This window comes from Heterodontus francisci, chromosome 6 (genome assembly GCF_036365525.1).
Source record: "Heterodontus francisci isolate sHetFra1 chromosome 6, sHetFra1.hap1, whole genome shotgun sequence".
Lineage (NCBI taxonomy): Eukaryota > Metazoa > Chordata > Chondrichthyes > Heterodontiformes > Heterodontidae > Heterodontus > Heterodontus francisci.
Genome location: NC_090376.1, coordinates 59,868,752 through 60,157,109, shown reverse-complemented (window position 1 = coordinate 60,157,109; position 288,358 = coordinate 59,868,752). Strand labels below are relative to the sequence as shown.

At 43.9% G+C, this 288,358-nt stretch overlaps 1 protein-coding gene across 3 annotated transcripts; it reads right to left on the bottom strand.

Moving 5' to 3' along the window:
- Nucleotides 1-67,553: 67,553 nt before the first annotated feature.
- On the bottom strand, nt 67,554-283,202 carry pdgfd (platelet derived growth factor d). Of its 3 annotated transcripts, none has more exons than XM_068033754.1 (7): nt 282,581-283,202; nt 190,159-190,363; nt 161,129-161,315; nt 138,423-138,482; nt 119,173-119,374; nt 84,037-84,251; nt 67,554-69,550 (listed from the first exon to the last, which is right to left on the bottom strand). In XM_068033754.1, the coding sequence occupies exons 1-7, from the start codon at nt 282,690-282,692 to the stop codon at nt 69,419-69,421; spliced, it is 1,113 nt and encodes a 370-aa protein (XP_067889855.1). In that variant the 5' UTR covers nt 282,693-283,202; the 3' UTR covers nt 67,554-69,418. The 3 variants fall into 3 exon arrangements, with proteins under 3 accessions (XP_067889855.1, XP_067889856.1, XP_067889857.1); XM_068033755.1 differs by having other exon boundaries at nt 190,159-190,345; XM_068033756.1 differs by lacking the exon at nt 138,423-138,482.
- Between the last annotated feature and the right edge of the window lie 5,156 nt (nt 283,203-288,358).

The following is a 288,358-nucleotide window of genomic DNA, read 5'->3' as shown; positions in this document are numbered from 1 at the left end:
GTGGCCTGGAAACCACCCGCCCCCCCACCCCCCAACCCCACCTTATTTCCAACATTTCCATTTATAGAGGGTAAGCTCTAATTGTGATTATGATGTTTCATGGACAATTGCAGTTCCCAGGAGCTTGCTTGATTTCGTTATGGAGTTGGAAAAGAATTTCCTAGGGATTCCCTGAATTCCCTAAGTTAATTTTCTCTGGCTTTATGTCTTTCTCAGGATATAGCATTGTTAGGGGGTGGGCGAATGACATTTATGTTGCTCTACTGATTGGATGGGGTGGGTTTGGTGGACCTTTTCTCACCCTTCTTTTCATGTGTTCTTATGATGGTCGCTTCTGAATGAGAGACTAAACAGGTGTTCAGAACACATAGAAAGCCCCTGTTCTTATATTCATGGTTGTTGATCATGTCATAGTTTTGTTTGGATAAAATTATTTACAACATAAAGTAAAAGCACCTGGAATTGATGTGCATCTTACCAGAGCACGGACCAGGTGAAAAGATTTGGCAAATATCAACATGGCAATAATAATCTCATTGAAATGTGTGATTGCATTATTTGCATGTAACATTGTGATGACAAAAATGACACATAGGGCTGGATTTTGTGTAGGAGGCAGGGCTCCCAGTGCCAGGCTGAAAAGGGGCGGGAGGAACCTACGTTGGCTATTTCCTGCCTCCTTGGAACAATCCTCTGGTCTTTATACATCAAGGTTTGAGGTACCGGGATCCCCGTCCCTTTAAAGACAAGGATCCCACCTTCAAGAGCAGTCGGCTAATCAGAGGGTCGAAGCAGAGGTAGGTGAGGCGGGGTCGTCGAGGCTAGTCCAGAAGGCCACAGCGAGTTGTGGTGAAGGGATGTGTAGTGTTAAATTGGTGTGGGTTTGATTGTATTAGTCTATCCACTTATCTGTGTTCACTCTGTTTGATTGCTTAAGCCTATGGGTGGAGCTTAAGAGTTAAAACTGAAACTAGAAGGTTCTATAGCAAAAGAAAACACACTGTTCTGAGGAGACATTATACTGAGATTGTGTAAGAACTATCATGTTTTAAAGTGTTATAAATAAACCAGTTGGTGATTTAATACAAGGGTGATATCTGCATTGCTCTGAGATAAGTCAGATATACATACTATATCCAGAAACTTGGTGTAAACATAACAGGGTGGTCCTGCAGTCCAGGGGGAGGGGGTTCCTGGTGTGGTTCCTGGCGGGCTCCTCTGTGGGCCACAGATTGTCCATGGAGGAGGGAACCCCCCCCACCTCCTCAAGCCCACAGAGAGGGCACCTCACGTAAGATTCATTAATAGGCCACTTAAGGGCCTCAACAGGCTTCTGGGTGCGAAGGCCATCGTTGGCCTATCCCATGCCCAGGAAGATCGCTTGGCAACAGGGAGGCGACAGGTCCTCTGCCCTCTGCCACCCGTCACGATACTCCATGCCCCCCCCATCTCTGACCCCACCTCAGGGGGGGGGGGAGGGGGTGGTGCTGGGAGGCATAAAATCCTGGCTGTAGCTCTTGCTCCCCACTGAGGTAAGAATTGACAAACATTCTTTCTTTCTTGATGACAATGCACATTTGAGTTTGTAACTTTGAAAGAAAGGAAGAACTTTCATGATATCCATAAGTGCTTCACAGCCAATTAATTGCTTTTGAAGAGTAGTCTGTCTGATAATATAAGAAACGTGGCAGCCAGCCACAGCAAGGTCTCACAAACAGCAATGAGATAAATTAGCAATTAAATTGTTTTTGTGATGTTGAATGAAGGATAAATGTTGGCTAGGACACTGGGAGAACTCCCCTGCTCTTCTTCGACTAGTACGATGGGATCTTTTATTTCCATCCCAAAAAGCAGAAGAGGCCTCGTTTTCACATCTTATCCAAAAGGTTGGATTGTGTTTACTCATCCCTAACCAAAGGCAACAACAATTATTTCTTTTGGGATCTATTTTTTGAAAGTTACTGCATATCTACTCATACTTGGCATTTATCTAATTAGTTGGATTATAGCAAGAAAGGCATGGCATGTCAGACTAAAGTTAAATATTGTTATTTTGTTGAGCTTCTGTAGTAGTTACTTTCTGTGCATTCATCATTACTCCGCTCAATTAAAGAGCACATTGCTCTCTGAACTGCAGGTAAAGCTAAGCTGCAATTATTTAATGCTAAATAGGTGACTGTAACTGGAGGCATGTGAGCCAAATGCATGCAGTACACATGTTGGTATTTATTTGATGGCTAAAACTAGCAGGTAGTGACTGAGGTAAAATCTTGATGCAGCCAATAAATCCCGGACTAACTCAAATATCTCAAAATAAACTGAAAACAGATAGAATGGATCCTGATTTGTCATGCTCATGATTTCAGGCATTGATTATTGTTTACCCTTTTGCTTGTTTGTCTTTGATCTTTAGTCATATCTAGTGGTCCAAGTGGATAGGATGCAAATTCTCCTCAATGAATTTTGAGAACAACGAGAGAACCTATTTCGTGCTATCATCCCCATCACCATCACAACATTAACGTGGCTAATTACTGAGATGAACTAGCTGGACACACCGAGGTTGAAAATAGGAAAGGACAATGTAAATCAAGAAGTAATGGCTAAGTGATGCCAAGGTTTTGGTTTTAAAATCTTACAGATTTACAGATAGGGTGCTGAGGTATGAAAGAAGGAAGGGATTCTATAATGTTGAGATGTGAAAAGAATAAGTCAGAGTAAGAGATGCGATGATGAGTTTTGATTTCAAGAAAGCAAGGATTCAAGGATGAAGAATGTAAAGGACAGCTGTTACAAATTCAGGACTGCAGCTGATGGCTTCTCAGGTTCTGTGGTGTCAGTCAGCGGTCTGAGTGTCTTATTATCATGGCAATTAACTCACCTTGCCCTATATCTACTCATACAATAACAGAATACAAGGCTACAACAGTAGCATGTCCTTGTGATATGAACTGGATGTACGTATCTTTCACACCAGTGCTTTTTGTATCACTTCAAAGTTGCATCAAAGAAACATTTGGTGAGACGAGGCTTGATATGAATTCAAAACCTGCTCTATTTTAGTGAAGTAAATATACAGAACAGCAGTTATAATTGGCCTCACTTTAATTCAAACAGTGCAATTACCTTTGTGTAATAATATAATGCAAAGAACACAGCATGCTTCCCCGCATTAGTGAGTCATTCTAATTTACTTAAACAAAATGGGCTAAAAGTTCTATTAGGCCCATTAATGGGCACAGGGGTCGCAATGCGCGATTACCCTGTGCCCGGTCGAGTTGCAGCTGGCAACACACAAACGTATGCTGCCTGCTCATCTCAATGATTGTGGCCTGCAGTCCAGCGTGAAATGCGCTACTGACTGGCTACACACTTAGCAGACGCACAGATGTGTGTGTGGCTAACACGACATACAACTAGCCTACACTTCTTAAAGCTAGCCTGCCTCTCTTAAAGGGGAGGTGCACTCATGCTCCAGCAACTGCTGGAACTGTATCAGAAATTCTTAGTGGTAAGGAAAGAAACTGCAAATGGAGCAACAGGCCAGTTCATCTGATGTGGCGCTGGAGGACTTAGTTCAGGAGGTTGAGAGGAGGAGGGAGGTCATGTTTCCACAGGGGGCCAGGAGACTGTCAAGGCATACCCTGCAGAGAAAATGGAAGCAGGTAGCTACGGAGGTGAATTCAAGGAGTCTGGCCCCAAGGACCTAGCTGCAGTGCTAGAGAAAGTTCAATGACTTCATATGAATAGTCAAGGTCAGTGAAGGCATCTTCAAATGACATCTCCTACTCACCACGCCATCAGCCTCTCACACTGCTCAATGCACCGCAGCCCCATCCACTCACCTGTCAGCAATCAGGATTCTTGCCTAACATTCAGAGACTCCACCTCACCCTCGCACATCAATGCTGCCAGCCTCACACCCACCTCACACAGCTTCCATATTCTTCCAGCAATTTAGCTATGACAAGCACATCACCCAAACACTGCAAAACACTTACTGACATTCTTCCCTCTCCATGCAAGACAAGGTTGAACTAAACTGCAGGAAGTAGCAGAGAACCGGTTGGGGGCCAGGCACAACTGTGCATTATAGGGACAGTATCACTGAAGCCGTTGCAGCTGGCCTCACCGAAAATTCAGGATAATGGTGTGCCTTCTCAAATCCCATCTTATCCTCATCCTGCTATCTTGCATGAAGTGAAAGCTGCAAATGGTGTATCCGTGGACATTTTGTTTTCTGCCCCATTGCCCTTCCCTCACCACAACTCTCCCTTCTGCATTTTTCCTGTCAGATACCCAAAACCTGCTGCCTGGATAGCCAGTACAGCCTCACCATGAAGGACGCGAGCACCATACGTCTGATTAAAAACCACGGTCACTTGATCTGTCACTCGCAGCGACCAGCTTAGATACTGGCACTGTGCATACTCTAGAGGTGAATTTAGAGTTAGGATCAGCACAAGGAGAGTCACTGGGCACGAGTGGGCTGCAGCCAGGCCAGGTGGAAAGGATAGCATGTGTGCCAGCTCACTGGAGGGTGAGGCTACAGACGTGTTCTGCTGCAGAGGACTAGACTAGGAGCTTGATGGGGTGGCATATGAGAGAATACTGATGGGCATGGTTCATGCATTGGCAGGTCTGCCACAGAGCCTGTTGTCAGAGTTGAGGAGTCAGCTCCAACTTGGCACATGCCTTCGCACAGAACTTGGAGCCCATCTTTTCCAGCATGGAAACAGAGGCCAACTCCATGACAGCACTTGCAGGCACAGTTGTGATGCAGTGTATGGTAACTGATGTATCAGCTTCGTTGCAGCACAATTGGAAGCCACTCAATGTCTCAGTGTTGCAGTGGAAGCTCAGACTGAGGTCATGAGATCCATGCTTGTTGCCATGCAGGCTCAGACTGCTGTCATCATGGCTGCACATATTAGCGCTCAAAAGGGCATATAGGCTCTCTCAGCAGCCCAGCAATCTGTATTCCGCCAGATTACTATGATTGCTAAGGCACTGACCTGGAGAAATGATCCTTGCTCCTTGGAGCACGATCCTGTTGTCCTCCCTCAGGATGACAACATTCATGCTCCTACCACTGACACTCTGCCAGTGCCCTTGCAGTTAGCTGACAGCCAGCCCAGACTGCTGCCATCCATGCCTAGGTGGTGCAGTCTGAAGCGGGTCCTCTAGGGCCAAAATTGCTGAGGTCTTTTTGCACTCTACACTCTCCCCCACTGAAAGTCAGCAGCCTTCCACCAGCCATGTGACAGCCTTTGAAGTAGCACTGTATAGGAGCACTAGACAAGGCAAAGGCACCCAAAAAAAAAACAACCACTATGGGAATGCACAATGGTGAATAGTTCAGTTTTATATGCATTATTTGATGTGTTGTTGGATAAAGTTATTATGGAATTTTTTTGTGGTGTCTTTTATTTCAGGATTTTGGCCAAGAGGATGTTGTGATGGTCCATAGCAGAGGGATAGATAGTTGGGGAATTGTGGAGGAGAGGTGATAAAATTCTAGGGGAACCAGAGACTGAGCAGCTGGTCATGGACAGCCATCTGGAGCAAAGGGGGCCTTCAATCTTCCACTCTTCCTCCTCCTCTTCTTGCTCTTCCTGAGGTGCTCACTGGAGGCCTGGTGGTAAGGCTTGCACCTTCATTAGGACCAGGTTGTGGAGGATGCTGCAGACCGCCATGAATTTGGAGAGCTGCTCCAGTGAGTACTGGAGGGCTCCCCCCCAAGTGGTCCAGGCAGAACCATTGTTTCAGAATGCTGAAGTTTGCTCCACAATGTTCTTGGTGGCAGCATAGCGCTCATTGTAGGCATGCTGTTCATGCATGGTCGGGTGGCAGAGGGGAGTCATGAGCCAGCTGTACCATGGGTAGCCCTTGTCACCAGGAAGCCAGCATTTTCTTGTGGTAGCTCAAATATGGTGAGTACAGCTGACTGGTGCAGGATGAAAGCATTATGTCTGCTGCCAGGAGAGCTGGTATTCATCAAGCTGATGTTCTGTGCATGGCTGCACACCAACTACACATTCAGAGAGTGGTTGTCCTAGCGTCGTGGTACATCTCTCCATTAATATGTGGTGCCCCCAGAGTCACGTGCGTACAGTTCATGGCTCCATGCACCTTTGGGAATCCCACTGGCTTGGCAAAGCCACATGCTCACTGTTGCTCCTCTGGTAATAGAGAAGACTATGAAGACTCCTCTCCTGGCATACACGTCCCTGATGCTGCAATACCCAACAAACTGTGATATGTTGACAATGTTGCCTGCTCTAATCGGGAAGGATTTGCTGGCTTAGAAGTTGACAGCCACGGTAATCTTCATGGCCACTGACAGTGATGTCCTCGACCTGCTGTGCAGCTGTAGGTCTGATTGGAGTAGGTGACACAGTTCAGTTGGTGACAGTTGGTGAAACGGAGCTGCTTCAGACACTGGTCCTGGCTGAGGTGGAAGGTAGGAGAAGTGCTCCTTGAAGATCCTTGGTGGGTACTGAGTGCCCTCCTGCTCCTCCTCTCTCTGTGTACAGCTTCCTCTCTCTCCATGTAACTGTCATGCTGAAGCCCCAGAGGGACTGTAGGCGTAGCCGTCCCTTACTGAAAGCAGGCTTTCTCCTGACAGGCCTTCAAAATCCTCTGACACCCTTGTCAACATCCAGTGCCACTCCCTTCTGAATGCATAACCTTTTCCAAACTCCTCCAACAACGTTGAACACAATACTTCCACTTGCTCTGCGATAGCAAAAGAAAGTCAAAAGCACCTCACCTGGAAGTCCTGTTGTGATCATTTTACGTAGCACTAGTTGGGGAGATGGGGAAACCTTGTGCAGTTCAACACATGTTCCGCAGGGAGTATTTCAGAGCGGGCATTAACAGGATCTGCGATATGGATGGTCGGGTGCCAAATCAACATTCGGTGTTATTTGATGTCATGATCTGCCCATTCTGCATGCTTCTGCAGCACAAATGGCATGCCTGCACTAGCACCCTTACAATCGTGGAGCGCCTCGCAGACTGTGCCAGAAGCGGTACAGCACCATTTTAGGGGTTCCGGGCTTCAGTCGCACTGGCTGAATTTTGCAGCTGATAGTTTTTGATGATTCCCTCCTAAACTCCAATTTTTTTCTAGTCTGCTGCCCTGACTGCCTGACAGCATTGTTTCAAAAACTTACCTGAATCCTTATATGTCTGTCGCTGCCCCATCCCCCTCTGTTTACAGCCAATGATTTGCAACACGATTGGTGTGAAATGTTTTTTGATTGTTGAAAGAGCCTAGTTAATTGATCATTATTTACAGTCTCTGGAGAAACATTATCAATGCTAGCTCATTAGCACGTTAACTACCTATTGTCGCTGAGACTTTTTAAAAGTATGATTCTGAGATTCCAAAATTAAAAGTAGGATGACAATTTTAACCCTACCAGCCTGGTTGACAATTAAAACCTGCCAGTTTACTTCCATGCCCTTGAACCACTTGTATCCCACCGATGACAATTTTTACCAAGGACTTTGGATAAGCAGTTGAATTGCCTGCTCAAAGCTGGCGGGGTCCTTTAAATATGCAGGTTGGGCTGGATAATGCCATCAGGCCCTGACTGCCATTTGAACTGTGGCCTGAGTGAGGAATTCGCTGCCTGGGTTCCAGAAGTAAAGTTTAGGTCTCCCAAACCCCAGACTACCTCCCTTTCATCTCATTAGACCTTCCCAGAACCCTGGTCACTACACTTACCCAAATGCCGGTACATGGCCATGTAAGACTGATTTTCTGGAGGTTGATAGCCCATTCCAGATGGGAAATGGACTGGTGAGATGTTAATAAGACGTGGGAGTTAAAATAGACCAGCCTCATTTCTAGGACACATACCACATTTGTGTGAGACTAATGTAACCAGCTTGTGATTTCAAAATAAATTGAAAATTCTAAAACTCCTGGATGAGAAAAAAAAGCAGTTTGATTAGAGCATCAATTGTTAATAACTGGAATCAACAATTTTATGCGAACAGTAACAGCAGTTGGATTTCAGATTTTCTGAAACTTTACATTCCTTAGATCCTGGTCCATTTCTTCAGTGGCAGCTTTGCAATGAGATATGATTATAATTTTATGAACTGTCCTTTGTTCCAATTGTATCACATATGACAGTATTTGTATCCAACACCTTAATTCCATAGAGTTTGTGAGATCTCATGCTCTGAATTCATCCTCTGAGAAATAAGTTGCTGAAAATGAATGGTTTGAACATCATTATCTTCAGAGTCTTTAATGGGTGAATTAATTTCCTAGCTGATATATCACAATAAATATTGACTGTAGTTGGTAGCTGTAGGAGTGAACTACAAACTCATGATTATGAAAGTGATGAAGTGATGATAGAAAGGAATTATTAATTTGCACTCTTCAGCTCACCCATTACTGAAGGGACAATAGTTGCTCTTAAACATGAGTTTCATTAATGATGTAATTTTGGAGTGTGTTTACATTAAAAGCAAGAACATTTACATTCCATGTAATAATGTGACATCAACAACATCAGTGAGCATCAGTGTCAGTTCCTTTGCCTCCTAACGTTGCTCTCTCAGAATTACTAGTAGCTGGCATAAGAGCATAATAAAACAGAAACTAGCAAATGCTATTAATCCTACGTGGATCACTCATTTTTGTTTCCAACAATATAATTTTTATTTCACTCTAGTCTTGTCTGTGAATGCTTATCTATCTGCTCTCTGGTGAATCAGGATTCTGTGAACTGCTGTTTGGAATGCCTCATAGTAATAGTCACTGCCTGTACCTGCATGACATGAATGTTAACTGCCACTTGTTAGTCCAAGCCTGGATGTTACCTAGGACTCTGCTGTAGGCTGACATAGCTGCTTCAACATAGGAGAAATTGTTTCTCGGTAGTCTTGAGTCATATATACTCCTGGTGCAGGCCAGGAAAATGGACTGATGTGTGTTCAATCAGGGATACACAAAAGGCCAGAATTGGCAGAGCACAGATATACCTGACATATATATAGGAGAGTTGTGGGTCTGGAGAAGATTATAGAGATGGGGAGGGGTGAGGCCATGGAGGGATTTGAAAACAAGGATGAGGATTTTAAAATCAAGGTGTTGCTTAACTGGGAGCCAGCACGGGGTGATGGGTGAATGGACTGGTGCGAGTTAGGAGACAGAGTTTTGGATGAGTTCAAGTTTAAGGTGGGTAGAGCATGGGAGGCCAGATGAGGGTTTCAGCAGCAGATGCTGAGGCAGGGGGGAGTCTTGTGCTGTTATAAAGGCGGAAAAAGACATTCTTAATGATGGCGCAGATATTTGGTCAGAAGCTCATCTCGGGCTCAAATGTGACACCAAGGTTGTGAAGAGTCTGGCTCAACCTCAGACAGTTGCCAGGGAGAGGGATGAAGTCAGTGGCTAGGGAACAAATTTTGTGGCAGGACCAAAGACAATGGCTTCAGTCTTCCCAATGTTTAATTGGAGGAAATTTTGGACAATTCAGTCTGACAATTTAGAGACAGTGGAGGGGTCAAGAAAGGTTGTGCTTTACTCATGAATCATAAAATGTGCCTCAGTGATGAAGCAATTGTTGTTTGGACAATTAGCTGAATTGTTCCACCAGGGATGATGTCCAATCACCAGGACCAATTGAGGATGGCAGCCCACCTCCTAGAGCTGCTGGCCGAATCAGAGGGTCGGCAGCACTGCAACCTTGGCAGCGCCAATGTTAGAGGTGCTTCCACGCCGTGGTGCCCTCAAAGATAAGGTTCATTTTTTTCTTATCGTGCTGCAGGGGTGAGGGCATCTTTCATCGGTGGCAACCATTGCTCCTGGGGTGGGGACCTCTGTGGGCCATGGAGCGGCCATAAAGGAGGCCCCCCACCCCAGGAACATGCTGGGAGGCTGCCGGGGTTTACCTGACGGTCTCCCCATGGGGCAGCGGTGCTTCCCAGCACCGGTAAAATGCCGGCGGGGGAAGGTGGCACTTAATTGGTACAATTGGCTGCCTGGCGGGCAATGTCACTGAGGTTCTCGGTCACTGATAATATGCTGTGGTAGCTGGAAGATGCGGGCCTCCCTCCCAACAACTTCTGCCGCCATTTCACCAGCTCAGCTCTAAAGGGCTGGTAAAACCCAGCCCAGTGTTTTCTGACAATTCCTAAGCTTTATTTTTCATATCATTACATCAGGAAAGAATCTGCCTGATAATGCTTAATGGCAATCATACAACAATTTTTTTGTGAATTTTCTGTTCCTTTTAAGAAGTATCTTACTGGACGATATTGAGTGAGAAATAATAATGTATCTGTTTATCATTCATAAGTCCACACATCGAAATCAAATTGAGCAAGAGACATAGAACTGACATTAAAGCAGCAGAAGTTCCAATCTGAATGGCTATGAAGTAACTATACTGCTGTTCATTCGTTATGCTAGAACATTACCAGAATGAGCAATGTTGTCTCACCTTGCTGCCTAGACATGACCCAATGCATATTGAGCATATTGAACATCATGTGACTATTCTTTTTGTAAGTATATAAGGTTAACATGCCAACTCATATCACACTCAGTGAGAAGATTAGTTTCATCAGTGCATCATTGCAAAGTGGATCTTAGCTTGAACAGCATCTACTGCTCTTTACCCAAGAGACTGATAAGCACAATTAGCTTTCTTTATTCGGAAACGAAAGTCATGCTTTTTGCAAGGTTAGGGTAGAGCATAAAGAGAGAGAAAATTAGTACAGAATGGGAAATTATTCTGTACCACAAGGTGGTAAAATGAGATAAAAAGAAAAAAATGTATATATGTGAAAGAATATGTTTCCCAAAATGTAAACTTTTCAGAAAGCAGAAAAAATAATTTGAATTTGCAAGCATTTTCTAGTTGAAGACAAGCATGTGCACAAGGTGGAAAATCAATGCCCGGATTTTGCTGCAAAAAGTAACCGAGGCCATCAGCGCTCATCATTATTGAACAGTAAAGCGGATAGCAACTTCCGGCAAGTGCACATGTGCAGTTAAATGCAGAAATCAGGAAGTTGCTGTCCAAGTTGCTCTGCTCCTCCAGAGGCTTTGCTCTAACAGTATCTCGCCAAGTGACTCTGCATTGAAATGCATGGAAAGGCATGAAGTTGTCATACTTGCATGATATATACCAACTAAACACACCAGAAAATGTTAGGACTTATCCATTCCAGTGTAAAGTAAATTTTTAACCGCATGATAAGTCTTAATTATTGCCAAACAGCTTCTCTGGCACTGAAAATTTACTTTTACAAGTGTGGAGTTTTATCCCTTCAGATTTTAATTATTTTTGGAGATTTAAATTTTAAAATATGTTTTTTTTCTGTCTCTTTTATTTCTCTCTTAATCCATCTTTCTTTTCCTCAGTTTGGCATTATATTAACTATTACAACTTACACTTCCTGATTCAGACTCTATAAGCTGAATTACATTTCCTCAGCGGGGGTCCCAGTAACAAGCTGGTAATTGGGGATGGTGGGCAACCCCACCTCAGCCATTTGTTGGACCCCTGGCTGAATTTAATGCTGGGCAGGCAATTAACTGCCTGCCGCCAAGGATGTTGCACCTTTCAGGGACAAAATCCCACCCCAAGAGCTGCTGGCCAATCAGAGGGCCAGCAGCTCAGCAGTCCCAGCAGCACCACCAGGAGCAGTGGCCACTGCTGGGGAGGGCCAGAGCAGCAGCAATGGAAGAGGCCCTGGAATTAATTTAATGGGGTCGCCCTCATTGGGGCCACTCAGGCAGGCCCTGGCGAGTGTGACAGAGGGTTGTTAGTGAGGGCAGGGAACTATTTTTCAGCGGGGGCAGCCCTTGTTGCTGGAGGGGGGGTGCTCCATGAGCCACAGGTTGCCTGATCAGGAGGTTCCCCCTCCCCCAACCCCAAGCTCACAGGGAGGCCACCTGGGTTTACCTGGTGATCTCATCATGTGGCAGAGGGCACCTCCATCGCTGGCAAAATACTAGCCACAGTGGGCAAAGGCCTTTAAATGGCCCTTAATTGACCACTTAAGGGCTTCAATTGGCCCCTGGGTGTGAAGCCCATCTTCAACCTTACCTGCCCCTGGTAAAATTCCAAGGCATCTGGAAGGCAATAGGCACGCTACCCCCACGTTCCCTTGCCATTTTGTACCCTCTATGCATCTCCCAGCCCGGTGTTTTAGTAAGGATTCTTCAATCTGATTGTTTAAGGGAATACACACAGCTCCCAGATACCCTGTAGAGGCACCACGCTGTTTTAGATTTCTAATCACTGCAAGTTGTAGTGCAAATGCCCAGAGAAACTCTGTGGGCAAGTGTAAGTGTAATGAATGGTTAGCCCCATTTGTTCGCTGTTGACTGCAAACTCTGGGCCATTGTTTTACCCGTGCAAATATTAGTACTGCTCTCATTCCTTCTAATGGAAAAAAACTCACCCCATTGGTTAAAATTGCCTGTTATTCTTAACATATCCTGTTTATTTTCTCTTCAAGATATGAAAACATTCTACTCTGTATCTAAAAAAAAAATCAACAGGATGTGTTATAAATGTCCTGCAATTCATAAAACTTCAAAAGCACTTCTGAATGAATTCTGGATAGCCCCTAACTGCTCCTAACCATTATGCAATATTCCAGATGTGTGAATTATATTTAATTTCCAAACACAGCGAACAATTAAATTACAAGACTAGATGTAAAATAATTAACTTGTTGCACTCTTAAATCTGGAATGGAATGTACAATTCCTTTTAAACAGCATTCAAAAGTTTTAAGCTACCATCTTTGTAGTTAACTGTTGAAATACAGTTAACGGAATTTATGTTCTTCTGAATGGTTAATACGTTATATGTAACAAACAACTGGTTCTTTTGAAAAAGTTTTAAAATGCTATCAATTCCTATCCATTGTTCTCAAAGTAAACTTCAAATAATATTAAAGAAAACTTGACAAAATAATGAATCATGGGAAATTAAAATCATAATCAAACTTTAGAAACGTAACTCACAGTTGCTACTAACTCTGTCTTGTCTGAAGTAGGAAACAGCTGATTCAAATTCAGATGAATGGTAAACTCATCTGAACAGGTTTATTAAATGTAAATATGTTTACTTTGCCATTTCTCATGTTATGATATTCATGCATATTTTCTGCCAAATTGCCATTGATTTTTAATTGGTCTGATCTTTTCAATGCACCTCAGTCAAGATGTTGTGCAGTAAAACAATTGGATAGTTATCTTTTACAGCCCTTACATTCACTTTTTTATTGCTATGTGAACAACCATTGAGCCTGATAGGTATACGCATTGTGGATGGGAATACTCAAGTTTAAAACTTTATTGTATACTGATTCAATTTGCAGTAATAGAAAAATGTTTTCAAGTATTGTGCTATTCAGGCGTTTTACTGTATGGAGCTGAAGTTAGGACAGAAGATTGTAAGCACCCACCTGGAATTTCAGTTCTAATCATAACTTGTTTGTTAGATCTGAGTTTTGTTTCGTTGAAATGTTTAATTAGGCAGTAACAAATAGTATTTATGGCCAGTGTCTTTCACTGCTTCATTTGTATCACTGATTTTTAGAACATGTAAGTCTGATCAATTTCCACATCAAAATTAAATCCTAGTCCCATGCAAGTATCACCTGACAGCATAAGCCAGTGATTTCTTGCGCAAGTGATCGACATAGACAACGGAGCTAACTTATTCCTCTCCCATTCTTTAACATGGGAAGCACACATCACTGGGTGAGAACATCATTTCCCGGAGGAAGTGAGCACAGCCGAAATATATTTTAGATTTTGCTGAGGTAATATTAACTACACTAATTAGGAAGTGATTTCGCACAGGGAAAAAAACAGTCCAGAATCAGTGTGCAGAAAAGAAGCTGTTAGCAGTCAGATGCTGCAGAATTTATTTGGTTTGTTCTGCTTTATTTTTTAGAAGTGTCAGTCTAGCACAGTGGTCACATTCACAATATCTGAGTTAGAAAGATTTGGGTTCAAATCTCACTCTAGGGTTTGAGCACTTAATCTGAGCAGATGCTTCAGCATTGCACAGTTGGGAGTGCTACCTTTCAAGTGAGATGTTAACTAAATCCCTCTCCAGCTATTCAGGCAGATAGGTGATCCACTTCCCTACAGTCAAAATATTTGAACTGGTTCATGAGCAGGAGAAAATAAGTGACACAGGTGATGATACCAAGGAGATTGAGTTAGAGGAACACAAGGGAATGTCTTATTCCAGGAATTTTTGTGTGGACTGATTCTCATCATTCTCCTCCTCTTCATCACCATTGTCATCATTATCATAGTCCACCAAGATAATTTATTTCCCCCTTTCTTCTGATCATAATATTCCTCCACTTTGCCATTCTCTGGCTCCCATTCCTATGATGCAAGGGGTGACCACAAGATGGTTTAGGTAGAGGAACATAAAGCAGGATTGGCTCTAAGGACATCTGTTTAGTCCTTTCCCCAGCATCTTCTTTGTTTTTGTCACTGTTATCATTTGCCTTCCTGCTCTCCTTCCTCCATCTCATTTTCCTACTCCTTTCACCCTTTATTGTCTGTTACTGTGCATCTGCAGCAAAGAGCAACAAAAGTTAAGGATGAACAAGCACATAACCCCTTTGGATAAGGGAGACAGGAAAGTGTGTGGAAGCTTCTGGCTATCATTTAACATAGGAAAATAGGAAGAGCAGTAGGCCATTCAACCCCTTGAGTCCATTTAGCCATTCAGCTAATCATGGCCCATCTTTACCTCACATCCATTTACCCTTCTTTGATCCATATCCTGTGATATACTTACATATAAAAATACCTATCTTTGTCTTGAAAATATCAATTGACCCACAGCCTTTTGCGGGAGGCAATTCCAGATTACCATCACACTTTGCATGAAGAAGTGCTTCCTGATTTCAATCCTATATGGCCTAGCTCTAATTTTGTGTCCCCTTGTTCTGCCATGGCAACTGTCCAGGTGTGCACCTGCACTATCCCACCAATTTCACCAACTCCCAGCAGAGACCCTCCACTGTAGATCTATGGCCTATTTCTCAGGGGATCCACACCCTAATGTCCAGAATGCCCTATCCAGTTCCCTACTTTTCATAGTGCCAAAGGAAGAAAAGGCAGAGTAGGGTGTGTTACCTTGCCTGCCCACATCTAGTCATTGTTTTTTTTCCTCTTACTGGTCTGCAGTTCTGGGGTTGAGAGAGGTGGAACTCAGTGGCACTACCAGTTCCCTCCACATGGAATGCTTCTAGTCTGAGAATTCTTTCCATGAGAACCCAGCAATCTTTCTCAAGAGTGTCTTAAATGTGACTTCATTATAATTTGGGACCTTTTCTTTCCTTGCCTCATTCCAATGCCCTATTGCCTTCTTGGGTACCTCTGCCTGCTCCTCCAATTGAAGACATTAAAATGTTACAAAATCTCACATGAACCATCTATAACAGCTATGCATCTATAACCTGAATCTTGTAAAAGGCTCATTACTTACCTGTTACTCCTCAGCAATTTCTAGCTATTTCCATAATGCCACATCCTGCCTAGCACCGTACCCGTGTAGTATGTATGATAGGGTCAGAGCTGGGAGATTGGTGGGCAGGTGTCTTGCCCTTGCACAACACCATCAGGGCAAATGGCCTTGGAATTTTGGAGCCTATGGTCTGAACTTTCCACCCTCCCTCTGCTAATGCTTTGGTGGAATTGGGTTGGGTAGAGAGAATATTGTGTTGCGGACATACTCGGCCACGTGCCCATTCATGCTTACATCCCACATTTTCCCGCAGGCAGGAGCTGGTGGCAGACAATATACTCACCAATTTATGGGTAGGCATAATATAAGCACCTGAAAATTATGGAAATATGTTCTGCTTGATTTAATATTTAACCATCAGTCTCTGAGGACTGCTGTGGCAACTCTTTTCCCCCATTTCAGGTGAACTTCCTAGCAGAGACCAAAGACACTGCCAATATTCTGCATATGACCCTAAGCCAGAAAATCAGTCAGCGCAGCAGTGCACATTTGTGGCAGTGAAGATCCTGCAACACCAGAGATGAGCTCCAATTCTGGGCCAATGAATGAAAAAGCTTAAGACATCCATATGAGGAGAAAGATAAAGGTTGAAATTCTATGAAAAACAGACAGAAGAGTGGAGACAGAATCAAGGAGAGGAGAGAGAGTGAGAACAAGAGTTGGACACGAATGCAAACAGGTTGGCCTGGATTTTACATGGTGGCCATAAACTATGGCAGTCCGCACATGCGGACAGCTCGTTGCGGAGCCGCTGCAGTATTAAACGCGGTGGCTCATTTAAATGGCCGGTTGGACCGCCTCACCCCCCGATGACAACGGCGTCCGGCGCCACTGTGCGACATCATTTTTAAAGGGCTCCTAGCCCTTCAACTTAGTTTAAATATTTAAAGATAAAGCAATGTTAAATGTAATTAGAAAAATTAAATTAATGTTTATAGCCCCTCTCCTACCCCCCAATAACCATTCCTTGCCCAATCCCCACCCCCCCCAAAATACTTAGCTCATGTACCTGACCTTCTCCCCCCAAAGTTTATAAACTTTTACATTCAACCCCTTCCCACCATCCCCTAGACCAATCAGAATAGGTTGATCTCGCTCCCACCCCCTCACCCCCGCACAAAGAAACTTGCCTGCTCCCCCTCCCGACCAGTTACGCCTCGGATCTCCAAACAGAGATCCGAATGTGCAGGAGTGACGGCCACCTACACTAATATTGGTGTGGCATGGACGTTGAGAGCAAGATGCTTATTAATGCAGGTATTCAAATAAATTTGCTTATGTAAATTCCAGTCCCGTCGCTGAGCGGTGGGGGGCCGCCACGAAGCCTCGCCACTGCCGGCAATATTGGGCTGGGCCTTCCCAGCGTCAAGGCCCATGGTGGGCCTCTCCCAGAGACATTTTCTGGCCCCCACCCCCTGCCATGACGCCCGACGTTGGGGGGCTGTAAAATCCAGCCCATTGTTTGAAAATACCCAGATTTTACCCTTCCCAGCTAGCCTAAAATTAAAGTAGTCTTTATTATTTATAACAACTGGATGTACTATTGGCAAGCACTCACTCACTAACACTTCAAATTTAGAGTTTGGTAATCAGAGCATGTGCTGACTGTATGAGTAAGTGTCACAGCTGTAAATTTCCTTCATTCTTCGGCAGGTTGGGAGACTAACTTGCAATTTAAACATGGCTACTGATTATAAATTTAAATTTCGTAACATAATGCTCCTTTCATTATAAAACAATGTATCGTCTGACTTATTATAAGCAATGCCGCAGGATCTAGTCTCTCCTTCCTCTTTGGCCTCCTTGTCTCGAGAGACAATGGGTAAGCGCCTGGAGGTGGTCAGTGGTTTTTGAAGCACCGCCTGGAGTGGCTATAAAGGTCAATTCTAGAGTGACAGACTCTTCCACAGGTGCTGCAGATAAAATTGGTTGTCGGGGTTGTTACACAGTTGGCTCTCCCCTTGTGCTTCTGTCTTTTATCCTGCCAACTGCTTAGTCTCTTCGACTCGCCACACTTTAGCCCCGCCTTTATGGCTGCCCGCCAGCTCTGGTGATCACTGGCAACTGACTCCCACGACTTGTGATCAATGTCACAGGACTTCATGTCGCATTTGCAGACGCCGTTAAAACGGAGACATGGACGGCCGGTGGGTCTGATACCAGTGACGAGCTCGCTGTACAATGTGTCCTTGGGGATCCTGCCATCTTCCATGCGGCTCACATGGCCAAGCCATCTCAAGCGCCACTGACTCAGTAGGGTGCATATGCTGGGGATGTTGGCCGCCTCGAGGACTTCTGTGTTTGAGATACGGTTCTGCCACCTGATGCCAAGGATTCTCCAGAGGCAGCGAAGATGGAATGAACTGAGACGTTGCTCTTGGCTGACATACGTTGTCCAGGCCTCGGTGCCGTAGAGCAAGGTACTGAGGACACAGGCGTGATACACTCGGACTTTTGTGTTGCGTGTCAGTGCGCCATTTTCCCACACTCTCTTGGCCAGTCTGGACATAGCAGTGGAAGCCTTTCCCATGCGCTTGTTGATTTCTGCATCGACAGACAGGTTACTGGTGATAGTTGAGCCTAGGTAGGTGAACTCTTGAACCACTTCCAGAGCGTGGTCGCTGATATTGATGGATGGAGCATTTCTGATGTCCTGTCCCATGATGTTCATTTTCTTGAGGCTGATGGTTAGGCCAAATTCGTTGCAGGCAGCCGCAATCCTGTCGATGAGTCTCTGCACTCTTCAGTGTGAGATGTTAATGCAGCATCGTCAGCAAAGAGGAGTTCCCTGACGAGGACTTTCCGTATTTTGGTCTTCGCTCTTAGACGGGCAAGGTTGAACAACCTGCCACCTGATCTTGTGTGGAGGAAAATTCCTTCTTCTGAAGACTTGAACGCATGTGAGAGCAGCAGGGAGAAGAAGATCCCAAACAGTGTAGGTGCGAGAACACAGCCCTGTTTCACGCCACTCCGGATAGGAAAGGGATCTGATGAGGCGCCGCTATGCTGAATTGTGCCTTTCATATTGTCACGGAATGAGGTGATGATACTTTGTAGCTTTGGTGGACATCTGATGTTTTTTAGTAGTCTGAAGCGACCACATCTGTTGACGAGGTCAAAGGCTTTGGTGAGATCAATGAAAGCAACGTAGAGGGGCATCTGTTATTCGCAGCATTTCTCCTGTAGCTGGTGAAGGGAGAACAGCATGTCAATGGTGGATCTCTCTGCTCGAAAGCGACACTATGCCTCAGGATAGACATGCTCAGCCAGCTTCTGGAGCCTGTTTAAAACGACTCGAGCGAACTGTCTAGTGAACATTTCATTCACCACATGAGGCAATGTACTCTTTATGTGCAAATTTATTTGTGTCATACTTGCATTTGATTGGCTCAAATTTCATAGTCATAAAATAGCAATTTATCACTCACTAGGTAGCAAACAGAATTGAAAACATCAATCGTGAAATTTAAAAAAATCTTTAGTCTACAACAGGCAGTCAGTTACAGTTACCAGTAGGAAAAGAACAAAGAACAAGGAACAGTACAGCACAGGAGCAGGCCATTCGGCCCTCCAAGCCTACGCCGATCTTGATGCCTGCCTAAACTAAAATCCTCTGCACTTCCAAGGACCGTATCCCTCTATTCCCATCCTATTCATGTATTTGTCAAGATGCCGCTTAAACGTCATTATTGTACCTGCTTCCACCATCTCCCCCAGCAGCATGTTCCAGGCACTCACCATCCTCTGTGTAAAGAACTTGCCTCGCACATCCCTTCTAAACTTTTCCCCTCTCACCTTAAACCTATGTCCCCTAGTGACTGACTCTTCCACCCTGGGAAAAAGCTTCTGACTGTCCACTTTGTCCATGCCGCTCATAACTTTGTAAACCTCTATCATGTCACCCCTCCACCTCCGTCCTTCCAGTGAAAACAATCTGAGTTTATCCAACTTCTCCTTATAGCTGATGCCCTCCAGACCAGGCAACATCCTGGTAAACCTCTTCTGTACCCTCTCCAAAGCCTCCATGTCCTTCTGGTAGTGTGGCGACCAGAATTGCACGCAATATTCTAAGTGTGGCCTAACTAAGGTTCTGTACAGCTGCAACATGACTTGCCAATTTTTATACTCTATGCTCCGACCGATGAAGGCAAGCATGCCGTATGCCTTCTTGACTACCTTATCCACCCGCGTTGCCACTTTCAGTGACCTGTGGACCTGTACGCCCAGATCTCTCTGCCTGTCAATACTCCTAAGGGTTCTGCCATTTACTGTATACTTCCCACCTGCATTCGACCTTCCAAAATGCATTACGTCACATTTGTCTGGATTAAACTCCATCTGCCATTTCTCCGCCCAAGTCTCCAACCGATCTATATCCTGCTGTATCCTCTGATAATCCTCATCGCTATCCGCAACTCCACCAACCTTTGTGTCGTCCACAAACTTACTAATCAGACCAGCTACATTTTCCTCCAAATCATTTATATATACTACGAAGAGCAAAGGTCCCAGCACTGATCCCTGCGGAACACCACTAGTCACATCCCTCCATTCAGACCCATCCACTGATACCCTCTGTCTTCTATGACTGAGCCAGTTCTGTATCCAACTTGCCAGCTCACCTCATGTGACTTCCCCTTTTGTACCAGTCTTCCATGAGGGACCTTGTCAAAGGCTTTACTGAAGTCCATATAGATAACATCCACTGCCCTTCCTTCATCAATCATCTTTGTGAAGCCTATCAAATTGTTCAATTCTTTATTTGAAAATCCTAAACTGAGCTCTTACCAATGGAACTGAAAGCTAGGATTTTCCACTTCAGTAGAAACGCGGCGTGACTGGTTTTTCACCTTCATGACATGGTCATTATGAACGCTGGCCAATTTTTTAGTTTCGCTGGCTACTGATGGCTCTGTGGAATTCACTTCGCACAGAGGTAAAAGTTGCTGCAGGAAAACCTTTATAAAATTGCATCACAGGTTTGTGAAATACAAGTGATCACCCCATAAATAATGGCATTTCTTAATGGAGACTTTCAAAACTGAAATATTAAATCTGCTTCTACACACCACAGCAACACTGATGCCAGGGATATGCAGGCATTCTTGGTATCCAGCATTCCCAAGGCAGGAATGAAGAAAAATGTAATGCCTACCAACAATCTAACATTACCATGCACCCTTTTCACTCCAGATCCTCCTGAAATAGTGGGGAAACCCAGCAAAATATCTAGGCTAGCATTTGTAACATGATGTACATGTAAAAAAGTGACAGTTACTCGCAAATGATTAAGTAAATATTTATACAGTAGCATTTTCTTTGTGTGAAAACCCATGACAATGTTTTTCACCAGAGACTTTTGATTGTGAGAAGCCTAAGTGTTCAGTTGGTTCAGATTCCCAGACCCATTACTGTTGGCTGAACCAAACCATAAGTAGATGGATGGTAAAGAGCCGTTCTCCCATATTACATGCGGAAGCTAATTTAAGTAACAGAATGACTTTTTGTCTATCAGCAGTGAACATGGAAACACTGGGCTGCATTTTACATTTCCGAAATCGGCGATGAGTCTAAACAATGACGGTCCACCCGTGCAGTCTGCACAACGCAGAGCCGCTGCGATATTACTGATAACGTGGAGGGGGCGGGCTCTCTGCCCTCAGCAATAGCGTCAGCAGCAGGGCAGGCGCTGACGCCATTCTTAAAGGGCTTCGAGCTCTTCCAATCAATTTAAATTTTAAAGGTAAATACAATAAAAAAATTTAGGTCCATTTAAATTGCCCCTCTCCCACCACCACCTCCCCCCCCCCACATAACCATGAAATGAATTCCTTAACCTCTTCCCCCTCCAAAACAGTTCCCCTGCCCACTTGACCTTCCCCCCGCCAAAGTTCATAAACTTTAATCTTTACCTCTTCCCACCATCCCCGACATCAATGAAATTACTCTGACGCCGCTCCCCCCACGCCCACACTGAAAAACTTGCCTGCTCCCCGCTCCCCACACACGTTCCATCGAATCACCGGACAGGGATCTGAAGGCGTGGGAGTGCAGGCCACCAGCGCCAATATCGTTCTGGGATGCACGGCAGGAGGACAACGGTCATTAATTCAGGTATGTAAATTATGTTACATCTGTAAATTGGGCTCCTGTTGCTGAGCAGCTGGAGGCCGTCACAAGGCCTCGCCACCACTGGCAATCTGGCGTCAAGGTCTGTGGCGGGCCCCTCCCGGAGGCATTTTCCAGCCCCCCCCGCCCCACCCCACCCCACCACGACCCCCAAGGTCGGGGGGTCTGTAAAGTTCAGCCCACTATTTTGTACCAACCAATCAAAAACACTTAGTTAATTGTCTCTGAGGAGATCTCTTACAAACTTACTTACAAATTTTTTCAGTGGAGATGAACAACTTTACACCACATGTACACACCATCTCCAACTTGCAACTGCATTAACTATATCTCACCATGAGCATATCTGCTGGTAGTTATATAAATTTCAATGTTATTTTCATAGCTAAGCAGCATAGATAAGTGTTCTTTTTTATGGTTCTATCAATACAGATTTGAGATATATCTCTGGTTTATGACACTGCAAGATGTTGAGGATTTTTTTTTTATTACTTCTCTTCCAAGCTGTTTGGGAAGCTCATGTCAATCTGACATGACTTTGGCTCAGCCATAAACACTCACACACACATTTATATGTATATATATAGATATAATTAGGAATCAAAGAAAAATACTTATGTAAATGACTGTTGCAGTTACTTGAAAAAGTTAAATGTTCCTGTTAAAAAGTAACAAACTAGACTCCCAAAGGCATTTATTAAAGTACTTCAAGAATTGTTTCTTCATCAGCAAGTGCTGGAATTGACAAGGGAGAAGACAACACTGAATTTGCTGTGAACTAATGAGGAGGTAGTAATAAGGCAAATTGAAATACAGAAACCATTTGGGTCTAGTCATTAACGTTCTTAATTTTCAGGTTCAACAGAGGGTGGTGTAAGAACAATACACTATAAATCACCAAAGGGTGCCTTCAAGGTTCTTGGGTAAAATTTCCAAACGTATGTTGTTACGACTGAGATGGGAGGAATGCACTGACTTTTCTAGTTCTGCTTCTCCACAGGTTACAACATATATTTAATTGTTTACCCATTTACTGATACGGGCAATCGTATACTCTACCCTTTGTGCTGGATTTTACCTTAGGCGGATGGGAATTCACCACGGACCTGAAAGTCAGTAGTGAACCCGCTTCCGCCTAGCCCGGGGATCTGTCCTGTATTTTACGGGTCCCCAGGCTTTAATTGTCCTGAGGCAGGACTTCCACCCGCTTGAGGGAGGAGGTCCCACCTCAGTGAGCTGCCGGCCAATCAGCGGGCCGGCAGCTCTTAGTCCCAGCAGCACCACCGGGAGTGGTGGCCACTGCTGGGACTGCAGCCCAGCCGATGCCATGGACCCTAGAGAGTGGGTAAGTTGGGCATGCCTCACCAGGGGGATCGGTCATGCCCTGGTGAGGCTAGGGTGGTTGTTTGGGGGGAGGAGCGTCTTGGGTCCCGGAGATGGGTTGGGAGGCGGGGGCGGCCCTTAATCAGGAACCGTGTGCCCGACTGCCATGCCCCCCGCCCCCGGGGCGCGGAAAGGCCGGCAGCTATCGCTAGCACGCCTGCTTGCCACAGGTAAAATACCTGTGGAGGTGGGAGAGGGCCCTTAAATGGCCGTTAAGTGGTCACTTAAGGACCTTGATTGGCCTCGGGCGGGTGGGGTGGGTGGGGCGTCTCCCCCCCCCTGCCCGACCGCTGTAAAGTCGACCGGAGGCGGGAGTGGGGCAGGTAGGCCTCCCAGAGCCTCCTGCTCAATTTTACGCTGCCCCCATGCCACCAACTGACCCGTAGGGGCGGCGTAAAATTCAGCCCTTTATCCCAGAATAAGATACACCAACCAGGTTTCTTTAATAACCAACAAAATTATCAGTTTATTATAAAACAAAACTTAACCAGTAATGAAGCAAAGCAGTAACACACAGATTGCAATATGAAAGTTCTCTTTTTACACACACACATACACTGGTTAACTGAAAAATAAAGAGATTTTCTCTGCAGAGCTCTTTCACAAAAAAAAAACAAAAAAAAAGAATACTTTAGCCAAATACTTGTGAAATCTTGAAGAAAACACATGCTTTGTCCAGGATTTAACTTTGCTTTGAGTTTTCTGAGTGCAAAGATGATACAAAGCATAACTGCATTAGCTACAGTTAGAGTGAATGAGAATGAGTGTAAATATGTTTTTAGTATTTTTTCCTCTTCTGTTCTTCCATAATTTGTAATGAAACACATTTAAAAATGGTATTTCATTCCTCCAAGGATGGTGGTGTTTTGAAAGTGCTTGTATATTTTTTTGAGGATTCACATTTTAGAAACATGGACATTGTTTTATTTGGGAAACTGAAAAGACTCCATGAATGTTTTTTACATGGGTCACTGAGAGGTCTTGTTTGAAAACAAGTCACATGCCTTAAAGCTCAATAAACAACAGAAACCTTGATGACTGGGGGAAGGTGCTTACAGAGAAGTGACATGTCATGATTTATGATGGTCAGGAGGTCGCTTTTGGGGTATTGTTTTGACTTTCTGGCTGGGTTCGGAATGTTTTGAGTTAGTTGAAAATCAATCTGCCAAAAGAGAAACACCCAGCTCATCTTTTTCCTCCTGTCTCTGTCAAACCCTGCAAAGCTCCAGTGTGTGTCACTAAAACCCACTGCATTCCTCCTGAAAAGCTGGAAAAATTTGCCAGATTAATTCTCAATGCGGCCTGAAAAGAACTGCTCCAGAAAAGATCCCCATGACCCATCTATGTGTTCTTGGACGCCAGACTGTATGCCATTTTGGGGCACAGAATATCTCATCCAGTTGCCGTTCCAAACATTATGTCACACTCCAGGTGCACCCGAGACAAAGGTATGGGCATATATTCCCCGCCAATACCATCCACTAAAACTTTAGCATTCAGTGTGCTCTCTGGTGGAAAAGTGATGCCTTTCCCCAGCAAAAGAATTTGTGTGGCTCCTGTATCCCTAAGTTTAAGTATAGGTTTAACTGCCTCACTTGAGGGTTTAGGAGTTACTTTTCCTTTTGACAAGAATTCCCTATAACTCTCAGGTACCTTGTTCATGTCCCCTGCACTCACAGTGGTTTTTATAATTGGCCTTATAGTTGTAGTCAGAGCTACAACCTGATCTGTCATACGCGCAGTCAGGGCCCCTTTCTCTGCATTGGCCTTGTGTACCCCAATAAGTCACATGAGATTTCCCTGCAACTTCCAGCATTCTGCACGAAGGTGTCCCACCTTGTGACAATGGTAACACTGAGGCTTTCAGACCTCACTTCCGCCCTCAGAATCTTCTTTTTGGCCTGAGGAGGAGATCCCGGAGCATTCCCAGCTGTCCTTTCTTGTCCCCGACTACTTGCCTTCCTTTCACCCTCCCACCTTCTATCTTTCTTGGATTTGTGGGGATGATGGACAAAGGGTTTGGGCTTGTAAACAAACTCGTATTCATCAGCCATCTGAGCTCCGTGTCTAGCTGTTAAAACCTTCTGGTTCGCTATATGGGTTCTTACTAATGGAGGGAGTGAATTTTAAATTATTCCAGGGGAATTATTTCCCTAAGCTCCATATGTGGCTTTTACCTCTGGTGCCCGCATTCAATGATTAATTGATTAAAATTAATTTACTTTACCTTCTCAAATTCTATACCAGTCTGCCTATACCACACAGAACCCCCAATTATATGTTACAACCGAGGTGGGAGGAGTGCACTGTCTTTTCTAGTTCCACTTCTCCACAGGTCACAACATATATTTAAATGTTTACCCAGATGCCAATACGGGAAATCATATACTCTACTCTTTATCCCAGAATAAAGTACATCAACCAGGTTTCTTTAATAAACAACAAAATTATCAGTTTATTACGAAACAAAACTTATCCAGTAATGAAACAAAGCATTAACACACAGATTGAAATATGTAAGTTCCCTTTTTACTTTAGTCCCTCATGTGTGCGCAAATGCACGCGCGCGCGCACACACACACACATATACAAACACACACAGATACATATACCGGTTAACTGAAAAATAAAGAGATTTTCTCTGCAGAGCTCTTTTACAAAAAAAAAACAAAAGAATACTTTGGCCAAATACTTGTAAAATCTTGAAGAAAATGGATGAGATCTATTGTGTCCCAAAATGGCATACAGTCTGGCATCCAAGAACACATAGATGGGTTACTGGGATCTTTTCTGGAGCAGTTCTTTTCAGGTGACGTCAAGAATTAATCTGGCAAGTTTTTCCAGCTTCTTAGGAGGAATGTAGCATCAAGTGGTTTTAGCTACCACACACTGGATCTTTGCAGGATTTGACAGAGACAGGAAGAAAGAGATGAGCTGGGTGTTTGTCTTTTGACAGGTTGATCTCCAGCTCAAAACAGTCCACAACCAGAAAATCAAAACAATATCCCAAAAGTGACCTCCTGACCATCCATGGAGTCTTTTCAGTTTTCCCAAACGAACCAGTGCCCATGATTCCAAAATATGAATCCTCAAAAAAAAAATTGAAAACATAGAAGCACTTTCATAACAGTGTAAAATTTTAGCTGGAAAGCTGACCAGACAAAATCTAGTTCAGCTGTTGAAACGAATGCTGGGAAAAGGCTTGAGTGAACACATGTTCTCAGCTAGTTCAAACCATCACACCTAGGCTTTTGATCATGGATTTTCACAGATAATTTGCCCATAAGATTATCTAAGCTAAAGACCATAAACTAATTAAAGCCATAAAACGTCTAGGCTAATTACACCAGGGAAATGTGCGTTTATACTACAAGTATCCCATACTAGTACGAAAGCCATTATCCCTAACCAAATCACTTTGGTAATAGCTAATGGAAGTAAAGATGTTACTTCTTCCAATTTGTGTGGAGAAAATAATAAATGCTTTAATAAATGCAAAATCAGTAAGGGGATTGTTACAATTTTACACACAATGGAGTCAATCTTGTGGTAAAAGCAATGCTTCTGCGACTCAATGACAAACACAAGACTCAAAGTTTGTTAGGCAGAGCGGGGGTGAGACTTTCTGGCCGCAGTGTCAAAACTGCATCCCGTATCCTAACTCCGTGGAAAGCCAACATGGGCTCAATGGGCCGATTGGCCTCCTTCTGTGCTGTAAATGGCTCTATGACTCTCTCTTACTCCTGTTCAATCATCATCCCTCTGCTCACCGATCTACATTGGCTCTCAGGTGAGCAACACCTTGATTTTAAAATTCTCATCCTTGTTTCAAATCCATCCATGGTCTTACCCCTCTCTAGCTCTACAACTTTCTTCATCCCTACAACCCTATCGACGCTCCTACAATACTGCCCTCTAGAGCATCCTGATTTTAATTTTTCCACCATTGGTGCTGTGCCTTTTGCTGTCAAGGCCCTAAGCTCTGGAATTCCCTCTCCAAACTTCTCAGCCTCTCTACTGCACTCTCCTTTTAAGATGCTCTTTAAAACCTACCTCTTTGACCAAGCTTTTGGTCGTGTGCCCAAATACCTAATAAATAAATACTAACTAAAAAATAAATAAAATACCTCCTTATGTGGTGCTGTGTGAAATTTTGTTCTGATCCTCCTGGCGACGGCAAGGCTCTGTGGCGGAACGCCCACCACTGGGTGATGGGGCCACAATTAAAATGTTCAAATCAATAAAATGAATGAATTAACATACACTTACCTGTGATCTCGAGGGCCCGCTGTGATCTTCAACGAAGTATTTTGCTTTTGTATTAGTGCTGTAAAGGTGCTTCTATTTTTTTTGTAGGTATCCTTTTGAGGACTCAAGTATTTTAGAATTATGCAAATTGTTTTATTTAGGAAAACTGTAAAGGATTCCATGGATGTTTTTGTTAAAAAGAGGTTATCGGAAGGTCTTTTGGACTTGGTTTGTAAACAACCCTTACTGAAAGCCACCTGTCTTCAGATAATTACCCAGCAGGGGGTTTTTTGACCTGGAGAAGATGTTTACAGAGAGGTGACAGGTCAAGATTTCTAGGGGTAGGAGGCTTGACTCTTGGGATATTATTTTTGGTTTCGCTTTGGACAGTCAGTTGTGATTTGAACAATGTTTTGAAAGGATTTTAAGAATCAATCTGCCAAGGACAAAACCCCAGTTCAGTCTTTTCCATCTCTTTGAAAAGCCTGCCAACTTTTCCATCTCTTTGAAAAGCTCTTAGAAACCAGTGTAAGAAATAGAAAAATTGATGCCGCATTCCTCCAGAAAAGCCTGACAAACTTATCTTCAATGTCACCTGCAAAGAACTGTTCTAGAAAGATCCCAATGACAGCTGTCTATGCGTATTTGGGACACCAAACCAAAAAGGGACAACTGCCATCTTTCCATATCTTCTCTTTTTTCTTCAAAAATTAGCAAGTATTTGGCCAAAGTATTCTTTTTTGTCATTATTTTGTAACAGAGCTCTAAAGAGAAAATCTCTATTTTTTGGTGTGTGCGTGTGTGGATGTGAGGGACTAGAAAAAACAGTGCATTCCTCCCACCTCGGTCGTAACAATTACTCTCTTAGTTCACTTAGGTTCTCTTGGTTCTGTAAGAACCTTTACTTAGCAGTTGCAGAAGGAAAGAAAGACTTGCATTTATATAGCACCTTTCACAACCTGAAGACATCCTAAAATGCTTTACGTCAATTAAGTACTTTAAAAGTGTAATCACTGTTGTAATGTCGGAAATGCAGCAGCAAATTTGTGCCCAGCGAAATCCCACAAACAGCAATGTGATAATGGCCAGATAATCTATTTTAGTCATGTTGATTGAAGGATAAATATTGGCCAGGCACTGGGGACAACTGTCCTGCTCTTCTTCATAATAGTGCCAAGGAATCTTTTACACGCACCTGAGACAGAAGACAGGGGGTTGCATTTTATCTGGCCAACAGGAGCAGGGGTCGAGGTATAGCAGGGCCAAAAAATTGGGAGGGGAGGTGTTCGCCCAGAAATCTGACATTGTGCCGTTGGTTCTGGATTTTGTCAGCGGTTTGGAAAGATCCAAGGTGATGTTGCTGCTATGATGGGGCGGGATAGCAATTACAATTGCTGAATCAGTATTTAGCATATAATGGCCTGATTTGGATATAATGGGGGATTCCCAATTTAGTCAACGGTGCATGGGGATCACATGCCTTCAGATCCCTGGTCATTTAATGGTGGCTGCATTGAGGCGATGCCACCATGGGAAGGCAGCCATAGAGAGCGTTGGATGAATGAAGGAAGGGGAACGGGAGGTGCGGCTGCTATTTCCCAACAGCGATGCAGCCCGCGAGGCAATGGTGAATGCTGAGGAGTTATAGCCCTTGATGTGGGTGCAGAGGGGTTTCAGCCCTCACAGCACAAGTGGGCTTCATTTCGGGTGGTGGGCTCTCTGCAAGGGTGGATGCTGATGGCCATTAGCCTGTGTGCAGATGGGAGTAGCAAGGGGAATGTTTCAAAGGCAAGGTCCTCTCTCCAGGAACTGCACACAGGAGGGGAAGTGACGAGCTGGCATGGGTCTTATACACCAATCTGTGTAGATCCCCGTGCTGTGTGCAGAGACTAAGAGGGAGGCAAGGCCAGGCATTGGCTGGGCAAGCTGGTGAAGAGCGAATATGGGAGCTACAGCAGCTGGCCTTGCCAAAGAAAGGCCTATACACGACAGAATGTACCGGATTCACCTCAGTTACCTTCAAATATCCGAGCAGCAGTCAACAAAGACTGTGGGTCTCCAGGAAGGCCGTCACCGACTTATGCGCTATGCTGCAGAATGAGCTGTGACCCATGGGCTTTGGTGGGCATCCAATGTCCGCGGGTCTGAAGATCACAGAGGCACTCAACCTTTACACTTCAGGCTCTTTCCAGGGATCCACTGGGGACATGTGTGGGGTGTCCCAGGCACAGCCCACCACTGCATCAAGGAGATGATCAAAGCCCTGTTCAAAAGGTGACTGTGTGTCGTACAGGACCGACCCTGACAGTCAGGTGGAGAGGGTCTATCGGGTTTGGGGCCATTGCTGGATTTCCCCAGGTGCGAGGTGTCATTGATTTCATGCATGTGGCAATCAAGGTTTCCATGGAGCAACCAGCCACCTTTATCAACAGGAAGGGCTTCCATTCCATCAAGGTACAACTGGTCCGCGGCCACTGAAAGTGCATCTTGCTGATATGTGCCTGCTTTCTGGGAAGCAGCCTTGATGACTACATACTTCGGCAGTCCTGGGTGCCACACCCTTTCCAGCTCCCCGCTCGCCTTCAGGGATGGATTTTCAGGGAGAAGTGCTACCTATCCATTGAAGACATGGCCACTGACACATTTGAGAAACCCTTGCACTGCAGCAAAGAGACTGCCACGGTTCCACCTGAGCAACTATCGAGCAGGCCATTGGACTGCTGAAGATGAGATTCCGGTGCTTGGATTAATCTGGTGGAGCCCTGCGGTATGCACCAGGGAGGGATCCGTGTAATGTGGTGGTCTGCTGTGCTCTACACAATCTAGCACTGCAGAGGGGGGAGGACTTGCATGAAGAGGACATGATTGTATGCAGCTCCTCATTGGTCGAGGAGGATGTGGAGGAGGATGCCGAGCAGGCAGTGGGGGATCATGAGCCCTTGTACTGGAGGCAACGACCATTGAGAGACCTGCAAGGGAGGCTTGGAACAATCTCAGACATACCCGGTTTCTGCCACCATGATGCCCATTCCAAGTTCCACCAGATGTTGCCTTACCTCTCTCTGCAACTCCAGCGTGTTCTGTGCTGCCGATATCAGAGGTTTGTCATCTGCATGTGGCTCAGCATGGGCCAGACCTTCCACAGTCTTCCGACGGTCAGTGGCCTCACCAGTCACAGCCTCTGTCAGCTGCTTGGACACGTGTATGGTGCTCTCAACCACTTGTTCTGGTGGCAGCCCTTTGGCCCCTGATGGGAGCTCTAGATTGCCTCCTCCTCACGTCCGCTCTCAAGGAACATGCTGGGGCCAAGCTAGGACAGAAGGCCAGCTGCCTTGGAGATGCAGCCATGCATCTGACATGATCTGCTGTTACCTCAGCTCCTTGCCATCTCCTTTGCAGTCACTCCCTGACCATGTCACACTCTGTCCTGTGCAACCACATATATGCCCCAAAGCTGGAATGGGTATGGAGAACTCACCTTGGCAGAGCGAAGGAGGTCATTGACCCTCTTGTGACATTGGACCCAGTTTCAGACCCTATGGCTGATGACCTCCTCTGCGACTTCTGTCCAGGCTTGCTTGGTCAAGCAGGAGGGTCTCCTCCTGCTGTCCCTTGGGAAGAGGAGCTCCTGCCTTTCCCTTACAGCCTGAAGAGAATTCGTAGGGAAGCATGGCTGAACCGGTCAGCTCCTGGCCATATGAGGCCTTGGTCGACATCACAGCAGCACAGGCTCTCCAGCCAGAGGGATCAGCAACACAGGGTCTCCAGCAAACATTACATGCGGGATGGCCAGCATTTTACGTACCTGCAGCGCACTAACAAAATCCAGCTCCAAAGCCTTGGGTACAGGGGGATCAGCATGACAGGCTCTCCAGCCAGCGGGGTCAGTAACACAACAGCACATTGTTTCCAGTCAGCAGCACAGTAGCACAGCAGCACAAAGGCAAAGCAGCAGCAAACTCACTAAGTAAAGCAGTTCAAATAGGGTTAGCAGTGCTTTAAACATGGCGCCAGCACCTGTGCTCATCTGAAATGACAACGTCATTGGCATCTTGCCACCTGCCCCTGTTGTCCAATGGGATGGGCCCCGCACCTCCTGCATTCAAATGGATTAGCTGCTGCGTAATTGCCGCCAGCTGGTCACACACAGGACGAGTGGCGACACCACTCTCATCCAGTCCTGCCACTGGGACCCTCAATGGGCTGATAAAATTCAGTTTAACGCCTCATCCAACAAGCCACACCTCTGATAGCACAGCACTCCATCAGTAATGCACTGGAGTGCCAACTTAGATGATGTACCCAAGGCTCTGGAGCTGGATTTTGTTATTGCGCTGTGGGTGTGTAGAATGCTGGCCATCCCTCATGTAATGTTCGTGGGTGCACCGCTGCAATTATGCGGTGGGTGGCCACTTAGTATAATGACGGCAGCCATCCCCCTGCAATCATGTGGCAGGGGTGGCTTTGGAGATGCCATTTACAGTGTCTCCTGATGTTGGATTTCATGGTTCCCCCTCCCCCCCCCCCACAGTACCCACTTGCAGAGTTCCCCCTTCCCCCACCCCACAGTACCCACTTGCAGTTACCCCTCCCCCCCCATAGTACCCACTTGAAGAGTTCCCCCTCCCCCCACCCCACAGTACCCACTTGCAGAGTTCCCCCTCCCCCCCACAGTACCCACTTGCAGAGTTCCCCCTTACCCCCCCCACAGTACCCACTTGCAGAGTTCCCCCTCCCCCCACCCCACAGTACCCACTTGCAGACTTCACCCCTCCCTTGCCCACAGTACCCACTTGCAGAGTTCAATCCTCCCCTCACAGATTGAGCTTAGCGGCAATGTCTGATGCTGAAAAAGTCATGAAGATAACAACGCATAACTTACCTAACCTTTGCAGGCACCAAGGACTCCTGCCTCAGTGGCGCCAGCTTTTCAAAGACGGGAAATTGAATGCACGTCATGCAGAAGATCGCGAATGTCTGGTAGGATCCCTGTGAATTATATACTGATGGATGCAAACAGAATTTAACATATTTAATCTACAATCCTGTCGCTTTGTGGCGGAGTGCTGCCATGGAACTTCGCCGCCTCCGAGAAAATTGGAACCCGGCATTATGGCATCGGGTTCCACGATGGATGAATCTGCGCTGATTCTCCGGCACCACCCCCCACCCCCCCACCATAGAACCCATCTTTCAACTGAAAACACAATCCAGTCCTTGGACTCACAACCTTCTGATTCAGAAGTGAGAGTGCTATCCAGAGCTTTGACTGACAGGTGCCTTTAGATGTACAGAATAAAACACCAAGTGAGCTTGTGAGGCTGTACCAGCTGTTGCAAGCAAAGTGTCACAACTTTATGTGCCTGAGGTTAGAGAGAGATGAGATGAAGCCAGCTCAAATATTGTCACTCAAGAATCGTAGCGTTCTCAGAGGGCTGTTGAACTGGTAAAGGTTAAAGAGATGGAGACAGGCAAAATCATGACAGGCTTGAGATGCAAACAGAGCCGGGGTTAGCATAAATTAGGTACGGAAGACGTTGGACATGAAGTCCGGCTTTGTGATGTTCCTTCCAGATTTTACATGGAGGCTGACATAGAGGGTGGGCTTTATGCAATCACGAAGCGGGAAGCCAATTAAGGTACTTAATATCCCAATACACTGCAATTTTATTCACCGTTTTGAATTTTTCTGATGGTGCACGGGAACCACAGGGCTTCAGGGACTTGCCTGGTGAAAGGGTGCCACAAGGAGGCGGGTGCTCAGTGTTGGCTTCACTGGGAAGCCATCGGGTGAGGCAGCGTCACTTGAGGGCGGAGGAGTAGGGGGCATCGGTAAGCACTGTAAAGAATGAGGGCCAAGGTGCCAGCACTGCAGGGGAGTCAGTACTAGGGTGCGCCGGTCTGTTTGGCCTGAAGGCCTTGCACTCAGGGAAAGGCAACATCTCATGAGCCTCATTCACCCTGGCTTTGAGGCCCCTGTGGAGGAGGAAGAGCATCAGAGAGGGAGGGAGAAGCACAAAGTAGCAGGGGCACCACTGCTGCATGGGAGCACAAAGGAGGGCCATCCTTGGGCATGGGAGGCTAGAGATGGATGCAGAGGGGCACACCAGCTGGCTCCAGCACGCAGAAGAAGCCACCAACCAGAGATGATCTACCAGCTAAGGCAGATGTCTGAGTGGCAGTGTCTCCAAAGACTGCACCTTTTCAGGGAGGCCATCAATGATCTAGCTGCCATGATGCAGGATGAGCTGAGGTCCATGAGACTTGGCAGACACCCGATGCCAGTGGTACTGAAGGCCACCGTTACACTAAACTTCTATACCACTAGATCATTCCAGGGATACGTGGAATCCCAGTTTGCAGTGCATCGCTGCATCAAGGAGGTCAACAATGCCATGTTCAGGAGAACTAGTGACTATGTGTGCTTCTGCACCGATCCAAACAGTCAAGCTGAGAGGGCTACAGGATTTGAGGCCATCTCTGGATTCCCCCAGGTGCTGTGGGTCATTGGCTGCACACACGCAGTTATCATGTCTCCCACTGACCAGCCTGCTGCATTCATTAACCAGAAGGGTTTTGATTCCCTCAATGTACAACTGGTCTGCAACCACTGCAAACAGACCTTATAGTGTGTGCATGATTCCCAGGAAGCAGCCACAAAGCCTGCATACTAAGGCAGTTCCAGGTGCCAGAACGTTTCCATGTCCCCACACACCTTCAGGGATGGATCCTTGGAGACAAGGGCTAACCATTGAGAGCATGGCTGCTGATGCCTGTGAGGAACCCACACGCAGATGTAGAGCAGAGGTACAACACCAGTCACAGGTCAACCCAAGCGACCATCAAGCAGGCCATTGGTCAACTCAAGATGAGATTCAAGTGCTTAGATTGATCCAGTGGAGCCCTTCAGTTTGTCCCAGTGAGGGTCTCACATATTGTGGTGGTCATTTGTGCACTGCACAACCTGGCACTACAGAGTTGGAAGGCATTGACCAGTGAGGATATCATGGAGCAAGATGCCTCCTCTGATGACGAGAATGTGGAGGAGGATGCTGTCCAGGCAGTGCCAGATGAAGGGCCCCAGACACAGCAGGAAAGGCGATGTGAGTTACAACTAAGGGAGGCACGAGACCCCTTTATACATTCACGTTTCCTTTGAGTCTTGTGGAACTGCAACAATAAACTTACCTTAAACAGTTTCGTTGTTGCCTTTTTCCTTCCATACTGCAGCACCCAGGTGCACCTCGTACAGTGGCAAGGCTGAAGGATTGAGAGGAAGGATTCAAATGATTTCCAAAAGCACATCAACAACAGAAAGGAGACGTGGTGAGTGAACATCATAATTTTATTCCATGTCACAACCAATGCGCAAGTACCCATTTCTACTGCATCTTTACCCTTGAACCTCTAACTGCATCTAAATGCTCTTTTTACATCTTTTCTGGTTGCTCCTATGTGCTGCTCCCCCTGCACTGTCAGCTGAGGTGGAGGCAGGCTGCTGACCTGGCTGCCCCCGGCTTGGGATGACCTTGACGGCCATCCTCTGGCTGCCTGAGACTTGCAGGGCCCCAGCATACTGAGGGCCTCCTGTACAGGTGCAGGTACCACCTCTGTCAGCAGGGATGATGGAGGTGCTGGTGTCGCTGGGGCAGGATGCAGGAGCCAGCCGCTCCTCCCCCCTTATAGGGCACACTTGAACTTTCCTGCTGACCTTAGAGGGTCGTGTACCTGGTGGAGACTCCTCGTGTCTCATCCCCCTGTCGCCTTGCCACCACTGCATGCAGCTCATGGACAATGCAATGATGTGCAGATCTGTGTACATCTCTGGCAGCCACTGATTGGTCTGCTGGATACAGTTCTTCATGAGAGCCGCCAATTTCTCAATGGAGGAAGCCAGACGTGCAATCTACAGAGACAGTGCAGCACCCAAAGGCTGGATTGACTCCTCCATCGTCTGCCCTTGTGTACACATAACCTTTGGCAGCTCTGCCGGATGTTGCCTGGCCTCTCGCTGCAGCATTTCCCATGTCACCTCCGACACAGAGATATGTCATCAGCCTGGGGCTCAGCATGTGCCTGACCTCCCAAGGTCCTCTGACTGCCGGTGGACTGAGTTGTCACAGCCTCTGTCAGCTGCCTGCACTTCTGTGCTGTGCTCACCAGGTTCTGTGCCCAAAACTAAATGTGTGCAACTTTCCACTGACGTGAGAGTATCTGCATTGGCGGAGGGTGTGGTGGAATGATGTGACAGTGATTCCTCTGAGGCTCCCTCCTCCTCCTCAGAGGTGGCCGACTATCTCCCAGCCTCTTCAGCTCCTCTCTCTTGTCATTCATATTGACCCGCATGAGAAATTATAGACATTAAAGGATTAATGTGACATTCCAAGCACCCCAACTGTGCTTCTCCATTGATGCAGTGGTGATCACATGTGCACCACGGCTCTTTGGTACCAGTTACACCCTTGGGACCCAGGAGATGCTCACATCCTCTCTTGGGTGGGCGCTCCTGCATCACCATCAGCCATTGCGTGGCTGCCTTGTAGCCCTGCCAGTTCCATGGCCACCTCCTCCAACAGGGTAAGGACATGGAGATAAGGTCTGCTGGTCCTGGCACGTTCCTTCCTATTGTGGGTTATCTTCTCCTTCAGACACAATGATGAACAAAGTTAGTCTCACAACGGGTAAAAGTCACAGACCTCTGATGATGATAGTCCAGCAAGCAGTGATGGGAGCACACATATGCTTCCCGCATGCAGCCACTCTCGAGGGTCTATGCAGGGGAATGCATCGACATACGCACACCTCTCACTGAGATGCAGTCATACCTCAGGCCACATTTCAGACTCCATAACCCCATTGCTACAGCTGGATGGTCACTCACTCTCCATCAAATGCAGTCTCTCACTCTGACACAAGCTAGGCCCAAAGGGTTGGGAGTGTATGGAACACTCAACTTGGCAGACCGGATTTGGTCACTGACCTTTTTCCGGCACTGGATCCAGGTCCTGGGGATGGTTCTATGCTGACCTGCTCCGCTATCTGTCCAGGGTTGCTTGGTCAGGCAAGCTGTTCTCCTGCTGCAATCCCTGGCGAAAGAGGACCGCCCGCCTTTTGCTTGCAGCTTGGAGCAGAGTCTGGAGGGAGGCATCACTGAACCATGGAGCCACACAGGGTCTTTCTTCTGCCATTCTGCCTGCAGGCTTCTGGTCACATCCTTGGCAGTACTGAACACAGGAGCTGTGTAAAACTAGGCAGCAGTCAGGCAGGGGCTCTGTAAAAACAGGCAGCAGTCAGGAAGGGGCTCTAGCACACCAAGCAGTATCGAGTTCAGGGATGGCAGCCCTTTGAACATGGCGCCTTGAGCTTCCATGGCATCACTTAACGCTGTCTTTACCGCCTTTGCCGCTGCCTCCGTCCTCTCACTGGACGGCCCGGACACCTCCCAAACCTTAGTTGGCCGGCTGCTGCTTAATTGTGTTCGGCCCAACGGATGCCACACCTGCTTTCAGGCTCGAAGTCGGGACCTGCAGCCTATAAATAAAATTCAGCTCAGTGTCTCTCTTTCTCAACCCCCCACACTCTCCAACATTAATATCATTGCCAACTTAAAGCTCCGTTAATACAACAAATAAACTACTCATGTTATTGTCTTTTTAGTATTTGACCTCAGGAGGAAAGTGAATCATATTCAGTGTGATCCCAAGATCCATTGTAAACCCAGTTAATTTTACAACTTTAGGTACTCGCGGTAGAATTCTTTCTAATACAAGATTGCTGTTTGAGTGTCTGAAAGTGATAAAAAGCCATTAAAGGTGACAACATAAACCTAACGTTAGTGAAGTGATTACTGTGCTAAATCAACACTTTTCACTGCCTGCTGTCCCTTTTTTTCACTTTTCCCCATCTGTTAATACTATGGTAAAAGTCAATGCATTTTTACTGTGGTAATCTATTTGTTGGTGAACAGAGCTTTAGAAGAATTCTTTCAACTGGGAGAATGTGTTATATTCCTATGTGCAGATCAACTAGATTAGAGATTTCCCATCTGGAATAACTGTGCGGATTAATTCACATTAGAACAAAGCAACAACTGTCAACAGCTTATCTTTATTTCTGAACTTTTACTGTTTTCAGTCAGATATTGTTTGTTGTGTTCCTTGCTCTGGATTTGAACCTGGACTGGGTACCCAGATTAATGGAATATAGCTAACTCAGGATGATGTTCCCATTTGCGATGTTATTTCAAATGCCATATGTGGATGCCAGACAATCTGTATTACTGAGAGAGGATTATGTTGGAAGTACCTTAGAGCTAGCAATAGAAAAATAAAGACTTTCACAACCTCAGGATGTCCCAAAACGCTTTAGAAGCAATAAAAATACTTTTGAAGTGTAATAAAATCTGACAGGCAATTTGTGCACAGCAAGGTCCCACAAACAACAATGAAATAATGATTAGATAATCTGTTTTAGTGATGTTGGTTGATGGATGAATATTGGTTAGGACACTGAGGTGGACTCCACTGCTCTTCTTTGAAATAATGCCATGGGATATTTTATGTCCACCTGAGATGGCAGATGGGGCCTTGGTTTAACACCTCATATGAAAAACAGCACCTCTAACATTGTAGCACCTCGCCAGTACTGCACTTTGGTGTCAGTCTAGTTTTTGAGCTCGTCTTGAAGTGGGGCTTGAAGCTACAACTTTTTGATTCATGGCTGACATCTATTCTGAGCTCTTTTACTCTTTAAAGCATGAAATATTAGATAAAATATTAAAGCACACATCATGCCCAATATATTTGTACTGATATATACATGCAAGTGCGCAGCAGATTATGGAAGTTGTGAAATGGATAATTCAGGGGCTGTAAAAATGATATTATAAATAAGGACAGCAATTTCTCAGCATCATTTCAACTCTGATTGACCCGTTCACATTAAAGAACCAGTTCAAGTAGAAGGGATTCTGTAATATTTTGGGCCTGTTGGTGCTCTGAAATCTGCCTCATTTACATTCAGAACTGATTCAGAACATGGAAAGTGACACTAAAACACCCGAACACATTTACAGTTTTCCTTTACATTACCAACTGACCTGCTGTGCATTTCCAGATGTTCAGCCTTTCTACTTCTTTTCATCTTGATCTATGAGCTTCTAGTTGTTTTATTTTAGGCCTGAGTCTTTCCTGGATGCCTTTAGGAAAGGACAGAGGCAGCTCCCCAACAAAGACCCATTGCACTGAAGTTCTGTGATGGTCCACCTATCAAAGCTATTACCTAAGTTAAAGGATGGTTCCAGTCGCGCCTGCTCTCTGTTTATATGATCCTTATCTAGTTTTGCTGCTAATCTGACCTCTGCTCAACTGAATTCTCTTTAGATTAAAACATACCTTATGAATGGAAAGGTAGACAATGTGTTAAATTTATTGACCATAGTGGTCTACTCTATCAGAGACCTGATCACTTATTCTCCTCATATTGGCATTTTTATTAGGTTCTCAACTTTCCTGTAGCTAAAAATAAACCCTATTGCCATGATAATAATATATAAATAAAATAAACCTTTTTGCCATAAGTTTAACAGTTAAGCCTAGCAGCAATTTCTACAATCATTTATATTTGCTGACCAATCGTAGCTTTTGTCACATTGAATTGCTAGATTGAATTTCAGCTTACTGACGGGTGCTTAACCATTATAGTTCGTTGTAAGATTGGCCTGGCTATCTGATCTATTGTTGTTGAGAAATCTTGGTGAAAAAGCCAAAGCCTTAGCGTAAACTACCTCTTTTAACAGTTTAACAGAGTTATCAAGAAGTAATGACTTCAAATTTAAGGGTGAACGAGTTGCAAATATTAGGAAATGGAAAGGCTGAAGTGTTTCACAATTTTGAGGTCTCGAAAAATGAGTTAGAATGTGAGACTGTGACAAATATTGATCTCAATACAGTGAAGATGTATGGAAGACAGAACAAGTAATTGGAACCTAGGAGGAACAAAAGATCAAAGCTTGGAGGAGGAATTTGAGTTTTCTAATTTGCATGTGGTCCATTCCAAATGAATCATGATCCCATTTGGTAGTTACTGAGATACATTTTTAAAGTTGAGCACAAGGAAGTACCATTTACATTGTGTTCTATAGCTTGGGTTGTTTTATATCGCTGTCACGATATTGTATGTCGTTGGCAACATAGTTATAGGTTCTTCACATAGGTCTCGGAGTCTTTGGCTGGCTAAACATTAACTCTTTATTTACATTTACATTCTATTTACAATCTCCATGAGGATCTCAAGCTAACACTGTTCATGGTGCTTCAAGCTCCTTTCAAGCCTACTGCCCATGTGCCTATTACAATGTCATCACTATAGTGGGAGGGGTTACTCTCACTATCTTAACCATTAACCCTTTCTGATCCTTATATTACATCCCCCCAAGTCTTTGTCCTTATACATTTATATATGTATATATATATATATTAATTTTGACTTTACATACAACTCCATCTCACCCCAAGTTTCTGACATCACAGATTCAGTCTGTCAGGAGGCTTCACGACTCTCCCTGATCGTGTTCTTGTCGGACTCGGAAGATCAGTAGTCTTTCTTTAAGTCTTGCTTGACAACTTAGATGGCCTTTAACAATGTTTGTAGTATTCTGTTGTCTCTGGGTTTCTCTATCATCATCTGGTTCCTCCAGATATATGACAGGTTGCTGTTTTTTGAGGTATAGGGATGAGGTTTCTCCTATTTCTGTGTATAGTACCCACGGGAGTGTGTACTACATATGATCTCAGATGAACTTCATTTCTTTGGTCAACTCTACTTTTAAGTCCTACATCTCGTATCCATACCTTCTCACCATCTTTTAACCATGGCAGGCTTCTGGTACAAAATCGCTTATTATAATTGTGAGTTTGTTGATTCCTGTAAGACTTCTCTTTGTCTTTAACTTCTTCATAGTCTTGTACTTCAATCCCAGGAAGTAGCTTTCTGGGTAGAAGGGGAAGTTGAGTTTTCAGCTTCCTGCCCAACAACAGTTCTGAAGGTGAAAGTCCTCATAACAATGGAGTAGATCGGTAATTCAATAATGCATTTGGAAGATCATTGTTATTCAACAATGATTTAACAGTTCGTACTCATCTCTCTGCTTCACCATTTGCTTCAAGGTAATGAGGAGAACTTGTGAAATGTTCAAAACCCCATTTCCTCGCAAATTGTGTGAAGTGTTCATTTGCAAACTGTGGTCCGTCATCTGACACAACCTTGTCAGGAATACCATGTGTTGCAAAGATCTCCTGTGAGGCACTAATAACAGATTCTGTTGTTGTTGAGTACAATCTTTTCACTTCTATCCATCGTGAAAAATAATTGATCACTAACATGTAAGATTTTACATTGCACATAAATAAATCCATTCCTAGGCGTCCTACCGTCTGGTTGGAAATTGTGCAGTTATCAGATGTTTTCTCTGTTCTTGTCAGTCATCATCTTTCAGCATTATACTATACTTGGTCTTCAGTCTTCCTAGACCCGAGAACAGTTATGGAAAGTCTGCTCGAAAGTGATTGTTGGACTGTTTAATTTCTTTCACTCATTCAAATGAATGTAGGTCTAAGCACGCTCTTCTGCTTAACAATGAAAATTCTTGATTTTTCAAAAATACAGAGTTTCCTTAATCTATCTTCCTTTATATTAGAGTGTGGCTTGCAGCTTTCCTTTGACCTTCAGTTGTATCCCTCCAGGACCTTGTAACTGAATATTTGCTGGCGGTAAGGAATGTCTCATCAACCATGACTCTTGGACTGACAGAACTGTAACACTTAAGCCAGTATCCAATTTTAAATTTGCAATATGTCTATTGACATAAATGTCTGCCGTCCAGAATGCCTGATTGGGGTCGTTAATTTACGAATATTCATATAAACATATGAATTAGGAGCAGGAGTAGGCCATGTTGGCCCCTCGAGCCTGCTCCACCATTCAATAAGATCATGGCTGATCTGATTATAACCTTGACTCCACATTCCGCCTACCCCTGATAACCTAACCTTTCACCCCCTTGGTTATCAAAAATCTATCTACCTCTGCATTAAAAATATTTAAAGACTCTGCGTCCACTGCCTTTTGAGGAAGAGAATTCCAAAGACTTACGAGACTTACCTCTGAGGGAAATAAAATTCTCCTCATCTCTGTCTTAAATGGACCATCCCTTATTTTTAAATAGTGACCCCCACTTCTAGATCCTCCCACAAGGGGAAACATCCTTTCCACATCCACCCTGTCAAGACCTCTCAGGATCTTATATGTTTCAATCAAGTCACCTCTTACTCTTCTAAACTCCAGCAGATACAAGCCTAGCCTGTCCAACCTTTCCTCATAAGACAACCCGCTCATTCCAGGTATTAGTCTAGTAAACCTTCTCTAAATTGCTTCCATTTAGATAATCTGTTTCTTTTTTATTCTTCCTGCCAAAATGGACAATTTCACATTTTCCCACATTATACTCTATTTGCCAGATCTTTGCCCACTCACTTAACCTATCTATACCCCTTTGTAGCCTCCTTATGTGCTCTTCACAATTTACTTTCCTACCTATCTTTGTGTCATCAGCAAATTTAGCAACCATACCTTCGGTCCCTTCATCTAAGTCATTTATATAAATTGTAAAAAGTTGAGGCCCCAGCATAGATCCCTGTGGCACACAACTCATTACATCTTGCCAACCAGAAAATGACCCATTTATGCCTATTCTCTGTTTCCTGTTAGCTAGCCAATCTTCTATTCATGCTAATATGTTACCCCCTACATCATGAGCTTTTATTTTCTGCAAAAACCTTTGATGTGGCACCCTTTTAAATGCCTTCTAGAAATCTACTGGATCCCCTTTATCTATAGCACATGCTACTTCTTCAAAGAACTCCACTAAATTGGTTATGCATGATTTCCCTTTCACAAAACTATTGTTGTTGTGGTCTGATTACGTTGATTTTTTCTAAATGCCCTGCTATAATGTCTTTAATAATGGATTCGAACATTTTCCTTGTGACAGATGTTAAGATAACTGGCCTGTGGTTTCCTGCTTTCTGTCTCCCTCCTTTTTTGAATAAAGGAGTTACATTCACTATTTTCCAATCGAATGAAACCTTTTCTGAAACTAGGGAATTTTGGAAAATTAAAACCACGACTTCAACTATCTCACTCGCCACTTCTTTTAAGACCCAAAGATGAAGTCCATCAGGACCCGGGGACCTGCCAGCCCGCAGTTCCAACAATTTGCTCAGTACCGCTTCCATGGTGATTGTAATTTTCTTGAGTTCCTCCCTCCCTTCCATTTCCTGATTTACAGCTATTTTGGGATGTTACTTGTATCCTCTATAGTGAAGATCAATGCAAAATACCTGTTCAATTCATCTGCCATCCCCTTATTTTCCCTTATTAATACCCCAGATTCACTTTCTTTGGGACCAATGCTTACTTTAACTCTTTTCTGTTTTAAATATCTATAGAAACTCTTACTATCAGTTTTTATATTTCCAGCTAGCTTTCTCTTGTATTCTAATTTTTCCCTCCTATTGAATCTTTTAGTCATTCTTTGCTGTTTTTTATATTCTGTCCAATCTTCTGACCTGCCACCCATCTTTGCTCAATTATATGCTTTTTGGTTAAGTTTGATGCTACCTTTAACTTTTTTAGGTAATGGGTCCTCTCCTTGGAATTTTTCTATCTCATTGGAATGTATCTATTCTGTATATTCTGAAATATCCTTTTAAATGTCTGCCACTGCATCGCCATTGATCTATCCCTTAACCTAATTTGCCAGTTAACTTTAGCTAGCTCTGCTTTCATGCCCTCATAATTGCCTTTATTTAAGTTTAAAATGCTAGTCTTGGACTCATTCTTCTCTCCCTCAAACTGGATATAAAATTCAATCATATTATGATCGCTGCTACCTAGGGGCGCCTTCACTATGAGGTCATCAATTAATCCTATATCGTTGCACAATACCAGGTATAGCATAGCTTGCTCTCTGGTTGGCTCCAGAACATGCTATTCTAAGAAACTATCCCAAAGACATTCTATGAACTCTTCATCTAGGCTACCTTTGCCCATCTGACTTTTCCAGTCTATATGTAGATTAAAATCCCCATGACTATCGCCGTATCTTTCTGACAAGCTCCCATTGTTTCTTTCTTTATACTCTGTCCCACCACATGATTACTGTTAGAGGGCCTGTGCAGCATTCCCATGAGTGACTTCTTGCCTTTATCATTTCTCATCTCTACCCAAATCGCTTTTACATCCTGGTTTCCTGAACTTAGGTCATCCCTCTCTAATGTGCTATTTTTATTTATTTATTTATTTTAAATTTTTTTTTATTTATTTAGAGATACAGCACTAAAACAGGGCCTTCGGCCCACCACATCTGTGCTGACCAACAACCATCCTTTTATACTAATCCTACATTAATCTCATATTCCCTACCACATCCCCACCATTCTCCTAACACCTACCTACAGTAGGGGCAATTTACAATGGCCAATTTACCTATCAACCTGCAAGTCTTTGGCTATGGGAGGAAACCGGAGCACCCGGCAGAAACCCACACGGTCACAGGCAGAACTTGCAAACTCCGCACAGGCAGTACTCAGAACTGAACCCGGGTCACTGGAGCTGTGCTAATATCATCATTAATTACCAGAGCCACTCCTCCACCTTTTTCTAGCACCCTGTCCTCCCTAAAGGTCATGTACCCTTCAATATTCAAGTCTGTATCTATGTCATCCTGCAGCCATGTCTCTGTAATAGCTATCAGATCGTACTTATTTATTTCTATTTGTGCTATCAGTTCATCTGTTTCTGTTTTGAATGTTATGTGCATTCAGATACGGAGCCTTTAGTTTTGTCCTTTTATTATATTTGTAACGTGTAGCCTTGACTAAGATTTACACTTAGTCTTGTACTCTCTGTCCCTTCCTATCATGGTCTGTTAATCATTTCCCATATCAATACCTTTCTCCCATGCCTTGTCTCTACTCTTTGATTTACCACATCTTCCCAAATGTGATCCCTTGCCCCCACTATTTAGTTTAAAACCCTCTCTATTTCTATAGTCATGTCCCAATGGTACAGCCTCCACTTTCCCCAGTGTTGGTGCCAGTGCCCCATGAACCGGAACCCACTTCTACCTTACCTGTCTTTGAGCCTCGCATTCATTTCTCTAATCTTATTTGTCCTATGCCAATTTGCACATGGCTCAAGTAATAATCCAGAGATTATTACCTTTGAAGTTCTGCTTCTTAACTTGGTGCCTAACTCCTCATACTGACTATACAGAACCTCCTTCTTTATCCTGCCTATGTTGTTGGTACCTACATGGACCACCACGACTGGATCCTCCCCAACCCACTGTAAGTTCCTCTCCAGTCCTGAGCAGATTTCTCCTAGGAAGTCTCCTATTTTTTTTTTCCATTGGGAATTGGTGCAACTCATTTACAACTCTATTTGTTGGATTTTAAGTAGCCTTCGACGTTGAGATCCAAGGCGGGAGTGCCTGAATATGGCTCCTGATGAGGCCCGCTACAATCCTCGACGCCAGCAGGGTCCAGCTCGATCCTCCTGGCAATGGCAAGGCACCGTGGCGGCTCCCACCCCCCCACCACTTGGTGATGGAATCACAATCACCATATCCAAATTAATAAAATTAATGCATTTACATATACTTACCTTGGATCTTGAGGTCCTACCACAATCTTCGGCATGGCGGCCGGCACTCCCACGCCTTTGGATGCCCGTCCAGGCAAACGAGGCACCACACTGGTGGGAAGGGTGCAGGAGGTAAGTTTATCAGTGCAGTGGGGGGGAGGGAAACGGGTCAAATTAACGTCAAGGGTGTAGGGGATGGTGCGAAGGGTTGTGCTTTAAACTTTGTGCTGTTTGCAGGGGAAAGGTCAGATGTTAAAGATAAGTGTTTTGGGGGGAAAAGGGAAAATAGTTAATGTTATTGTTATGGGGGGGGTGGGAGAGGGGCAAAAGAAATGTATTTATTTAATTTTATTGGATATCTCTTTAAATATTTAAATAAGCTGGCAGGGCTGATTGCCCTTTAAAAATGGCGTCAGCGGTTGTGCACAGGCGGCTGATGCCATTGCCAAGGATGGGCAGCCTGCCCCCTCTATGTGAATGGGGGTGGGGGTGGCCACCCCGACTATTTAAATGAGCCACCGCACTTAAGATTGTGGCAGCTCTTTGGTGAGCGGCCCATATAGGCGGGCCGCCATTTTTTGAGCTCGGAATCCAGCCTTATGTGTGAAAACGTTTTGTTTCGCATTTTCTTGAGAAGTGTTCTTGCTCTGGCACATTTTCCAATAATGGCCTGATGTCTTGAACTTAAAGCATTTTGCTTTACTAGCAAGACACATTTAACGTTTATGGGTCTTTCTGGCTCCACAGTATTGACAGGGTTTCCCGGTGTCTTGCACCCTCTCACCTGTGTATACCTTCGTCCCTTCTTGGGCTTGAGGAACTGCACCATCGTCAGATTCTTTCCGTTCCAAGGCTCTATCTTGTTTTCTGACTTCTGCCTGTCGCACAATCTGAATGGCTTCCTCTAGAGTGAAGTCCTCTTTTGACTGGAAGAGATCTGATAAAGACTCATCGGCTATTCCCTAATCAATTCGAACTTTAGTGCTCCACGCTCACATCCTTCAGCCAATCTATACAAATCATTCATGAAAGTGTCCACTGATTCGCCCAGCTTCTGAATCCTTTTATTGAACTTTGTCCTTTCTCGGATCTTATTGCTATAAATTATCAAAAGCTTGCAAAACATCCTCAAATTTATTCAAAGCTTCATTGATACCTTTCCTCACGTTCACATCATCAGCTATTTCATCGAGGGAGCACAGTAAAGTATTTCCCTGCTAAGATTTAGTGTGTAATTGTGAAGATATTCTGAATCTTAAAATGTTTTTTCTCCAGATAGTCCAATTTTGAATCTGGTTGGAGCTTTCTGAATTTTGGAAGCTTTCTGGCATTTTATATTTTGAATCCATCCTTTACTAAACTCTTTTAGGTATTCCCTTCTTATTTTAAATATTCTTTTCCTTAATGGAGGAGTTCTGACAGAGGTTTCCCTCTTTATCCCATGCTTTCTACGGTTTTTCACACTTTTTGGGATTTTTCTCGTACTTTCCCTCCTCGGTGCACTTGAATAATGGTTGCCAACTCCGGACTCGCCCTCACCAGGGATCGATGGCTTTTTGTTTACCACATCTTCCCTTCTTACCTGCCCAGTGCGCTGATATCAAAACTGTACGTTTCTACAAAGTTTTTTCTCCCGTTCCCCGACTATCGCTCAGTACTGTGACTCGCAGTCCAATCACTGGACCCGGTTTGTTCACACAGCCCGCCACACTTCTGTGGTGTAGCCTGAATGCCTGCACGATTGACTCATTGACTTTCTGTGCTTTTCATCATCTATGGAGCAGTTCTGGAGCCCTTTGCAGCCTCTCTCGAGATCTGCATTTTTTTGGCATTTCTCAGGCTTCTGGGTGTCTTCACAATTTACCAAGTTGCACAGCACCCGCTGCTGATCACCATATTGTATATTGCTGTCACAAAATTGTATATTGCTGGTAATGTAGTTATAGGGCTCTTCACAAAGGTCTTGGATTCTCTGGCTGGCTAAACATCAATTCCCTATTTACATTTACATTCTATTTACACTCTCAATGAGGATCTCTGGCTAGCACTACTCATGGTGCTTCTAGCTCCTTCCAAGCCTACTGCCCATGTGACTATTACCACTTCATCACTACTGTGGGAGGGGTTACTCTCACGATCTCAACCATTAATCCTTTCAGACCCTTATACTACATGGGTGACTTGTAAAGTTAGCTATAAATGACACGCACTAGTGCTCTTAACCTTTCCATCTTCCTCTCCTTAAAACCCTCCTCTTTGACCAATCTTTTTGTCATCCCATCTGGTATCTCCTTCTTTGGCTTATTATCCATTTTTTTCCTTAAACTTCTGTGAAGCACCTTGGAATGATTTTCAACAGTAAAGGCACTATATAAATGCAAGTTGTTGCTGTAAAAGCTTCCTTTGTGTCAATTCATCAATAATGTTATATTCATTTTACTGTATGTATATGATCAATGATTATAGATGCCAGAAACAGAAGAATATTCTTTGAGCATTTAATGGGTTAAATCATTGGAGCACTAGATGGAACCTTTACAATGATTGAAGAATAGCTATATGAATGAATTAAGTTGTAATGTTAACCTTTTATAGAAAGTCTACCAAAAAATGATTTGCTGTCATTTCAAATCACACGGAAAACACGTCCATAAAGGATCCATAAAAGATTAGTTTGTTTTGCCAGCAGATTGAACAAAGAGAAACAGGAAATCAGGTTTGCTCTCAGCATTAGTATGATATAACATGCACTCTTTTTACAAAATTTTCTGTCAGACTCTGTACAGTTTACAGTAAGTGGTTACTAAAACACTTTCTACTTGAATGCATGGTGCATATAATGTCAATATTATATGAAGTATTGAGGTATCATTTTCATGGGAGTTCCCCCTACCTCCTGCTATGTCTTAGGCAAAAACCTTGAAGAAATTACTTAAGCCATTTCTACTGATCTTCCACTGAAGTAACAGTAGCGATTGGGAGAGCCCTGTGGAAATTCTACCCCATTGTTCTTTAGCTGTTTAAAAATATATAGCGATCTATTACTCCTCATACTAAAGCTCTTGTAAGTCAAAGTAAAATGTGGTATTCTGTCAATTTCTAAAATGTGCAGGAAAGTTGTCAAAAAATCCAGTTCTGAACATAAATTCATTGTGGGTTAAATGCACACTTTTTACAATGACTTGTCCAATTGCCAGATATTTGTCCCAGGATGGAATTTTCTGACCAATATTACAATGGACCTGAATTTTCTGGAACAGCGTGTTTGATAGAGCATGCTATTATTTGAACTTTTCAGCACCTGCTGCCCGGCCCACTCTCCTCCAAATTCATCATGATCTACCACTATGTCATAACCTGCTGGAATGTCAATCCATGTATGGCGTGCCACGAGCAGTGGTGAATTCTTGATTCACCTGGTGCATGGTACAGCTAATGGTTGACCCCATAGATCAACGACATGGCATTATGAAAATCTGAAAACAGATACCATTGGCTGGATTTTACCAAGCCCCCAATGTCGTGATCAGTGGTGGGTGGGGGGTGGCCAGAAGATGGATCTGGAAGAGGCCCACCACGGAGGCTGAAGCCATGAGTGCCGGGACCAATCTTCCCGGTGGTGAGGCTCCATGGCGGCCCCCCGCTGCTCGGCAGCGGGTCCCGGATTTGAATATGTAAATAGCTGCTTACCATACATCAGGTCACGATCTTCAGCTGGATGTGCAGCACTTGTGTGCCTTCACTTTCACGTCCAAGAAAAGCCAGTGGCACCAAGGCGTCAGTCCTCCGAGCCCGTCAAGGTGGGTGGGTGGCTGTTGTGAAGGGGGTCTCGACTCTGCATTCATGAAGGGAGGAACCCCATACCCTTGTTCCATAAAGGGGGACACTCTGCGCCCGTGAACATATGGGGGATGGGGAAGGGGGCTGACCCTGCAGTCGTCCAATGATGTTTGTGGGACGGGGGTAACAATGGCAGTCCATGACCCCTTCATGTGGGGGCCACAAATGACAGCCAGTTTAAGGTCATATCACTGGTGAGTGAATTGAGGCAACTGCAAAAATATGACTGTGGTCATACAGATAGGGATGGTCCACCCTGTCTTTCTTGATTCACGTACCATGAGGAGCCATATACACTGGAGGTGGAACCAAGAGGCAGGTGCAGCCCACATGGAAGCTTCCAGACGCGAGCAGCAACAGCCACCGAGGTGCATTCGAGGTCACAAAAGACAGCGGGTCGACAGGCCCCTCATGACATACCTGCAGATGTCGGAGCGCCGGTGTCAGAGATGACTGCGGATGACACATCTCTGTGTACTGCTGAATGATGACCTGCAGCCGATAGGCTTTCGTGGACACTCTATGCCTGTGGCCCTCAAAGTGACCATGGCTCTTAACTTCTACACCTCTGCATCATTCCAGGGATCCACCAGGGTCCTGTGGGGGGTTTCACAGTCAGCAGTGTACCACTGTATCAGGGAGGTCACCGATGCCTTGTACCGGAGGGCCGGTGACAATGTTCGCTTCAGCATGGACCCTGAGAGTCAGCACCAGAGGGCCCTAGGACTTGGCTCCATTACAGTTTTCCCACAGGTGCAAGAGGTCATTGACTGCACACATAGCCATCAAGGCTCAGCAGGACAACCAGCCGCTTTCCTCAATTGAAAGGGCTTCTACTCACTCAATGTGCAGCTAGTATGTGACCACAGGAAGCACTTCATGCAAGTGTATACCCGCTTTCCAGGCAGCTGCCATGACTGCTTCATCGTGCGCCATTCCCAAGTGCCACTGCTCTTCACTGCATCAGCTCAAATCCAGTGGTGGATTCTTGGGGACAAGGGCTGCCCCTTGCAGACATGGCTCCTGATGCTGGTGAGAAACTCCACCAGTGATGCAGAGGAAAGATACAACGCCTTCCATTGCTCAACACGAGCGACCATCAAGCAGGCCATCGGCATGCTGAAGATGCACTTCCGCTGCCTGGATAGATCGGCTGGGGCCTTGCAATACTCACCAGAAAGGGTAGCGCATATCATTGCTATTTGCTGTGCTCTGCACAACTTTGCAATACAGAGGGAGGAGGCCTTGCAGGTTGATGAGAGATGGGAGCAGGAGACATCCTCAGATGATGACACAGAGGAGGTGCAGAAGCATATGCGCATGGGAGGATGAAGGGCATCGATACAGCGCAGAGACGGCGAGCAGAGAGCAAGGGATGCAGGACAACACCTTATTGCTGAGCGCTTCCACTTTCCCTGAGGTGCACAATATGTTCTCCACGTCACACATCACCGTGCTTCATCTGGTAGGCAGTCTTCTGCCTCTGTGACATCTATGTCTCCACCATTACTGCAGCAGATGACTGAGCCATTGCCCATGTGACTGCACCCATGCAGTGCCACATTCCGCTCACTGGCATGGCAATTATGTTCTTCCTTACATTGGCAGTTCTGTCAGGTCAATGAGGTAATGGAAGGACACATAATTGGTACATCCTGGCACGTGTCATTCACACAGTAAAAGGGAGAAACATGTTAGAAAAGCAAATTTAGTGAGAAGGAATTAATACATTGCCGTGTCACCATGAAAACCCATATGTGTCTTTTTGAAACGTTTGCGGGTGCTCCTTCTCAGTGCAACCTCTGCACTAGCAGCTTGATTGGAGGCAGGCTGCTGATCAGGACGCCCTTTGGCATTGGATGACTTGGGCAGTCGTCCTCCGGGCGCAAGAGGCCTGGAGGGCCCCGGCTGCCTGAAGGCCTCCTGCACCAGTGCAAAGCTCTCCTCAGATGTCGTGGCTGCTGGAGCTGGACTCACCGGCGGAGGGGCTGAGGAGCCAGTGTTCACATTGGAATCACTCTGAGGGGGGATCCCAGATATGGAACGCTGGCTCACCTCCTCCCTCTCGAGGCTCATAGGATCCTGCCTGCTCTCCTGAGAAGGTCCAGTAGCAGAGACACTCTCCAGAACCTTGGTCCCTTTCTCGCCTAGACACTGTTGCATCCAGCTCATGGCTGAGGCGAGGGTTTGTAGGTCTGCGCGCATCTGTGGAATATGGCTATCCATGACGGTCGCCAACCTCTCGATGGAGGAAGCCATACGCTCAAATGCTTGGGACATGGCAGCTGTTATGGCCTAGATGGACTCCCTCATCATCTGCTCAAAGCTGCACATGGCCTGTGGCATCTCCAACAGATGTTGCCTTACCTCTCCCTGCAACTCCAGCATGCCCTGTGCTGTCGACACCAGAGGGTCATCATCAACCTGGGGCTCAGCATGGGCCTGGCCACCCACAGTCCTCCGACTGTCAGAGGCGTTGCCTGTCTCAGCCTCAGCTAGCTGTTCTGGCACGTGTATGGTGCTGTCACCAGCTTGTGACCAGACTCTAAAGCCAAACGGATTCCCACAGAGGTGAGTGTATCTGCACTAGCGGAAGGTACGGGAGTGTCATGGGACGCTGCGTCTTCTGAGCTTGTCTCTTCATCAGAGGTGCTGGAACTTTCCAGGGCCTCCAATGCCAACTCAGAGAGGCGCCCTGTAAGATACAATGTGAAGAGCACAGTTTTAAGTTTTATGGTGCACATGTCACAAATATGACAGCATCGTGTCCAAAAATGAAATGTTATGAGTAATAATTGTGTTTGTCAAAGAGCTGTATGTTCACCCAGGACCCCAAGCTCCACGTCCTCCCTGCCTGTGAGCTAGCTCCAGGGCCTCCTCCTCAGCCTGTGTTAGCAGTCTAATGTCTGGAACCCCTCCACTGGTCCTGGAGGCCTCAGTCACATTGCGGGCCCTCTTCGCTTGGAAGAACAAGGATGCAGATATTGAACATTGCCAAACAACAATACAAAAGGTGGGGGATGCTCAGTCTGCTATACAGACTCAGCCTGTCATTTCGGTGCCATGCTCTAAGGTGCAAATGAGGGTGAGTTCTTTCGCATATGCAGCCACTCATGTGGCATCAACCCTCTCTGCCCGACCTCCCCATCTTTGACATGGCAGTGGCACCCATTTAAATATGGCACCAGCATTTGCTGACACTGTTTACAGCCCACCCCCTCCACTTAATTGTCCGCGTGTGCAGGCCACCATTTTTTAAACCCACTGCCGAAATCCTCAGCGGGCTCTTAAAATCCAGTCCCATAAATCAGATTAATGTGTGCCATGAGGAGGTGTTTGAGCTGCAACTACTGAAATCAACATAAATCACCTTCAAAAAGGTAACTACAGTTAAAAATAACTTTTTAAATGGGCTGTAAAATGTAATCTCCATCTTGAGTGCATGCCCAATGCTTTCAGTTTACGTGCAGAATCCTCAGTGCGGCATGGCAGACAAGTAGCACATTTAGCAAGTGATAACCCTTCCAACAATTTAACAGTGTGATGGTTCGTGACTGATTTCCATGTGCATCGGAGACACTGCTAAATTGGTCCTGAGATTTTTTTAGGGGACCATTGGAGTCACATTTTAAGAGTTCAGCTTTGATTAATATTAAAATGCGGTTCATGCACCTGAATAGGGAACCGTTGGCTGAGTTTGTGCCTGGGAGTGCCTGATGTGCTGTGACTTTAATCTATTTGAATTTTTTGATGAAGTAACAGAGAAGGTTGATGAAGGGATGTGGTGGATGATATTTATCTGGATTTTAGGAAAGTATTTGATAAGGCACCACATAAAAGGCTGGTTAACAAAATTGAGGCTCATGGAATAAGAAGATCAGCATTACATTGGATAAACAAATATTGGCTTAAGGACAGAAAACAGTGATTTGTAGTAAATGGTTGTTTTTCAGACTGGAGAATGGTAGACAGTGATGTTACCCAAGGGTCAGTGCTAGGACCACTGCTTTTTTCGCTACACATAAATGATTTGGATAGAATCATAGAATCAGAAAGTTTAAGGCCCAGAAAGAGGCCACTTGGCCCATTGTGTCTGTGCTGGCCAAAAAACGATCCACTTATTCTAATCCCACCTTCCAACATTTGGTCCGTAATCCTGAAGCTTACGGCACTTGAGGTGCATATCCAGACGTCATTTGAATGTATTGAGGATCTCTGCCTCAACTACCCTTTCAGACAGTGAGTTTCAGACCATCACCACCCTCTGGGTGAAAAAGTTTTCCTCATCTCCCCTCTAATTTTTCTACCAATCACTTTAAATCTATACCCCCTCGTCACTGACCTCTCTGCTAAAGTGAATAGACCCTTCACCTCCACTCTATCCAGGGCCCACAAAATTATGTACATTTCAATCAAATCTCCCCTTAGTCTTCTCTGTTCCAAGGAGAACAACCCCAGCCTATCCAATCTTTCCCCATTCAAATGGTTAATATACACCACAAAAAGCAGGGAACCCAGCACTGAGCCCTGGAAACAGCCCTCCAGTTGCTAAAACAGCCGTCAACAATTACCCTTTATTTCCTGCCACTGAGCCAATTTTGTATGCACCTTTCTGCATTTTCCTGGATCACATGGGATTTTATTTTTTAACCAGTCTGCCATGTGGGACCTTGTCAAAAGCCTTACTAAAATCCATGTAGACCACATCAACTGCAATACCCTCATCTATCTTCCTTGTTATTTCTTCAAAAAATTCAATCAAGTTGGTCAAACAAGATCTTTCCTTAACAAATCCATGCTGAATATCCTTGATTAACCTGTGCCTTTCTAAGTGACAGTTTATCCTGTCTCTCAGAATAGATTCCAATAACTTGCCCACTACTGAGGTTAGACTGACTGGCCTGTAATTATTCGGTCTATTCTACACTCCCTTTTTAAACAGAGGTACAACATTAGCAATTCTCCAATCCTCGGGCACCAAACCTGTATCCAGTGAGGACTGGAAAATGATGGTCAGACCCTCTGCTATTTCCTCTCTTGCTTGTTTTAACAGCCTAGGATACTTTTCATCTGGCCTTGGTGATTTATCAACTTTCAAGGATGCTAATCCCATTAATACTTTCTCTCTCCCTATGTTTATCACATCCAATACTTCACACACTTTCTTCTTAATGACAATATCTGCATCATCCCCCTCTTTTATGAAGATAGACACAAAGTATTCATTAAGAACCATATCAATATCTTCCACCCCTACAAAATGGTTACCTTTTTGGTCTTTTACGGGTCTTAATCTCTCCTTAATTATCCTCTTACGCTTAATGTATTGATAAAACATCTTTGGGTTCACCTTGATTTTGCTTGCCAATATTAGTTCATGCCCTCTCTTAGTTTTCCTAGTTTCCTTTTTGATTTCACCCCTCCACTTTCTATACTCCTCTTGGCTTTCTGTAGTATTGAGTTCTCGGTGTCGGACATAAGCTTTCCTTTTCTGCCTTATCTTACCTTGTAAGCTCTTTGACATCCATGGGGCTCTATATTTGGACATCCCACCCTTTTTCTTTGTAGGAACATGTTTAATATGAACCCCTTGAATCTCCCCTTTGACCGCCTCCCATTGCTCTAACACTGACTTACCTTCAAGTATCTGTTTCCAATCCACTTTCGCTAAATCACTCCTCAGTTTAGTAAAATTGGCCTTTCCCCAATTGAGAACTCTAACTCCTGTTCTATCTCTGTCCTTTTCCATAATTATGTTAAAACTGACTGAATTATGATCACTACCACCAAAATGCTCTCCCACTGCCACTCCTTCCATATGCCCATCTTCATTTCCTAAATTAAGTCTAAAACTGTGCCCTCCCTTGTTGGACTTGCTACATACTGGGCAAAAAGGTTCTCCTGAATGCACCTCAAGAGTTTTGCTCCCTCAATTCCTTTCACATTAAAACTATCCCAATTAATATTGGAGTAGTTAAAATGCCCCACTATTACTGCCCTATTGTTCTTGCACTTCTCAGAGATTTGCCTACATATCTGCTCTTCTGTCTCCCTCTGACTGTTTGGGGGTCTATAGTACATGCCCAGCAGTGTGATTGCCCCTTTTTCTTCCTTATCTCAATCCATATGGCCTCATTTGATGAACCTTCCAACATATCATCCCTCCTCACAGCTGTAATAGTCTCCTTGACCAAAATTGCCACTCCCCGTCCTTTCTTATCCCCCTCCCTATCGCATCTGAAAACTCTGTAACCAGGAACGTTGAGCTGCCATTCCTGTCCCTCCTTAAGCCATGTTTTTGTAATAGCTATGTTATCATATTGCCACGTGTCTATCTGTGCCCTCAGTTCATCTGCTTTATTTGCTATACTCCTTGCATTGAAATAGATACCCTTGAGCACTGCCAAACTCTTTTTTTTATTTTCTAGCCCTTGTTGCTGTCTTCCAGACTCATCCATTAATTTTCCACCTTCCATTTTAATTTCTGATTTTGTCCCAATTGAGTCTACCCTCAGGTCCCCATCCCCCTGCCAAACTAGTTTAAACCCTCCCCAATAGCACTAGCAAAACGTCCCGCAAGAAACTCAGTCCCGGCTTTGTTCAGGTGCAATCTGTCCGGCCTGTACAGGTCCCATTTCCCCCAGAGCCGGTCCCAATGTCCAGAGAATCTGAAGTCCTCCCTCCTGCACCATCTTTCCAGCCACGCATTCATCTGTCTTATTCTTCTATTTCTATACTCAATTGCCCGTGGCACTGGGAATAATCTGGAGATTAGGGCAGCACAGTGGCGCAGTGGTTAGCACTGCAGCCTCACAGCTCCAGCAACGCAGGTTCAGTTCTGGGTGCTGCCTGTGCAGAGTTTGCAAGTTCTCCCTGTGACTGTGTGGGTTTCCGCCGGGTGCTCCGGTTTCCACCACACAGTCAAAGACTTGCAGGTTGATAGGTAAATTGGCCATTGTAAATTGTCCCTAGTGTAGGTAGGTGGTAGGAGAATGGTGGGGATATGGTAGGGAATATGGGGTTAATGTAGGATTGGTATAAAATGGGTGGTTGTTGGTCGGCACAGACTCGGTGGGCCGAAGGGCCTGTTTCAGTGCTGTATCTCTAAATAAAAATTACTATTTTTGAAGTCCTGCTTGCTAATTTCTTACCTAGCTCCCTAACTTCTGACTGCAAGACCACGTCCCTCTTTCTACCTATGTTGTTGGTTCCGATGTGGAACCACGACTGCTGGCTGTTCACCTTTCCCCTTCAGGATGCTCTGCAGTGCTCAATGACATCTTGACCCTGGTTCCAGGGAGGCAACACACCATCCTGGATTCACGTCTGTGGCCACAGAAATGCCTGTCTGTTTCCCGGACTATTGAATCACTTATCACTATGGCTCTTCCAGTCTTCCCTGTATCCCGCTGTGCAGCTGAGCCACCCATGGTGCCATGGACTTGCCTCTGGCTGCACTCCCCAGGTGAAGCATCACTTTCCTCAGTATTCAGAACTGAATATCTGTTGGAGAGTGAGATGCACTCAGGGGTCTCCTGTACTACCTGCCTGATTCTTTTTGACAGTCTGGTGATCACCCATTCCATCTGTCCCTGCATACTCTTAAGCTGTGGGGTGACCACATCTATAAACATGCTATCCATGTAGCTCTCATCCTCATGAATGCACTTCAGTGTCACCAGCTGCCGCTCAAGTTCCAAAACCCGGAGCTCAAGCTGCTTCAATTGATGACACTTCCTGCACAAATAGTTCTCCAGGATACAGGGAGCATCCTGGAGCTTCCACATAGCACAGGAGGTGCACTCTCAAGGTTGAAGCAACCTTGTAATTCCTTTATTTATTAGTTTACCCTTTGCTACTGCTAAAAAAAACCTTACCAATACTACAACAGCTTAGAATCATTAATAAAACCTTACTAGTACTGATAAATCCTACTAAAAATCAATACAGTTCACTAATTAAAATAAACCTCACTCAAAAAAAACAGCTACTCACCTGTTCCTTATTATTAAGCTATTTACACACACACCCTAACAGTAGTGTACTCATCCACCTATTTAGAGTTATTCCCTAACAACAGTTACTCACCAACCTATCACCTTGCAGCTTTCCTGTGATGTCACTGTTCACTTTGTATTCAAACTCCGGTGTGCCTGGACTCCTCTCCGCTGCTCTCCCAGAAGGTAAGTGATCTTGGAATACAGAGTAGAATTTCAAAATTTGCCGATAACACCAAACTTGGAGGTGAAGCAAACAGTGAGGATGTTATGAACTGCTTGCAAACAGACATAGATAGGCCAGCAGAATGGGCAGACAGGTGGCAGATGGAATTTAATACTGACAAGTGTGAGGTGATGCATTTTGGCAGAAGGAATAGGGAGAGGCAATATATACTTAATGGCACAGTTCTGAAGATGTGCAGGAACAGAGGGACCTGGGGTTGTATGTGCATCAATCTTTGAACTTGGCAGGACATATTGAGAGAGTGGTTAGTTAAAGCATATGGGTTCCTGGGCTTCATAAATAGAGCCATTGAGTAGAAAAGCAGGGAAGTTATGCTGAACCTTTATAAAGCTCTGGTTAGGCCCCAACTGGAGTATTGCGTTCAGTTCTGGTCACCACACTTCAGGGAGGATGTGACGGTTCTTGAGAGGGTGCAGAGGTGATTTACCAGAATGGTTCCAGGCATGGGGGATTTTAGTTCCAAGATTAGGTTGGAAAAACTGGGTTTATTTTCCTTAGAACAAAGGAGACTGACAGGAAATTTACTCGACGTGTACAAGATTATGACAGGTTTAGAAAAGTTAGATGAGGAAAAACTGTTCCCATTAACAAATGGTACAAAAACTAAGGGATACAGTTTGAAAGTTTGGGGCAAAAGATGCAGGGGGAATATGAGGAAGCACTTTTTTTATGCAGCGGGTTGTAATAACCTGGAATTTGCTGCCCACAAGGGTGGTGGAAGCGGAGACGATCAATGACTTCAAGAGGACGTTGGATGACCACCTGAGAGAAATAGACATGCAGGGCTATGGGGATCGAGCGGGGAAGTGGGAATGACTGGGTAGCTCTGTGGAGAGCTGACATGGACTTGATGGGCCGAATGACCTCCTCTGTGCCGTAAATGACTCGATGACTCAGTGAGGAAGTCAAGTCACTGCCTTAACAACTGGGAACCATGCTGCTGAAGCACTATTTATAGGGATACTCATCTGCATTAAGGCAGTATCTGTTTGGACATTATAGGCTACTGGAGAGTTTGTGCTGATTTCTGATGGTATTTTTTGCTACTGTCCACTGAGCCCAACTTGGACGATGATGTTTGGGAGATCCTGTATTCTGTCAAAGGATTACTTCCCTAACATTGTTGGAACGCGAGTATTCTGTTTAGTCTGCCTTTAGAGCTGTGACGTGAGAGGGTGGAGTGGTGGTAACAGCAGTAAGTCAGGCAGCAGAGGACTGTCCAGGCTGTGAAACGTGGGCGAACTAGGGAATAACAGAGGAGGCCTTACATCATGAGGGTGTACAGGAATGGGATTTCTTACCTTAACTTTACAGAGGAGCTGTATGTCAAGTGGTTTCAGTTATTCAGGAGACTGTGCCTGAGTTTTACCACCTGCTGAACTGAGAATTGCAGCCCAATACCAGGCTTTGCACAGCATGGCCCTAAACTTTTCTGCTTCAGATTTCTCCCAACATTCAGCAGGTGACATAAAAATAGCTCTCTGATTGCTTTACACACTGCAATCAAGTAGGTTGCACTGCTTGGTAGATGTCAGAAATTCATCACATTCCCAGTGGAGGCTGCCAAGCAGGAGGAAGAGAGAAGATCGGGCTCTGCAAGAGTTGTTGGATTCCCTCAGATGCAGGGTGTCATCTACACCCAGGTGGTTCTGCATGCTCCCATACAAGGCCAATTCCTTACAACAGTAAGGGATTCCATTATTTATATGTGCAACCAGTCTGTGACCATTAGCATCAAAGTATGCAGGTCTACTCCCAGTATCCTGGCAGTAGTCATGATGTCTTCATCTTGCACAAGTCCTCAATGCTCTCACTCTTCCACGCAGACTGTCAGGCTGGCTACTTGGAGACAAGGACAAGCCCCTGAACACCTAGCTTATAACTCCTGTCAGGGACGTGAACCCTAATACACAGCGTACATACAATGAGAGTCATGCCGGAACCAGGGCTCTCATAAAGCAGACCATTGTGCTACTCAAGCAAAGATTCTGATGTTTCAACATCATCTGGAGGTACATTTTAATTGGAGCGAGTGTCAAGATTTGAAATTGTGTAGAAAGACAGCAGGTGTTGGAGATGCAAGAGGTGGAAGACATTGAGGTGGATCAGGAAGATGGGGATCATGAAGCTGAGACTGCAGAGGAGGAGCAAAGCCCTTCAGTTCTGCCAGCTGCTAGAGCTTTCAGGTAATGAGAGATCCACGACAATTTTATCCCAATGAGATGTTTTGAGGATGTGCATGTCACGGTAGAATGGTATTGCTGGGTTGTATGAGGAGGTGCAGCAAGTGATAATGAGGAGGGTAGCAAGTGTAGAATTCAGAAGTAGCAGCAGGAAGAGATAGCATGAAGTATGTTGCATTTATTGAAGGAGAGTAGTGGGAAGCAGGGGATGGGATCAGTTGAGTGCACTAAAGCTTCAGGTAATACACGGCTAAGCAGAGAGTAATGAAACAGATGAGTTAGAAATCTTACCTTAGCAGCTCTGGTCAGATCATTGAACTATTCTCTGCATAGCATTGGAGCAGTGGTTTTGATGCTGACCTGTTCCACCACCTCTGTTCATTGTTGCTGCAAAAGTAGCTGGGTTGCCTTCTTACCATTGGATGGAAAGAGATGGCTTATCCTCCTGCCGACCTCCTCCACTAGCATCTTCAAAGCTGCATCTGAAAAGTGGGGAGCCCTTCCTGTACCTCTAATGCCTGCCATTCCAGCAGTGTTCAAAATGAAGCTGATTGTAGCAACAGTGCACTTCCCCTTTAAGAGATGCTGGATGCCTTTAACTGACATCAGCGGCATCCAATTTCTTGCTCCCCTCCTCCAATTGGCGAGCTGCCAATGAAGAACTTGAGAAGCACATACAGCTTGCTTATTTCATGTGAAGTAGACACAAGGACTAATTTAGCTCAGCCTCCAAGCCAACATGAACAGGTGCGCCATTGAAGTTCGCTAACCATTTCACTCCCCCCACCCCCAGCTCCCCACCCGTCTTTGGCTGATTACAATTTTAGGCCACAGGGTTTCAAGATTCAGACATGCTCACTGTTCAGTTCTACCTCTCCATCATCTGCTTGCTTTTCTAGTTACCAGTGAATCAATAACTAGGATGAAAGAACATAAGTTCATCACTAGAAGAATAAAAAGAGAGGTTAGGAGCAATATTTTTATGTGCAGGGTTGTTGGGGCATGGAATAACTTAATAGAAGTGGCAGAAGCAGAATGGTTAAGTTTCTGAAAAAGAAAAAAACAAAATGATACGGGGAATGGATGGGGCAATAGGACTAAATGAGTTGGCACAGACATGAGTAGGAGAATGGCCTCCCTCTGTACTGTAAAATTCTATGAATCTATGATTAAAGAATAGCTTGTCTGGTTTTAAATAAACAAAGACTAACAAGTCAGAGTAGATCTCTACAGATGTGACAGCTATTTTGGGGAAAGAAATATAGGACAGGAAGCTTTTCAGGCGTAACATGAGTGCAAAGTGTACGAATTTAACGATGGGATGGTCCAATCTGCAGAGGTGTTGGTCCCACTGCTGCATTCGAGACATCCTTTTTTTTTAGGCAACATTGAGTGGAGCTGGTGTCAGGTCTCCCCCGCTTAGGCTACCAACAAAAGGTTAAGTTGTACATTTTTTTTTAAACCCTTCCTGGGGAGTTGAGGTTGCACCCTTTCCTGCATCCCAGCACCCCACCGCCACAACCCCCCACCCCCGTATCCCACTCCAATTGCCCCTTCCAGGACTTAACTGAGTGGCGCTGCCAGCAAGACAGGCCGACTCACATTGATGTCTTCACTCAGGCAAGCTGCTTGTTGAGGCACGACTTGCAACTAGCATTGGTAGCTCATACAGAGTATGTTGGTGCAGCCAAAGGAGCAATTTCCATCAATCTCTGGGCTACTGGTTGCACGGTGTCGGGACTGGGCCGGAAAATGGACACAAAAATATTTCTAGGCCGTGATGTCTCCTTTAAGCTGCTTCAGGTCTTTAAATCCTGCTACAACACATTACCTCCTCCTCAAATGGTAAACCCCCAATCGGAGACAACCTGATTACAAGCCACCTGAATAAAGTTACACGTAAAGGGGGAATCTTATGCTGACCTCCACAGTGAGTTTGGAGGTGGGGAGGTGGGGAGAGTATTTAATCAGGTGGGATGGTGACAAGGGGGTATCCTGCCTTCCCGACTCCACCCCAATTAAGTCCAGGGTGGGAAGACGTGTGAACATCCTTCCTGCCCTGTTGCCAATTGAGGCCCTTAAGTGAGCAATTACTGCCCAATTAAGGGCCTCATCCCGCCTCCGCTGGTATTAGCTGGCATGCTTGTTGCAGCACGGAGAGCACACCAAACAAAACTGTGCGGGTTCCCTGCTGGCTCCGTTGCAGGGGGCGGGGGGCAGGGGTGCGGTCAGTCCCTTGTTAAAAGGCAGCTAGTGCATGATTGAGGGACCTGGCATCAGGAAGGGGGGAGTCCCTGAGAGCCACCTCCTTGCCCTTACTGCTGACCCCCTATACCCCCTTTTCCCATGACCCCCATCCCACGAACCTCCTCCCGTGCTAACTCCCTTGTTGCCTAGGTGCCTTGGCATTCCACGGCTACTGGTGAGTCCAGTACTAGCAGCAGCTCCCGCTTCTGTGGTGGGGCTGCTCAGTGAAAGAGCTGCCGGCTTCTGATTGGTCAGCAGCTCTCAGCATGTGGGACTCCTGTTGCTGGGGTCCTTGATCCTGGTGAAGGCCTGCCGCTGTCCTCTTAAGTGCCTAATTGGCATGTAATCTGGCAGGCCTTCCCCAGAGGAGGCGCTGCAGGGCTCTTGGTGGCGATTTTGCTGGTGGCCCTGACCCTGTTGCCCGGATAAAATCCAGCCAAAGTATTATGTCTGTGATGAATGGTCTGTTCTTGTCTTGGTGTAAAATATAGGGTTCAACATGATTGATCATTCCAATCCTTACCGATAAAAAGTTTTATTATCCGGACGAATTAGAAGAGATTAAAGCCCAACCCTCGCCTTTGAGCTATTTTGAGATGAACACAGTATTTCATCAAAAATTTATGTCTCCATAACTGATTAATCTGATAATGGAGTGAAGGTCATCAAGACAATGTGGTTTAAAAATGTTTTGACTGATGAGAATTAGGATAAAATATGGGAATGTACATCTTCTTCATCTGCTGCTGCCACAAAGGAAACGTTAATAAATGTGGTTTTACTGGTTCAAGTATGATATGCTGGAAATGAAATGGACAATGGTTGCTCCTTTCCTTGAATTTTTTGGGACTGTGTAAAGAAAATATTAAGATCTATTGTCTATTTGTAGGAATTTGTGTACTAATGACTTTGCCTATTCTTGTTAATACTTCAGTTACTGGTAGAGTAATGCTGGGCTGGAATGCTGATAGAGAACTGAATTTCATCAACCCTTTGGTGATGATCTGGGAGACAGGAGGGTGTTGGGGAGGAGGGGAGGTGGGTGCTCGATGTCTTCCCACTGTCATGCCATTTTGCCAGCAGCAGGAAAGGTGGCAGATGAGTAGCCCACCTGGAGGCCAATCGAGCCACTTAAGTGGCCAATTAAGGGCCTCTTCCCACCTCCATGGGCATTTTTCCAGAGGTGGGGGGGCCCCAGGATCATGTGGGGAGCCTGTCAAGTCCATGGAGGGCCCCCGACTGCAATGGCTGCCCCACGGCAACGGTGCAGCTGCTTCTCATGGCCCTGCTCCTCCCTGCTGACTGCAGGGGCCTGCTTGCCTTGCCCATTGCAGCTGGAGCCTCAATAATGGCCACCACTAGCAGTGGCATTGCTGAGCTGCCAGCCCTCTGATTGGGCCAGTAGCTCTTGGGAGCAGGCCGCCATCCTTAATAGGGACGGCAGGCTCAGTGGTGGCCACTCAATTGGCCACCACCGGGAAGTTGCCTGTCTAGGTCCTGGCAGCGGGACCTCAGCCATTGTGGAAAAATCCCGGCTAGAGAGTCCCTGAAATTCAGTGGAGGCACAAGGGATAAGGCGGGAATTCTCCACATCTCCCTCCGTAACTTTGGCAGATCTCCCATGGAAATGCTTACTTTCAATTATGTATGCCCTTTCTACAGGAGTTCTGTAAATCTCCTGCCACAGTTAGAGAAGGGGATCAGGATTAACCCTGCAGAATCTCCAGACCAGAGCCCCTTGGCAGGCTTGTAATGAAAATCTGACATGTTGAGTTACAGTAGAAACATAAACATTAATAAAGTACAATACCCTATAAATAGATGCACATATAACATAATCCCTCCTGAGTGAAAGGAAGCAACTATTAGTTCTCAGATCTATGTATTGAATTATGTTATTGATACTGTAAGAATGTTTCTCAGAATCATTTGTTTATGGTGACATAAGTATTTGTGTTGTGTGTACTTTACTCAAAGCAAAACTGATAAAGATTTACATTTTACAAGTTATAAATGGAAACCTTTCAGCTTCTCCCAGTCTCCTACGATCCACATAACTAACTCCAACTCATCCAAAATTCTGTCACCCATATCCTGGCCTGCTCATCTATCATCCCTTCATTGAATTTCATTGGCTCATGCCCCCATCAAACTTAAAACTTTATTCTCATATATAAATGTCTCCATGGCGTCACCTAGTTTTAAATTAGCAATTTGGGGAAAAGGTGGGCACTGCAGGACCTGATGTGGGATGTGACATGTGCGCGCTCAGTCCGTACCAGAAGTGCACTGCCACCATTTTGGTTAGGGATCCCTGCAGTTGTCAAGCAGCCTAATGCCTGTTTTAGGCCCCATTTTAAAATTTGTTGGCAACTTATCACCATGTGCACTCTGCATTCTGCGCTCAATTTTTCTCAGCAGCAAAGCAGTCAAACCAGCAGTTCTGGAGGCTGCTATCTGAAAGGTAAGTTTAAAGTTTTTTTTACTTATCTGAAGGTGGAGTCAGAAGGAGCGGGAGTGTTCCTACCAACTTCACATTAAAACCACGGACACTGACAGCCACCACTAACCTCCACTATTACCCCCTCATCTTCCCTGACTCACCTTGGCCATCGTATCAGCTGGCTGAATTTGCTTCTGACAACTGGGGCTGGAATTTTGTTACGGAGGCAGGGAACAGGTCTGGTTTTGGGTGAGAAACCCGCCTCCAGTGAGAAACTGATTCAGATTCAGATTTGCAAATCGGTAAGCCCCTAATTGGTATGGAGACGGGTTTCCTGTCCACTTACAGCCAGTGGGACTGGGAATGGAGGTGGCTCAGATGAAGTGTGGGGATCATGTAGCTCCCCAGCGGCAGCCATCACTGAGGCAGAGATCTGCAGTTTGTGCCAAATCCTTCCACTGCATCAGAGGGAAGCAGGATGTCACAGGGGAGCTGGAGGCCTGGCACCAGGGGCAGGTCAGATCCTCGCTTCGTCGATGCCGGCCTGGATCTAATGCTGGAGGCCATGAGGGAGAGGAGGGCGGCCCTCTTCCTGGAGGTTGGCCATCTTGTCATGCAGCAGGGGCACCTCTCTGTTCAGTGTTATCTTCCACCGCCCCCTCTTCCTCATCGCCCTCTTACCTCCTGCTCCTCCCCCGATGAGCTGTCTCCTTCCAGGACCTCAAGGTCCCCACCTCCCTAGAGGGTCATGTTATGGAGAGCACAGCAGACCACAACAATGATAGAGACTCTTGCAGGATGTTATAGGAGGGTGCTACCTGAATGGTACAGGCACTGGAATCGCTTTTTCAGAAACCCGAAGGCCTGCTCAATGGTTGGCCTACTGAGCAGGTGGCATTGGTATCACCTCTGTGTCTCTGTCTGGGGCACCCGTAGATGCATCAGTAGCCATCTCTTCAAGGGATTTTGTTAGCCCCCTTGGATGGATCCATGCACTTTGGGGGATGGAGCGAAGTACCGAAGCAGCCTGGACTGGCGGAGGATGAAGGAGTCATGGCAGCTGCCAGGAAAGTGAGCACACCCATAGAGGAAGCTCTTCTTGTGGTTGCAAACCAGTTGGACATTGTGGGATTGGAAGCCCTTCCTGTTCCTGGCTGATCACTGGGTGCCTTGATAACCACATGGGTGCAATCCATGATGCCCTGGACCTGCAGGGAATCCAGCGATGGAGGTGAAACCCAATGCCCTCTGTGCCTGCACAGGCCCATTTGTGTCAAAGTGGATGTAGTCCCCTGCCCTTCTGAAAATGGCATCCATGACCTCCCTGACAGCGTGATGAGCTGTCGACTGCAAGATGCCACCTAAGTCCACATCTGATCCCTGGAACGACATGGTTGCATAGAAAATCAGGGTGACGGAGACCTTGACTTTTGCAGGTAAGGGACTGCCCTGGATCAGAGCACACATGACCAAGACCATCTGCCTGGATAGGCGCAGTCTCCTACGGTACAGGTGCTCTGTCATTTGCAGGTAGTTGACTCTTGGGCAGTAAACCTGATGTCCTGGGCAGTGCCTTCTTCCCATTGCAGGCCCCTGCTGTGCTCCTCTGGCCTCTTGCTGTCCAGAAGGTTGCATCTGCTGCAGCTTATCCTGGCTGCTCTGTCCAATGTCAAAGTAGCCTGTTCCCATCTGACCTCCCTCAGCTGGGCTATGTGTGTCCACCAGGCCTTCCCCTACCAATCGCAGGTGCTCCAGTGATGCCAATGGGCTCATGTTCCTCACCAGATTCCTACCACTCACCACTGAGAAAAGCAAGTCTCACAGCTCCAATAATGGTTACTCTGTGGCACTTTTGGAGCAACTGAAATTAATTTAGTGTGTCTGCATTACTTTAATCAGCCCTTCCCATAGCCCTCATGGCCCTCCACATTGTTCATGTCTTCTAAACCCTGTCGTGGTCCAGACATGGTGTTCTCCCCATTCCCTTCCTTTAAAAATTCAAAACTGCTGCTGACAAGCCTGTTAATGAGCTCCTCAATGAACTCAGCAGGGCCTTTAATTAGAAGATTGCGGGGTTGCCGTCCCATCCCTTATGGCATCCCTTTATAAATGGCTTTGTGCTCTGGAGGTGGCGGGATCCAGTGCCGAACTCCAAGAACACGATCTTCAAATCACAGGCGCACCCGCTCCTGCCCCCAGCGGGCTTTAAAAATCCTGACTTTGGAGTTTGCTGGTACTATCCTAAGGGGGCTGATGAACCAACCTTCTGTGGTCCTGCTGTCTGCCTCATTAGGCATGTGCAGTGTGTGCTATGCCAGTATTTTACCTTGAATGGGCAAAGATCCAATTTCTAGGCCAATGTGCTTTTTCTCAGGAAGGTTAGATACCTTCCAATACCAGTCTCACTTCACAAAGTAAATTCTGTGGGCTGATCACAAAGCAGTTCACAGCCTCATATGTCCTGCACTGCAAGTTGTGGGAAGTACGTCAGTGACAGGAAACAAGAATAAAGGCCTAAAGAGGACAAAGCAGATAGGAAAAGAAAGTTCCTTTTAAAAATGCATGATATAAACAAATGTTTTCTTCATCCTGATTTCACTGTCCCGCAAACCCTCTGCTAATTATCGGCATTTTGTGAATTGGGCAGGAAGCAACATAGCAAATAAAGTTGAGAATTTTAGTTTATTTTATAACAAAAAATAATCCTCTACAATTCCCTTTCTCAAGCAATCTTTACATTCCATCAAAACAGAGAGCACATCATAATTCTAATACATACAAAAAAAAACGAAGCTGTTTGAAATGCTATATATATATTTAAAAATAAGTTGTTAAAATACAAGAATTGCACTTTAGGAAATTGTGCTCTTATTACACGAGAACAAAATCAGTAACCCCAGGACCGTGCAGAATTATTCTAAAGGCCATTAACCCCTGCAGTACTGAAAGTGTACGAATATTGTAGCACAGCGTATTACTATACAACATACAGGAAACTGAAAAAGGTCTATTCTTAAGATAAAACACTTTCTTAAGAAAATCACTTTTTGTTGCTTATTTAGTAACTTATAAATGTGACGGATGACACTGAAGAAACTCAAAAAAGGTGCTTTGGGATATGAATTTGAAAGATAATATTGCATTAATTTATAAAGTACAGAGAGCTTTATACGTACATGATCCTAAGCTGGCAGCATTACTGTAAGGTGGCATGTGAATCTCCTCATGTGAAATCCATTCCATTAATCAATTGATTTGTATTTACATCATTCAAACTTCTTCACCATTAATTCTAAAAGATTATGAAATTACCTTGCATGATTCTAAAAGGGTCAGTAAAAATTCAATAAGCTTTAAAGTTTGTCATATTGGAGTTAGTCCAAAATCTTAAAATCGTACAGGATTTTAAATATGATACAAAAACAAAAAGTGCTGGAAATACTCAGCAGGTCTGGCAGCATCTGTGGAAAGAGAAGCAAAGTTAACGTTTCAGGTCTGTGACTTTTCATCAGATCAGTTCTGATGAAGGGTCACAGACCTGAAACGTTAACTTTGCTTCTCTCTCCACAGATGCTGCCAGACCTGCTGAGTATTTCCAGCACTTTTTGTTTTTGTTTCAGATTTCCAGCATCTACAGTATTTTGCTTTTATTTTAAATATGATAGTCCATTGAAGACTTCAACAAAGTCACTGCCAGAATGTGTTACCCATCTCTACTTTGCTTAGTTTCTCCAGAAAGAATGATTCAAAGGTAATTGGCATTGACGATGGCAGGTGACCTTTGTTGTCAGCACAAAATGGCATAATAAGAGAAGTAGTGACTGTTTTCCTTGAAGAAGAGAAGGCTGAGAGGAGATTTGATAGAGGTTTTCAAAATCATGAGGGATCTGGACAGGGTAGAAAGGGAGAAACTGTTCCCACTCATGAAAGGATAGAGCACGAGAGGGCACAGATTTAAGGTAATTGGTAAAAGAAGCAAAAGTAACATGATGAAAAAAATTTAAACACAGCATGTGGTTAAGGTTTGGAATGTGCTGCCTGACAGTGTGGTGGATGCAGGTTCAATTGAGGCATTCAAATGGGAATTAGACTGTTGTATGAAAAGGAAGAATGTGCAGGGTTACGAGGAGAAGGCGGGGGAGTGGCACTAGGTGAAATGCTCATTAGAAGAGCCGGTGCAGACAGGATGGGCCGAATGGTTTCCTTCTGTGCTGTAACAATTCTGTAACAATTATTGCTCTCTACTGTACACTATAGCCATTTAAAATGGATGTAAATACTGGCCATATACTTAAAAGTAGCTGAAGTAACCGTTCTTGTGCTCAGATTAAGATTTGAATTGTACAGGTGAGGTATAACAGGCCTGCTGCCTTTACTGGACAATCATATTGATTTGGATGGCTATTACTTGAAGACTGGTGTAATTATAAATGAGAGCAGAAAAACTTCAACCAATTATATGTTCACTTACAATAGAATGACTTCAATTTAAAACACTTTGCTTCAAGCATTGTTTCAAGCAGTTATTAGCCACATTGGAGTCTATTTCATTGAGCCAAGAGGCATTCACATTTTCTACTGATGGACCTTTTTCATATTTAAAAAATCTGGAAGATCAGTTTAAAGTAAGTTTTACGATCAGGCCTGATCGAACCAAGGTACATTGCAAGTCAATCATACTTCATTTAAAAAAGACAGAACCTGTTTTTTAAGAGGAGGATTGTGGAGGTTAATCATCATATGTTGCACCATGTATTATAAAATAAAACAAGAAATTTAACAGACAGAAACAAAGAATCAACTTCCTTGGCCAACAATATTTAAAAACTTGCATTATATTTCAGTAGACTTGCAATGGACTGGAAGAAAAGCATTTAAATATCATTTACATGTTCAGTGATAAAGGTAGTTGAAAGAAATCCAAGCATTAACAAACATTGCCTGAGAAACGCTTTAACCCCAAATAGTCTCACAAAAGCACTTTGCATAAAGCAGTTTCACACTTAATCTGATTTAAACATTGTTACAATGTGAAACTTTCAAGGTGCTTCTGAAAATAAGAAAACCATATCTGTGGATTAACTTCCTTCTTCAACATTCAATAATTACTCTCTCCTTAAACACTGACATCGTCTCAGACTTAAATCCAGTAAACTGATTGAGATGATATTCCGAACATTAGAAAAAAGTTGAAGATTGTCGCTGTATTAAAGCTGGTCGCATTAATAAAACTCAGTTTTATAATGTTCTGACTACAATAAGCAAGGCATTATTATGAAAGTTTGGCTGCCACAATGCTAGTTAAAGAATATATTCAAGCGCAACAATTAATTACTTTCTGTAATGTTGGAAAACATTAGCTCTGGTGCCAGCAATCATCTGTACACAAATGCAATCCTGTTTAAAAAATAAGGTCCTTAAAAGCCTCTATCAGCAATCCGATTCTTAACTTATCGGGGTGGCCTGGAACTGCAGATGCAGTCACAGCGTTCATGATGCTCCAACTGGATGTCGACAAGGGCCATGTTCTTGTTTCTGCCCCTCCTGCGTGTCTGACCTGGTTCAGGAATAAATCTCAACACCTGAAATGAAACAATGTGGACCTTCAGAAAACAGAATTGTTTCATTGCCTTAACATCTTTATGGCAAATTTTGATCCTTGCACTCAAAGAACATAAAGATAGATACAGATAAGGAAAGCCTTTCAGTTAATACATGGAAACAGTTCATTTTGTCGAACTAGTCAATGTTGGTGTTCACTCTTTAAGTGAGAAAATAGTCCTAATCACATATACCCATCTTTTACTCTATCTCATCTTTCCACAGAATCTCCTATCATAACATCTAACTATCTCTTAAATGACTTGACAACTTTTGCGACCATTGCTGTACTTCGAAAATCTTTTACTCTTTGTGTGAGGAAGTGCTTCTGATTATCGGTCCTGAAGTTGCCCTTTACCAGTTTATGCATATATCCTCGTCCTGAAGTCATAGTTTAACATGAAAAAATGTTCAGGATTAACATTTCTATTCCACATAGTATTTTATATACTTCTATAAGATCCACTTTCAAACAAAAATGAGGAGTCCTCAGTTTTTCTAAGCTGTCTTCAGACCTCAGCTTTCTAACATTAACTATCAGTTTTATGACCCTTCTTTGCATCACTTTCAGGGATTGACTATTTCCTTTCTGCCTTAGTGACAACAACTAAATGCAAGGTGCATTCAAACTCGAAAACTGAACAGCTTAAACATGATGACCTACATCATAAACTCTACTTATCTGATGAAAGGTCATTGACCTGAAATGTTAGCTCTGTTTCTCTCTCTTTCTCTACAGATGCTGCCAGACCTTCTCATTTTAATTTCAGCTTTCCAGCATCAGCTGTATTTTGCTTTTGTATTAGATCAGTATTCCTTTTGCGCTGTTAATTTTTGTTTCTGTAATGATTGCATTTGGTTACAGTTGAACCAGCTTCATTACCCTGATCCCTAGCAGGTATGACACTTCTTTTTTTCTTTCTTCTTATTCTTTTTCTTTGGCCTTCTTGTCTCGAGAGACAATGGGTAAGCGCCTGGAACTGGTCAGTGGTTTGCGAAGCAGCGCCTGGAATGACACTACTCATTAAGTAAGTATGTTCCCTATTTTCCTTTCAATGTTCAAGATATTGTATTGGAGCTCATGTGTTGAGGTTTTATGTGTCAGCCGTGGCTGAGTCGGTAGCACTGTCACCTGTGAGTTTGAAGATTATGGATTAGAAACATAAAAACATAGAAAATAGGAGCAGGAGTAAGCCATTCGGCCCTTCGAGCCTGCTCCGCCATTCATTATGATCATGGCTGATTATCCAACTCAGTAACCAGTTCCCGCTTTCTCCCCATACCCTTTGATCCCTTTAGACCCAAGATCTATATCTAACTCCTTCTTGAAAACATACAATGTTTTGGCCTCAACTGCTTTCCGTGGTAGCGAATTCCACAGGCTCACCACTCTCTGGGTGAAGTAATTTCTCCTCATCTCAGTCCTGAAAGGTTTACCTTGTATCCTTAGACTATAACCCCCAGTTCTGGACTCCCCCACCATCGGGAACATCCTTCCTGCATCTTCCCTGTCAAGTCCTATTAGAATTTTATAGGCTTCTATGCGATCCCCCCTCACTCTTCTGAACTCCAGCGAATATAATCCTAACCGACTCAATCTCTCCTCATACGTCGGTCCCGCCATCCCAGGAATCAGTCTGGTAAACCTTTGCTGCACTCCCTCAAAAGCAAGAACATCCTTCCTCAGCTCCCACTCCAGAAACTTGTGCACAAAATTCTAGCTCACAGTCTATATAGTACTGAGGGAGTGCTACACTGATGGATGTGTCATCTTTAAGATGAGACATTAAACTTAGGCCCCATTTTCTCTCTCTAGTGGATGTAAAAGATCGCATGGGATTATTTTGAAGAAGGGGAGCTATTCCCGGTGCCCTAGCAAGTATTTATCCCTCAATGAACACCACTGAAAAAACAAATTATCTGGTCATCATCAGTTGTTTGTGGGAGTTTGCAAATTAGCTGCCACATTTCCTACATTGCAACAGTGACTACACTTCAAAAGTACCTCATTGGCTGTAAGGCACTTTGAGATGTCCTTAGGTTGTGAAAGGCACTTTATAAATGCAAGTTTTTAAAAATTTCTTGCTTGCAAATATTGTTTAGATCCTTTCTAATTGTTCCATTTGCTTTGTTAGACTCTACTGCATCTCTATTTTAGTATAATGTGCAAATTTGACCAACATACATTGCGGGTTGAATTTTCCCAGGAGACAGACTGGGAGGCGGGACGGCTGGCAATATGGTGGGGAAATGCATCGGGAGGGGAAGCCGATGCCTTTCCCCGCCAGGCCATATTGCCAGCGGTGGAAAATTTGGTGGTGTGCCAGCCCACCTGGTGGCCATTGAACCACTTAAATGGCCAAACTTACTGCCTCCAGAGGCAAAAATTAACAGCGTAAATGGAATATAGATCTAATACAAAAGCAAAATACTGCTGATGCTGGAAATCTGAAATAAAACTAGAATGTCTGGCAGTATCTGTAGAAAGAGAGAAACAGAGCTAAAATTTCAGGTCGATAACCTTTCATCAGAACTCATAGGGAGAATGCCAGGTAAACCCTATTGTCCTCCCACTGGCTTCCAGGCCTGTATGGGCACTCCATGGCCCATGGAGGGGCCTTTGGGCAGCAATGGCCACCACGGCGGCAACAATGCTGCCCGTGTACCACGACCACCAACACACCCCTAGATGCCAGGGCCTGCCTGCCTGGCCCATGTGTCCCCCAACCCAACTCACCTGTCTTCAAGGGTGCCTCGCCATTGAGGCACCCTCTCCCTGGAGCTACAGCCTCAGCAATGGCCACTACTAGCAGTGGCGTTGACATGGCTGCCGAGCAGCCAGGCCTCTGATTAGCCCGGTAACTCTTGGGAGCAGGCCACCTCTTATTTGGCTGCTGGCAGCAATATGCTGCCCCAGGGTCCCGCTGCCAGCCGAAGTGAGGTTGGCTCCCACTTTTGGCCCTGCTGGCAGGACTTCACCTTTATATTTATATTGTATTTCAGAAATCAAGTCACTCTAGAGAGAAATAATTAAAGCTACTGTGTCAATTCATGGCACTCCATTCAATACATCTCCACTGCCTGACATCCCTTGAATGACTAGTATTAGATCTTTCCTCTCTTTCAGCCAATTCCTTAAGCTCTTCCAGTTTTTAACTAAAATACCCTGCCTTAAGATTGTGTAGCAGCCTTTCAGATAGAAATTTTTTATAAGGATTTCTTCAGGTTAAATATAGTATTGAGATGATTGTGTGCTTCCAGTGGGGGGAATTGCTTGTAAGGAAAATTAATCTGAGATTTGGGCCACAAGTAGCCTGTCTCCAAACCACACTCCCCATATACATGATATCTAGAGTTTCTAACATCCATTTAAGATATCATTTCCTCACAATTGATTGGTCAGGCAGGATCTGACTATTCTGATGCCATATTGGCTACCACTTACAGAACTACTTTAATATACGGTCAATTCCATTATTTTCACAATATCATATGATATTAAGAATGAGGAAGGTCATTCAGCCCATCTTAATTCATTCATCCAGATTTGCCCCAGAGTGCCTCCATTTCGGCACTTAATTGTTTATTAAATATTCCATTTCTCTATCTGGGAGTTCCATGTGTTAAGTACACTTTGTGTGAAGAAAAAAAAATGCTGATATCAGTCCTAAATTTGGTTTTGGAAGTTTAACCCTGTTTCCCTGTTCTTAATCACACAATTTAAATAACACACCAGATTTACTTTTTCCATACAATTAACTATCTTGTATACCTCTGTAAGATCAACAGACCAGAAGAAAACTTAAATCCCCTGAAACAAAATTTTCAGATGTGTGCTTACCATCTTCTTGCAAACAGGATATATGTACTATCTTATAGCACCACAAAGACACATCTAATTAAGGGCCAGTGCCATTAATTTCCGTGGGGTTCTCCAGATCTCCTGCCATAAGTTTGGTGAAGATGGGAAAAACCCCGGAGAATCAGAGTTAACAGCTATTTACACCCTATCTCCAGGGTTTCCACGAATCTTCTGCCAAAATTACAGTAGGAGATAGGTTCTCCAATCTCCCATTGTAACCAATGTGGAAATTCTACCTCTAAGTCTAGTAGATGGTCTAAAGAATACAAGCCCTGAGAGCACAATATCAGTACAAATGTCATTAGCTGTGCATGAACAATCCTGTGCAAAAAGGTCTTGGCTTTTAACTGCAAGTTAAGGTTCCCCGGAAAAAGACGGTATCCAAACCTACTGCAACCTATTCTGAAATGAAGTATTCGTGTCTTAAAGAAACCTAAAGGGAAGCTCAATCACAAAATCACAGTGATGTGAACTATATTTCATTGCGAGAGAATGCATGAATAATAAAGAAGTGCTATGGACATGTGTTGACCTTATTTACGCATATAGTGTTGGTTCAATTCTAAATCATCTCAATAAATTTGTATCTGTTGCCTAATGACTAAATTGACACTTTATGCAGATTTTGATACAGTAGCTGAAGCTAAATGATGATTTAACCATTTGGGAATTTTTTTTTTCATTCATTCATGGGATGTGGGTGTCACTGGCCAGGCCAGCATTTATTGCCCATCCCTAATTGCCCTTGAGAAGGTGGTGGTGAGCTGCCTTCTTGAACCGCTGCAGTCCATTTGGGGTAGGTATACCCACAGTGCTGTTAGGAAGGGAGTTCCAGGATTTTGACCCAGCGACAGTGAAGGAACGGCGATATAGTTCCAAATCAGGATGGTGTGTGACTTGGAGGGAACTTGTAGGTGGTGTAATACCTGCCCATTTACCTCCTCTCTCCTCACTATCCCAGGCCTCAAACACTCTTTTCAGGTGAAGCAGCGATTTACTTGTACTTCTTTCACTGTAGTATACTGTATTCACTGCTCACAATGTGGTCTCCTCTACACTGGGGAGACTAAATGCAGACTGGGTGACCGCTTTGCGGAACACCTCCACTCAGTCCGCAAGCAGGACCCTGAGCTTCCGGTTGCCTGCCATTTCAACACTTGCCCCTGCTCTCATGCTCACATCTCTATCCTGGGCTTGCTGCAGTGTTCCAGTGAACATCAACGCAAGCTCAAGGAACAGCATCTCATTTACCGATTAGGCACACTACAGCCTGCCGGACTGAACATTGAGTTTAATAATTTCAGAGCAAGATGGGCCCTCCATTTTACTTTTATTTTTAGTTATTTTTTCTTTTTTACATTTTTTACATTTTTTTGTATGTTTATTTTATTTCATCTTAGTTTGTTCAGTTTGCTTACTCACTTTTTTTGCATGTTTGTACTTGCTGCTGTTCAATCTTCAGTCCGTTAACACCCTATCTGTACTAATGCTTTGTATTTCAACACACCATTAACATATTGTTTGCCTTTGCTCCATGACCTTCTGGTCAGCTAATCTATGGCCTTGTCCAATCTACACCTTCTCCTTTGTTATCTCTTGTCCCACCCCTGCTTTACTTGCTTATAACCTTTGACATTTCTAATATTTGCCAGTTCCGAAGAAGGGTCACTGACCCGAAACGTTAACTCTGCTTCTCTCTCCACAGATGCTGCCAGACCTGCTGAGTATTTCCAGCATTTCTTGTTTTTATACCAAATCTCATTGATGCTTCAAGTGTTATGATAGCTTAGGGACTATCGCAAAGTGTTATTGCTCAGACTTCTTTGTGGGTTGCTGATAATGGCAGAAATTCACACTGGTGGACACAGCAGCAGACAAACTGGTTCACCTTCAAAAAATATGCTAGGTGACTTTGTACGGCAGTCGGATGGCATGTAGCAAGTGAGATACAATTCAAATATTTGTGTTGCTAATGATTATGTATTGACATGTATTGTAACTTACTAGGAAACCAAGTGCGCATGTGCAAGGTGGGGAAGTAATTCTTTTTTAATGTATTTCAAAAGTACTAGACAGTGTGTAACATAGATTTTAACACTTGTAACCCTTCATTTGATTTCTTTTTAATCAAAGGAAACTATTTTGATTGGCACTTTTCCCCTCTTGCTGTTTCAAACAAGGAAACAATGTATGGCCAAACTATATCGTCGTTTCTTCTCTGTCGCTGGGTCAAAATTCTGCAACTCCCTCCCTAACAGCAACGGGGGTATACCTGCACTAGATGGACTGCAGTGGTTCAAGAAGATGGCTCACCACCACCTTCTCAAGGGCATTTAGGAATGGGCAATAAATGCTAGCCTAGCCAGTGATGCCCACATTCAAAATAGAATTAAAAAAAGTATAATTTCTTCAGGCAAAAACTCTCAGAAAGCATTAGATATTTTGAAAATATTTCTGCCTCATGTTCATGAACAACTAACTGTAGGAGAAAGTAACATCTCTAACAATCTTCAATGCCACCATTTAACTAATCTGGTTGATACAACTTCCGATTATAAAAAGCTGATTCTTCACTGAAAATGCTGACCTGGGTTAAAATGCTGCTGTCAGCTAAAAATGCTGATGGGTGGAATATATGGTTTCCTTATTTATAGTGACATAAAGTGAGAACAGGGTGCTCTATACCTAAATTGTTGGCTATCATGGGATTAATGTAATTATGTGTCTTCCAACTGCTTGGAAATGCATATAACATTTCAAAGAAGACAGGAATATTTTCAGTTTACCATTTATAAGAAAAAAAGAACATTCAATTATATTGTGCTTTACACACCAGAACATCCCAAAGTGCTTTACAGCCAATTAATTCACTGTTGTAATATTGGAAATGTGGTAGCCAATTTGTGCAAAGCAAGGTACCACAAACAACAATGAGATAATGATCAGATAATCTCTTTTAGTGATGTTGGTTGAGCAATATATATTGATGAGGACACCGAGAAGAACTCCACTGTCCTTTTTGAGTCGTGGCATAAAATCTTTTACATTCACCTGAGAGGGAAGAATGGGTGTGGGGGTGGGGGGGTGGTGGAGGTGCTGGATTTTACCTTAGGCGGATGGGAATTCGCCACCAACACAAAAGTCGGTGGCGAACTTGCTTCTGCCTAGCCCGGGGATCCATCCCGCATTTTACGGATCCCCGGGCTTTAAGTGTCCCGAGGCGGGACTTCCACCCGGGAGCGGTGGCCACTGCTGGGACTGCAGCCTAGCTGATGCAATGGAGCCTGGAGACGAGGTAAGTTGGGCTTGCCTCACCAGGGGGATAAGTCTTTCTCTGGTGAGGCTGGATTGGTGGTTTGGGGGGAGGATGGCATCTTGGGTCCCGGGGGTGTGTTGGGAGGTGGGGGCAGCCCTCAATCAAGCACCGTGTGCCCGACTGCCATGCACCCCCCCCACCCCCGGGACGCAGAAAGGCCAGCAGCTATCGTTGGGCGGTTTTTCATGTCCCCTGCACGCCCGCTTGCCACAGGTGAAATAAGTGGCCACTTAAGGGCCTCGATTGGCCTCGGGCGTGCGCGCCGTTTCCCCCCACCCGACTGGCGTAAAGTTGACTGGAGGTGGGTGCGGGCTGGGTGCGGGCTGGGTAGGCCTCCCGCTCAGTTTTAAGCCACCCCCACGCCACCATCCGACCTGCTGGGGCGGCATAAAATTCAGCCCGGGGTCTTGGTTTAACACTTCATACAAAATGCAGCACCCATAATTAGTGCAACACCATCTGCATACTGCACTGAAGCATTAGCCTATATATTGTACTCAACTTTCTGGAGTGGGGATTGAGCCTACAACTTTCTGACTCAGAGCTGAGAGTGCTACCAATGAGCAACAGCTTCATGAATCATTAATTAAAGACTAGAACATTGGAAGAAATTGCTGTGCTTTGCTGCTGGGTAAACTATATCAACAAAGGGATGTAGCTTTCTGGAGTTATCCTGTTCTCATCTATCTTACTTTTCTTTGTGCAATGAGATGCTTTTTTATGTTGTCTGATGCAACATAAATGAGATGCGTGGAGTTCAGGTTGTTTGAAGATCTCAAAGTTTTGTTAAACAGCTAACAACTATATAAAGTACATAACTAACTATTTCAGGACTTGCCTCTTGGTGTTACAGTAGCAAAGTGACACTGGCATTTGGTCACATGACTGCATCCTGGCACTTGGCTCATTGGCATACTAAGATCTTAAAGGGACATCACTCTTAAAAGCAATCACACAACACTTTGGATTTCTGATTTGGTGAAAATACAGTTCCTTCCAATGTGTTGCATTTAGGTTCTTGCCATTTTGGTATGTAATCATTATCTGTGCTTTAACCTTATGATAGAATGTAAACTTGCTATATGAAAAAATATACTTACATGATTCAGCAGTCCTGGAGAACTCTGGCTGGGATATTATTCTTTTTTTTATTCATTCATGGGATGTGGGTGTCGCTGGCTAGGCAGCATTTATTACCCATCCCTAATTGCCCTTGAGAAGGTGGTGGTGAACTGCCTTCTTGAACTGCTGCAGTCCTAGGGATGTAGGTACACCCACAGTGTTGTTAGGAAGGGAGTTCTAGGATTTTGACCCAGCAACAGTGAAGGAATGGCGATATAGTTCCAAGTCAGGATGGTGTGACTTGGAGGGGAACTTGCAGGTGGTGGTGTTCCCATGCATCTGCTGCACTTGTCCTTCTAGGAGGTAGAGGTCGCAGGTTTGGAAGGTGCTGTCGGATAATGCGCAGCTGAGATCCCCACGTCGCCTCTTCTGTGGAAAGCCTGCCGAAACTAGTGCCAATCAGGCACTTAAGTGGAAAGCGGCGGGCCTTGCACAGGATCAAGGACCCCATCACTGGAAGTCCCACCCTTGGAGAGCTGCCAGCCAATCAGAGGCCAGTAGCTGCAGCACCAACGCGGAGGCAGTGGGTGCTGCTGAAGGAGCACTTAACAGAGGCCGAGGAATGTTGCTGGAACCAGGCCACAGGTAGGTCAGGTAGGTGGCTCTCAGCAGGCCCCCACTTCCTGATGCCGGATCCCTCGTTCAGGCACTAAGTGCCTTTTAAAGAGGGACACCCACCCCTCGCACCCACGGAGCTGGGAAGCAGCCTGCATGGAATTTTGAGCCGTTCTTCCCATGTGGCAACAGGGCCGCCAACTGCATGACTAGTTGTGGCTGCAGCGGGAAGAGGCCCTTAATTGGGGTTAATTGCCCAGTTAAGGGCCTCAATTCGTAGTGGGGCAGGAAGGCAATTCACAGGCCTTCCCGCCCCTAAATTTTGGTGGAGGCGGGATGGTGGCGGGAACAACCCCCACCCGCATCACCCCCACACCATCCCACCCAATTCTATGCTCTCCCCGTCTCCAAACCCGCCACGGGTAAAACATAAAATTCCCCCTATTTCTTGGGTGCAAGCTTCATTATTGCAATATTATTAATAAATTAAATCCACTCAGTAGTAAAAATCTGATTTATGGTATAAGTGCTAATGAGATATTCGTTTTCATCTTCCAAATAACACATAACTCATTGTTGCACAGCAAAGTTGGATGAGGCTCACTTCGAAGTATATTATTTGATTGCAAGCTGAGCAATTAAGTGGGGGGTGGTCAAAGGGTTCTGTTGCTGGTCATTAAGCTGAACCTACAGACAATGACATCATAAAAAGGTTTGATGTTGCTGAGCATGACTTTATTCTTGTCAATTTGTAATAGGTTTAGTATTGACTACAAAGTTGGAAAGTGATGATACTTTAGTCTTGACCCTGATGGTGACTAATCCAAAAGTTGTCTATTTTCTTTCACAATACTAAATTCAGAAGATCACTACTAACAATTGCTGTCAATGTAATTCAGGTCAATTAATCTTTGATTACCAAGGCAATATTTAGCAATGTTTGAATCGTTACCCAAAAGATTACTTATATAGTAAAGGCTTGAGCAAGTGGGTATCCTCGTGACACATCTTCAAGAAGGTTGAAACAGTTGATGTGAACTGCATTGTGAAGGAGATTTTAAATCTAGTTCATGAGCCTTTGTGTATACTCTGAACACAAAGTAATTTCCACACTGCACATCAGGAATATCAAAAAGAGCTTTCAACTGAATCCTTTCCAAATTCATTATGCATAAATAGCTTTCAGCTTAATGGTACAAAAAGGGCTTTGATTGATCAGGACTGTGGCTGATGCAATGACTGCTGCTTTTCTAGATTTTAAAACCAATTTACCCTGTCTGAGCAGTTTCACAATTCAAGAATAATTGGCCTCATGAGTGACCTTATACGTTCATGTTAAAAGTTAGGGTTCAAAAGCTATAGCTGGACTTCCATGTGAAGTGAAGCACAAAAGGAAAGCAGCATCTAGTTTGAATTTTTATTCTTCAACTTCACATTAGTTCATGAATATAAATCAGTTTAGAGGTTTGCTGTGGTCCTGATATGATTAGAGCTCTGAGAAATCTTTATGTTCAATATTTGAAGGTTCAGCATAATTGTTCAAGGATTCTGTCAGTTAATGGGATAACAAGAATATAGCACAGCCATTTAAGAACTAGAATTCTCATGTCAAAATATGCAACGAGACCTGGGTGTTCTCGTACACAAGTCGCTGAAGGTAAGCATGCAGGTGCAACAGGCGGTAAAATAGGCGAATGGTATGTTGGCCTTCCTCAAGTAATTAGAGTACAGGAGCAAGGATGTCTTGCTGCAATTATACAGGGCCTTGGTGAGGCCACACCTGGAATATTGTATGCAACTTTGGTCTCCTTATCCGAGGAAGGGTGTTCTTGCTATAGAGGGAGTGCAGCGAAGGTTTACCAGACTGATTCCTGGGATGGCGGGACTGACGTATGAGGAGAGATTGAGTCGGTTAGGATTATATTCGCTGGAGTTCAGAAGAGTGAGGGGGGGAATCTCATAGAAACCTATAAAATTCTAACAGGACTTGACAGGGTAGATGCAGGAAGGATGTTCCCGATGGTGGGGTAGTCCAGAATCAGGGATCATAGTCTAAGGATACGAGATAAACCTTTCAGGACTGAGATGAGGAGAAATTACGTCACCCAGACAGTGGTGAGCCTGTGGAATTTGCTACCACAGAAAGCAGTTGAGGCCAAAACATTGTATGTTTTCGAGAAGGCGTTAGATATAGCTCCTGGGGTGAAAGGGGTCAAAGGATATGGGGGGAAAGTGGGAACATGTTACTGAGTTGGATGATCAGCCATGATCATAATGAATGGTGGAGCAGGCTCGAAGGGCCGAATGGCCTACTCCTGCTCCTATTTTCTATGTTTCTATGTTTCTAAAACTTGTATCTAGCAAATGTTACAGTGCAGTGTCTCCATAATTTTTGTCTTCTGCCTGAAAGGCAACTAATGCAAAGAACACCAACATCCGATTGTATATGTCTGTATGAGCTTCAGTATCAAAGATCGGCCAGTATCAGTGGAAGCGCTCAAAGTCATGACTTGAATGCCCTAGTCTTGGATATTTCTTCTACTGCATTCTTGGGAGATGTTAATAACAGGAAATTGCCAAAGGAAAAGCCATTTTGTATTTTTTAAAAGACAATAACGCTGCAATTAACCATGGCTGTGAGATCATATCCAGCGTATGTATCTCTCATATGTGCTATGTTTGAGCTGTCTCAGCCCAGGTTTCACCATGCTCCGAGCATGTAAGATGGTTAAGAAGTTGATGTTGAATGTACTGTGCTTACTTAGTCTCGCTGCTGAGCGAGACCATGAGTGAGATAGGTGCTGGATTAGTGTGTCAAATGAATGTGCTTGTAAGATGCCTTGGTCTTTGCGTCCACTTTCAAATAAGAAGTCCTGTTTTAAATTTGAGGAAAATTAGTGTAAGCCCCTATTCCTGATCTTTAACACTACTGCAATTAATAAATTTATTTTACATTCAGTACATTAAATTTCATATTAAAAAGAACTGTTTTGTAAAAATGTGCTTGATCTGTTTAAAAATATTCTTTCAAAAATTACGGGACATTTTATTTTGGCATGTAGATTAAAGTCTTAAACTTATGTTGTAGCCTCTGTCTAAGATATGTGCACTTTAGTAAACTGAATACATGGAGATTCTGACCTCTTATGCTAAGCAATTGGTAAAATATTGCAAAGATTGCTGTTGGCGTAAAGTGATAGTGGCCAGTGTTGTTGGGAGTGAAGTACAGTACTTATTCACTGATGCTAAAATAATGTTTATTGGAGATTTTAAGTGCAAATGCAAGTATACTCAATTTATGTGCTTCAGCAATCAAACCAGCAGATTGGATACTTAAGAGGAAAGAATGACATTTTAGCAGTAAAACATTGCTACTTTGATGCATCTGTCTCATAAATTGAAAAGGTACAAAGGGAAGGTCACTGGTTCATCATTTAAAGATGACTTGGCTCAATTGTTTTCCATTTTTTAGATTTCTGTGCACTATGCACTAAGCGAACCAGATAAAGAAGTATCAGCAAAAGCAGGAAATGTTGCCAGCGATGTGACAAGCATGCATGAAGTACAGGCAAGTCCCATCCTCTGCTATACAACAGCTTCCTGTACCAGAAGCATGTAATAAGAGTAGAGATGTATTCTTCTGAAGGTTCACATTTGCCTTCCTCTTAAGGCAAACACCTACGACAACTTTATTTGAAATAAATGGTGGAAGGATGGCTTCCAGGAAAATAAGGCTACCTATGCAGCCATAGCTAATGACATACCTCAGCTAACCATCTAGAGAAGTGTAGTGAAAGTGCAATGTTGGTTGTACTACAATTAGAATTATTGCCAAATGTATTATTGGTATCCTGATCAAGGAAGCCATAGAGCACATCTCCACTCCCTCAAGGTTTCAGAATAATTATTGTCTGCTGAGTGGTTTCTAACTTCACCTTGTATCCAAAATTTGTGATACATGAAAAAGGTGTATTCTTTGGCTGCAGGGTTCCCCTGGCATTATAGTGGCTCTTGACCTCCTTCAGTTACGCATTGTGAGAGCCATGCATGCAGATCAATAATGTGCAGAACTGTGGTAGCTGGTACATGCTGCTTGCTTCCAACAGTCTCCAGCTATGCTAATTTATGGGAATTATATCCACGAAGAGGTGCTCGGCACTTTTTCATGATATAATTGTGTGTCTCTTCTCCCTGCATCATTGCAGTTGCTTTTGCAGTGGCAGGCCTGTAAAACTGGCTTTGTTTACTATATAATGCCCAATTCTACAGCAATTTTGTTGAGTAAACATCTAACTGTGCCTTCCCAATACTTAACTGCCTCTTAATTGCAGTTTACAGTTGATTAAGGTGATCAGTACTACTTGTCTGCTGTATGGAGGGAGGATTTCGCCCACATTTTAGCCAACAAAATCCTGAGTAAACCAGCAGGAGTAAATTCTCCACAAAATGATTGATTCTCAGTTAACCTGTAAATAGCACACGGTATTTTTTAGGTTTGTGTACTCTGGTGCCACAATTTGAGCAAATATTTTCTCTTTTCGCATCTCATACGCCAATTGGTCTGCTTTACAAATAACTTGTTCATCTTGGTATTCTAATCTTCATGACATGATAGTAGTTATTTTATTAAGTAGGAATTACTGGACCAAGATACTGTAAACATAAAGATTAATTAAGTTAATTTGTAGAGCAAAATGTTCTTCATAATATTTCTCGTGTCAGAAAAGTACCCCAAACTGGCACATTCGTTTTGAAGCTCTCCTTAACCAGATGTTATTCGCCTGTCATTTTAATTCTCCTCCCCACTCCTACTCTGACCTCTGTCCTTGAACTCCTGCACTGTTCCAATGAAGCTTAACATATGTTTGAGGAGCAGCACCCCATTTTTCAATTAGGCACTTTACAGCCTTCTGGACTCAACATTGAGTTCAACAATTTCAGATCGTAACCTCTGTCCCCATTCATTTTTTGGACAGCAGCTGTTGGTAATAATTCTGCTCTTTCTCATTTACACCACCTCTGGAGCCATCAATTGTTTCTTTATTTGTCCTGTTACCATCTCCTTTTGCTTTGCACTGTCATCCCTATTGCCATTTAATCTCTCCTGCCTTCCAACCTACCAGAGACCCTCCCTTTTGTTTTTCCCTCCCACTTTCCCTGCCTCTATACTTGCTTAAAACCTGTAAATCTCTAACTTATTCCCATTCTGACAAAAGGTCATTGGCCTGGAAACATAAGAACATAAATAGGAGCAGGAGTAGGCCATTCAGCCCCTCGAGCCTGCTCTGCCATTCAATAAGATCATGGCTGATCTGATTGTGGGCTTAACTCCACTTTCTTGCCTGCCCCCCAATTAACTTTGTTTTTCTCTCTACAGATGCTGCCTGACCTGCTGAGTATTTCCAGCATTTCCTGTTTTTATTTCAGGTGTTATTCTATCTTAATAAAATAGAGTAAACTAGAATATTACACTTCCAACTGGGAAAGCTAAAAAGAGATATTGCATGGTATTAGTGCTGATGTGTATCTGAAGAGATGAGAAGAGTTTTCTGGAAATATCAGGTTATAAATTGTATCACAGTCTCCGTTAAAGATAAGTTAATTACAAATACCTCATGATATTTCATAACTGTTTTTGCTGGCATGCAGTTGCAGGATCGCCAGTGTTCAGTACCACAGGCACAGTTTCCCCCACAACGTTGAACAAGGAGGCAGCGAGGGAAGAAGACCGCATTTGTCTGCTTGAGCTCTTCTCGAAGGTTAACTGAGTAGTTTCGTGGAGTACAACTGTAGCGTTTAACATCATTATTCATTCTGTTCAAGTCAGCTGTAAAAGAAGATTTAAAGAAAATAAGTTCTTTGCTTTAAAAGTATCATCAATGCGTGTTTTCTGTGGTTGGGTTCAGAAAGTGCTTATTGCTAACATTTGCAGGCTTTTCAGATTTGTAAAAGAAAATAATTTCTACTGACAAGCACATTACAATTTGATTCCATTATCTCAGCCATTAGGCTAAACTATTTATTGTGCTATTTCATTTCTGATATATCCTTCAAAATGAAGCTGTGCAATGATCATTTAAACATTATGGGCTATATACTGTACACTATATTCAAAAGCTATTACCAAACCAGTGATCATCCTATTAATTTCACTGTTCTGCTATAGGTAGTTATTCTGCTAATGACACAAGTTGCCTTGTACCTGATAAAACTACCGCAAGCCACGTTTAATGTATTCCACTTAGCACTCTCATTATATGTATAATGCAAGTTTAAAGCAAGGTGTGCTATGTTTACAAAGTATGTACTGTTGGGCAGTGAATCCTGTTCCCTAGACTTTGTAAATATTGAAATGAATTTCAACAAATAATAATGATTTCAACTACTAAACATGCAGCAAGTTGGGCGGTATTTTATGCTCTCCACTGTGGCGAGTTTGGAGGTGGGGAGAGCATTTAAATGGGTGGGGTGGTGGCGCATGGCCTGCCACCTTCTCCACCCTGATTAAGTCCGTGGCAGGAAGGCCCATGGATGGCTTTCACGTCCACTGCCAATTGAGGCCCTTGAGGAGCAATTAATGCCCAATTAAGGGCTGTTTCCTGCCGCCATTGGTATTGGTGGGTGGGCCTGTCACCACACAGGGAACACAATGTGCAAACCCATGCAGGGTTGCTTGTGGACACCTGGGGTGGGGGGGGTTGACCTTGTTCAAAAGGCCTGATCGGGAAGGTGGGCCTGCTGAAACCACCCCTCCTCTTGTGCTGACCCCCCCCTCCCCCGTGATCCACACCCTGCGAAACCCCTCCCACCATCACTTACCTCTGGTCTGGGTTGCTCTGCGATTCTGGGCCTCCGGTGGGTGTTCTTCCAGCAGTAGCCACTGCCGAGCAAAAGAGCTGCTGGCCTCAGATTGGTTGGCAGCTGTCAGCAGGCGTGACTTCCCGCCCCCAGGGTCCTGATCCCGGGGAAGGTCCGCCGGTGGCCTCTCAAGTGCCTGACTGGGGAAGACCCACTGTATGACGAGCTGAAGGAGGCAATGCAGGTCTGTTGCCAGCTCTCCAGCCAGCGTCCGAGACCCCCCTTGTCTCCAGAAAACTGCCCCCGTATTACCATTTTACTACTGTTGTGAAGAAAAGTGTTATTTTATTATGTTTGGCGGTATGTTGAGGTTTAACTAGTAAGAACATGAGAAAGCATGAAATGAGTTCAGGCTATTCATACAGTGGTGTAAGAAATACAACCCATTGAAGAATTGGGGCCCTTTGGTGATATATCTCCAGTGATTTAATGTTAATGAAATGCTAGTGCTGTGAATGGTCATTTACCTAAGCTATGCTCACAATTTACCATGCCACTGTGTTGAAAATTGTAAAGTGGAGCTGGAACAAAATTATTAAAATATGCATAGTACCACAAAGCAAAATAGTTCAGATAAATATAACTGTCACAACATAAAATCTATTACCAGCATTCTGCTAGTTCACTATAATTTCAGATTAACAGACCTTGGAGTTCAAGGCACTCCAATATAACAAGTACCATTTGTGTCACAAGGGCTACTTTTTCAACCATGTGTAAATTTCTATATTTTATTACTGGCTATAATGCACTATGTTTTGTTTCATTGATAATTTCATTGTATTGTTATCTAACTATAGCATTTTTGGATAAATAGAATTGTTTGAAATTGTGCAAATAAATATTGAGTCAATGAAAAACAGGCATGTAAGACTTTTGGCCAGTTTAATATTGTACCCATTAGTCTCCATAACTCAGATTCGACAGTGCCGTCACTAGTATTAAATACAGAATTAGACGCACAATATGTTTTACACATTTTCCCTATAATTCCTACTATTCAGTACTAGAATTTTTAACTTAATGTTTTTTGAACATTGGAATATGACTGTACTTGCCTGAGGTATCAGCTGAAGGGCAGATTTTGAACTTTGGAAAAAATGGAGACAATTTTAAATTATATCGATCACTACAAAAGTGAGAATATTAGCCCATGCCCATTGTTCCCTTTGGTCCATCTAAAGCGAAGTTAAATGATTAGATTGATTTGTTGTGTTTCTTGTTTGTTCTTCTTCTTCTTCTTCTTCTTCTTTGGCCTCCTTGTCTCGAGAGACAATGGGTAAGCGCCTGGGGGTGGTCAGTGGTTTGTGAAGCAGCGCCTGGAGTGGCTATAAAGGCCAATTCTAGAGTGACAGACTCTTCCACAGGTGCTGCAGATAAAATCGGTTGTCGGGGCTGTTACACAGTTGGCTCTCTCCTTGCGCTTCTCTCTTTTTTCCTGCCAACTGCTAAATCTCTTCGATTCACCACACTTTAGCCCCGCCTTTATGGCTGCCCGCCAGCTCTGGCGATCACTGGCAACTGACTCCCACAACTTGTGATCAATGTCACAGGATTTCATGTCGCATTTGCAGACGTCTTTAAAGCGGAGACATGGACGGCTGGTGGGTCTGATACCAATGACGAGCTCGCTGTACAATGTGTCCTTGGGGATCCTGCCATCTTCCATGCGGCTCACATGGCCAAGCCATCTCAAGCGCCACTGGCTCAGTAGGATGTATCTGCTGGGGATGTTGGCCGCCTCGAGGACTTCTGTGTCGGAGATACGGTCCTGCCACCTGATGCCAAGGATTCTCCGGAGGCAGTGAAGATGGAATGAATTGAGACGTCGCTCTTGGCTGACATACATTGTCCAGGCCTCGCTGCCGTAGAGCAAGGTACTGAGGACACAGGCTTGATACAGTTGGAATTTTGTGCTCCGTGTCAGTGCGCCATTTTCCCACACTCTCTTGGCCAGTCTGGACATAGCAGTGGAAGCCTTTCCCATGCGCTTGTTGATTTCTGCATCGAGAGACAGGTTACTGGTGATAGTTGAGGCTAGGTAGGTGAACTCTTGAACCACTTCCAGAGCGTGGTTACCGCTATTGATGGATGGAGCATTTCTGACGTCCTGTCCCATGATGTTCATTTTCTTGAGGCTGATGGTTAGGCCAAATTCGTTGCAGGCAGCCGCAATCCTGTCGATGAGTCTCTGCAGACACTCTTCAGTGTGAGATGTTAGTGCAGCATCGTCAGCAAAGAGGAGTTCCCTGATGAGGACCTTCCGTACTTTGGTCTTCGCTCTTAGACGGGCAAGGTTGAACAACGTGCCACCTGATCTTGTGTGAAGGAAAATTCCTTCTTCTGAAGACTTGAATGTATGTGAGAGCAGCAGGGAGAAGAAGATCCCAAACAGTGTAGGTGCGAGAACACAGCCCTGTTTCACGCCACTCAGGATAGGAAAGGGGTCTGATGAGGTGCCGCTATGCTAAATTGTGCCTTTCATATTGTCATGGAATGAGGTGATGATACGTCGTAGCTTTGGTGGACATCCAATCTTTGCTAGTAGTCTGAAGAGACCACGTCTGCTGACGAGGTCAAAGGCTTTGGTGAGATCAATGAAAGCAACGTAAAGGGGCATCTGTTGTTCGCGGCAATTCTCCTGTAGCTGGCGAAGGGAGAACAGCATGTCAATGGTGGATGTCTGCACGAAAGCCACACTGTGCCTCAGGGTAGACGCGCTTTGACAGCTTCCGGAGCCTGTTTAAAGCGACTCGAGCGAAGACTTTCCCCACTATGCTGAGCAGGGAGATTCCACGGTAGTTATTGCAGTCGCCGCGGTCACCCTTGTTGTTATAGAGGGTGATGATATTGGCATCGCGCATGCCCGTTGGTACTGTTCCCTTGTCCCAGCACAGGAAAAGCAGTTCATAGAGTGCTGAAAGTATAGCAGGCTTGGCACTCTTGATTATTTATGGGGTAATGCCGTCCTTCCCAGGGGCTTTTCCACTGGCTAGAGAATTAATGGCATCACTGAGTTCCGATTTTGTTGGCTGTACGTCCAGCTCATCCATGACTGGCAGACACTGGGCTGCATTGAGGGCGGTCTCAGTGACAACATTTTCCTTGGAGTACAGTTCTAGGTAGTGCTCCACCCAGCGGTCCATTTGCTTGCGTTGGTCAGTGATTGTGTCCCCTGATTTAGATTTGAGGGGGGCGGTCTTCTTGATGGTTGGCCCAAAAGCTCTCTTAATGCCATCCTACATTCCTCTGTTGTTTCCAGTGTTGGTTTCTTGTATGTGCTGCAACTTGTAAGAAGATGCACAACTTATAAGAAGTAATTTTACAAAATCACATTTCTGGCAGGGATTTCACTTGCTGGGAATGCATGGAACAGAAATTATGGGGCATGTGCACCCAAATTCTTCACCAGCACTCATGGCCAGCAAGAGCATAATTTTGGAAAAATTTCCTGCACTGTCTTCAACTGGAGCCACTTCCTGCCACTGGTGAAGGCCATTTGCACAACATCACTGTGCATTTATCAAGCTACTTACACAAATAACCATTTATCTAACGAACTGCAAATTTGTCCATCTACTTATAAGGTGCTTTTATTTCATGTGAAAGTGATGCCAGTGCCTCAGGGTTCTTGAACTGTGGCCCTCTTACAGGCACTAAAGCCACAAGTAAAACTGCTGGGACTCTGTAAGACAGACTAACAGGATGGCTTGTTTTTAGCAGCTGGGAACACTTTATCACTGTCACTTAAAACTGGAACTAGTGTCAAACCTGCATTTGGATAAAACCCAGCTGCACAATATAAATTAATTTACTCACACAACAGCTCAGATACATAGTGGATTCCTTGTTCACACTCTAAGGGCTGAATTTTACCGGCCCCTCGATGCTGCGGGATGTGGCGTGGGGGCAGGTAAAATTCTGTGGGGGCCGGTAAAATTCTATGGGGTGGGGCCCGTCTCGACACGCGATGTCAAGAAGGGCCTGCCGCATATAACCGGCGGCGGGGGGACCTTGGCGTGGCCCCACCACCACCCCGTTGCCTCGTGGCGGGCCCTTCATCTCCATGTGTAAATTGGCATTAAAGATATTCAAATTAACACACCTGCTGTCCCAAGCCGATTTTACGGCCTTCGTTCAGCCTTCATGTGCCTTTGGAACTCCGCACGGAGATTCAAGGCGAAAACTTGGTGGGGGGTGGGTGTGGGGGGAATAAAATTTTCAGGGTGGGAGGGGTGGAGGAGCAGGGAAAACAATTTTGATTGGATGTGGGGATGGTGGGAAGGGCAAAAGATTAAAGGTTGGGGGGAAAGTTCGGTTATTTAAAAAATCAATTGTTGGTCATTTCGGACAATGAAACGACCGTTGGGGGGATTGGGGAAGGGCCTGCATCATTTAATTTTGTATTTAATAAAAACCAATAATGATTTCCCTTTAAAAACTAAAATTAATTGTAAGGGCTTAAAGCCTTTTAAAAATGGCATCGGCGTCTGCGCAGTGGCTCGGACGCCGTTGACGGGGGCGCAGTCGCCGACCCCTGTATGTCATTGGGGGTGGCCGTTCCACCCCCTCTATTTAAATGAGCCCATGCATGTAATATTGCGGGGGCTCGGCAGCGGCTGCTGAATGCGGGCATGCTGCTGTGCTCAAAGGGAGCCGTCGCGGAGCAGAGCGCCCTTATAAAATTCAGGCCAATGTATCTCTGTTCATGCCACTAGTTCATCTATTGCATTACAAATGTTTTGCATATTCAGATAAAGAGCCTTTAATTTTATTTTTTTACTAATATATTTGTTTGTACCTTATTCGCTGATGCACTATTACTGTTAATCTCTCTGCCCCTTCCTGTCCCACTCTGCTTGTCTTTATTCAGACTGGTACACTGTTCTATCGTCTCGACTTTTCAGATTTCTAAATCTCCCTTCACCTGAACCTGTACCCACCCCACCCAGCTTTTAGTTTACAGCTCTATCTAAAAACTATAAATAGTTTATATATTATAGTTTATACTATATAATAATTTTATTATCTAATAGTTTTATTATATATAATAGATCACATTATATAATAATATAATGGTATCAAACTATAATAACATGGCACAGATGTTTGGTTTCTTTATGGGTAGGACAGGGGTGAAAGCCAATAAAGGATGAACTGTCATTAGCACCTTGCAAAAAGACCAGATAAAATGCATATAAGAGTTTACATGATGCCATTGCAGAGCACAGAATCGACATTTGTCTCTGCAATGTCATATGAATTGACAAATAATGGGAGAACTTCAACATATGTACTCAGTTCTCTCTCTTCAGGTACTGTCCCTTTTCCCTTTAAATCTGCCATCATCACCACTCTCCTCAAAATAAACCCCACCGTCCTTGCAAACGACCACTCCATCTCCAACCTCCCTTTCCCCTTCAAAGTCCTTGAACATGTTGTCACCTGCCAAATCCATGTCCACCTTTCCCGAACTCCATGTTTGAATCCCTCCAATTAGGTTTCCGCCTCTGTCCCAGTACCGAAACAGCTCTTAGCAAAGTCACATATGTCATCCTGTGGGACTGTGACAAAGGTAAACTATCTCTCCTTGTCATTCTTGACCTGTGTGCAGCCTTTGACACAGTTGACCACATCATCCTTCTCAAATACTTCTCTACTGTCATCCAGCTGGGTGGAACTGCATGCACCTGGTTCCATTCTTATTGATCTAATAGTAGCCAGAGTATCACTTGCAATGGCTATTCTTCCCACTACCGCACCGTTACATCTGGTGTCCCCCAAGGATCTATCCTTGGCCCCCTCCTATTTCTCAACTACATGCTGCTCATTGGCAACATCATCAGAAAACAAAGCGTTAGTTTTCACATGTATGCTGATGACACCAAGCTCTACCTCACCACCACCTCTCTCGACTCCTCCACTGTTAGTAAATTATCAGACTGCTTGTCCCACATCCAGTATTGGATGAGAAGAAATTTTCTCCAATTAAATATTGGGAAGATCAAATGGGGCTGGATTTTACCATTAGCGGACGGGAATTCGCCCCTGACTTGAAAGTTCAACTTTCAGTTAAATCATAAAGAATGAAAGAAGCAGGAGCATATGTTGGTAGCATATGAGGAGCAGAAACCTGTTGGCTGGAGGGCCATCTCATATTCTTCCACAGCTGCAAAGCCTTAGGATTCTGACATCAGAAAGTCTGCATTTAAAAGAAGCATGCTATTCCAGTAGCAACATTTTTAGATGTCATTAAAGAGTGTACCAGACAGAATACTAGGTGTGCTGACAACTTTGGAAGAGCCCATTGTACAAATCTGTTTGGTTGTGCATGAATTGCAGTCCATCCTGGAGAATCTGTCAACTTCAGGCGCATCTTCGACAGGTGGAGATATGGTGAGAACAATTTCCAAAAGATTCCCAAGCCCTTCAGTGCTTATTCCACTCTTGGGAATTGGAAAATTGACACAATATTTCCTATGTATTATTGGAGATGTGCTAACCAGAAATATTTCCTTCCATGTTATGAGGGTTACAGAGCATCATTAGCAATGTCCTGGGAGAAGGACTGACCACCCATCTTGGTCAAGGGATAATGCATTGTGGAAGGACAACCCTAAAACAGGAAAAAGTAACTTTCAAAAGGGACATTTACAATAAATAATGGTTAAAAAGAGGTCTTGCTTTAGTTTATAGTTTATATTTTTTCACTTTTCCAATACAGTTTTGCGACTCCGAGAGCAATGTTTCATCCTTCAACAGAGAGGAAAGGATCAATAATTCTTCATGATTGCTTAACCTGACCAAGATATGATTTTCTAGGCCTATATTATAATTTTGATAAACCTATAAAGATCCATTTTTACTCAAAGAAGTTCATATGCTCAGGAATAATATGACATTATTTATATATAAAGATTACACAAAGTTATTGTGCCATCTCAGAGCCATAATAAAAATGCCAGCTCAACATCACAGTGCATTTCATTATCACAGAACTGTGCTCCTTTCAATGCTATTACAGGTTATGGAAGTGCTAAGCACATTTAAGTGGTTGGAATTGTGGCTTTGTACTTGTGAAAAAACACAGAAACATTAATACTATGAATAACTCTGAGGTATGAATGTCATAGTGTGTTGGCGAAAGCCTGGATGCAGGTGTAAGGGATTAGCAGATCAATGGATTGGTACCAATGCCAGTTGAAGCATTCAGACTAAAATGTCTTTTGGTGCTACAAAATGGTCTCCTTTTGCCTGACATGGTTTGGCTGGCATAGCCTTAACACAGATCTACAAATAACTTACAAAAAAATTAAAGGATGTTGGTACAACATCAACACATCACAAATTAAAAATCAAATGAGACAGGAAAGGTGGTCATGATAATGGTAGGGATGAGGAAGTATATTTATTCTTCGGATGCTCAGTGCAGCTATTCCTCCCCATCACCCAAGTGTGCAATTAAAAATAGCAAACCAAATGATGCTGTTATGTTTCCTACACCAAGCATGAAGAAACTAGACTCATGGGGCTGAATTTAATAGGACCCCTGGAGACGGGCTAGGAGGCCGGGTGGGGGGCCCACAGAATTGCAGTGGGAGGCGAGGGGGGTGGAGGACCGCAATTAAGTCAGGGGTGGGAAAGGCCGACAACGACCTTCCCACCCAAAGGCCAGTTGAGGCCCATAAGTGGCCTATTATCAGCCTTTTAAGGGCCTCTTCATGCCGCCGTTGGAATTACGCCAGCAGCGGTGGAGCGGGGGGCGGGGAGGCACCTCCACCACATGGGGAGGTCACCCAGAAAAATGAGGCGACCTCCCTGTGGGCATTGTGGGGCTATCCTTTGTGGTCAATCTGTGGCCCACGGAGGGCCCATGGTGGAAAACAACCCACCTCCCTAAACACCCCCCTTGGCATTCATCGCCCACCCTCCCTCCGCTCATTGCTGAAGCCTGCCGTACTGGCCCTGGCGACCCCGGTTCACTTACCTGAGGTCCAGGTCTCCAGCGTTGGGCCTGTTTCCAAGACTGCCTGCAGTGCTGGCGGTGGCCACCGCTCCCGGTGGCGCTGCTGATACTATTGGACAGTCGACCTTCTGATTGGCGGGCAGCTCTTGGAGGCATGATCCCCATCTTTAAAGGGACAGAGATCGCGGCGCTGGGCAGTTAATTCCCTGAGCGCATTAAATAGAGCCAGGGAGGCTCCAAATGGCTGAGGCAGGGTTTCTACCACCTTCTTGGCCCGGCACTGGGAGCCCCATCACCTCTGCTAGATCCGGCCCATAATTTTTGAGTGTGTCTGTGTCTGTGTGTGTGTGTGTGTGTAGCCTTTTATTCAGATGGCTGCCCGGATCAGTCTTAGTTTCACTTTTGGAACCGTGCCCCCTCAGGAACTCACAGCATATTGAGCAGACTTACAAATACAGCACAGAGCAATCAATCACTGAGCAATCAAATACAACATATGTTTCTCCTTGTAGACTAAGGAGCTTATTTTGAATTAAACCTTCATAAGCATCAAACAGGTATATATTGAGTCATTTCTTAGAGTCTATTTGTTCCTCTAAATACACAAATAATCTTTGAGATATGGAGGGCGCCTATAATGATGCCAAGATCAACGGAGACATGGCTGTGGTTCAGCTTGATCATCTTGATGAGGTAAATGATGAACATCACGATTGCTGATCAGAAAAGGAAATGTATCCTTGTAATCACAATCGTTGAAATTTCCGGGTCTGCTCACAGTCAGGCATCTCACATTCCACATGGTGTCATCCAAGAGATAAGCTTTGGTACCGAGCATCTGCTTGATCTGCTTAGGTCACGATAGAGATGATGCAAGTTTGTGGTTGTGATTTAGACTTTTGATGTGAACCCAATCTCCAACTGCAAATCATAGTTTTCTTCTGCGTGTTTGCTTATCAGAGTATACTTTTACTTTTGAAGTAGGGTCTCTGACCTGAAACGTTAACTCTGCTTCTCTTTGCACAGATGCTGCCAGACCTGCTGAGTATTTCCAGCATTTCTTGTTTTTATTTCAGATTTCCAGCATCTGCAGTATTTTGCTTTTATACATTTACTTTGCCTTGTTGCTTCGCAATTTCTTCTGCTTTCGCTCTGACATCCGCATTAGATGGCTGTGACAGCTGAAGAATGGTCAGCAATATGCAAATGTTGTGACCAATCATAAGTTTGGCTGGTGTCTTTCTGGTCAGAGAGTGCGGGGTGGATCAATAAGTGCAAAATAGGATTTGAATGGATTGTTCAACCGTTTCCCCCCCCTACATGCTCGCTCTCAAAACTGTCCTTGATGACCCTACCGAAAGATTCAACACCACCATTCGATTGCGGGTTGTATCATGATGTCAGATGGTGGTGAATTCATAGCTTGCTAGGAAGTCCGTGAACGGACTGTAAACAAACTGCGGTCCATTGTCAGTTGTGATAGTCTCCGGCAAACCCCAATTTGTAAACAACTTGTCTAGAATATCAATGACCAAAGTGGTGGATATGGAATTTGTTGTAGCAATTTCTGGCCACTTGCTATGTAGATCATGAAGCAAAAAACATTGATTGCTAGGGGCTGCTTGCACTTTTCCGAAAATATTTACTTGGAGTTGTTGCCATGGTTTTGTTGGCCATGGGGTTGATTGTGAGGTGCAGGGCACGGTTTTGCAAATTTTTCACTGAGTGTACATGCATTGCAGTTTTTGATGAACTCTTCTACCCAGTGATCTATTGCTGGCCACCAAACTGCTTCAGGGGATCGTTGTTTCATCTTAACATCCCAAATGTCCTTCATGGGCAAGAGGCAACACCCATTGCTGTGGCGCTTTTGGGATAACCCCTCGGGTTCCGCGTGCAATACAGTTGTCATCAAACAATGTGAGCTCATTGAGTACTCTATAGTACAGGACCAGTTTTTCCTCTATTTCGTGAGGCCAGTCAGTTATTAGGTACTGCCTTACCTTTTGAAGTACGCTGTCTGCCTCAGACTCTGCCTTCAACTCCTCTCTTGTCACAGGATTCGTAGTTGCATTCAAAATCACCGCAACTACGTAGTCTTCGAAGTCGCAAGTCGCTTCACTATTGTTAATACTGTCTGTGATAGTAGTACAGCTAAGCATGTCAACTACTCAGTTGTGTGAACCTGTGAGATGCACGACCTCTAAGTTATACTGATGAAGACAATCAGAACCTCAGTAGATGTGTAGAGGTCGATGATCCTGATGTGGCTAACAATGTAGTCATCACTCAATGATCAGTGTGGAGGGCAAACCTCCTACCATAGAGATACATGTGCCAATGTTCACAAGCATAGATGCAGGCTAGTGTTTCCTGATCACAGTGGAGTATTTGCATTCAGTTTCCGACAAGAGGTGTGACATATACGTGATTGGCTGTTCACTTCTGCAATGTACTGTGAGAGTACAGCTTCTATTGCATTTCTTGATGCGTCTGTTGTAACATATGTTTCTGCATGTGGGTTGAAATATGTGAGGACTGGTGGAGATTCTACCTTCACCTTAAACATGTCAAACACTGTTTGCTGTGCAATTGTCCATTCCCATTGTGTATCTTTGTGCAGTAGCTTTCGAGAGATTCCACGATCTCTGCTTACTGGGGCACAAATTTGTGATAAAAGTTGGTAGTGCCAAGGAACGATGCCAACTCTTTTGTGTTAGACAGAGTCAGAAGCACATGAACAGCTTTGATGTTGTTGTACATAGGCTTTACTCCAGCTGCTGTCACTTTGTACCCAAGAAAGTCAATATCAAATGCCATGAATGTGTATTTATCCTTGTTGAGTGTCAAATTGTGTTGTGCGAGTTGAGCAAGCACCGTGGATAACCGCTAATCGTATTCTGCTTTGTCCCTTCCATGAATGATGACATCGCCGAGAAGGTTCAGCATCTCCTCAATGTCTGACAAAACTGAAGAGACAATCTTCTGGAATGCGCTAGGTGATGAACTTAATCCATAACGCATTCTGTGGTATTGAAACACCATTGTATGTAACCAAGGCTGTAAGATGCTGGCTTTGCTCCATTGGTAGTATCTGAAGATAGCTTCATCACATGTCGAGCTTCTTGAAGACTGTGGAATCATGAAATGATGCCAATAGTTTTTGGATTGTAGTGAGCGAGTACTTGTCCAGAATAATTGTTGACCGACTTAAGGTCAATGCATAGTCTAAGTGCTCCATTTTTGCATTATGTAATGACTAGATTTGATATCCATGGGGATAAGTTGATTCACTCAAAGATACCATCTGCTTCCAGTCATTTCAGCTTCTGTGACACTTCGGCGTGGATTGCGATTGGCAACTGTGTCAAATTTTGCGCAACAGGTGGAATTGATGTGTCAATGCGAGGAGCATGACAGTACCCCCTAATCTTCCCAAATTTGATAATTAAAGAAGGATACTGTTGTAACTAATCTGTATCATCGATCACATTAATGACTGCAAGTTTGAAGCCAAGCTTATCAAACAGGTTTATCCCCATAAAGCCTATGGCCACATAGAATGTGACCTTGTCTAGGTTGACATTTTTGTGGTGCACTGATTTCGAAGACCGGGATAATCGAGCCATCATAAGCTTGAAGAGTATCTGTCACAGGAGTGAAAGTTGCGAAAAATAACAATGGTGAAAGTTTTTAATTAATATGGATACTTTCGTGCCCACATCAAGGAGGAGCAACACTGAAATGCCTGTGATTGTGACTGTGCAATCCTTAAAGTCACCCCCATACATGGGACTGGGAGCTTAACTATCTGCGAAAGTAAACACATACTGTATTTTGCCCTCAGGAATAGGTCACAAGGTTTTCTTCTTCGATGACCTGCATATCTTTGTGAAGTGATTCATCTTTGACCATGAGTTGCACTTTTTTCCTCATGCCAGACATGGTGCTTTGAATCTATGGGCACCTCCAAAATTTAGGTACGTTTTTGAGGGTGCCTGACCATGATAAGGCAAGTGTTGATGAGGCTGCTGAGGTCTCTTTGTCCATAACCTGTGAATTTGAGCTGACTGGGCAAGCTGTGTCTGCGACCCTGAGCCTGAAGATGGATTTTTGTGTAACATCTTTGAATCTAACATTCCGGATTCGATTTGGACAGCCAAGGTCGTGGCCTTTTCCAAAGTCAAATCATCTTCCTCCATGAGTTGGCATTCCCTAATTCGTGGGATTGAAGCTTTTTCAATTAGTTTTTCACAAATTACTTAATTAGTTAGAAGTCAACTGACACAACATTGCACATCAGTTCCCTGGCATCTCTAGTGAAACATGCATCATTCAATCATCACACTTTTCTTCAGGCCTAGTGCTTCTTGAGAGCACTTACTGCATTATCGAATGTAGACGTATCATCTGTTAGCCGCTGAAATATACGCTGGCCCTCTGCTCCGAGGCAATGCACGAGTATCGTCTTCTTGTGGGTCACTGCTAAATCCGTACCATCCATACCCGTAGCGAGCAAGTAGATTTCCAATCCAGAAATCCATCCGTCCCACAGAATGGGAGGAAAGGCGCTGGGACCGGTAAATTTAAATTACTCACCACCTTTGTTGATAAGTGTTATGTTTTGGACCCCAAGCATGACTCACGATTTCTGTGTGTGTGTGTGTAGATTTTTATTCAGATGGCTGCCTGGATTTGTCTTAGTTTCATTTTGGAACTATGCTCCCTCAGGGTTGACTGACAGCATAGTGAGCAGTCTTTCAAACACAGCACAGACCAATCAATCACTGAGCAATCAAGTGCAAGCAACAGTAATAACAAGTTAATACTGATGTTTAATTCATTTATGTTATGCTTTTCAACTCCTCTGATTATTTGAAGGACAGATTCGTCATTCCGAATTTGAGGAGCATATCAGCAGGACCATAGAGCTATCGGCAGGTATGCAGCATGTGCCATATAGATGCAGAGACTAATGTAGAAATTGCTACAGGCATTGGTAAACTATATGCAAGAAACTATCACAGAATCACAGAATTGTTATAGAGCAGAAGGAGGCCATTCAGCCCATCATGTGCGCACTGGCTCTCCGAACAAGCAATTCACTTAGTGCCATTCCCACGCCTTCTCGTTACCCTGCACATTCCTCCTTTTCATATAACAGTCTAATTCCCTTTTGAATGCTTCAATTGAACCTGCCTCCACCACTCTCTTAGGCAGCACACGCCTTAACCACTTGCTGCATGAAAAAGCTTTTCCTCAGGTCGCTTTTGCTTCTCTTAACCATTACTTTACATCTGTGCCCTCTCATTCGCGATCCTTTCACGAGTGGGAACAGTTTCCCTATCTACTCAGTCCAGCCCCCTCATGATTTTGAATACCTCTATCAAATCACCTCTCAGCCTTCTCCTCCAAGGAAAACAGTCCCAACTTCTTCAATCTATCTTCACAACTGAAGTTCCTCATCCCTAGAACCATTCTCATGAATCTTTTCTGTACTCTCTCCAATGCCTTCGCATCTTTCCTAACGTGCAGCACCCAGAACTAGATGCAATACTCCAGCTGAGGCCAAACGAGTGTCTTATACACGTTCACTATAACTTTCTTGCTCTTGTACTCTATGCCTCTATTAATAAAGCCCAGGATACTGTATGTTTTATTAACCGCTCTCTCAACCTGTCCTGCCAACTTCAATGACTTATGCACAAATACACCCAGGTCCCTCTGTTCATGCACCCCTTTAAGAGTTGTACTCTTTATTTTATATTGTCTGTCCATGTTCTTCCTACCAAAATGATTCACCATACATTTCTCTGCATTGAACTTCATCTGCCACCTGTTCTCCCATTCCACCAACTTATCTATGTCCTTTTGAAGTTCTACACCATCCTCTTCACAGATCACAATGCTTCCAAGTTCCATATCATCTTCAAACTTTGAAATTGTGCCCTGTACACCAAGATCTAGGTCATTAATACATATCAGGAAAAGCAAGGGTCCCAACACTGACCCCTAGGGAACTCCACTACAAACCTTCCTCCAGCTCGAAAAACATCCATTAACCAATACTCTCGTTTCCTGTCACTCAGCCAATTCCGTATCCACGTTGCTACCATCTCTTTTATTCACTTTGCTCACAAGTCTGTTGTGTGGCACTGTATCAAATGCCTTTTGAAAGTCCATATACATCACATCAACTGCATTGCCCTCAACAACCCTCTCTGTTACCACCTCAAAAAATTCTAGCAAGTTAGTCAAACATGATTTTCCCTTAAGAAATCCATGCTGGCTTACTTTATTTAACCTGAATTTGTCCATGTGACTATTAATTTTGTCCAGAATTATTCTTTCTTGAAGTTTCCCCAACACCAAAGTTAAACTGACTGGCCTGTAATTGCTGGGCTTATCTTTCCACCCTTTTTTGAACAAGAATGTAACATTTGCAATTCTCCAGTCCTCTAGTACCACCCCCGAATCTAAGGAAGACAGAAAAATTATGGCCAGTACTCCACAATTTCCACCCAGACTTCCCTCAGTATCCTTGGATGCATCTCATCCAGTCCTGGTGCTTTATCCACTTTAAGTACAGACAGTCTATCTAATACGTCCTCCTTATCAATTTTAAACCCTTCTAGTGTCTAAATTATCTCCTCTTTCATCATTGCCTGGGTTGGGTCTTCTTCCTTGTGTCATGCTAGACCCCCACCTGCCAAGAATGAGGCATATTAATTTTGCCATATGGACATTAAATTTCAAACTGTTGCTGAAGTGAAGAAAGGACTTGTTAAAAAAATCACCAGACCCTTGGCTGGAAAAACATTTTTTCATACCAACAGCCAGTGCTTGGAAGGACAAAGGGGCTATTCACTGATCCAATTGAACCCACAATGGACTTTGAGCACCAGGTATTTTTTTTTATTCATCATGGGATGTGGGTGTCACTGGCCAGGCCAGCATTTATTGCCCATCCCTAATTGCCCTTGAGAAGGTGGTGGTGAGCTGCCTTCTTGAACCGCTGCAGTCCATGTGGGGTAGGTACACCCACTTATTGTGTGTAAGAAGAGACATTCCAGGGTCGGCTAAGACCAGAGAATCCACAAACAACCATGGTCAGACCAGCTAGTCACATGACTAAACTGCTTGCCAACCTGGGTTTTTCTGAGTTGTACAAACAGTTTGAACTTAGAGTGTCTGTTTGCTCCTGGACTGAAAAAACCTCTTCTGGTTGGCTTGCCACAGCCTCTCCTGTCTGCTCCCATCTCTTCCTCACAGAACTCCAAATCCACTGAAGACACATGTACCCCAAGAGTGACAAGTCTCCTACAGTGAACAAGGTTTAAGAAGAATACTGGGCCTCAACAAAAAGCAAGATCTACCTACGATCAAGGACTCTACAGTGAGCTTGAAGATCTGTAACAAAAACCCTCTTCAGAGATTGCCTCAAACTTTTCCATTTTATTTCTTCTGTTCTGTTTTGTCTCTATCTGCATGTGTGTATCGCATATGCATGCTAGTGTGGGCACGTCGCGTCTCCGTAGGCGTTAACCGAATTTGAGTTTAAGTTTAATAAATTTCAACCTATCTTCTTTAAACCTAAGAAAACCTGTTTGTGCTGGTTTTTTTGCCTTATAATTGGAAAGCAGTGAACAAGGATTCAGTAAGGAGGAGCTAAAAACACGGTGTGTTTAAAATTAAACCCTGTTACGGTAAGACTAGGTGAAGGCTGAGAGAAAACCCTAGACCCATTTCTCACCTGGTCATAACACACTTGGTAAAGACAGATGCAAAGAATTAATTTAATACCTCAGCAATGCCCTCTGCCTCCATGCGTAAATTCCCTTTTATGTTACCTGCCCGTCTCTTTTCATACTCTATCTTTGCTTCTCTTATTTGCTTTTTCACTTTCCCTCTTAGTACTGGCCTGGCGGTGTTTGGGTCATTTGATCTAGTGCCGTCCTGAATTCAGTGAGCTGCATCAGAATGCATGTTTGTGACAGACAGCTCGCCAGTCCTGAATGAGGCTCAGGCCTCAAAATGATTGCAGCCTCTTAGCTGGCAGGACAGGTGTGTGACCGGCACCTCACCCAAGAGTTATATAAATCCCACAGAATCACAACCTCTGGACCTTCTATATTCATCCTGGTTCTCAATAGCATTTTCTACCTGGCATCTGTCATAAGCACATCTTTTCTTCTTTATCTTAATCTCTACCTCTTTTGCCATCCAGGGAGCTCTGGATTTGTTTACCCAGTTTTCGAACTGGGGAACTGTTCTGATGAAGGGTCACAGACCTGAAATGTTAACTCTGGTTCTCTCGCCACAGATACTGCCTGAGCTACTGAGTCTTTCCAGCAGTTTCTGTTTTTATTATGAAAGAATGCATTCTGATTTTTAATTAGTTAGTTCTACACTGGTAACTTGTAATTAACTAGTTGCTAAGTGGTACATCACATGATAATTGTTTACTCCAATAGTAAGGGAGTGCTATGAAATTATAATCTTCCCTTTTGGATTATTCCCACCTAGCTGAACATACTGAACCTGGAATTATCATTTTATTGAAAAATGGGAGAATGCCTGTTTTCTCCATAATTAACGACCATCTAATGAAATCACAGGGAGACACAGCTTTGAAATGTGCATTCTGAAAATGCGATTGTGTTAGCAACTTATTCATCTTGGAGTAACACAAGTATTTTCCATTCATGAGGGATTTTACCCCTAAATGGGTCTTGTTTCAAGTGGACGTGAATTAAAGTACTACGATTATGACAAGTAAGAACAAAGGAAATTGGAAACCATGGGTAATTTTGAACGAGCATTAAAAAACATGAATAGATTTCACCTTGAGTTGCTTGATGTAAGTGGGATGGTCATGGTGATAAAATAGCTGCAATACGTCCCAACCGTTGGACTATTTCAGTTGTTAGGCCCTTCTAATATGCAAATCAGGATTCAACATAGGACCTTGATAGCCATTTTGGGAGACAATTGAGTGCTGCGCACTGTTTGCCCAGTTTTACTTTGGCAGTTCAGCCGATGAAGACAAAAATAGTAAGATTAAAATTATTTTTGTGGAGCTGAGAGGAACAGGAGTGCTCCTCCAGGCTTCATAAGGATAACATAGGCTGCTGCTGCTGCCCTGGGCTCCCCCTGACCTCCAGCGATCATGAATCCCCTCCCCTAGGATTTAGTACTGGCCTGGCGGCATTTGGGTCATTTGATCTAGTGCCGTCCTGAATTCAGTGAGCTGCATCAGAATGCATGTTTGTGACAGACAGCTCACCAGTCCTGAATGAGGCTCAGGCCTCAAAATGATTGCAGCCTCTTAGCTGGCAGGACAGGTGTGTGACCGGCACCTCACCCAAGAGTTATATAAATCCCACAGAATCAAAACCTAGAAATTACTGGGACTATTATATGAAAGCTCAATGCATACACATCAATTTCCTCTAATCACGACTTTAGCTGTGACTTTAACCTGTTTAAAAATAAATGCCTCTTAAAACAGCAGACAGAGGAATTTGATATAAATCTATTTGTACAATAATAATGTGCAGTAATTTCTTAGGTTATATGTTTAAAGCTTTTGTGCTGAATAACTTAAATGTCATTCCAAGGAGCTGTCTCTATCTGTATTTATTGTTGAACTTTATGATCATTAATTTCCAGTGCTCAGGAATGGCATGTTTTTTTCATTATTTGCACCCATTACCAGAATCACATGCTCCCAAGTCGTGTAAAATTTGGACCAAATGTGAACTGTAGCTCACACTGTGTCTATTATATTATGTCTTCACAGCTCAATCTTAATACCAATGTAATATTTCCATTTTTCTCAATACCAGTCAGGCAATCTCAACAATGTTTTCCATTTCGCACCATTTAGTGCAAAATTATATGCACAATGAGAACTCTTGCAGAGGTTAGAGAGAAGACTTTCATTGCATTGCTCTGGGTTAGTTCAATGTTCAGATCTCAGAATCATTCTAATCATTGGATCACTCATTGTACTGATGTACACACTTACTTTAGAATTAATTTTTCTTTAAAATACGTGTTATACAAACACAATGGGCTGAATTATACAGACCCCTGGACGCCGGAGGTTGTGGCGGTTGAGTGGGGTGCGGGGGCTGGAAAATGCTTCTGGCAGAGGCCCATCTCAGACCTCGATGCCAGAAGGCCCGGCCCGATAATGCCGGCGGCGGCAAGGCCGTTTGGCAATGGAAGCCCAATTTACATATGTAAATTAATTTAAATAAATGAATAAATTACTTTCTCGCTCCCGCCGTCTGTCCCGGTGTGATATTGGTGCCGGCGGTCGGCACCCCCGTGCCTTCAGATCCCCATTTGGGGATCTGAGGCGGAACACTGGGGGGGAGGGGGAAGCAGGTAAATTTTTCTGTGCGGGAGGAGGTGGAGCGGGGTCACAGTCATCTCATTGGTATATGGGATGGTGGGAAGGAGTAAAATGTAAAGTTGATGCACTTTGTGGGAGGGGAAGGTTAGGTGCACAAGGTAAGTGTTTTGGTGGGGGGAGAGGGCAGGAAACTAAATCTATGGTTATTTGGGGGGGGGGTCAAGATCACTTTATTTAATTTTTTCAGATCACTCTGTCTTTAAATATTGAAATTGAAATATAGGGCTCAAAACCTTTTAAAAATGGCGTCAGCACCTGTGCAAAGGCAGCTAACGCCATTGCCTGGGACGGACTGCCCGCCCCCTCCCCGTTATCGGGGTGGGCAGTCCGCCCCGGCTATTTAAATGAGACACTGCGCTTAATATCATGGTGGCTCTGTGATGTGCAGCCCACGCGGGCAGCGCACCATTCTTTTTCCCCACTGCCACAATCGGCGGTGGAAGTATAAGTTCCAGCCCATTGACACTTGCTGTCATAAGATTCCATGTGCATTAGCTCTCCTCTGCATCCCAACCAGCCATTATTCACTCTGTGAGCTTGGACTGTCAAACCTAGATGTTCCACCCATGAAAATCCAGAGTCAAATTGTAGAGTTTGCCCTCTCACCCCCAATGAAGAGGAAGCATTCGAACTCCTGAGGATAGAGAAGTTGTGGAAGTAGAACAACAGCTCCCAGCAGCAGTTTCATCAGGACTTTCTGCTTCTTTTCTTTCTCATTCTATTTTATACCACATTACCTGTCAACAAACAAATCAGGTTCCTTCTATTGAAAGTGACCTGTGAACTTTGCTCCTCTGCAGCCCATTCTAATCTCTTTGACTATTCCTCCCAAGATTTGCTCAAGGAAGACCAAAAACCAAGCCCCTCTGCATCCAGACTGCAAGTAGCACATGCTGACTCTCGTTCTTTCCCTCTCAAGAACCAACTCAGAAACATCCACCCTCAGGATTTGAAAGTTAAGCAGAAAGGAGCGCATTGGGTGAAACATAGAGCATCAGCAAACAGAAGCAGCTGGGGGTTGGAGAATGAGCCGAAAGATTTTGCTGACCAGGAAGTAGCTTCTTAACTGAAGATTCTGGTGGGCCAGATTTCATATATCCTGCTTGTAGACCATCAGATGTATGTGCAGGCATTAGGGGTGGTTTTCAACACTGTGGAACAGGTCCTGGGTCATTTGGAGGAGCTCACTACCCAAGCATCTGTATTACTCAAATGGACAGCTTCCTCTTCCATTGCAACTCCACCCCTCCTGGACTTGACATTCATCACTTTAAAATAGGCACAGCTCTCTTTGGAGGCATGACAGCACAGGCAGGTTGCCCAAATAATGTAAATGTAGCCCAAGATCCAGATTTGGGCCGGCCTCCTGGTTTGGTCGCACACGACTGGTTATATGCTCGACAATGGACCATAACCAATTTTTACCCCATTACATGTGCAGGCATTGTTCTTAAAGCTTGGAATGACTTTCAGCAGTGTGTTGATATGCACAATGGAAGGTTGATGGTGTTTTAACGTTACGACCACGGCAGGAGCCACGCACTGTCAATTCAGTCCTGTCACTCCACAGGTCACAGCATATTATTAAGCTTTCACACCCAATTGGAAAACAGCCAAATTAAACACTCTAGTAACCTTTGGAATAAAACAGGCCAAACCAGGTATCTTTAGACAACAACAAATTAACTATTTATTAAAAAACTAAATCTTAACCACTATTAAGGTAAACCTATGTCTAAAGACCTGATAACTTCTTATTTAATCTAACTCCCGCATTCACACGCATACAAATATATGAATTAGGAGCAGGAGCAGGCCACTCAGCCCTTCGAGCCTGCTCTGTCATTCAATAAGTTCATGACTGAACTGATTACTCCACGTTTCCACCCACCTCCGATAACCTTCCACCCCTTTGCTCATCAAGAATCTATCTACCTCTGCCTTAAAAATATTCAAAGACTTTACTTACACTGCCTTTTGAGGACGAGAGTTCCAAAGACTCAGGACCCTCTGAGAGAAAGAAATTCTCCTCATCTCTTTCTTAAATGGGTGACCCCTTATTTTTAAACAGTTACCCCTAGTTCTAGATTCTCCCACAAGGAGAAACATCCTTTCTACATCCACCCTGACAAGACCCTTCAGGATCTTATATGTTTCAGTCATGTCGCCTCTTACTCTTCTAAATTCCAGTGGATGCAAGCCTAGTCTGTCCAATCTTTCCTTGTAAGACAGTCCGCTCATTCCAGGTATTAGTCTACATTCAAAAAAACTAACAGTTAACTGGTTTTAAAAAGTAGAGTTTTTAAAATTAGCTGTCTCTTCAGAATAAATAAAAGAAGAAAGTCTTTGCGTGTTACATTCCTGGTGGATGAGGTCTTCTAATGTGAAGAAATATTCAATGGTCACTTGAAGTCTTCCACACGGATTTGATGAAAATAATCCTTCAGTAGATAGGCATTCAACTCTTCAGCTGCAGCAAGCGTTAAACAGCTCTTTGAACAATGAGCACAGCAATACAAATGGTTTCTTGAAAAAGAAGCTTTTCTTCTTTACTCAGGGAATTAACTTGGCTTGTAGCTCCTTGTAGAATTTTTGTTGAGAAGAAATAGACAGCTTTCTTTCTCTTCAGTTCACCTTGCTGGAAAGTCTCTCAGAGCCAACTGGTTTCAGCCGGTTTCTGCCAGTTCCACACATAGCCAAGTGGAAACATTACCATGTGACCTCTCTCTCTCTCCTGCTTTTGCCCAGGGTAACAAAAATGTAACTGCTGCACACTGTGTTTCAGGAATTCCAAAACCTTCTCTCCCTTAAAGTTGTACTGTTTTTAACAGAGTCTTAAAGGCACACACACTGTTTTTAATCTGAGGAGAAAAATAATTACAGGTCCGTGTCAGTAGAGATGTGGAAATCAAAGGAAAGTCTCCTACATCAGAGTGTCCTAAATATGCCTTGCAACCAGGAAAACGTTGTTCTTCACAATCCCTTCAAGCTGTTACTGTTGCTCTTGCTCCTGGGCCAAATGCAGTTAAGAGTGCCTCTGCTTGAATTTTCAGTGTGTGAGTGCCATACATCTCGAGTGCAGCCTTACCATACAGGCCTCATCCATTCCTCCTCTTCCTCTTCCTCCAGGAAGCAAAGCTAGAAGAGAATCTCCAATTGAAAATACATCTATGCCCATGTCTGAAAGTTATTCTTAGCAGATTGACTAATTTGGCACATTTTATTTTATATTTCACTGACAATGTAACTCAAAAGATAAAAGGTATTTTTAGTTGTAGTTTATTGATGAAAACATCTTTGAGTTAAAAATAAACTTCTTCCTGCCTTTTATCTGTACTGTCACTCACTAGTGCCATTAATACTTCCTTTCTCTCCATATTATCACAGTCATCTTCCTCAAAGCAAACAAACAAAATTATCAACCAAACCTCCTACTGCTTAGGCATTTCCTCACAGATCTTTATCTCATCACTTTTTAAATCAGACATTTCCTCTTTTCAAACTTCATTTTAAAACCTCATTTTACTGCTTGTCTGCCTCAGCTCATAGCCCACAGTCCTGTGACATGTCACCATTATTGCTGTTATCAGTGGGGATAGAAACAATCAAATTCTATAGTGATTAAAAAAGAGGTCACAATAGAATTTATACTGAAAGCTTTCAATTCATAAACAGGCTCTTTTAAAAGTTAAAAAATAGAAAACAAGCAGGCTGGCAGGACAATGAGAATTATGGGATTTCAGTGTAGATGCACTTTAGCAGAAAATAAATAAATTGAAATCCTATTATTCCATCACTTCTGCTCGTACTTACGATAAGTGCCATATTATTGTTTCCTGATAGTTTATGATGCAGTTTTGCAAAATGGTACTGTTATATATTATTATATTATCTGTAAAGTTCTAGGAACTAATTGTTATGGGTAAGCATGCTCCAGGCAGCTACATTCACTGCTGCACTGGACAGTCATGTGACACATAGACTACACCAGTCTACGAGCAGTCTTTACCAGGCACATGGAAGCTGAATGGAATAAACAAAGAGCTCCAGCCTTTCCAAGTCCAAAGTGTAATTATTTCTAACTTATGGGAACCAGAAGACAACTAAGAGACATAACGTGGCCACAGGTGTCTGTGAGTAAACCTAAAGCATTTTTAATTAATTTAATACTAAATGATTGAAAAAAACAACCCAAATTAGTGCCAGAGAGAGAGAGAAAAGACTGAGTGAATCACATGAAAATGTCTGCCAGAACAGCACTGAATGCACAGCTACAGTCCATAATGAATTGGGAAGTTTAAACAAAAGTACAGATTGACATTCAGTAGCACTTGCGAAGAGAAGAGTGTCAGCTATATCCTTCTGTGGGCAGGTGATAAAAGATTAAATTTTTTAAAAAGTTGGGAGCTGAGTGAAGAAGACAGCAGAAACCCAGACAACATCTTTAAAAGATTCAGCACCCATTTCCAGCCAAAATCAAATCATCGGATTTACTGATATGAATTTCAAGACCTGAGACAGGAATTAGGTGAGCCTATTGAAAATTTCGTAACAAGATTGAAAGATGCAGCCAGAAAATGTAAATTTAAGGACAGAGATGAAAGGCTGATAGATCAACTAATTTGGGGTTCTGCACACCCTAATATTGCGGGCTGTAAACACTGCCAGAGCACATAGAGCCATGAGCAGACAGATGAAGACACTGACTACCCAAACGGCTAGCCTTCACTTAAGCTAAGAGAAAGGCAGTAGGGTTGATGCAGTGAAACAGCAGCAAAAGATTGCACACCAGAAAGAAAGAAAGGCGTGCAGGAGCTGTGGATGACCACATGATTTAACAGACAAAGGAAATGTCACACATATGGATCAATCTGCAGAGCTTGCAGAAAAGCCAATCACTGAGAAAAGATGTACAGAACAAAGGAAGAAGGTTATGCATGAGTCACCAGAGACAGAGCAACAGGGTGCATGATTAGGGGAAAAAAATGAAACACCCATACCCTAGAAGGTTACAATGAGTTTGAGAATACGACAGACATAGGAACCATACAACTGCATGAAATATCTGGATGTGACAGTTCCCAGAGAAACGAAATTCACAGAACCATTCCGATCAGGAAGAGGGTGAGAAATAAGCCCACAATGATAAAGCTGAAGGTGAAGATTGATACCGGAGCACAGAGTAGCATCATCCTGCTCAGACTATATCAGAAGATCTTTCCTTAAAATTTGGAAGAAAATGGTTATCCAAGGAAAGGTGCTCTGAAACTGAACAACATCATGCTAATGGCATACAGGGGAACTGATAGCTAGGAACACCCCAAATCAGAGGGACACACAAAGGAAAAGATGTGAACTATATGTTCTACGTCACTGAAACATATGTTCCTGCTATCCTGGGGTTCAGCAGTTGCGAAGAGCTGCATAATATCTCAACAAACCATGAAGTGAAGGAGGCGATACTGAGGGTTGAAGACAGTACACCTATTGAAAAGCACCCTCCGATCAGAAGCAAAGAAGATCTGGTACAAATATACCCAGAGTGTTTTGATGCTTTGACGGTTTTGTGTATCACATCACTATTGAACCAGCGATGAAACCAGTGATTCATCCTCACATAAAGTACGAATAGGACTAAAAGGAGAGCTTGAAAAGGAGCTCCAAGAGATGGAAGAAAAGAAGATGATCGCCAGAGTAACAGAGCCTACAGATTGGGTGAATTCCATAGTGGTGAGAGAGAAGCCAAATAGAAGGCTAAGAATTTGCCTGCATCCCAAAGATCTTAATCAAGCCATAAAGAGGAATCACTACCCTATTCCAACACTGGAAGTGATCACACCAGCACTGGCAGGGGAAAAAGTTTACAGCAAGCTTGATGCCAGAAATGGCCACTGGAATCTGAAGCTTGATGAGGTAACTTGTTGACCGCATTCAACACACCCTTTGGACAGTACAAATTCTTGCATCTACTTTTTGGCCTTAAAGTGAGCCAGGATGTGTTCCAGCAAAAAATAGACAAGAGACAGCAAGGATGTAAAGGAGCAGTCGGTATAACTGATGATATCCAGACTTATGGTGCAGATGGAAAAGATCATGACTACCATCTACATGAAGCCATGGAGAGAATCAGGAAATCTGGGATCAGGCTAAACACAGACAAATACATTGTGAAAGTGACAGAATGCCAGTTCTTCGGAATGATGTACACACCTGATGGAGTCAAGCTGAGTCCTGAAAGAATCTCAGCCATCTCTGGGATTGAAGCCCCAAGAGACAAGAGAGAGTTGAGAAGTTTCCCTGGCTTGATCCAATACATGAGCTCTTTCATACCATATATGTCAGAACACACAGCAAACCTGCAGGAGCTGATGAAAGAAGATGTAGAGTGCAAGTGGTCAGAGTCACACGATAGGGGTTTCAACAAACTCAAAAAGGTAGTGTGCAAGGAGACAAGTCTGTCATACTATGACAGAAAGAAACCTGTCACTCTGCAAGTAGATGCCTCTACAAAAGGACTGAGAGTAGCCCTGGTACAAGAGGGAAAGCCAATAGCATTTGCATCCAAAGCTCTAACCTCAGCTGAGACCAGATATGCGAACATAGAAAGAGAACTTTTCGCAGTCGTGTATGGATGTGAAGAAGTTCCACACATATATCTATGGGAGAAAGTTCATAATGGAGAGTGATCATCGCCCACTGGGGCAGGTATACAAGAAGAATCTATGTAAAGCACCAACAAGACTGCAGAGGTTACTCTTGAGGTTTCAGAATTACGATCTCACTCTGAAATACAATCCAGGAAGATAAATGGTGCTTTCAGATACCCTATCTCGGCTGTCACCACAGGACAAACATGAGATAAAAGAGCTAAGTATAAAGATTCATCACCTAGTGAATGTAACACCACCAAAACTGAGTCAAATTAGAGAGAAACCAACAAAACCAAGGAGTTACAGATGCTATCTCAGCAAGTTATCCAAGGATGGCCTGATAAGATACAGCAAACACAGCCAGCAATACAGCAGTACTGGTCTATCAGAGATGACATCACACTAGAAGATGGTGTTCTGCTAGTTGGATCCAGAATAATCATACCCAAAACAATGCAGGAAAAACCTCTCCAGAAGATGCATGAAGGCCACATGGGAATGGAGAAGTGTAAGCTCAGAGCCAGATTAGCTGTGTGCTGGATAGGCATATACAAGACATCAAAAATATGGTGTCTGCATGTAATGTATGCCAGAAGTACAGAAACACATGGCAATAAGAGCTGATAGCTACTGAAGTACCACGCAGACCCTGGCATACCATAGGAGCCTATCTATTCACACACAATCAATAATGGTATCTCAGTCGCACACTACAACTCAAAGCTCCCTTTTCTCTGAAAGATGAAAGATTTGAGAGCCACAATAAAAAGTATTTTTTAAACCCGCAAGTCGCTACCTTGTAAGTGGTAAGGTTGGTACTAGTAAGGTTTTAGTTAGTGTAATTTATTAGTAATTACTAATTAATTTGGAAGTGCTGTTTGGACAGAGGGTAAGGCTGTGAGTTGTGTGTGAGGGATTTTACTGACTAGGGGAAGGAGTTACTCTTTTGTCTCTTTCTTTTCTTTTTTGCTTTTTCAGTCTCCACAGTACAGGGGAAGAAGCTGATTGGCAAGTAACTGGTAAGTTATTCTACTTATTACATTAGCAATGATTACTTTGTAAAGCGAAGGTATGGCAGGGCAGCTCGGCCAAGTGGAATGTGCCTCCTGTGGTATGTGGGAAGTCATGGACGCACCATGTGCCTTAGACAAACATATCTGCAATAAGTGTCACTGGCTACAGAAGCTTGAGCTCTGGGTTTCGGAACTCGAGTGGCGGCTGGAGTCACTGTGGCTCATCCGCGAGGCAAGGAACTATGTGGATAGCACGTTTCAGGAGGTAGACACCCCGGAGCTTAAAAGAGCACAGGCAGAGAGGGACTGGGTGGCTGCCAGACAGACAAGTAGGTCAAGGCAGGTAGTGCAGGAGACCCCGGAGAACATCCCACTTTCTAACCGCTATTCAGTTCTGAGTACCGATGGGAGAGAGGGTTCCTCTGGAGAGTGCAGCGAGAGTCATGACCAGAGCAGCATGGGTGGCTTAGCTGTTCAGGGAGGGAGGAGAAAAGACAAGAGAGAAATAGTGGTAGGGGATTCTATAATTAGGGGAACAGGCATTTCTGTGGTCGCAGACATGATTCCAGGATGGTAAGTTGCCTCCCTGGTGCAAGGGTCATGGATATCACCGTGTGGCTACAGGGCATTCTGGAGGATGAGGGTGCACAGGCAGAGGTTGTGGTCCACATTGGTACCAACGATATAGGAAGAAAGAGGGATAAGGTCTTGCAGGCTGAGTTTAGGGAGTTAGGAAAGAGATTCGTAAGCAGGACCTCAAAGGTAGTAATCTCTGGATTACTCCCAAGGCCTCATGCTAGTGAATATAGAAATAGGAGAATACACCAGTGAATGCGTGTCTGGAGAGATGGTGCAGGAGGAAGGGATTCAGATTTCTGGGGCATTGGGACCGGTTCTGGGGAAGGTGGAACCTGTACAAGCTGGACGGTCTACACCTGAACAGGACTGGGACAGATATCCTTGCAGGAAGGTTTGCTAGTGCTGTTGGGGATGGTTTAAACTGGTTTGGCAGGGGGATGGGAACCTGAGGGCAGTTTCAGATAGGACAATTTCAGGGCAGGGAATGGAAGGCAGAAAATTAGTGAGTGACTCAGAAAGACAGAAGAACCAAAGGTTAAAAAGTGTGTAGCACAGAAATTTGGCAGTGTTAAAAGGTATTAAAAGGAGTATAGTAAATAAAGCCGATGAGCTGAGGACACAGATAGACACATGGCAACACAATATCGTTGCTATAATGGAAACTTGGCTTAAAGTGGGGCCAGAATGGCCGCTCAACCCTGGATATAGAGTTTTCAGGTGGGATAGAGAGGGGATAAAAAAGGAGGGGGTGTAGCATTATTGATTAAGGAATCAATAACAGCTGTGCAGAGGGATGATTTGCTAAACGACTCATCAAATGAGGCCGTATGGGTGGAGAACAGAAATAAAAAAGGGGCAGCCACACTACTTGGAGTGTACTATAGACCCCCAAATAGTGAGAAGGAGATAGAGGAACAAATATGTCGGCAAATTTCTGAGCGTAAAAACGATAGGGCAATAATAGTTGGGGATTTCAACTACTCTCATATCAACTGGGATAGAAACAGTGTGAAGGGCACAGGGGGCACAAAATTCTTGAACTGTATTCAAGAGAACTTTTCTAGCCAGCATGTAACAAGCCCAATGAAAGGGGACACAATTCTAGATTTAGTCTTCGGTAATGAAGTTGATGCAGTAGCAGTGGGTGATCATTTTGGAGATAGCGACCATAATACAGTTAGTTTTAGCATAATCATGGAAAAGGACAAAGATAAAACAGGAGTTAAAGTTCTAAATTGGGGGAAGGCAAACTTTATGAAACTGAGACGTGATCTGGCGAAAGTGGACTGGATACAGTTACTTGAAGGAAAATTAGTGGCAAACCAGTGGGATGCATTCAAGAGTAGATTCTACAGGCACAGTGTAGGTATGTCCCCACAAAGATAAAGGGTGGTATGGCCAAATCTAGAGCCCCCTGGTTATCTAGAGGCTTACAGGGTAAGCTAAAGCAGAAAAAGAAAGCTTATGACGCTCACAAAAAACTGAATACTTTAGAAAGCCCAGAGGCATAGAGAAAGTGCAGGGGTGAAGTAAAAAAGGAAATTAGAAAAGCAAAGAAAGGACATAAAAAACTATTGGCAGGCAAAATCAAGGAAAACCCAAAGATGTTTTATCAGTACATTAAGAGCAAGAGGATAATTAAAGAAAGGGTAGGGCCTATCAGAAATGTACAAAGGAACTTACACGTGGATGCAGAAGATGTGGGCAGGGTTCTAAATGAGTTTTTGTCTCTGTCTTCACAAAGGAGAGGGATGATGCAGACATTGTAGTAAAAGACGAGGAGTGTGAAATATTAGATATGATTAGCATAATGAGAGAGGAAGTACTAGAGGGTCTGACACCCTTGAAAGTGGATAAATCGCCAGAACCGGATGGATTGCATCCCAGATTGTTAAAGGAAGCCAGGGAGGAAATAGCGGATGCACAGAGGATCGACTTCAAATCCTCACTGGATACAGGCGAGGTGCCAGAGGATTGGAGGTCTGCGAACGTTATGCCATTGTTTAAAAAGGGTGTGAGGGATAGGCCAAATAATTATCGGCCAGTCAGTCTGACCTCAGTGGTGGGTAAATTATTAGAATCAATTCTGAGGGACAGGATAAACTGCCACTTAGAAAGGCACGGATTGATCAGGGATAGTCAGCATTGATTTGTTAACGGAAGGTCATGTCTTACTAACTTAATTAAATTCTTTGATGAAATAACAAGAAGGATTGATGAGGGTAGTGCAGTGGATGTGGTCTACATGGATTTTAGTAAGGCATTTGACAAGGTGCCGCATGGCAGACTGGTCAGTAAAATGAAAGCCCATGGGATACAAGAGAATGTGGCAGGTTGGATCCAGAATTGGCTGTGACAGGAAACAAAGGGTAGCAGTCGCCCGAGGTTTTTGCGAATGGAAAGCTTTTCCAGTGGCTTTCCACAGGGCTCAGTGTTGGGTCCCTTGCTGTTTGTGGTATATATTAATGATTTGGACTTAAATGCGGAAGGCATGATTGGGAAATTTGTTGATGACACAAAAATTGACCATGCAGTTGATAGCGAATAGGATAGCTTTAGACTCCAGAATGATATCAATGGTTTGGTTGAGTGGGTGGAAAAGTGCAAATGGAATTCAATCCAGAGAAGTGTGAGGTAATGCACGGGAGGGCAAATAAAGCAAGGGAATACACAATAAACAGGAGATATTGAAAGGGGTAGAAGAAGTGAGAGACCTTGGAGTGCATGTCCACAGGCCCCTAAAGGTGGCAGGACAGGTAAATAGAGTGTTGAAGAAGGCATATGGAATGCTTTCCTTTATTGGCCGAGGTATAGAATACAAAAGCAGGGATGTAATGCTGGAACTATATAAAACGCTGGTTAGGCCACAGCTGGAGTATTGTTTACAGTTCTGGTCACCACATTACAGGAAGGACATAGTTGCTCTGGAGAAAGTACAGTGAAGATTTACAAGAATGTTACCGGGGCTTGAAAGTTGCAGCTATGAAAAAAGATTGGATAGGCTAGGGTTGTTTTCTTTAGAACAGAGGAGGCTGAGGGGTGACTTAATTAAGGTGTACAAAATTATGAGGGACCTAGATAGAGTAGACAGGAAGGACCTGTTTCCCCTAGTGGAGAGGTCAATTACCAGGGAGCACAGATTTAAGGTGTTTAGTAGAAGGATTAGAGGGGACATGAGGAAAAACTTTTTCACCCAGAGGGTGATGGGTGTCTGGAATTCACTGCCAGGAACGGTGGTGGAGGCAGAATCCCTCAATTCTTTAAAAGGTATCTGGACATGCACCTGAAGCGCTGTAACCTGCAAGGCTATGAACCAGGTGCTGGAAAGTGGAATTAGGTTGGGCGGCTAGTTTTTACATCCAGCATGGATACGATGGGCTGAATTTTTCTATGGTTCTAATCCTATCAGCAGTACGAGTTCTGTTCACTGAGCAAGGGATTCCTGAAAGATTAATACATGACAGAGAATTTAAGGAATTCACTGAACAGCATGGGTTCAACACCATCACCTCATTACCACACTACCCACGGGGACACGTGTTTATAGAAAGACACATCCAGACGGTCAAAAGAACCCTTGCGAAATGCTGAGAGATGAAGAAAGACCCAAACCTGGCCTTATTGTCACTCTGATCCACACCCCTCAAGGCTAACATGAAATCACCTGCAGAGCTGTTGCATGGAAGAAAATAGAAGACAACTCTGGCAAGCAAAATACAACCTTCAAGTGACCAGAAGGAAGTGAGACTACCACACACTGAAGCACTGGTAAGAGGAGATCAACACTTCAACAAGCATGCTAAATCTCTACCAGCGCTTTTGAAAGGACAAGCTATATATGTACAGGATCAATCATGAAAACCTGGAGCCCAGCAAACGTTGTTGGTGAAGCTGAGACTCCAAGGCTGTATATCATTGAGACTGAAACCGCTAATCAAATGAGATGGAACAGAGTCCACATTCAACTTACACCTGAGCTGGAAAAACAGAAAAGACCATCAACAACACCGGAAACATCACTATCCAGCAAGACAACATCAACAACGTTACCAGCAAGTGACACAATATTAGCACCAGAAAGCACGACTCCTACAACACCAGGAGCAACACACACACATCGCCTGTGCAGCGCGCCAACTCACCACTGAGAGAGACGAATGCCAAATCTACATGATGGAGGTACAACATCTTACCACCCAAACAATACCATGAATAATATTTTTAGAAAAGAAAACAATCTATAAAAAAAGACTCTAAAAGGGGTTTGGTTTATTTCTAAAAGACGATTGTTTATCTTCTTTAGTTTAGAGAAAAACAATTAACCAGTGGCACAGCTATATTGATATAGAGGAATTGTGTTTTTTTAAAGAAAGCAGGATGTTATACATTGTTATATTATCTGGAAAGAGCTAGGAACTAATTGTTATGGGTAAGTGTGCTCCAGGCAGCCACATTCACTGCTGCACTGGACAGTCATGTGACATGTAACACTACACTAGTCTACAAGCAGTCCTTAACACGCAGCATGGAAGCTGAATGGAATAAACAAAGAGATCCAGCCTTTCCAAGTCTAAAGTGTGATTATTTCTAACTTATGGGAACCAGAAGACAACCAAGAGACATAACAATTAGCATTCTAAATAAGCAAATAGTTTTACATTTTGATTTGTGCACAGCTGCTGACAGCCCTCCAGTATCTGCTCAAGTTTTCTTTCTTCATGTGTGACCTTGGGCATCGAGTGTCGGCAAGTTAAACAAAGATAGAGGGGTTTGCAGTAATCCCAGCTGCATGTGACCCTGTCATTATCTGACATGATCACTTCCAGTAGGAAGCACTGTATTGGGATTAGGGACTGGACTTTATCCAGCCATTGGAGACAGGCTGGGAGGCCGGGTGGGGGCAGATAAAATGGTGCCGGGTGGTGTGCCCAATGTCCTGCCCCCATGCCATTTTGTCTGCGGTGGGCACCATGGCAGACGGGAAGACCCCTGGGAAGCCAATTAAGTCACTTAAGTGGCCCGTTAAGGGCCACCTCCTGCCTCCGTTGGCATTTAATCAAATGCTGGAGGGGCTCGCCGCTGCATGGAAACACTGCCAGGTGAGACCTGCAGCCTCCTAGCAAGCTCTGGGGGTCCCTCTTCTGGGGGCAATCCTTGGCTCACGGAGGGCCCCCATCCGGCAGCAAGCCCCCCACATTGCAGCAAGCCTGTCGTCACCAACAACCCCCACCCTCCATCCTCCCCCTCCCACCCCCTTGCCAGAGCCTGCCTGACTGATCCCAGTGACTCCAACACCACTTACCTTGGTCCAGGGGCCTCCTCCATGGCTGCTGCTCTGGACTTCCTGCAGTATCAGCAGTGGCCATCGCTCCCAGTGGCACTGCTCATACTGCTGAACTGCTGGTCCTCTGATTGGTCCCAATGGTGTGCAGTTAATTACCTGCCTGCTGTTGAATTCAGGCAGGGGTTTGATCGAGGGCTGAGACAGGGTCGCCCCCTGTCTTCCTGCCCGTCACTGGGCCCCACGTCACCAAAATAAAATTCAGCCCTGGGTATGGTGATTCTGGCTGATTTTCCCCTTTCTAGCCTGGAGTCACTGAGCTCAATTGTCCTGTCACACTGCTGTCCTGACAAGATTAATTAATGTAGATCAGGGAATGAACTTGGACTTTGGATGGTTCACTACCTCATGAGCCATCAGGAGAACTCCCTATTAGATACTTTTTAAAGACTTCAAGTTAATTTCTTGCGGCATTGCACATGGGAGACATGCTTTTAGGTGGGATAATTGGAGCAAGGGGAGAGACGCAGTAGAGAGGCAATGGGAACAGGTAGATATGAAGGAGAAAGGGAGGAGGGAATGGTCGGAGAGGATAGAGGGTGGAAAGAAGAAGTGAAGCATGGCAAAAGGCTGATAGGAAGGGGGTGTGGGCAACAGGGAGAAGAAAGGGGGAAGAGGAGAGGAAAGATGAGGTGAATGAAGAAGGGGATGGAATGGAGGATTAGGGAGGGAGATGGTTAGAAGGGATGGCTGGGATAGGGAAAGGGATGTAGAGGAAGTGTCAATAAACTATCTGGGTAGTGGGCGGTGTTGCCAGTAAACTCTCTTAAATGTTGGGGGCAAAGCCACCAAGTACACTCAGCAGGAAGGGGTGCCATCAGTCATAAATTCTCTCAGCATGGATGAAATGCAGGGGTGGGGTTTGCAAATACCCACAAACTCTAACACGGGGAAGGGAGCAATGGGCAAGACCCTGAGAGTTAGAGCAGAGCAGATATTGGACAAAGCTCTGCAAGCCTCAATGTGGCGGGGAGGGTGATGTTGATCAAGAGTGCTAATGTGTTTCAGTTCAGGGTCCATGGAATGCAAATGCTATTTGACAAGGCTTTCACAGTATTTCTCAGCCTGGGGGAATTGTGAGGTGGGGGGGGGGGGGGGCGGGTGATGGTGGTTGTGATGGTGCGGTAACATGGCTCTCACAGGGCCAAAAACTCTCTGACAAAGTTGTTGCACTATGGGAAGAATGCAAGTGGTGGACATGCGATGGCCAAAGGTTGACAAGCAAAAGGAATGTGCAAACTTTGGTTGTTTCCAATGAACAGTGGAAAGGAAATGCTCAAAGTGCGAAGGAAGGTAGCAGTAAGGCTGGGAGGTGGCACTGGGCAACAAAGGTACAGGAGGGAGGGTGAGAAGTGTCAATGAACCAATGTGCCACTCAGCTCTGTTATGCCAGGACAAAGGATTCGACATGTTAGTCCAAGATTTTATCAGCAAGTTTACATTAGGGTTCGTGATTCTGAAATGACGTGTGTTCGTTGGGGTTCATACCTAGACCAGTAAAGCCATATGGATTATATAGCTGTATGTTAGGAAGGCAGAAACAGCATTTAAAACTTTAGTTTTATTATCTTGAACAGATTTTCAAGTATTTCCAGTGATGCATTCGGTAAGAATTTAGAGTCTGCTGCAGGGCCTTCGGGTGGCCAGAACTCGAGACAACCAGAATACAATATCTACTCCTGCTTTTACATCTAATGTAACATGACATAATTAACACTGAAACTACCTATCACAGCACCACCTACAGACATAACAGAAACTGCAGGTAAATGTTGACATTTTTAAAATGGATTTGCGATTGACAGATCGTGGCATAGGAAATTTCAATGCATTTTGAAATAGGATCGCGCAATCTTATTAATTTTAATATACAAGAATGTTTTAATGATTATTATTAAATCATTAATTAACTTCATACCTTTGGTCTTCCTTTGATGATGAAATGTTCTGCCACGGAACCGGGGTGTTGCTTGAAAAATATTATTCAAGTCTTCTTCCCAGAATTCTGGATCTAAATGCCTCAGAAGCTCCTCTATTGTATCAAATCCAGCAATAACCTCATCCAAAGACTCCGCAGTCAGTGGTGAAGCAGTAGCTGCTGAGGAATGCCATAGCAGCCCCTGTATAGAATAGCATAACCAAATTATATTAAGTATCCTAACACCATTATATAGTTTCAAAACTAATAGCAGTGGTTGTATCTATACAGTGCTCTATTGTGTCAAACTGTCTCAAAAGTGTTTCACACCATGAATTTCTTTGAAGTTCGGAGATTGTTGTGTCGGCAAGCTGTAACACCATTACTCAAAATTTTCCAACAGCCTACAAGACAGCAACAACATTTGTGTTTTGCTAGTTAGTACCAATTATTTCTCAATTAATCACTGATGGCATCATCAGTGTATGGGCTAATCCTCACTAATGAGCCAGCACTGTTACTAAAATTCACATAAAAATCATAATGGTGCATAAACATTTAAGTTTGTACTCAAATCACCTATGTTAAAGAACAAAATACCGAGTAAACTCTTCCAATATTTTAAGGAAAGATTGTTTGTGTTTTTAATGTTATTGATTTAATGTGCTGTCTCTGACTTGGTCAGTAAGTTTAAAAGCAGATGGGAAATGTACACAATTAATTTGCAAGGTTTTTTTGGGAAGAGGTCAGATTTTTTTCCCAGTAGAATTTTGTGCCTGTAGGAAAAAAAAACTATATTGAATGTACAGTATCAGTGACTGCAGCAACTGAATTGAACCGTCAATTGTTTCTTTACATGTAAAAATCAATCAGCAGTGCAGCCTTATAACTTAGCCAGGGTTTGCTGGCTGCATGATGATGTCACCAGGGTCCTGCATTTTTTTTGGGAGGGGTAGGGAAGGGGGTTCCAACCAAACCAGCAGTTTGAATCCTGTCATTTGTATAAGAACACCTAGCTAGTATCTGTAAATGACTGCAAAGTTAGATTACTAATTCACAACAGCCTCCTGGTGTGAGTTTCCCAGACATTTTGGATAGCTTCCCCACTTGACCTCACTCAATACTGGAATGATTTCAGAATGATAGATGTTCAAAATGGCCTGCAATCTATTTCTATTTTGCACACGAGTTGAACTGATAATGCTTCAGTGAATCATGTCATAAAACTGTCTTGTAAAAATCTACTTTACAAAGTGGATGAGATGAACAGCACTGACTTTGCCACACATGTCACAGTAGTTCAGTGCATGAATGGTGAAATACAGAGTTAAGATCAATAATCCCTCTGCAGCTATATATGGATTGTAGTCTAGACGAGCCATGCAGTCTTGGATTTATATGTTAACCTTTTCTAAAAGGCATATATATCTCAACTTTTTCTAAAAGGCACATACATTGATATTACAGCTGAATTAAAGGCCAGTTAAATTTAAATTAAATCGTTAGCTAAGCTGAAGGAAAGTATTCATTCAAACCAAACAAGTTATCTACCTTCTTAAACAGGGAGCACTATCATAAATAGAACAGATTATACTTTAATTATTTTTCTAAATATCAGATAAGGATTCTAAAAAGATGAACTTAAAAGCACAGAGGTTATTCAAAGTGTTCTGAACTGCAATATTTTGTTGAATAATCCTGCCTAGCTTTATTGTTACTTTTGGTGCAATGTCATTCCTCTGGTGCATTCTGGGGAATATATCATCACTGTGCTGGATTCTGTTCCATAAATACCACAGAGCCAAAATTCTGCCGACGTGCCAGGATGCATCCAATTCCATCACAGAGCCAACCAAAATTTGTGGAGTCAGGAGGCAGACCCTTGTTTTCATGGAAATGACACATGCTCACACCACTAGGGTCACATCTTTGATGCCGGCACTCCAGAAGGTTAGGAATTCAGGTAAAGCTTAGTCTCTTTAGTGGGTGTGCATGAGTGCTGTATAGACATGCCCTACCACAGAATTGTAAGATTTTTCTTGATGCTGATTCTAAACATGGTAACTTGACTATCACAAGACTGCAGTCTACAGGTGGGAAACACAAAGGCACCTCTATAGAGGGGATGGAGGGCAGTCAAAAGGATAAATTAACCTAGCTCTCTCTTGTATGCCATACCAAAAGAGAGAATTGGTCATCTACCTATTTTCAGACTCTGCATAATGCCTGATAGAGGGAAGAGCTAAAGAGGGGAAAAGAGTAGTAAAAGTAAATGTTGCTCCCTTAGAGACTGAGATGGGAGAAATTATAATGGGGAATAAGGAAATGGCAGAGATATTAAACAAATATTTTGTATCTGTTTTCACAGTACAAGACATAAAAAGCATACCTAAAACAGTGGGGAATCAAGTGGCTAATGACATTGAGAAAGTTAAATTAATTAATATCAGTAGAGGAAAAGTACTAGAGAAACTAATGGGACTAAAAGCCAACAAAGCCCCTGGGCTTGATGGTCTGTATCCTAGAGTTGTAAATGAGAGAGCTGCGGAGATAGTGGATGCACTGGTTATGATTTTCCAAAATTCCCTAGATTCTAGAACAGTCCCAGTGGATTGGAATGTAGCAAAGGTAACCACATTAGTCAAGGAAGGAGGTGGTGGTGTAGTGGTAACGTTGCTGAGCTAGTAATCCACAGGCCCAGGCTAATGGCCTGGGGACACAGGTTCAAATCCCACCAGAGCAGCTGGTGGAATTGAAATTCAATTAATTAATACAAATGTTTGGAATTGAAAGCTAGCCTCAGTTTCATGGCATCATTATTATCACTGATTGTCGTAAAAAACCATCTGGTTCATTAATGTCCTTTAGGGAAAGAAATCTGCTGTCCTTACCTAGTCTGGCCTACATGTGACTCCAGACCCACAGCAATATGGTTGACTCTTATCTGCCCTCTGAAATGGCCCATTCAGTTGTCAAGGGCAATTAGGGATGGGCAACAAATGCTGACCTTGCCACATCCTGTGAAAGAATAAAAAAGAGAAAGGAGGGAGAGACAAAACAGGGAACTCCAGGTCAGTTAGCCTGACACCAGCTGTTGGGAAATGCTGGCATCTATTATTAAGGAGGTGTTAACAAGACGCTTTGCCTAATCATATTATGATTTTCTAAGTCAACATGGTTTTATGCAAGGGAAATCATATCGAACAAATCCATTAGAGTTTTTTGAGGATATAACTAGCATGGTAAATATAGTGGAGCCAGTGGATGTAGTATATTTGAATTTTCAAAAGGCATTCGATAAGGTTGGATGCCCAGTTTTGAGCTGCTGGAACAGTTCTGAATCTATCCTATTTAACACCTTGGTAGAGCCACACAACATGACCCCCATGGACACGATGGTCCAAATGGCTTCTGTCTGTTGTAAATTTTCTATGATGGAAAGTGTCCTCCGTGTGAAGATGGGACTTTGTCTTCACAAGGGCTGTGCGGTGGTCACTCCTACCAATACTGTCTTGGACAAATGCAACTGCAACAGGTAGATTGGTGAGGACGAGGTCAAATAGTTTTTTCCCTCTTGTTGGTTCTCTCACCACCTGCTGCTGGCTCAGTCTGGCAGATATGTCCTTCAGATCTCGACCAGCTCGGTCAGTAATGGTGCTACCGAACCACTCTAGGTGATGGTCATTGAAGGTCCCCACTCAGAATACATTCTGTGCCTTTGCAACCTTCAGTGCTTCTTCTAAGTGGTGTTCAACATGGAGGAGTACTGATTCATCAGCTGAGGGAGGGCAGTAGATGGTAATCAGCAAGAGGTTTCCTTGCCCATTTTTGACCTGATGCCATGAGACTTCATGGGGTCCTGAGTCAATGTTCAGGACTCCCAGGGTCACTCCCTCACAACTATATACTACTGTAACACCACCTTTTGCCACTGGGACAGGACATACCCAGAAATGGTGATGGAGGAGACTCGGATGTTGACTATAAGGTATGATTCAGTGAGTATGACTATGTCAAGCAGTTTTGGTACAATTCCGTAGATGCTAGTTAGGAGGACTTTGCAGGGTTGACTGGGCTGTGTGTGCCTTGTCATTTCTGGTTCCTAGGTCAATGCCAGGTGGTCTTCTTAATTGACTTTTCTATAGCAGTTTGATACAACCGAATAGATTGCTAGGCCATTTCAGAGGGCAGTTTACAATGAACTATGTTGGTGTGGGTCTGGAGTTACATGTAGGCCAGAATGGGTAAGGACGGCAGATTTTCTTCCCTGAAGGATGTTAGCAAACCAAATGAGTTTTTACAACAATCCGGTAAGGAAGTTCCATCATCATCATTACTGAGACTAGCTTTGCATTATTCATTAATTAAATTTAAATTCCCCCAGCTGCCGTGGTGGTATGTAAACTCATGTCTCTCGAGCATTAGTCTGGGCTTCTGGATTACTAGTCCAGTAACATTACCACTACACTACCGTTCCCCTTTTTACAGTACCTGACCTGGGATGTTATTTCTGTCAGCTTCCAGAAGACATTTGATAAAACCCCTCAAAAGAAATTGTTTGCTAAAGTTGAAGCTCATGCAATTGATTATTGACCTGATTAGGAAATTGGCTGAGTGGCAGGAAAGAAACAGTAGGAATAATGGTCAGATACTGTAATTGACAGAATGTGACAAGGATCTGTGTTGGGTCTCAGCTATTCACCTTATTTATTAATGATTTAGATGATGGGATAGAAAGACAAATATCCAAGTTTGCCAATGACACAGGATAGGTCATTGTATGCATTGTAGATAGAAGCAAAAATTACAAAGATACATTGATTGATCAAGTGAATGGACAAAACTGTGGCAAATGGATTTCAATGTAGGCAATTGAGAGGTTATCCAGTTTGGTCCTAACAAGGATAGAATAGTGTACTTTCCAAATGGTAAAAAATTAGAAAGGAGTCCAGTTCTACGGAGTACTCCTACAGAGTGCTAAACTCAGGGAATTTGATGAGTGAGGGAATTTTAAGGATGATCTTTTTCGAAAATTTTGTTAAGTTTTGCATTGAGCATTTAACTTAACTTTAATCTTAACTTGCAGTTTCTTTCACAGTGTTAGTCCATGGTAAACAAGTTGCTTGACAGTGGCAGTTGCACTCTTAATTAATTAGGTGACAACTAAAAACTGGTAATTACTGTCAAAGAACAAAGAACAGTACAGCACAGGAACAGGCCATTCAGCCCTCCAAGCCTACGCCGATCTTGATGCCTGCCTAAACTAAAACCTTCTGCACTTCCGGGGACCGTATCCCTCTATTCCCATCCTATTCATGTATTTGTCAAGATGCCTCTTAAATGTCGCCGTCGTACCTGCTTCCACCACCTCCCCTGGCAGCAAGTTCCAGGCACTCACCACCCTCTGTGTAAAGAACTTGCCTCGCACATCCCCTCTAAACTTTGCCCCTCGCACCTTAAACCTATGCCCCCTAGTAACTGACTCTTCCACCCTGGGAAAAAGCTTCTGACTATCCACTCCGTCCATGCCGCTCATAACTTTGTAAACCTCTATCATGTCGCCCTCCACCTCTGTCGTTCCAGTGAAAACAATCCGAGTTTATCCAACCTCTCCTCATAGCTAATGCCCTCCAGACCAGGCAACATCCTGGTAAACCTCTTCTGTACCCTCGCCAAAGCCTTCACGTCCTTCTAATAGCGTGGCGACCAGAATGGCACGCAATATTCTAAGTGTGGCCAAACTAAAGTTCTGTACAGCAGCAGCATGACTTGCCAATTTCTATACTCTATGCCCCAACCGATGAAGGCAAGCATGCCGTATGCCTTCTTGATTACCTTATCCACCTGCGTTGCCACTTTCAGTGACCTGTGGACCTGTACGCCCAGATCCCTTGCCTCCCTCAGTATTCTGGGGAAGATCCCATCAGGCCCTCGGGACTTATCTACTTTAATGCTTTGCAAGACACCCAACACCTCCTCCTTTTTGATAATGAGATGACTGAGACTATCTACACTCCCTTCCCTGGGCTCATCATCCACCAAGTCCTTCTCTTTGGTGAATACTGATGCAAAGTACTCATTTAGTACCTCGCCCATTTCCTCTGGCTCCACACATAGATTCCCTTCTCTGTCCTTGAGTGGGCCAACCCTTTCCCTAGTTACCCTCTTGCTCTTTATATACGTATAAAAAGCCTTGGAATTTTCCTTAATCCTGTTTTCCAATGACTTTTCATGACCCCTTTAGCCCTCCTGACTCCTTGCTTAAGTTCCTTCCTACTGTCTTTATATTCCTCAAGGGATTTGTCTGTTCCTAGCCTTCCAGCCCTTACGAATGCTTCCTTTTTCTTTTTGACTAGGCTCACAATATCCCGCGTTATCCAAGCTTCCCGAAACTTGCCAAACTTGTCTTTCTTCCTCACAGGAACGTACTGGTCCTGGATTCGAATCAACTGACGTTTGAAAGACTCCCACATGTCAGATGTTGATTTACCCACAAACAGCCGCCCCCAATCTAAATTCTTCAGTTCCTGCCTAATTTTGTTATAATTAGCCTTCCCCCAATTTAGCACCTTCACCCGAGGACTACTCTTATCCTTATCCACAAGTACCTTAAAACTTATAGAATTATGGTTACTGTTCCGGAAATGCTCCCCGACTGAAACTTCGACCACCTGGCCGGGCTCATTCCCCAATACCAGGTCCAGTATGGCCCCATCCCTAGTTGGACTATCTACATATTGTTTCAAGAAGCCCTCCTGGATGCTCCTTACAAATTCTGCCCCATCTAAGCCCCTAGCACTAAGTGAGTCCCAGTCAATATAGGGGAAGTTAAAATCACCCACCACCAGAACCCTGTTACCTTTACATCTTTCCAAAATCTGTCCACATATCTGCTCCTCTACCTCCCGCTGGCTGTTGGGAGGCCTGTAGAAAACCCCCAACATCGTGACTGCACCCTTCCTATTCCTGAGCTCCACCCATATTGCCTTGCTGCATGACCCCTCCGAGGTGTCCTCCCATAGTACAGCTGTGATATTCTTCTCAACAATTAATGCAACTCCCCCACCCCTTTTACATCCCCCTCTATCCCGCCTGAAGCTTCTAAATCCTGGAACATTTAGCTGCCAATCTTGTCCTTCCCTCAACTAAGTCTCTGTAATAGCAACAACATCATAGTTCCAAGTACTAATCCAAGCTCTAAGTTCATCTGCCTTACCTGTTATACTTCTTGCATTGAAACAAATGCACTTCAGACCACCAGTCCCGCTGTGCTCCACAACATCTCCCTGCCTGCTCTTCCTCTTAGTCTTACTGGCCTTATTTACTAGTTCCCCCTCATTTATTTCACTTGCTGTCCTACTGCTCTGGTTCCCACCCCCCTGCCACACTAGTTTAAACCCTCCCGAGTGACGCTAGCAAACCTCGCAGCCAGGATATTTGTGCCCCTCCAGTTTAGATGCAACCCGTCCTTCTTGTACAGGTCCCATCTGAGCCTGAAGAGATCCCAATGGTCCAGATATCTGAAACCCTCCCTTCTACACCAGCTGTTCAGCCACGTGTTTAGCTGCGCTATCTTCCTATTTCTAGCCTCACTGGCACGTGTCACAGGGAGTAATCCTGAGATTACAACCCTTGAGGTCCTGTCTTTTAACTTTCTACCTAACTCCCTAAACTCTCCCTGCAGGACCTCGTCACTCTTCCTGCCTATGTCATTGGTACCAATGTGTACCACAACCTCTGGCTGTTCACCCTCCCCCTTCAGAATGCCCCTTGGCCGTTCAGAGACATCCTTGACCCTGGCACCAGGGAGGCAACATACCATCTTGGAGTCTCTTTCACGTCCACAGAAGCGCCAATTGTGCCCATGACTATAGAGTCCCCTATAACTGTTGCTCTTCTGCCCTTTGTCCCTCCCTGCTGAACAACAGTGCCAGCCGTGGTGCCACTGCTCTGGCTGTTGCTGTTTTCCCCTGATAAGCCATCCCCTCCAACAGCATCCAAAACGGTATACTTGTTAGAGAGGGGGATAGCCACAGGGGATTCCTGCACTGACTGCCTGCCCCTTCTAGGAGTCACCCATCTATCTGCCTGCACCTTGGGTGTAACCACTTCTCTAAAACTCCTGTCTATGATGCTTTCTGCCACCTGCATGCTCCTAAGTGCATCCAGTTGCCGCTCCAACCGATCCATGCGGTCTGTGAGGAGCTGCAACTGGGTGCACTTCCAGCAGATGTAGTCGTCTGGAACGCTGGAAGCGTCACGGACCTCCCACATCTCACAGGTGAAGCACTTCACCCCTCGAACTGACATTTCTAGCACTAATTAATAAATTAATTTAAAATAAATAAATACTTATTAAATCCTTACTAAATTGTTATAATTAACTATATGGTCCCTCGTGCTAGATTCCTACTATAAATATTAAATGCTAACTAAATACAGTAATCTCCTCCCTCTGGTTTAGTTACTCTACTTATTAATTAGTTAATTAGGGTTTTAATCAATTTTTATCAGTTTTATTTTCAAATTCAGTAAAAAAAATTCCCTACCAGCAGGGGCTGACACAAGTCTTTGGAATGTTTGCCAGTATAAATGCAGGAGGCTTTTGCTAACGGACGCAGTCCACTACTACGGACTACTGCTTCTACTGGTTGTGAACTCAGGGAATTTTAAGATTGAGGGAATTTTCTGCAGTGAGGGAAGATGTACTGTTCTGGTATTTCAAAAAAACAAGCAGCGATCTGAGCGAAGGAACAGGAGGCAGTGAAACCTGAGAGCTGAGATCTGGAGGCATTAATTGAAATTAATGGCTGGAATTTTACTCTCCCACACAAGAGCGGGCTGGTGGCGGGGGAGGAGCTGTAAAATTGAGTGGAAGTGGGGGGTGCCGCTCCCGACGCCTTCCCGCCCGCGCTGCAATTTTACCAGGGGCAGTGGCGTCGAGAAATGGTCCACTCGCCCCAGGCCAATCAAAGCCCTTAAGTGCCGAATTAATTGCTACTTAAGGGCCTCCTCCCACCGCCGCTGGCCACCCAGAAAGCCGCCAGGTTGCGGGCTGTGGGGCCCTACTGATTGGGCACCCTGTGCCCCAAGGAGGCTCCCCACCCCCGCCAAAGCCCCAGCTGCCCCCACTGAAATAAAGTCCCCACACCTCCCAACAGACCCCCCCTTGCTTCGCTGTGGCCTGGCCGATTGTCCCCGGTGAGGCCCCAAAAACCTACCTTGTTTCTCCCTGTGTCTGCGTGGGTTTCCTCCGGGTGCTCCAGTTTCCTCCCACATGCCAAAAGACTTGCAGATTGATAGGTAAATTGGCCATTATAAATTGCCCCTAGTATAGGTAGGTGGTAGGGAAATATAGGGACAGGTGGGGATGTGGTACGAATATGGAATTAGTGTCGGATTAGTGTAAATGGTTGGTTGATGGTCGGCACAGACTCGGTGAGCCGAAGGGCCTGTTTCAGTGCTGTATCTCTAACTAACTAACTAACTGCCTGTGCGGTGTTTGCAAGTTTTCCCTGTGACCACGTGGGTTTCCGCCGGGTGCTCCGGTTTCCTCCCACAGCCAAAGACTTGCAGGTTGATAGGTAAATTGGCCATTGTAAATTGCCCCTAGTGTAGGTAAGTGGTAGGAGATTTGAGGGAAGGTGGGGATATGTGGTAGGGGACATGGGATTAATGTGGGATTAATATAGGATTAGTATAAAATGGGTGGTTGATGGTCGACACAGACATGGTGGGCCGAAGGGCCTGCTTCAGTGCTGTATCTCTCTGATAGCTCTGATCCCTCTTGCTGCTGCAGCTGGGTGCAGTCCCAACAGTGGCCACCACTCTCGGTGGTGCCGAGGGACTGAGAGCTGCCGGTCCGCTGATTGGCCGGCAGCTCCACTAAGCGGATTTTCTGCCTCAGAGAGGTAGAAGTCCTGCCCAACGCCAATTTAGGGCCTGTGGAGTGTAAATCACAGCCTGGCTCCCCAGGCCCGGCGGAGGTAGGCTCGTCCCTGACTTTTCACCCAGTGGGCAGGGCCTCCCGCCCAACGTAAAATTCCAGCCAATAGTTAAAACAAGGTGCTAGCTATATTTTAAAAGAGGGAATAGATTTTTTTTCGATTGTGGATGGCAGCTGAGATCTATTGCTTTCAATTCCTGCACTATGTGGGAACTTCAGGAGTTTTGGGGGACCATGTGCCTAGGAACTGTCTCCAGCTGCTTGAGCTCAAGCTCAGGGTTTTCAAGCTTGTGAAGCTGCTGGAGTCACTCCGGAGGATCAGGGAGGATGCGAATTTCCTGGATCATGTGTTCCAGGAGGTCACCACCGCACAGGCAGAGAGAGTTCAGGATGGTAGATAGCCATTGGAAGAATAGGAAGAGGCAGGAAGTGCAGGAGTCTTCAGGGTGTGTGCCACTCTCAAACTGGTACTCAGCATTACTGACTGCTGGAAGTGAGGACACCTTGAAGGAGTGCAGTCCAGGCTATGGCACCAATGGTAAAGGAGGGAACAGCAAAGAGTAGAAATACAGTCACTATAGGAGATTACATAGTTAGGGGAGAGAAAGGCTTTTCTTTAATCTTCATCATGAGTCCTGCATAGTGTGTTGCCTCCCTGGTGCCAGCGCAAATGATGTCGCAGAGAGGGTTCAGAATATTCTGCAGGGGAAAGGGAATGAGCTGGAAATTGTGGTACACATCAGTACCAACGACATAGAGAGGGCAGGTATTGACGTCCTATGGTCAGAATTTCAGAAGCTAGGGAGGAAGTTAAAAAGTGGACCTCAAAGGTAATAATCTCTGGATTACTTCCAATGCCACATGCCAGCAAGAGTAGAAATAGCAAGATAGGGAGGGTCAATAGGTGGTTTGAGGCATGATGCAGGAGAGAGGGCTTCAGATTCTTGGGGCATTAGGACCAGTTCTAGGGCAGGAGGCAGCTATTCAAAAGCAATAGGTTGCACATCAACAGGACTGGGACAAATGTCCTCGTGGGGAGCTTCACTCGTGTTGTTAGGGAGGGTTTAAACTGAATTGGCAGGGGGATGGGAACCAGCATATAGAAGTAGGGAAGAGGAAGAAGATGCATAAGTGAGAGTGCTGAATAGTACTAGAGAAGGAAGTAATGCCATATTAGATAGGGGCAGACTAAAAAGGACTACAAGGAATATAAAGACAGGTTTAGTTGCACAAATAGCCATGTGCAAATATGATGTAGTGGCAATAATGGAAACCTGGCTTAAAAATGGTGAGGACCAAATGCTCAATATTCAGGGAGACAATGTGTTCAGAAAAGAGAAGAAAAATGGGAGGTGGGGTAGCAGTACTGATTGGGGAAGACATTGTAGTGTTGGAAAGAGAGGATGTCCTTGAGGGGACAAAGATAGAGTCCATTTGGTTAGAGTTGAGGAGCAAAAAGGGTATGATCATGCTCTGCGGGTATTCGAGAGGCCTCCAAATAGTGAGAATGAGAGAGAGAGAGGAGCAAATTTGCAGGAAATCACAGAAACGTGCAAGAATTATAGAGTGGTGATTCTGGGGGACTTTAATTAATTACCTAAATATCGATTGGAATAATGTTAGAATAAAGGGAATGGAAGGGAAGAAATTTCTGAAATGTATTCAGGATAACTTCTTGGTCCAACTGGGAAGAAGGCATTGCTGGATCTGGTGCTGGGGAATGAGGTGGGACAAGTGGACAAACTGTTTTTGGGGGATCACTTGGGTAACAGTGATCATTGTATCATAAGGTTTAGATCAGTAATAGAGAACAGCAAGGCACAATATAAAGTAGAATTTCAAAATTGGAAGAGGGCTAACATCAATGGGTATCTAGCCAACATAAAATGGAACTAATGTTTAACAGGAAAAACTGTAACAGAACAATGGGTGATTTTTGAGAAGGAGATGTTTCAGGTACAGGCTAGGTACATTCCAACAAGAGGGAAAGACAGGCAAACCAAAGCCAGGGGTCCTTGGATGATAAGGGAGATAGAGAATATGATGAAACAAAAACGGTGTATGATACATGTCAGGTGAATTCTTCAAGTGAGAACCAGGCCAAATACAATAAATTGAGAGGGGAAGTGAAGAGGAAAATAAGACTGGCAAAGAGAAAACATGAGAATAGAATGGCAGTTAACATAGAAGGGAACCCAAACATTTTTTACCAGCATGTAAATAGTCAGCGTGTAATAAGAGGCAGGGTGGGGTCTATTAGGGACAAAGAAGGTGATATATGCTTAGAGGTGCAGGGCAAGGCTAGAATACTTAATGGGTACTTTGTATTGGTGTTTACTAAGGAAGAGGATGCTGACAAAATATCGGTAGAAGTGGAGTTGGTAGAGGTAATGGACAGTGAATATTGATATGCAGGATGCACTGGAAAGGCTGGCTGTGCTTAGAGTGGATAAGTTGCCTGGTCCAGAAGGCTTGCATCCCAGATTGTGAAGGGAAGTGGGGGTGAAGATAACGAAAGGGATAGCCATAATCTTCAAATCTTCCCTAAATGTAAGGGGGAGGTACAAGAGGATTAGAAAGCGGCAAATGTGATACCCTTGTTCAAGAAAGGGTGCAAGGACATTCCTAGTTACAGAAGGCCAGTCAGTTTAACATTAGTGCTGGGTAAGGTTTTAGAGAGAATAATCAGGGGAAAAAAGTAACAGGCAGTTGGAGAGGTTTGAGTTAATTAAGGAGAGCCAGCACAGATTTGTAAAAGACAGATCACGTTTGACTAATCTATATGAATTTTTTGATCAAGTAACGGAAAAGGTTGATGAAGGAAATGCAGTGGTTGTTGTCTATATGTATTTTAAGAAAGCGTATGACAAAGTAGCACTTAAAAGGCATGTTAACAAATTTAAGGCTCGTGGAATAGGAGGGGTAGTGTCAGCTTAGATAAAAAATTGGCTTAAGGACAGAGAACAGCGAGCTGTGGTAAACGGTTGTTTTTCCGACTGGAGGATGGTAAACAATGGTGTTCGTTACGGGTCGGTGCAAGGACCACTGCTTGTTCAATACATGTAAATGACTTGCATATTAGAATATGGATGATACCAAACTTTCAGTTGATCCAAACAGTGAGGATGATACCAATCAACTGCAACCAGACAGAGATAGGCTAGCAGAATGGGCAGACAAGTGTGAGGTAATGCTTTTGAGAAGAAGGGATAGGGAGAGGCAATATAGACATAACGGCAGAGTTCTAAAGAGTGTGCAGGGACAGAGGGACCTGAGGGTTGTCATGCCCAGTAAAGACATATATTCCTACTTTTAAGATACAAGCTTTATTTTTTTTATTCATTCATGGGATGTCGGTGTCACTGGCTATGCCAGCATTTATTGTCCATCCCTAATTGCCCTTGAGAAGGTGGTGGTGAGCTGCCTTCTTGAACCACTGCATTCCATATGGGGTAGGTACACCCACAGTGCTGTTCGGAAGGGAGTTCCAGGATTTTGACCCAGAAACAGTAAAGGAACGGTGATATAAGTCAGGATGGTGTGTGACTTGGACGGGATCACCACTTGCAGGTGGTGACGTTCCCATGCATCTGCTGCTCTTGTCCTTCGAGGTGGTAGAGGTCGTGTGTTTGGAAGGTGCTGTCTAAGGAGCCTTGGTGCATTGCTGCAGTGCATCATGTAGATGGTACACACTGCTGCCACTGTGCGTCGGTGGTGGAGGGAGTGAATGTTTGTAGATGGGGTGCCAATCAAGCGGGCTGCTTAGTCCTGGATGGTGTCGAGCTTCTTGAGTGTTGTTGGAGCTGCACCCATCCAGGCAAGTGGAGAGTATTCCATCACACTCCTGACTTGTGCCTTGTCGATGGTGGACAGGCTTTGGGGAGTCAGGAGTGAGTTACTTGCCTCAGGATTCCTGGCCTCTGACCCTGCTCTTGTAGCCACGGTATTTATATGGCTAATCCAGTTCAGTTTCTGGTCAATGGTAGCCCCTAAGATGTTGATAGTCGGGGATTCAGCGATGGCCATTGAATGTCAAGGGGAGATGGTTAGATTCTCTCTTGTTGGAGATGGTCATTGCCTGGCACTTGTGTGGCACAAATATTCCTTGCCACTTATCAGCCCAAGCCTGGATATTGTCCAGGTCTTGCTGCATTTCTACACAGACTGCTTCAGTATTTGAGGAGTCGCAAATGGTGCTGAGCATTGCTGCAATCATCAGCGAACATCCCCACTTCTGACCTTATGATAGAAGGAAGGTCATTGATGAAGCAGCTGAAGATGGTTGGGCCGAGGACACCACCCTGACGAACTCCTGCAGTGATGTCCCGGAGCTCAGATGATTGACCTCCAACAACCACAGCCATCTTCCTTTGCGCTAGGTATGACTCCAACCAGCAGAGAGTTTTCCCCCTGATTCCAATTGACTCCAGTTTTACTAGGGCTCCTTGATACCATACTCGGTCAAATGCTGCCTTGATGTCAAGGGCATTCATTCTCACCTCACCTCTTGAGTTCAGCTCTTTTGTCCATGTTTGAACCAAGGCTGTAATGTGGTCAGGAGCTGAGTGGCTATGGCGGAACCCAAACTGAGCATCACTGAGCAGGTCATTGCTAAGCAAATACTGCTTGATGGCACTGTTGATGACACCTTCCATCACTTTACTGATGATTGAGAGTAGACTGATGGGGCGGTAATTGGCCGGGTTGGACTTTTCCTGCTTTTGTGTACAGGACACACCTGGGCAATTTTCCACATTGCCGGGTAGATGCCAGTGTTGTAGCTATACTGGAACAGCTTGACTAGGGGTGCGGCAAGTTCTGGAGCACAGGTCTTCAGTACTATTGCCGGAATATTGTCAGGATCCATAGCCTTTGCAGTATCCAGTGCCTTCAGTCGTTTCTTGATATCACACGGTGTGAATCGAATTGGCTGAAGTCTGGCATCTGTAATGCTGGGGACTTCAGGAGGGGGCCGAGATGGATCATCAACTTGGCACTTCTGGTTGAAGATTGTTGCAAATGCTTCTGCCTTATCTTTCCCACTGATGTTTTGGGCTCCCCCATCATTGAGGATGGGGATATTTGTGGAGCCACCTCCTCCAGATAGTTGTTTAATTGTCCACCACCATTCACGACTGGATGTGGCAGGACTGCAGACCTTAGATCTAATTCGTTGGTTATTGGATTGCTTAGCTCTGTCTATTGCATGCTGCTTATGCAGTTTGGCATGCAAGTAGTCCTGGGTTGTAGCTTCACCAGGTTGACACCTCATTTTGAGGTATGCCTGGTGCTGCTCCTGGCATGCCCTCCTGCACTCTTCATTGAACCAGGGTTGGTCTCCTGGCTTGATGGTAATGGTAGAGTGGGGGATATGCCGGGCCATGAGGTTACAGATTGTGGTTGAGTACAATTCTGCTCCTGCTGATGGCCCACAGCACCTCATGGATACCCAGTTTTGCATTGCTAGATCTGTTCGAAATCTATCCCATTTAGCACGGTGATAGTGCCACACAACACGATGGGCGGTATCCTCAATGTGAAGGCGGGACTTCGTCTCCACAAGGACTGTGTGGTGGTCACTCCGACCAATACAGTCTTGGACAGATGCATCTGCGACAGGCAGATTGGTGAGGACAAGGCCAAGTATAATTTCCCCTCTTGTTGGTTCCCCCACCACCTGCTGCAGACCCAGTCTAGCAGCTATGTCCTTTAGTACTCGACCAGCTCGGTCAGTAGTGGTGCTACCGAGCCACTCTTGGTGATGAACATTGAAGTCCCCCACTCAGAGTATATTTTGTGCCCTGGCCACCCTCAGTGCTTCCTCCCAAGTGGTGTTCAACATGGAGGAGTACTGAGTCATCAGCTGAGGGAGGGCGGTAGGTGGTAATCAGTAGGAGGTTACCTTACCCATGTTTGACCTGATGCCATGAGACTTCATGGGGTCCAGAGTCGATGTTGAGGACTCCCAGGACAACTCCCTCCCTACTGTAGACCACTGTCCTGCCCCCTCTGCTGGGTCTGTCCTGCCGGTGGGACAGAGCATACCCAGGGATAGTGATTGCAGTGTCTGGGACATTGTCGTTAAGGTATGATTCTATGAGTATGACTATGTCAGGCTGTTGCTTGACTAGTCTGTGGGACAGCTCTCCCAACTTTGGCACAAGCCCCCAGATGTTAGTCAGGAGGACTTTGCAGGGTCAACAGGGCTGGGTTTGCCATTGTTGTTTCTGGTGCCTAAGTCAATGCAGGGTGGTCTGTGCAGTTTCATTCCTTTTTATTGACTTCGTAGCAGTTAGGTACAACTGAGAGGCTTGCTAGGCCATTTCAGAGGACATGTAAGAGTTAACCACATTGCTGTGGGCCTGGAGTCACATGTAGGCCAGATCAGGTAAGGACAGCAGATTTCCTTCCCTAAAGGACATTAGTGAACCAGATGGGTTTTTACAACAATCGACAATGGTTTCATGGCCATCATTAGACTAGCTTTTAATTCCAGATATTTATTAATTAAATTCAAATTCCACCTTCTGCTGTGGGGATTCTAACCCATGTCTCCAGATCAATACCCTCAGTCTCTGGGTTACTAGTCCAGTGATATTACCACTACACCACCGCCTCCCCGCAAGGTGGACTCTATAAAATTGACTTTAACTTAAAAAAAAAAGTGGACAATGCTGCAAACAACGGTCACTGAAGGTCAGATGACCTGGCCTGTGTATTCGAACACTGCCTCACTGTCTGTTAAGGACAAAAGGATACAGTCCAGACTAAGAGGTCTCAATAACACCCATCCTGAAATCATCAAAAGTCATTCCTGAATTGAATGGTTTATTCTGAAGCAAAGAAGGCATGAAGTAGCCACATCATAACAGGATTATACTCATCCAGACATTAATGGATGGTCATGGATCCCACATCCTGGTCCATTGAGTGGTCACACCAGGGGAGAAGACCATGTGTCAGGTACTAGAAATGCTAATGATGAATTGTGACCTGAAAAGGTAACCGTCTGGAGAGAGATCACAATGACCTCACAGAAGGAGTCCAGCAAGGGCTGTGGAAAGACCCAGCCTAAACAAGAAGAAGCCCTGCTGCTGATTCTACACTTCAACCTAGTACAGCAGAGGGCGGCACAGTGGTGCAGTGGTTAGCACCGTAGCCTCACAGCTCCAGGGACCCGGGTTCAATTCTGGGTACTGCCTGTGCGGAGTTTGCAAGTTCTCCCTGTGACGGCGTGGGTTTTCGCCGGGTGCTCCGGTTTCCTCCCACTGCCAAAGACTTGCAGGTGATAGGTAAATTGGCCATTGTAAATTGCCCCTAGTGTAGGTAGATGGTAGGGAATATGGGATTACTGTAGGGTTAGTATAAATGGGTGGTTCTTGGTCGGCACAGACTCGGTGGGCCGAAGGGCCCGTTTCAGTGCTGTATCTCTAAATAAATAAAAATAAATAAAATAAACTGAAAGTGATTGCCACCTCCAGTCTGAAATCTTAACCACCAGAAATCTACAACACCTCAGCAAATTCAAGACTACAAACAACCCAGACCTGCACCTTTAAAAAGACTGTTCTACTTCGAAGATTCAACAGGTTTACAATAAACTACGATCACCTACTATACCTTGAACTCTTACCCTTTACTTTCTATCTATCTTCTCTCGAGAGTGTATGTGAGAATGGATACGGTGTGAGTGGTGTTGCGAACATTTTGGGGAATGAATATTGTTCAATAAATGATTAATCTTCTGTTTTAAACCTACAAGAAAACCTGTCACTGTCTGTTTATTTGTCAAGTAAAACACTCAAAGGCTAACTCATCATTTTAAACAAAATATGATTGCGGTCAGTTGGGAGATGAACAGTGGGAACCACCCATACCCTTACCACCTGTCCATAACAGGGTTCATGTGCATAGATGAGAGTACTTAGGAAAGCATATGGGATCTTGGGCTTCATAAATAGAAGTATTGAGCAGAAAAGGAGGGAAGTTATGCTGAAGCTTTATAAAGCTCCGGTGAGGCCACAACTTGAGCATTAAGTCCAGTTCTGGTCACCACACTTAAGGAAGGATGTGAAGGTCCTTGAGATGATGCAGAGGAGATTTACCAGAATGGTTCCAGAGATGAGGGAATTTAGCTGCATGGTTAGGTTGTAGAATCTGGGGTTGTTCTCCTTCGAGCAAAGGAGGTTGAAGGGAGATCTGATGAAAGTGTACAAGACTATGACAGCTTTAGATAAGGTAGGCAAAGAAAAGCTGTTCCCATTAGCAGATGGTACAAGGACTAGGGGACACAGATTGACGGTTTTGGCAAAAGATGCAGGGGGGCGGATGTGAGGAAGAACCTTTTTACACAGAAAATGCTAATGACATTGAACTTGTTGCCTACAAGGGTGGGAGAAGTGAAGACAATGAATGATTTTAAGAGGAAATTGGATGAGTACTTGAGGGAAATACACTGGCAGGGCTCTAGGGATAGAGTGGAAGAATGGAACTGACTGGATTGCTCTACGGAGAGCCAGCATGGACTTGATGGGTCAAATTATCTCCTTCTGTGCCATAATGACTTTATAACTCTCGATGACTCTATAAGACTTGGGGGTGCAGAAATGTTGATCATTAAAATGTCATGAACAAGTACAGAAAATAATGAAAAAGGCTAATGGATTGCTGGCCTTTATATCTTGTGGTCTAGAATACAACAGGGTAGAAGTCATGCCTAAGCCCTGGTTAGACCACACCTGGAGTACTGTGATTAGTTCTGGGCACCACACCTTAGGAAGGAAACACACCTTGGAGGGAGTGCAACATAAATTTACCAGAATGATACCTGGATTTCAAGGGTTAGTTTCCAAGTGAGATAACACAAACTAGTGTTATTTCCCTGGAATTTAGAAGTTTAAGGGTGATTTCATCAAAGTTTTCAAAATAGATAAGGTAGACAAACTGTTTTCGCTAGTTGGAGTGTCTAGGACTGGGGTCAGAATCTAAAAATTAGAGCCAGTTCTTTCAGGCATGAAATTAGAAACACTTCTAAACACAAAGTGTGGTAGAAGTTTGGAACTCTCTTCCACAAATGACAATTGATGTTAGATCAATTGTTGATTTTAAATCTGAAATTGATAGATTTTTGCTATCCAAAGGTATTAAGGAATATGGGGCAAAGGCAGGTTTATGAAGTCAGCCATGATCTCATTGAATGGCGAAAGAGGTTTGAGAGGATAATTGGCCTACCCCGATACTATCTTATGGGTATTTCTGGATTTGTTAAATGCTTTGGCACGGAACAGGGCTAAAAATTACTTACCGAAACAGAACTTGTGACTGCCTCCCAGTTCGATTTTGAGGGTTGTGGCTGTAAATCGTCCTGAAACGGAATGAAATAAATTTCCAGAATACTGATCTCCCTCCTTGTTCAAGTTGTTAATAAAGCCAGCAGCTTTGCAATGAAAGTGCTCAATGCCATCTTCCTAATGGGGGAGGCTACACATAGTACTGAATGCTAGCACTAAATTCATTAATGTCCCTCTAATGCTGTGATTTTGCTATAGTGGTTGTGGCTTTTTGTAGTATAAAGGAAAATTGCATGATATTACTCACACTTGAAATGAGATCAATTTATAAAGAAAGGACATCTTCAACACATTTTGATACATTTTGTGAAATGTGATGCTTTCAATTTTCTGGTTGACAGCTGATTTTTTGCTTTGCTGTAGGGCTCAATATATACATCATGTCAAAACTCTCCATATTAGCGGTTTAGAATGTTGTAAAATGAATGTTTTAAAGGCTTTTTATGAAGTAAGTTTTGAAAGGACTCATTGCAGCAATGTTGTTGTATGCATATGTATCATTATGCCAAATTGGGACTCATAATAAATATAAAGTCTTAGCTTCATGGAATGGATTTGACCATGTTGGACTGTCTCACAACTATTTATTTGTACTGAATATGATGTTGGTTAAATTTCAGGGGAAGAAACAGAGTCGAATGTGGGACTAGAATCCAGATTGCCTGAATACTCCAATTTTAAAACACACCTCAGAACAACTTCCCCTCACAGCTGGTCCTTTAATATCCAAACATTTCATGGTTTCTGTTTCCTTCTCACAGCCTTGCTCCACAATCACAGCCTAAATTAACTTCCAATCTATATGCCTTTGCCATGTTCAGACCCTTATTCATAAGTGCAATTCCTTATATTTTATAATATAGTATAACAAGATATTTTTTCAGGGCATGCCAATAACTAGATCAAGAAAAGGCACACTATGCTTGAAGAAGCCACACCCAGCCGAGTCGACCCTGCAAAGTCCACCTCAATAACATCTGGGGATGTGCAAAAACTGGGAGAATCAAACCATACCTTACAGCCAATGTCCCAGACTCCTCCATCATCATCCCAAGGTATGTCATGTCCCACTGGCAAGACAGACCCACCAGAGGTGACGGCACAGTAGTAAACAGTTGGGAGGGAGTGGCCCTGGGATCCTCAACATTGACTCCAGACCCCATGAAGTCTCATTGCATCAGACCAAATATTGGCAAGGAAATCTCCTGCTGATTACCACCTACCACCCTCCTTCAACTGATAAGTCAGTGTTCCTCCAAGTTGAACACCACTTGGAAGAAGCACAGAGGGTAGCAAGGGCACAGAAATAGGTGAAATTTAATGCCAGTGGTCGGGGTCTCGGCAGTGGACCTGGAAGGGGCCGGCATTGCCACTTGGGTAGAAGCGGCCAGCTGAATGCCATTACACGGCAGCTGGCTAATTTGCAAGATGGAGGCTCAGGGCCTGGCCAATCAGGTGCTGGGGGCGGACAGGAAGGTGCCAAAACTGGCATCAGCTGATATGAGAGCAGGTGCTGGCATCATTTTTAAATGGCAGCCACACCTCACTGCAGAGTTCTTGATATATCCTGGGTTGCCATGGGAGCCACTGAGAGGTGCGACCTTGAGGTTCCTGAAGAGCTCTCCTCATCTGTGCTGTGCCTGAAGGGCTCTCATCTTCTGTGCTGCCCTTCGAGAATCAACATTCCCCCCCCACCCCCAACAATCTGTGTGCAGAGCACCAACAATAGAGTGTCACAGATGGCTGTGAGAAGGAGAATGTCACAGGGCAGACGAAGAGTGGCCCCACGGTTCAGCAATGCTTCACTGCAGGGTCTCTTCCAAGCTGCATGGGAATTTCAGGAAGTGCTGCTCCCTACGGATGAAGAAAGCTTCCCACCTGGCCAAGAAAGCCTGGACAGAGATGGCACTGGAGGTCAGCAGCTATAGGGTCCAGCAGCATACATGGCACACTGTCATTTGCAGGTCAATGACTTCCTCTGCACTATCAGGTTGAGTGTAACTAAATGCTTAGAACGCTATGGCTTTCATCCGGGCAACATGCGATGGGTTTCAACATGGGGAGGGACCGGCCAGGCGGGTGAACGAATTTTGTGTGCCACCACTGGCTGCCTCATGATCAATGGCTGTATGTGGGCGACTGACATCTGCCACTCATTGGCTGCGTTCTTCAAGTCCCATGAGAGTAGACAAATGGATGAGACTTCTGGGATCCCCCATCATGTCAGAAATGCAGAGTATTTCTTAAATGGTGAGAGGCTGGGAAGTGTTGATGCCCAAAGGGACTTGGGTGTCCTTGTTCATAAGTCACCGAAAGCTAACATGCAGGTGCAGCAAGCAATTAGGAAGGCAAATGTTAAATTGGCCTTTATTGCAAGAGGATTTGAGTACAGGAGTAAAGAAGTCTTGCTGCAATTATAAAGGGCCTTGGTGAAACCGCACCTGGAGTATTGTGTACAGTTTTTGGTCTCCTTGCCTACTTGCCATAGAGGGAGTGCAACGAAGTTTCACCAGACTGATTCCTGAGATGGCGGGATTGTCCTATGAGGAGAGATTGAGGAGACTGGGCCTATATTCTCTAGAGTTTAGAAGAATGAGAGATGATCTCATTCAAACATACAAAATTCTTACAGGGCTCAACGGGGTTTATGCAAGAAGGATGTTTCCTCTGGCTGGGAAGTCTAGATCTAGGGGACATAGTCTCAGAATAAGGGGTAGGTTATTTAGGACTGAGATGAGGGGGAATTGCTTCACTCAGAGGGTGGTAACTCTGTGGATTTCTCTACCCCAGAGGGCTGTGGAGGCTCAGTCATTGAGTATGTTCAAGACAGAGATCAATAGATTTCTAGATATTAAAGATATTAAGGGATATGGGGATAGTGCAGGAAAATGACGTTGAGGTAGAAGGCCAGCCATAATCTAATTGAATAGCGGAGTAGGTTTGAGGGGCCGAATGGCTACTCCTGCTCCTAGTTCCTATGTCTTAGAGAGATGCCAGCTGATTAGGTGGCCAGCTGATCATTGTGTGGAGACTCATCTTCCTCTTATGCCTGCAGGTGGAAACAGCACAGAACGCAAAAGAGACGGCCAAGATGGATGGAGGGCGGCCATGCAATAGCGGATGATGAGACAGGAGTGCAGAGCGAAGAGAGTGAAGAGGCCTCGAGCTTGGTGTCCACCGCTAGACAGCAAGGAAGCGCACAGCAGGCATGGATGGGAGGAGGGAATGGGAAGGCCTTAGTCATAACTGTTTGTGTTCTCCTATGCAGATTTCTGCACTCAGGAAGGATGGGTGCTGCCTCAACTGGGACCTTGCAGTCCATCTCTATGGAGGAGGATGACAATTCCTCATAGGATTCACCGTCACATCATTCCCCTGCATCCTCCACCAGCACGGATAGATTCACGTTGGTGACACCGCATTTGCGATTAGATTTGGGTCACAAGTTGGTGAGTACCTCACAGATGCAAAGGACCAGCTGACAGAAGCTGGGACAACTGAAGGTCCTGACAGGCAGAGTTGGGGACCCGGTCCATGCTGAGCCCCAGGCTGATGATAGACCTCTGGTTTCGGCCACATGTCCCCTACAGGAGATGCAGGGGAACGCCTGGAGGAGCTGCCAGAGGCAATGTGCAACCTTGAGTGGACAATGGAAGAGTCCATCCTGGCCATGAGTTCTGCCATGTCTCAGGCATATGAGCGCATGGTTTCCTCCTTCGAGAGGCTGGCAACCCTCATGGAGATCCAGGTTCAGCAGACCACTCAGTGGTGCTGGATATGGGCACAGACCTGCATACTATCACTTTGGCCATGAGTTCTATGCAGCAGTGGCCAGCTGTAAGGGGGAAGAGGCACCTGGTCTTTCCTCCAGGTGCACCTTCATCTCCAGTAGACAAAGAGGTGGCATTGTGCACCGAGCAGGAGGAGGAGCAGCAACCTACCACATCTGGGGGCTCCTCAAGGCGCTCTGAGGGTGGATGGGCACTCCTCAGCCCCTCTGCCAGTGACCCAAGTGCCTCCTGCAGCCACAGCAACAGTGGAGGTTCCTGCACCTGTGTGGAAGACCCTCAGTATGCCGTGGCCCTCCAGGGCTCAGGCAACCAGAGGATGGCCACCAAGGTCATCACAGGCCATGGGGTAGCACGACCAGCAGCCTGCCTCCACCTCAGCTGCGTGCAGAGATTTGTACCTCGTAGGAGCACATGGAAGGACATTAGAAGGAGCACCTAGAAACACCAGGAGTGCACAGGTGTTAATAGTCTGTACATGTTTATGATTGGTTGTTATATTTCAGTAAATAGTGTTTTTGCTTTGGTTTTAGGTGATTTATACAGTGAATGTTGCCTTGTCTCTTGCTATGTACACCTTTGCACCCTCATCTGCTTACCTGTTAGGGGGGAGATGGAGTCTGGTCTTCTCCATGGATGGGGCAACACACATGGAGAAGCTGGGTGACGGATGCTGTTAAGTACTAAGTGTAAGGTGATGTAATGGCAACATGGGTTGTAGTTTTATGCAGCAGGCATCTCAAGGACCTCATGCCTGCTGGAAGCAGGTGTGAATGCATGTGGCATGAGCTTCCCGTGTGTGTCTCTGCATGGCTCTGGCCTCTGGTGCAGGCAGCACATCCTGCTGACCTGCTCTGCCCCTCCTCCACATCCTCCTCCTCAGATGAGGAATGTGTCTCATCCAAGTTCTCTGCTGCGCTAGGTTATGCAGAGCACAGTAGACAACAATGATATGGAAACCCTTGCTGGGGCATACTGCAACGCACCACCAGAATGGTCTAGACAATGGACTCTCATCTTCAGCAGGCCAATTGTATGCTCCATCTTGTATGCTTCCAGGTTGAGCAGTGGCAGGCACTGTAACATTCCTCGGCTCAGTGTGAGTGTTCCTCACTGGTGTCAGCAGCCACGTCTTGAGTGGGTTCCCCTTGCCCCAAGGATCTATCCCTGAAGGCATGTTGGAGTCTGGAACAGCTGGCACCTGGGAGTGTTGAAGAACATAAGCATTGTGAATGCTCCTAGGGAAGGGGGAACACACATGCAGGATGCGCTTTTGGTGCCCGCAGACCACTTGGACGTTGATTGAATAACCCCTTCCTGTTAATGAAGGCCACAGGCTGCACTGAAGGAGCTTTCATTGCCACATGGGTGCAATTGATTGCACCCTGAGTCTGTGAAAATCCTGCAATGGCCCCGAAGCCAATAGACCTCTCTGCCTGGTTATCAGGGTCAGTGCAGTAGCACATGAGCTTTCCGGCCCTTTTGCACAATGCATTGGTGACCTCCTTAATGCAGTGGTGAACTGTGGCCTAGGAGACCCTGCACATAATTCCTGTGCATCCCTGGCAGGAGCCGTATGTGTAGAACTTCAACACAGCCATGACTTTCAGCGTGACTGGCATTGGGTGCCCACGAATTCCCCTGGGTCGCAAATCACTCTGTAGCATTGTGCACAGGTTGGTGACAGCCTCTTTTGACAGCCAAGATCTTCGTTGGCACTAGCGCTCTGACATTTGGGTAGTTCCTGCGATTCTGGAAATTTCTGGGCTATAGTTGGCCCTGCCTTGGGACTTGGTCCTGCTGCCATTGCACTTGGCTTCCTTTTATGGCTTACCCAGCCAAAAGCTGACCCTCTTGCTGCTGAGCATTGGTGCCTCTGGCACCTGAGATACCCTCCCGCTGCGCCACTCCTGCTCTGCGCAGGGGCTCAGAAGACCTGGGTGGATGTGTCCCATGGCTATTTCAATCCCTCTTTGCTGGTCACTGCCCTTGCATGAGATGTCCTCCAGTTGGTCCTAGGCCTTCGTGGTCTACCTGGTGCCAGTGGCACTGCACCTCTGCTTGCCTTGCTGAGAGGCAACTAATGCTAATGTCTGCCCCTCAGCTCCTCTGAGCTGCCCCACTAAATGATTGCAATGGCCTCCTCTGCCCTTTCTGTAAAAGTTTCCACTCCAATGAAAGGCATCTCCCCCATGGCTGACCGACCCCTCAGTACATGAGACCTCGCCTGGATGCTGCCACCTTTCACTGGTCGATCTGATAATGACTAATCCCATGATCCCCGTGCGCCACACATTTAATTCGCAAGGTAGCATTACTTTTCATTTAATTGCATGTAAATGAGATTTAAGTACTTCTTTGACTATTAAAATTGACTTCCCGCCACTTCCCTACAGCATCACTGCCTTGCTGCCTCCCCGCCACCAGCATAATGTAACACAGACTTCCCAACGGCGAACTTCCAAAACAGCGCCCTCACGGTTCTACCGCTAGCACTCCACCTCGCTTCCTGCTCCATCAGACACCATTAAATTCCGCCTAATGTACTTAACTTCAATGATCATCACCAAGAGTGGCTCAGTAGCACTATGACTTACCAAGCTGTCAGAGCCCTGAAAGACATATCTGCCAGACCTGCGGTGGTGGTGAGAGAACCAACAAGAAGGAAAAATCTACTTGACCTCATCCTCACCAATCTGCCTGCCGCAGATGCATCTGTCCATGACAGTATTGGTAGGAGTGACCACCGTATAGTCCTTGTAGAGACGAAGTCCTGTCTTCACACTGAGGACACCCTCCATTGTAGAGGCCTGCTACCCAACCCAAAACCGACGGGACCCGACGACATGTGTCAGGTTCGGGTCGGGTCGGGCCCATCTTCTGGGGCCAGCTTTCGGGCTCGGTACGGGTCGGGCCGAGTCCAGGTCAAGTTGGGTCGGGTCAGGCCGGGCACACATAGTAAGTGCTCTGCTGGTAAGTGTTAAAAATAAAAAACTTACCTGAGCTTGGAGTCCAGGACGAAACTGAGTCTGTGCAGTGAGTGAGTGACATCACTACGACGTCATCGCGCATGCGCTGCAGCTTCTTGCAGGTTCGGTGTCAGGAAGCTAAGTAAAGGGATGGTCAGGTCGGGCTAGGGTCGGGTCGAGTCAGGGCGGGTTCGGGTTGGGTCGGGCTCGGAGCAGAATCGGAGGGACTCGGGGCGGGTCGGGCTCGGGTCCGCTGTGGTTTGGCCGGATTCGGGTCGGGTTCTTTTTCCTGACCTAAAGCAGGCCTCTACTCCATTGTGTTGTGTGGCACTAACACCAAGCTAAATGGGAGAGACTCAGAACAGATCTGGTATCTCAACTAGCCAGATGAGGAGGCTTCAGAAACATCCCCTTCCTGAATGATGGGGGAGCTCAGCACATCAGTACAAAAGACAAGGCTGAAGCATTTGCAAACATCTTGAGGTAGAAGTGCCAAGTGGATGATCCATCTCGGCCTCCTCCTAAAGTACCACCATCTCAGATGTCAGTCTTCAGCCAAGTTGATTCACTCCATGTGATATCAAGAAACAGCTGAAGGAACTGGACACAGAAAAGGCTAAAGGCCCTGACAACATCTGGCAGTAGTACTGAAGACTTGTACAGCTACAACAATGACAACTACCCGACAATGTGGAAAATTGCCCGGGTTTGTCCTGTCCACAAAACGCAGGACAAATCCAATCCGGTCACTTACCGCCCCATCAATCTACTCTCGATCATCAGCAAAGTGATGGAAGGTGTCATTAGAACATATGAACATAAGAAACAGGAGCAGGAGTAGGCCATTCAGCCCTTCGATCCTGCCCCATCATTCATGGTTGATCTACTTCAACACCATTTTCCTGCACTATCCCCGTAACCCTTGATGTTTTTAATATTTAGAAATCTCTCAATTTCAGCCTTGAACATACTCAACGACTGAGCCTCCACAGCCCTCTGGGGCAGAGAATACCAAAGATTCACCGCCCTCTGAGTAAAAAAATTGACCTCCTCCAGGCGCTTACCCATTGTCTCTCGAGACAAGGAGGCCAAAAGAAGAAAGAAGTTAATACTGAAGAGGATTGTGGCAGCATACAAGAATGTGTTATTAAACATCTTTGTAATTTGCAAATCAATTCCAATTAGATAAGTGTGAGATGGTGCCTTTTGGTAGTATGAATAAAGAGACCACGTAAATAAACGTAAATGGAGTCGGGGAGCAAAGGGTTCAAGTAGTACAGATACACAATTCACTAAAAGTAACAACACAGGTCAATATGGCCATAAAAAAAGAAAAGTACCGGGGTTTATTTCTAGAAGGATAAAACCGAAAAGCAGGGAAGCTATGTTAAACTCCTATGGAACCTTGGTTAGACCACAATTGGAGTACTATGCATATTTCTGATCTCCATAGCATCATGCACACAAGGACTGAATTTTGTTCAGCTCCTGACTTCGGGCTCCGTGGCTGGGGTGGGGGGGGAGGCCAGAAGATCAGAGCAGCAGTGGCCTGCCACAGAGCCCGAGGCCGGGATTGCCGGGCCCAATCTTCCCAGCAGCAGCGAGGCTCCGTGGCAGCCCCCTCGCCACTCGGTAATGGGACCCAACTTTAAATATTTAAATAAAGGTCATGAATGCATTTAAATACAATTCCCCATGATCTTATCTGCAGTTCTGGCTCTTCCATGTCATGGGTAGCACTTGCGCCTTCACTTTCCCATCCAGGGAAAGCTGGCACCACTGAGGTGGGGAGGGAGGATCTTAGGATTTTTACTGTAGTGATGGGTAGACGGGGTCAGCTCTGCATTTGTAGTGTAGGTGGGAGGAAGGCGTGACCTCTGCACTTTGTGCAGTTGTGTGTGTGGGGGGGGTGGTGTGTGTGGAGAAGAGGGCAACTCTGCAATCTGTTTTTTTGTGAGGGCATTGGGGCACACAGATATTTGCAGTGTAGTGTGGGGGGGGGTTCAATTCTGCAGTCTCTGGGCAGGTCTGGCAGCCCTTTTAAAATGGTGCCAGCGCCTGCGCAGATGCAGTTGACGGTGTTCACGGCATCGCTGAGGCCACCCCCGTGACGTGATTGTGGGGGCGGTCCATCTTGCATATTTAAATGAGATGCCGCATACACGATCGCGGCATCATGGCAGCGCATAGCCCTTGCTTGCGGGCTGCCATTTTTTCCGCCCACCAGGAAAGCAACATTCAGCCTAAGAAGTGCAATGATACAAATTATGGACTAAATCTGAAGAGTTATAAAAACTGACCTAGTCTTTTAAAAAATGGGCCGTTATTTTAAAAGTAAACAATGCTCCAAAATGGCCACCGAAGAAAATGGGATTGGCCTTCGTATATTCAAACTGTCTGAAAGGGACAAAGGAAAATATTCAATTGTACCCATGCTGCACCCATCCTAAATCATTCCAGAATTGAATGGCTTCTTCTGAAACAAGGAAGGTGTGAAGTAGCCATGTCCTGGGCCATTGTGCGATCACTATGGGGAAGAGACCAAAGCGTCTCCTACCAAGAGGTGAGAAGTAACACAGCTTTACCTTAAGAAAGCAGCCAAGAGAGAGACAGTCCAGAAAGAGAAAGAAGAAAAGCAGCATCCAGAAGCTTGCTTCCAGCAAACCAGAAGGCATGTGCCCTGCTATAGAATCCTACATCTACACCATATGCCAGTGAACTAAAAGTGACCCACTGACCTCAACTGAACTTTCAACCAAGAGAGAAATCTACAATCACCTCAAGCCTGCACCCAATGAGAACTCGATTTCCAAGAGAATTCAACAGATCTACCGTGATCTTCCTGCACCGCTCCCCCCTACCACCCCTGTCACCGTACTTATAATCACTGTCTCCTTTTTCTCCCTCTATCTGTCTCTTCTTGTGCGTGTGTGTGTGAAAGAATGCATGAGTGGATGTGGTTGCGACAATTTCAGGACAAGGCGTATTGATCAAGAAACAATTGATTTACTGTTTTTAAACCTACAAGAAAACCTGTCACTGGTTATTTGACAAATAAAACAACAAAGGGTTGAACCCTAATATCAAAACACACTTGCTGCAGTCAGGTGGGGAGTTGAAAAGTGGGAACCACCCACATATCACCACGTGGCAGGAACAATGTTATCAAAAAGATATCGAGGAACTGGAGAAGGTGCAAAAAAAAATCAACAAGCATGACACCAAAATGAGACGCCATAGCTATCATGAAAGATTGAACAGACTTGGGCTCTTTTCTCTAGAAATGAGATTAGGGGTTGATCTGATAGAAGTCATTAAAGTTACAAAAGCGTCTCATAGATTAGATGTAGAAGAAATGTTTTTACTTGTGGGGAAGCCAAAAACTAGAGTCCGTAAATATAAGATAGTCACTAAAAAATCCAATAGGGAGTATCCAGATGGTAGTTAGAATGTGTAACCTACCAAAAGGAGTATTTGAAGTGAATAGCATAGATGCATTTAAAATAAACATATGGTGGAAAAAGGAATAGAAGATCATGCTGATAAAGAAGGATGGGTAAAGGCTCTTATGGAGCATAAGCACCAGCATGGACCAGTTGGGCTAAATGGCCTATTTCTGTGCTGTACATTCTATGTAATCTCAGCCTTGTACTACCATATACCGCCTATTTACCTGGCATCTGGGACATCTTCCTGTGTATCGGGAGCTTTAAAATTGGTTAAAGGATAAAATTACCTACACACAACAATAATTAAAGGAAGCTGATTTACAATTGATACACAAATATCAAATTTGAAACTGAAAATACCACTAACACTCCCAAAATAATGTTTAGGAAGTTAAATTGCACGTAAATCTGTAGCCTTGATAATAATGTTACATAAAACTCAAATGATCTTGAGTAATGCCAAAAGGCAATCCGCTAATGTTATCTATGAAATGGTACAATATGTTTTCCCATGTCATTTCTCATTTGATGAGCTCCAGTCCAAGCTGGACCATCTGGAGCTGATGCCAAAATTTCCCACAGGATGAAGGGAAAAACCAGAGGGTACGGTCAATCTTATGACTGACTTGATGCAGTAATGACATAATCCTGAGAACAGATCATCTGCCTACTCTCTCAGCTATGGGAATGGTGAGTCATGTGGGATGGAATGTAAACAGGGGAAGATATATATCAGTTACAAGGTGGGGTGAGGAGGAATAGAATATATTTATTTTGACGTTAAACTAATTTGTAGTTAACCTGAGATTAAAGGTTATCCATAGGTCTGTTTATATATCTACAGAGTGAATTTTGAAAGGCTGCTGGCATACAGCCTCACTAAATGGGAGCATAGATTAAGAATCATGCATGGAGGTCAGTGTACCCGATTTATGGTACTCCCAATTACCTGGTGGTTACTTATTATTATGTCTTAAAGTAGGGTGTAAAGCAAAATAACCTCCATGCCCAATTCTCTGAACCCACATCCTCAGTGAATAAGGCTCCATTTCAGGAGCACAACCATACAAAATTTATCATGTGGTCTTTCTTTATCTGACTTCTGGCCTTTTCACAGGCCATTTGCATAGGATATAACTGAGATAGTATGTTATGTCCTTCTATATGATGCTGTTTTTCATGTACAAGTCTGAGCAACATTTGATTAAAGTGTTCATGAAAAACTTTACATCATCCACTTGGAACATAAGGACATAAGAAATAGGAACAGACGTAAAGTCCATCGAGCCTGCTCTGCCATTCAATACAATCATGGCTGATCCTCAGCCTCAACTGCACTTTCCTGTCTATTCCCCATATCCCTTGATTCTCTGAGAGACCAAAATTCTGTCCATCCGAGCCTTAAATATATTCAACAATGCAACATCAACAACCCTCTGGGGTAGAGAATTCCAAGAATTCACAACCTTTTGAGTGAAGAAATTTCTCCTCATCTCAGTCCTAAATGATTGGTTCCTTATCCTGAGACTGTGTCCCCATGTTCTAGATTCCCCAGCCAGGGAACAACCTCTCAGTGTCTACCCTGTCAAGCCCCTTCAGAATCTTGTATGTTTCAATGAGATCACCTCTCATTCTTCTAAACTCCAGACAGTATAGACCTAATTTGCTCAGCCTAATACTCAGAGCTAATTACTCAGGGCTAATTAATAATCCTTGTTGTAAAAGAACCTTTAGGGATGAGTGACCATAATATGATAGAATATTACATTATGTTTGAAAGTAAGGTAGTTCAATCTGAAGCCAGGGTGTTAAATTTGAACAAAGGAAATTATGAAGGTATAAGGGGCAAATTGGCTGAGGTGGATTGGGAAAATACATTAAATTATGACAGTACAATTAAATAATTATTACATAGTTTACAGCAACTATACATTCCTTCAAGGCATAAAAATCCAAAAAGTAAAGTCAATCAACTGTGGCTAACAAAAGAAGTTAAGGAAGTTTTGTATAAGATTAAAAGAAAAGGCCTACAAAGTTGCTAGAGTAAACCTGAGGGTTGGGAGGATTTTAGAATACAGCAAAGGAGGATGAAGAAACTGATAAAGGGTGAATAGAATATGAATGTAAACTAGCAAAAAACATAAAAACAGACTGTAAAAGCTTCTATTGGTACATAAAAAGGAAATGTTTGGCTAAGATAAATGTGGGTCTATTACAGGAAGAGTCAGGAGAATTTATAATGGGGAATAGAGAAATGACAGCGAAACTAAATGATTACTTTGTGTCTGTCTTCACAGAGGAAGATACAAGAAATCTCCCAGAATTAGAGATCCAAAGGGCTAGGGAGAATGAAGAATTGAAGGAAATTAATATTAGTAGGAAGGTTGTATTGGAGAAATTAATGGGGCTGAAGGCTGATAAGTCCCCATGACCTGATATTCTACATCCCAGAGTGTTGAAAGAGGTAGCTATGGAGATAGTGGATGCATTGGTGATCATCTTCCAAAATTCTGTAGATTCTGGAACAGTTCCTGCAGATTGGAAGGTAGCACATGTCAGCCCACTATTTAAGAAAGGAGGGAGAGAGAAAATGGAACTACAGACCTGTTAGCCTTACATTAGTAGTAGGGAAAATGCTAGAATCTATTCTAAAGATTGTGATAAATGGACACTTGGATAATAATAATCTGATTGGGCACAGTCAACATGGATTTATGGATGAGAAATCATGCTTGATGAACCTGTTGGAGTTTTTTGTGGATGTTACTAACAGAATTGATAAAGGGGAGTCGGTGGATGTAGTATACTTGGATTTTCAGAAGGCTTTTGATAAAGTCCTCCACAGGAGGTTGGTTAGTAAAATTAAAGTACATGGCATAGGAGGTAGTATACTGGCATGGATTAAGGATTGGTTAACAGGCAGAAAACAGAGAGTAGGAATAAACGGGGCATTCTCGCATTGGCAGGCTGTGACTAGTAGGGTACTACAAGGATCAGTACTTGGGCCTCAGCTGTTCACAATATATAACAATGATTTGGATGTGGGGACTAAATGTAATATTTCCAAGTTCACGGATGACACAAAACCAGGTGGGAAAGTGTGTTGTGAGGAAGATGCAAGGCGGCTTCAAGGGGATTTGGCCAGTCTGAGTAAGTAGGCAAGAACATGGCAGATGGAATGTAATGTGGAAAAATGTGAGGTTATCCACTTTAGTCGGAGGAATAGATGTGCAGAGTATTTCTTAAATGGTAAGAGATTAGAAAGTGTAGATGTACAAAGGGACCTGGGTGTCCTCATCAATAAATCACTGAAAGCTAACATGCAGGTGCAGCAAGCTATTAGGACATCTAATGGTATGTTAGCATTTATCGTAAGAGGATTTGAGTACAGGAGTAGCAAAGTCTTGCTTTAATTGTATAGAACATAAGTTAGACTGCACCTGGTACTGTGTGCAGTTTTGGTCGCCTTACCTTAGGAAGGATATTTTTGCCATAGAGGGAGTGCAATGAATGTTCACCAGACTTGTTCCCAGGATGGCAGGGCTGTCCTATGAAGAGAGATTAGGAAAACTGGGCCTGTATTCTCTAGAGTTTCAAAGAATGAGAGGTGATCTCATTGAAACCTACAAAATACTTAAAGGGATAGACAGGGTAGATGCAGCTAAGATGTTTCCTCTGGTTGAGGAGTCTAGAACCAGGAGACACAATTTCAAAATAAGGGTGAAGCCACTTAGGACCAAGATTAGGAGAAATTTCTGCCCTCAGAAAGTTGTGAATTTTTAGAATTCTCTACCCCGGAGGGCTGTGGAAGTTTAGTCTTTGAGTATGTTTAAAGCAGAGATTGACAGATTTCGAAATACCAATGACATAAAGGGATATGGGGATAGTGTGGGAAAAAGTCATTGAAGTGGATGATCAGCCATGATCGTATTGAATGGCAGAGCAGGTTCGATGGGCTGAATGGCTTACTTCAGTTCCTATATTCTTAGCCTCTCATCATAGGACAACCCTCTCATTCGTGGAGCCAATCAAGTGAACCTTCGCTGTACTGCCTCCAATGCAAGTATATCCTTCCTTAAATATGGAGACCGAAACCGCACACAGTACTCCAAATGTGGTCTCAACAAAGCCCTGTACAATTGTAGTAAGCCTTCCTTATTCTTGTACTCCAATCCCCTTGCAATAAAGGCCAACATGCCATTTGCCTTTCTAATTGCTTACTGTACTTGCATGCTAACTTTCTCTGTTCCTTGTTGAATATACCCAAGTCCCTCTGAACATCAACATTTACAAGTTACACGCCTTTAAAAAAATTTCTGTTTTTCTATTTTACAACCATTCTGATGAATGCTTTCTGATTAATTCCCAGTTTTCTCATCCCTTGCTGTATATGGAAATAAAAGTATTCATTATGGAGCTGATCTTTGTATAATTTCAGTAGCTGATTTGATTGTTCAGATCATGATACCTAGCTGTATAATGATTCCATTAAACCTCACACTTCCCACATTATACTCCATCTGCTGCCTTGTTGCCTGCTCACTTAGCCTATCTATATCTTTTTGCAGTCTCTTTGTGTTTTCCCCACAGCTTATATTCCCACCTAGCTTTGTATCGCCAGCAAATATAGATACATGACTCTCAATCTCTTTGTCTAAGTCATTAATATAGATTGTAAATAGCTGAGCACCCAGCATTGATCCTTGCGGCACTCCACTATTCACTGCCTGCCATCTTGAAAATGCCCGTTTATCCCTACTCCCTGCTTTCTGTCTGTTAACTAATTCTCTATCTATGATAATATATTGCCTCCAACTCCATGAGCCCTTAACTTCTGTATTAACCTTCTGTGTTGCACCTTATCACATGCCTTGTGGAAACCCAAGTATGCTACACCTACTGGTTCTACTTTATCGACCCTTCTAGTTACATCCTCAAAAAACTCTAATAGATTTGTCAAACACAATTTCCCTTTTGTAAAACCAGTTGACTTCGTCTGATCATACTATGATTTGCTAAGTGCTTTGTTAAGACTTCCTTAATAATAGCTTCCAGCATTTTTCCGATGACAGATGTCAGGCTAACTGGCCTGGAGTTCCCCGTTTTCTCTCTCCCTCCTTTCTTGAACAGCGAAGTAACATTTGCCAACTTCAAATCTGCTGGGAATGTTCTAGAATCTAGGGCATTTTAGAAAATCATAACCAGCTCATCCACTATCTCTGTAGCTACCTCTTTTAGAACCCAAGGATGTAGGCCATCAGGTCCTGGTGATTTGCTGGCTTTTTGTCCCTTAAGTTTCTCCAATACTTTTTCTCTGCTAATACTTTAAGTTCCTCACTCTGATCAGGCCCTCAGTTACCCTTTATATCTAGTATCTAATTTGTGTCTTCTGCTATGAGGACAGACACAAAACATTTGTTCAATGTCTGTCATTTTGTCATTCCCCATGATAATTTCTCCTGTCTCTGCCTATAAGGGACAAACGTTTACTTTAGCTACTCTCTTCCTTTTTATATACTTGTAACAGCTGTTACAATCTTTTCATATTCATGACCAGTTTACTTTCATATTCAATTTTTTTCATTTTTATTAACATTTGGGTGGCCCGTTTGCTGGTTTCTAAAACACTCCCAAACCTCAGGCCTACTACTATTCTTTCCCACATTTCAAGCCTCTTCTTTTAATCTAATACTATCCTTAACCTCCTTAGTAAGCTATGGATGGATTTTTCTTGCTGAATTTTTGTTTTTTAATGGAATACATTTTTGTTGAACTTTTTGAATTGTTTCTTTAAATGTTTCTCACTATTCCACTTAATATGGAATTCAATTGTATTGTGATCACTTATTCCCAGTGTTTTTTTTTACTATGAGATTGCTAATTAAACCACTCCTCATTGCACAATACTAGAACTAAAATAGCTTTAGCCCTAGTTGGTTCCACAACGCATAGTTCCAGGAATCTGTCATGAAAGCATTCTACAAACTCATCTTCCAGACCATCTTTGCCAATTTAATTAGTCCAGACTATATGAAGATTAAAGTCCCTAACAATTATTAATTGCCTTTATTTTGAGCTCAAATTATTTTTTGCTTATTGCTCAGTCTATCTGTATAACTACCACAGAAAGCTGTTGAGGCCAAATCATTAAATATATTCAAGAAAGAGTTAGATATAGATATAGGCTAATGGGATCAAGGGATACGGGGAGAAAGTGGGAACAGGTTACTGAGTTTGGATGATCAGCCATGATCGTATTGAATGGTGGAGCAGGCTCGAAGGGCCGAATGACCTACTCCTGCTCCTATTTTTCTATGTTCTATGTTTCTATTGTTAAGGGGCCTATAAATGAAACCCACCAGCATTTTCTGACTCTTGTTATTCCTAATCTCCACCCTTACTGATTCTAATTCCTGATCTTCTGAGCCAAGATCCTTTCTCACGACTGTCCTTATGCAATCCTTTACTATTGGGGCTACTCCTCCTCCTTTTCCATTCTGTCTGTCTTTTCGAAATGTTATGTATCCTGGAATATTTATTTCCTAACCTTGTCCACTTTGTAATGGTGATTAGATCTAAACAATGTATCTCTATTTGTGCCATTAGTTCATCTATTGCATTACAAATGCTTTGCATATTCAGATAAAGAGCCTTTAATTTTAGTTTTTTACTACTGTTATTTGCTTGTACCTTATTCACTGATGCACTATTACTGTTAATCTCTCTGCCCCTTCCTGTCCCACTCTGCTTGTCTTTATTCAGACTGGTACACTGTTCTATTGTCTCAACTTTTTAGATTTCGAAATCTCCCTTCACCTGAACCTGCACCCATCCCATCCCCACTTTTAGTTTACAGCTCTATCTAAAAACTATAAATAGTTTATATATTGTAGTTTATACTATATAATAGTTTTATTATGTAATAGCTTTATTATATATATCATATTATATAATAATATAATGGTATCAAAACTATAATAACATGGTACAGATGTTGGGTTTCTTTATGGGTAGGATAATAAAGGATGAACTGTCATTAGCACCTTGCAAAAAGACCAGATAAAATGCATATAAGAGTCTACATGATGCCATTGCAGAGCACAGAATCGACATTTGTCTCTGCAATTTCATATGAATTGACAAATAATGGGAGAATTTCAACATATGTACTCAGTTCTCTCTCTTCAGGTACTGTCCCTTTTCCCTTTAAGTCTGCCGTCATCACCACTCTCCTCAAAAAAAACCACCATCCTTGCAAACGACCACTCCATCTCCAACCTCCCTTTCCCCTTCAAAGTCCTTGAACGTTTTGTCACCTGCCAAATCCGTGTCCATCTTTCCCGAACTCCATGTTTGAATCTCTCCAATTAGGTTTCTGCCTCTGTCCCAGTACCGAAACGGCTCTTAGCAAAGTCACATATGTCATCCTGTGGGACTGTGACAAAGGTAAACTATCTCTCCTTGTCCTTCTTGACCTGTATGCAGCCTTTGACATAGTTGACCACATCATCCTTCTCAAATACTTCTCTACTGTCATCCAGCTGGGTGGAACTGCATACACCTGGTTCCATTCTTATTGATCTAATAGTAGCCACTACCACACCGTTACATCTGGTGTCCCCCAAGGATCTATCCTTGGCCCCCTCCTATTTCTCAACTACATGCTGCTCATTGGCAACATCATCAGAAAACAAAGCGTTAGTTTTCACATGTATGCTGATGACACCAAGCTCTACCTCACCACCACCTCTCTCGACTCCTCCACTGTTAGTAAATTATCAGACTGCTTGTCCCACATCCAGTATTGGATGAAAAGAAATTTTCTCCAATTAAATATTGCGAAGATCAAAGACATTGCCTTAGTCCCTGCTATAAAATCTGTTCCCTAGTTACTGACTTCATCCCTCTGCTTGGCAACTGTCTAAAGCTGAGCCAGACTATTAGCATGCTTGCTGTCATATTTGACCCAGAGATAAGCACATATCCACGCCATCATTAAGACTGTCTATTTTCACCTTTGTAACATTGCCCGTTTTTGTCCATACCTCAGTTAATCTGCTGCTTGAAACCTTCATCCATGCCTTGGTTACCTCTAGACTTGACTATTCCAATGCACTCCTGGACGGCCTTCCACATTCTACCCTTCGTAAACCTGAGGTCATCAAAACTTTTCTGTCTGTGTCCTAAACCGCACCGTCCGTTCACCTATCACCCCTGTTCTCATTGACTTACATTGGCTCCCAATGAAGCAACACCTCTATTTTAAAATTCTCATCCTTCTGTTTTCAATTTTTTCAAATCCCTCCATGCTCTCACCCCTTCCGATCTCTCTAATCTCTTCCAGCCCCACAACCCTCCGAGAACACAGAATGACAGAATTGTTACAGCACAGAAGGAGGCCATTTGGCCCATCGTGTTTGCACTGACTCTCCGAATAAGCAATTCACTTAGTTCCATTCCCCCGCCGCCTTCCTGTAACCCTGCACATTGTTCCTTTTCAGGTAACTACCTAATGTCTTTTGAACGCCTCGATTGAACCTACCTTCACCACACTCTCTGGCAGTGCATTCCAGCTCCTAACCACTTGCTGCATGAAAAAGTTTTTTTCTCATGTTGCCATTGCTTCTTTTGCCAATTGTTTTAAATCTGTGCCCTCTTGTTCTTGCTCCTTTCACAAGTGGGAACAGATTTTACCTAACTACTCTGTCCACACCCCTCATGATTTTGAACACCTCTATCAAATCTCCTTTCAGCCTTCTCCAAGGAAAACAATTCCAACTTCTCCAATCTAGCTTCGTAAATGAAGTTCCTCATCCCTGGAACCATTCTCTATCTGTGCTCATCTAATTCTGGCCTCTTAAGCATCCCTAATTTTGATTATGCCACCATCGGTGGCTATGCCTTCAGCTGCCTAGGCCTTAAGCTCTGGAATTCTCTCCCTAAACCTCTCTGCCTCTCTCTCTTCCTTTAAGATACTCCTTAAAACCAATCTCTTTGATGAAGCTTTTGGTCATTTGCCGTAATATTGCCTTTTGTGATTCAGTGTTGAATTTTGCTTGGCAATGCTCATGTGAAATGCCTTGGAATGTTTTATTATATTAAAGATGCTTTATAAATACAAGTAGTTATTTTTATGAAAACGGTAATAATTCAATTTACTTGCAGTGAAGAATTTCTATTATGTTAGCATTAGCATTTTCTGTTACATTGACTGCTTATTCCAATTGTCAGGATCAGATGAGAAAGCATAAACAAAATGACAGCAGTTAATACTAATTGTAAATACTTACATTGTGTATGTAACTGGTTTTGCTCAACCAAGGCATGCAGCATGACAAACGTTTATCTTTCTAAGTAATTATTTTACAGAAAACAGATTGTGTATTTTTCATATTTTTTAATCAAATGCATTCCTCAATCAAACAGTAACATTTTGTAATTTTCCAAAAGACCTACAGATATCTATGGAAAGTGGTTTATATGTCTATCATTTATGATGCTACTCTTTCCCAATACACTTGTTTATTTCACAAGATATCCTGTGAGAAACCTCAATGCTTTTTCTTTTGGGAAATAACAGATCTTTTCCTGAAGTTTTTGCATCAGCTATCCCATAGGATGCTCATTTGCGAGGCTGTCAACTCAGTTTACTTGTCCTCTCATCGACACACAATGGAGAACATCAATGCAGACCTGCATGGCATCATATTCAGACATGTCCACATTGATGTCAGTAACATTCAATATGTGGTTTCTCTGTCTTCTTCTCTTGCCAGTATTCTCTCTCAATTTAGCCTGCGGGAAGGCGGGGTATAAACAGATAAATTTATGTCTCTCTTCATACAAGATGAAAAATAGTTCGCATCTTTATTCCATCTAAACATTTTTGGTACTGTTAATATCTGATAAATGCAGATTTAATTTTACAAATAGTATCATAACTGAATAGAAAACATCCTATAAACTGCAGGTGAAATTGACAATTGACAGATCTTTGTATCAAACAACAATCATTTAAAATTATATAGCACCTTTAATGTAATAAAATGTCCAAAGGTGCTTCACAGGATCATTATAAAACAAAGCCACATAACGAGATATGAGGTCAAATGGCCAAAAGCTTGGTCAAAGAGGTACATTTTATGGAGTGTCTTAAATGAGGAAAGTGAGGAAGTCAGTTGGAGAGGTGTAGGAAGGGCATTCCAGAGATTAGAACCTAGGCAAAAGAAGGCACCGTCACCAATGGTGAACAATTAAAATCGGGGATGCTCAAGAGACCAGAATTAAATGAATGCAGATTGATATGGTTGGAGGAGATTACAGATATTGGGAGGGTTGAGGACATGGAGAGATTTGAAAAAAGGATGAAAATTTTAAAATCAAGACATTGTTTGACCAGAAGCCAATGTATGCCAGCGAGTACAGGGGTAATAGATGAACGAGATTTGGTGTGAGTTAGTTCAAGGGCAGCAGAGTTTTGGATGACCGCAAGCCTACAGAGGGTAGAATGTGAGAGACCAGCCAGGTGTGCGTTGGAGTAGTCGAGTCTAGAGGTAACCAAAGTGTGAACGGGGGTTTCAGCAGCAAATGAGCTGAGGCAGGGGTGAAGTTGGGTGATATTACAGAGCTGGAAAAAGGCTCCTTAGTAATGTCGTGAATATGTGGTCAGAAGTTCATCTCAGGGTCAAACATGACACCAAGGTTGCAAACAGACTGGTTTAGTCTCAGACTGTCGCCAGGGAGAGGGATGGAGTCAATAGCTAAAGCATGGAGTTTGGAGTGGGGAACAAGAACAAAGGATTCAGTCTTTCCAATATTTAATTGGAGGAATTCTCTGCTCATTCAGTCCTGGACATCAGATAAGCAGTCTGATAATTTAGCAACAGTGGAAGAGTCAAGAGAAGTGGTGGTGAGGTAGCGTTGGACGCATCATCCTACATTTAAACTAATGCTTTGCTTTTGAATTATGACGCCAAGGAGCAGCATGTAAATGAGAAATAGCAGGGGTTAGGGATAAGTCTATCACCAGGCATTTAACCTATAAACTGCTCAATGGAACATTGAAAAAGCTGTTCATTTCATTCACTTCAGTAAAACATCTGGAATAGCTTTATTATTATAAATGCTAAATCCACAACTTCATAATAAATCAAAAAAGTCTATGCTTTATTCATGCTTGCCCTGTTCGTAGATTTTCTCATTCTTTCTTATTCACTAATTTATTTATCTCTCTATCTTTTTCAGTCTTAAAGAAAGAATTTGCATATATATAGCACATTTCATTTCTTTATGTTCACTGCCAGTTTTTGAGTTGTTCTTAAATAATGTTACAACCAATTTGCATAGAGCAAGGTCCCACATTGGTGATATTGCTTGAGGGATAAACATGAGCCAGGACAGCTCCAGTGCCCATCTTTAACATTGCAATGGCATCCCTGTAGCCTTGGTTTAATGCCTCATTCAAAAGAGAGCAGCTCCAAATAATACAGTACTCTCAATGCTGCACTGCAGTATCAGCCTTAGACACTTCTAGTTAAAGAGCACTGATGGGGATATGGTTTCTGTATTCAAATTAATATGATTCAAAGATGTAAAGGACCAGTACAAGTTATTTGATTTCATACAGATAACAGAATAAGGGAACATGAGTCTCAGCTGAAAAGAGATTGATTCTGGAATAAAGCAAGCATGCAGTGTTTCACTGAGAGCATAGCTGGTTTTGGGAATAGCTTACCAAAGAAGATTGTGAGGCTTAAACGTCTTCAAGATCAAATTGAGCATTTATCTTGAAGAGAAACACATCACCGATTACAACGATTCGGAAAACAGGAAGGCAGCATTGTAATTTTCTAAATTTCATATTTTCATCCCCCTCAGATAGAGGACCTCTGTCCCACCCTCTCAGACTTCCTCCCCTCCTCAAATAAAATCCTTTCATCCTCCCTGGATAGAATACTTCTATTCCCCTTCAAGCAGATTATTTCCACATTAGTTCTAATCTTCTGAAGACAGAATACCTCCAACCCTCAAATATTTTTTTTTTCACCCTCTTAAATGGAACGCTTCCACTTTTTGTTTTTGGACAAAATACTTCCAACCCCCGACCCCCATATATGATGCAATATTGTGATTTATGAATATTTCCAGACAGCTTTTAGAATGAATTAGGAGAGAATGTATAAAAACTCTACCGTATTGGAGAACAGTTGAAGTGTACGGACTTTTCATTTTCTGTTTTTTCTCTAGATGTTTTATATGGGATATTTTTGGATATGATATTATCGCACAGGACTTTTTGCATCACACTGTAGTGCAATAACCTAACTGACAGTGTCTCCAAAGCATCTATATAAACTGCATCATGCAACTAAACTGTGAATTGAAAAGCCCACTGATGGAAATATGAATCATAACTGTGATCCTAGTTACAAATTTACTAATGGATATTACTTACCACTTCCACTGGAGAGTAATAAATGCGAAATCCAGGCTTGGCCACAAAATATTCATCCGATTTAAAGGTTATCCTTAGCCTATTGCTTTTCGATATTAGTCTTGGGGGAACTTCCTTATTTCCACACCACCTTCCACGAATAATTCGATTTGTGTCAGAGATGTCTTCCACCTCTACAAAGTCATACCTAAAAGGTAGACAGTGCAAAGACTTATGGTTACTTTTCTAATTAATGCACTTTCTTTCAAAATAAAAGCTGTGTCCCTCTGGAGATTTTGTGGATAAATAAATTACCTAATGAAGTACTGAATAATACAGCCCAAGAAGGTCCCACCTTTGATCTCTGGACTGCATGCAGTTACCTGATCTTAGCTGGCTTAGCAGTGCTATAGTTGGCCTCAGCAGTCCTGGGTTAAAGAGATGAAAAGAAAGCAGCCAGATTTTCCACTCCTGATCACTGTCCTGTGATACCTACTGGTAAATGTATGTGAGTCAGTGTTGGCTGAGGATAGAGTTGGATTGGGTTGTGGTTCTCTCACACCTCAACCCCCACAATGGAGACATTCAGGGCAGAATATTCTGGACTTGGTCCCACTGTTCATCATTCCATTTTCAGGTTAGGAACCCCGTTTGCTAATGGGCAGGGTTAGCAGTGGCCCTTTAACTCAGCCACAGACATTAGCATTGCACCTCTGGAATGCCCGACCAATTAGGGAAGGTGGGCGGGATGCCGCACTGGATCTGTCAAATTTCTAATTAAAGGATGGGTTACAAGGACTCACCAGCACTTGGATTTTTGAGACTGCAGCAACCATAGGAATGGAGAGGAGACCTGGTGTTCATGCTGCAATAATCTGAGGGTCTACAGTGAGGTGGGCTCTTGCAAGCACCGGAGGAAGAAGAGAACTTCTCCAACCAAGCAGGCATGGATGACAGTGGCCAAAGCAGTCAGCAGTAGAAGTGTGGTCCGTCCAACCTGGAGACAGTGCACCAAGAGGATCCAGGTCCCCAGGAGGCCGTGATAGGCGAGTGGCATAACACTTTCAGGTGTCAAGCCCCGTACGCTGCTTTTCCCAGCATTCTCCTGCACAGCACTCCTCAGGACAACACACTTTGCAGCTCCACTCATTCCTTTCACTGCAGGCGCCTCACATCCCCATCTGAGCAGCCAACACTCACACTCACCCTCAGCCTATTGCCCTCTTCCACCCATGTCTCACTGTCACCCTCTACAAATGTCGTCCTTCCCTCCTAGCCACAAAAGCCGTTACCAACACTCACACCATTCTACTTTCTCTTGTTGCAGAATAGAGCACACAATTTGGCGAGAAGCAGAGATCTGGGGTGCAGTGCGGATGGGGGCAGTGGGGGGGGGGGTGCGGCTGTCCAGTGACAGGCACCTTGTCTACTATTGGTGTGTCCAGCTGCTCCATTGGGAAAAAGGCCTTGTTCCAGGAGGTTGCAGACATCAGCAACAACCTGCCATGATAACCTGAGCCTCCTGAGGCACTGGAGCTCACACATGCTGGGAGAGCCTGTCGACCCTGTGTTGGGGTCTTACTTCCTTCCAGTTGGATGTCAGTGCCCATCCCCTCTGCCTTGTGGAGGGGCATGCGGCAGAGGAGAAGGCGGCTGGTACTGCAACTGGTGTTGCTCCTGCTGCTGCTGATGCTGCTGGTGGTAGAGCTTCTGCTGTTGCTCCTCAGCAGAGGTGCAAGGTGGAGCTGCACAAGCTGCTCCCATGCTGTGGTGAAGGCTGGCAGCAAGGAAGCACAGCTGAAGGTGAGTGAAGTGTTAGACAGGTGAAGTGTCTTCCACCAAGTTGGCAATCCCCTCTCTAACAGTGATAGCACTCTCTGAGAGAAGAAGTGCTTTGAACAGCAGCCTCTCATTTGGCCGGAGCTCTTCAATTTCACTGATCAGTGAAACAGACAAGCTAAGAAAGCTTTGAAGAAGCTCTTCCCGCAATGCACTCACCTTGGTTATCCTACTGCGCTGTTGACAAGTCGGGAAACAAGTTCCCTGGCTTGAAAATTAATACTTGAGGGTTAAAACAAGTGTTAATTGACTTTTTAGGTACCTTAATAATTTAACCAAAAGATCCTTCAAACTCACCCCGCAGAAACCTGGAAAAGGGCAGATGATGTTGACTTCAGGGGATCTAACTCCCTGCATGCATGCAAACCCGCCTCTGCTTACCTGGGAAAATTCCACTGCCACCACCGCCCCCTCCCCCCCCCCACCCCCACACCTCACTGTCTAGGTCACATATAAAGAATGGGAACCTGGAAGAGGAAACAAAGTGCTGCATCGGTGCTCCAACATAGGTTGGCACCAAGAGAGGGGAGAACAAACTAACAAAGGAAGAAAACAAACATATCTACGGTCCCACCTTATCTCTGAAAATAATATTGTGTAATAAAGATACCCTGAATATGTACCTGAATGGAGACCAGCTAAACAATGTAAAGCATGTGTATTTGAAAAGCAAATCTGTTACCTTCTTAAATGAGAGCGGCATATTACCAGAAACAGAAAATATATTGTATAGAAGGAAGCCATTTGGTCCATCGTATCTGTGCTAGCCGAATAAGAAGTGGCTTATTCCACTTTCCAGCTCTTGGTCCATAGCACTGTAGATTACGACACTTCAAGTGCAAATCCAATAATTTTTTTTAAAGCGCTGAGCATTTCTGCCTCAACCACCCTTTCGGGCAGTGAGTTCCAGTCCCCCACCACTCTCTGGGTGAAAACATTTCTCCTCAACTCCCCTCGAATTCTTCTGCCAATAACTTTAAATCTATGCCTCCTGATTATTTATTTCTCTGCTAAGGATAATAGGCTCTTCCTATCCATTCAATCGAGACCTCTCATAACTTTATACAGCTCAATTAAATCTCCCCTCAGCCTCCCCTGTTCCAAAGAAAACAACCCCAGCCCGTCCAATCTTTCCTTGTAGCTAAAATTCTCCAGTCCTGGCAACATCCTTGTAAATCTCCTTTGTATCTTCTCTAGTGCAATCACATCTTTCCTGTAATGCAGTGACCAGACTATACACAGTACTCCAGCTGTGGCCTAACTAGTGTTTTATACAGTTCTTTCATAACCTCCCTGCTCTTGTATCCTGTTTGCCTTCTTAACCACCTTATCTACGTGTCTGGCTACCTTCAGGGATCTGTGATCATACACTCCAAGGCCTTTCTATTCCTCTACATTTCTCAGTATCCTACCATTTATTGTGTATTCCCTTGCCTATTTGCCCTCCCCAAGTGCATTACCTCACACTTCACAAAACTTCAAGAAGTGACAATTCCTGCAATTATTTTGGATGTTTAAGCAATATTTCTTTGTTTTGCTTAAACTAAATTTCTATTCAATTGCATATATTTATATATGCTGCTGTTTTCAGTAGTGCAATCTCATTTCCTAACTCTCCATTTTGAAAATGGTTAAAAATGTGGCTGTTGAAAATATTTAGAATAAGATAACTGGTTCCTTAGTTTAGAATATTGACCAAAAAAACTAAGGCCGGAATTTTATGGCCCCACAATGAGTGGGCTGGTGGCGGGGGTGGAGGGGGGGGGTTTGTAAAATTGAGTGGGAGACCAGGGGTTGGGGGGGGGGCCATTCACGACACCTTCCTGCCCCCCCCCCGCTGCAATTTAACCCGTGCGCAGCAGCAAGAAACGGCCCGCCTTCCTCAGGCCAATCAAAGCCCTTAAATGGCCAATTAACTGCCACTTAAGGGCCTCCTCCCACTGCTGCGGGTATTTTATCCACGCGGGCGGATGGCAAAAGCCCCAAGAACACCGCCAGATTTCTTGCGGGCTGGGGGGGGGGCCCTCTTGATCAGGAGCCCTATGCCCCACAGAGGGCTGCCCTGAAGCCCCCACTGCACAACACTCTCCCCTCCCCCCTAACCGACCCCTATTTGCCTCGCCGGGGCCCAGCTGATTTCTTGGGGCCTCGCCGGAGACACTTACCATTGTTCCTTCTGATGGCTGGGAGTAGTCCCAGCAGTGGCCACCGCTCCCGGTGGTGCTGCTATACTAAGAGCTGCCAGCCCGCTGATTGGCTGGCAGTTCCATTAAGCGGGACTTCCTGCCTAAAGGAGGCAGGAAGTCGTGCCCAAGACCAGATAATGGCCTGGGGAGTGAAAAAGCCCAGCGTGGCTCCCCAGGTCCGCTGGAGGCGGGCTCGTCTCTGACTTTTCGGCCGGTGGGCGGAGCCTCCTGCCCAACGTAAAATTCCGGCCGAAGATTTTTTTCAATAAAGACACCATTTACTGCATTTATTGATTTTATGGAACATAAGGTGGAATCCGACATAGATTTAATGGAACAGTAACATCAGCCTTGCTTGAAGTAATATAACTCTCTATGTTTTTGAAATTAGGGTGGAGGAGGACTACCAGCACTTGCAATTTGCACTCTTCAAGCTTATGCAGAATTTTGCACTGCTGGTTTAGATTTATGCAAAAAAGTACATAGTCACCTAGTAACATTCACATGCAAATGTATTCACTAATAGTGTCAGTGTCCTTTGGAGCAACAAGTGAGAATTAGTTATCCTTGAAATTAAACTACACTTTAAACAGCTTTTTTTATTTTAATCTTCAGTGGAATAACATCAAAATATTTAGGGAAAGGTACTTTAAAAGGGATAGGGAATCAATCAATTGATAGTTAGAATGAACCATATTTAAATAAGATTTCAAAGTCAAAATTAGTTGGGTTGGGTATCTATGTGATTTCCCAATATCTGAAGGTGGGCTGGAATCCACAAATGAATGTAATTTATACACAGTTTTTTTGCTGTGTTGCTGTGCATGAAGACATTGTCATGGTGACTTGACCACACAAGTCAAGAAGCCATCAGCAATGAAGAACAATGTGCTCGTAAAGTTAAATCTGTCACAGCACAGTTGCTGTTTGACATCTTGTGAAAAATGACTAGAAGCTTGCATGCATGTTCCCATAAAAAGACATAAACATTAATAAGGGCAGTTTGTTGAAAATAGGCAGAATAAGGTGAGTGCCACTTTACATGGCACCAAAAAATATAAAATTACACACTAGAGGTATAAATCATCAAATAGCATGCACCTTATGTATTACAAAAGATTGGACAGAAGCAGAACGTCTACTTATGGTCAGGAGTCAAGGATGTCCCTTTTACTTATTAAAAATACTTACCGGGAAATCAAAGAACTGAACTGCTGAGAATGTGTTCTGTGCTATTCTGTGAGTTCTGTGTGTATGTCAAGGTCACGCATAGCAATCAGTATAACATCAAAGGATTCTTTCTTTCTTTTGGGCCTCCTTATCTCGAGAGACAATGGATACGCGCCTGGAGGTGGTCAGTGGTTTGTGAAGCAGCGCCTGGAGTGGCTATAAAGGCCAATTCTGGAGTGACAGGCTCTTCCACAGGTGCTGCAGAGAAATTTGTTTGTTGGGGCTGTTGCACAGTTGGCTCTCCTCTTGCGCCTCTGTCTTTTTTCCTGCCAACTACTAAGTCTCTTCGACTCGCCACAATTTAGCCCTGTCTTTATGGCTGCCCGCCAGCTCTGGCGAATGCTGGCAACTGACTCCCACGACTTGTGATCAATGTCACACGATTTCATGTCACGTTTGCAGACGTCTTTATAACGGAGACATGGACGGCCGGTGGGTCTGATACCAGTGGCGAGCTCGCTGTACAATGTGTCTTTGGGGATCCTGCCATCTTCCATGCGGCTCACATGGCCAAGCCATCTCAAGCGCCGCTGACTCAGTAGTGTGTATAAGCTGGGGGTGTTGGCCGCTTCAAGGACTTCTGTGTTGGAGATATAGTCCTGCCACCTGATGCCAAGTATTCTCCGAAGGCAGCGAAGATGGAATGAATTGAGACGTCGCTCTTGGCTGGCATACGTTGTCCAGGCCTCGCTGCCGTAGAGCAAGGTACTGAGGACACAGGCCTGATACACTCGGACTTTTGTGTTCCGTGTCAGTGCGCCATTTTCCCACACTCTCTTGGCCAGTCTGGACATAGCAGTGGAAGCCTTACCCATGCGCTTGTTGATTTCTGCATCTAGAGACAGGTTACTGGTGATAGTTGAGCCTAGGTAGGTGAACTCTTGAACCACTTCCAGAGCGTGGTCGCCAATATTGATGGATGGAGCATTTCTGACATCCTGCCCCATGATGTTCGTTTTCTTGAGGCTGATGGTTAGGCCAAATTCATTGCAGGCAGACGCAAACCTGTCGATGAGACTCTGCAGGCATTCTTCAGTGTGAGATGTTAAAGCAGCATCGTCAGCAAAGAGGAGTTCTCTGATGAGGACTTTCCGTACTTTGGACTTCGCTCTTAGACGGGCAAGGTTGAACAACCTGCCCCCTGATCTTGTGTGGAGGAAAATTCCTTCTTCAGAGGATTTGAACGCATGTGAAAGCAGCAGGGAGAAGAAAATCCCAAAAAGTGTGGGTGCGAGAACACAGCCCTGTTTCACACCACTCAGGATAGGAAAGGGCTCTGATGAGGAGCCACCATGTTGAATTGTGCCTTTCATATTGTCATGGAATGAGGTGATGATACTTAGTAGCTTTGGTGGACATCCGATCTTTTCTAGTAGTCTGAAGAGACCACGTCTGCTGACGAGGTCAAAGGCTTTGGTGAGATCAATGAAAGCAATGTAGAGGGGCATCTGTTGTTCACGGCATTTCTCCTGTATCTGACGAAGGGAGAACAGCATGTCAATAGTCGATCTCTCTGCACGAAAGCCACACTGTGCCTCAGGGTAGACGCGCTCGGCCAGCTTCTGGAGCCTATTCAGAGCGACTCGAGCAAAGACTTTCCCCACTATGCTGAGCAGGGAGATTCCACGGTAGTTGTTGCAGTCACCGCGGTCACCTTTGTTTTTATAGAGGGTGCTATTCTGTGAGTTCTGTGTGTATGTCAAGGTCACGCATAGCAATCAGTATAACATCAAAGGATTAGGAGGAAGGTAATTGAACGTTCCTATGGAGAGAGAAGCAGAGTTAACGTTTCAGGTCAGTGACCCTTCATCAGAATTGGCCAGTTCTGATGACAGGTCACTGACCTGAAACATTGGGCTGGATCTTACCTTAGGCGGACGGGAATTCGCCACCAACGTAAAAGTCGGTGGCAAACCCGCTTCCGCCTAGCCCGGGGATCCGTCCTGTATTTTACGGGTCCCCGAGCTTTAATTGTCCCGAGGCGGGACTTCCACCAATTGAGGGCCAATCAGTGGACCAACAGCTCTTAGGGAGCGGTGGCCACTGCTGGGACTGAAGCCCAGCCAACGCCATGGAGCCTGGAGACAGAGGGATCGGTCCTTCCCTGGCGAGGCTGGAGTGGTCGTTTGGGGGGTGGGGGGCGTCCCTTAATCAGGTACCCTGTGCCCGACTGCCATGCCCCACCCCCCCAGGGCTCGTAAAGGCCAGCAGCTATCGCTGGGTGGCGGGTGAGGGCCCTTAAGTGGCCGATAAGTGGGCACTTAAGGGCCTTGATTGGCCACAGGCATGCGGGCCTTCCCCACCCCCCCTCACCCCGCCCCGCCCAACCGCCGTAAAGTTGACCGGAGGCAGGAGTGGGGCGGGTCAGCCTCCTGGAGCCTCCCGCTCAATTTTATGTCACCCCCTTGCTACCATCCGACCCGCTGGGGGCGGCGTAAAATTCAACTCTGCTTCTTTCTCCGCAGATGTTGCCAGACCTGCTGAGTATTTCCAGCATTTCTTGTTTTTATTTCAGATTTCCAGCATCTGCGGTATTTTGCTTGTATATAATTGAACGTTCCTGTATTTTATCACCCCATAATCATAATTAAAATTTAAAAAAATATATATATGATAAAATGCTACACTAAGGACTTGTAGTATTCTGATATGGCAATATTGGGCTGAATTTTGTTCAGCTCCCAGTGTCGGGTTACATGGCGGGGTGTGGGCAGGGGGGGTGCCAGAAGATTGGCGAGGCCCACCATGGAGCCCAACACTGGCATTACTGAGCCCAATCCTTCCGGCGGCAGTGAGGTTCTATGGCAGCCCCCCCTCCGCTCGGCGTTGGGACCTGACTTTAAATATTTAAATAAACTCTGTGAACACATTTAAATGGAATTACCTGGATCTTACCATCGAATCTGGGTCTTCCGTGCGACGGGCTGCACTCAGGAGTCTTCACTTTCCTATCCAGGGAAAGCTAGTGCCACCAAGGTAGGGGAGGGGTGACCTCTGCACTTTGTGCAGTTGTGAGGCGAAGGGGACAACTCTGCAATCAAAATGTTTTGGGGATGGGGGAACAGGGCCAACATTTATTTTTGGTGTAGTGGGGTGGGGACGGGGTTCAGCTCTGCATTCTCAGAGCAGGGCTGGCAGCCATTAAAAATGGCACCAGCGCCTGTGCAGAGACAGCTGATGCCATTCACGATATTGCGGAGGCCACTCCCGCCACGTGATTGAGGCGGGGGGGTGCGGAGGGGTGGCATCGGCTCTGCAATTTAGGGCTGAATTTTGTGTTTTGGGAGCAAAAAAAGGCAGCCGACATGCATGGGCCACGAGCAACCATGATCTTGAGCGCAGCGGCTCATTTAAATATAGACGGCGGGCACCCCCAACCCCCCAAAATCATGTGGCAGGACAGCCTTGGCGACGCCGTGAATGGCGCCAGCTGTCTGTGCACAGGCACTGGCGCCATTTTTAAAGGGCTGCCAGTCCTGTTCAGAGACTGCAGAGTTGAACCCCGTACCACCCCCTCTAAATCGAAAATAAATATTTGCCCCGTTTCCCCCCACAAAGTGCAGTGTTGACCCCTTCCCCTCCCCACAACGGCACAAACTGCAGAGGTCACCCCTTACCCCCACACACTAAAAATGCAGAGGTCACCCCATCCCCTCCACCCGCTACACTAAAAATCCTAAGATCCCCCCTTCCCTAGCTCAGTGGTGCCAGCTTTCCTTAGACGGGCAAGTGAAGGCGCCTGAATGCCGTTTGTCACACGGAAGATCCAGATCCGATGGTAAGATCACAGGTAATTCAATTTATATGTATTCATAGAGTTTATTTAAATATTTAAAGTCGGACATGGTTGCTGAGTGGACGGGGGGCCACCACTGAGCCTCGCCACCGCTGGGAAGATTGGACCCAGCATTCCCGGTGTCTGGCTCCATGGGGGCCACTGCCGCTCCAATCTTCCGGCCCCCAACCCCCTGCCACGGAGCCTGACATCGGGAGTGGAACAAAATTCAATGCTTAAATGAGCCACTGCACGTAGTGGCGCATCGCCCGTGCATGTGGGCCACCATTTTTTTGCCGGCCGCAGCTGCTGGCAGTGAGAAAACAAAATTCAGCCCACTGTGTGCATTTTCCTTTGATAATTTCTAGGCACAATATTCGTAAGATGCTAAAGTATCTGATTTTCTTCAGTTCTTTTCTTGTGTTGTTTTCTGGCAGGCATCAATAACAAGTAATTATATTTATTAGCAATAGCAGACAACTTAATGAATATGCTGAAAAGAACAGCCAGGTTGATTCTTGTTCTTTTGTTAAACAGGAAAATTAGGCCAATTGAGGTCAGCCAAAATTCTATTTGAGAAAACATAAAACATTGGTAATTGTTTTTTGAGCTTATCATTACACTTTCAATGACTTGGGTTTTACCTTAGATAATGTTAAAAGTCAATTTTTGTGCCTGCTTACAGTGCCAACAAATAAATTTTAAAAAATGATTTTCCCAGTGTCCTTCAGAAAGATAAACTTTTGTATTATAGGGTTTTAGGAAAACATAAGATCGGAATAGGAGTAAGCCATTTGGCCCCTTGAGCCTGTTACATCATTGAGTTAGATCATAGTTGATTTGTACCTCAACTCCATTTACCTGCCTTTTCTCCAAATCCTTTGATACCCTTATCCAACCAAAATCTATTGATCTCAGTCTGGAAAATTTCAGTTGATCCTGCATCCACAGTCTTTTGTCAGAGAGAATTCTAAATGTCCACAACCCTTTGTTTGAAAAGGTGCTTTCTGATTTCATGCATAAATAGCCTGGCTCTAATTTTAAAATTGCCCCACCCTGCACTTATTCTGGATTCCCCCACTAGAGGCAATTGCTTCTCTGCAGCTACACTAATTAATCTTTTATCATTTTAAAGAACTCGATTAGATCACCCCACAACCTTCTAAACTCAAGGGAATTCAAACCAGTTAGTCTCACTATCGTGGTGGCATTTGGATTTTTTTTAACCTTTATTCTGTCAAAATACTATCCGTATGCATGAAATCAACAAAATTTGCATCTCATTGCTGTAACATTGAAAACAAGTGTTGGAAATAGCAATGGTTATGAGACAACATCATGAAGTGATCTCATACTGAGTGATCTTGGATTTGAAGGATCTACTTAACAAAGACTGATGCAATAATATCGATGATGATAATTCGGATAATTTGTTTCACATTTACAACTGCTCAAAATTGCACTTCATGGGCAATTTTGTCAATGATTCCCCTTTTAGGTAAAGTCAATTAGACTATTGAAAAGCTGAGTGGAGCATACACCTGTTTAGTAATTTTCATTTTAAATAACTAATTGCTCCATGTATGCTGAGAATATATAAGATCACTGCATGTAAGTATAAGCAAAGAGAAAAGTGTTGGCAGTCCATTCAACTAAACTTGGAACCATTTAAAAGTGTGTTGCTGGACCATTTTGCTTAAAACATGCAGAGTTATTGCACAAATGTTTTATGCACATGTACACAATTCCTCTCTGTGCTGTTTTAGTGGAAGCAATAACATAGCAGGTTAACACATCCATTAAACTAATGTAGAGAGGAGTTTGATATGAGACCGTTAAGCATTCCAAAATATAACTGACAGTAATTTCTACCCTACCATTTTTCATTGGCCTCCACTATTCTTTACTACACAGCCACTTAACAATTAAATCTCTCAAAGTTATAGCCACTGTAAGATAGTTCAAATTTTCTTTAATTACTCCTTTCAAAATGTAGAATTAATGAGGTCTGATTCTCACCTCTGTAGTTGCAGATATACTCTTGGGAGCATAAATGTGAATACATCCATGGGGCAGCTTTAAAAAACTGTCTTATGCAGTTTTCAACATGCTAATGATCTGACAGTTACCGCCACTAATGTTAGATATATTCAGCAATGATCATTTAATGAGGCACTGTTCATGAGATGGGTTTTGAGTATTTTCAAATATTTAGTGTGATGACATAAATTGTGTCCAAATGCATTGTTATACATCATGTCATCACGATGAATATGACACAGTGCTCTTCTCTCTCCAAACAACTGAAGCTTTTTTTGTGTGTGCTCATCAAGATGAAGGATATTAGTGCCCAGAAATAGAATTTGACCCTAAGCTGAATTTATGACCTCACGGGGGAATTTTAACTTCAATGAATAAGTGCGTTTGGGAATGGCTGGGTGGTTAAGAGGGCTGAAATTGACAGTGCATTGGGAAGCTGGCTCCAACCTGCTGAATTCCGCATTTAGTTGCAGCATGTTAGACTACATGCGAGAAACCAGAAGATGAAGGTTGCCAATTTAAGTATGTTAATAACTCAATAACAGCTATTTTAGCAGGGGGTTTTACTTTAACTGTGGGTGAAAGGTTTCCCAAGCTTCCTGGAACTCACCAGTGAAAGCAAAGTGACAGCACAGCTGAAGAAATAATAGGCAAAAAATACCATAAGTGCTGAAACCTCTCATCTGCTTCCTTGCCTAAGTTAAAGGCTTTTGCTCTCAGTACTTGTTCTGAGAGTGTGCTTTCACAACTTTCGAAGTGATTTCCATTACTTTGGAGGTGAATTTCACTACTTGGGAGGATTGCAGGTCTGATCTCCACTTTCCATCTGTCATACAACAGATCAACATGGGTGAAGCTTATGCTCAGTTGAAGACCAAGATGAACAGCAGCAAGAACCCCAGCAGTAGAGGAACCAGCAACAGGAGCAGCCCTCTCCTCACAGACCTGCCGTTCCACAGGAGAGCAAAGATGAGCACAGGTCTGATGGACGCAACAAAATGTACATAGGCAGAGGATTAGCTTCCTCGACATGACTGAATAACGGTGCCTCAGGAGGCTCAGGATACTGTGTCAGGCTGTCGCAGACATTTGCAGTTTGCCAGAAGATATGCTGCCTCAAGCTCATTCCAGGGATCTGCAGGAGAAATTTGCAAAATATCATAGTCAGTTGCCCACAAATGCATCACATAGGTTAGCGATGCTATATTTGCCAGGCAATTATGTACACTTTGCCACCAATGAGGTCAGTCAGAATGAGCGGGCGCTTGAGTTTGTGGCTCTGGTTGGCTTCCCACAGGTGCAAGTTGTGATAGACTGCACAGATGGGGCTGAATTTTATAGGCCCTTAGGAACAGAGGCGGGGGACCCATAAAATTGCGTGGGAAGATGGGGGGCATAGTGCCCATTCAATTTAATCTGGTGTGGGGAAGACCGAGAACAGCCTTCCCGCCCAGGGGCCATTGAGGCCTTTAAGTTAATGGCCACTTGAGGGCCGTGGGGTGCCTGTGCCATATGTGGACTTAATGAAGATGGGGGGGAGCCCTCGTCCATAGGCAATCTTTGACCCACGGAGGCCACCTGGCGGCAAAGGTCACCCCTCTTCCGTCACCCACCCCCCTGCCCTCAACAACGCAAGCCCAACCCAGGCCTGCCGGATTGGCCCCGGCGAGCTCGCCCCCACTTACCTGCAGTCTGAGCTCCAGAGCTGCTCCTTGTGTGGTGACTGCTGCAGTTCCAGCAGTGGCCACTGCTTCCACTGGCACTGCTGAGCTGCCAGCCCTCTGATTGGCCGGCAGCTCTTGGAGGCAGGATCCCTGTCCTTAAAAGGATGGGTCACCGGTATGGGCAGTTAATTGACCGAGCGCTGATAAATACAGTTGGGTGGGGGGTCCCACAAAAGGACCATGGCAGAGCTCCTCTCGCCTTTTGGGCCTGGTGTCAGGACCCCTGCTGGCTGCACAAAACACAGCCTGTGGCAGTCAAGGCACTCCCAGATCACCCAGGAGTTTTGTGAACAGTAAAGTCTTCCATTTCAACTTGCAGCTCTTGTGCAACCACAAAACAATCATCATGCAGATGTCTGTGAAGATTACCAGGGAGTTGCCATGATTCATTCATCCTGTGCCAGTCAACCATCGCTGTTGTCTTCAGACCTTGGAACAGACATATCAGCTGGCTTCTTGAAGACAAGGGCCATCCATTTAAAATATGGCTGTTCACACCAGTGAGGAACAATCAAAGCCATATGATGACGTAATAAAGCAAACAATCGGGGTGCTGAAGTTACGCTTCAGGCACCTGGACAAATCTGGAAGTGCCCTTCAACTTTTTTTATTCATTCATGGGATGTGTGAGTCACTGGCATGGCTCATTTATTTCATTTATTGCTCATCCCTAATTGCCATTGAGAGGTGGTGGTGAGCTGCTTTCTTGAACTGCTGCAGGCTTGTGGTGTAGGTGCACCCCCGGTGCTGTTAGGGAGGGAGTTTCAGGATTTTGACCCAGCGACCGTGAAGCAACAGCAATATAGTTCCAAGTTAGGGTGGTGTGTAACTTGGAAGGGAATTTGCAGGTGCTGGTGTGCCTATGTATCTGCTGCCCTTGTTCTTCCAGGCAGTAAGGGATCAGAGGGTGCAAAGGTGCTGTCAAAAATGCCTTGGCAAGTTGCTGTAGTGCATCTTGCAGATGGTACACACTGATCGCCAGTGGTGGAGGAAGTGAACATTTAAAGTGGTGGATGTGGTGTCAATCAAGCAAATTGCTTTAAACTGTCGAGCTTCTTGAGTCTTGTGGGAGCTGCACTCATCCGGGCAAGTGGAGAGTAGTCCATCACACTCCTGACTTGCGCTTTGTAGATGGTGGACAGGTTTTGGGAAGCCAAGAGGTGAGTTACTAACTGCAGAATTGCCAGCCTCTGACCTGCTCTTGCAGCCACTATATTTATATGACTGGTCCATTTAAGCTTCTGGTCAATGCTGACTTTCAGGATACTAATGGTGGCGGATTCAGCGATGGAAATGCCATTGAATGTCAAGGGGAGGTGGTTCTTGTTGGACATGATCATTGCCTGCCACGTTTGGCACAAATGTTACTTGCCACTTATTCGTCCAAGCCTGAATGTTGTCCAGGTCTTGCTGCATGCGGGCACAGGCTGCTTCTTCAACAGAGAAGTAGTGAATGAAACTGAACACTGTGCAATCATCAGTGACCATCCCCACTTCTGAACTTATGTTGGAAGGAAGGTTATTGTTGAAACAGTTGAAGGTGGTTGTGCCTAGGACACTGCCCAGAGGAATCCCTGCAGTGATAGCCTGGGCTGAGATGATTGGCCTCCAATAAACACAACCATCTTCCTTTGTGCTAGGTATGATTCCAACTGTAGAGAATTTTCCCTGATTCCCACTGGCTTCAGTTTTACCAGAGCTCCTTGATGCCAAGGGCAGTCACTCTCACCTCATCTCTGGAATTCAGCTCTTCTGTCCATATTTGGACCAAGGCTGTAATGAGGTCTGGAGCCGAGTGGTCCTGATAGAACCCAAACTGAAAATTGGTGAGCAGGTTATCGGTGAGTAAGTGCTGCTTGATAGCACTGTTATCAACACCTTCCATCACTTTGCTGATGATTGAGAGGAGAGTGCGGTAATTGGCTGAATTGGATTTGTCCTGCTTTTTGTGGCAGGACATACCTGGGCAATTTTTCACAATGTCATTTTGACACCAGTGTTGTAGCTGTACTGGTACAGCTTGGCTAAGGGTGGGGCTAGTTCTGGAACACAAGTCTCAGTGCTAGAGCCAGCAAGTTGTCAGGACCCTTAACTTTCGCTGTTTCCGGTGCATTCTGCTGTTTCTTCATATCTTGTGAAGTGAATCAAATTGGCTGAAGACTGGCATCTGTGATGGTGGGGATCTCAGGAGGAGGCTGAGATGGATTATCTATTCAGCAGTTCTGGCTGAAATGATTGCGAATGCTTCAGCCTTGTCTTTTGCAATCATGTGCTCAGCTCTGCTATCATTGAGGATGGCGATGTTCACAGAACCTCCTCTTCCTGTTCGTTGTTTAATTGTCCACCACCATTCACGACTTGATGTGGCAGAACTGCAGAGCTTTGATCTGATCCTTTCACTGTGGAATTGCTTAGCTCTGTCTCTCACATGAGGCTTTTGCTGTTTAGCATGCACGTAGTCCTGTGTTGTAGCTTCACCAGGTTGGTACCTCATTTTTCCGGACATCAACCTGAAATATTAAGGATGCAGTTGCATGTGCCATTGTACTCACCTTTCCTGCAGAGATTAGGTCATTAAATCGCTTCTGGCACTTTATCCAGGAGTGTGACACAACACTCCTGCTGCTAACCTCCTCAGCGATCTCCAGCCGTGCCTTCTTGCTCTCTGAGGCAGGCTTTTTCCCCCATTGGCAGAGAAGAGTATCTCCCTGCATGCCCTTGAACACTGCAGCATCAGGTCTAGGGAGGCATCTGTGAATCGAGGCACAGCTGTGCCATGTTGGGAATCCATTAGTACAGTTGCTTCCTCTCTTCCCCCACCTGGATAATCCCTCAACTTTCATCTTCACAGATCCCCTTTCAATAGTTCTGCTGAAATAGACGCATGCCGGTTGTCATCTTGCATGCTCATGCTAATTGGTCAGGAAATCTGGAAGCCAGTTACAGATGCAGTGTCTGGGATAAAAAAGCCACTGACAAAGCTCTATAGATATTTCTGGTTTTCCCACATGCTACGGGACTCCCCAGCTCCCAGAGGTTCAAAACATTAAAATTCCACCCCCCACCCCTATGTCCTCTCCACCTCAAAGATCTCCAGTCCCACCTGCACAACATTACCTGCCTTGCTCCTACCACAGCCCATCTCCATGTTTTTGCCACCTCCAAACTTGACTATTCCAATTCTCTACTGGCTGGCCACCCATCCTACCTCCTCCATAAAGTTCAGCTCACCCAATTTTCTGTCTGTATCCTGTCCACAACAAGTCCCACTCACCTATCAAACCTCTTCTTACTGACTTACATTGGCTCCCAGACCCCATTGTAGCAATTTTAAAATCTTCATTCTTGAGTTTAAATCACTTTATGACCTCATGCCTCACTTTCAATTTTCACTTCCTGCCCTGCTACTCCCTCCAAGCTCTCCATTCCACTGACTTGTGCAATCCCCCTTCCTTTTGCCCCACCAATGGTATCCATGTCTTAAGGTGCCCATGCTCTGAAATTCCTTCCCCAACCACTTCAGATCTCCATTTCCCCTTCCTCCTTTATCCTCTGAAAACTCAGCTGTTTGACCAAACTTTTGGTTCCCCCTTCTAATATCTCTTTCTTTGGCTCAGTGTTCATTTTCTTGATTATGACTTCATGAAGTGCCTTGGAACTTTTTTTCTACATTAATGGTGCAATATAAAGCATAGAATCATACAACATAGAAGGAAGCCATTCAGCCCATCATGCCTGTGCTGGCTCTTTGAAAAAGCTAAGCAATTAGTTCCACTGTCCTGCTTTTTCCCCATAGTCCTGCAAATTTTTCCTTTTCAAGTCTTTATTCATTTCCCTTTTGAATTTACTTCCATCACCCTGACAGGCAGTGCATTTCAGATCATAATAACTAACTGCATTAAAAAAGATCCTCATCTTCCCTCTGGTTATTTTGCGAATTATCTTAAAACTGCTCCCTCTGGTTACCAACTGTCCTGCCAGTGGAAGTTGTCACAGGTTCCATGCAGATTTACTTTTAACACATGCAAGTTGTGTTTTTATTCCAATTTAAGCTTACCTAACTGCGAAACTCATCTCTGTAGCGCTGTTAGTATCAGTGTTACAGAAGCCCAGGGACCGTAAAATAGTGGCCAAATCATTTCCAGTCCTTCTGATGTGACCCGCACGGCATGCTGCACTTTTAAGGGCACTAGCGCGGGAGTACCATGTGTGTGCTGAAAGCATGCAGAATGGGCAGATCGAGACATCAGTCAACGTCAAACACTGATTTGGAGCCAAGCCTGTCATTTTGGACCTTGAGGGACCACCACCCCACCCCACCCCACCCCTCCCCCAACTAGCACTATTTAAATGCATCAGCATGGGACTTTCAGGTGAGGTACCTTTGACTTTCTTTTGCTGCTGCAGAGTGAGTTCAGTGTTGGAGGAGTTATTAGAGTCAGAAGGGAGTGGGGCTGGGTGTTTCCAAGCAGGTCAAAGGAGTTTGACGGCCTCCCAACAGAAAGCCTGCAATCATGAATGCTATACATGCAGCCCCTGTTGTGCTGCAGCATGACAGGGACATGGAGCACAGGTAGCAAACAAGGGAAACTGTGTACAGAGGGAGGAGGAGGAAGTTCAACAGAAGGCCATACCCACCTAGGGTATTCAAGGAGCACTTCTCCTACCTCCACCTCAGCCATGAGTACTGTGTGAGGCACCTACATTTCACCAAGGAGGTGGTCACTGAACTGTGCCCTCCACCTGGACCTGCAGCCAACCTGCAGGGCAAGGCCAGCATTACCAGTGACCATGAAGAGCAGCAGCCACTCAATTTCTACACAAGTGGATTCTTCCAGGTGACAGCCAGCAACATTACCAAAATATCACAGTTTGCTGTACATTGCTGCATCATGGAGGTTACAGAGACCCTGTATGCCAGGAGAGGACACTTCATTGTCTTCTCTTTAACCAAAGAGAAACAGGAGGAGTGGGCACATGACTTTGCGAGACTAGCAAGATACCCAGTGATGCAGTGAGCTATCAATTGCATGCATGTAGCTCAACGGGTGCCTCATATTAACAAAGTGATACAGTGAGGAAGTTTGCATACTGCCTGTATCATTTCGACCATACATAGGGTGAGTCTGCATCATTATCCCATTGCCCGTTAATGGGCTTAATTGAATCTTTTACCCCTGTATCAGCATTCCATGCCTCTTGTCGTGCAGCTGACAATTCAATCCTAAATTCTGAAGGCTTATCCCCATTGTACTAGTATGGCATTCCTTCCATTTCCTCCACAACAACAACTTAAATTTATATAGCTCCTTTAATACAATAAAAGGTCCCAAAATGCTTCACAGGAGCATTATAAAAAATATGACACTGAGCCACATAAGGAGATATTAGGTCAGATGACCAAAAACTTGGTGAAAAAGGTAGGTTTGAAGGAGTGCCTTAAAAGAGAAAAATGACGTAGAGAGGTGGAGAGGTGTAGGGAGGGTATTCCAGAGCTTAGGGCCTAGATATCTGAAGGCAAGCTCACCAATGATGGAGGGATCAAAATTGGGGATGCTCAAGTGGCCAGAATTAGGGCAGTGCCGATATCTCAGAGGATTGTGGGGCTGGAGGAGATTACAGAGATAGGAAGGGCCGAGTCCATGGAAGGATTTGAAAACAAGGATGAGGATTTTAAAATCAAGACATTGTTTGACTGTGAATCAATGTAGGTCAGCAAGCACGCAGTGATAGGTGAACAGGACTTGGTGCAAGTTAAGACACAGGCAGTAGAGTTTTAGATGACCTCAAGTTCATGGAAGGTATTGTGGGAGACCAGCCAGGAGTGCATTGGAATAGTCAAGTCTAGAGGTAATGAAGGCATGAATGAGTGTTTCAGCAGCAGATGAACTGAGACAGGTGCGAAATTGGGTGATGTTACTGAGGTGGAAATAGGCAGTCTTACTGATGGCGCGAATATGAAGTCGGAAGTTCATTTCTGGATCAAATGTGACACCAAGGTTGCTAACAGACCGGCTTACTCTCAGACTTGCCAAGGAGAGGGATGGAGTCAGAGCTAGGGAACAGAGTTTGGAGTGGACACCAACAACAATGGCTTCAGTCTTCCCATTATTTATTTGGAGGAAATTTCTGCTCATCCAGTACTGGATGTCGGATAAGCAGTCTGATAGTTTAGCAAAAGTGGAGGAGTCGAGAGAGGTGGTGATGAGGTAGAGCTGGGTGTTGTTAGTGTACATGCGAAAACTAACCAACCATCTTGTAGCCTCTCTGAGTGAGATTCCAATTAATGCCAAATGTGGGACAATTTTGTGCAGTAGGTTCTTGCCCACTAGGAACTACATTGAGATTGGGATAAGGTCACTTTTAGCCAGAGACAGACGAGACTTTAATTCCATCATTCTGGGCTGGATTTGAACCCAGGAAACAAAGGTCAATATTTAAGACACTTCACCATCCGGTTCCACCTCTAAAGTATTTTTAGAACATAGGAAAAGCCAGGGATGAGTAGAGGCAATTCAGCACATGAACTCTACTGCATTACCTCTCCCATCTTAGAATCAAATTCTATTTTGAATAAGCCCAATGTTCTTGCCTGTCGCTTGATAGGCCATTACAAACTCTGAGCAAAAGGTCCTTGAAATCTAAGCCTTCTGGTGTGCTCCTCCTGTAACTTCAACCCTTGTTCACTAGAACTGCTGGAAGGGCCCAGATACAGCAGCCTTAGTGTTGTGCCCAAACATCTTGTATGGCCTTTGTTTTTGTATGGCCTGTTAGGGCTAAAGACTCTGCCCATTTGGGCGGCACAGTGGCGCAGTGGTTAGCACCGCAGCCTCACAGCTCCAGCGACCCGGGTTCAATTCTGGGTACTGTCTGTGTGGAGTTTGCAAGTTCTCCCTGTGTCTGCGTGGGTTTTCTCCGGGTGCTCCGGTTTCCTCCCACAAGCCAAAAGACTTGCAGGTTGGTAGGTAAATTGGCCATTATAAATTGCCCCTCGTATAGGTAGGTGGTAGGGAAATATAGGGACAGGTGGGGATGTGGTAGGAATATGGGATGGGTGGTTGATGGTCGGCAAAGACTCGGTGGGCCGAAGGGCCTGTTTCAGTGCTGTATCTCTAAACTAAACTAAACATCCCAAACATGGCTATCATCGTAAGGAGGGATGGGTTTTGGTTGTGAACTCCCTGATTAAGGGTTTCCTGCATCCTAGACCTTCAGAAGGACCGGCCGAACTAGGCACACCTTTCTGACCATTGGTGGAAATGAAGCCTACCTGGAGGGTAACTATGTTAAACATATTGGACCCCGAATTTCCTTGTGGGTTCTGCCAACTCCTGGCAGGAGTCCAGAGGGACCCACTGTAACATGACAGAGTTATAGTTATATTGATTCCCACCAATTCTGTAATTTGTTGGTCAGTCTTATAAGGAGCAGAACCTCCATTTACCTCTTACAAGACCTATGATACCAAGGGGCCAAAACTGGGAGATGGAGTTACCACTTCCCAGGCTCAGTCATGATCTGAAGTATTACTAGGTAAGTCAAGAGAGTTATGACACAGGGGAAGGGCAGGCCGGGGAAGTGGCCTGGACAACTAACAAAAGGTAGATTTTTTTTATCGAATCAGTCACCCTTTGTAGGGAGGTAAGGAGGAACTCAGTGTGCACTTGGGTGAAGGAAGGGAAATGGGCCTGGGATCTCCACTGCCCAGCACCTGCCATAACCCAAAGGCAGTCAGATGCTGAATTTTCAGTTCTACCTATAACAAATTAGGTAGCCTCCAGCTGATGCCTTAACTCCAATCCTAGTGAAACTGCTGAAATCATAGCCCACGGATATTGGGGAAAATTGCTGTTCTGAATTCTACAATCCTATCATTTTGCAGCACGGAAAGAATTCACTTAACCCACTGGGGCTCCACCAGTTCTCTGAAGGAATAATCCACCTAGTCCCATTCCCCTGCCCTTTCCATATAACCGTTTTAATTTTCTTTCTTTTATCAAATATTTATCCACTTTCCTTTTAAAAGCTATTATTGATTCTGTTTTCAATACTGTTTCTGGTTAGATATTTCATGCCCTTTATGCAGGCCGAGCAAATACAGATATTTCATAAGTAAGTTCAAAGGAATTAGTGACGAATTCACCCAATACTTTACCTAAAGAGTAATATATAGAGGGTGATTGATTATGATGGACTGAAGAAAAAACTGGAACTGAAGTAATTTAAAAAAGACTAAACAAACTACAACCATCCAGTTCTATATCTGCAATTCCATCGTATGTCCCGGTTAGCAAATTGTTCTCTATATACACCTCTTGACCTGAGGAACATTCAAGATGGAGATGCTTGAGACTGTCAGCCAGTAAGATTTTTTTTGGCCAGTAAATATTAAATGCCACAGGTAATAATACTGAAAAGAAAAAAGAAAAACCTAATGCACACATCAATTATGAGTCTATGACATTGTATTTTGTATGCTCTGGCATTCAAGCTTACTATATGTGTCCAAAGCTTTTCCTTGACAAATGCCTGTATCATTGTGTTGGCAATTCATTCTGGTGTGATACTGGCCATGATTCATGGGAGAAATCAGGTAAACATGAAACATCAGAACATAAGAAATAGGAGCTGGGCTAAGCTATATGGCCCCTCAACCTGTTCTGCTATTAATTAAGATCGTGGCTGATCTTTGACCTCAACTCTACCTTCCTGGCTAATCGCCACATCCCTTGATTCCCTTAGACTCCAAAAATCTATCAATCTCAGTCTTGAATATATTCAACAACTGAGCAGCCACAGCTCTTTGCATTAACGAATTCCGAAGAATCACAACCCTCTGAGTGAAGAAATTTCTCCTGTTATGACGAGGTGAGAAAGAGGTCTAGGGTTCCCTTTCAGCCTTCACCTGGTCTTACCGTAACAGGGTTTAATTTTAAACACACTTTTTTTTAGCTCCCCCTTGGTGAATCCTTGTTCACCGCTTTCCAATTATAAGGCAAAGAAACCAGCAAAAACAGGCTTTCTCAGGTTGAAAGAAGAAAAGTTGAAATTTATTAAACTTAAACTCTAATTCGGTTAATGCCTATGGATACACGATGCGCCCACGCTAGCATGCATATGTAATGCACAAATGCAAATAGAGACATAAAAGAGCAGAAGATAAATAAAGTGGAAAAGTTTGAGGCAATATCTGAAGAGTTGTTGTTACAGTTCTTCGAGCTCACTGTAGAGTCTTTGACTGTAGGTAGATCTTGCTTTTCGTTGGGGGGCAGTATTCTTCTTAAACCTTGTTCGCTATAGGAGACTTTTCTCTCTTGGGGTTCATGTGTCTTCAGTGGATTCAGAGGCTTGTGAGAAAGAGATGGAAGCAGACAGGAGAGAGATCTTCTCAGTGCAGGAGAAAGCAGCTTTCTGCTCGAACTGTTAGTACAAATTCAAAAAACTCATGTTGCCCAGCAGGTTAGTCATGTGACTAGCTGATTTGACCTTGTCTGTTTATGTATTCAGCCATCTTAGCAGTCAACCTGGAATGGGAGCTCCCCCACCTTCAATGTCTGGTGATCAAAAGTCCATTGTGGGTTCACTATCAGGGAATGGCTGCTTTGTCCTTCCAAACACTGTCTGTTAATATGCAAATGTATTTTCCAGCCATGGCTGATCTGTTTAACAAGTCTTCTTCACTCCAGTAACAGTTAAAAATCAATGTTCATGACAAAATTAATGTGCCTCATTCTTGGCTGGTGGGGGCCTAGCATGACACTCCTTATTTCAGTCCTATATGGCTGCCCCCTTATCCTGAGACTATGTCCCCTAGTTCTGGACCCTCCAGTCAAGGGAAACAGTTTCCCACGTCTACCCTGTCAGGCCTTCTAGGAATCTTATATGTTTCAATGAGATCACCTCTCACTGTTCTAAATGCCAGAGAGTATAGGCCCATTCTACTTAATCACTCCTCATAGGACAGCCCTTTCATCACAAGAATCAATCTAGTGAACCTTTGTTGCTTGCCCCCGCCCCCGCAAGGCAAATATATCCTTCCTTAGGTACGGAGATCAAAACTGTATGTCGTACTCCAAGTATGGTCTCACCAAAGCCCTGCCCAATTGCTTACTCTTGTACTCCAAACCCCTTGCAATAAAGGCCAACACACCATTTGCCTTCCTAATTGTTTGCTGCATGATAACTTCCTTTGTTTCATGTACAAGGACACCCAAATCCCTCTGAACATCAAAATGTAATAGTTTCTAACCATTAAAACATATTCTGTTTTTCTACTCTTTCATTTCCCCACATTATAATCCATCTTCTACCTTACTGCCCATTCACTTAACCTGTCTATACCCCTTTGCAAACTATTTTGTGTCCTCCTCACAGATAACTTTCCCACGTAGCTTTCTATTTATAGCAAAGTGGATACATTCAGTCCCTTCATCTAAGTTATTAATATAGATTGTAAATAGCTGATGTCCCAGGACTGACCCTTGTGGCACCCCACTGGCAACAGCCTGTCAACCTGAAAATGACCCATTTATCCCTACTATCTTTTAGAACCCTAGGATATAGGCCATCCGGTCCAGGGGATTTGTTGGCTTTTAATTCCACTAATTTCTCCAGTACTTTTTCTTTACTAATATTAATGACTCCATGTTCCTCACTCTTATTAGACCTTTGTTTCCCCACTATTTCTGGTACAAGCCAAAATCCTTCCTATTACTGTCCTTATGTCATCCTTTATTAGCAGGGCTGTCCCTGCTGTTATTTTCTATTTTGTCTGGTTTTCAAAACATTAAGCACCGCAGAATATTTAGTTCCCAACCTTGGTCACCATGCAACTAGGTCTCTGTAATGGCTATTAGATCAACCCTTTTATCTCTATTTGTGCCATTAATTTGTCTATCTTGTTATGAATGCTTTGTGAATTCAGATAAAGTGCCTTTAATTTTTTTTCCATTTTCCCCTGGTTTGACCTTATTCGTTGATGCATTACTACCACGAAACTCTTTGTCCCTTCCTGTCACACTATGCTTATCTTTACCCAAATTGCTATACCGGTCTATGGTCTTGACTTTTTAGATTTATAAATTTCCCCTCAGCTGAACCCTCTCCTACTCCTTTTTAGTTTAAACCTCTATCTACAGCCCTAGGTATTTGATTCACTAGGGGCTGAATTTTACCGGCCCCCCGACACAGTGCGGAGGCCAGTAAAATGCTGCAGGAAGAGGCCCGCCTCGACCCCCGATGTTGAGACAGGCTAGCCACATTTTACGGGCAGCGGCGGGACCTCGGTGCTGCCCCCCCAGCTGTATGGCAGCAGCACCACAATTAGCATATGGTAATGATTACTTACCTATGCTGATTATGCAGCCCGCGGCCTCTCCACCGACATTGTTGGATTTTTTGGTGAACGGGCAGCCGTCACGTGCCGTCTCATTCACAATCTGAAAAGCCGGCAGGTCCTCACTCTGCATTAGGGAAGGGAGGAGGGAGGGGGGATACACAGGGGTCTAACTGCATTCTGGAAGGGAGGAGGGATACACCAGGGGTCTAGCTCTGCATTCTGGAAGGGAGGAGGGAGGGGGGGATATGCAGGGGTCTAACTCTGCATTCTTAAAGGGAGGAAGTGGGGGGGATACACAGGGGTCACACTCTGCATTCTGAAAGGGAGGGGGTCTGGGATTACTGGAGGGAAAGCTGTGCTGGCATGAAGGGAGGTACCATGTACCTCTGTTAACAGTGTACGCTCTATATTTGTGAGGGGGCAATGGCACACTAGGCACCCTGTGAGTGGGGAGGGAGCCAGAAAGGGCAGGAGCATTAAGGTGTTATGGATGGTGGGGACAATCGATTCAGCTGGTAGGATCTTGATGCGGTCATGCTCTGCCACTCTGAGTGTTGGCCAAGATGGGCAATGCCATGGCACACCACATAGTTGATGCAGGAAAGCAGCTGATGTACCTGTCAACACCAATCCCTGCCTGTTAGGAACCTTCAAATATCTGCAGGGTTCAACTTTATTTATCACATGGAACTAGCTATGGCTCATCCTACATTGTGTGATCCTCTGCACGTGAGGATCCATATGTGACAGAGGCAATATCAACAGGCAGGTGTGATCCACGTAGAGGCCCCTGGTCATGAGCAGCAGCCCCCAAAGGGAGCCTGTCATTATGGTTGGCGTGCATCTACAGGCCCCACATGACATGCCATCGGATGTCAGAGCATCAGTGTCAGAGGAGATTGCGCATATAGAGAGGGTGGTGACACGTCTCTGTGCCCTGCTCAAGGATGACCCGCAGCCCATGGGCTCTGGTGGACACCCCATGCCTTTGTTCCTCACACTGGCAGCAGTTCTCAAGCCTGACACCTCTGCAGCCGTTTAGGGGCCCAACAGAGACTTTTGTGGGGTCACACAGTCAGTAGTGCACCGATGCATCAGGGAGGTCACCAATGCCCTGCACCGGAAGGCCAGTGAGGATGTCCGCTTCAGGACAGACTCTTGCAGCCAGGCCGAGAGGGCCATTGGTTCTGGCACCATTGCCAGAGAACCATAGGTTGTAATGTTCATGGACTGCACTCAGGCCTACTTCCAGGCTACCACCTGCAGATGTCACCATTAAAGGAGCCCTCTCAATCTAGGTGAAGCTGGTATGTGAACACCGCAGATGCTTGCAGCGAATGTGTGACTGCTTCTCAGGCAGCTGCCATGACACCTGGGTCTTGCGCCAATCCCAGCTGCCACCGCTGTTCACTGAACTGGCTCAGATAGAGGGGTGGCTTCTTGGAGATAAGGGCTATCCTTTGCAGACATGGCTCCCGATACCAGTGAGAGACTCCACCACTGCTGCAGAGGAGAGATACAACATCAGCCACTGAGCTACATAAGCAACTATTGAGCAGGAGATTGGCATGCTGAAAGAGCGCCTCCAACACCTGTATAGATAGGCCTGTAGTACGGGCCAAAAAGGCCAGCTCCTTTCTTTGCTGCTCTGCACCCAATGCACCCAATAGGCCTGGCATGATGAGGAGAGACATCAACAGGATTCCTCCTCGGACTATGAGGACGCTGATGACCTACAATATGAAAGACTCATGGGAGGGCAGATGGCACCCAGGCTCTGCACACAGGGCTAGCAGTGAGGTGGGGATGTACGGCAGTGGCTTATCAGACAAAGGCTGTCTGCTCCATTGGAACCGACATGAACTCTGCAAGCCACACATCACCCTCGCTCACCTGCTGTGCACCAGTCCACATCTGCAGCATCCCTATGTAAACCATTAGAGGCAGCAGCTGACTGAGCCAATGTCCATGTCACTATATCCATGGAGACGCTCATGTGTAATGGTGGTATGGCGATGATGTTATTGCATATGTTGGCTCTTCCGAAGGGCCAACGGTGCAAAGGGATATGACATTGGCGCTACATGCTGGCACACATCATTCACACAGAGAAAAGGACACACATGTTAGTGAGGAACATTTAGTGAAAGACGTATTTACATTGCTGTGACACCCGTGCATTCCCATTTGTGTCAGTGTGTTCTCTGTAAATTTCTGTAATACCTTTTAGGGTCTATTTCAGTCTCACGTCCTTTGATGTGCAAATTTAAGATTATTTACCCAGGTGCAGCATACCTACAAGAAGGAATGCTACACTTGAGTGGGAGAAGAGGAGCTCAACTTCACAGGACACTGGGACACAGCAGGGTAAGTATGTGGCAGCAAAACTGAAAGTGCTGGGTGACTCAGCAGGTCAGACATCATACGTGGAGAGAGAAGCAGAGTTAACTTTCAGGTCTGTGAACTTGGACAAGTTAACTCTGCTTCTCTCTCCATAGATGCTGCCTGACCTGCTGGATTTCTGCAGCACTTTCTGCCTAGCTGCCAGATTGACAGCAGCCCCACTCTTCAGCAGTCAGGTAAGTATTCTTTGACAGCTGTCAGGAAGCAGGTTCTGGGGCACTTAAAATAGGGCCCCATAGCTGTCAAATGGTTCCTCACTGCGCCGAATGTCCTGCCTCTCCCAAGGTAATATCGGGGGGGAGGCTCGGCGCAGTGATGCTAATGAGCCCCTGCACGTAATATCGGGGGGGCTCTGCGGCGGCCGCTAAATGCGGGCACCGCACTGAGTTCAAAGGGCGCAGCCGTGGACGGCGGCGCCTCAATAAAATTTAGCCCTAGGACACTGGTCCGGGCCTGGTTTAAGTGGAGCCTGTCCCAATGGAACAGCTCTGTCTTTCCCCAGTACTGGTGCCAGTGGCCCATGAATTGAAACCTCTTTCACCCACATCACTTTTTGAGCCATGCATTCAACTCTCTGATCTGTTTGACCCTATGCCAATTTGAGCATGGCTCAGATGGTAATCCAGGGATTAGAACTTTTGAGGTTCTGCTTTTTAGTTTGGATCTTAACTCCTGAAAGTCCCTCAGAAGAAACTCATTCCTTGTTCTGCGCATGCTGTTGGTTGCTACGCAGGTCATGACAACTGGATCCGCTCCCTCCCACTCTGAGTTCTTCTGTAGCCATGAGGAGATGTCCTTAAACCTGGCATCAGGCAGGCAACACAACTTTTAGGACTCCAAGTCGTGGCTGCATAGAGTAATAACTATCACTACCACATTCCTTTTTATTCCCCCCACTTGAATGGCCTCTTGTATGATGATCCCATGGTCAGTTAGCTCATCCACCCTGCAGACTTTGGCCAGGATTTTGTGAGGTCCCCTGAGGTGGGATTGGAGGTGGGGGGCACAGAGTATGGTGATGGGTGATGGAGGTGGCAGGGCAGCGGGGTGGGGGGCCCATCGCCTTCCCGTCGCCTAGCGATCTTCCTGAGGGCAGGATAGGCTGACAATGGCCTTTCTGCCCAGAGGCCAATTTAGGCCCTTAAGTGGCTCATTAACGACCAATTAAGGGCCTTTTCCCGCCACCGCTGGGATCTTACCAGTGCTGGGGGCGGGGCGGGGGGGGGTCTCCTTATGGGGCTTGGGGGTGTGGGGCGGTCCCTCCTTCATGGGCAATTTGTGGTCCACGGAGGACCCCCACCAGGAACAACTTTGCCCCCCAGAATTCCCTCCCCCTTTAAAGAGACATGGATCCTGCCTCCTGAAACTTTGATTTAAAATGATAGCTCCAGGGGGGCACAGAAAGGCAGAGGCGGAGTTCCCCCAGCCTTTTCGTTCCAGCGCCGGGAATCCCGCCTCTAGCACAAAGTCCTGCCCTTTGATCCTATCTACATCGGCAGCAAGAAGTTTGTACCTGTTGGATAAGGGCATAGGTAACTCCAGCACTGCACCTGCCTGACTTGCAGTCACACCCTCCTGTCCCTGACCGCTAACAAGACCTGTACTGTTACCTAACGTAAGGGGAGTGACTGCCTCCTGTATCAAAGTGTCATTGTGATAACTCTCCCCCTCCCTGATGCCCTGCAATGTTTGCACCTCAGACTCCAGCTCAACAACTCTGAGCTGAAGTTCCTCGAGATGCAGACACTTACTGCAGATATGGTTGCCGAGATCGCAAAGCTCTCCACAAACTTCCACATGCTGCTTTTGTGGTACACACCTAAACTGCCATCCCTATCTAAATTTGTTTTATTTATTTGATTAATTAAAGTTTATGTATTTAATCAACTTAACTCATAGTTTTTTAACTAATTACTTCAAGTTTAAGTTAAGGGTAGATTAAATTAAATATTTACATTGAACACAAGCCACTGCAGGTATTGGAAGCAAAAAACAGCATCTCCTTCCCCTTCTGCACAGATCAGTTTAAACACAATGAATAGTTGAGATACATATAGGGAGGGGTGGGTGGGGGGGAGTTCTTGTTGGGAGTGAAATTTACTGTCACTCCAGGAAACAACATTGTAAGGAATGCAGAATTGTATCTCTTTGCACAATTGTGGCAGGTATAACATGGAAAATATACAATACAGAGCTTCCATTTCCTATCAACAGCTGCAAAATATGCATCAATGCCAAGCATCCTGTGTCATGCCAGTTTGGAGTTGCTACTCCTTATTCTAGAGCCCTGCACCATCTGCTGTTATTTGACAGTGTAAATACATTTCCAGCTGCACCATTCACGTACATACTGACCTCAAGTCAATTTGACCCATAAATATCAGCACTTTCATGTGATAATCAAAGATCATTCAAGGTTATAATCTTAATTCTAAACACAGCACAAACATTGTAATAGACAGTTTTAGCATTAATAGGAATATAGTTTCTCATAACTTCCCCATTTTTCTGCTTACCTGCAAATATCATTTTCTGGTTCCTCCAGTCCAAAGCGAGTATCGAACACCAACTGTATCCTTGTGTTTTCAGGAGACAGCAACCTCCACGTCAATAAAATACTCCTTGGATAGTTGAGAGGAAATCGTGGACTCTGTACAAATCCATTATTCACGACATTGATTGTATCTTCTTGCCGATAAATTGCTGTGAGGTGATTGCTCTCTGTTAGTAGTCACAACTTGTACAAATTAGTTGGCTGTTTAATTATTGAAGAACAATGCAAAAAAGCACCAAATTTAACAATGAATGATAAATCTTCCAACTTTTAGCACTTCCTACAATTAATGATGTTGCATTCAAAAATGCTTTAACAGTCAAGACTGTTAACTATTAACGGTGCCTTTTAGGTACAGATATATACAATGTCTTGCTGAAAACAGAAACATTTTGTCGAAGCTTTTAATCTTGCACTTATCAGGACAATTCGAAAGAATACCAATGCAGACACAAAGAACATGTACACACATTCTGCCTGTTTCAGCGAAACAAAATAAGTGACAGCCATTCACTGGTTCATTCCTCAGGGAAATGCCTTGACCAATCAGAGTCAAGCTGCCTGGTTTAAATTAAACAAAGCTTGGCAGTTAACTGTCAGTCACCATAAACTGGTGCATTCTCCATGGCAATGCCTCTACCAATCAAAGTCCACTTGCCAACCAATCAGAACTCTCTTCTCACATAGCATAAATTTGTTGCTTCCCTTATATTGGTATTCTTGCGAATTGTCCTGATGAGTGCAAGATGAAAAGCTTCGACAACACATCTTTGTCTTCAGCAATACTCACGTTCTGTACTACCAAATGACTATTTATATGCAATGTACTATTAGCTGCTACTCTCAGAAATTTGGTTTAGGTTACAAACCTACAGACATTGGGGCCTATAGAGACTAGAAAGAATTATGTGCTGATTATATTTAAGCTAAAATGAATGAATCATGGATAAACAGCATGATAGTAATTACTCCATAATCAACAGGCCAGCAGTAGGCTACTATGCAAATGCAGCTGAAATTCTGCCACGTAAGATAACTGGAACAATTCTTGGCATAGCAAATACTGTACCGACTACAACAATAACCTTTGCCATGTGTCTTTCAGTTATATTGAATTTTTACTAAACTTTGAAAATGTGCAGTGATCTCAATTATAATATCATTTAAAAGGGAATTTCGTAAGTATTTGAAATGCAAACATATAAAAGGATATGGGGCAAGGGCTGGGAAATGAGATTGGAGTAGACAGTTGCAATTTAACAGCTAGTATAGGCAATGGCATGATGAGACAAATGGCTTCCTTCTGTGCTACAGTTTCTAATAATTCTATATATAATTGGTGAGGCAATTCCCTTGCCATCACATCACTCCTCCATTTACAAAGCTGATGAATTGCAATTGCAAAACACTTTACCAGGTTCAGTCTGCTTTAAACATCTGTATTTATTATGCTTCAACCAAGGCAGAAATATGAGAGTGGACCAAAGTACAAATAATTGATATAATCTCAGCAAATGGAAACAATTTATAATTTATATATCAGATCACTGTAACTGTATGATGGCAGGATTCTGGTTCAGATAGAACCTATCCAGACAGCCTGAACTGCATTTGTTTTCATCAGCAGACACTGTTGGTTTGTTTTATTTCTATCATCAGCGAAAGTTTGTTTCCACCAGTAAAAGGGAATCCACACTAAAGCCAGAATAGCTGTCTGGATGAAAAAGTGCAGATTGAATATCTGGGTTTTATATGATCCTTGCTAGGAAATGTCAGTGGTTTGAATGCAAGCTAGTAACAATGCAAATTGCATCAACGCTTTGCTGCTCTGATGACATTGAGTTCAAGCTCAGAGATCTGGAATGTGGAAACTGTGGCGATGTTTTTATGTACTGTATTGTGATGACAGTTATTTTTTTCAAAATGGCAGCAGAAAAGATCATACGTATTTTCCAAAATGTTTTGCTTTTGGTCTTTTTTTAATTTACTGATCAAAGTGAGTGATGTTAGTGCTGGAATATGGAATACTTTACATTTCAGGCACCCAGTGTTAACATCAAGCAACCTCAGGTCAGGTATAACAACAACTGGCATTTATCTGGTGCTTCTTACATTGGAAAGCTGTTTCAGAACACTTTATAATGTGGAAAAGAAAAAAGGGCATTGAGCAGGAAGGAAAAACAAGTCGACAGAATTAGGCAATGGGGCCAAAGGAGTGGTTGAAAAGAAAAATTGACAGTACTTTAGAAAGGAGGGTGTAAGATGGAGGAATTTAGGAGCTAGTTCCAGTGAGCATGGCATGGTGGCTGAAATAGCAGTTGTTACGTCTTTTGGTATTTTCCCTCTTTTTACGCTAGATTTTTGGGAGGGTTTAGTACTTCAGCTCACTCTCTTAGTCAAACCTGTGTTCCTCATGTCTCACTGGTGAAGAAATCTAGGCAATTTGAAAACACTTTTCATTTTATTTTGTCTTACTACATGGTATCACATAATCTTCCTTGACTTTGGAAGTCTGTAACTTAATCTTTAAATGGAAAACAAGCTTGTTAAGGAGAAAATAATAAATTAACAGCAGTGGGTAGTCGGTGAATTTTACAGTAGTTTAAAGCTTAACCATCTTTTCCAGAAGGTCAAAGTAGCAAATAGTGTTGGCTACTGTGTTAAACTATAATGTACATGATGATTCTCTTTTTCCTCACCATCCACAGAAACTCTCTTCCCTGACTATCTTTATAACCATGGACATTTACAGCACAGAAGGAGGCCATTAAGCCGGCTGTATCTGCAGCAGATCTCCCAATCTATTTTCCTCTGTTTCAAATATTTATCCAATTTTTCCTTAAAAGATACAGTGGTCATTGCCAAAAAGACTTTCTTTGGCAAAGCATTCAATACTCCAACAACTGCCTGTGTAAAGAAAGTTCTTTCTGCTTACTCTTCTAATGACAATTTTAAATTGATACCTCGTTACTGACTCCCCAATTAGAAGAAATAATCTCTGGGTTATTACCTGATCCACGAGCAAACTGGTGTAGCCTAAATAAGATTAGAGAGTTAAATGCGTGGCTCAAAGATTGGTGTGGTAGAAATGGGTTTCGATTCATGGGGCACTGGCACCAGTACTAGGGAAAGTGGGAGCTGTACTGTTGGGACAGTCTTCACCCAAACCATGCTGGAACCAGTATTCTGGCGAGTCGTATAACTAGGGCAGTAGAGAGGGCTTTAAACTAAATAGTCGCGGTGAGGGATCAAGTAAGAGAAGATGTGATAATTTAAAGAGAGAGGAGAAGGCAAGAGAGCAAGATAGCAATAATGATAATCATAGTATGGCAGGAAGGGACAGCAGGTACAAACTTAAGAGTGCGCCAGCAGATAAAGCTAGAGGTTGTGAACTAACAAAGTGGGGGAGGGTTCGGGTGAAGGGAGATTTAGAAATCCAAAGAAAAAGGTCGAGGCATCAGAACAGTATAGCGTTGAGGGTGATGACAAGTGGAATGGGACACTAAGGGACAGAGAGTTTAGCAAAAATTTTACAAGAGTGAAAAAAGTCATTGCAGGGAAAAGAAGTTAAAAAAATAAAACTAAAGGTTTTTATCTGAAAGCACAAAGCAACTGCGGTAAAATAGATGAACGAGTGGCACAAATAAAGATAAATGATTTAGATCTAATCGCCATTACAGAGACATGGTTATCAGAACATAAGAACTAAGAGCAGGAGTAGGCAACTCAGCCCCTCGAGCCTGCCCCGCCATTCAATACGATCATGGCTGATCTCATCTCGGCCTCAACTCCACTTTCCGCCAGTTCTCCATAAACCTGCAACCCATTACTAATTAAAATCTGTCTATATCCATCTTAAAATGACTCAATGTGAATTCCACAGACTCACGACCCTTTGAGAGAAGAAATTTCTCCTCATCTCTGTTTTAAATCTGCTACCCCTTTTCCTAAAACTATGACCTCTCATTCTAGATTGTCCCACCAGAGGAAACATCCTCTCTACGTCTGCTTTGTCAATCACCTTAATCATCTTATATATCTCAATTAGATCTCCTCTCATTCTTCTAAACTCTAGAGAGTAAAGGCCTAAACTGCTCAATCTCTCTTCCTAAGACAAACCCCCCCATCTCTGGAATCAATCTAGTGAACCTCCTCTGAACTGCCTCCAATGCAACTACATCCCTCCTGAAGTAAGGGGATCAAAACTGTACGCAATACTCCAGGTGCGGTCTCATTAATGCCTTGTACAGTTGCAGCAACACTTCCCTACTTTTATACTCTATTCCTTTAGCAATAAATGCCAAAACTCCATTTGCCTTCCTTATTACCTGCTGCACCTCAAACTAGTTTTCAGCGAATCATGTAAGAGGACACCCAGATCCCTCTGCACCGAAGCACTCTGAAGTTTCTCTCCATTTAGATAATAATTTGCCTTTTTATTCTTCTGACCAAAATGGATACCTCACACTTATCCACGTTAAACTCCATCTGCCAAATTTTGGCCCATTCACCTAATCTATCCATATCCATCTGTAAATTTCTTATTTCTTTATTGCAACTTACTATCCCACCTATTTTAGTGTCATCTGCAAATTTGGCTATAGTACCTTCTATCCCTGCATTTAAGTCATTATATGGTGATCAAGGTTGGGAAATAAATATTCCAGGGTACACAATATTTCGGAAAGACAGACAGAGTGGCAAAGGAGGAGGGGTATCCCTGATAGTGTAGGATGACATAAGATCATAAGATCATAAGAACTAGGAGCAGGAGTAGGCCGTCCGGCCCCTCGAGCCTGCTCCGCCATTCGATAAGATCATGGCTGATCTTTTCGTAGACTCAGATCCACTTACCCGCGCTCCCACCGTATCCCTTAATTCCTTTATTGTTCAACAAGATATCTACCTTAGCTTTAAAGACGTTTACTGAAGAAGCGTCAACTACTTCACTGGGCAAGGAATTCCATAGATTAACAACCCTCTGGGTGAAGAAGTTCCTTCTTAATTCAGTCCTAAATCTGCTCCCTCTAATCTTGAGGCTATGCCCTCTTGTCCGAGCTTCACCTGCCAGTGGAAACATCCTCTCTACTTGTATCTTATCTATTCCCTTCATGATTTTATATGTTTCTATAAGATCCCCCCTCATTCTTCTGAACTCCAATGAATATAATCCCAATCTACTCAGTCTCTCCTCATAAACCATTAGTGAGCAAGAATATGGCCTCAGAAGATTAAGAAGTAGAATTAGTATGGGTGGAAATTAGGAATAGCAAGAATCAGAAAACACTGGTGGGAGTAATTTATAGGCATCCTAACAGTAGTTATATCATTGGATAGAGCATTAAACAAGAAATTATTGGAGCTTGTAACAAAGACAATGTAATAATTGTGGGGAATTTGAATCTTCATATAAACAGGGGCAATGAAATTGGCAATAGTAGTCAAGAAGATGAGTTTGTAGAATGTTTTCGGGACAGTTTCTTAGAGTAATACATTGTCGAACTGATTAGGGAAAAGCTATCTTAGATCTAGTATTGTGTAATGGAGCAGGGATAATTAGTAATGTCATAGTAAACAATATACTAGGAAATAGTGATCATACCATTGAATTCCATGTTAAGTTTGAAAGTGACATACTCCAATCACAAACAAGAATCTTAAACTTAAACAAAGCCAATTACATAGATATGAGGGGAGAACTGTTTAAGGTAAATAGACTAAAAGGTATGGATGCAAATGAACGGTGGGAAACTTTTAAAGAAACAGTTCAAAATGTTCAACAAAAACACATTGCATTGAAAAATAAAAACTCATCAAGAAAGACCCATTTGTTGCTCACTCAGGAAGTTAAGGATAGGATTAGATTAAAGAAAAGGCTTACAATGTTGAAAAAAAAAGTAGCAAGTCTGAGGATTGGGAATGTTTTAGAAACCAGCAAAGTGCTGCAAAAAGTTGATAATAAAGGAAAAAATAGAATGACAGTAAACTGGCCAATAATATAAAAACAGGTTGAAAGGGCTTTTATAGGTATATAAAAAGGAAGAAAATAGCTAAAGTAACCATTGGTCCCTTAGAAGCAGAGACAGGAGAAATTATCATGAGGAACGAGGGAATGGCAGAGGCATTGAACAAATATTTTGTGTCTGTCTTCACAGTAGAAGATACAAGTTTCATACCAGAAATAGACAGTAACCTAGGAGCTAAAAAGAGTGCGGAAATTAAAGAAATTAATATCAGCAGAGAAAAGTAATTGGAGAAACTTAGGGGGCTAAAATATGACAAATCCCTGGGAACTGATAGACTACATCCTAGGGTTCTAAAAGAGATAGCTGCAGAGATAGTGGATGTACCAGCAATGATTTTCCAAAATTCCTTAGATTTGGGAATGGTCCCATCAGATTGGAAGTTGGAAAATGTTCCACCACTTTTCAAGAAAAGAGGGAAACAGAAAATAGGGAACTACAGGCGAGTTAACCTAACATCAACCATTGGAAATATGCTGAAATCTATTATTAAGGAAGTATTAACAATGCACTTAGAAAAGCATAGTATGATTAGAACAAGTTCACATGGTTTTACTAAGGGAAATCCTGTCGGACAAATTTATTAGAGTTCTTTGAGGATATAACTGGTAGGGTTGATAAAGGGGAACCAGTAGATGTAATGTACCTGGATTTCCAAAAGACATTTGCTCAGGTGCAACAGGCAAATAAGAGCTCATGGAGTTGGGGTAATATATTAGCATGGATAGAGGATTGGTTAACGGACAGGAAGAAAAGAGTGGACGTAAACATGGCATTTTCAAGTTGGCAGGCAGTGAATAGTGGAGTGCTGCAAGGTTCGGTGCTTAGACGGGTTATGTGAGTGGGCAACAAGATTGCAGATGGAGTATAATGTAGGAAAGTGTGAAGTTATTCACTTTGGTCATAAGAATAGAAAACCAGAATATTTTTTAAAAGGTGTAAAACTTATAAGTTTTAATGTTCAAAGAGACTTGGGTGTGCTTGTACAGAAATGCAGTAAGTTAGCATGCAGGTGCAGCAAGCAATTAGGAAGGCAAATGGCATGTTGGCCTTTATTGCAAGGGGATTGGAGTACAGGAATAGAGAAGTCTTGATACAATTGTACAGGGTTTTGTTGAGACCACATCTGGAGTACCGTGTGCAGTTTTGGTCTCCACATTTAAGAAAAGATATACTTGCATTGGAGGCGGTACAGCGAAGGTTCACTAAATTGGTCCCTGGGATGGCGGGGTGGTCCTGTGATGACAGGTTGAATACATTGGGCCTATATTCTCTGGAATTTAGAAGAATGAGAGGTGATCACATTGAAACATAGAAGATTCTGAAGGGGCTGAATAGGGTAGACACTGAGAAATTGTTTCCACTGGTCGATGAATCCAAAACAAGGGGGCAGAGGTTCAGGATAAGAGGCCTATCATTTAGGACTGAGATGAGGAGAAATTACTTCACTCAAAGGATGTGAATCTCTGGAATTCTCTACCCCAGAGGGTTTTGGATGCTCCATCGTTGAATACATATAAGGCTAGGATAGACAGATTTATGGTCTCTCAGGGAATCAAGGGATATGGCAAGCACATGGGAAAGTGGAGTTGAAGCCTAAGATCAGCCATGATCATGCTGAATGGAGGAGCAGGCTCGATGGGCCATATGGTCTACTCCTGCTCCTATTCTTTGTGTTCTTGTGTTATTCCCTATTCATTTGATCAAACCTCTGCCCTTATCCAGTCTATACTATTATTTTGATTATCTTTATTTGCACTTTTTTATTTTACATTGAACTTAATTATGTTGTGATCACTATTTACCAATGATTCTCCAACTTTCCCATTAGTTAATTGTACAATCTAATTTCCAGAATAGTGGTAGTCCGCCTGAACTCCCCATAGCACAAAAAGCCTCATGAGAGCAGTACTCCTCTTACAGCAATGTAGAAAAAGTGTTCCTTATTGGTTCCGAAAGACATGGATGGAGAGGAATGGATGCTAAGCCAAGGAAGGAATCAGAAGAGGTGGTCAAAAAGCTGGATTTTAAGGAGACTTAAAGGAGGGGGGAGAGAGCGAGAGAGAGCTAGAGCTGTTTGGGGAGGGACTTCCACAGGTTGAGGCCTAAGCCACTGAAGACACCATCACCAATGGTGGGATAACGGGAAGGAACTAGAACACAGAATCAGAAGAATGGAGATAAAAGCAAAATACTGCAGATGCTGGAGATCTGAAATAAAAACAAGAAATGCTGGAAATACTCAGCAGGTCTGGCAGCATCTGTGGAGAGAGAAGCAGAGTTAACGTTTCAGGTCAGTGACCCTTCATCAAAACTAAAAACAAGAATTGCAGTTCTGATGAAGGGTCACTGACCTGAAACATTAACTTTGCTTCTCTCCACAGATGCTGCCAGACCTGCTGAGTATTTCCAGCATTTCTTGTTTTTATTTCAGAAGAATGGAAAGTTGGGTGAGGTAGATTGTAGCACTGGATAAAACTACTAAAATTAAAAACTGGATCAGAAGGGATGGTGGCATGGAGGTTTTAAAAGCGGAGAATTTTAAACATGAGCTGCTGGGGTATGGTGAGTGAAACCTGGGGCTGAATTTTTGGGTCTTGCTGGGAGTGGGAACGGAGACAGAAGGGGCCCGAAAATACCAGCACACTGGCCGGCATGATGGTTGCCCGATGCCATTCCTGGAGCCGGCAATGTTCACCAGGGTGAAGGGTGGACGGGATCGTGATCCTATTACATCCACCATTAAGGTTAATTAAGGTGCTTGGATAGCTCATTAAGAGCCCATTAATGGGGATGTTGAGAGTTTCACAGCTGCTCACGGAAAAGGCTTGCTACCCGACACCACTGCATCTTGCAGGTCACTGTTGCCACAGCTAGACAATACATTCACTTCACAACAGATGAGGTCTCAGAGACATTGGGTTTCGCCTTCATCGCTGGATTCTCCCAGGTGCTGGGCATCACCGATTGCACCCATGTGGCCATCAAGACACCCAGTGATTGTCCAGTGAGATCCATCAACAGAAAGGGCTTCCATTTACTCAATGTCCAACTAGTCTGCAACCACAACAAAAGATTTCCTGGCAGCTACCCTGACTCCTTTATCTCCGCCAGTCCAGGCTGCCGCACATCTTCTGTGGATGTATCCTAGGTGGCAAGGGATATCCCTTGAAGAGATGTTAGCCCTCTACGGGAGCTCCAGACAGAGGCACAGATATGATACAACCAATGCCAACTGCTCACTAGGACAACAATTGAGCAGGTTATTGGGCATCTCAAAAAGCGATTCCAATGCCTAGATGGTGGGGTAGTGCCCCCTAATACACTCCTACAAGAGTCTTGGTCATTGTGGTGATCTGCTGCACACTCCATAATGAGGACCTCCAGAGAGGTGTGGACCTTGAGGACAGTGATGCACTGGAGGAAGAGGAAGAACAAGAAGTGAGAGAGGAGGAGGAAGTGGAGGCAGAAGGAAGGATGCTGAACACTGAGGTATCATGGCTGGACAGGGAGGTGGTCAGGCACGGGGCAGGGTGAAAAGGCCTCGTCAGGATACCATAAATACAAAGGATCTCATTTGATTCAGGAAGTTTCAACTGAGTCCCTCTGACCCAGCATGAAGGGCATGCTACAGAAGTCAGTCTGAGGTACCTGTGTCAACACATCCAATCAAGATTCAGCCTGAAACAACTAAACACTTATGGCTAATGAAAGATGCACATTTACCCGGCAGCTTTGCTCTCACTGTGGAGGAACCCTTCATCTCTTTCACCATCTCATAGCACTTTTCCTGTCACACCAGCAATAAAAAGAGTCTGACTTATAGCTTAAAGTGCTATTATATATACAGTGGTGAGAAACAGAAATAGTGCACAGAAGCAGTATGAAGACACCCCAGTGACCCACTCAGTGCTTTGCACGATGAGATATCCTCCGCACTTGGCCACTCCTACGCCGTGCTCCACTTGTGGCCTCGGAGGAGGTACAGTCTGTTCACTTGTCTTTGCCTGTGATTGAGATGCATGTGGCGCTGCCCTCGTCATTGAAGTGCCGGTGGGGCACCTCCAGAGGCTGCTGCTCCTGCATCTTTGCAGGGCAACTTCTGCCGCTTAGCCCTGCAGCACAAAGGCTCCCTCTGTTAGAGGAGTCTAGAAGGCCGAGGATGATGAAGGCACCCCATGAGGGGTGGCACCCTCATCCTCCTCTGTGACATCCACTCTAAACATCTCTGCACCGCCAGCCCAAATGATCGGTCGAAGCTACACAGTGTGGTATGCATCCTGTGGCTGTCAGTGCTCATTTTCTGCATACACTCCAAATGCTGCCGCAATGACTCTCCATGAGATTGGCCACTCCCTCTATGGGGGAGCGCCTGTACTCATAGCCCTGAGCTATTATGGTGCACATGAGCTGGATGGACTCCTCCATCCTCTGCCCAAGACCTCACACTGCCTCAGGGACCTCTGACATGCAGAAGCACATCTCCTGCGGCTGTTCTAGGTAGGCCCTCCTTTCTTGTGATTCCTGAGGCCCTACATATGTGCCGATATGAGCAGAGCTGTGTCCGTCCTCCCTCCTTTGAGGGGGACTGCCCACAGCTCCCCCTGCCTCTGGCACCTCCTCCTACTCACGAGTGCTGTGCTCATCACTCAGTGAGTGACATGCTGTGTGCACGGGGACCCACTGAGGTGAGAGCATCTGCACTGGTGGACAGTGTGCTTGGAAGATGTGACTGCTTCTTCTGTTTCTTGCTGCTGCTCTTGGGCTGCTGCTTGGGAGGGAGAAGGTCTCCATGGATGGACATCTGCACCTGTGGTAGCCAAAAGAAGAGATCATGAGAACTAGCTATGGAGACCAGACGCCTCTGCAGTGCTGAGGCTTCCCAATGCACCTCATTGTTCAGCATGCGGTCGGACAGGGTGGAGTGCAATGAATCCCCTTAAGGATCGCACTGCCCTCTCTAATCATCATCTCAACTACGATTGCCCATTTCGCCAGGGCCAACGTTTTGCTGGTCAATGATCCTGGCTATTTCCATCGCTTGATCCTCCATGGGTGTTATCACCTGAATGTAGGGACACCTCCTCCTGTTTGGGGCCTCTTCCATGCATTGTGTGCCTCTTTTGCGTGCAATGACAAAACAGAGTGAGATAAGGCACTGCTGTGCTGTATGGCCAATTCCATCTACTCCTATTCATTAGTAGTCGCATGTCTCAGTGGTGAAAGGTCCTCAGCAGCACTATGGCTCTGAGCTATTCTGAGAGGCCATTAAGTGCCCTGGGTATGCACTCCTCCCAGGAGCAGCATGTGGCTGCAAGCTCCTCAGCTGATGTGTCTGCTGGAGGGTGAACACCCAGCGGCCTGTCCTGAGGGTTGGAGGTGCTACTCACCTCAGAGTCATAGAGTCATAGAGTTACACAGCACAGAAACAGGCCCTTCGGCCCATCGTGCCCTTGCCAGAGTGTGTGAGGTCATTGAATTGTTTCCGGCATTGGATCTAGGATGTACAGGTGATACTTCTGCTACTCACAATTGCAGCAATATCCTGCCAGGCCTGTTCTGTCTGTGTAGATGGCTGCCTCCTGCCACCTTCCGGGAACAGACCTCCCTCCTCTCCCTCATGGCCTCTAACATAGCCTCAAGGCCCACATTGAAGAAAGGAGAGATAGCCCTGCCCAGCTTCCATGCCTTCGGCTTTCTTGTGAATTCTTGGAGATGACAGCAGATTGAATTAAACAGCAACTATGGTCTGTTTAAATCAGGCCCAAACTTTAAAAGTCCCACCTCCATTCCTGCCCCCGCGGCCAATAATTGGATGGAAAACCTGTCTTCATATCAATTAAGGGGTTGGCCCATGAATATCATGCATAATTTCTGTTTCCCAGTGGGGGCGGTTTCGTGGCCTGGAAACCATCCCAGCTTGTATTATTTTTTATTATTCATTCATGGGATGTGGGCATTGCTGGCTTGGCCAGCATTTATTTCCCATCCCTAATTGCCCTTCAGAAGGTGGTGATGAGCTGCCTTCTTGAACCACTGTAGTCCTTGGGGTGTAGGTACTCTACAGTGCTCTTAGGAAGGGAGTTCCAAGATTTTGACCGAGCGACAGTGAACGAACAGCAATATATTTCCAAGTCAGGATGGTGTGCGGCTTGGAGGGGTACTTGCAGGTGGTGGTGTTCCCATGCATCTGCTGCCCTTGTCCTTCTAGATGGTAGAGGTCACGGGTTCGGAAGGTGCTGTCTAAGGAGCCTTGGCGCATTGCTGCAGTGCATCTTGTAGATGGTACACACTACTACCATTGTGTGTCAGTGGTGGAGCGAGTGAATGTTTGTGGATGGGGCGCCAATCAAGAGAGCTGCTTCGTCCTGGATGGTGTCGAGCTTCTTGAGTGTTGTTGGAGCTGCACCCATCCAGGCAAGTGGACAGTATTCCATCACACTCCTGACTTGTGCCTTGTAAATGGTGGACAGGCTTTGGGGAGTCAGAAGGTGAGTTACTCGCTGCATGATTCCTAGCCTCTGACCTGCTCTTGTAGCCATGGTATTTATATGGCTACTCCAGTTCAGTTTCTGGTCAATGGTAATCCCAGGATGTTGATAGTGGGAGGTTTCCGCGATGGTAATGACATTGAACATCAAGGGGAGATGGTTAGCTTCTCTCTTGTTTGAGATGGTCATTGTCTGGCACTTGTGTGGCAGAAATGTTACTTGCCCAAGCCTGGATGTTATCCGGGTCTTGCTGCATCTGGAAATGGGCTGCTTCATTATCTAAGGAGTCACGAATGGTGCTGAACATTGTGCAATCATCAGCAAGCATCCCCACTTCTGACCTTGTAATGGAGAGAAGGTCATTGATGAAGCAGCTGAAGATGGTTGGGCCTAGGACACTACCCTGAGGAACTCCTGCAGTGATGTCCTCGGACTGAGATGATTGACCTCCAACAATCACAATCATCTTCCTTTGTGCTAGGTATGACTCCAAACAGGCACATTGGAGTTGACAGAAACCAAAAAGAGGACACCCTTGGACAAGTGGTTGGTGATTAAGCAGCAACTTTGTAATCAAATGCGGGGGCAGAAAGGTAAAATTGAGAATAACCAAAGTTGGATGGTAAATGTCTTGGACAGGAGAAAGTCAAAGGAGCTGATGGTTCACTTCATAGATAAATTGTTTAATAAAATTTACAAAGTATAGTTAGAGAATAAAGTTCCCTTCGCTTAGTCCCAATAATGTTTCTCACCCCTAAGCACAATAGATTACTCTATACTGCACTTTTTTGGTATTTCCATTTTCTATATTAGTCTCTGAAGCTTTTCTGAATGTTATCTTTTTCTGCCATTCAGTGTCATATTGGACAGTTGTATTGTCTTTAACTGAATGCAAAAAAGATGAATATCAAATTGTAAAGCCTCCAACTATTTTTGCTGTTGTAGAAACACAGAAACATAGAAAATAGGAGCAGGAGTAGGCCATTCAGCCCTTTGTGCCTGCTCCGCCATTCAAAGAAGATCATGGCTGATAGTATTTTACCCTTGGCTGGCAGGCAGCTGAGGCCTCAAAAAGCCTGTCTGATGAAACCAGGCGGCCTTCTTGTGGGCTGGGGGGGGGGCCTCCTAATCGGGCACCCCAACTGTCCCCAATGCACAACACTCCCCCCGCCTCCCCTAACTGAACCCCCTTGCCTCACTGGGGCCCGACCGATTGTCCCCGGCAGGCCCTAAAAACTTACCTATTTTCGGGGGCAGTCCTGCATCTTCTTCCGATGGCTGGATGAAGTCCCAGTGGTGGTGGTGCAGCTGGGACTAAGAGCTGCCAGCCCATTGATTGGCCAGCAGCTCCATTAGGCAGGACTTCCTGCCTCAAGGAGGTGGCAGTCCCGCCCAAGACCAATTAAAGGCCTGGGGAGCGAAAAATCCCGGTCTGGCGCCCCAGGATTGGCGGAGGCGGGCTCGCCATCGACGTTCTGGCTGGTGCACGGGACTTCCCGCCCAACAAAAAATTCTGGCCAATATAATCTTGTCATAAGAATGTATTGAAGGCTACAAAAAAGATGAATTAGTCTGCAGAAGCGCATATAGATGGGAAACTTATCATGCAAGTTACTTTTTTATCTGTAGTTCTTCATATGTTTCAAACCTAGCCATAGCATTGTGAATTGGGTTGCAAGTCTCTGAAATTCACAGATAACTATTTTGTATTAACGTGTAACTCTTTTTCCACTTTTGTAACATTAGTCTATGTAAATATATGAGTGCTGTAAAATCATGGGAATAAAAACACATTTATGTCCATAAATGACGACAATCTGATTGGAATTTAAACAGTGGAATTATTTAAAAGGCCAATCCACTCCCCCAAATTGACCTATTTCTCTTAATTTCCTCTTCCTCTCTGCTTTTTGGTATCATCTAAAATGAGCTTTAGTCAGATTGTCAAGCCAATCACCGAACACTATTCTAAATATATTTGGAAGGGGGCCACCAGATTCCATTTACATGCAATAATAATGATTTTACAGAAAAGAAAAAGTAGTTTGGATTGTTTTTCAATTGACCCCAAGAGGTGAATATTTCTTTAAATGTCAAAACCATTTCAGCTTTAAATACTTATACTGCATTATAGTGCTTCAGGCTCCTATATACGTAAACAAGATTTTTAACACTGTACAGACACTGATGTGGTTTTCACTTTTGGTATCCATTCAAAACATGTTTGTAGCTCTCCTGATGAATAAGCAGTTTATCCAGTGAATAGCGAAGCCATACAGCCCAGGAAAGCCCCAGATTCTGTCTGTGTTGAGTTGCTGACCTCAGTGACAGTACAGGCACTGTATTTGGCCTCAGTGCCCCTGGGTTACGAAGGGGAAAATCAGCCATGTTTCTCACTTCTGCAAGTGTACATGAGTGTATGCCACAAAACCCTTGTAAATGAAAGACTTGCATTTGTATCACAGTTTTTTCAACCACCAGACATCTCAAAGCGCTTTACAGCCAATTAAATACTTTTTTGGAAGTGTTGTAACGTTGTAATATAGGAAATGCAGCAGCCAATTAGCGCATAGCAAGCTCCCACAAACAGCAATGTGATAATGACCAGAGGAAACTGAGAGAAATCGTTCAATTTGAGGGAGTGGACTGGCCTTTTAAATAATCCTGCTGTTTAAATTGCAATCAAATTGTAGGCATTTACAGACATAAATGAGGACAGATAAGTCCAAGTCAGACGGGATATACCCAAGGATATTACGGGAAGCGAGGGAACAGATTGCTGCGCCTTTGGCGATGATCTTTGCGTCTTCACTGTCCACTGGAGTTGTACCGGATGATTGGAGGGTGGCAAATGTTGTTCCCTTGTTCAAGAAAGGGAATAGGGATAACCCTGGGAATTATAGACCAGTCAGTCTTACGTCGGTAGTGGGCAAATTATTGGAGAGGATTCTGAGAGACAGGATTTATGATTATTTGGAAAAGCATGGTTTGATTAGAGGCAGTCAGCATGGCTTTGTGAGGGGCAGGTCATGCCTCACAAGCCTTATTGAATTCTTTGAAGATGTGACAAAACACATTGATGAAGGAAGAGCAGTGGATGTGGTGTATATGGATTTTAGCAAGGCGTTTGATAAGGTTCCCCATGGTAGGCTCATTCAGAAAGTAAGGAGGCATGGGATACAGTGAAAGTTGGCTGTCTGGATACAAAATTGGCTGGCCCATAGAAGTCAGAGGGTGGTAGTAGATGGAAAGTATTCAGCATGGAGCTCGGTGACCAGTGGTGTTCCACAAGGATCTGTTCTGGGACCTCTGCTCTTTGTGAATTTTATAAATGACTTGGATGAGGAAGTGGAAGGCTGGGTTAGCAAGTTTGCCGATGACACGAAGGTTGCTGGAGTTGTGGATAGTGTGGAAGGCTGTTGTAGGTTGCAACGGGACATTGACAGGATGCAGAACTGGGCTGAGAAGTGGCAGATGGAGTTCAACCTGGAAAAGTGTGAAGTGATTCATTTTGGAAGGTCGAATTTGAATGCGGAATACAGGCTTAAAGACAGGATTCTTGGTAGTGTGGAGGAACAGAGGGATCTTGGGGTCCATGTCCATAGATCGCTCAAAGTTGCCACCCAAGTTGATAGGGTTGTTAAAAAGGCGTATGGTGTGTTGGCTTTCATTAACAGGGGGATTGAGTTTAAGAGCCGCGAGGTTATGCTGCAGCTCTATAAGGCCCTGGTTCGACCACACTTGGAATATTGTGTTCAGTTCTGGTCGCCTCATTATAGGAAGGATGTGGAAGCTTTAGAGAGGGTGCAGAGGAGATTTACCAGGATGCTGCCTTGACTGGAGGGCATGTTTTATGAAGAAAGATTGAGGGAGCTAGGGCTTTTCTCATTGGAGCGAAGAAGGATGAGAGGTGACTTGATAGAGGGGTACAAGATGATGAGAGGCATAGATAGAGTGGATAGTCAGAGACTTTTTCCCAGGGTGGAAAGGGCTATCACCAGGGGGAATAATTTTAAGGTGATTGGAGGAAGGTTTCAGGGAGATGTCAGAGGTAGGTTCTTTACACAGAGAGTGGTGGGTGCGTGGAATGCGCTGCCAGCGGTGGTAGTAGAAGCAGATACATTAGGGGCATTTAAGCGACTCTTGGATAGGTACATGGATGATAGTAGAATGAAGGGTAGGTAGTTAGTTTGATCTTAGAGTAGGTTAAAGGTTCGGCACAACATCGTGGGCCGAAGGGCCTGTACTGTGCTGTACTGTTCTATGTTCTAAATGTGATAATGACAAAATAGCCTGTTTTTCTGATGGTGATTGAGGGATAAATATTAACCAAGACACTGAGGATAACTCCCCTGCTCTTCTTTAAAATTCTATCAAGGGATTTTTTATATCCATCTGACAGGGCAAATGGGGCCTGAGTTCAACAGCTCATCTGAAAGGAAACAGCTCTAATAGTGGCAGACTCCCTCAGTATTGCCCCGTAGTGTCTGTCTAGGTTATTTGTTCAAGTCTCTGGAGTATGACTTGAATCCACAACCTTCTGCCTCAGAGGCAAGAGTGCTAACAGATCACAGTTTTTTTTAAAAGGCACTCCAGCTCCTCCTGGCCTCACAAAGTAAAAGTTAAAAAAAAAACTCTGCCCGTTTTCTGAATGACCTCTGCTCGCCCCACTAGATGTAGAAAGAGGTCATTTGGCCCAACTGATCTATGCTGGCCTTTATGCTCCATATGAGCCTCTTCCCACTCGACATCACATAACCCTTGCTCAAAGCTGGTAAAGCAGTCCACATTGTACCTCAAAATTGCAATCAGGGTCCTTTGTGCATCTTAGAGCTCCGATTTGCATTTTACAAGTGCCCTCCTGCCTGGAACAGGTGGGTGTTCCAGCCATCCATGTCAAGACCCTACACAAGATGGCAGCAGCTGAGCGCCAGGGTAAAATAGCTAGTAATTGATCCAAAACTATTTTCAGGTTGCTACTGTCTTGTTATGCCAGGAGGGGGCACTCAAAATTGGTCCAACTGACTGTGTTTGCCAGTCAGGGCTGTTTGTGTGAAGTAAGCGGGTAGGATAAACTTACACCATTCATCTTAGCTCCTAAGCATGGCATCTGCCTTATGTAGCTGCCAGTCAAACTGTGTGACTATTATCATTAAGAAAAGAAACACTGATGTAAGTACATCATAGAGTCTGTGTTCAAATAAGAATGTGGCTATTTCTTAACCTTGGGCAGCATCCATTGTAATAATGGTTGACACATGAATTCCCACTCCTCGGCTACAAGCTCATTCTTGCCTGAAAGTGACCAGAATTGTGTTGGATTCAAAATCCATGATGCACACATCCCTGAGTTAATTATTGCGAAAGAGTTATTACAGGATTTAATCATTTTTAAAGGCAGAGAAGGGGTTATTTTGGGGAAAGATGAACTCTGATACTCAGTGGAAGCTGTCATGATAAGCCACACATGATAAGACACTAGCCAATGTCTAGTTTTAGCTAATTTGGGGCTAATTGATGATTACCATGATTTAAACATGCTGGAGGTGCTGAAATGAACACCTGCACGTTTAGTACTCAAGCATTGATTAGGAGCAATTTTCCTGGAGAGAGATATATATAGCCTCCGTGCACTCACTTCTAGGTGTGGAGTGCCTGGGCTGACAGATAATGGCAAATGTCAGGATGGCTCAGGAACCAAGGGAAAGGGCTCACAGACTCTCAACTGTGACAATGGAGATCCAGGGGAGGAGGGATGTCTTGTACCTGCAGGGAGAAGGAGGGCACAGAGGTAAATAATGTAGGAGATGTGGGAGGAGATCACCAAAGAACGCACTGCCAGGAGCTCTGCCCCCAGAGCATAGCTCCAGTGCTGCAAAACACATTACGACTTAACATGAGTGGCCAAGGTAAGATCCCATCTCACAAACACACTGTCAGTAACTGCACCACCAGCAGCATCACAACCTCAACATGCTTCATTTACTATCTAAGTATATCTAATATTCAAAAGCCCCACACTGTTGCATCCTTAGAGTAATTGCATAGCTCTTCACCATGTGAGACATCACACACACAAACACACCTGCCAATATGCTTATTCACAATCACCACTCTTTATCTTCCAGGATAATATAGCACATAACAGAAACCAGCAGGACCTGAGCAGGAGAGAGGGAGCAAGACCACATGAGATCACTCCCTTTGAGAAGGCAGCGCTGGTGGTGATCGGGCAACGAGTGACAGGTGCCATGGTCACTGGTAGAGCAGGGCACATATTGCCTAAAGTTTTGTAGCCACTTCAGCTTCCTTACATATCCACAACTATTCCTGATCCCTAATCATCCAAAGCTATCCTCACACATGATCTCCATATGGTTTAATAACACACATCCTCCTATAGTGGCCACATGCACTGCATTCTAACCCTATAGCTTTACCTTTGCAAGCTCCCAGAAGCAAGAGTCATTTTGCCACACTAGAAGAAGAGAAGGAGGAGAGTGAGGAAGAAGGCACTGTGTCAATTGCTACCACTGTCGCAGGCACCAGCTCAGAGACCAGCACCATGAGTAACTTACAGGCTAAGTTAGAACACAGATCCCCACAGTCAAGCTGGGTGGAAGGGACATCACAGGTGCCACCTTGCCAGAGGCACGGTCACAAACTAGTTCTGCTATAGCAGAGTCAATGCAGGATCAAGCTTCAGAAGAAGGCTGATGGGTTTGACAAACCAAATGCTTAGTGCAATGGACAGCCTGCCTGAAAGCTTACGGGTTGTGGCTAGGGGGAAGGAGGATCCCACCTCCAGCTTAGTCCGTGGCGTGATGGAGAGCCTGGACCCATCTTCCAGCATGGAGAGGCTGGCTAATTCCATTGAATGACCTGTGCAGCACAACATGCAGCATCTGATGACTGAAATCTGAGCTTCCACTGTAGTCATAGCAGCGGAAGTAAAACAGTTTCCTTGGAATGACAAAGTGCTGCAAGCTCAGGCAGCTGCCATGGTGGTTCTGGATCCCTTGGTTGAATGGGGCTTGCAGAGTGTCTCAACTGTGTAAGAATTTGGACTTTTGAGGTATTTTGAGGGATCAGGCACTGCAAGAATTAAATAGCCCTAAGTTTTTCTCTAAAAGCCCAGTTCTCAAGAAACTCACTGCCTGGACTTTCTGCTGACTGCAGATTCTGGAGACAAGTGGACTTGTCTTTGCAGAAATATAGTTAGTGAGAAAATTAGTTAGTGAGGGAAAAGGACAAGTTCTTGACCGTGACATTTGATAACACCTGAAAATGGGTGCAGGGATCACATTGCGTGATTAAGCTGTTGCTTTCGACGCAGGCAGCATACAAATTTCATGCTGCTTGCTAATTTCAATGATTGTAACATGCAGCCAGCTCAATGCGCTGTTAAATGTCTGCTCGCCTGAACAGGGGATGCAAAATTGTGAGAGGTGAGCATGAGTTCAAGCTAGCCTGCATCACATAAAACCAGCCTGCACCTCTTAAATGGGCAATACTTTTTGGCTGGAAAAAGTCCTGGAAGTCATTCTAAAAGTGACTCTGACGTGGGAAAAACATAAGACTGCTACAACACGGCAGAGAGCAAATTCCCAAGATTTTTCAATGCTACACTGGAGGCCGTGGTAGAGCAGAGGAGAGATATCATCTGTCCACAGGGGACCAGGAGGCCTTCCAGACAAAATTTGCAAAGGCAGTGGGACCAGATGGCGTTGGCAATCAATTCCAGGAGTCTAGCCCCGAGGCCCAGGATACCATTAGCCTCAGACACTGCTCAGTGCACCATACCCCTATCACTCCCCTAGCAACAATCTCTATCGATCACAACTCATACCTAACACTCATAGTTGCACCTCACCATCACATACATAGTACTGCCGCAAGCCTCACACCCACATGCACAACACGACCAGCTGTTCAACCAAGACAACCATATCACCCAAACAAATTGCACCACGCTCATTGACACACTATCCCCTCTCTTTCAGGGCAAGGTGGTGCATAAACAGAGGCAGCAGCACATTACTGATGAGGCAGGCATGGCTGCATCCTTTTACCCCCACGAAAGAGAGAGTGCTCACGATCATTGGAGTGACCATGATTGAGGCTATGGCTAGCAACGGGGCTGAAACTACCAGCTCAGATACTGACACTATGCATACATTAAAGGATAGTTCAGAGGTAGAATCTGTAGGTGGTGAGACACTGACCATGAATGGCCTGCAGACAGGGCAGGGACAAACGTAGCACATGTACCAGCTTGCTGGAAGGTGAGGCCACACACGAGTTCTTCTGCAGAGGACTCAGATGACGACTTTGATGCAACAGCAGAAGAAGAAGGCTGAAGGGTATACACAATGATATGGCTTGGTGAATTGGCAGGCCTGCCAGAAAGTGGTCAATGTCAAGGAGCATGGAGGAGTCTGGCACCAATTTGGCACAAGACTTTGCGCAGAGCTTGGAGCCCGTCCATCCAGGATGGAAGTTGAGGCAAACTCTATTAGCACACTTGCAGACCCAAATGTGATGGCCGGTTGTCTCAGTTTCCACTGCAGCACAAGCAGAAGCCATCCAACATCTGCGTGCTGCTACACAAGTTCATACTGCTGCCATCATAGTTGCAGATACCACTGTTAAGGGGGTTTGTACAGTGTCACAGAAGCCCAGCAATCTGTCCTCCAACACCACAGGATTGCTGAGGCACCACCCTGGGGGAATGGCAGTGGCTCCATGGAGCACGGAGCTGCTGTCCTCTCTCAGAAAGACAACATTTGACCTCCCACTCCTACCAGTCTTCCAGTGCCCTTGCTATTGCCTGTCAGCCAGCCAACCCAGAATGCTGAGATGGTTCAGCCAAATCTGAGACGTCTCAGCCCAGAGCTGGTCGAAGTTGTACTTCAAGCTCATCTGTAGTCTCCCCCACTGAAAGTCAGCAGCCTTTCACCAGTAGGCTGCAGACTGGGGTAACACTGCATAGGAATAGTAAGAGATAAAGGCCTGCTACCCGAGCCAAACCCGAACAGGACCCGACGACATGTGTCAGATTCGGGTCGGGTCGGGTTGCACATCCGGTTCTGGCATCCACCTCAGGTAAGTGACTTGAATGTTAATTTACTTTTTGGACTTTAAAGGTGGTTTTGTTATAGTTATGTGTTATAGCTTGTGCAGGACGGGAACAAAGTGAAAAATGGAAGGTAAGTTAATTGATGGTTGGGTTGGGTCGGGCACGGGAAAAAATGGAAGGACTCGGGCCGGGTCAGGTGGGGTTCTGTCGGGCTCAGGTCGGGTCTCATTTGCAGACCCGAGCCGGCCTTTAGCAAGAGAGGCAAAGGCAGATCGAAGACCAGTGCTAAAGGAGATTAGTTGACATTTGTACGCAATATGGCATGGTTTGTGTTATAAATTTGGTTTGGAATGTTTATTTTGTGCTGGCTTTTATTTTTGCATTGTGGCCAAGTGGCGTCATGATGGTCAGTAAACGAGAGATGGTAAGATGTGGGACTATTGGTGAATGGGGAATTGGGATTGCATTTACTGCTATTGCAGTTGGATGGGTCAATCATTGACAGCCCTGCCAGAAATGGCCTGTGTTGCTTACCTCCTCCTCTTCCTCCTCTTCAGCCGTTTGCCATATAACTGGTGGCAAAGGCAGTGCACTCATGATGACAAGGTTGTGCAGTGTGCTGAGGGGACGCAGTGAGAAGAGGCATTTGCATGAGTGAGACATTCCAGTGAAGCTGGAATTTAGTGCATGTGGGAATTCGGTGCAGATAACTCAAGTAATTTTAGAAATTGTAAGGTTTTTATTTGGTAATACTAGCTAAGCTTAGTAGATTGGGAAACAGTAAGAGATTTAATTAAGAAAGTTTTATTTTTATTCATTCATGGGAAGTGGGCGTCACTGGTTATGCCAGCATTTATTGCCCATCCCTAATTGCCCTTGAGAAGGTGGTGGTGAGCTGCCTTCTTGAACTGCTGAAGTCCATGTTAGGTAGGTACACCCACAGTGCTGTTAGGAAGGGAGTTCCAGGATTTTGACCCAGTGACAGTGAAAGAATGGCGATATAGTTCCAAGTCAGGATGGTGTGTGACTTGGACGGGAACTTGCAGGTGGTGATGTTCCCATGAATCTGCTGCTCTTGTCCTTCGAGGTGGTAGAGGTCGCGGGTTTGGAAGGTGCTATCTAAGGAGCCTTGGTGCATTGCTGCAGTGCATCTTGTAGATGGTACACACTGCTGTCACTGTGCGTCGGTGGTGGAGGGAGTGAATGTTGGAAGTGGTGGATGGGGTGCCAAACAAGCGGGCTGCTTTGTCCTGAATGGTGTCGAGCTTCTTGAGTGTTGTTGGAGCTGCACCCATCCAGGCAAGTGGAGCGTACTCCATCACACTCCTGACTTGTGCCTTGTAGATGGTGGACAGGTTTTGGGGAGTCAGGAAGTGAGTTACTTGCCTCAGGATTCCTAGCCTCTGACCTGCTCTTGTAGCCACGGTATTTATATGGCTACTCCAGTTCAGTTTCTGGTCAATGGTAGCCCCTAGGATGTTGATAGTGGGGGATTCAGTGATGGTGATGCCATTGAATGTCAAGGGGAGATGGTTAGAGATTCTCTCTTGTTGGAGATGGTCATTGCCTGGCACTTGTGTGGCGCAAATGTTACTTGCCACATATCAGCCCAAGCCTGGATATTGTCCCGGTCTTGCCGCATTTCTACACAGACTGCTTCAGTATTTGAGGAGTGGCGAAAGGTGCTGAACATTGTGCAATCATCAGCGAACATCCCCACTTCTGACCTTATGATTGAAGGAAGGTCATTGATGAAGCAGCTGAAGATGGTTGGGCCTAGAACACTACCCTGAGGAACTCCTGCAGTGATGTCCCGGAGCTCAGATGATTGACCTCCAACAACCACAGCCATCTTCCTTTGCGCTAGGTATGACTCTAACCAGAGAAAGTTTTACCCCTGATTCCCATTGACCTCCAGTTTTGCTAGGGCTCCTTGATGCCATACTAGGTCAAATGTTGCCTTGATGTCAAGGGCAGTCACTCTCACCTCACCTCTTGAGTTCAGCTCTTTTGTCCATGTTTGAACCAACGCTGTAATGAGGTCAGGTGCTGACTGGTCCTGTCGGAACCCAAACTGGGTATCACTGAGAAGGTTATTGCTAAGTGACTAAGTAATTAAAGCGAATTAACTAACAGAATAAATAACAATGGCAGGACGGGTTTTATGTTTCAGCTGTGGTTTGTGGGAGCTTTTGACTGCCAAGGCAATCCAGGGCAAACATGTCTGCAGAAAGTGTAAGCAGCTAGAGGAATTCCGGATCAGGATTAGTGATCTGGAAGCCGAACTGCAAACACTGCGCAACATAGGGGAGGGGGAGAAATACCTGGACATTTTGTTCCAGAAGACGGTCACACCTCTTAGAACAGGGTCATCTGTTTTGGTCAGCAGCAAGGGACAGGAGGATGTGACCATGAGTGAGGCAGGTAAAGGGACTGAGCAGACAGTAGTGGAGGAGCCTCAGACTTTGCAATTGTCAAACAGGTTTGAGGTGCTCGCAACCTGTGTGGATGAAAGTGAGGTCTGCAAGGTGGATCAGCAGAGTGGCCATGTCACTGTAGTACAGGAAGCCATTCAAGTGGGTGGTGCAAAAAGGAATGTAGTGATAGTAGGGGATGGTATAGTGAGGGGGATTGACACATTTCTGTGCAGCTGACAGCCTGAGTCCAGAAGGCTACCAGGTGTTGCCTACCTGTTGCCAGGGTTCAGGATACCTGCTCAGGGCTGGACAGGAACTTGGAGTGGAAGGGGGAGGATCCAGTTGTCGTGGTCCATGTAGGTAACAATGACATAGGGAGGACTAGGAAAGAAGTTCTGCTTAGATAGTATGAGGAGCCAGGCACCAAATTGAAGAGCAGAACCTCAAGGGTAATCTTTGGATTATTACCTGAGCCATGTGCCAATTGGCAGAGGGTACATTAGATTAGTGAAATAAATACTTGGCTCAAAGAATGGTGTGGGAGAAGTGGGTTTCGGTTCATGGGCACTGGCACCAGTACTGGGGAAAGTGGGGGCTGTAGCGTTGGGAAGATCTGCACCTGAACCATGCTGGGGCCAGTGTTCTAGTAAACTGTATAACTTGGGAAGTAGAGAGGGCTTTAAACTAAACAAGGAGGGCGAGGGATCAAGCTTGAATAGATGTAACAAACCAAGGAGTAGAGCCAAAGCAGGAGAGCAGAATAGTAATTTGGGAAATGAAGGTCAGAGAATGGCAGGAAGGGACAGAGAGAAAAAACCTAAGAACACATCAACAGTCAAAAAGACAAAACTAAAGGCTCTGTATCTGAATGCATGTAGCATTCATAACAAAGTGGACAAACTGATAGCGCACATTGAAGTAAATAAATATGATCTGATAGCCATTACGGAGATGTGGCTGCAGGATGACAAGGATTGGGTCCTGAATATTGAGGGGTATATGACATTCAAGAAGAATAGGAAGCTAGGTAAAGGTGGAGGGGTAGCACTCTTAATCAAGGATGGCATTGGTGCAATAGTGAGAGATGGCCTTGCTTCAGGAGATCAGGATGTAGAATTGGTTTGGGTGGAGATGAGGAATATTAGGGGAAATAAGTCACTAGTGGAAGTGGTCTACAGGCCCCCTAGCATTAACCATAATGTAGGACAAGGTATACAAGAAGAAATATTGGGTGCTTGTGATAAATGGACAGCAGTAATCATGGGTGATTTTAATCTACTTATAAGCTGGGAAAATCAGATTGGCAATAGTAGCCTGGATGAGGAGTTCATAGAATGCTTTTGAGATAGTTTCTTAGAGCAGCACGTTCTGGAACCAACCAGACAGCAGGTTACATTAGACTTGGTATTGTGCAATGTGACAGGATTAATTAATGACCTCAGAGTAAAGGCATCTCTAAGTAGCAGCAACCACAATATGATTGAATTTTACATCTAGTTTGAAAGAGAGAAGAGTGAATCTAAGACTAGTATTTTAAACTTAAATAAAGGCAACTATGTTGGCATGAAAGCTGAGCTAGCTGAAGTGAACTGGGTTACTAGGCTAGGAGATAGATCAATAGAGAAGCAGTGGCAGACATTCAAGGGGATATTTCAGAATACTCAGGATAAGTATATTCTTACCATCATCTGTGGTTAACAAAAGAAGTTAAAGACATCATCAAACTTAAGGAAAAGGCATATAATTGCGCAAAGATGAGTGGCTGGTCAGATGATTGGTCAGAATATAAAGAACAGCAGAAAATGACTAAAAGGTTAATCAGGAGAAAGAAATTAGAGTATGAGAGGAAGCTAGCTAGAAATGTAAAAACAGATAGCAAGAGTTTCTACAGGTATTTAAAAAGGAAAAGAGTAAGTAAAGTGAGTGTTGGTCCTCTAGAGAGTGAGAACGGGGAGTTAATAGTAGATAATAAGGAAATGGCGGATGAAATGAACAAATATTTTGCTTCTGTCTTCACTATAGAGGATTCAAAAAACATTCCAGTAATAGCTGTAAATCAGGAGGTGGAAGGAAGTGAGGAACTTGGTGAAATTACAAGCACCAGAGAAGTGGTACTGAGCAAATTGATGGAGCTGCGGGCTGACAAGTCCCCAGGTCCTTCATCCTAGGGTCTTAAAAGAGGTGGCTAATAGGATAGTAGATGCATTGTTGTTAATTTTTCAAAATTCGCTAGATTCTGGAAAGGTTCCATCAGACTGGAAAATAGCAAATATAACCCCTCTATTCAAGAAAGGGGGTGGGGGAGGCAGAAAACAGGTAACTATAGGCCAGTTAGTTTGACATCTGTCATGGGGAAGGTCTTAAAATCGATCATTAAGGAGGCTATAGCTGGGCACTTAAAACAACTCAAGATAATCGGGAATAGTCAGCATGGCTTTGTGCAAGGGAAATCATGTTTATCCAATTTATTGGAGTTCTTTGAAGGAATAACATTTGCTGTGGATAAAGGGGAGCCCGTTGACATACTGTACTCGGATTTCCAGAAGATATTTGAAAAGGTTATTGCGCAAAGTAGGAGCTCATGGTGTAGTTGGTAACATATTGGCATGGATGGAAGATTGGTTGGCTGGCAGAAAACAGAGAGTATGCATAAATGATTTTCTGATTTTTCAAGTGGAGTCCCACAGGGGTCTGTGCTGGGGCCTCAACTTTTTACAATTTATATCAATGATTTAGATGAGGGGAGTGATGGCATGTCAGCTAAATTTGCAGATGACACAAAGATAGGTAAGAAAGTATGTTGTGAAGGGGACATAAGGAGGTTGCAGACTGATATAGATAGGTTGAGTGAGTGGGCAAAAATCTGGCAGATGGAGTATAATGTGGGAAAATGTGAAGTTGTTCACTTTGGCAGGAAGAATGAAAAAAGCAAAGTATTGCTTAAACGGAGAACAACTGCAGAACTCCGAGGTGCAGCGGGATCTAGGTGTTCTAGTGCATGAGTCACAAAAAGTTAGTATACAGGTACAGCAAATAATAAAGAAGGCTAATGGAATGCTATCCTTTATTCAAGAGGAATTGAAAATAAAAGTAAGGATGTAATGCTTCAGTTGTACTGGGCATTGGTGAGACCAAATCTCGAATACTGTGTCCAGTTTTGGTCTCCTTATTTCAGGAAAGTTTTTTTATTTTTTATTTTTTTTTATTCATTCATGGGATGTGGGCGTCACTGGCCAGGACAGCATTTATTGCCCATCCCTAATTGCACTTGAGAAGGTGGTGGTGAGCTGCGTTCTTGAACTGCTGCAGTCCATTTGGGGTAGGTTCCTTTTTATTGACTTCGGAGCGGTTAGGTACAACTGAGGGGCTTGCTAGGCCATGTAAGGCATGTAAGAGTTAACCACATTGCTGTGGGTCTGGAGTCACATGTAGGCCAGACCAGGTAAGGACAGCAGATTTCCTTCCCTAAAGGACATGAGTGAACCAGATGGGTTTTTACAACAATCGACAATGGTTTCATGGCCATCATTAGACTAGCTTTTAATTCCAGATTTATTAATTAAATTCAAATTCCACCTTCTGCTGTGGTGGGATTCGAACCCATGTCCCCAGAGAAATACCCTGGGTTTCTGTGTTACTACTTCTTCTTTGGCCTCCTTGTCTCGGGAGACAATGGGTAAGCGCCTGCAGGTGGTCAGTGGTTTGTGGAGCAGCGCCTGGAGTGGCTATAAAGGCCAATACTAGAGTGACTGATTCTTCCACAGGTGCTGCAGATAAAATTGGTTGTCAGGGCTGTTTCGCAGTTGGCTCTCCCCTTGCGCTTCTGTCTTTTTTCTGTCGATGAGATTCTGCAGACACTCTTCAGTGTGAGATGTGAATGCAGCATCATCAGCAAAGAGGAGTTCCCTGATGAGGACTTTCCGTACTTTGGTCTTCGCTCTTAGACGGGCAAGGTTGAACAACCTGCCACCTGATCTTGCGTGGAGGAAAATTCCTTCTTCTGAAGACTTGAACGCATGTGAGAGCAGCAGGGAGAAGAAAATCCCAGTGTAGGTGCGAAAACACAGCCCTGTTTCACACCATTCAGGATAGGAAAGGGGTCTGATGAGGTGCCACTGTGCTGAATTGTGCCTTTCATATTGTCATGGAATGAAGTGATGATACTTAGTAGCTTTGGTGGACATCCAATCTTTGCTAGTAGTCTGAAGAGACCACGTCTGCTGACGAAGTCAAAGGCTTTGGTGAGATCAATGAAAGCAACGTAGAGGGGCATCTGTTGTTCGCGGCATTTCTCCTGTAGCTGACGAAAGGAGAACTGCACGTCAATGGTCGATCTCTCTGCTCGAAAGCCACACTGTGCCTCAGGGTAGACACGCTCGGCCAGCTTCTGGAGCCTGTTTAAAGCGACTCGAGCGAAAACCTTCCCCACTATGCTGAGCAGGGAGATTCTACGGTAGTTGTTGCAGTCACCGCGGTCACCTTTGTTTTTATAGAGGGAGATGATATTGGCATCGAGCCTGTCCTGTGGTACTGCTCCCTCATCCCAGCACAGGCAAAGCTGTTCGTAGAGTGCTGAGAGTATAGCAGGCTTAGCACTCTTAATTATTTCAGGGGTAATGCCATCCTTCCCATGGGCTTTTCCGCTGGCTAGAGAATCAATGGCATTACTGAGTTCCGATTTTGTTGGCTGTACGTCCAGCTCATCCATGACTGGCAGAGGCTGAGCTGCACTGAGGGCGGTCTCAGTGACAACATTCTCCCTGGAGTACAGTTCTAGGTAGTGCTCAACCCAGCGGTCCATTTGCTTGCATTGGTCAGTGATTGTGTCCCCTGATTTAGATTTGAGGGGGGTGCGATCTTCTTAATGGTTGGCCCAAAAGCTCTCTTAATGCCATCATACATTCCTCTGATGTTTCCGGTGTCGGAGGCCAGCTGAATATGACTACATAGGTGTTGCCAGCAGTCATTTGTGCAGCGCCTGGCTGTTCTTTGTGCAGCGCTTCTGGCTGTTTTAAGTGCTACGGATGTTAACTCGCTGGGGGCTATCTTGTAGTTCAGCAGTGCAATGCGCTTAGCGGCTATGACAGGTTGCAGCTCTCCAAAGTGAGATTGAAACTAGTCTGCATTCCGCTTCACGCGTTTGCCATAGGTGGTCATGGCTGAGTCATAGTCTCTGATGTGGGCCCACTTGTTCTCTGCATCCCCTGTGGGAGTGTTTTGAAGGGCTTTTTCAAGTGAATTTAGAAATTTTTGTAACAGCTGTGAATAAGAAATGCTGCTCGTATTGATGCGCAGGTGGCCCTTCTGCTTGGAGTGATGCAGCTTCTTTGGTTTGAGTCTAACCTTGCTGCACACCAGGGAGTGGTCGGTGTCACAGTCTGCACTGTGGAAGCTATGTGTGGTTTGAACGCTGTTTAAGGAGGCTCGCCTTGTGATGATGAGGACCAGCTGGTGCCAACGACGTGATCTTGGGTGCCTCCAAGAAACCTGGTGACAGGGTTTATTGTGAAAGAATGAGTTGGTGATGCAGAGGTTATGATAGGTATACAACTCAAGCAGTCTCTGTCCATTCTCATTCCAGTGAGGTCTAGGCAGCGGAAGTGTTGCTTAAGCTTTCCAATGATTTGCTCTATCACATTTGTGTGACAGCATGACTTTCACTATATACATGCTGCCCATGTGTGCATTAATTGTGCACTGGAGTCACAAGCCATGTCACCTTGTACCCTTGTCACCCAGTAGCCACCCTCTGGTTTGTCGTGGCGACTCAAATGCAGCTGACACAGCAGATTGCCGCAGAATGAAGGCATCATGACTGTTGTCAGGATATCGGGCATTGACCTGCGTGATACGCTGCATACGTTCACACACCAGCTGGACATTGAGGGAGTGGAATCCCTATTGGTTACAGTATATCTCAGGTGCCACCCGCAAAACAACCTGCCTATAGTCAGTGGCACTCTGCACCGTGAAGTCTGCAATCCTTGTGAAGCTACATGCTGTTCCACTTGCTTCTCTCTGACAAGAGGGAATGAAATGCATTCAGCTGTCTTGGAGTACAGAGCCTCAGTGACCTTCCTTATGCAACAGTGGACAGCTTGGTCCCAGCTGGAAGAAGCCAGATGCAATAAAATTCATGGCCACTCTCACTTTCACAGCCATTGACAATGCTGTCCTCACACTTCTTAAGGCTGCAGTTGTGGCAGGTATCAGTGATGATATCCTTCATGAAGTGGGTATGTCTGACACAGTTTCTCGCTAAGGTTCAGATAAGAGAATTTCTCCCTGAACATCCTGGTTGGACATGGCCTCCTGCGGAGAGCCCTTCTCCCCCTCCTGCTCCTTTTTCCAGCAGCTTGTCCTGCTCTCTGTCACCTCTGCTCATTCTTTCTGTCATGCTGTAGATCATGAAGGATTCATGCTATTGCATCTTTGAAGTCAAACAAAGTCCTGCAGCATGTACCACACCACTCCCCGTATACTTCAACAATTTTAAACAACTCTGGGAATCACCAAACCCTTCTACAATTGTAGCAAGAGCCTGTAGAAATCTATCAGCAACTAACCTGAAAGTTGTTAATGATCCCTTTAAATAGTGGGTGGGTGGAGGGGGGTTTCTTCCTGGTGCTGAACTGTGCGTGTTTAAGAGAGTGTATTAGTTGAAGCTTTGAGTTCCAGAATGGCAGCGTGGCATCAAATCAGCATTACATCAACATTACATTCTGCCTACTCGACATACACTGGCAGAGGGTCCCTGCATGCGCGCTAATGCCCTTACCAAAATGGAGTCCAGTGCAGCTTGTACCAGAAGTGTGAACACACACTGCAAACTGCCATTTTGGAGGCAAATGGTAATCGTAGCACAAAATAAAAATGTGTGTTTTAGAACGACATTTCGCAGCCCTTACCTTTCATCTCTTTGTGTCTGTGGGAATGCTCGAACTTCTGCCATTAGTTGAAACATAACTAACTAAATCCCTTTGACTAATTTTCAGTATTATGCTTTGTTAGATGTAGTTTAATATTAAGATTGCCAGTTTATAGGTTTTTTTAAGCTGGCATAGTTTTATTAATTTAGTTTTATTTCTCTTCTGTTAGAATTAAGGAAAAGCATGTTAAAAACCAGAACTTGTCCTTAAGGTTCCAGGTTACATCATCACCATGGAAAGAGAAAGCAAGCACAGGAAAGGCTTACTCTAAGGCTAAAAAGCATATAAGGAAGGCCAAAGGCCTGTGCTTGACCACAGAACTTCCTGTGTCTGTGGTTGAATGGATTTCTCCGCAATCCTGGTTTTCAGGAATAACCTAGGAAGTTTAGGTCATTCTCAGTATAGAAAGGCCAGGAAGGACACCAGACAGGTAAAGCTACATTTGTGAGTAGGAAGCACAGGAAAACCCTTTCTACCCAAAGGACAATAATACATAATAAAATTCTTAATCGTACTTTGTAAACTGCTGCTTGAATACTGTAATGTATTAAGTCTCACTTATGCTTAAATAAAAACATAACTGTTACCAACATGGAGTCAGCTTTGACCCCATTGAACAGAAAGTCCAAAGGGACTTCCATTTTTTTCTTACAATTGTGAACCCGCCAGGAGCTGATTAACTGTTATTGATATATTTTGGTGTAAGTAGAATCCTCAGACTGGTGTGTTTAGCACTGCCTAGCCAGTTAAGGAAGTAAAATCTTCAGGGAGTGTAGAACATCTTGACCTACCAGAAATATTGTAGCAATTCGTTAAGGATAGCAGACTCAAATAATGTTGTGAAGACCAGAGGTAAGAAATTGGAGAAGTTATATGTGATAGATTTAGTGTTGTTTTCAAGCAATCCAGACCTGGACTAGAATCGAAGAGCGACAGAATTAAGGATAGCGGACTCAAAGAATGCTGGTAGAACCAGAGGTAAGAAATTTGAGAAGTTGTGTGTGACAGATTTATTGTCGTTTCTGAGCAGTTCAGAAGGGAACTCATATCAAAAAGCAACAGACTGAATCTCGAGCCAAATAACTTTGGGCAACATCAAATTAGATAAATGCAGGCAGTTGTTATAGCATGCAGCTCACGTTCGTGCACAATGTGGCCACATAGGGATAACTATCAGAGATGAAATAGACAGGGAAAAAGAATACCACTGGCTAAAAGCCAAATGGGCAAAAGAACGCCATTAGCTAGAAACCAGGACTGGTGGTAAGCTGCATGTTAACCCAACTGCGGTAGCAGCGGCAAAAGATCTGGGAACTCAGCAAATGAAGGAAAAGAACAGGGAGTTACAGAACCAAAATAAGCTGCAGTGATGACAGTTTAAAAGGCAACAGGAAAAAAACTTAAAATTGAAACTGGCACTGAAACTGATGGTAAATGCTGCTGGCTTCTGTGCTGATAAAAATGAAACACAAGAATTATGAGAAACTTCAAAGCTGCTGGAATAAGAAGTTATAGCATTCCTTTGTTTGGAAGTTTGCCTCAATAAAAAGTGTCAGTGATTGTTTTTATTGTCAGCGCCACCCTCTGTTCTGTTCAGAGCTCAAAGACATTTAACCCTCTACTGTCTTGTTTTTGATTGAACTATTTTAAGCATTTTAATCAAAAATTTTTCTGAAAAGCATATACTGCTTTAAGTTTGTTAATCCTTTTCTCTATGTATCGATACACATGTGTATTTTTTTTTAGAGATACAGCACTGAAACAGGCCCTTCGGCCCACCGAGTCTGTGCCGACCAAGAACCACCCATTTATACTAATCCTACACTAATTCCATACTCCCTACCACCTACCTACACTAGGGGCAATTTACAATGGCCAATTTACCTATCACCTGGAAGTCTTTGGCGGTGGGAGGAAACCGGAGCACCCGGCGAAAACCCACGCGGTCACAGGGAGAACTTGCAAACTCCGCACAGGAGTATTATGCTTGAAATACTTGAATCACGCTTTCGGTTTTGAACTGATTTAAACCATGTGAATATTTCTTCGATTTGTGACCTGGGAACATCATGTAAAAAATTGCCACATTGAGTTCATAACCCATTGCAGGGATCAATATTTCTAAGTTGCATGTAAGTGTGAATGTGGTTGATTAATGATCATTTCAGATCTTTTGCCGCTGCTACTGCAGTTGGGTTAACATGCAGCTTACCACCAGATCATTTCAATTTATGATTGTGTGCCGAGAATTGAGAAAAACTTTGAATACTTAAGTTAAAGAGGCTGGTGTGAATTTATTTTGCCTAAAGCTTACTTGTATAACTGTTAAAAGCAATGCGTGAAATCAATGTGAACTTTTCAAAACACTGATTTTATTGGAGCACAGCTAAAAATTGCTATTGCTTTCTGCAGTTTAAATCAGCCCGGGCCCATAACAATGGCAAGGTATGTGAGCTAGCCAAAAATTTGAGATTGCCCAAGATCTGTAGGAACCACCATCTTGCAGGAACTGTTAAATAATGTTGAAAGTGAAACACATCGTTCTGATCTTTGAGGGTTTCAGGACCCTTGGATTAAATCAGTTCAGCTGACCATCAAATTTGATGGCACATGGCCCAAAGATGCTTCTAACAGAAAGGACTATTTTTACAGTACAAGGTAACTTGTTACTGTATCAGGGTAGATGGGTGGTCCTGCATCACTTCATAATGAGGTGGTCCATTAAAACATACTCCCAGTGGGCACCAGAAAGGTGACAGCTAGGTCCAAAGGCTGGTGCAGCAAAATCAGTCTGTGAATGCCATTACTAATGAAAAATTTGATCCCTTTCGTAATGTTTCAAGAAGCAAGAGTTATTTTGTTCTCAACCTATATCAATTTAAAAAGCCTGTATGAATGTTTCAGAGCCCACAAGCTGTTGGAAGCTTAACCTTTTCCCCATTTTTGTGTAAGAATGTTGAAAGTTTTGTTGAAAGGTGAAAACTAATTTTTCTCCAGTTAAATTCATTATTTTTACTGTGATTTGGAAAGCAACCTGAAGAAAGAAAAAGATGAGATAATTTACATTTTTTGCAAGCACATGCTATTTTGCTTTATTTTATCGGTTTTATATTTTGTTTAGTTAATAAAATGTTTTTATTCATGCATGGGATGTGTGTGCCCCTGCCTAGGACAGCATTTATTGCCTACCCTAATTGCCCTTGTGGTGACTGTGGTGAGCTGCCTTCTTGAACCTGTTAGGAAGGGAGTTCCAGGATTTTGATCCATCGACAGTGAAGGAACGGAGATTATTGTTCCAAGTCAGGATGGTGAATCGTTTGGAGAGGAACCTGCAGGCGGTGGTGTTTCCATGCATCTGCTGCCCTTGTCCTTCTAGGTGGTAGAGGTCACGGGTTTGGAAGCTGCTGTCAAAGTAGTCTTGGTGAGTTGCTGTAGTGTATCTTGTAGATAGTACACACTGCTACCACTGTGCGTCGGTGATGAAGTGATTGAATGTTAAAGATGGTGATGAGGCACCAATCAAGCGGGCTGCTTTGACCTGAATGGCGTTGAGCTTCTTGAGTGTTGTTGGAGCTGCACCCATCCAGGCAAGTGGAGAGTATTCCATCACACTCCTGACTTGTGCGTTATAGATGGTGGACAGGCTTTGAGGAGTCAGGAGGTGAGTTACTCACTGCAGAATTCCCAGCCTCTGACTTGTTCTTGTAGCCACAATATTTATGCGGCTACTCCAGTTCAGTTTCTGGTCAATGGTGACCCCAGGATGTTGATAGTGGGGGATTCAATGATGGTAATACCATTGAACATCAAGGGGAGATGATTCAATTCTCTCTTGTTTGAGATGGTTATTGTCTGGCACTTGTGTGGCGTGAATGTTACTTGCCACTTATCAGCTCAAGCCTGGATGTTGTCCAGATCTTGCTGCAATGGGAAACAGAATGTTTCAGTATCTGAGGAGTCGCAAATGGTACTGAACATTGTGCAATCATCAGAGAACATCCCCACTTCTGACCTTATAATGGAGGGAAGGTCATTGATGAAGCAGCTGAAGATGATTTGGCCCAGGACACTACCCTGAGGAACTCCTGCAGTGACGTCCTGGGACTGAGATGATGGACCTCCAACAACGACAACTATCTTCCTTTGTGATCGGTCAGACTCCAACCAGTGGAGAGTTTCCCCCTGATTCCCATTGATTCCAGTTTTGCTAGGGCTCCTTGATGTCATACTCAGTCAAATGCTGCCTTGATGCCAAGGGCAGTCACTCTCACCTCACCTCTGGAATTCAGCTCTTTTGTCCATGTTTGGACCAAGGTTGTAATGAGGTTTGGAGCTGAGTGGCCCTGGCAGAACTCTAACTGAGTGTCACTGAGCAGGTTATTGCTGAGCAAGTGCCTCTTGATATCACTGTAGATGACCCCTTCCATCACTTTGCTGATGATCAAGAGTGGACTGATAGGGCAGTAATTGGCTGGTTTGGATTTGTCCTGCTTTTGTGGACAGGACATTCCCGGGCAATTTTCCACAATGCCAGGTAGATGCCAGTGTTGTAGCTGTACAGGAACAGCCTGGCTAGTGGCGTGGCTAGTTCTGGAACACAAGTCTGTTTTTCTTTTAAACGGGTGACTATGGCTTTCCAGACCACGTGAATATTAATGAAGTAGCAAGAAACTACCAGTTTTAAGAATTTAAGAACTTAGCTGCTGATATTGGCAGACATCAAATGTAACAACACGGTGATGATTTGGACTAAAGGCTTTGCCTTTCAAATACTTGACCTTGATCAATCAGGATCTTTTGTTATCTTCCAAGGCAGACAGCCTGAGAAGGGGACATATGGAAGATTTGGAAACACGCCATCTCTAATATAAAACCACCAAGCCTGGGCATCATTTTTTTCTGAAATTTGAATTGATAAAAATAAAATTGATATGAGTTGCTGTTTCAAGCATCAAGAGGGGAGGTTTACCTGATGTTTAAGGTGATAATCAAATTTTTATCAACAGAAACTGGTGGAGAGCAGTCTAAGCCTTCCTGCCAATTCCTGTGCATCAAAAAAGAATTTTTTTTTTGCGGCAATGAAATTGAACAATAACAAGTCCTGTCGGTCTAACAATACTGATATCCGGTCCATGCAGGAGAAGATGAACAAAGATCTCCAAATACTCCCAAATCATTTGATAAGATCACTTGAAAGTCCAAGAATGGTTTGTAACGGATGTGCATGATATTGGGACACTGGTGTCTGTTTGCAAATGTGATTTGTTACGTGTGAAGCTAGAATGCGGAACTGCATGGTAAATTTGTACTGAAGAATGGGTCTCAGACATGTTCAGTTACTTGACAATAGCACAGGATAGAGTTAAACACACTGATAGCTGTCAGAGGGATTGAAGTTGAAGTGGATAGGGACATAAAATTTGGATCGGGCCAATTGAGGACTATGGAGAAATAATATTAGCAAAATTAACTATAAGATGGATACAGGTAAATGGAAGAGCTGGAGAATCTTTTAAGTTTGATTTATTGATGATATTGTTCTTCTTTTGGGCCTCCTTATCTCGAGAGACAATGGATACGCGCCTGGAGGTGGTCAGTGGTTTGTGAAGCAGCGCCTGGAGTGGCTATAAAGGCCAATTCTGTAGTGACAGGCTCTTCCACAGGTGCTGCAGAGAAATTTGATGATATTGTAAACTGTAGCTTTCTGTACAATGCATTATGTTTTCCTTTGTATCATGATCTATTGCTGAATATACATGTACTTGGTGGAAGTGGTAATAAATTAGATTTAGTGGGCCTCCTGCAAAAAGATAAGAAATAATATTGAGCGAGAGGTCAGAGATAGCTTCTCCCCCTCAAGGCAGCGATTGTAAGAATATGGGCTTTTAAGGGTATTGTGAGGGATCAGGCATCACAATAGTTAAATGACAATAAGCTTTTCCCTAAAGTTCTGAAGAAATACACTGCTTTGGAGTTTCTGCTGACTGCAGCTCTTGAGTTGCATCACAAATGACCTTGCTATTGCAGAAATGCAGTTATTATTGCTAGAAAAGTGAATGAAAAGAACAAGAGCTATCTATAACTCTTATCTTTTATCTCCTTGTGTCTGTGGGAATGTTCAAGCTGTTGTGAGTCTTTGAAACATAACTAACTAAATCTTGTTTACTAATTTTCAATAATAAACTTTGATAGACTGTAGTTTAATATTAGGCTTTCCATTTTATAGTTTTTATTAACTTAGTGTAATTTTATTAATTTAGTATTATTTCTCCTCTGTTAGAATTATGGCAAAGAATGCTAAAAAACAGACTCTAGTTAGAACTTGTCCTCAAGGTCCAGGGTAGTGCCATCACCATGGAAACAGAAGACAAATACAGAAAATGCTTGTGCTACAGCTAAAATGCATATAAGGAAGGCCCAAAGCCTGTGCTTGACCACAGAACTTCTTGAGCCAGTGATTGGATGACTTTCTCCACAATTCTGGGATTTGGGGACTAACCTAGGAGGTTTTGCAGGGTATAAGGGTGAAAGGGCACTAGACAGGTGTATGTGAGGAAAAGAATGGGGAATGGGCCACGCCTTCTACCTAAAGGACCATAATAGGTAATATAATTCTCAATTCTCAGCAGTTCTTTGCTAACTGCTGCTCGAATACTGTAATGTATTGTCTCACTTATGCTTAAATAAAATCATAACTGTTATCAATATGGAGTCAGCTTTGAATTATTGAACATACAATTCGATTTTTTCTTAGATACCCACAGATCTGTTTTCCAGCAGATCAACAGATGCCCTGAGGTAGTGGCTTGGGAATCACAGAGCAGGAACATACTAGCATTCTTGTTGCCTCTGTCATGCTAGGCTCCCACTTGTCTAGAATAAGGTGCAATAATTTTGTCATGACAGTGATCTTAAATTGTCGCTGGAGCGAGGAAATGACTTGTTAAACAGATCAGCTGTGTATGGAAAAGATATTTGCATATTAACAGTGCTTGGAAGGACAAAGGACCATTCCCTGACATATTCAACCCACAGTGGACCTTGATCAGCAGATATTGTGTGTAAGAGGAGCATTCCAGAGACTGTTAAGGTGATACAATCCAGGACTGGTTAGACCAGCTGGCCACATGACTAACTGGCTGTTCTAGGGTCTTTTGAACTAGCCACAGAGAGTTTGAACTGAAAAATACTGTTTGCTCCTGGACTGAGAAGATCTCTCCTGTCTGCTCCCATCTCTTTCTCACAAGCCTCTGAATCCACTGAAGACACATGAACCCCAAGAGAGAAAAGTCTCCCACAGCAAACAAGGTTTAAGATGAATACTGGGCCCCAACGAAAAGCAAGGTCTACCTACAATCAAGGACTCTACAGTGAGCTCGAAGAACTTTAACAACAACTCTTCAGATATTGCCTCAAACTTTTGCACTTTATTTTTCTTCTGCTCTTTTCTGTCTCTATTTGCATGTGTATCATGTATGCATGCTAGCATGGGCGCATTGTATATCTGTAGGCGTCCACCGAATTAGAGTTTAAGTTCAAGTTTAATAAATTTCAACTTTTCTTCTTTAAACCTAAGAAAACCTGTTTGTGCTGGTTTCTTTGCCTTATAATTGAAAAGCGGTGAAGAAGGATTCACCAAGGGGAAGCTAAAAACACGGTGTGTTAAAAAACAAAATCCTGTTACGGTAAGACCAGGTGAAGGCTGAAAGGGAAATCCTCTTTCTCACCAGGTCGTAACACCTCTCCTGTCAACCAGGTGACCCAGATTGCTCAAGCCCATGCTGGGAAGGTATCATCTGAGGTGGGGCCATCACAGCCCACACCCTCTCAAGGGTATTGCAGGAGAACATCTGAAGTGCACTCTTCTGATTCTCAGCTTCCATCCACCTCACATGCTTCTGCAATTTAGGTTGCAATTTGTAGAAATACCAGAGTAGGCAAGAGTACTTATACAACAGCCACTAAGAGTAAGCACTGGGGTGAATAGTTTTATATTTGTAAGTGCTGTTGGTTGTACCATGTTTTCACTGTTTTTGCTCTAGGCAAAAAGTAATTATGGTAATTGGGTAGTGTGTTCTTCATGGGGAAGGGGTTGAAAGGATTGAATGCCGTTATGGACTTACTAATGAATGCTCAGTAATGGAAAGTCAGGCACGTGGCAACAGTGTTCCAAATTCTGCTAGTAAAGGATGTCTTCCAAAAGCGGTCTTCAATTAGATAGCCGATCCAAGCGCACACTTCAATTCCTTTACCAAGATGGTCTCTTGCACTAAAGGCAGGCTAACCAGGAGTTGCAGCCAAAGCTCTCATCTTGGTCATCTCGGAGACTCCTTAGTGCCTAAAGTATCTTGGGAAAATATCCCCAAAGAGCTCTTCTTTTCATTCAATGAACAACATCACATATCTGATAGCAACACTAATATGCTCCTGATTTTGAATCAGTCTGACGCTTCAGCAACATTACATTCAGAGACAACCTTTGTTTATTTAACCAAGTTACAGAATCATGCCTTGCTTTTCATTTGCCCATCTTAGAAAAGCATAGTTGGTGATTTATCAACACATTGCTATAAAATATCAGAACAAATAGAGGATTTTTATTTGGTCTGCAAAGTATTCAGAGTAAAGAGCACTGACACGTCCCAGAGATAGCACTGTGGTTTGAATGAGTCACTATGCATATGCGTGGCTCTTGATACTTGACTACAGTTTTCATCCCATGCATTAGCTGATCTACTGACCACCTTCTCAGTTTGTGTAATGAGCTATGAATAATGTTTGACTCAAATAAATAAGATTATTCTACATCCAAACTCTGCTTTAAATGGTAGTGAAAATTGTTGCTAATTTATACACTGACAGAATGCAAAGGTTTACTCTGAGTTTTCTGGGCATCTACATTGAGATGTGACAAAAGTAACCTACATCTGAAAAGCCAATCAGAACACACCTAAAGGAATATTGCTTAGCTGGTTGAAAAGCCACTTTACCTGTCAAACATTTCATTGTAGCTCAGACCAATTTTGGAGTTCATAATTTCTGTGAGAAATAGAGGGAGAGTGCAGAAAATGTAAAGCGAGATGTATAGGTTAAAATTCGCAGAACATATTATACAGCATCTAGACAGGACAAAATGCTCTCTGTGGAATAGAGGGCAATTACCAGAAAATGAAACATATCTGACAGCCCATCATACAGGTTAGTGAAGGTCCATGTATTAGAAGCTACCTAAAAAATATCCAGAAGGGTCAGAAAAGTGTTGAAGTGAAACTTGAGAATGAGTGTGAATAAATCTATCCTGCCCTTTTTGGAGGTTGTCCACCAACAATCAAAGCACATTTCAGGTGAACTTGTTTGAATGTCTTGGTATTCTTAACTTGATTTAATCCAGTAACTTGCTGCAAATGGAAAAGATAAAGGAAGTTATGGTAAATTCATCAGGACGATATCAGCATTCTAATATTGGGGAACTAGAGCGATAAGGAGACGCTTTAGATGCTGAGACTCTTTCCACTAGAGCAGAAAAAGCTAAGGAGGTTTAATATAGGTTTTCAAAATTATAAATTTGGATGCAGTGAATAGGGGAAAAGTATTTTCCTTGAGAGTTAGCAATGAGGGGTCATCAATTGCAACTGAACTGAGTGAGGTTAGGAGAAATATCTTTACGTGCAATAGGGATATTGGTTGCTGGACTACTTTGCCACAGGGAGTGGTTGAGGTAAAGACTGTTGTATCCTTCAAGGAAAAGTTGGATAAACACTTAAAGCAAAGTCAGCTACAAAACTATGGTGGGAGACTAAGACACTAGAATTAGTATTGGATTGCTTTAGTAAAGAGCTGGTACTGTCACTGGGCTGAATGACTTACTGTGGGTAAATTGTTACAGTTCTATGGTAACTAACACATCAGGAATAAAATAGGAAAACCTAGAGTGATGCAGCTGTGGGAAAGTAAAAATTGACCATAATTATATAATTGACATTTACAATGGACTCAGTTAGCTCTTGAACATTCTCACAAACATTCTGTAGTCAAAGTTCTTTACATTCAGATTTGCTATCCATTAGGCCATAAAACCATACAGTAGCTGGCAATGCAGCACAAAATATTCATTTGTTAAATGCATATTTATCTTCTGACAGAAAGGTGCTGCCTTCAAGAAAAGGCACGGAGAACAGATGGATGAAGGGACTCATCCACTCAAACCTTTCAACCTTTTAGAAGATGGTATTTTGGAGGTTATTGATTGGGAAGCTGTACATGGCCTGGATGACTCACAAGATAGGAGAGAGAAATATGCTCAAAAGTTGCACTGCAAAATGTGCCATGTACAATTTATACAGAACAACATACATTTACTCATCAGTTTCATTTATGGAGCAATGTCATGTCCTCAGAATATCCCAAAGCATTTCACAACCCTTCCTTTTGTTTCAGATGTGCTCCACCTCCAATAGCACAAGCTAAACCCTTTGAACAAGTTTCACTGCATCATTCAGCATCATCAAGTTGTGGAGCACTCAGCCATTCAGAGGTACACATTCTGCAGGATTTTAGTAATTTAAAAGGTAACATTGAATACATTTATATTTTAAAAGATAGCACAAGCTGAGCCACTCCTTATGGGAACAGGACAGAGTTTGGTCACTGAAGAAAGGCTGGTATTATTATTGTTACTGGAGACTGGCATCACAATGGGCTCCATTGAGTTACTTTTTTAATTCTCATTTCATAATACCAGCTATGAAATATAATGTATTTCAAGATTCATCAGTCATTTCCTCCTTGAAGACGATACTGCAAACTTGGTTCATTACAGTTGAGCATTCTACTAAGCAATTGAACAGCATGCAGCATTATTACCACAGCAAGACAGATTTCAGGTATGAGGGAGGGTGTATCTCTTAGAAATGCTGCCAATTAATGATGTTGAGGTCAATATTCTATGACACAATAATACCCCGAAAACAACCAAGAACGCCACAGCCAGAACACAGGAAGAACTGCCGTGCATTGAGACTGCGGCTAGCTGTATTACAAGCATGCACAGAAAAGTCTTGCCAGAAAACCTCTCTATCTACTCCTTCCAATAGTATATCATTTAGGAGTGGCAGAGCAGAAATAGGACAGCAGACCAGTTTATCCAAAAGAAGGGTAGGGTAGGCACAGAAGTGTATCATGTTAAACATGCATTGCACCATCACTGTTATTTTCCTAAAGGCAATTCCACCAGTTTCCCGATTTGCACGACAGGTTACATATATATCCCCCTACCCCTTTTCTTCTGTTGCTACTGCATACCAAAGTCATTTTTAATGTATTTACCAATGTGTTGAAACAGGGCATCTGTGACTTGGGTAGTGCAACTGGAAATTGGATGATCAATGCCAAATTTTCTGCAGTGCTCAGAAGGAGCCGGTAGCCAAATAACTGGGTGCTCATTTCATTTTTAATACGACTAGTAATATGTTCCTTGGTTGCAAGTCTGGTTTCAGGAGTTGGCACAATTCAATATGGTATCCTTGGTAAAACGTTTCTCTTTGTTGAGGTTTGGTAGCTTTGTCACTGGTGATAATTTTTCTTATGCGTTTATGGGATGTGGGCGTCGCTGGCTAGGACAGCATTTTATTGCCCATCTGTAATTGCCCTTGAGAAGGTGGTAATGAGCCGCCTTCTTGAGCCGCTGCAGTCCATGTGAAAGAGCTTTCATTTATGGAGTATATTATGTCCTCAGGATGTCCCAAAAAATTTCACAGCACATCAATTACTGTCGAAGTACAGTCACACACAGGTAAGCAAACTATTTGCACAAGCAACAAATGAAGTTAATCTGCTTTTTCTTGGTGTTATTTGAGGGAGAAATGTTTCCCAGAATGTCAAGCGAACACCTGCTTTTTAAATCTTGCCATCTAACCTTTTACATCTAGTTAAACAGGTAAATGAAGCCTCAGTTTAAGATCTCATCTGACAATGCAGCAGTCCCTCAGTATTGCACTTGAGTTTCCAGCCTAGATTATTTGTTCCTGCTGTGAGGCTTGAATCTACAACCATATGACTCAGAGGTTTTACCAACTGAACCAAACTAACACTGGTAGGTACACTGCCTGCAATCATTGTGCAGGGCCCTCCTCCTTCAATCTGAGAACTTCCGGTCCCTGCTCTATTTTGTCTTGTTTCTCGGCCTATTTCTCCAACATGTCCAGCAAAAAAATTGCTACTGGTGCACCCATGCTGTTGTGTGAACTGAATTAAGTGAATTGCTTCCATAGTATTTCCTTCTGTGCTTCATATTGAAGCTCTGTCAACATTTTTTGTTGCTTTAATACAAGCCTTATAGTGACGTCATTAAAAGGATATGCACTGGAAGGTGAGCATATGCAAATTTATATGTTTGCCTTTAACAAACCAAAAACATTATTGTGGCTCTGTGCACTAATGCAGGTTACATTTTCTTCAGGCCTGACAAGAATTTTTCGAACATAGGCAAAAATCTGCTAACGTGCCACGAATGCTAATACACCAAATTACTGCACATTAACGGATATGCTTAATCACACATTTAACAGGCCCTTGGAAACCAGACAACATGTGAGCATTTGCTAATCAGGATCTGTCCACTGACTTCAGAGATTTGGACTGATTAAATACTGGGGAATTCTCCATCTGCTTTAGCTCTGATTGGAGAGCTGAAATCCATGGACGGCAGGAAATTTCCATCAAAATCGCATCATCCAGGTCTAGTTTCATTTAAATCAAATAGCAAGAGCAATACATTCTAAAATGGATATTTTAGCCCTAATGGACTAATTATATTTTAATTATATTCTCAGTGTCTTGTGCTGCATTATTCAAACTAAATAAATTATTACTTTTAGCTGTTCAAATTGGTCCAAAAGCATGGCATTTTCCATTTTTCAAGAGTTTTGAATATGTAGTGGCATCCCATCTGATCTCCAGCGTTCAGTATGATAGTTAAGGTCTTTTTAAAATTTTGGGCATGCTATATAACACCCAGCATGTATAAGAGCATCGGAAGGTCCGTCTGCTTCTTGGAAACATTTTTTTTATACAAACACAAGAGAAATGTTGGGAAAACGCTCCTAACATTCAGGCCCAGTGCAACTGGCAGAAACCTCAAAGTAAACTTACTGGATATGCCAAGTCTGACTGCCAGGAAGACCTGGTTTAAATGAATGTCTTTAGGCGGCTCGCCTTAGTGAAACTACAAGCTTTTCTTTGGGGATGCTGCTGGCTGTGTGAGACCAGCACATCAAGACATCACATTCTCTTCCTCATCATACTGAAGGTCGTTTTCCAATGTGGAACACAACAAATCACTATCATACAGAACTCTCTATGTGGGCTATATTGCAAGCAGCCATCAGATCAATCCATGCAGAGGAATAGTTATTTAAGGACTTTGATGAGGGTTCCAGTTTCACCATGGAACTTATTGTAGTGCAGTTTGATTACTGAACATGGGTTTCTGAGAGGAGTCATGAGCCAAATGTACAGAAGATAGTCCTTGTCACCAAGCAGCCAGCCTCACTTCCTGTGCTGGGGCAAAGATTGGGGAGATGTAGGATTGTCACAACATAAGTGCCTCATGGCAATGGTCAGGAAAGCAGGCAAACACATTCATAGTGTGCTGCTGATAATTACACACCAGTTGCACATTAATGGAGTGAAAGCTCTTGCTGAAATTTGTGCACATCTGAGGATTCTATTCTGCTGCTTCTGGATATTCATTGGGAAAATGATGAAAATGCTCAAGTAAACAGTCACTTGCATATTATAAGCATGAATGGCAGTCTGACTGATGCTAATTTGGGAAGTCTTTGGGTGTGAAGTTAATAAGACCTGAAAATGGACGCAGGGATCAGGATACATGGTTAACCTTGGTTGCTGCTTCTGGTGCAGGCAGCATGCAAACTTTGTAGTGTTTCCTCATTTAAATGATTATAGGATGCAGTCAGCACTAAGCGTGCTGTTGAGTAGTTGTGCACCTAAGCACGCGGCTCAAAATTGAGAAGCTATCATCACTTCAAGTAAGACTTGACTAGATTTCACTATTTAAAGCATCTCTAAGTACCTCTAAAAGGAGAGGTGCATTCTGGTTGGATGGAGAAGGTACTGGAACTGGTTGCAGAAGGAAGCATGAACAAGAAGAAGATTAAATTATGGCACAACACGGCAGAGAGCGGGATCCAAGATTTTCCAACAGAGCACTGGAGACCTTAGTCAAGGAATTGCAGAGGAGGAGAGATATAATCTATCTACAGTGGGCCAGTAGGCCCTCCAGACAAATTCTCAAAAGGCAGTGGGAGCAGATAGTCATGGTGGTTAATGGCAACAATTCAGCCCTGAAGACCTAGATGCAGTGCTGCAAGAAGTTCAACGACACCACATAAGTGGTCAAGGTAACTGAATGTATCTTTAAGTGCCATATCCCACTAATTGCACCACTAGCCTCACACATTGCTCAATGTACCACAGCCCGTCAATTACCTACCAAAAATCTATCAACCATGACTCATATCTAACAGTCACCTCACCCTCACACACTTAGCACTGCTGCAAGCCTCACACCCACATCTCACAGTTGGTATACACTGCCAGCTATTCAACCAGGGCAGCCACATCATCGAAATAGATTGTACCACACTCACTGACGCAGGACAAGGTGGTGCAAACTAGAGACAGTAACACCTAACCAATGGAGGATAGACATGGCTATGTGTCCTTACCCCCATTGAGAAGATAGTAGTCGCCATCCTTGGAGCGGCCATGACTGAAACTATCGAACATTATGCTGTACTCATACCTAATCCACCTTCTCACATCCCACTTCCCCCTCGTCCCACAATCTCTTCTGATTTACAAGCTGCAGATGGTGTAAGCATGTGCCTCTTACTTCCCCCGCACTTCCCTCACCACTAGCTTACCCTTGTGCCTTTCTCTTTTCAGATATCCAAGAACTGCAACCTGGCCAGGCACTAGTGGAAGAGAAGAAGTGGAAGAGCAGGAAGACAGTGATGAAGTAGAAACACCACCTCTCGCTCTCACACACGCAGCCACCAGCTCAGATACTGACACTGCGTCTAATATAGAGGATAACTTAGAGGTGGAATTTGCACATGGTGAGACACCGGTCACAAGTGGCCTGCAGCCAGAGGAGGGGACAAGAGTAGTGCAGGTGCTAGCTCAGTGGAGGGCGAGGCGGCACATGGGTTCTGCTGCAGTGGACTCAGATGAGGACATCGATGGGACAACATATAGAAGAAGGCAGGTGGGTATGCACACTAAAATGCTTGGTGCATTCAGGCCTGCCAGAAAGCTTATGGTCAATATCGAGCATTTGAGGAGTCCAGCAGCAACTTGGCACAGGGTTTTGCGCAAGACCTTGGAGCCTATCCTCAGCATGGAAGTGGTGGCCAACTTACAGATCCATCCATGATGCAGTGTCTGATGGCCAATGTCTCAGCTTCCATTGCAGTACAAGCAGAAGACATCCAACATCCGGAAGCTCAGACTGAAGTCATGCAACGTTGGCTTGCAGTCACAAAGCCTCCAACTGCTGCTGTCATAGTTACCATTACCAAATTTATAAATCAAACATTGCCATATTGAGTACAAAAGTCACCTTCTTGTTTTCCCTTAGTACCGAATGAGCAGAAATGTCATCCCTTTAAATTTTGGGAAGACTGAAGCCATTGTCATCTGTTTCCTTGGCAAACTCCGTTCCCCAGCCACTGACTTCATTCCTCTCCCTGTGCACTATCTGAGGTTCTCCCAGACTGTTACTAGGGACTTCCAGTGTCTCATAGCAGTCAAGCAATTTATCCTCCAATAGATTGCTAGGATTTCTGAATCGCTGCCCACAGGAGGTGGCAGTGGCTCCATGGAGCACAAACCTGCAGTGCCCTCTCAGGATGACAGTAATCATGCTCCCATCACTGCCACTCCGGCAGAGCCCTTGCTGTTGCCTGTCAACCAGCCAGTGCAGATCGCTGCCTGCCATACTGAGGTTGTGCAGTTTGAAGACCAGCCTTCCAAGCCCAGACCTGTTCAATGTCGTCCTGCAAGGCCATCTGTAGTCTCCCCCACTGAAAGTCAGCAGCTTTCCACCACTCATGCTGCAGCCACTGGGGTGGCACTGTGTAGGAGCACTAGGCCATGCAATGGCAGATGGAGGACCAACATTAACAACAACTTGTGTTTTTCGAGCACCTTTAACGCAATAACATGTCCCAAAATGCTTCACGGGAGTGCTGTAAAGCAAAATTTGACACCAATTCACTGTTGTTCAATAGGGAGTTGGGGTTGCGTTCACTGGTGTCACAGTCAGATGAATTGATCCCAGGCAGCTCAGCTAGAAAGAGGCTGTGTTGGTTGTCTCCTCCCTTCTTCCTCCTCCTCCTTTTCCTCCTCAGTTGGTTGCCATACAGCATGCAGCAGGCCATGACATATCTTAGCATGCACCCTGCCAAGTGCTGCAGGGCTCCTCCAGAGCAGTCCATTCAGTGGAAGCGTTGTTTAAGCATCCCGATGATCTGTTCGATGACATTTCATGTGACAGTGTGGATTTTGTTGTATTCATGTTGCCCACCTGTGTATGGGTTGCGCATTGGATTCATGAGCTATGTGGTCAGTGAATAGCGCTTGTTGCCCAGTAGCCATGGTTTGTCATGGTGGCTGAAATGCAGATGGCACAGGGGACTGCTGCAGAATGAAGGCATCAAGACTGCTGCCAGGAAACTGAGCATTGAACTGCATGATTTGGTGCAAATGATCGCACACCAGCTGGACCTGAGGGAGTGGAATACCTTCTCAGAATTGACAAGCGCCACCCACAAAGCGACGCACTTGCAGTCAATGGCATCCGACACCACCATGCCTTAATCCTTGCAATGCCACTTGCTTCCTCTGCCTGCTTCTTTATGGAAAGCTCTTTGCTTACAGAGCCTAAGTGACTACCCTTAGGTAACAATGGACAGCAAACTGGGAGATGTTGCAAATATCACCTGCTACAGCTTGGAAGGAGTCAGATGCACACCCTTGAGGACCTCCTTTGTGAAGCGGACATGTATGGCACACTGTTCCTCGCTGAGGTTCACATAGGAGAATTGTTCCTTGAAAACTCTGAGCAGATATGGTCTGCTGCTGCGAACCTTCCCCCTCCCTCTTCCAGTAGCTTGTCCTGCTCTTTGTCACCTCTGCTTATTCTCCCTGTCATGTTGTAGACCAAGGGGAGTGCAAACTATGGCACTCATGTCTGGCTGCAAATGGTCTGCGCAGAATCCTTGAAGTCAGGACAAGGTCCTACAACATGTTCCACACCATTCCCTGCAGACTTCGGCAACTGTAAACAACTCTGGAAACCACCAAACACTTCTACAAACTCAGCAAGAGCCAGTAGAAATCCATCAGTAACTAACTTGAAAGTAGCTGATGATCCCTTTACATAGCAAGGGAATCCTTTCTTCTACTGAATGCATGTTCAGCTGTGTGAGGTTAAGAAAGGGCGTTAGCTGGAGAACTGAGCTCCAAAATGGTTGTGCTGCCGTCAAATCAGCTTTACATGCTGATTGACATCACGATTTGCCTACTCTGCATACTTGCCATGGATGGACTCTGCACGCATGCTGATACCCTCACCAAAATGGTGTGCAGTAGGGCTAGCAGATGCTATTTCGGAGGTAAAACAATAACCATAGTGCCGAGAAAATGGGCACCCACATCCGAATTTTGTGGCCTTTATTTCTAGCCTCAGTTATTTTATTGATTACTGATAGCATCTAAATGTATTAATGATCTCACAGTTAAAATATTTGGGCCAGAATTTTACGTTGGACAGGAGGCCACTGGCCGAAAACTCTGGGGTGAACCCGCCTACGCCACCCCTGGGGAGCCAAACCAGGATTTTCCACTCCCCACGCCCTTAATTGGCCTTGAGCAGGACATCCATCTCCTTGAGGCAGGAAGTCCCGCCTAATGGAGCTGTCAGCAGTGAACCAGCAGCTCTCAATCCCAGCAGCGCCACTGGGAGCGGTGGCCAGTTCTGGGACTGCACCCAGCCAACGGCAGCAAGAGGGACGATGGCCCCGGATGGAAGGTAAGTTTCTGGTGTCTTGCCTGGGACAGTCGGCCGGGCTCTGGTGAGGCAAGGGGGTGTGTTAGGAGGGGGTGGGGGGGCGGGGAGTGTTGTGCAGTGAGGGCGGTTGGGCCATGGAGGACCCTCCATGGGGCACAGGGTGCACGATCAGGAGGGCACCCCCTAGCCCGTAAGAGGGCCACCAGGTTTCACCTGGGGGCATTCTGGGGGCCTTTGCTGCCTGGCCATCACTAGTCATATACCAGCGGCGGCGAGAGAAGGCACTTAAGTGTCAGTTAATTGGCGACTTAAGGGCCTTGACTGGCCTGGGGCAGGTGGGCCATTTCTCACTGCTGCCATCCCGTGTAAAATTGCTGCGGGGTCGGGAAGATGTGGGGAATAGCACCCTCCACCTCACACTCAATATTACGGCCCCCCTGCCACCAGCCTACTCCTGTGGGGGGTTGTAAAATTCCGGCCTTGGTGGTTGTAATATTATGTAGCACGGCGGGATTTGGGAATGTTAAGTTTTCCAACGTTGTTATGTTGAAAGTTGGCCATACTTAGCCAGTGTTTTACTCATGGCTGACATGCGCATACATACATTACTGGACTTCTCTGTTACAATTATGCATTTTAACAGCATTTTGCAATATCTCTGCCAAATGTATTGTTATCTCATTCTGAAATATTTTAGCAAGATTGATTACACTATAATATCCTCCTGGGTTCAGAGGTCTGTATTGATAGATGTTGCAGCAAGACTAGCCCTAAAACAACTAGGGTGAGCACTAATCTGATCTATAATCTACAAGGGAGTCAAAGGTTATGGGGGGGCTGGCAGGAAAGTGGAGTTAAGGCCAAAATCAGATCAACCATGATCTTATTGAATGGCGGAGCAGGCACGAGGGACCGAATGGCCTACTCCTGCTCCTATTTTTTTTATTCGTTCATGGGATGTGGGCGTCACAGGCTAATTGCCCTTGAGATGGTGGTGGTGAGTTGCCTTCTTGAACTGCTGCAGTCCATGTGGGGTAGGTACACCCACAGTGCTGTTTATTATGATCTTATGATCTGAACAGGCAAATGAAATACAGCAGAGATTCCCTTTAACTCTCTTTTAGAAGCATAAAAAGCATGTTATATTATGTTGTGTGTGTGGAGAGAATGCTTAATATAATTGTTCTATCAGGCAGAGGTAGATAGATACTTGATAAGCAAGGGGGTGGAAGTTATTGGGGTGGGTGGAAATGTGGAGTAATCAGTTCAGCCATGAACTTATTGAATGGCGGAGCAGGCTGAGGGGCCTACTCCTGCTCCTAATTCGTATGTTCGTATGTATCGCACTTTATAGTGAGGGGCCCTTAAAAGTATGTATTGTCACATCTAGATAATCGAAAATATGGCATCTGTTTGCTATCTATCCTCTGTTTTTGCCCTTATTTCAGAGAGCTTATTGGTCCCTGGAAATAATGTGACAAGCAGATCTTTTCAGATGGCTTAGTAGCAAGTAAGCAGATGTTACTCCATTCTCAGCTGCCTGGCACCCACCATGTCCCAGCCCCAGCTTGAGCCACTTGTTCTTTGCCTGGTTTCAGGCCCCAGCTGTCTGGTCCACTCCTTCAGATTCAGAAACCCGTTACTGAGTTCCTTTCCTTCCAACACTGGCTCTATGCCCTGTCTTCCTGTCTCCTTTCCTCTCAGCCAGCTCCAGGCCCTGCATTCTGCTCCTTCCTTTCAGCCCAAACTATTTGCTGCTTTGCTTCTGGCCCCATTCTCTGAATCCAGGCCTGGCTTCCCACTTATGACATTGGGAGACCTCATGACTTGTAGTCCTTGCTGCCCCTCCTTTCCTGCTCACCTTTAACCTCAGTTTCAGTCTTTTCCTGGATCAATCCAGGGTCCACAACCACCATCTCTAGCTATTCCCCCTAAAATCATATTTTAAAATTCCTTAACCCTGGCACAGCTTCACCTTTAGCCCCGGCCCCACCTGCAACCTCCACTAGTACCTGCCTCCCCAATATTTAGTCCTACCAGACTCACAGCTCTCTGTCTGCATCCTGGCAGCAAAGCTGTTCCTTGCAGCCACATCTTGTTGCTGTCTTATGCTTTGCTAAAAGCAGTTTGGGAACAAAATTGCCTTTGCTGTGATGTCATGAAGTTCTACTTCAGTGGCATCATGACTAGGAGCAACTTTGGGGAAACATAAGTAACTTTTTGGATTCATCCGAATACCAAATGAACACATGTAATAATGAAACAAAGTAATATGTATTCAACTAAGGTAAGGTCAGGTGGTATATGGCAGCTGAGATATCCCAATCAATCTAAATTCCTTCAGTTTTAGAATGAGAAACCTTTTTTGACTGGCCAGAATTGGCATTAATGGGGCAGTAACTGCCTCAAAATGGAGTCAGTAGATTTACTGCCCGTTAACATCAAATCTTCAGCTACTGCCATTTTGAAATTGGCCTTCTCTTGGGTGGCCAGAACACCTGCCTGTTTCAGGTCATTAGGCCTCTTGATTATGTAAATCGGTATCCTATGATGTAGCTAGCACTCTGATTGCAATTTAAAGGGACATGTGGGTGAGCTTTAAGGGGTCTGCACAGCAGGCCATACAGTGACCAAAAAGGTAGGAGTAGTAGGCAATTTAAAATGAGAAACAATGGTGGCATCTATCTAGTGGTCGCATGGGGAAAAACTTTTAACTTAACAGGAGCATTAAGCAGTAGTATCAGATCAACTGCCTGTTCTTCATCCCACTCGATTTGCTTTTCCATTGATCGCAGCTGAAGTTGCTTGAGTTTGGTATTTGGTGTCAGGATGAAACCACCTCCAGGAGGCGGTCTCACACCGTAGTGGCTTTGCATTGAATGTAACAGTCAATGCAAAACCAATTAAATACACAGGTTTCTACTTTCCCTGACTTAAGAGTGATATGAGTGGGCAGTCTAACTTGGTGCCGACAGCTCAAATCATTCTAAAATTAGGTAGTGCTGTCAAACCTGCACAACATAACTATCTTTTTAAAAGCTTTTCATTTGTTTGAAGGTCTGAAAAGTCATGTGTAACTGGAAAGTATTTTAAAAATGAAACGTGCTTATACTATACAATACTTCAAAATATATAAAAGTAAACATAATTGCAGGCCAGGACACTGCCTGAGATGCTGTAGAGTAAAAGATAATCTTGAGTCCTCCATGTACAACACTAAGTAGATTTCCTAAAGTAAAAGAAACAAATAGCCAGAAACCTTTTGACTGCTCTCGTGGCAGCATGAATTTTTTCATCAATACATTTAGTCATCTTTTAGTCACAAAATATAACATCAACTTTGTTCTGTTTTTGTAAAGATTACTGTGTCTCCATTCCACCATATGAATCCTGATTCAAGTTCTACTTCGAGGTGTGTAAAGCAGCAAATATGTTTCTCTGATCTATCAGCAAAATCTAAAGGCAAATTGTATAATATCTGCTCCATTTTCAGCCCTGGTATCTTGTCAATAATGAATGTTATTACAACACTCTGTGGCTTACAACACACAACAAATTTGTGAAAGGAAACAGAAATGAACACTCAGCTTTTTTTTTTAAATTGCCTCACTTATCATTTATTCCTTGTACCAATATAAAATTCAGAGAATGCAGGGATTGTTTTTAAAATATTTAGGAAAATAATTGGCAACAGTTTGAATTCCATTTATTAGAACACATTAAACAGCCCACACCTTTTTTTAAGCCCTCCTTATAAAAACAGTGTGGAATAACGACATATTTGGCTAGAATTGGTTTTAGTTGGTCTGTTCTTCATGAAGAAAACAGCCTGTGGCACCTTAACACACTTTCCCACTGTCTAGCAGGATCTATAGAAACTTGTTGTGTCAACCTTTCATCCAAGGAATGTAGTTCAGCTGTGTACAGTATTCTTGGCACATAGGATTCCTGCAGAGGTGCAGATCCCACTGTACCAGACGTGGTTTCCGGGACCACGCCGTTAATCCAATGGGATACCAAAACAACAGAATATTTTCTGTGAGTGTCCCACGAGCAATTCATCAGTTGTGAGGTACATCACTTGGTGCAATACTGAGCTTTACAATCCTGAGAGATCCAGGTTTGATCCGTGGTTAGCTGACCTCAGCCTGGGAGTCAGGAGGGGCAGTATAACTGGTTCCTGGGCTAGGAAAGATTAAAATCAAGGTTAGACCCAGCCATGATGCCCGCCTACAGTTGGTTAGTCTGCCAATGCTCAATGTCTAGACTCACACCTGAAGAATGATCAGTTAGTAGAGGTGCCAGAGTGCAGTATGCACTTTGGAACCATTCCGCAGCATAAATCAGCATCTCCAGGATAGATGGGGAAAATTGTACATGTGTATATATTCAGGATAAGGGATACGGGATTTTCTGCTTTGTATTCGCACTGACATTTTTAAATTAAATTCTCTATTAAGATTTCTGTTCTAAAATGGGTTATAAGCTAAACTTTAGTCATGACTAAAATAAGCTGGAAAATGCTGCAAATGCACAGCATTGGATACATCTGTTACAGTTACTGGGTTTGAGTGAATAGTAGTGCTGTAACAGGTTATGGTTTAGCAGACTGTCGTGGAATTAAAATTAGTGGCTTCTATAAAGGCTGAACAAACCATTCCAATAGATTACCACACAGGCAGGGAAGATCAAAATCTACTCCGATGGATCTTTTACCCCTGATTATATAATTATATATTTCAAGATTTACCTTATATTTTACACTACAATTTTATTTGAACAGACCTCGTGTTAATTGTCATTATTTGTGCATTTCATTGTGGATGAAATATTAAATACCTGCTTACCAAGGCTTGTCTCTCTATGTGGCACCTAATATCAACCAAGAGAGGCAATTTGCCCAAATCATCTTCAGTAAGTATCCCATAATTTGATTCATTAGATATTTAACCTCAATAATTCTGCTTTTAGTAAATTTGCCTACTTTAGATTGTAATTAAAGATTTCTTGATTTTAGGTTACAAGTCAGAAATTCAAGATAGTTCCATGTGATTTAAATTTTTGATCTTGCCATGGACTATCAAAGAGACTGGTATTATTCCTCTTTTCCCAAAACAAAGGGATAATTCCCAATGAACTGTGGGACTGAGGCTTCGAAAAATGCAATGTCTGAGAATGAGATTTCATTAGCGAGAGCAAAAAAGTACAAGTGAGTCATGGCTATTTGCAATTATGATCCTTTCAATTTTTTAAAAAGTTAACAAGCCACCATACCTATACATTTCAAGAAGTCCATGAATCCCAGCTCTAACATGGAGTGTGCAATTGTTGTTAACAACTTTGGAGTAAATATGCTGACTTTTGCACTCTTAAAGCGTAGCTTCTTAGGCCAGGGACTCATATCTGGAATTTAGAGCAGGCCTTGGTCATCTTTTATTGTGCAAATGTCTTGATTTTAACACTGCCTCGACCCAGATCTAGCAGGAACAGTGGAGATGTGGGGTTAAGATGGCAAAGGGGTCACGCTGCATTCTCAATGCATTCCCCAACCTCCTCCTCCCCCTCCCCAGCAACCATCTTAACTTACCTTAGATCAGGCACAGGAAGCCCACCCACTCCAGAGATTTGGGGATCTAATTTAAATGGCAAAGTTGTGATTTGAAGACATCATTCAAATGTACTCGCCATTTAATTGTGGGCTGTCTAAGGGCCATAAAGTCTCAACTCCACCAATATTTTGATCTCCTGTGTCACAGGAGATCTGGTAATTTTTATATTATTTTTTAAGGGTTTCTTGTGGGAAGTGCTCCTGACCCCACAAAGATACCTTTCCCCTCCCCTGATTTTTGCTTATTCCTACCTCAGGGACCATTTCTGTGAATCACCAGTAGCAACCTGACTCTTATTCTTCATGACATTCCATTCACACCAGCTCCCACACCTCTGGAAGTTAGCAAATGTAATACCACTATTCAAGAAAGGAGGGAGTGAGAAAACAGGGAACTACAGGCCAGTTAGCCTGACATCAGTCGTCAGAAAAGTGTTGAAATCTATTATTAAGGAAATATTAACAATGCACTTCAAAAATCATAGTATGATCAGAACAAGTCAGCATGGTTTTACGAAAGGGAAATCCTGTTTGACAAATTTATTAGAGGTTTTTGAGGATGTAACTAGTAAAGTAGTTTAAGGGGAACCAGTGGATGTAGCATACTCAGATTTCCAAAACGCATTTGATAAGGTGGCACACCAAAGGCTAATACACAACATAAGGGCTCATGGAGTTGGGGGTTATATATTAGTTTAGTTTAGTTTAGTTTAGAGATACAGCACTGAAACAGGCCCTTCGGCCCACCGAGTCTATGCCGACCATCAACCACCCATCCATACTAATCCTACACTAATCCCACATTCCTACCACATCTCCACCTATCCCCATATTTCCCTACCACCTACCTATACTAGGGGAAATTTATAATGGCCAATTTACCTACCAACCTGCAAGTCTTTTGGCTCGTGGGAGGAAACCGGAGCACCCGGAGAAAACCCACGCAGACACAGGGAGAACTTGCAAACTCCACACAGGCAGTACCCAGAATTGAACCCGGATCGCTGGAGCTGTGAGGTTGCGGTGCTAACCACTGCGCCACTGTGCGGATTGGTTAATGGACAGGAAGCAGAGAGTAGGGATTAATAGGGCATTTTCAAGTTGGCAGGCTGTGACTAGTGGAGTGCCACAAGGATCAGTGTTGGGGTCTCAGCTATTTGCAATCTATATTAATGACTTAGACGAAGACACAGAGAGTAATGTATCTAAGTTTGCTGACGATACAAAGCTAGGTGGGAATGCAAGCTGTGCGGAGGACACAAAGAGATTGCAAAGTGATATAGACAGGTTAAGAAAGTGGGCAACAGGAGGCAGATGGAGTATAATGTAGGGAGGTGTGAGGTTATTCACTGGTCGTAAGAATAGAAAAGCAGAATATTTTTTAAAAGATGTGAAACTTGTAAATATTGATGCTCAGAAATACTTGGATGTCCTTGTACAAGGAACACAAAAGGTTAACATGCAGGTACAGTAAGAAATTAGGAAGGCAAATGGCATGTTGGCCTTTATTACATGGGACAAAAACAAGAAATGCTGGATTCACTCAGCAGGTCTGGCAGCATCTGTGGAAAGAGAAGCAGAGTTAACGTTTCGGGTCAGTGACCCTTCTTCGGAAGAAGAAGAAGGGTCACTGACCCGAAACGTTAACTCTGCTTCTCTTTCCACAGATGCTGCCAGACCTGCTGAGTGAATCCAGCATTTCTTGTTTTTGTTTCAGATTTCCAGCATCCGCAGTATTTTGCTTTTATTACATGGGAATTGGAGTACAAGAATAAGGAAGTCTTGCTACAATTGTATATGGCTTTGGTGAGATCACACCTGGAATACGGTGTGCAGTTTTGGTCTCCATCTCTAAGGAAGGATATATTTGCATTGAAGGTTCACTAGATTGGTCCCTGGGATGAGAGGATTGTCCTTTGATGAGAGGCTGAGTAAATTGGGTCTATATTCTCTGGAGTGTAGAGGAATGAGAGATGATCTCATTGAAATGATCAAGATTAGGATGGGACTTGACAGGGTAGATGCTGAAACGTTGTTTACCCTAGCTGGGGAATCTAGAACAAGGGGGCACAGTTTCATATCAAGGGATCAATCATTTAGGACTGAGATGAGGAGAACTTTCTTCACTCAAAACATTATGAATCTTTGGAATTCTCTACCCCAGCGAATTGTTAATGTATCATTAATGAACATATTTAAAGCTGAAATAGACAGATATTTGGTTTCTCAGGGCATCAAGGTATATGGGGAACAGGTGGAAAAGTGTAGTTGAAGCCCAAGATCGGCCATGATCATATTGAATGGTGAAGCAGGCTCAACGGGCTGTATGGTCTACTCCTGCTCCTATTTCTTATGTTCGTAAAATATCATAGAATTTTACAGCACAGAAACAGGCCATTTGGCCAAACTGGTCTATGCCAGTGTATATCCAAATTACCAAAATTTTACACATTCATTGTTAATGACATTACTGCCTTGCTAATAAAAAAAGTTCGTTTTCTCACATACCACCAGCCTGTTTTCTCCTTTTTGGGAGGGATATACCTTCCGAGAGCAGTACTAAACACGTGCATTGATGCTTTCTCCTGACATTTCTTTTGCTCACATCTTTTTTTTGCAAACACAGGTTATCAATTATGTAATCTAACTGAAACATAAGAGCTGCAAAATTGTAATGTCAGCCATTGTGGAATTTCGTTCTCACATCACTTGGGAAAAACCATGTCAGCAGCAGGGCTCACCAAAAATTGTGAGGCTAAGCCTTCCTACTAATTGTAATAGGCTGTCAGAACCTGGAAACAAGTGCCGGGAAGAAGGATCAGCATTCAGCTATACTGTAGGAAAAGCTGGTGAAGACACAAAGAAAATATGTAAAAATGGCAACCACCACATCAAAACGACTTAATGCGCAGGGGTGGGTGATGGTAGTCAGGGTTAATGCAACTAAGTACCTTTGCTTCCATCAAAAGAAACATAACTTCTCAATGTACTCTCAGCACAGAAAAGTATTTTTAAGAATCCAATGACAGGAGACCAGGTCACTTGACTGGTTTACTAATTTCCCTATTTTATTTGGGTGTAGGGAGCATTGGAGGCTTAGCTCACCTAAGCAACATAGATTTCTTTGTGGGAATTCATTAATATAACTGCTCCTTGGCAAAGACACTGATGCTGGCTGGCAGCACAGCCTCTCTTTGTCCATCTTGTTTACCTGCTGTAAATAGCAACACACAGCAACTCAGGCATGCGCCCAAAATCCCGATCCACTATCATCACATTCTACACACACATTTCCTTTATTTGCCGTATTCTAGATGCATAGTAGCTTTTCTTTATTTGAAGTATTTTTCTATCAATACTTCCTTATGATGCCACATATAATCAGTTCCTACATCACAATCATCTTTGTTATCCTTTCACTAATGTCATGCTGCCTCTACTACACTCGGTGTAGCCAACAAATAATGAAACATGAGTTTGAGAAAAAGATACTGTTTAAAATCAACATATAAATGTGGACCCTAAGGGATAACAGATGATCAGCAGTCAGTTTAATGCAGCAATAAAGTATTCAAGCTGCACCCTTCCAGTTCATGTCATCCAAACTGCTTGTTTGAATTACTGCTTTGTAACTCACTGTCTGATATCTGCTATCTTTTAAGCATCAGTTTTCTGCTATGAAATTATTTTCACTCTAAAATAGAATCAAGCACGACTGGAGGTTGCAAGGTTCAATAATCCTAGACAGTGTAATTTAAACTATTGTATTTTATCTGCAATCTGTATTTTCTTTATCTACTTCAATCACTTTAATAGATTATTGAAAGATTTGTATGAATAATCAGTGAATATCTCTAACATCAGTTTTAACAATTAATATGTGCCAAATGTCTTACGTTTATTATAATTTAATTAGTGAAAACCTGCCCTCATGATTAGCCAAGTTTCACAAATCTCTTTCTCCTACAAACCTCCTTGTACTCTCCAGAATTCTCTAACCAGCCTTTCCTCAAGCATTCCACAGATTCTTGCACCATGAGTAAACTTTATTATCATTATACAGGTTTTTTTTGGAGATCCTTCATCTGAATTCTGACTGTTGCAGCCCTTGCAGTTTGATTTGTTGCTATATAGGGCAATGTGGGCAAGTAATTATGCTGCATGTCAATAAACTTGACATGTGCTAATGTATGGTGTGAGCCTCTTGTGTCAAAAACCCAAATAGATGATTTCTTCCTAAATGGGTTTTCACATTAGAGTTCAGGCATTAGAATTATCCAGAACATTTTCTTGTACTAATCAGAGAAATAGTAGCATTAGGACCTGCTGGAAAAGATTGTAAAATATTTGCACACTCATATAAAAAGTAATGAGTAATAAAAGTCTGACTCCTTTTATATTAATTAATTGTTTTATGATTTTTTAAAACTATCATACCTCCACCATGTCTTTCTTATGTCCAACTCTGAAATATTTATTTAATTATTTTACACTTCTTTCCAAATGTTAATTTCCCTGGCTGGAAATTTCCTTGGAGCCGGTCCTCCACCGTAACTTCACTGGAAGTGTGGCTGAAACCCCATTTACACATGTGCACATCTGGTGAACTTATGGTAGTGGAGTGGGAACAGCTCCAGGGAAATTCCAAGCCCAGGGGTTTGTTGCCCTGTGTGCTGCACCAAACCTGAACTGGGTGCCACAAATTTTGCTTTAGCTACATAAAATAACTTGCAATTTATACAGAGCCTTTAACATAGAAAAATATCCCATGTTGCTTCACAAAGGCATAAGGAGAAAAATGAATACATAGCCAAAGGAGAAAATATTATAGTGGCTGACCAAAAGCTTGAGGAAAGTAGTGGGTTTTAAGGAGGCTTTAAATAAGGAGAGCAAGGTAAAGAGGCAGAAGGATATAGGGAGGGAATTCCAGAGCATAGATCCTAGGCATCTGAAAGCACAGCCGCCAATTGGGGCAAAAGGGTGGTGGGATGAACAGTTGGAATCAAAAGAGGGTTTCAATGGGCAGCATTGTAGTACTGTAGATGTTAAAGAGATAGGGAGAGGTAAGTCCATGGAGGGATACAAGGATGAGAATTTTAAATTTGAGGTATTGGAGGACTGGGAATCTGTGGGGTCAGTGAGAGCAGAGGTGGTGGGTGAGTGGGATAGGAGACAGGCAGTAAAGTTTTGATTGAGCTGAAGTTTGCAGAAGGTGGAGAATGGGAGATGAGCCAAGAGAGCACTGGAGTAATTGAGTCTAAAGTTGATGAAGGCAGGGATAAGTGTATTAGCAGCAGATGAGCTGTGGTAGGGCTGGAAACAGGCAATGTTATGTAAGTGGAAGTAGATGATGTTTGTGATGGAGAGGAAGTTAAAAGATCCACTTGATTTCTGGGGAAAGTACAGATTAGTGAGACAAATGACTTGTAAGGGCATTCATTGCCTTTATCACTCAAACTAAAACATTTGAAATGCCATGAACGTTATGTAAGCAGCAGCTTGCTGATACTGATATGAAAATAATTCCCTTGGTTTGCACTTGGCCACAGGACTGTAGAGTTTCTCCCTTGTTTTTCTTTTTCAAATTCCTTTCCTTTACCAAGTCCAACTTAAAAGCAATCTCACTCTGTGATCTTGTGCTGAAACATTGCCTGGGAGACATTCCAGGATATGCACCACAGTGAGTTGGGACTTAATTTCATTTTGCAGGGGGCAAGTTATCTTGTAAATATTTTTGTTTCCTGTCTCTCCTTCCAATGCCACACACCACACCTTTCTGGAAAACTGACCAATTTAAAGAGGTGGCTTTACTTCCAGTCTTCCCTCTCTGTGGACACAGATTTGCCCTCTGCTATGGGACAACTCTACAAATGAAGCACAAATAAAAGTTGCCTCTTACTGTAACCCTCATCCCCAATAAATGATGCTTCATTTCATACCAGCTTTGAAAATTAGGTCCATGGAGCTATTACATTCCCTTTGCTGAAATGGCAATTCTGGAACTTGCCAATGCAAGGCATTATTAAATTGTTATGGCCCTTGATGCCCAGATGGTGTTGATGGCATTGAGAATTGAGAATGTTAAGGCATTTCAATGATATTTTCCCTCTTCCACCAACTCACTCTATTGCCAAAACCCCTTCTTGAGAACACACCGAAACCCTCCCCCACCCCCAACTGCACAGCCAACATATATTATAAGAACATAAGAAATAGGAGCAGGACTGGGCCATTCGGCCCCTCAAGCCTGCCCCTCAATTCAATAAAATCATGCCCCAGACCTCAACTCCTCTTTCGTGCCAGCTCCTCGTAGCCCTCAACTCCCCGATATTTCAAAAATCTAACTGCCTCCTCTTTAAATATTTTCAGTGATCTAGCCTCCACAACTCTCTGGGGTAGAGAATTCCTGACATTCACTACCCTCTGAGAGAAGAAATTCCTTCGCATCTCAGTTTTAAATGAGTGCCCCCTTATTCTGTAACTATGTCCCCTAGTTTGGGATTCCCCCACTAGTGGAAACATCTTCTCAGCATCTACCCTGTCAGCCTCCTCAGAATCTTGTACGTTTCAATAAGATCACCCCTCATTCTTCTAAACTCTAATGAACAAAGGCATAACCTGTTTAGTTATTCTTGATAAGTCAACCCCTTCATCCCAGGAATCAGCCTATTGAATCTCTTTTGAACTGCCTCCAATTCCAGTACATCTTTTCTTAAATACAGGGACTAAAACTATACACAGTACTCCAGGTGCAGCCTCACCAACACCTTGTACAGTTGTAAGAAGACTTCCCTATTTTTAAATTCCAACCCCCTAGCAATAAAGACCAAAATTCCATTTGCCTTCTTAATTACTTGCTGCACACTTTTTGTGTTTCATGCACAAGAATTCCCAGATCCCTCTGTGCTGCACTTTTTTGAAATCTCTCTCTATTTAAATAATAGTGTCTTCCTACCAAAGTCTTCCTACCTCACACTTTCCTACATTAAGCTCCATCTGCCAAGCTTTTGCCCACTCACTCAACCTATCTATATCCCCTTGCAGATTCCTTATGTCCTCATCACAACATGCCCTCCCACCTATTTTTGTATCGTCAGCAAATTTGGATATATTACACTCTGCCCCCTCCTCCAAGTCATTAATATAGATAGGAAATATTTGAGGCCCTAGGACTGATCCTTATGGTACTCCACTAGTTCGGTCTTTCCGACCTGAAAAAGACCCATTAATCCCGACTCTCTGTCTTCTGTGTGTTAACCAATCCTCAATCCATGCTAATACATTATCCCCAATACTGTGTGCTCCTATCTTGTGCAATATCTTTTATGTGGAATCTTATCGAATGCCTTCTGGAAATCTAAATACACTACATCTACCAGTTCCCCTTTATCGACTCTGCTTGTTATATCCTCAAAGAACTCTAGCAAATTTGTCAAACATGACTTCCCTTTCACAAAACCCATGTTGACTGTTTGATTGCATTCAGCTTTTCTAAACGACCTGCTATTTCTTCCTTAACAATGGACTCTAGCATTTTCCCAACTACCGATGTTAGGCTGACTGGCCTATAATTTCCTGCTTTTAGTCTCCCTCCCTTCTTGAACTTCTTATGTTTCCAAATCCGACTTACAAGCAATCGTAAATTCAATTAATTGTTCCAAATGATCCTGTAGTACATCTAAAAGCTGATGGAAAATACTTACTTAATAATCTGTCGTACCGTTGTCTTCCAAAATTAGACCAACCTTCTTCATCCCCAAGTGGGCCTACTTTCTGTTTAGAATTTTAAAAACTTTTTATATGCTTATAAAAGCCCTTACTAGTTCCTCATATCATCCAATAGCCTTTTCCTAAATTCCTTTATGTCCCTTTGAATCTCCCTTTTCAGCTCCTTACTACATTTTTTCTATTTGTCATGATAGTCATCAATATTGGATTGGGTCTTTTGCTTAGTAGTCTCCTGTCAGAAGGTGCAGGGTTCACACCCTACTCTAGACAGTCCTGGTGAGTGGAGACCAGAGCTCTGGCTCTCAATTCTGGGCACATGAATAGGTCCATGAGTGTCCTTGCCATACCCGCCTCCCCATCCCCCCCGCACCTGTTGACCTTCTCTGTATGAGTTGTGCGGGTGCATAAAATGAAAGTAGTGTTCACGTCACGGTGGGCTGGATTTTATGCAAGAGGTGGGCTCCCGGCACTGGGCAGAAAAATCGGGGAGGATCCCTGCCTCTGTATTTTTTCTGACCCCCTGGAGTGATCCTCCAGTCTTTTGGGGTCAAAGTTTAAGGAGGTGGGATCCCTGTCCCTTTAAACACTTAATAGGGATGGGGATCCCACCTCCAAGAGCCGCCAGCCAATCAGAGGGCCGGTAGCTCAATAGTGTCATCAGCGCCACTAGGAGTGGTGACTACTGCCAGTACTGCAGAGGCCTCGGACCCAGGCCCAGCAGTGGAACCCCAGAGAAGAGGTAAGTGAGGCGAGATCGCCGGGGCCAATCCGAAAGCCCCGGTGAGGGGGGGGTGGATTTGGGGGTTGGGCATTCAGTCCGGGAGAAGAGGTGCTGGGGGGTAAATTGGTTCCCGGTGGGGGTCGTCCATGGGCCACAAATTGCCCACGGAGGAGGCCCACCCCCCAAGCCCCCAGGGATGGCACCTCATTTTCCAAGGCATCCTCCCCGCAGAACGGAGCCCACCCTCCCGCCACTGGTAAGAACCCAGCAGCAGCAGGAAGAGACCCTTAAGTGGCCATTAATAGGCCACTTAAGGGCCTCAATTGGCCTCTAGGCGAGAAGGCCGTCATCCGCCTATCCTTCCCCTGGGAGGAGTGGGCCCGGCGTCCGATTCTCCAGCCCCCCATCTCCCCATCGCCACGGAAACCACCATCAGGAGGACAAGAAGATCCAGCCTGGTCTGTCAGATGGATAACAGCCTGTGAATCCCTTGCACTATTCTCCAAGGGGAACAGCAGGAAGATGTGAAATGATGATCTTTCATATTGCTAATACAAGCTTTATAAGATGCTTACCTTTTAAGTTTCAGTATAGTGTTGATCTCTCTATTTATCCATGAAACTCTATTCTTTGATGTGCCCTATCTCCATTTTGCACTCTGCATCACATAATTGAAGATTTCCCACTGCTGGTCAGTCAATCTGTTTTCTAACATTTCTGTCCAGTTAATTTGGGACAGACTCCCTTTTATTTTATTGAATTTTGCCTTTTTCCAGTCCTGAAAACCTACCTTTGATTCTTCCTTATTCTTTCTATTTTTACATTGAACATAACTATGTTGAGGTCACTATTTCCCAATTCATCCCCCACTCGCATGTCAGTTATTTGTAGAACTTCATTTGCCAAAACTAAATGAAGCAATGCTTTTTCACTTGTTGAACTGAAAACATACTGATTTAGGAAGTTGTCTTGGATGTATCCCGACTTTGACCACATGCTTTTATTCCAGTTGATTGTGGGATGATTAAAATCACCCATTATTATTACCACATTTTTCTTACAGATTTTCGAATTGTCTGCAGATCTCCACCACTATCTCATCTATACTATTTGGTGGCTAGGAATTGTACCATTTCCCTTCCTATTTCTTAACTCTATCAACATACATTCGGTCTTAATACAATCCTTTAGTATAATTTTATGTTTTAGCACTGTGATACAATCTTTCACCATGCTCCTTTTACTGCTATCTCTCCCGAAAATGTTCTATCTTACATACAAATCTTTTGGAAAGGAAGACATGCATTTATTTAGCATTTTATTGAGTCAGAAACATTGCCGAAGCACCTCACAGATAATTAGTTACTTTGAAATGCAGTAACTGTTTTAGCAGAGACGGTTCAATTTAAATCATTTTTGAGTTAAAAACCCTGTGCTGGAAGAGTTGAAACGCAGGCCATCTAAAATATAAAGTGCAATTTTAACTCTGGGAGAGCGGTGAGTGTGGAACTGATGGGGTGAGGCCTAGGTCATTTTTAATCCCAAGCCTCATTTAAATAGACCAAGCCCGACACCTGCCCTAATGATGTCGGGCCAATAGTATGGCAGGAGACCACAGCCAAGGACTCATAGGAATAGTCCTAAACAAGATAAGTGAAGTTGGGGGGTGGGGGGGAAGAAAGGTTGTGCCGGGGGGGGGGCAGTGGGGAGCGGGGTCTAATGGAATTGTGGGAAACCATGGGCTGCGGAGGTACAAAGATTCCTTGTGGAGCACTCGTCCTCCTCCTGACCCCCAAGGAAACCTGAAAAATAAGAATAACAAACTCTTACAAGCCCACTTCTTCAGTACTTGCTGATCATCGTCACTGGATGTCACTGATGAGGCCAGCATCAGGTACTGACTTAGTTGCAGCTGGTGAAAGTGTGGTCGGGATCTGAATTATGTCATCAGATTCTGACTTTTGAATCTTAATGAGGCCCTAATCAGCCATAGGCCTCGTCTGCCTGGGGAAAAGGCCTCAAACACTGCCCAAAATGTGCCTGATAAAATAGCACAGGCATGTGTGCAGCATGCCTGTGAGTCCTATAATGCCAATATTTTAACTCCCCTCTCACCATCCCCCCCTCCCACTTTCGCCAATAGACCCTATTCTCATTGGACACGGGGGATAAAATTGGAACTTAAATCCAAACCAAGTTATAAAAGTGAAAATGTTCCCTCCATTATTTCCATTACTCTGGTGCAGCTGAAGTGTTCTAAAATGTGTTTGGGTAATAACTACTATCCCCCATCTAGATTAATAAGTCTATCTCCAACATAAGACCAAAATGCTCCTTTTCCACTAGACTACTGGGGATGGATTAGAAAAAACCCTCCGTAAGGTTGCAGACTACTTTCCCCACTAAATTATTAGGGATTAGCTGTACTCCTCCTAGCCCACAAGGATTGCTTGCACCTTCCCTGCCCCAAGTTTCCGTAATTGCATCGGACCCACCGTCTTAACTCAATACTTACTGTGCTGAGGACCATTCCCATGGATGCCTAGCTACAGCCTCCTCCCATGCTCGCTTGATTGCCACTATGAGGCCGCACCTTCCTCCTTAATAAACTATGAGGATTGGATAAAAAGCGTGACATTTGTTCAGAGGCTACCTTTCCCCAAAGTTTGAGTCCTAACCTCAGGAGAAAAGATAACTATCAATCGCTCACATATAAACCGCACACTGAACCAATTCTTTCTACTTAAAGGCATGGCTATATTTAGATCAATATGGTAATATATTCTAAAGGCTAGGAACTACACTATGTGTAGTAAATTGGACCACCCTCTCATTAGTGGGACACCTCCCTCCTACTAGCCTGGCAAGTAAGAAAAAAAATGTAAAAACATTCTCTTAAACAAACTTTTCGTCATGATGACTGACTATATCAGAGTGCCAGTGACCGATTAGCCAAACAATGGGAAACTTTCTTCAGGATAAAGAAAATAGAGTGCATTGCATATATGTGACAGGCATTTTATTTTTCTGCTCAGGGGTGTTGCCAGTTTGTTTTGTAAAAGGGAGAGGCCAGATCTGAATTCTCCAGATTAAGCCAAGTTTGACTACTCCGTGTAATAACTTACACTGACCCCCATTCAGGTCGTTCATTTTGGACAGAGTGTGATTTGGCTTGCAATGCTGCAATACAGTTTTGTTTATTTTTTCACTTGCATTTATAAATTGCATTTATTTTGCAACACATGCAAAGCCACACACACAACTCTTTCTTCATCTGGAATATAAACTGGAGGTGTTGTATGTATATTTATAAGTTGTACTGACTTGTAGCCCATTAGCCAAAAAATGGTTGCACTAAAGCACAGTAATATGCATTTTCTTCCTGGAAAGCTGATTTTTAAAAGCACAGCCATATTGTTATTGGCTGTGATGGTGAAATTTCTTCCTGCGATATTTCACTTTATTGATAACATTTTGGTTATCTTTAAAGATGTTGGGGAAGAAACTCATTCGTAGCGCCGCTTCTAGCTTCATTGACATCAATGAAGAACACCATGTGGGCCATGCAGATAGCAGTCCGTGGTGCTGCCTGCCCCGGTGAATTGATGTAAGTCTGCATAGTTCCGTTAGCTGCGGCGCTACGCAAACAAATTTCTCCCTCGTTAATCTTATATACAAAATGCAGCAACTGAAAGCAATAACTAAACAGGAATAAAAACAGAAGATGCTAGAAACACTCAGCAGATCAAGCAGCATCTGTGAAGAGAAAAACACAGTCAACATTTCAAGTCGCTGACCTGCCATCAAGATGTTAGTGATGAACAGCTTTTAAGCAAATGCAGAGGCAGGGAAAAGGGGGATGGAGGTGTAAAGAAAAAGAACACAGAGGAAGGTCTGTGATAGGATGGAGGGCAGAAGTGATTACATGACAAATTAGGGTGATAATGCGACAAGTAAAGAAACAAAAGATGGTCCAGAGGAGGTGTAAATGTTTACAGCAGAATAGGGGGAGGGAAGCATGGAATGGAATGGAATGGCTGACCTGGGAATGTGGTGGAAGAACAGCAGGTCGACACCAGGAGCACAAGTCTGTAAACAGGTTGAGCTTTGAGACATAGGACTATTCATTGAAAGAGCTACAGTCTGCAAAACATGATGCTGCACATTATTAAAAGGAAAAGAAAGAATTTGCACCTATATAATGCCATTCACAACATCAGGATGTTTCAAAGTACTTCACAGCACCACAGAATCTCAGAATTCTGACAGTACAGAAGGAGGCCATTTGGCCCATGCTGTCTGTGCCAGCTCTCTAAAGGAGCGATTTATCTAGTGACACTTCCCTACCTTCTCCCCGTATCCCTGCACATTCTTACTTTCCAGATAACAATCCAATTCCCTCTTGAATACTTCGATTAAACCTACGTCCAACACACTCTCAGGTCGTGCATTCCAGATCCTAACCACTCGCTGAATGAAGAAGTTTATCCTCATGTCTCCATTGCTTCTTTTGCCAATTACCTTAAATCTGTGCCCTCTTGTTCTCGATCCTTCCACCAATGGGAACAGTGTTTCACTATCTGCTCTGTCCAGACCCCTCATGATTTCGAATACCTCTATCAAATCTCCTCTCAACCTTCTCTTCTACAAGGAAAACAGTCCCAACTTCTCCAATCTATCCGCAGAACTGAAGTTCCTCATCCCTGGAACAATTCTCATGAATCTTTTCTGCACTCTCTCTAATGCCTTCACATCTTTCCTCAAGTGCGGCACCCAGAACTGGGCACAATACTCCAGTTGAGGCCAAACCGTATTCTATACAAGTTTAAAATTGTCATGCAGGCCCCCACCTGCCAAGAATGAGGCACATATATTTCACCACATGGATATAAAATTTTAAAATTGTTACTGGGACGAAAAGAAGGCCTATTACAAGGGGTTGCCAAGCCCCTGGCTGGAAAGACACTTTTTTCATACTAGCAGTGTTGGAACAAAGGAACCAGTCCCTGCCCCAATACACAGAAGAGACCTGGTCAAACCAATCAGTCACGTGACAACCTGCTGGCCAACTAGGGGAGTTTTAAATTGGAGAAACAGTGTTTTGAAGACAGAAAGCTCTTTGCTCCTGGACTGAGAACATCTCTCTCTTGTCTGCTTCCATCTCTTTCTCACGGAACTGAAAACCACTGAAGACATATGAACACCATGAGAGAAAAGTCTCCTACAGTGAACAAGTTTTAAGAAGAATACTGGGCCCCAATGGAAGGCACGATCTACCGACAAGCAAGGACTACAGCGAGCTCAAAGCGTAGTAAAAAAAAAACCCTCTTCAGAGATTGCCCCAGACCTCTCTATTTTTCTTCTGCTCTTTTCTGTCTCTATTTGCATGTGCGTATCGCGTATGCATGCCAGTGTGGGGCGCGGCGTGTATCCGTAGGCATTAACCGAATTAGAGTTTAAGTTTTAATAAATTTAATTTTTTTTCTTTAAACCTAAGAAAGTCTGTTTGTTCTCATTTCTTTGCCTTATAATTGGAAAGCGGTGAACAAGGATTCACCAAGGGGAAGCTCAAAACACAGTGGCTGGAATTTTACACTGGGCAGATGGGAGCCGGACTCTGACGTAAAAGTCGGTGCCGATCCTGCTCCCGACCAGCCTGGAGATCCGTCCTGTATTTTACCGATCCCCAAGCTTTAACTGGCCCGAGGCAGGATTTCCACCCACTTGAGGGAGGAGGTTCCGCCTAAGTGAGCTACCAGCCAGTCAGAAGGGGGGCATCCTGGTTCCTGGGGTTGGGGTGGGAGGTGGGGGCGGCCCTCAATCGGGCACCCTGTGCCCAATTGCCAGGCTCCCCTGGGGTGCGGAAAGGCCAGCAGCTGTGGCTGGGCGGCCTTTCGCATCCCTGGCACACCCGCTTGCCACAGGTAAAATACCCGTGGAAGCGGGCGAGGGCCCTTAAGTGGCCGTTAAGTGGCCACTTAAGGGCCTTGATTGGCATCGGGCAGGCGGGCGGTCTCTCACCACCACCCGCCCCCCCGCCGGACCAATGTAAAGTTGGTCGGAGGCGGAATTGGGGCGGTGACGCCTCCTGAAGCCTGCCGCTCAATTTTACGCCATCCCCACGCCACCATTCGACCCGCTGGGGCGGCGTAAAATTCCGGCCAGTGTGTTTAAAACAAAACCCTGTTACAATAAGACCAGGCGAAGGCTGAGAAAGACCCCTAGACACCTTTCTCACCGTCGTAACATCATTTCCTTGCTTTTGTACTCTATGCCCTTATTAATAAAGCCTAGGATACTGTATGCTTTATTAACCACACTCTCAACCTGCCCTGCTACCTTCAATGACTTATGCATCTATACCTGCAGGTCCCTCTGTTCCTGCACCCCCTTTAGAATTGTACCCTAGACGTTTTATTGTCTCTCCGTGTTCTTCCTACCAAAATGAATCATTTCACACTTCTTCGCATTAAATTTTATCTGCCACTTGTCCCCCCTTTCCACCGACCTGTCTCTGTCCTTTTGATGTTTGACACTATCCTCACAGTTCACAATGCTTCCAAGTTTTGTTTCATCTGCAAATTTTGAAATTGTGCCCTGTACACCAAGGTCTAGGTCATTAATATATATCAGGAAGAGCAAAAGTCTTAGGGTGGCACAGTGGCGCAGTGGTTAGCACTGCAGCCTCACAGCTCCAGTGATCCAGGTTCAATTCTGGGTATTGCCTGTGTGGAGTTTGCCTCTGACCATGTGGGTTTCTGCTGGGTGCTCCAGTTTCCTCCCACAGCCAAAGACTTGCAGGTTGATAGGTAAATTGGCCATTGTAAATTGCCCCTCATATAGGTAGGTGGTAGGGGAATTGAGGAAAGGTGGAGATGTGGTAGGAATATGGGATTAATGTAGGATTAGTATAAATGGGTGGTTGATGGTCAACACAGACCTGGTGGGCCGAACGGCCTGTTTCAGTGCTGTATCTCTAAATAAATAGGGGTCCTAACACTGACCTGGGGAACTCCACTACAAACCTTCCTCCAGCCTGAAAAACATCCATTAACCACTATTGTCTGTTTCCTGTTACTCAGCCAATTTTGTATCCATGTTGCGACTGTCCCTTTTATTCCATGAGCTATAACTTTGCTCTCAAGTCTGTTGTATGGTAATTTATCAGCTAATCAGTTTACAGCTAATTAAGTTCCTTTGAATGTAGTCACTGTTGTAATGTAGGAAATGCTGAACTAATTTGCACATAACACGATCTCACAATGAAATAAACAACCAGCTAACCTGCTATTTAGAGGCATTGGTTGAGGAATAAATGTTGGTGAAGACACCCTGGGCCTGCCCTGCTCTTCTTTGAATAATGCCTTCGGATCTTTTACATCCACCTGAGAGGGAAGATGGGGCTTTGATTTAACATCTCATCAGGAAGGCAGCACTCCCATAGTACTGTCCTGAAGTTTACTCTGCTTCAGATAGAAAACTAATTGTACTTTTCTTTCATTCATTCATGGGATGGGGGAGTCAGTGACCATCCCCATACACCTGAATGGCTTCCTGGGCCATTTTAGAGGGCAGTAAGAGTTTATTGTTTTGCTGTCAATCTGGAGTCATGTATAGGCCAGGCCAGGTAAGAATGGCAGCTTTTATTCCCTAAAGGGCATTAGTGAACCAGATTTTTTACGAAAATCTGGTAGTTTCATGGCCACCTGTAATGATACTAGCTTTTTATTCCAGATTTATTTAATTAACTGAATTAAATTCTCCAGCTGCTGTGGAATTTGAACTCATCAGAGGAATTTTCCCAGGAAAGGGGAAGTGGGTCTGCGTGCACGCAGGGAGTTAAATCCCATGAAACTGACGTCAGGTCAGGATCCTGACATCATCCCACCCTCTTCTGAAAGTGTTATGCCAATCACCCTTCCTGCCCTCCTGGGCTCCTGGATCCTTTTGGTGCACTGTCTTCAGGTTGGAGGAACTGCACTCTGGCTACTGATTTCCTCGGCCACTTACATCCATGCCTGCATGGTTGGAGAGGGTGTCCTCTTCCTTCTTTCCTTGGGAGAGCTTACCTTACCGTAGACCCTCAGATCCCACAGTAGGACCTCCCAGTAAGAATGAGAGACCCAGGGAGCAGCCTTGCCAGGTCTCCTCTCCATTCCCCTAGTTTCTGCAGCCTCTGAAATCCAAGTGTTGGCCAGCCCTTGTACCCAATGTTTTGGTCCTTTTAATTAGAAATCCTTCCTTTGACAGAATGGACATGTCATCCTGCCTGCCCTCCCTGATTATTCAGGGAACCCAGAGGCAGATGCTAAGGCCATGGCCCTGGGAAAGAGCCTCAGCAAAGCTCGCTGTTTCAACATTTGGGTTCCCAACCTGCAAATGGTCCTGCTGTTCCAGCAGGGACTAATTGCAAAAGATTTCGCCTTGTGTCTCTGGAGCATTAGTCCAGGCCTCTAGATTGCTAGTCCAGCAACATTATGCTACCATACCCCCTTGAACTTAAAGCCTGTAAAAATCTAGGACTGAATTTTACCCTGACGGCAGGGGTCCCAGCGATGGGCAAGAAGGGAGGGGATGACCCAACCTCGACCCTGTTTTGGACCCCCGACTGAATTCCACGGAGGGCAGCCAATAAACGGCCCACCGTCAGGGTCCCTGTCTCTTTAAGGATGGGGATCCCACCTCCAAGAGCTGCCGGCCAATCAAAAGGGCAGGAGCTAGGTAGCACTGGCGGCGCTACCGGGAGGCTCTGACGAAGAGAGGGAAAGTGGTTATTGAGGGTGGTGGTTATTGTTTGTGTAGGAGCCCTCAGTGGACCATAAATTGCCCACAGAGCAGGGCCCTGGTCCAGCCCACAGGGAGGCCACCTTGTTTTACTGGGTGACTTCTCTACTTGGGTGAGACATTAATTGGCCACTTAGGGACCTCAGCTGGTGTTTGGGCAGGAAGGCTGTCCTCGGCCTTCTCTGCCCTGGACTAAATTCCAAGGCATTAGGAAGGCGATGGGCACTCCACCACCCCCTTACCTGCACCCCCCACCTGCCCACGCAAATTTTATGCTCCCCCCAACACTCCACCTCCATTCCTGTCCATAGGGGCCCATAAAATTCGACCCCTACAATGAAGAGCTGTTTCCGTGGAAGTAAAAAGAAAATCCAGACAAAAATTAGAAAATACTGAAAATGCACAACAAGCCGAGAAGATCTGAAACAGAAAGATAGGTTAGGCTCTTAGCCCTATACATTCTGATAACGAGTCATTTCTGAAGCACCAACCAACTTTTCTCTTTCACTCATTGAACCAGCTGTCGTTATTTCCAGCATTCTTCATTTGGGTTCTGAGTGCAACTGAAATGCATTGTCTATTATTCAACATTGGATTTTACACAAGCCATTCCTGATCATAAGTGGTAAAATGCTTCATTTTGCGGTGTTATCATCTCCCACATTAACACGTGCCAAGGAACTAGATATATACAAAGTGAAAAGCTACTGAACTGTCAGCATTACGTACTTGGGTCATGGTAACTCTGCCATCTTCCTGGCACCATTACTTCACTGTAAGGGTAAACTACTCACAAGTAAATGTTTCAGCAAGCCGACTTTTATGAGCAAACCAGTAAATTTACATCAATCGCATCTGCCTGACACTTCTCATTTAAAATGTCAACAATCTTAAAAATGTCGAGTGTATCTAGTAGAATTTACAATAAGTTTAACTTTGATTCTAAAAAAATTAAGGATGGAGATGAGATTTGTTTTTTTTAATAAATTACCTGTACAAATCAACATTAATTTACATAAAAGCTGCATGATTAGCATAGTGACAGTGTACTATTGAGTGCCATAAAGACCAAAACTGATGCCATACACAGTCCTTGGCCTTTGATGTTTTAGCTAATCTCAACTAGGACAGCAGTGGGACTTCCCACTCTTAATCACTTGATCCCTGCTGACAATTAGGCACATATGGATGTTGGGCTCAGCTACAGGATTAATGATTAAATAGCCCATCAAGTCTCACTATTGAGACCATGCGAAATGGTCATTTTGGTGGGGCATGGGATGGCTGTCTGTGCCTATAGAACTGTACGCCAGCATGATTAATCACCTTCCAGAGAAGGTGGAGGGCAAAAGGAAGTGAGTTGGACCAGGGCACAAAGGTGTAACAAGATTGTGACCTCTACAATTTTGTCTCATGTTGTACCTGAACAGAAGCTATAGATTTTGTTAGCTCTATGTTAATGAACACAGCCACAAAAATACTTGGGGCCAGATTTTATTCCAGCGACAGGGGTCCCAGCAACAAGCTGGAAGGCGGTGGGGGGAAGACTCTCCTCAGCCCTCCATCGGATCCCCGTTGCTATCTCGTGGCTGGCAAGTAATTAACTGCCTGCCATCAGGGATGCTGTCCCTTTAAGGCATGAGCTCATGCCTCCAAGAGCTGCAAGGCAACTGGAAGGCAGGCAGCTTTGCAGTACCAGCCGTGTCACTGGGAGCAGTGGCCTGGCAGCACTGGAGGAGGCCCTGCAATGCCGAAGAAGGAGAAGACTCCAGGAAAGTGAGTGGGGCCAGTGTCGCCGGTGCCAGTCAGGCGGGGGAAGCTGGGAGGGGTCTTCCGTGGGGGTGGCGATTGCCGCTGGGGGTGCACCCCAGAGGCCTTGGATTGCACCCAAAGGAGGGACCCCACCACACTAGGAGGCCACCAGGCTTTACCTGGTGCATCTCCCTGTGGCAGCGGGCCCCTCCACTTTCAATAAAATTGAGGTGGAGCTGGGACGAGGCGCTTAAGTGGAAGCTGCTGGCCTTCCAATTGGCCATTAATTGGACACTTAAGGGCCTCAATTGGCCTGAGGAGGGAAGGTTGTCCTCGGCCTTTCTAACCTGGACAAAAAGGCAGGGGGCCCAGGCAACGTCGGGAACGCCGCCTCTCGCCATTTTGTTCTCCCCTCAGCCTGCTTGCCTGTCTGCAAGGGCAGAAAAATTCTGCTTTTCGAGTCCTTTGTGAATAAATGCTGCAGAAAATTGTGGGCATCTAAAAATCTTAAGTTCATTGATTGCAAATCAGTGAAAAGCTTGTTTACATAAAGTAAAAATTAAAGCAATGGGATACATGTACTTCGAACAAGTTTCTATATGAGTTCAGGCAGTTGACAAGAATTATTAAAAATATGTTGTAAAACTGTTCTTATATCACTGACTATACTGATTCCAGGCACTCTTACTCAGCTCATCCATTTCCAGTGTTGCAAGAAAATGTTCCCTGTTTGTTATAACTGTCTTGGCAGAAACTCCTGTGATGTTTCCAATTTTGTCTGAAAAAGGTAGACTGAGATCAATCCAAAAGGGATTGGCTTGTTGAACCAAGTGACCCTTTCCTGTTTCTAAAATTTCCTCTCTTCCTATACAAACTTCACTGGAGAAAACAACCAGCAAATTGTACAGATTACATCATTTAAAAAAAATTACTTCTGTTTTGAAAGTATAGAAAAAGTTTGAGTGGTCAGAAAAATCTACCTCCTGTCCAAATGAAAAATGCTTGGAGAATCTCAATCATGTTCCTATTGGGCACAATCCACAAAATTGCCCCTAATTGGCACTAAGTTGTTAATGAATTGACGATCCCACTCAGAGGGTTTATGGATTGCTGATACGGAAAGTGAAAAGCATTAGCACTGACAGAAGCATGTGACTAATATCTACTACCTGGAAAAGAGTTGAGAGGCTTTAGGCTAGGTTTCCGATTGGTGTTATTTTAACACATAGTAGAGCATAAAAATTGGAAGACTGGTGCACACCTTAGCGATCAGCTAAGAGCAACATTGTCAAAATCTTAGTAATCGGCCACTGCTACAAAATTTGGCTCCGTAGCATCTCTCAGTGCTGTGAGTGCTATTTTGCCTCCAGAATGGTGTCTGTGGCATGTACACACATTTCCAGTGCTGGCTGTGCCAGATATCATTTTGGTGAGGATGTTTACGAAGGCGCAGGCAGCATTTATCTGAAGTAAGCAGAGTAGGAATATTGTGATGACCATCAGTGCAAAATGCTGATCTGAAGCCATTTTGGGGCTCAACACACCAGCTAATGCTGTCTCTTAAACACTGTCCATTCATTTTGTTTTAATATATTGGAATGGATGATAATCACAGAGTAACTCACGAACATTCACTGCGAGCATGCAGATTTGATGACATTATATAAATAGTGCAATGTTATGAGGCTCGTTGGTAGATTGGACGGTGGGGGGAGAGTCCGCCTTGTCCCTCCGTCGGACCCCTGGTGCAATTTCACGGGTGGGCAGGAAATTAACTGCCCACCAGAAAAGACACTGTCGGGAGCGGTGGCCACTGCCAGTACTGCAGGAGGCCCTGCAGGGTAGAAGATGGATGAAGACCTCGGGTGAGGTAAGTGAGGTTGGGACTGCCAGGGCCATTCAGGCAGTGACAGGGTGAAGGAGGTGTTAGTAAGTGTAGGTGGGTTCTTCCCGGGGAAGTATGGTGGCCATCACCGCCGGGACCCTGAATTGCCCCCAAAGGAGGGACCCACCTCGACCCCGCTCGGAAGCCACCAGATTTTAACTGGCGGCATCTCCCCATGGCAGCGGGCCTCTCCGCCTTCAACAAAATTGATGTGGCAGGAAGAGGCCCTAAAGTGGCCAGTAATTGGCTACTTAAGGGCCTCAATTGGTCTTGGCCTTCTCCACCCCAGACTAGATTCAAAGACATCGGGAAGGCGACAAGCACTCCAGCCCCTGCCGTCCCATGGAATTTTATGGGCCCCCTGCACCTCCATTCCCATCCCGAGGGTCCCATAAAATTCAGTCCTTAGTTTCAGATCTTTTCGGCACCTCTGATCTTTTAACCGAACCAGTCATCTACCTCTTCAAGCTAAAAGCCTCAGGACCACCGAATTCAGCCAGCCGAATCATCAAACCCCACAGACTATATATCCTTTTTTTCTGTGGGCTCTAACTCAACTAATCTACCTTTCCCCACTCTGTATCCTATTTGTGTGTGTGTAAACCTCCAGAGTGTGTGTGTGAGTGAAAGTTAGCACATTGTTTATTATTTTTATTAGTTTGGTTTAGGTACAATAAAGTTAACCTCTTTCTTTGTTAACTCAAGAAAACCTGTCCGATTGGTTCTTGTTATGATCATAGCAAGTAATTAATCAAACACTGACTGAATTGGCCAGTACATCCACTTTAAGAAAGAATTAAACCTGTTGTGGTCAAACAAGTAGAGGGAAAAGAGGGAAGCCCTTCGACCCCTCTTCACTTGACCGTAACACTGGGCGCACCATCGCGTTCCTCATGGTATCCCTGGGAAGAAGCGGTAACATGAGTGGAAAGGTGGAAAATCCGTCGGGACCATGGAACTATAGAAACATAGAAAAGTTACAGCACAGAAATAGGCCATTCAGCCCATCGTGTCTGTGCCTGTGCCAGCTGAAAAAACTAGCCACCTATTCTAGCATCTGGTCCATAGCCTTGCAGGTTACAGAACTTCAGGTGTAGGTCCAGGTACCTATTAAATGAGTTGAGGGTTTCTGCCTCCACCACTGATCCGGACAGTAAATTCCAGACACCCACCACACTCTGGGTGAAAAAGTTTTTCCTCATGTCACCTCTAATCCTTCTACCAATTACCTTAAATCTGTGCCCCCTGGTAATTGACCTCTCCCCTAGGGGAAACAGGTCCTTCCTGTCTACTCTATCTAGGCCCCTCATAATTTTGTACACCTCAATTAAGTCACCCCTCAGCCTCCTCTGTTCTAGGGAAAGCAACCCTCGCCTATCCAATCTTTCCTCATAGCTGCAACTTTCTTGAAATTCTTGTAAATCTCCTCTGTACTCTCTCCAGAGCAATTATGTCCTTCCTGTAATGTGGTGACCAGAACTGTACGCAATATTCCAGCTGTGGCCTAACCAGCGTTTTATACAGTTCCAGCATTACATCCCTGCTTTTGAATTCTATACCTAGGCCAATAAAGGAAATCATTCCATATTCCTTCTTCACCACTTTATCTACCTGTCTTGCCACCTTCAGGGACCTGTGGACAAGCACTCCAAGGTCTCTCACTTCCTCTACCCTTCTCAATATCCTTCTGTTTATTGTGTATTCCCTAGCTTTGTATGCCCACCCCAGATGCATTACCTCACACTTCTCCGGACTGAATTTCATTTGCCACTTTTCTGGCCACTCAACCAAACCATTGATATAATTCTGGAGTCTACTGCTATCCTCTTCACTATCAACTACATGGCCTGAACCCCACCCCAACACCGCCATCATTTGTACGTAGTGAACGGCACAACTCACCATAAAATATCTGATTACATAACAACTTTCCTCCTGATTGTGGCATGGACACTTCCCATACCTCACTGAACTGCATTGCCATTAGTTGAAGTTGCAGGGTATAAGAGCAAATGCTTGCCTATCTGCAATCTTAATCTTGACAACCACCAAACATTTAATATGTCAGCATGTGGTCTTGTACCAGCCTCCAGGGTCATGCCTTCCAACAAACAAAGAGTGCCCACCAAGAGCTCAATCCATATTCAAAGTGTTGCATGACAGGTCTGAGCATATAAATTAACTTTGCAGTCAATTCATTAGTTGCTGTCACAGCACAGATCTGATAATTTGATCAATTGATTGAGAACTTCCCAAGTTGTGAAACTGAAAGCATGATGCCTCGGTGAACTATAAGTCACAGCTTTTAAGTTTTACATTGATATTATAAATATGCTAATACATTTATAAATTAATATTTCACTTCCAAAGTTATTTATTGAATGTGCATATTTACAACATAAGAAAAAAATATAGATTTATTAATTGAAAAATACCTAGACCTATAAAAATCCAAAATGCATTAATTTTAAAACTTTCAATCCCAGCATAACATTTGGGATTCATTAATTGAGAAGTGATTAAACAATTCATTTCATTAAAGCCAACTTCTGAACAAGTGTTTTTTGGAAATTAAATTATTCATGTCAGTACACATCAGGCAGCAGATCCATATGCTTGTAAGGGAACTTAGTGTTCAAGAATTTACAGCAGAACATTGATTGTTTTGGTGCCTGTGAAGACATAAGTCAAAGTAATGTGACTGTGATCTCATTTTCCTATTACTGGAGAGAGTTTGGAATATCAATGTGCCTGTGGGCCAAATGTTAGAATGCAATTAACACTGTAAGTATCAGATCTGCCACCTCTAATCATCTTTACCACCATGAGGGTTTGCGCACTGCTGCACCTCTGACAACACAATGGCCAATTAATTGATTTGTTGAGGGTCTGCGTTGTATACACAATGTACGTAGTGACCAGGTGTTCTCCAGACCTCACAAAGTTATACTGGCTGTACAAATTGATACAATCCTAACAATGTGGCATATGACATTTTATTGCATTGGACTTGAACTAATTGACGCACAGTACTTTCTGAACAGATGTAAATTTTATTGTAACCCGGATGTCCAATGGTATGGCATGTACTAATACTCTTAATTCTTCAACTGTAAAAATCTTAACCCTAAAGGTTAGATTTTTATTGCATACAGTCCATTTACTGCCAAACTTTGCCTTGGTTTTATCTTGCACTGGTGCTCAGTAACACTTCTTTCAAAATATGGATAGCTAAATAGGAAACAGAGAATGGATTGCAAGCTGACTACAAACAGAAAATAGAAACTAGAGGTTAAGAGTAATTACTCATGCTGGCAAAAGGTGGGAAGTGGTGCTTCACAGGGATCAGTGCTAATCTGGACTCAGGAATTGGAAGTATAATTTCAAAATTTGCAGATGACAGCAAATAGGGAGGTATATTTAATACAACAGAAGAATGTGACAAAATACAGGAAGACAAGATTATGACAGGCTTAAATAAGTTAGACAAAGAAAAACTGTTCCCATTAACTGATAGTTCAAGAACTAGAACACACAGATTGCAGGTTTTGGGCAAGAGATGCAGGCGGAATGTGAGGAAGAAGCTTTTTATGCAGCGGGTGATAATGACCTTAAACTTGCTGCCCACGAGGGTTGTGGAAATTGGATGGGCACTTTAAGGAAATAAACTTGCAGGGCTACGCGAATTGAGCAGGAGAATGGGCCTGACTGGAATGCTCCATGGAGAGCCTGCAAGGACTCAATGGGCTAAATGACCTCCTTCTGTGCCATAAATGACTCCATGACTTTATGACATTAATACACTTGCAGAATGGACGTGTAATTGGCAAGTGAATTTCAGTATAAATAGTGTGAGTGTGAGGTGGGGCATTTTGGTAGGAATAATAAGGAGGCCACATACTGTTTGGATAATAAGAGTCTGAATGGTGTACAGGAGCAATGGGAGCTAGCAGTACAGATACACGAACCACTGAAAGTAGTGATACAAATTAATAAGGCCATGTAAAAAAGCAAACCCAGCACTGGGGTTCATTTCAAGAGGATATAATTGAAAAGCAGAGATGTTATGCTAAACTTGTATCGAACCTTGATTGGACAACTGCTTGGAGTACTGTGCATAGTACTCATAATTCATAATAACAATAAAAAAACTTGAGAGGATATACTCATCAGGAAAGGCTGAACAGGCTGGGGCTCTTTTCTGTAGAAAAAAGGATGAGAGATGACCTGATAGACATCTTTAAGATAATGAAAGGGTTTGGTAGAGTAGATTTAGATAAAATGTTTTCACTTGGCAGCAAATCCAAAACTAGAGATCATAAACATAATCCAAACATATCCAAAAGGGAATTCTTTACCCAGAGAGTGATTAGGATGTGGAACAGATTAAGGTAAATAGCATAGAGAGGAAGCTGGATAAGCACATGAGAGAGAAAGGAATAGGAGGTTATCCTGATAGAGTTAGATAAGACGGGTGGGTAGCGGCATAAACCAGTTGGGCTGAATGGCCTGTTTCTGTGCTGTAGACTCGATGTAACTCGGTGTAGTACTAGTGTTCAAACCTCCTTCTCAAAAAAAATAATCTTCAACCTCTCTGTCCTTGCAAATATCAGTCTATCTCCAATTTCCTTTTCCTCACCAAAATCCTCGAACGTGATGCTGCCTCCCAAATCCATGTTTCTCTTTCCTGAAACGCCTGTTTCAATTTTGCCCTTGCCATCGCATTAAAATGGCCTTAATCAAAGTCAGAAATAACATTATATATGACTATGACCATCATATATGTTTGTGCACTGTCACTCCTTGTCCTTCTTGACCTCTTAACAGCCTTAAACACAGTTGACCACACCATCTTCCTCTAACATCTCTCCTCTGCTGTGCAGTTTGCTGGGACTACCTTCCTCTGGTTCCACTCTTGCCTATGCAATCATAGCCAGAGCATCTCTAGCTATGCTTCTCTTCCTGTCCTAGCACTATTACCTCCAAAGACCCTCAGGGATCAATTCTTGGACCCCCTCTTCCTCAACTTCCTGTTGCCCTTTAACAACATTATCCCCAGACATGGGGTCAGGTTCCACATGTATGTTAACAACACGTAGCTCTGTCTCACCAACATTTCTATTGATTCTTCCATTGCTTCTGTGTTGTCGAGTTGCTTGTTTAACATCCAGTCATGGATGAGTCGTGATTTCTTCCAGTTAAACACTGGTAAGGCTGAAATTATTGACTGCAATCCCCATCACAAACTCCGTATATTTACGGGGAATGCACACACCATATTTCACTCCCTCTCCGCTGCTCAGGTTGAACCAAAAAGTTTGCAACCTACGCGTTGGTCCCAAGCAGAAATTCTAACCCCATATCCTTTTCATCACAAACAACACCAACTCCCACCTTCTTAACATCATCTGTCTCTGCCTCTATCTTAGCCTATCTGCTGCTGAAACCCTTATCCATGCCTTTATCACCTATAACCTCAACTATTCCAATGCTCTCCTGGCTGGCCTTCTATCCTTCACCTTCCACAAGCTTCAGTTTGTGGTGTCAGCTGTGGATCGATGGTCGCACTCTCACCTCAGAGTTAGAAGATTATGGCTTCATGTCCCTCTCCAGGGGCTTGAACATATAATCTAGGCTGAAACACCAATATACTTCACTAAAGGAGTGCTGTACACATGGATATGTTATTTTTAAGATGAGTTACTAAACCGAGTCACTATTTGGTCTCTCAGCTGGATATAAAATTTGATATAATAGATACCATATAAATGTAGGTTATTATTGTTCTTTGCAAATGTGTCAGAATAAAGCATCTAAAGACATTGTAGCAGAATTACCACCTCAGATCACATTTACATTTGCTAATATTTTTAATGTGCTAATAATGGAAAATGGACCAGCAGCTATTTACAAAGTTGACAATGCAGCATTCAAGACAGTGGTCTCAAGGGGATAGTTTCACACAGTTTTGGTTTCATACTTGCTGCAGTGTAACTCAGTGTGAAGAGAACTTTTTAAATTTAAACTTTAAAGTTTCAAATGTTCCCCAATGTTCCAGGTGTTGCCTCTACATTTTTCAGTCATCTGTTCACTTAAATTTTCACTGACACTCAGATGCCATTTAGTCATAGAGTCTACATGTGTTTAATTACCTATGTACAGTAATCTGCGATTCCTTAATTTTACAGCATTGTGAAACCAGCTCAGTACTGCTGGCTCATCCTGCACTGAAGCAAGTATCAAACTCAAACTGATAGCTACAGTATAACAGCAGTATAATACATCAGTTGCTGTAGTACTTCGGTCTACAGAAAACTACTGAAGAAAAGCTGGAGAGATCTGTATGTCTTGCTAAGACAGTTCATCAACAATTGGATGCATCTGATTTTCTCTTCAACACGAAAACATGTATTCAGCAATCTGTAATGCTCCACCCATTGTATGGTTATTTGATATACTTCAAACTGGGTGCTGTGGAACATGCTCACATAACTTGAGTATCTGAATTTGTTGAAGCACAATCTGCAGTTGGTTTGGCAGTCATTCCCAACACATGGCAACAATCTGTAACCTCAAGAAGACTTGGAGCTCTGCCAAAATAGGCACGTGTTTGGTGTCAATGCAACGTGGTAAGGCTAAGTGATATATTTTGCAACAGAGCATTATGTTTGTGTTTCTAATTTCCTGACTCATGGTGTTGTCATGATTTATTTTTCAATATGTTTTTGAACAACAGTTAGAACTAAAATGAAGGTGATACCAATTGTATTAATACAGCATGTGTTCTAGGTAATGCCAGTTCATACAGCTCCAGTGATGATGCAGACAAAGCAATTAGTTCTGGAGGGAATTAGCATTTGTGGAGAATACTTGCCAGCTATTGCCACTAGTTTGATCTTGATGCAATGCGCAATTAAGATGCATAGTTATTTAAACATTTAAAGTTCTCTACTCAGTTCTTGTGCTGTTTGACCCTGGCCTAATTTCTGGGGTCAATTAATTTAAATAAAAAGGGATGGACTCCTGAATAAGATCCACCAGGTGTTGGGATCGAACAGTGTGAATTCTTGTGCTGCTGTAGAATTTAAATTTTTGCAGTGACTTTAACACACAATCTGAACAGGAGAAGGAGTAAGAAAGTCAAAATGTCTATTAGGGAATAGTAGGACGTCATTGTGCAAACTTTGAACATATAATTTGGAGTATTTGTTTCAGGAGGTTCGAAGGAGGAGGGAGAGCTTAAAAGAAATCTTATGTTTGAACAACTAGTAGGAAATTTCAATTCAGTTTAAATATTCCTTTGGAAACTTTTGAGGTCAAAAATGTTTCCATCCTGTGCCAATGGACTTAGTGAGTCTTTCAGTTAAGATTCTTGCTTGGGCTTCTGTTAGGAAAGTTGAGATTCACAAGATCCTTTGAGTAGGAGAGAGAGGTGGAAAGAGAAGCAGAAGCTGTTCAAACATGCCAAAAGAATCAGGAAGGAACAGTTTAATAAACCCTTTATGACCAGCATAATTAGGATTGCAGTCATATTAGTTTATGCTTATAATGCACACATACATTTATCTATAGGAACAGCAGTAATTACACTTCAAAAGTAATTGATTGGTTGTGATGCACTGCAGGACCTTTTGAGGACACATGAAAGGCACCAAATTAATATAAGCCATTTATTTTTTTCATTCCTTTCTTTTTTTCCCTTTCTGTGTAATTCCATTAAACCGAGAGTAAAACAGAAATATAGGCATCAGGTTTGTGAATGGAGTCAAATACTAAGCCTGAATATTTCTTGTTTCCGCTGTTTATAGTTTCCACATCTTTTCCTATTCCTATAATCCAAGCAGATGAAAGAACCAAAATGCCCTTTAACTGCTTTTCCTCAAGTCATTGAAGCTGAAGCCTGTCATGATTATATGCTGAGTCAACTTATTTGTCTAATTTGAATCAATTTGGGCATCTTTGCCATAACAGCATTCAAGCATAACCAAAATGAGGAGGTAAAAACTTCAGAAAAGTTTGCTTAAAATAGTGAAGTGGAATTAAAATGGGTCAGATAAACAATTAATCCAAAAGTTAACCTGTTTTTCCCTTTTAGATGCGAAACAACCTGTTGTTCATTTCCAAAATTCAGCTTTCCTTTTACCTCAATTAAAATATCCCGTGGAATGCTAACCCACAGGCTTCTAAATTCCTGTACACTCTAGCACTGGGTCTGTGAGTCAGATTTTCCAGTTAGGCAGTTGTTCTGTAAAAGTAAATGGCTTTTGCTGCAGCATACTGGAATAAATGGGTGTAAAAGCAATATTTAGATTTTCTTAAACATGTCTTGAAATCACAGCAAGTATGAGTGTGTTGTCTATTTGGAAGCTATCATGAATTGTCACCGTTGTATCCTGTGTATCAGGGGCTGCATTTTTCTCTACTATTCCACTGCAAATTGGATGGAATAGTGACAGAAACAGTGGGGAAATTCAGCTGGGGAAGCCTATTGCTGCTTCAACCTTAAGTTATTTTCTTTTCCCCCACTAAACCACTGCCAGTCACTCCTTGCCTCAGTCATATGCAAATACTGCTGCAGATGCAGAAACCAGCCCATTTTCTTCTCTCGGCCCCTCTTGCTAGCGTTTCCTCTTCAGGGGAGCATTAGCCACATTGGAGCCAATAATAAGTAAACTGTTAACAGACAGCCTGAACCTAGAGTGTTTAGCTATTACTAGTTGATCCCCTGTGGAATTTCACATTGAGGAGGTAGATTTTCATCTTGCTCTCTGGGCATAAAACTTATGTTGCAGGTCACCTTCTCATTGTATAAATTGCCCAATGAAATCAATGGAAATGAAAATTGGATAATTTTTATAATGGGTGGTCAATTTTCAATGCCAGTTTTACACCCAGGGAGAAAGGTGAAAATCTACCGAGCAGAGTCAAGACCAAGTGTAAGGTGACGAACATGTGCTATGCCGAATGATGATTTTTTAACCCACTGGCTGGAAACCTGAATTTTTTTTAATGGGGAAAAGGAACAGATAAAAGGTGACTTTACTAGCAGCTAAAATGTCCACCACAATTTGCATCACTATATCCTACACTCCAATGCATCGAGGTGGCGATGAATTGTCGAGCCAATCCCCTTCAGAACAATGACTTGGTGAATTTTGAGTGAATTAACTGTCCTGCTCCCATTAAAAAGACATTAAAGCATCACTTGGGACATTAAACTGGTGGAGACGAACTGCTCAAACTTAGTCACTTGAACAATGGGACCCTGGTTGAGAGAAGGAAATTCCTAGACATGAACTAATTAAATTACAAGACGAAATACACACTGAGCTATCATGTTGAATCACTGGGTGATGGTCATGTGACAGGCCCACCATCTGTGTGTTTAATCTGGTGTTTTCTCTGTAGCAAGAGAGACAAGCAACTGGACACCAGCAAGAGAGGACCCAAGTGGGGTCCCTCCTCCTTCCATCTCTCTCCAGTCCACCTTGCAAGCTTCGAACCCTGCCTGCTGGCCATAACCACCTAGGCCTATCACTGCTGCAGACAGAGACCCTATGAAGGAAATCATCTGCCTCGCTGTTCTCCAGGAGAATTACCGAACAAGCTGGCCACATCTGCAAGCCAGAAGCCTCAGGACCACCGAGTTCAGCCAGAAGCCAGCTGAGTCACCAAACTCCACAAACTGTATGCCCCTTTTTATTGCTCTAGACTGTAATCTGACCAATCTATCCTTCCCCACTTTGCCTATTTGTGTGTGTGTGTGAACATCGAGTGTGTGCATGTGTGAAAGTTGGAGCGTAGTTTATTATTTCACTTAGATCTGTTTAATATAATAAAGCTAACTTTTTCTTTGTTAAACTCAAGAAAACCTGTCTGATTAGTTCTTTTTATGATCATAGCACGTAAATAGTTAAATACTCACTGAATTGGCAAGTACATCCACTTTTTAAAAATATATAACCCTGTTGCGGTCAAAAAAGGAGAGGGACAAGAGGGGGGCCCTTTGACCCATCCTCATCTGATTGTAATAGTAGGCTTCAGGTTGGAAAGTGAAGATGAATTGGACCAGGGCATGCTGACATAATTGAGTCCCATTTTAAAGTTGTCCACTATATCCCTCTTTTTATATACTTTCCTTTAATATTGTTTATAATTTAAAGCAAAACTTACAGCAAGCAGAGAAGTAGAATTTGTTGGAGCATAGGAGATTTTCACAGTGCTACCCAAGGATCAGGAACTGAAAATGATGCTCTATTCCGCCACCATTGGTGAAAGGATGTGAGCACAGTGACAAGTTTATATCGGCAATTCCCATTCTAAATATGGACTGAGGAATTTATATTGGAAAAAGGTGACAGAAAAATGTGATATAAACATGACAAAAGGAATTAAAAGTCTGTACATAGGAAATGCATTTAGACATAAGGATTTTGATATATTAGAGATAAAATGTTGACTGAACCTTGCAAAGTTAGTGAATGCAATATTTTATTGAAAAGATTTAAAAAGTCCTAATTCCAGCATTTAGTTAGTTCATAATATAATGTGAATAAAGTTATTCTATTTATTTTATTGATGTTTGAAAAAACTTTAAAATTACAAAATGCAATACATTATAAACTGTCCAAAACCAATTTCTTTGCCTAAATGACCTCTATTGCAATGACTTAACCACTTAGCCTGAGATAAATAGCTCTATCAATTGCAAAGAAAAGTAACATCTGCCACAATTGTTCAAACCTCCATCAGACCAGCATTACAAAGAACAACTAGGCAACTTATTAGCCACCATACAACTTAAACTTAGTTTCACTATCAGAGGGGGTTCTTTTTATCTCCAAAGACTGAATTGTTCATAGTCTAAACATCATTGATCTCACCAGCCTTGGACAGCAATATAGATTTTAACAGACAGTACAGTAGCACTATGTGCAATAATAACAGGCAAGAATTAACATAAACATTTTGCACAGTGCTGGAGTGATATCAGCTGCACTCTCTACTGCTTGCTTTGGGAGAGCATAAACTGCCAGATGTCCAGCAGAATCTTCCATCAACTACCTCCAAAGCATTGCAGGAAGTAATCACCAGCTGGCTTACTCAACTTCAAGTTGCTGTGAGCTATGTTGGCCCAACACTTTTCTAGTCCAAGTAGAGGAATCTCCACCCTGGTAAAAATCAACTGTTGAGCAAGTTAATAATTGTGTATCTCTGTTGTTAGGTCAAGGCAATCTCTGAACCTATGCCCCAATTAAAGCAACACACTCTCCAGCTAGCATTTACTCCAGATGGAAAGATAGACTCCCTAAGTGACATTTTAATCAGCATCTCCATTTAACATAGCAGTGCCTGCATCCTCCTCTGTGTGAGCAGTATATCATTGAACTGAACCATATGTGCACACATATACACACACATATATATATATATATATATATATATATATATAAATAAGATATATGAATGTGTATACATATAGTATATTACATATGACCAGTCATGGACATCCAAAAGCAAGAAGGAGTTGTTTATCACGAATAGACTTCCGTACATAGCTTTATATATATTTCTCATGGGGAAAATCTTTTATGGTTTATGATTTTATGTTAGATTATCTAAGGTATTGGCAATACATTGAAAGTGCTATGATACATTATTGAAACTTTGATAGAACATGTTATAATAATGTCAGAGGATTTGCAGTAAAGTCCTAACAGCTGACTGTGGTATTCTGGAGAGTGTTTATCTGGCTTGCAAATTAAATAATTGATTTATGTTGGAACATGGTCATCTTTATAAGGGTCAAGGGAATGCTCAGTGCTATATGACAACACAGGAATCAGCAATAAAGTAATTTATGAGGCATGTTATTAAATTTAACATTTGAGGCCTCAAGTTCAAAGTTTCTACTCCAATAGAATGAGATTGGATGTTTTCCATGCTCAATATGTTTACTTTATTCTGTAATGAATAGTTCTCATGCTCCTGTTAGTCACCAGCAGGAGCCGAGCAGAAAACACCCAGGTTGTGCTACAGACTGCCATGAGAGAGCTACATGCATGGACACTTGTGCATATTCACAGATCTCTGATCCCTGGAAATTACATGATTCTATTGAAATTGTGTGTGGAAAAGTCTATTCTCTTCCATAATAAAAAATACTCTGCTTAACAGGTTTGAGCAATTTTCAAATCTGGTTTGAAGCCACACTGGAAACTGTTTTGAAGAGATGATAGTGGCCCTTGAGAATCACTTTGTCTGGTCCAGTAGTACCACACAAATTGTATGCTGGATGATTCTGTAGCTAGGAACTCCACCCTTTAACCTGTACACTTAAAAGTGATGCTAGGCTCTGTGAAGAACTTCAGAGACCACCACTGGCTGTTTGAAGATTGGAAAAATAAGATCTTATGCATTACAATATTACTTAAAAAAACCAGTATCTACATAAATTCCTCTTGCATATTTCAAAAAACAACAGATTTCTTACTAAATTATCTGATCTAAAATGAACATACATAGCAAGAACATTCACTGATTTTCAGTTTTAATTATTTAGGGTTTCCAGAAGCAATATGATAGGACTTCAAATCAGTAGAAATACAGGATTTTAAGCCTTTTTTTTGCTTGCTCTGCGATGAAGAAATTCCCAGACACATTCCTGATTTATTGAAGACACAATTTCACATATGTAAGTCTATGCGTGATTGGTTGGGAGGTAAGAGAGAAGGGACAAAGGGAATGTACTCTGATAGATGGGAAGCAACAAGTGGTGTCCCCAGGGATTTGTACTGGGTGACCATTTTTTCATCATATATATTAATAACTTGGTTGAAGAAATAGAGAGTGGCATATTCAAGTCTGTATATGACATTGACTTAGGAGGGTTTGCAAGTAGATGGGAGCAGGAAGTTAAAAAGCAACATTAACAGATTAAGTGAATAGGCAAAATGTTGGTGGTTGGATTTCAATTAGGGAAAGTGTGAGGTTATCCATGTTGGATCCAAAAAAAAGTCAAATCAGAATATATTCTTAAGGCTGAAAGACTAGAAACTGTGGAGGAGCAAAGGGATTTGGGTGTCCAGGTACACAAATCACTAAATGCTAGTGCACAGATACAAATGTAATTTTTAAAAAAGGCTATTAGAATGTTGCTCTTTACCTCCAATGGGCTGGAAGACAAAGGAGAGGAAGTGATGCTTCACTGGACAGCCTTGGTCAGACCCCATCTGGAGTACTGCAATCTGATTTGGGTACCAGACCTCAGTAAGGATCCTGCTTCTGGATTCAGTTAGACTGTGGCTAATCTGTAACTGTGTCAACTCCATTTATCTGCCTTTGATCCATATTTGATACTCGTACCTAATAAAATTCTAACGATCTCTCTGTTGAAATTTTCAACTGATCCAGCATCCACAGCCTTTTGGGGGGAGAGAATTCCAAATTTTCACTACCCTTTGTGTGAAAAAAGCTTCACGATTTCACTGTTGAATAGCCTAGATCCAATTAAGATTCAGCAAAATGCTATCAAAACATAAAGGGTTACATTATAAGGACAAGTTGTATAAACTTATTTTACGCTTATTGCACAAACATGACTTATATTCCCTTTAGTTGAGAAGGTTACGGGGTGATCTAATTGAAGTGTTTAAGATAATGAAATGATTCAAAATAAATCCATAACAAGGGAGCACAATCTTAAAATTGTTTTGCAAAAATGCCAATAGGCATTTTTCTGAAAAACAAGCTTTTACAGAATTTTAGAATGATTCTTTTATAAATAATGTGTACATTGCATTGGATGAGCCCCAAAACTGCAAGACTCCAAGCCAGTGTAACCGACATTGGTTCCCTGACCAGAAACACCACAATTTAAAAATTCTCATTCTTGTTTTCAAATCTCTCCCAAATCTCGCCTTTCCCTATCTCTGCATCTTCCTCTACCCCCAGAACACTCCAAGATCTCTGCGCTACTCCAATTCTGGCCCCTTTCACATCCCCGATTTTCTTCTCTCCACTGGTGGCCATGCCTTCAGCTGCCTTGGCCCTAAGTTCGAGAATTCCCTCCTTAAAGTTCTCCACCTCATACTTCTCTCCCTCCTTTAAGACACTCCTTAAAACCCACTTCTTTGACCAAGCTTTTGATCCTAGTTTCTCCTGAAGAAGCTTGTTTGATAATGTTCCGGTGAAATGCCTTGGGGTGTTTAATTTTGTTAAAGGTGCTATATAAATGTAAGTTGTTGTTGTTGTTGTAGTGTGAAGCCAAATTTCACTCTGGCACAGGTTCAATCTTTCATGCGACTGAACTCCCAATCTCAACTGTGAGGCAGTGACCAGCAGAGGTAATGTAAAGGTGATAAGTAAAATGAAATGTGTGGTCTTCACTGAGATGCTCTCATAATTCTATGAGCAGCTGCCCAGCACACCAGATTGGTATAGGGTTTAGAAATAGAATTCCATTCCTGTCTTGACAAACTCGGGAGGTGTGTGGCTGAGGATGGAAACTAGTAAAGCAACATAATTAAGAGAAACAAAGTCAGTCTGTATATTTGCCTGGATCTTTTCCTTTTAAAACATTCAATTATATTTAATTATGTTTTATCACCATTTTTCTTAATTACTTTCTCCCAATACATTGAAAAAATGTGCAGCAACTAAGAATTATTGATATGGAGACCCAGAATTCAAAAGTTGTAACAACAGTGAAGCCATCAGCAACCTAATCCACTCTCGCTGAACTGCAAAATTACATTTGAAGCCAAAATAAATAAAGCATGATTTTTTTCTAGTAACTCCTAATTAATTAACTAAATTTTTTCTCAACTTAAATGAAGACAAACCACTTATTTAAATTAAAAATTAAGTTGATAGCAAGTGTTGAAATTTAAGCTATGCTGTTCAAATGAAAGGCACAACTCAATTTTAATTAATTCATAGATTAATAAAGAACGTTTTTTAATAAATAATAAATTAATTTAATTTAAATAAATTGGTGACTACATCTGTGAAATAACTCAAAATGGTAATTTTGAAATAAATATCCTTTGCAATTAATTTTAACATTTATGACTTGAAAAATCAAACCATTTTTCGCCTTAGAAGTAATTAACAAAGTAATATCTGATGGATGTGATAATGGCCCTAAGATCGTTAAGTACTGTAGCATCATGACAATGGGATCAGAAGTGGATATTTAACAAAGGAGCTCCTCATTGTAACTCTCAAAACATTACAATAAGACCGTGTGGACTACCATTCCCTTCCATTCTATATTTGAGCACTGCCAATTAAATGAATACAGCAGGAGTTCAGAATAAGGGGTTTAATCTTATGCCGATGAAATTTCTGCAGCTGAAAGCCCTTCCTTGCTTTGCAGCATAATTAATTTTCTTTTTCCTAATTTCCCTTTCCATCATCCTCCTTCAGCACATCCTGTAGTCAGTCGTGCTAGGAAAGGAATTTCCTGCACCACCAATTCATTTTTACGTAAACATTTCTTCTACAAAAAAACTGGAACTGCAAGCTGCTTTTTCATAATGCGCTTTAATAAAGACCGTACGGCGCACGTACCAACTCAGAGGCGGCAACAGGAGGCGAGTGGGATCTGCGCCGCGCCGACGTCACAATCGGTTCCCGTTACCTCTGACGTCACTGTTTGCTACGGCTGACGTCACAGCGCGTTCCATTTACCTCTGACGTCATGTAGCAGCCCCGCCCATGCCCCATGTCAGTGCAAACGGGGCAAATTGAACAGGAAGAGGGCGCGTCGCCTTTAAATGGCTCGCACCTTTAAGGCAGATCGGTGAAGCCCAAAGGCTCATTTAGTTCCCTGGTGATAAATGATCGGATTGTGGGCTTTCTGGAGCCACATCCTCTCACTGCACTTTATACAATGGCACTGATGAGGTCATGCTTTGCTCCTTCCAGTTCTGAATGCCGAGTTATGTCTCTTCCCGCAGGCTAACAGATCCGTATGTATCCCGCTGCCTTCAATAAAACTGACACATTCTTCCAGCTGCTGGAATGCAGCAGCCACATGCTCTGAAACCAGAGCCCTTGCACAATGGACACGCATCTGTCAGCATTAACACAACAGGCACAGCAGAAAACCGCCCTTAGCCAAAACAACCCCAGCAGCCGAAGCAGGCCGCTCGTCTAATTTGTTTCACCACTGAAACTTCATGACCCAAACCACAATAATTCATGGCGAGGGGAGAGAAAGCGATTTTAATAAGTCTGAAGAAGGTCGGTGTCTCCTTTGCGCAGACAGGCTCCAACTGTGACAAAACTATAATAACGTTTAAAATATGTAAATGCAATAAAGTCTGGCTTCACACCCGGTGGTCTCCGATCCTCTTTTAAAGCTGACTTTAAAAAGTACACAAACGGTAACATAAAATTTGCATTTATTTTACCAATTGTTTAGATTTCATTTTCATATCGCAGTTACTTATTCTCGCATATATCGGTTTGCGTGGTAAATATCGGTTAAAGACCTTTAAAGAGATACAAAGGTGCATTGAAAAAATGCTACCTTTGCTCTAAACTGTAATAAACGAACAAGACCCAAGTAAAAATGACAAAAATCATTAAATCACGAGGGCCTTATTAAAATATAAAATATTTAAAAAATATTGTTGGATCGTTTCATCGAGACAAACTAAATGGTCTGCCAAAATCTTGAAATACTGCTGTATATACTTCGGGGGAAAAGAGGGAAAAAAAAGTTTTGTAGATTTTTTTTTGTATTTTCTTCACTACATTCAGCCCAACAGGAGTCGCTAAACAGCACCAGCTTATTTTATTAACTGAAAACATTGACGCTCAAACAACTTTTAATACTTAGATTAAAAACAAAACTGTAACTTACCATCTCTCTGTATCGTAGAGGATCGCAAAGCTTTAATAGATCCACCTTGAGCTTTGGTGCCATGAAGGCGAAAGTCTGCAAACACTGTAACCAATATGAATAGCAATAACATTGGGATTTTTATTACCAGGCTCCACTGCTTAATTAATATCAAATCCAGTTAGGCGACGTGTACTCTTTAAATCTTCAAAGCGATCTCTAAAGTTTAACGTGTTTTTAACAAACTTTCATGCTTAATTAATGCGGCGGCAGAGAGCGATTCGTCGGTCTAAGACCTGCAGAAAATAAACCCCAAGACTCAAAAGATGTAACAGGTTGATTCTTCGAGTTCCCGATCAGGAATAAACAGAGTCCGAATTTCACCCAAAGACTGTGTCCTGTGGAGATCTCATCTTCAAAGAGTGCGACCGCATCATCAAAGCTTTCAAAACGCAATAAAAACAGAATTCCTGTAAGTTCTTCTGACAGCCCTAAAATATATGTGGTTTAAAAATGCAGAGGCAGTGATCGGTGCAGATCGCGCGTGTACTCCCACAGTCCTGGTGAGGAAATACGCCGGGTAAAGCATAAGGAAATAGCAGTGTAAACAAAGGGAAAAGCATTGCAATCTACAGCTGAAGCTTTCACGTGAAAAGGAAAAAGTCTACACGTAGCAGTTTCTGTTTGACGCTGGGAATGTCATCCATAGTGCACAGTCCTTATATGACTCAGACTTGGCAACGCGCTAGTGTTTTTTTCTTTACACTTTATAGGATAATGAAGCCAGCCTTAGGTTGCAGCTCTTATGTTGCACCAACAATCCGTGAAGTATTTAGTTACAGATCAGTTGCTGTGTAATACTCAGCGTTGCAAACCACCATATTAGTACGACATTTAAATCAGCCTATGTGGTCACCTATACTCAGCATCCTTACCCCTGTTAGTTTTCCCTTTCTCAGAATAAACACCTGAGACACCTGGCTGGATGAAACGGGAATTCTCTGCATCAACACCTCTGTTAACAATTCAACAACAGGGAAATAATATGAGCTAAAAACAAGAAATGCTGGAACCACTCAGCAGGTCTGGCAGCATCTGTGGAAAGAGAAGCAGAGTTAACGTTTCAGGTCAGTGACCCTTCTTCGGAACTGACAAATATTAAAAAGTTCACAGGTTATAAGCAAGTGAGGTGGGGGTGGGGCAAGAGATAACAAAGGAGGTGTAGATTGGACAAGGCCACATAGCTGACCACAAGGTCATGGAGCAAAGGCAAACAATATGTTAATGGTGTGTTGAAAGACACAGCATTAGTACAGATAAGGTGTTAACGGACTGAATATTGAACAGCAGCAAGTGCAAACATGAAAAAAAACAGTGGGTAAGCAAACTGAACAAACTAAGATGAAATGAAATAAATGCAAAAAAAAAGGTTGTAAAAAATGTAAAAAAGAAAAAAGAAGAAAAAAGAAAAAACAACTAAAAATGAAAGTAAAATGGGGGGCTGTCATGCTCTGAAATTATTGAACTCAATGTTCAGTCTGGCAGGCTGTAGTGTGCCTAATCGGTAGATGAGATGCTGTTCCTCGAGCTTCCGTTGATTATGAGATGCTGTTCCTCGAGCTAATATTCTATCAGCAATGACTTCTGCTGCGTCAGTAGTAATGCTTTTGGAGATTTGCTGGGTAGCATACAGTCCACTCACATGTTTTGGGAGTGGGAGAGGTGCTTCGGGTATACTTTACAATCAATGCTGAAATTAGAAGTGACAGTTATCTCTGATTCCTCTGGGTTAGAATCATAGAAATTTACAGCACAGAAAGTACAGTTCTAAAGGGGGTGCATGAGCAGAGGAACTCTGGAGTTGTACGGCAACTTTTCATTGCATCATTGTGAAGTGAAAATTACACTTAAGGATACAAAAGTGCCAATATAATTCCAGCTGCAGACGCACCCAGAATAAGAAATCAACCAAAACAAAATCACGATGAGAGGATTTGATAAGAGTATGCATAAGCCATTGACGGTGCAGGACAGGTTGAGAGAACGGTTAATAAACATACGGTATCCTTGGCTTTATTAATAGGGGCATAGAGTACAAGAGCAAGGAAGTTATTTTGAGCTTATATCAGACATTAGTTTGGCCTCAGCTGGAGTATTGTGTCCCGTTCTGGACGCCACACTTTAGGAAAGATGTGAGGGCATTGGAGAGAGTGCAGAAAAGATTCACGAGAATAGTTCCAGGGATGAGGAATTTCAGTTATGAAGATAGATTGGAGAAGTTAGGACTGTTTTCCTTGGAGAAGAGAAGGCTGAGAGGTGATTTGATAGAGGCATTCAAAATCATGAGGAGTCTGGACAGACTGGATGGAGAGAAACTGTTCCCACTCGTGAAAGGATCGAGAATGAGGGGGCACAGATTTAAAGTAATGGGTAAGAGAAGCAAAAGCGTCATGAAGAAAAAGTTTTTCACACAGCGAGTGGTTATGTTCTGGAATGCACTGCCTGAGAGTGTGGTGGAGGGAATTAGACTGTCATATGAAAAGGAAGAATGTGCAGGGTTACAGGGAGAAGGCAGGGGAATGGCACTAAGTAAATTGCTCTTTTGGAGAGCCGGTGCAGACACGATGGGCCAAATGGCCTCCTTCTACACTGTAACAATTCTGTGACTCTGTGAAAGAGGCCATTTAGTCCTTCGGGTCTGTGCTGGCTCTTTGATATAGCAGTTGTGCTCAGATCCACATCCCCGTGTTTTGTCTGTAATCTTGTAAGTTCCTCATCCTCAAGTAGCTGTCCAAGTGCCTTTTAAAAATTTTTATAGAATCAGCTTCCACCACCTTTTCAGGTAGAGCATTCCAAATCCCGATAACTGGGTGAAAAATATTCTCCTCATCTCCCCTCTAGATCTTTTGCCAGTGATTTTAAATTTATAACGTCTGGTTACTGACCCACTCACCAGAGGGAATCATTTTTCTCTGCTCTTATCAAATTCTCCCATCATCTTGATTTTGTTTTTGTTGATTTCTTATTCTGGGGTGCTTCTGCAGCTGGAGTTATACTGGCACTTTTGTATCCTTAAATGTAATTTTCACTTCACAATGATGCAATAAAAAGTTGCCATTCAATTCCAGAGTTGGGCCAGGACCTGAATCTGCATGTGAGACCCCTGAGTAGGGGTTTGATTTTGTGCAGAGAATAACTCAAGTACAATGCCAAGTATAGATTGAAGAAGTGCTCCTAAAGTCCCATGCAATTTATAAACTTACTCAGAGTCTATTTAAATGCATTTAAAATATACTTCTGGAAGGAAGTTTTATGCATGTTTGCAAGCACAGATATGCAGAGCTCTGTCCTGCCAGGAGAGTGAGATTCATAGCCAGGCAGTATAAACAAGGTGTCGCTAGCTGTGAGCAAATATGTGATTGGTCATTACAGTATGAATGCAACCTAAGTGTATAAATCACACTGCTGAGTTAACACTGCAGACAGCAGGCCACACTTCAGCAGCAGCCTTGTAAGTTAAATGAGGTTGTGATGTTGACATTTGAGGCACTGAGAGCCACAGTACTGAAAGAGGGAGCAGTGCTGTTGATGGGAAATATAAACCTGCAGCTGGTAATGCTTGCTGACAACTTTTCTGACAGTGGATGGGATTGGTCTTCAACTTACTCGCAAAGGCCAGAATGCAGATTATGCCCAGCCATTGAGAAAGCTGTAGGAACTGAAAATGAGATTGAAAATTGTGACCTTAAACAACTATGCAGTACCGTTTCACTTGTTGGTTCCCACTGGTGCTGCGAAATCCATTCAATATATGAGTGAGATAGATTTCACAGCACATGAAGTTCCAGCAAATTATTGAGTTACTTCTACTTGATGTATTCATACATAAAGAGGACATGCAAAACATATAGTATGGATATAACCTAGGTGTCAACTATGGTTTAGTTGGTAGCTGTTACGGCCAGGTGAGAAAGGTGTCTAGGGGTCTTTCTCAGCCTTCACCTGGTCTTATTGTAACGGGGCTTAATTTTAAACACATTGTGTTTTGAGCTTCCCCTTGGTGAATCCTTGTTCACCGCTTTCCAATTATAAGGCAAAAAATGAGCACAAACAGGCTTTCTTAGGTTTATTGAAGAAAAGTGAAATTTATTGAAAGTTAAACTCTAATTCAGTTAACGCCTATGGATACATGCCATGCCCCTACGTATACATGTGCGCCCCATGCTAGCATGCATGTGCGATACGCACATGCAAATAGAGACAGAAAAGAGCAGAAGAAAAATAGAGGAGAGGTTTGAGGCAATCTCTGAAGAGGGTTTTTTAAGGTGCTTCGAGCTCGCTGTAGAGTCCTTGATTGTAGGTCATCTTGCTAATCGTTGGGGCCCTGTATTCTTCTTGAACCTTGTTCACTGTAGGAGACTTTTCTGTCTTGGGGTTCATATGACTTCAATGGTTTCCAAAGCTGGTGAGAGAGATGAGAGCAGACAGGAGAGAGGTGGTGGGAAGCCAGCCGCGAGAGGTCTTTTCCAGTCCAGGAGCAAACAGCTTTCTGAGTTTTAATTCTCTGTGGCAAGTTCAAATTCAAAAATCTCCAACAGCCAGTTAGTCATGTGACTAAACTGGTCTGACCACGTCTGTTTGTGTATTCGGCCATCTTAGCAGTTAACCGGGAATGCTTGCTTCTCCACCTTCAATGTCTGTTAATTAAAAGTCCATTGTGGATTAAATTGGAGCAGGAAGTGGCCCCTTTGTCCTTTCCAAGTACTGTCTGTTTCTATGCAAATGTCTTTCCAGTCACGGGTCTGTTTTTTTTTAAGACAAGTTCTTTCTTTACTCCAGTAACAGTTTAAAAAATCAATGTTCATGTGGCAAAATTAATGTCTCATTCTTGGCAGGTGGGGGCCTGCATGACAGTAGCACTCTCACTTCTGAGTCAGAAAATTGTGGGTTTAAGACCCATTCCAGGATTTGAGCATAAAAATCTAGGCTGACACTCCAGTGGAGTACTGAGAGAGTGCTGCATTGTCAGAGGTATGGTCTTTCAGAGATGTTAAACTGAGGCCCTGTCTGCCTTCTCAGGTGGACATAAATGATCCCATGGCACTAAGAAACATGGGGGAGCTATCCCTCAATCAACCACAAAAAATAGATAATCAGGTCATTGCTGTTTGGGAACTTGCTGTTTGCAAATTGGCTGCTGTGTTTTCTACATTACAACAGTGACTACACTTTAAATGTACTGCATTGGCTGTAAAGTGCTTTGAGACATCCTGAGGTTGTGAAAGACTTGACTGAAATATAAGCCTTTTTTCTCAGCTTCGTTTCACTGTGCTCTGAACTTTGAAAAATATTAGTTTCATCGTATGAAACTGCTTGAGAACTTTTACTGGACACCACCAATAACTTATTTAAAAGAAGCAGAACTGAACAGCTAATAAATGGCCATGCACATTTGCATCTTGAGAAACATTGACACATAGAAACATAGAAAACAGGAGCAGGAGTAGGCCATTTGGCCCTTCGAAGACAGGAAAGAAGAAGAAGAAAAAAAAGACAAAGGCTGGCTAGAGACAGAAGTAAATTCCCCCAGTCCAACTGGAACAATGGGAGTGCTCCCTGGTTCAATTAGCGAGATTGGTTTTGTCAATAGTGGTAATCAAGACATCGACACCCTTTGAATTTGTAAGAGCCAAACTCCCATTCCCCCCAGCCCACTACTGAGTATGTCTGAAAGACTCTGAAATTCAAACAACCCTCTAGAAACTGCTGTTTCAAACAAAGAGATAGTCACATGGCATA

What these genes read in the sequence shown, in the direction of transcription:
- pdgfd (XM_068033754.1), bottom strand. Translation starts at nt 282,692, where the DNA reads ATGTTATTGCTATTCATATTGGTTACAGTGTTTGCAGACTTTCGCCTT. An exon ending in CCAGAAAATGATATTTGCAG is followed by an intron (nt 161,316 to 190,158) that starts GTAAGCAGAAAA and finishes TCTACCTTTTAG; the next exon opens with GTATGACTTTGTAGAGGTGG. An exon ending in CAGTCACAAGTTCTGTTTCG is followed by an intron (nt 119,375 to 138,422) that starts GTAAGTAATTTT and finishes TATTCTATACAG; the next exon opens with GGGCTGCTATGGCATTCCTC.